General features: G+C 42.7%; 1 protein-coding gene and 3 long non-coding RNA genes across 8 annotated transcripts; 3 read left to right on the forward strand and 1 right to left on the reverse strand.

The window, feature by feature from the left end:
- Nucleotides 1–40,047: 40,047 nt before the first annotated feature.
- LOC132664108 (uncharacterized) lies at nt 40,048–53,694 on the forward strand. Its single transcript, XR_009603444.3, has 3 exons — nt 40,048–43,934; nt 44,485–44,685; nt 52,733–53,694. It is a non-coding gene; the product is annotated as an uncharacterized LOC132664108 (long non-coding RNA).
- A 27,084-nt stretch (nt 53,695–80,778) lies between these two features.
- On the forward strand, nt 80,779–96,324 carry LOC144615016 (uncharacterized). The gene is made up of 2 exons (XR_013553335.2): nt 80,779–81,950; nt 93,574–96,324. It is a non-coding gene; the product is annotated as an uncharacterized LOC144615016 (long non-coding RNA).
- Nucleotides 87,373–155,785, reverse strand: LOC132675638 (uncharacterized). 4 transcript variants are annotated; one of them, XR_013553334.1, is made up of 5 exons: nt 155,685–155,785; nt 154,831–154,896; nt 122,801–122,908; nt 96,837–96,898; nt 87,373–87,896 (listed from the first exon to the last, which is right to left on the reverse strand). It is a non-coding gene; the product is annotated as an uncharacterized LOC132675638 (long non-coding RNA). The 4 variants fall into 4 exon arrangements; XR_013553331.1 differs by lacking the exon at nt 96,837–96,898; XR_013553333.1 differs by lacking the exon at nt 96,837–96,898 and having other exon boundaries at nt 155,657–155,748.
- Nucleotides 155,786–156,216: 431 nt separating this feature from the next.
- Nucleotides 156,217–242,031, forward strand: RAB2A (RAB2A, member RAS oncogene family). Of its 2 annotated transcripts, none has more exons than XM_078441415.2 (8): nt 156,217–156,379; nt 187,901–187,972; nt 197,948–198,015; nt 209,339–209,421; nt 209,807–209,899; nt 218,407–218,518; nt 238,569–238,637; nt 240,701–242,031. In XM_078441415.2, exons 1-8 carry the CDS (start codon nt 156,334–156,336, stop codon nt 240,794–240,796), a joined length of 639 nt encoding a protein of 212 aa, XP_078297541.1. In that variant the 5' UTR covers nt 156,217–156,333; the 3' UTR covers nt 240,797–242,031. The 2 variants fall into 2 exon arrangements, with proteins under 2 accessions (XP_078297541.1, XP_060466577.1); XM_060610594.3 differs by lacking the exon at nt 156,217–156,379 and adding an exon at nt 174,360–174,414.
- Nucleotides 242,032–285,052: the final 43,021 nt, after the last annotated feature.

Consider the following 285,052-nt stretch of genomic DNA (forward strand, 5'->3'; position numbering starts at 1 on the left):
CTGATGCTGTGTTTTAATGATCTTTTAGCCCTGTGAGCTTGGTAATAGTAATTGCCCTGCTCTGTTTATAACCATTCCAAGGGCTGGAGACAGTGCCTAGGAGTCAGCCCTGGTTTGTTTGTTTGTTTTATGGAGAGTAGGTGGGATTGAGTCTCCTTTAATAATTGATAATAGCAGGCAAACCATTTTCTTGAACCCTGGTATCTACAGCCTACAATATCCAATAATTTCCCAAAATCCATACAATTGTTTATTTGTTCTGGAGTTACTCGAATTATAGTCTCTAATTTAGTTATAATGTCCCTTCCTACAAGGGAGTAAGGCTCTCCGGTATTATCCAGAAAGAATGAGAAAAAAATTAGTTTTTTCCCACATGCATCCCAGGGGCTGAGAGAAAAATTTAGTTAAGAAGTTTTCTGGAGATGCCTCTAATCGTCGTACTGTGTTTGGATAGTTGGCCTGGAGTGGAAAGGAGGACAGAAAAGGTAGCTCAGGTGTCAAGAAGGAAATCAACCAGTTTTCGTTCTATATTTGGAGTTACCCGAGGCTCTGGGTTTCTGATAGACAGTTGGTTCAGGGGAGCCTCGGTGAAGAGCCCCAGGCCCCGTCAGTCCCTTGCAGGGACATGGTTATCTGAGCTTCACAGATACAGGTCCCCGAGGGGATTCAGATCTCCGGTGGTTGTCTCCACGCAAGGGGCCTGGCTTATGGGGTTTTCATTTCTGTTGTCCCCTCTGAGGACGTTCTCATTTTAGTGCTCTGAACGGCCATATAAATGGCACTTGGTGCCAGGACCTCGGGAAGTCCGGTCTGACATAGCACATAAGGCCGCAACTAAGGCCTCAGATTGTTTTCTTTTGCTTTTAAGCCTCCTTTTCTTTTCTCTTCTTTTTTCTTTTCTTTTCTTTTTTTTTATTCTCCTCTTGATCTTGGTTGCAATATACCCAGTTGGCAGCTCATAAGAGCTCCTCCAGGGTCCCTTCTGGACCAACAGTCAGTTTTTGCAGTTTTCTCCTACTGCCTGGGGCCGATTGAGTGACAAATTTGTCTTTTAGAATCATCTCAGCCTCAGGAGTGTTAGGGGAAAAGCCATATATTGAATGAGAGCCTCCCTTAACCTTTCCAGGAAGACCACCGGGCTTTTATTTTGTGTCTGTAAGATAGTGGATAATTTAGCATAAGTTAATAGTTTAACTTTAGACCTCCTGACCAGATATAAAAAAATTTTTTTAAGATTTTTCTTTATAAACCTTTTACAATTTTTTCTTTGCTTTTAGATTTTGACCTAAGCCTTTTTTCTGTGTGTGTGTGTGTGTATGTGTGTGTGTGTGTGTGTGTGTCTAAACAACCAGTCTCATTTAGGACAAAAGTATTTTTCTTTTTTTTTTACCTTTAACAAAAAATGTATTTATATATATATATATATATTTTTTTTTTAATATGTCTACTTTTTTACATGCAGAGTTGCTTTCCTTATTCTCATTAGTCTTAATGACATTGAGCAGGAATTTTAACTCTTAGAAACTTTAGTGTCCAGTGAAAACTAAGTAGTAACCAACTGTGAACTGTTACATCAGAATTTCTCAGAATGCAAACACAAATCAATTAACCAACTGAGCCACCCAGGCGCCCCAAAGTTAACCATTACTTTAAGTCATCCTTTTGCTAACAAATTAGACCAGAGATAACATGAGCTCATTTGACCTCCAGCAAATCTAGGTAGAATAAAAGGGTTTGGTTGTTGTTGTTGACAAACATTGTCTATCTCAAACCAAAAACTTAAATTAGCTTAAACACTGCATATGTTTTACTTGGGTCCACAAAAGACACTTTGTTCCCCGTGGTTAATTTTTACCTGGAACGTTGGTGGGAAAATCTGACATCCGGGGTCTTCGGTCCTCAACATCTAGGGTGGGAGGAGGAGTTGATGGTGCCTGAGGCATTGGGGAGCCAGTTGTGCAGGCCACCCCCCCAGGTGGGGCAGAAACAGGAGGGGGGGAAGGGCAGGCAGAAGAGGGGAGGTGCCAGCAGAAGGCAGAGAAAGAGAATTCCTTGGTTTAAATCTTATCAGGTCAGACAGAGGAGCAGACTCCAGGTTTCTTTAGTTCTGTTTTGTTTTGTTTTGTCCCCCCCGCCCACCGCCCCCCCGTCCGTGTCAGTCTGGAGAAGACAGGGAGTTTCCCTGAAACAAAAGGAGTTTTGGCAGCTGCTTGGGAATATTCCTTAAAGTCCCCGTTCTGAGGTAAACCGACCAGAGACAGTTGTCTCTAATTATCATAGTCACTGATGTAGGAAATGAAGGAGAGACAAATCCCCATGCATAGTCACATGGCCACTCCAACCCACCAGCCAGCACCCAGTGCCTTAGAGTTGCGGCTTCGTTCCTCGTCCCTCTTGGACCTAGTAGGGCAACGCTGGGAGGGCATCAGGCTCCCCTTCTGCCTCTTAGGGGCAGGTCTGCCAAAACGAACCTGGGCTCTCACCAGTCTGACGGGCGCTCCCTGAGCAGGCTCCTGGGCCTCACGGGTTCCATTGCGCACCCAGGTCCCCACCCCGCTGTGCTGGGAGGGCTAGTCTCCTGCGGATCAAGTGGATCCTCTGGTGCCAGGTGAGCTGCCTCTCCTGGCGCCCCGAGATTCACATCCTCGGTGGCAAAGGAGGTGGAAATGCACAGAAAGTCATGACACCCAGGCTTTTCTCTCCAGGAAGCAGCTTTATTCGTGCCAGCACCGCTCAGATGGGTGTGTGCCCAAACGCCACACGGTGTATTTTTTTATATATTTTTTACTTCTCTGTTTCCCGTGTATGGTAACACACACAAACATGCAGTCTGATTAAGTGGCCTCCGTTAAAGGTCACGAGGGATGTTGTCGCCTGCGCGCATAGCCGGGTCACCTTGAGGGTTTTGGGTTTTTTTCTTTCCTTAGGGAGAGGATCCTACCACACAAGGGCCTTGCAAGGGATTCCATGAAAGCGAGGGACCCTGAGCCCAAGCTTCTGCTCTGGAGGTCAACCAACTTACTGGCACAGAGAAGGTCCTCAGTACCTGGACATCACAATATTTATGTCATTCATTTCTGTGGCTCCCTACCTCTTTCGGAAGATTTGTATAAGGCTCCATGCACGTGCTTTTTTTTAAAGTATTCTGAGTTATTTTGTTTTCTCTTCTAAAGGTCTCCTGCTAGCTATTTTCTAGTGCCTGAAGTTTACTTGGGCTTTTTCCCAGAGTAAAACTATAGGGCAATTGCTCTGAAATTGACAGGGAGGTGAAATTGAGGTGAAATGTATAAAAACAAGATGTCTTACTTTTGTAATTAAAAAAAAAAAAAAGAAAAACGGATTCAGGGCCCAGGAGGGAGACCAGTGGCAGGTCCCTACTTCCCTTGCAGGTCACTTCCCAGGCAACACGTGACAGTGGTGATGAGCCCAGCAAACTCACATTTCTCTCCCTGCCCTATTTTCACCTTCTGATTCAGTACTTCTAAACGCATCAAAAGAAACATCCAAACACCCTGAAAGTAAAGACAGGTCGCAAAAGGGAGGCCAGAGAGAAGGAGGGAGGGTAAAGCTTTCTTTTTACCTCCACAGAAGAGAAGGTGCCCGTGCTTCAGAGCTCACTGAGTCTGCCCATTGTTTTAGCAGCAGGAGGGAAAATCTGCCACCGCCCCTTTTCACCTGCTGTTGTCCCGCCCCTTCTTCTTGAATGTTCACTTTCCATGATCTGGGTTGTGTCCTAGGAGCCACCGTGGGATGCTGCAAGTCTGCAGTTTCCTGTTGTTTTCCCAGGAGTTGAAGGAAGAGAATGGTCTTACCGTTAGGCATGTGTGTGCTGAAGAGTTTTTGGATAGGACGCTATCATTGCTGTAGGCTGAACGAAACGTTGTGTGGTCTTACCGTGCCGGAATCTGCCTTTCAGCTCAGCCCCCGTCAACGTTTTATGCCTCAGATGAGCGCCCTGGTCCAAGTCCAGTCCCCAACCTCATACCAAAGGAAGTGGCCTGTATAAGTCCACAGAATTATAATGGCATAAATATTTAACATTCAAAGCGTGTGTTCAGTAACAGAATTTGGAAGATCCTTCCCCTTTGCTCGTGCTGTATATACATTGTAGCCTCGTAGTATTTAAGACTGAATTCGAGCTTCACCCCTTGTTAGTTGTGTAACCTTGAGAGATTACTGAAGCTTTCTAAGCCTCAGTTTCCCCATCTGCCAAAAGCCGTGAAATCAAGATAATAGCAACATTTACCTTATATGTGATTACAGACATAATATATTTAAAGACTTTAGTATGCTGCCTGGTATGCCCTCAGTGCTTAGGAAAAGGCTAGGGGTTATTACATTCGTCACTTGTCATTTTGTACTATAATGACTTTTTCTTGAGATGTTTTTAAAGTTTTTTATTTACTTATTTTGAGAGAGAGAGAGAGAGAATAAATGTGCATGCAGGAGTGGGGCAGAGAGAGAAGAGAGAGAGAGAATCCTAAGCAGGCTCCATACCATCCGCTCAGAGACCACAAACCATGAGATCATGACCTGAACTGAAATCAAGAGTCTGACGCTCACCCAACTGAGCCACCTAGGCGCCTCTAAGATTTTATTTTTAAGTAATCTCTACACCCAACGTAGGGCTCGAACTCACAACCCCAAGAATGAGAGTCACACACTCTACTGACTGAGCCAACCAGGCATCCCTGTATTATAATGGCTTTTTAACAGCTACGTTGAAATAGAATTTATATAACATAAAAACATACTTGTTTAAACTGTACCGTTCAGTGGTTTTTAGTATACTTACAGAGTTGTGCAGCATCACCATTATCTAAGTGGAGAACATTTCTATCCTCTCAAAAAGAACTCTATTAGCAGTCATTCCCACTGCCTTTGCCTGAAGAACCTCCAGCAGAATGTTGAATACAAGTGGTGAGAGCGACATCCTTCTCTTGTCCCCAGCCTTAAGGGGAAAGCATTCAGTCTTTGACCATTCAGTCACCTTGTTGACAGTTTTTCACAGATTTTCTGTATCAGTGGGAGGAAATTCCCTTCCATTCCTAGCTTGCTGAGTGTCTGTCACGAAAAGGTGGTAGATTTTGTCAATTGTCTTTCTGGGTCTATTCAGATAGACCTGAATTCTGTTTTTTATTCTCTCAATATAACATATTACTAATTTAATTGATTTTCTGACGTTAAACCAACCTTGCGCTCCTGCAATAAATCCTGCTGTCTCATGGTATATAATCCTTTTTGTGTGTTGCTGCTGGATTTGGTTTGCTAGCTTTTTGCTGAGTCTTTAAAGACAGGAACGTATGCCTTAATCAGGTCCGAATGGCCAGGGCATAACACACGTCGTAATGTGTGTGCAAGGGAGCTAAAACTGGAAGAAGTCACATCCTGCTGTTAGTGAAGGATACAAGGCCAGACTCACTTAGCACAGAAACTCTCCCTGGAATAATTATGTTAGAGAAATCTGCTTGGCTTTGCATTATCAGGACTATCAGGCACCACTTTCAAACCTAATATGAATAATGTGAAATGTACTTAGTGAATGAAAACATACGTACAGCTATATACAGTAGGTTCCCCATGGATATAAATTGATGGTGTTAAACAATATTGAGAGAAAAATGCATGAGAAAAACAAAGAAATGTCTAAGCCTTGAGAAAAATTAAGAACTAATGATGAATCAAACATCTGTTCATTCATTTCAAAAGCTTTTATCGAGAGAAGGGAAAGATGGGTGATGGGTATGGAGGAGGGCACCTGTTGGGATGAGCACCGGGTATTGTATGGAAACCAATTTGACAATACATTGTATTTAATATAAAAAAATAAAAATGAGGGGCGCCTGGGTGGCGCAGTCGGTTAAGCGTCCGACTTCAGCCAGGTCACGATCTCGCGGTCCGTGAGTTCGAGCCCCGCGTCAGGCTCTGGGCTGATGGCTCGGAGCCTGGAGCCTGTTTCCGATTCTGTGTCTCCCTCTCTCTCTGCCCCTCCCCCGTTCATGCTCTGTCTCTCTCTGTCCCAAAAATAAATAAAAAACGTTGAAAAAAAAAAAAAATAAAAAAAAAAAAAAATGAAAAATAAAAGCATTTATCGAGTGCCTACTATCAGATGCCAGACTCTGAAGCAATACCAAAAAGACTAGGATACAGTCCTTGTTCCCAAGGGCTCGTAGTATGGTGTGGAAGGCAGAGTGATAAATTATTACATTACAGAGTAATAAGCACAGAGTTGATATATACGCCCAGCTCAGAGGCAGCCCGAAAGAGGAAGTAAGGAAGCAGTGGGTGAGAATGTGGAGAAATGGGTCCAGTAGGCCTTGATTATCACTCCATAAAGTTTATAAAGAAGTTCTAGAACGTTTTGCCTATGTTACACTGAGCTTCAGAAACGTGTTACTTATCCAGTGCTTACGTGGCACTTCATTGCCAAGTGCCAGTCACTGTTCTAAGCATTCTACAATTATTAATTCAATTACAACCCAATGAGGTAGTACTATTATCATTCTGATTTTATAGATGAGAAAAGTGAGTCTCTGAGAGGTGAAGAAAGTTGTGTGATTCGTATTGTAGGTGGTGAACCTAGGCATTCTAGCATCAGGTTCCATGTTTTTACTGCTATGCTGTGCTGTGCTGCTATAAGAACTTGAGTTTTAATCTAATCTGTTTCCCGGGAAGTGCTTCGGAAACTTTTAATGTGCATACAGCCCCCTAGCAACCTTACTAAAAAAGCACATTCATGAGGAGCCCTGGTGGCTCAGTGCGTTAAGCGACTGACTTCAGCTCGGGTCATGATCTCACGGTCCGTGGGTTCAGGCCCCGCGTCAGGCTCTGTGCTGACAGCTCGGAGCCTGGAGCCTGCATTGGATTCTGTGTCTCCCTCTCTCTCTGCCCGTCCCCTGCTAGCTCTCCCTCTCTAAAAAAATAAAAATATTAAACAAAAAAAAAAAAGCAAAACAAAGCATTCAGATTTAGTAGGTCCAGTTTGGGGTCTGATATTCAGCATTTCTTTTCTTTTTTTTTTTTTTTTTATACCCTGCATTTCTAACACACTCCTGGATGGTGCCAATGCCAGTGGTCCAAGAGACAGGATCTTCTGTGTGTGTTTTTTTTTCCAATATAATACACTCATTCTTGGATTTTTTTTCCTCCATGTCCACTCTTGTGCTTGTGGGAAAATTATGTGGACTTCACGTTCTCATCACCAGTGTGAGTACTTGTGGCTCCAGCCAATAGCCTGTAGCACCTGCACGTCCTGTGTTTAAGCATGTGGATGGAGCAAGCCAGTCAGCCGAGAGAAGGATTGGTCAGTCGGGTAAAGCAGCAGGCAGGAGGTCAAGGAAGCGGGGATAGACTTGAGGAAGCAGGAAGAAGGAAAGAAGTCGGGGAGCAGATATAGCCAAGCCTCTCATGAAAGTTTTCTTGTATGTGGGTTTCTGTCCATGGGTATACATCCCCTTCTGGGTTTTAATTCCAAAGCACAGAAGCCGTATAATCCAAACATGCCACACATACATGTTCCATAGCCTACTAGAAAGTATTTGCTCCTGATAATGTCTACGAGATGAGATCATTGTGAATATCTGTGCATCCCCACCACATCCATATCCGTCTCCTCTATATGGGTTGCTGAAATTTAGATCACGGTTTCCATTGACTAACAAAACTGACTTGTCCACGATACCTCATTCGTTTTGCAACGGCGCTTCTTCCAAAATTCCATAAATGATTCCACAGTGCCCTGAACTCACCTCTTAAATAGGCAATTTCTCTTTCCACGGAGCGATTCAAATTTATCCCCATTCTCTGACTACAAATGACTTCTAAAGGCTTTGCGTGGAGCAGTCTTACTTCCTTTGAGGAGCCTGAGTCATGGACCACTCTCTAAGAATCCAGTGTGTACCAGTGGGTTATTTCGCACCTCATGGCAAATTCCCAAAACTTTAAATGAGAGAAAACAGTCCCAGCTCAAGACATGGTTTTGATTTTTAAAAATGACTGCTTTATGTTTGTGCCACGTGATGCTGTGACGTTGTAGGTGAGGTGGACAGAATGCCCACTCACAGCCCGGTGCTCTTTTGCACAATGTTAATTTCCTCATGCCCCAGCACCTCGTGGGACTGTCCTCCATGTATTTCCTGATTGTTGGCATCCTGAAACAGCTAACCTATTCTAGCCCTTGTAAGTAAGGGACACGTGTTCACTGGTGCACAGTAACAGTTATTGCCGTCCGATATTTGTTTGAGTGAGCGGATGCACAGAGAGGTGAAGCAGATTGCCCAAGGTTGCACAGCTGGGAAATGTGAGACCCAGAACCTAAGGCCAGAAAGTGGAGATCCAGAGCCAAGCTCTGAACCACCAGGTTTTGTTGACCCGTCAAGAGTGAACCAAACCAAAGAAGAGTCCTTATCAAAAAGAGAAATATGGGGCGCCCGGGTGGCTCAATCGGCTAAGTGTCTGACTCTTGATTTCAGCTCAGGTCATGATCGCTCAGTCGGTGATTCGAGCCCCTCATTGGGCTCTGCGCCGACAACCCCTGCTTGGGATTCTCTCTCTTCCTGTCTCTCTCTGCCCCTCCCTCGTTCTCGCTCTCAAATAAATAAAAACTTTTTTTAAAAAAGACAGAAAGGAGCACCTGGGTGACTCAGCCTGTTAAGTGTCCAACTCTTGATTCTGTCTCAGGTCACCATCTCACCGTTTGTGAGTTCAAGCCCTGTGTCAGGCTCCATGCTGACTGTGCAGAGCCTGCTTGGGATTCTCTCTCTCTGTCTCTCTGTCTCTCTGTCTCTCTCTCCCCCCCCCCCACTCCTCCCCTACTCATGCTTGCTCACTCTGTCTCTCTCTCAAAATAAATCAATAAACTTTAAAAAAAAGAAATAGTGGCCTCACGTATAAGTAAACGATGCTTTAAAGCCAACAAAGTAAAATGTGTAACAAGTCAGCCGGAAGTTTCACTGCAAAGCTGCAGGAAATGGAATCCTTGCTTTCAAATGCAGCAAGAGCAAGGACACCACAGGCCTGGCCTTGGCCTCCGCCCCAAATGAAGGGAACTGGAAGGTGTAGGGCCTCCCGTGGAAAACGCGGATGAGGTGTCCCATTGCGGGAAAAGCAGCTCCCTAAGGAATGGAAGTGTGTGCCCTGAGGCCTGTAGCTGCAGCCTTCACACAGACCGTCCAGCCGTAGGAGTTGGAGAGCTTAGCCAGTGAGTCAGGCAAGGCCTGCCCTGGGGAAGTTCACCAGCCTGAAGCCTCCCCTGCATATAAATCCTCTCAGTTGGCCATTTCCCTCGAAAACCTGTTTAGATTCCTGCCCTCCGACTCAACAGTAGGCATTTGAATAATGTTGTTCAACGACAGCCAATTGTGGGGCTCTTGCCTCGGTCGGGTCCGGTCAGTGGGAGGCAGGGAAGCCCGTCCGTGAACCCCGCAGGGGGACAAAGGTGGTGCTTGTCTTACGTAACTGTTGCCACTTCAGAGATTTCTCTAAAACTTAGGGGCTTTAGAAAACATTTATCATCTCGCGGCTTCTATGGGCTGGGGATCTGGGCGCAGCCTGGATGCCACCTCCGGTGCTCGCAAGGCTGTCGTCAGGGTGTGGCCCGGGGCTGCTGTCACCTCAGGGTTCCGCTGGGGCAGGACCCGCTTCCAGCCTCCCTCACGTGGCGGTTGGCAACCTCAGTCCTTGGTCACTGTCGGCTGGAGACGTGAGTTCCTTGTCCACACGGACCTCGCCACAGGGTAGCTCACAATGTGGCTGCCAGTCTCCCTGAGGGGAGAGAGAGAGAGAGAGAGAGAGAGAGAGAGAGCGCCAGGATGCAGCCGGAACCTTCTTATAACTCAGTCTTGGCAGAGGCATCTCATCGCCCCTGCCCCATCCTGTTTGCCAGAAAGGAGCCAAAAGATCCAGGCTACCCTCGGGGAGGGGCTGACATGAGGCCAGGAGTACCAGGGGGGCTGCCGTAGAGGCCAAAGGAAGACAGAGACCGTGAGAGATGCGATGAGGGAAAAGCCTTCTCTCAGCTTATGATCTTTCATACAAACACTCTCCTCTGCATATCTAGCTGCAAGAAGCCTATCAAATTATATTCAGATACCTAAGGAAAATGCGGTGGCCTTTTCTTGGTTTCTGTCTGAGTTGCCTGCAGACCGTTGGCAGTTCTCCTTCCCTGGCTGCACCGCTTGCTTGACCCTTCAGAGTCCCAGGACTGGTGACGTGTCACTAGTTGTGCCACCGGTATTTGGGGCACGTATCTAGGGTGGCAATTTATCATCCACAGCGGGACGCTCTGAGAGGAAAGGCTACTGTTGCTAATTATATGGGAACAACAGGCAAACCAGGATGCAGAGTCACCTCCTCGTAGGCCAAGTTACCGTTGTAGGGGGTACCTCCCTCTCTCCGTCCTTCTCTTCTTTCATTCACTCTTCACCGCGTCTCTCTATACCACTGGTTTTATTTTTTTTAATGTTTATTTCTTTTTGACAGAGAGAGAGAGAACGAGTAGGGGAGGGGCAGAGAGAGAGAGAGAGAGAGAGAGAGAGGGAGAATATGAAGCAGGCCCCAGGCTCTGATCTGTCAGCACAGAGCCTGATGCGGGGCTCGAACCCATGAAACGGGAGATCACGACCTGAGCCCAAGTCGGACGCCCAACAGACAGCCACCCAGGCGCCCCCGTGCCTCCGATTTTAAAAGTGAGCCGAGATAGAAGCATCGTTCATCAGCAGCACTGCCGGCCATGCTCCACTGCTACGTGCTCCCGCGTTGCCCTCTGCTCTCCTGGATCTTCTTTTCCAGCTGCCTTTGAAGATGAGAGATCCGCCCGCACGGTGCTCCCTGCCGGGACTTGGGTTCCAAGCACCGCTGGGTTCTTTCACTGTTGCGTTTACCTGACGCTGGGGCCACTGTGGGGCGTGTCCTCCTTCCCACCGTCAGCCATTCAGGGAGTGTGTGTGTGTGTGTGTGCGTGTGTGTGTGTTTGTATGGGGTGTTCCTGGTCAGGGCATCAGAAATTGGAAAGGATTAAGAGTAATACTGTCAGGGTTGTTGGGTTGCTTTTTGTTTTTATAAAGCTTTTCTTCGGCATCTTCTTGTACAGAATATCTGTTAGCTACTGTACCATCATTCTATGGTATTTTTTTAAATTCTGCATTTAGAAGTTAACATATCATTAAAAATATGTACTCTGGTGTTTGCCCCTAACTTGGGATACGAACTTTGTTACTAAAATTGAATTTAAAAACGAGGAACCATTGAGATCACTTACCTAATATGTCCCGGTCTTGTCCCTCTTTAAGGAAACAATTTTTTAATTTATGTTTTATATTTTATTTTTATTTATATATATATTTAGAGAGAGCAAGAGAGCATGAGTGGTAGAGGGAGAGAGAGATTCTTTTTTTTATTTTTTTTTTTAAATTTTTTTTTTCAACGTTTTGTATTTATTTTTGGGACAGAGAGAGACAGAGCATGAACGGGGGAGGGGCAGAGAGAGAGGGAGACACAGAATCGGAAACAGGCTCCAGGCTCCGAGCCATCAGCCCAGAGCCTGACGCGGGGCTCGAACTCACGGACCGCGAGATCGTGACCTGGCTGAAGTCGGACGCTTAACCGACTGCGCCACCCAGGCGCCCCCAGGGAGAGAGAGATTCTTAAGCAGGCGCCACACTCAGTGTGGAGCCCGACATGGGGCTCAATCTCACAACCCTGAGATGAAATCAAAAGTTGGACGCAAAACTGACTGAGCCACCCAGGCGCCCCAGGAAACCATTTTTTTTAAACTCTATTCACTATCACTAGTGGATAGACATTAGCCAGATTGTTGTTATATAAATAAAATTAAGGAAACCACATCCGTGAACTGACTTGCTCATTGAAATAATACTGCTTCCCATTTATTCAGTTACTTTCCCATCTTTCTTAGTAAACATCCTTTAACTCATTCTAAGAAAGCATGTATATGAACAGGAGAATATTTTCTTAAAACAAAAAAACCCGAAATCTCTTATGATCTTAACAGCAATCATTTCTGTATTATAAACTCAAGAGCAGTCCAAATTGAAATTAACAATTACAGTTTCTAATGATCTGGAGAAGCCATATGTCTTTTTAACTGTTCCGTTGTTTAAGACAAATGAGCACAAGAGTGAATTTTTTCCTTTTTCTCAACTCATCCAAATTGAATTGGCAACAAATATGAAATCATTTTTCAGAGCTATTACGGAGAGCATGTACAGTATTATCAACTATAGTCTAGACCGCTGTTAGTTTTGTAGCAAGGAAATGTTTCCATCATATGGTCCTTATCAAGAAAACTAAATAGAAGGATTGATAACTGGTGGATAATAGTCTCTCATAAGCTAGCTTTTAAATGGGTCACATTGTTCTCCATTGCATTGGAAACTGAAAATAGACGCTATATCAGCAACGTTTGTGAAAAATAGCACATTATCTGGAACTGACTGGTAGGGGTAGGGGGACAATATATTTCTTTATAAATTGAGCCTCCAGCAGAACCATAAAGTTTTTAAATCTGATAGGGGCTTTACAGCTCATCCATTCCAAGCCCCTCATTTTCTGAGGAATATGACATCCAGAAATATTAAGGAACCAAAGTAAAACAACTACTTAGTATTAGAATTATAATTCCAACGGAAAAAATTCCTGTTTCATCCTAAATGCATTGTCTACAATTTTTTTCTGAATGAAGATAGAGTGGAGAAAAAGAAAATTTATCCTTAGGTTATCCAGTGTAGTAAAACTCCTTTAAGGTTCTAAAGATTTTACCACTGATGATCCTTAAACTAGAATAAAAGTTGAAACGGAGAAAAACAGAGAAACCACTTTTCCTGTAAATAAAATGGAAGCCGCTGCTTCTCCCCATCTCGGCCAATAGGACGTGGCCCCTGCAGTGACAGAGTGTGCTCCCCCCGCCTCACGGGCGATACCACAATTGTCCCTTCTGCAAGGACCCAGCACAACTATGGCCTTGACTTCAGCCACTTGGGTCTCCCTGAAGTCAGACCTTAAGGGTCAGAGAAAGGAGTCAGGAGAGGCTTTGCTCTCCAGGCTCCAAAGGAACCAATATGAACAACACCCTCGTTCTTGCCTTCCCAGAACCAAGGTGACAGTCAAGCACAGTCTAAAGCCAGCCTGCAAAAGCACCTTTTGAACAAGATCAAATACCCATAGTACCAGATTGCCTTTGACCTCTAGGCTACTTGCCGTTTACTGAATACATTACAGGCTGTAGTTCATGTATTTCAGGCCTGAAGGGGGCTGAACGTGAAAGTTTTGTGTCCAGAATACATTAAATCAAGTTCCACTTTCGAACAACTTTTTTCCTGTCTCTTGCTTGCTGCTCAGAGCCATTTTGAAAAACAAGCAAATGAACAGCTGGAAGGCTAAGCAATCAGTTGTTGTTTTTTTTTTTTTCCTACGTACTTGGTCTCCTGCATCTCAGCTCAAGGACATACAGGGAGACTGTGGGCTCTGCTAAATTAGTAGCTAGTGGAAGTCCCTTGATAAATTAAAAAGAAATGAATTAATATCAGTGCTTTGTAAGGTGAGGCCCGAAGCACCCCTCTGGCAGAGATAACTTAGGATGACCCAGTTATGATTATAATGAAGAGCTGAACAGGGTGATATTCCCGACAGAATTCTGAAACTTTCGAGATTCTGCAGTAATGTTAACCCATATATAGACAATAGCTAACATTTACGGAGCACTGAATGTCTGGTAGACAATCCGCCAAGCTCTTTACAAACATCATCCCCTTGATCCTCACTACAAGCCAAAGAGAGGGTTTGATTATGATCTCCATTTTATAGATGATGGAACGGAAGCTTGGGACGGTTAAGTAACTTGACGCAGGTCTCACAGCCTCGAAAGAATGGAATCAGGCTTTGAATCTACGTCGCCTGACTCCTGAGCCCACACTTTTAATGCCGTTCTGTAACTGATAAGGAAGACATTTCTCAAGTTGTGATACATTCAAGCACTTTTAATATGCACAAAATTATTTAAAGACCAGAGTCAACTTACTCAAAGACCGGCAGGGTGGGATTTCCTGCAGGTTTTCCACCTGAGAACTCTCCCTGGGTCCAGGGGTGAAGATGTGGCCAGGCTCTTGAGTAGCTACCTACTAAGACAGACTCTCAAGGTGAAGGCAGGCAGGCAGGCAGGCAGAGCCCCCTTTCCTGAGGGGAAGGGGTACAAGAACTACTAACCCACAGGACTAGAGGGGACAGGAGTCTGTCTTCTGTGCTCGCCCCTCCTCCGTGGGTGCTCTGCCCCAGTTTGTCTGTTCCACCTCCCCTTCCCAGCACTCAGGTCACGAGTCAGAACCCAGAAGTTCATTAAAGAACATTGAACCTGCTCAAAAAAAAAACACAAAAAAAACAAAGGTTTCCAGAGTTGAAAAGGAGGTTTGCACAAAATGGCCAATTCAGAGACAGGAGAGGTAGAAAAGCCTGTGCAGGGCCAGAGAGGATGATGCTGGAAGGTCATTTAGGAGAGAAGGAAGCAAGTCGACACTATGTTTTGTCGTTCTCAGGGATAGCATAGAGCAAAATTTTCCTCCCCACCCCCCCCCCCCCGCCTCCCCCGCCTCCGCCAATGACCCCAATTCCAAGTAAGTAAAACAAAATAAATTCACACAAGCAGCTCTCATTGCATTTCAACCCCATTATTCTTGTCCCTGAAAATGTAAGAAATGATTAAGAAAGAATTGGAAAGGGGAAGTCCGTGGGCCTCCCCCTCCAGAGTTCAAAAATATGTGCTTGGGCATGAAAAATCTCCACTCTGGATTTGTGTCCTTTCACGGGAGTGAAGAAGTCTGGGTCTTTGGTTTGGGAGAATGGTCCAAAGATATTATGCAGCTGGGAGAATAGTGAACAAATGTTGGGAACAAATAGCAACCTTAAATTGAAATGAACCCAATTTTAACTTAGGGGGAAAAAATCACCTATTTTATTTGCATGAAAAGGCCTGCTTTAAAGAGGAGTAACAGCCCTTTCTCCAGATTGTGTCACTCGTGTTGTTTAATCTTGGTTTTGTGCATCTGAGGAGGCCTAAGATTTCGTGTTATTTTACATAAATAGTTTCTAAACTTGACGAAAATAGGGTTTCACTCTGGCCGAGAGGATGGAAATTCCCACACTCCAGCCTTCAGTTGAAGTATTCCCAAGTTCCAATTTCCTCTACAGAACAGCCATTTGGTTTATGCAGCAGTGTTTGGACTAAAGCGTGTTGCCAACTCTTGTACCAGATACTGGCAGTTTTAGTACAAATTACAAAATCGGAAAACCACAGGTATAAATGTTGCACATTTCTAATTTATTTAGTGTAACAAGTGCTAGTTTTGCATTCGCCACAACTTCTTATGTTTACATGTTGAGAAGTTACAGGAATATACGTTGGATTACGAATTGCTTTCCAATGATCCCTTTGTTAAGGGAAAAGCCGCAACATTGGAAATGTACCTTCTGTTCATTGTGTACCTTCTTTTTATCCGTACGTTGTGGCTTCGGCTGACTTAAGAGAGGCCAGGGGCCTACAAAGTTCAGTCTCGACTCTATAAACAGTCTGGCAATCTTCCAAAGCGTTTAAGTCATGAATAACAGTCGCCTGACTATGCTTTAGAGGAACTGAGCTGGGCTTAGACAACAGTAGTATTGTTTTATTTCCAAAAGCACGGGACCGACGGGAGAGGTTTATTAAGAGTCTGACCCAAATGAAAAGGATCATATCAATTTAAATCCACGGTGCAAGAAATCGCAGAGGATGAAGCGACAAGGAATGTGTGTTCAGTGCCTTCTGTGGGTCGGGAGCTCTTCAAATGATTTGGACGCTGGACACACTGGCTTTCAAGATGCTTCTGGAAGGACCACCCCTCCTGGAGTTTAGAGTATAGCTGAAGGATATTGGGGGGAGGTGAGGGTGGGGGAGGTGGGGGGAGGCAGACAACGAAGCCCTCAGTGGTAGGGATCTGTGTTAAGTGTTGTCTTCCAAGAAGCACAGGCCTGTAGAAGCCGTGTGCATAGCAGAGAAGGGGAGGAGAGAGACGAGGAGGGGGAGACAATCCCCGCCTCGGCTTGTGATGTACTAAGTAGGTTTTGTGTGTGCGAGTGATCTTAGCAAGGAGACTGACCGCAGTTGTAAAGATCAGAGAAGCTTTCTTCAAAGAACTGATATTTGCATCAGAGATGACAGGGAAGGATTTCCGACAGAGCAAGGACTTGGAAGCATTAAGACAGAGAGAATTTAGGGCACAGCAGGTAGCACAGATAGAGAGCAGAGGGCGTGCGGAGCAGCAAACCGGGAAGGCAGGTGTACCAGATTTCAGATGGGTATCGGAACCCGAAGAAATGCAAAGCTAAGTTTTCCCTTAAGCAAAGATTAAGTCCCGAATATGACTTAGCTCATTTTTATACCATTAATTCAATAGGAGAAAAATTGATCACTCTGCTCCTGAAATCTCTAAAATCAGAGGTCTCCCAAAGGCACAATTAGTATTTGGAAAATGCCCGAAGGAATTCCCAATCTCTTTAATGTTCTTTCTGCCGTTGGATTATTTATTAGGTGTTCAGAGACTTCAGCTGCCTGAGGTAAAGGAATGTAGGCACCTTGTCTGCCATTAGCTTACCATGTTACGAGACGATCGTTTTCTAGCATAGAAAACAGGAGAAGCCTTTGTCATGCATCGTTGCTACCCCTTACCCCCCAAGAGATCAATGTAAGGTGCTGTCTCTCTATGGCAGTCATATAGAGACTTCTTTGTCTGTGGGTCATTTTAATAAGTTCAAAATGCAAGGCAGGGCAAAGTTTTACAAATCAGGAAGCCCCATAGCAGGTTTATCCCAAATGAGCAGGCTTTATCTGGATGCTGAAACTCTAGATAATTCCTTCACTGGTTCAAGGATTACTTTTCTCCGTTGAAATCACTCTGCCTCCAAGAATAGATTTCTCAAAAGCTAGACTTTTATATACTCACCATCTTGACAGATTACAGATGTTACAAATATATGTTCTTACGTTTTCCCAGCCAGGGAATTGGTCTTATGTATGACCAATGGCTTCTGTGAAGGATCACTTTGGTTTTCTTCTCTCAAACACATTGGTCTTTTAAAGCACATCCTATAAGATTTTAACCCATTATTATGAGATACTGTGACTTGATAAAAGGCAATATTGATGCTTTTGAGTTTTCCTACAATAACTGAGGTAATTTAAAATATGTGATTTAAAATGTGGGGGAAGTGGAGTTTTAAAGAAAATCACCTTTTTCCCCATAGCACTTTGCATGAGCCCTGTACCTTCTCTAATCTCTGTGATGCTGTTTTAGTGTTATTAAAACTGACCTCTTCCCTAAACTTATTAACTTCAGTCAACTTATTAACTGTCTAAAGACAACCAAAAAAAATGTTAAGTCAAACTCTCCTTCTACTAGGGCTAAAACTGGATTTGTCCAGTGTAGTAGCTCGCCGAGTAGAAAGTTTTAAGAATTCCAAGTATTATGGTAATCTTTCCAAAGTGAACCATCTCTCAGATTTCTCAAGAGGCTATCCTGAGAATGAATGTGAGGCCCCGCTGATCTAGAACGAAGCCAGCAACTAGAAATGCACCAGGGCAGGGCTCCAGAGAAGACAGAAGCTCATCGTATTCTTCACCGAAGCTGAAAGTTTAGACATTCTATGGGGTCCGTGGTTACATGGGTCTTGGTAAATGGGAGTCTGTGCTCTCTGGCCCATGCGTAGTCACCGCGGTGACTGCATTCATGGGTTCACCACGTCAGCACCAGGGCGATTAACAATAGAGACTGGCTGGTATAAACCTACCAGATCATTCTGTCTGTTCCCTTGTCTCGTGCTTTTTCCAAGGGTACGCTCGCACGGGTTTTAACATGTGACACAAAGGTCTTCACATGCAGGCCCACTCCTTACGTCCATCACATGCATCTGTGATCTTCCAGCCTTTTTCCTCCCTCAGTCCCGCCCAGCCAGCCAAGCCATTCAGGATGTCCCATGAGTCTCATGATTTCCTAGCCATGGGCCACTTGTCTTTCGTTATAAAGCAGGTGACCAAGTACACTGCCCGCGGGGAGGCTTTTCTCTCGCCACATCCTATCAAGGCCACCTCTGAGGGAGCCTGTGGCATGGCTGTCATCCATTTGTGGTTTGCCTCCGTATAGCGAACTCACCCTCTACAGAGCCAGCTTGGGCCTTTTCTTCCATCTGTAGGATCCCCACACAGCCGTAAGTACAGGGGCACGGTACCACAGTCGCGGCTGCATTGCTCACGCTGCGTGCTCGTGTCCACTGGTGCCGTTCACGCTTAATCCTGGATGCACCCTCCTCACCATCCGATACGGTGCGTTGTGGCGCAGCCAGCCCGACCTTATGAGGTGCGAAGTCTGCCCAGCTCGCGATGGGCAGATGCAGCCGAACGGTCACTCGGTGTTCCTTGCTCGGTCATTCTGTCTCTACCGGAGCCCGGTAGCAGGTCAGGAAATGTTTTTCAAAGAGCATATAACTCTCCGCTGCTGGTGAAGTGGCATCCCGCCAGAACACTGGGGGCCTACTTTTTTATTCTCCCACTAGGAATTGCCACAGGTTCCACGTCTTTTCCCACCACTGATACCGCCCCGCCCCCCAACACCTGCTGCAGAGGCCTTTCCTGCCCTGGCCACATTCACAGCTGGGAGGTCGCCTTTGGCTCCACTCAGTATTAGAGCCGGAGCGATATTCCCAGCTGTGGCATATGCTGCTTCTGGAACCCAGAGAGGCCCAGTAGGTATTGTGATGCCTTCTTTGTGGTAGAAAAGGGCAAGGTGTAGTACTTTGGAGATGTCCTGGCACATCCCTAACCACCAGATCCCTGAAAATGTTATAAATAGGGCAACCACTCGGTCTACTGTATTCTTGGAAGTACCTACAAAACCTCCACACTCCATTGTAGGACTGGCTTTTCTCAGGGCGCATCCAGAAACTCTTATCTTTCCTCCATGCCAATGGTTCTCAACTATAGAGTGCATAAGAATACATGTGAATGCTTGCCAAAGTTCTCAAGCTCTGCCCATGAAATGCTGATTCCAAATACATCTGCATGAGCCCAGGAATCTGCATTTTGCAAAAGCACCCACCCCCACCGCCTGGTGCCTCTGATGGGCTTTAGGAAGCTCTGCTTTATGCCTTTGAACATGTTGTTCACTCTGCCTGTGATGCTTTCCTGTCTTCACCTGGCCAACTCCCACTCATTCTTCAGGACTCAGCTCAAACAAATGTCACCTCTTTTGGGAAGCTTTTCCTAACTCTCCCCAGGTTGGAGTTAGTCCATCAAGGTACCAGAGCAATTTTCATGCCTCTTTTTAATTTCCATAGTTGTTTATGTGAAGTCTTGTGTCCCCACAAGCCTGAGAACTTCTTCAGCACAGAGATTTTCATGCACTTTTTATGCCCTACAGTTATCCCAATGCCAGGCACGTACGTGGGAGGCACTCACTGTGTATTTCTTGGATTGATGAGCGCATGGATCCCGGGAGATATAAACATGAAAATCGTAACTGTGAATTGGTTCATTTCCACAATGTAAAAAGTTTGCTTATCAACATTCGTTCCTTTAATTTTCTCACTAAATGACTAATATATGCTTTCTCCCGAAGTCTCATCCTATCCTTTCCTTAATCTCTTTATGGAGCTGTAAGACAAGGTCCTAATCCCTTAAGGACCTACATTTGATGAGCCCTTGAACAGCTCTAAACGGAGCATAGCTTTTTTCCGGAAGAGTTCCAGGAAAAGTTTCCTATGAGTTTCCCATCCATTTCATGGTTGATTCTTTTGCTAATTAATTATTAATTTGCTTGACCTGACCCATTTTTGAAGTGCTGCGAGTTCAGTCCTCTGTGGATCCCATGTTTTTAATAAACCACAGCATGACTGGTAGATACATCTCTACTCCACCTTTGCCCTGTGAAATCCCACAAAGATGAATTTCCTTCAACCCAAGCCAGATCAAGTTGTTGACGGTGGTGGTGTTAATGCCCTTTCTAAATGCTCTGATCCGTTTTAGAAAACGGCCCAATGCTGACATGCTAATGGACTCCATACTTGTGAATGCTATTGGTATCTGGAAGGAGTGAATCAACTAAAACATCAGAGCCACATTTGATGCAACTTGAGAAATTAAATGAATTCCTCGGGAACAGCCTAGGAAACGAAGAACCTCTGAGCAGAGCCTTGGTCCTGTGTGATATTTCCTACCTTACCTGGATCTTAACTACTGAACTGTGCTAGGTAAACTCAACAAAAGCTGTTGAGTTTAAGCTTGTTAAGAATGAGTTTAAGAATGTGTTAAGGCACATTCTCTTTTATGTCACTAAACTATTTTCTCATACTGAAGACAAACCCTGGTAGCTTAATCCACCCTGTGAGAAGCTTCTAGTACATTGAAATAAAGTCATTAGAAATTAGGTAACAAATAACATCAAAACATGTATCGAGCTTTTTCAGTCCAATAGACACTAACAACTGCCCTAAAAGAATGAAGAAATTATTTTTAATTACTTTTTGAGAATTTACTCCTCTACACAAAATTAAAGACAAAAACACATGAACCGTTTCCTGTATACCTGAACGTATACTGCCTGTTACCAACAGGATAAAATAAAATTTTCTTCTTCATAAAAGCAGAAAGTAATTTAAAAGTCACCTAATGCAAAATCACACTAGAAAAGCTCCTCTTTATTTGAACAGTCCCTTCAATCTTTCCTTGCTTTCTATGAGTAGATACTTGTCAAAAAAGAAATTTGAATTTTAAAAGAACAGGAAGTTGTTGTAGTGTAAACAGAGGACCAGATCCATTTATCTTATCACTGCTCACCTACTCGGGTGTTCCCCTAGCGCCTAGGAACTGTAGCAAACTTTTTCCTAGTTCAGAAAGAAAACAATGAGCTACGGAAACATTTCCAGGATAATCGAGCAGAAATTTGCTGAAAGGAACCACGAAGAATTTTTTTTAACAATGCAGGAAAATAGTCAGTGATTTTAATACTTGTCAAATCTTCACTGTAATCGTAGGAGAATGGATGGCATGTAAGAGAACTATCAGTTTTAAAAGAGTGAATCTTCCACTAACCACATGGCTATTTACACTGACAGTTTGTGAGATGGATCAACGACCCCTTGGGCCAAATAAAAATAGCTCCATTATGGAAATATATTCCTCTACCCACGATTCTGACATTTTTCACCCTCTTACCCCCAAAGGAAGCATCCCTGTCTGTAAACATATACATATACACGCCAGTGGCAGCGAAGCACACGTTGGAAATTGCTTTTCTGGTAAGGGCATCCTCCTCATGGACCTACTTGGAAATTAAAATATTCCTAGGGAGGAGTAACACACGTAATTATTATCTTACTGGAAGTTGTTTATCGCATCCTTCTTCTCTGTGACCCAGGTTGCAAGAGAGGAAGTGGGGAGGAGATAGATGAAGTACGTGGACAAAAAGGGGAAGTAGTGGCCTCAAAGACAAACTGCCCTACCACATGCTGTTGCCAGCCCCACGGCCAGCATTTGGGGCGCTTGCCAATGCGTAAGAGAGTTTTCGTGGCAAGCGCTGTTCCAGAGTAAACACCATTCATCGCCACCGTTAGCTACTGACCACATTCTTGTCTTTGGGCATGCATAAACTAATCCTGTGCCTGATAAACACTCTCTTGGTGGAAAGGAAGGATGCCCTTGCTCTCTGCCATCTGATTTGTTCAAATCCCAAAAGGAAATTGTGGTCTGACATGTAGACAACGTGCACGGCTTGGTTGCATTTGATTCACTTACGAAGAGATTTGTGCGGGCCCAACTCTGTCTCTATTGTTGGATGTAAAGGACACAGATCCTGTCCCAAGAATCGATCATTAGTCACTCTCCGAGCAGAAAGATTGATGTGGTGGTGGTGGTTTTCTCGAGGGACAATGGTCACGAGTTAGCCAAAGCTCTTTCACCCTGACGACACAATAGTTCTCTTTCCAAGGGATGGAAATAGATACGGGCAGCTGCAGATACGGTCTTCCCGTGCTAAATGATTTTATCTCATCACTGAGGAGAACTTCTCCAACAGAGTTCCACCCTACAGCGACTACACCTGCGAAAGTTACTTTGCAAAAAATGTCTTCCAAGCTCTAGATGAGTATTTTGGGGGAATTTTACCACTTAAAGTCAAGAGGCAGCTTCTGAGTAGAAAATCAGCATCAAGTGTTCAAAAGTCAGTACCCCATTTCGGCAGCTGTTTCAGGCAAGTTCAAATATACATCCGAAGCCAGAACGGTCTGAAACTTGCTGGGGGGAAATATGGCAGCTGCCAAACAAACAGAGCTCCCACATACACACATTTAATCTGGTTCTAGCCTGCCCTTACCTTTCTGCCATCAATACTTGGAAGATGTAACGGGTAGCGACTTTTCTTGTAAAACACTGTCCTTGAAGTATATTTCTCTAAGCCTTACCCTGCCTGTCCACCATACCACTAATATATTTGCTGGCATGCAGGAAATTCAGTTAAAGAGTAGAAGATATTTGAATCTAACCAATGTTTACACTGCAGCTGAGTGTGAGCCTTTCAAAGGCCTCAAAAATGTGCATATTGTTGATCTACCAATTTCATTTCTAATAATTTTTCCAAAGAAAATAACTAGAGGTTTGCGCAAGGATTTAGCTACAAGGATTCTTATTGTAGAGTTGTTTTATAATATAAAAATAAGTAAAAATCCTGAATAGACAGCTATGTGAAGTCTTTAATTTGTGGTGAACCCATATACTGGACTATTTTTGCTATCATTTACTAGTATTAAGTCTATCTGACTGGATGGGAAAATATTTGTAGTATAACATTACATGAAAAAGCTTAGAAGGCAGCATTTTCAACTATATAAACTCTAAGGGAGAAAAAATTGAAAGGACACACACCCAGACACTAAGTGCGGTTATATGCGAAGAACGGACAAGCAGTGCCTTCTATAGTCTTCTCTTTGCTTTCTTCTATCTTCCAAATAATCTATAATAAATATCTATTAGTTTTGTATTCACAAAAAAGAAATTTCCTAAACAGTAAAGTAAATTCAGAAGTGTAGATGTTAGGGGCACCTGGGTGGCCCAGGTCATGGTTAAGGTCATGATCTCACAGTTCAAGAGTCTGAGCCTCAAATGAGACTCTCCGCTCTCAGTGCTGAAGCCCACTTCGGATCCTCTGTCCCCCCCGCCACCCCGCCCCTTCCACACTCGTGCGCTCGTGCTCGCTCACTCTCTCTCTCTCTCTTTCTCAAAAATAAATAAACATGAAAACAAGAGAAGTGTAGTGTCAGTGGTTGGAAACTCCGAGCTCGGGGGCAGCAAAGGCTTGCTACTATGTGTGTCACCTTTGTGATGTGTTAGGTGGGAATGTGTGCTGTTGCTACGCCTGTGTTAACAAATTACAATGCCTCGATTCCCTTAAGCGGGAACTTTGGATGAGTATTTCGACTAGTGGGTCGGAGCAAAGAGCTAGGGAATAAAATGTTAGCTAAGGAGTGAAATGTAGGCAATAACACTAAGCTTCCTGCAGGTGCTGTGCTCAGAATTGCTGGGAATAAGAACAAAGGTTGACCGTTCCTTTGACCCTATACGTGGACTGACTTTTCCTCTGCCCCTGGCATCCTGTTGCCCACGTGTCCAGGTGCTACAGGCACTCATGCCCTGTGGGCTCAGCAGAGCGGGTGACGTGGCAGCTGAGAAGTCTAGAACACCCAGCACTAGCCCGTTGACAAGCACAGCCCCAATGGCTATGTACCAGTGCAGACAGGAATTGAAGCAATTCAGACTCACAGTGGAAGAAATGTTCCTCAGGATGCAAATGGCTGAAATAAAAAACATCAACCACAGGAGACTGTGGGAAGGAGCCAAAGCACAGTTTTCAACTAGGTTTTGGTGGCAGCAAAGCCCTGAAGTCGTTAAGCTCCACGGAGTTGAATCGTAGCCATGCCGCTTACCTACAGAAAGCCCTTAGGCACGTGACCCTGGGCCTCAGCTTCCTCATATGCAACATAGAGACACCAAGTGATTCTCCTATTCACAGTAGTTATATTCTAGAAAGTTGCTAGACATACGGAATTAGTGAACACTGAATCACTGAACCATTGTCCCCACAGGAAATGTAGGGTTAGGTTCCTACGAGATTCTGGTTACAATATTTTTGCCGACTTGTCAATACATAGGCTTGTTTTATGTGTGTTCGTGTAAAGATGCCTTGCTTAATATTGACTCATTGACATTGAACTCACTGTCAACAGCCTGTAACCCATGATAAGCAAAGCCTGTCTGACACTTTTTTTCCACAAGGCACATCGTGGCCTTCTTGCTCTTAGGAACACTGGACAGCACGTCAGCCCTTTGCTTTAAACAATGTTTTAACAATGCAATGTCCAACGTAAAACACAAAAATGCACACACACACACACACACACACACAAACAGTGGTACATAGACAGCAAAAAAGGACACTTGTTTACAGTCTGAGAGCTGGAACAAGAAGGTAAAACCTCATCTTGTCCAACCTCACCTGGGAACCTGTGCATTGGGCAACCCAGATTTTTTCCTGCTCTGCACGTGTGCACATCCGCGAGTAATTGCAAAGGTGCCACAAGTATTGATTTGGGATTACAAATACATTTTCACAAGCAGCTGAATTTCCAAATACACAAGCCCCACACGCTGAAGAACGATGTTAATGGTAGCATCATCTTCAGCAAGTTATGTGGAGATAAGTGAAACATTTTATGTCAGGCACTTAACACAGAATTAGGTACACATATACCATATATGTGCGGGAAAAAATGACTGCTGTTTTGTAAAATATTTTAAGCCCCCGTTCAGTTGTTCAGGATATAACTATCCATATTCCCATACACCGTAACTGAATACTCTGGAAAGAGGATTACAAAACAGCCTAATGTTAAAATTACCTAATAAACTGGTACAATTTTTTACCATGACTTTTTTCAAATTATCTTTAAAAAATCCACTTAAAATAATACCATCTATATTTTCTGTAACAGGTTTGTTGAGTTGTCATTAAGACCTGGAAGTGAAGAACCACGGGAACAGATTAATTGTTTCTCAAGAAAAACTGCCCTGACAGAGAGAATTAAGCCTTACTCAGAAGTAAATAGGGACATTTCCTCAATAAAACATTAATAGGACTCTAGAAAGGATGCTCCAGTGTAGTCCTTTTTAAACTGTAAGAACTGGGGCACCTGGGTGGCTCAGTTGGTTAAGCATCAACTATCGATTTCAACTCAGGTCATGATGTCACAGTCGTGAGGTCGAGCCCCACATCAGGCTCTGCTCTGGGCACGGAGCCTGCTTGAAATTCTCTCTCTTTCCTTCTCTCTCTCTCTCTCCCTCTGTCCCTCCCCCCTCTCTTTAAAAAAAAAAATAGTAAACTTTAAGAACCACCTTGTTTGGCATTTATTTCTACTTAGGTGTAATAGTAAACACAAGGGATCCTCTTTATTTGGCATAGAATTTCCTTGCCAGAAAGTTAATATTTGATGATTATGTAAGGAGCTATAAACACAATCTCCTGAGAGATCTCTTAAGAAATTTACCCGCCTAGCCAAATGGATTGAGAAGATTTCGAATCTAACCTCCCTTCCAAATGTAGCCAGATGGGCGTTTTCTTCTAATTCATTCCTCCCGACCCTACCACACTGGAACCCTTCTTCTCTTCCGGGGGTGTAGAGTTCAAAACTCTGTGCCGAGCTTTTCCTTGCCGTTGTTGTTGTCTAAAATACTTGCGCAGTGCTATCCATAGTATCTGTAACATCTCCCTCGGTTGTCTCCACTTCCAGACCCACTCGTCCTGCATTCCTGGCTCCGTTCATGGGATCACCATTCTTGCAGTTGCCCAGGCTTGGATTCGGCATTTTCATCTTCCACTTCTTTGCCACAAGCCAGCGGCATCCCGTGACTTCATCCTGAAGGGACCACATTTGCATGTTGGTCACATCCGCCCCCATCTGTCCATCCCTCATCGCCTTTTCCCTAGTCGAGTCCCTCAGTCTCATTGCCTGAGCTAAGGCAATAGCTTTGTAACCCCCTCTCCCCAAAACCATTCTACCCGTGGCCACCGAATTCACGTTCATAAAGCACTGTTTTATTGTCACACCCCAGAGAGAATGCCTCATTGGTTCCCCAGCATCCACAAAATAAAATGCTGACTCTCCTTTGCTTGTCAGGGAGAAGCTTCAGGGACCTATCCGTGATCGTCCCCTTGTAGCCACATCTCCCGCAGTTGCCTTTCGGGAAGTCTGGGCCAGACCTGAACCTCCTCTCGCGGCAGTCTGTCCTTGCATCCAGAAATCCCGCTTCCGGTCCTCGCCTGCTACAGTCCTTCTACTCACAGCTGCCTCCCCTAACTCTTGGGCACTCTCCACCGCTAAAAGTTATTTCAGGCCCGCCTCAAATGCCACCTCTTGCCTGACACCTTGCTTAATTCAGGCCACCACGGTCGCCTCCCTCCTGAGATCCCAGCGCAGACTCTGAACCACACTACAGCCTGGGGAAAGGGTTCACGGTTAAGTATTGGATGCAGTAAAATGATCGGCTGCCTTCCTGGAGGGAACCAATGACGTGGCCGTAAGGTGAGGGCCTGAAATTGCGTCAAGGCAGGGTAGGCCTGTGCAGACTTAAGAACTGAAACCCCCAGCTGCTGCCCACCAGGCGACACAGTTTAAAGAAAAGGACAAGACGGGTGCTTGGATGGCTCAGTCGGTTGAGCACCAAACTTCAGCTCAGTTCACGATCTCGCAGTTCATGAGTTCAAGCCCCATATCGGGCTCTGCACTGTCAGATCCTTTGTCTCCCTTTCTCTCTCCACCCCTCCCCTGTCTCTCAAAAATAAATAGGCACCGTGTGTGTGTGTGTGTGTGTGTGTGTGTGTGTGTATGGAAAAGGGCAAGATAGGGAAAGAATTGAATAAATAGAAAAGAACATATTTGAGAGGTTGCTGGGGACAGAATGTTTGTGTCCCCCTAAATTCGTATGTTAAAATCCTGATCCCCAAAGGTGATGGGATTAGTAGGTGGAGCCTCTCAGGGGTGCTTGGAAGGGTAGAGCCCTGAGAAAGGGATTAGTGCCATGTGAAAGACGCTCCAGAGAGACCATGTGAGGGCACAACGAGAGGGCGCCAGGTATGAACCAGAAAGAGACCCTTCACCGGCCCCTGCTGGTGCTCTTGGATTTCCTGCCTCCAGAGAAATAGATGTTTGTTGTTTATAAGCCCCCTAGTCTATGCTCTTTTATTATAGCAGCCCATGGACCAAGACAGAGGTGTTTTTCCGTTTTTAGCGAACAGCTTCGGGAAAGACTCACACTCAGAAATAGAACAAATTATGTAAGAGAAATATTTTACATGTACCAATTACTAGGTTGCAGCAGTTAATTCTTCACATTGTTTGAAAATATCTCATAGATACAGAAACAGACATAGATAGAGATACAAAGACCACAATGGCAATGGTCATCATTTTGGGGTAGTGAAATCACTGTATTTGTCTGACTGTAGTTTTTCACTTTTTTATAACAAATACTGTTAGCGTCTAGGACAGTGGTTCCCAATCTTGGCTGCACCCCTTAATCACCACAGAAGCTTTTCTTTAAATGTCTAAGCCCCACCCCCAGGGATTCTGGTGAGTCTGAGATAGAACCCAGATGCTAGTGTCTTTTAAATGTCCTCTAATGAGCAGACTGGTTGAAGACGCTGCTCTAGGAGTCCTTTCCTCCCCATCCCACCCCCTCGCTCTGTCCTGAGAAGGAAGATCGCTCAGACTTTAGAGATGAAGACACGGGGCGTTAAATGAGCAAATGTGCTCTCTACTGTCCACTGGCTGGTGCAGCGGTTTCTTGTTCCATTGCGACGCAAGTTCCCAGACCTACCTGTGTGCAGGGGGCCAGCCCAACAGCACACAGTGTGCCTTGCTCCGGGCCCGGCATGGTCACCAGCCTCAGGGAAGCCTGCCCTCCCAGGAGTCCATCCCAGTCCCTGCTGCTCTGCAGGGGTGTCTGGAGCTAAACCCCAACTCAGGAGAATGTACTTCTTTCCAGCTTCACGTGTCTGTTATTCCCTGGGGTTACATCTTCGGGAGAAAATGAGAGAGCTGCGTCAACAAAGGATTCAAAACTCGGTGTTCCTTGATCAAATACAGGTCTCCCCGCTTTCCAAAAGTTTGCCTTGTGCCACTCGGCTTTTATGAAAAACCGACCTTACAACATGTTTCCGCTCACCCAAAGAAATTTGAGGATTTTCACATTTACAAACTGGTAACTGCTTCTTCATGACGTTTCGCTTTATGACAGGTTTCAGAGGAAGCTCTACTCATGGGTAGCGGGGGAAACCTGTCCCATCCAGTATCAATGAGCCCTTGACTTTTCACACACACGTTTTGCTTACATGATAAAAAATAATTTTTGTGTACAAAAAATTACTGCTTGTTTGGGGAGTGGTTTATACTGCTTATTTCAATTACCAGCAAATACTCCAGGGGAAGTCAGCCATTCCCTGGCTCTGGATGGCCCTGTAGTTATATTTCACTGGGCAGTTTTTCTATCAGATAGATTTAATAGAGATAGTACCTGAAAGAAAATGGTGGAGAGAAGGAAGAGAAGTTTCAGTGGTGGAATCTGTGCTAATGACCCAACAAACATGAAAGCTGGATGGAATACAATGAGGGTAAGAAACTGTGCTTCCATCAAGAGGGGCCTCCCTTACAGTATTTATCGCAAAGAAGAAAACTCCAGGCCCTTTGCTGGCAGATAACTCTACGGGGTGCAGACCCTGCTACCTAAACACTAAGCTGAAAATTACCTAGTTCTTTTTCAATACTAAGGACCCAGTATACTCTACTAAAATCTGAAGGGTTATGTGACCTTTCTGTTTGCCTAGAATTTGAGTCACCAAAAATTGCTTAAAATAAGTGGGCCACCAGCCTGATTTTGAGAATTTTCCCACGTTCCAAATGTCCAATGAGTATATTTGACCTGTGTATATGACACGTATGTGACTTCTTTCTACCACTTATATTCTTTGGGTTGACCCATTTTCCTCTGTATAATTTGTCACAAACACTTTAGATTTTTTTTGTTAGTGAGAATAATGAAAATAATTTTACCATTTGTATAATTCAGGCACTATCGTAAGTACTTTCCAGATACTATTTCATCTGCTCTAACAAGAGCTTTGTGAAGTAGGTGTTATAATCTCCTGTTTGAAGATGAAAGAGAGGTTAAATAACTTGTCTACAGTCAAGTCAGTTGGTAACATAACCAGACCTGGGTATCTCGAGTAAATAAATATTGATCTTATAAATTGCAGTAGCCAAAGCATTTGGATTGAACTAATGAATACAATCTTCTCTAACATTATGAAATCATAATCTATAGAGAACCTGGAAAGAAACCCAAAGATTTACCAATAAATCAGAAATTCAGAGAATATTAGCAAAATCAGCTTACTTGTTTTGAAAAGAAAATTGAGAACCCAAGAGAAAAAAATAACTTTCCCTAATATCACACACAAAATTATGTATGTTAGGAATAGGCAAATTTTAATTTTCCCAACGACCCTCTGAGATAAATATTAATATCCCCATTTTAAGGTTCCAGGGAGGTTGAATAAACTTGCCCAAAGTCACAGAGCTATTAACTATGGGAGTTTGAATTCAAATCTACAACTATGGAACTCTCATGTTTGAGTCATTAACTTCTCTAATGTCTCCCAAATAGTTAATGACAGAGCATGGATTAGAGTCAGGGGAAAGATTGTTTTACTACAAAATCAGGGTTTTGTTTATGGAACAGATGAAACATTTAGGGAATAGCGTTCCTCTTCTCTGCTCCCAGGCCACACAGAGTAGCTTGGTAGGGTCCTGCTCTGAGGTTCACCAGAGTCACCCGCCCTACAGGATATCCCTGAGATCAGATGAATTAAATGGGGAGGGTGGAGGGCAAGAAACTCATTGCTCGATAGATTTCATCATTTGCTTCCTAAAACTAAGATCCAAAGTTTAATATAGTGAACACATTAGAAAGAGGAGGCAGAAACTTCAGGCCTTCCAGTCACTGTAGCCTCTGAAGTTCCACCTGCATCTGGAGGGAAGGAGTCAGAGAGGCTGAAAGGGGTGTTGTTGTAGTTTGATATTGGTATTTTATTTTTGTTTGGTTGTTACTATTTTTCAAATCCTGTGTGTGATTTTTGAAAAAAAGTAATGATTAGCTATAGACGAAATATAAGACATTGTGTTCTTCATCAGTTTCTATTTTGAAAATATAACTTCCATCCCAAACGAGGTTTTGGTACAATTCTGTGAAGAGTAGTATGAATGCACCCTGAGAAGCCAGCGTTAGAGGAAGCAGACTTTGTTGTCAACTCCTGAGTGTCTGAATTCCAACAGGGAACAATTGGATGTGATTCAAAACAAGTTCGTGATGTTGAGAGAAAATAGTTCTGCAATAATGCAGGGGAGCCCTAAAATCCTCTTTTCAAAGAGTGTATCCCCCCTTTTGATACAAGGTTAAATGAGGAGTTGATGAAATTCTGTGACTTAGGACACTGAAAAAGACAAAATTCAGACTTGACAGTTCTTGCCATTTCCTTCTTTACCAAATTCACTGCTCTTTTGTGTGCAATCATTTTGTTTTAATTTTAGAATTAAAAAAATCTTCATTGTCCATAGTAAAATAAAGACTTTAGACAGATCTCTGTTTTCTGTGCTTGGTTGGTGATTTTTGTATGTATTTATTTTCAGCACTGTCTGAGTTTAGGCGTTCCATCCAACATCACTGGATTGCAGATTCTCTCAGATGGAAGAGTAGAAAAATAACGAAAGTTGCCCGTGACTCAAAATCTTCCTTGAAAAATGATGGCAAGAAAACTGTCTCATTTGGTAAGTAGAAATGAGAGATTATTATTTCCATTACCTGCAAGATATGATGTGTCTTCCAAAAATGAGAGCACGACTAATTTAACTAGAAAATGTTGCAGGCAGCCTATATCAATTCTCCATTACCCCAATTCAAGGCCGAGTCAATATGTCTTTACTTCAAAAACAAGTACAGAAAAGGGGGAGAAGGCACTATTTATTTGGGTGTGTAGACAAAAGGACAAAGAGAAATTGCCCCTCCCCTAATCTCCTAATACTGGCCCTTAAATGAAAGAGTTTCGTGACCTGAAAGTTACTCGTCAGGACGGATGTAACTGAAAACGCATGGGAAGTTACAGTCGTTCATTCTCTCCTCTTGAGCTAGTACCTGACCAGGGAGACATATTAAGTCTTGGCTTGTTCTTCGTGGAGAAGTTTTAGTGTCTTATTGGATCACAAACAGAATGTGAGCAAGTCCGTTATGCAAGAAAGAAGCCCCACCTTCTGGCCACCCTTGTAAGTCTTACAGTGCACCTCCCCGCCATATCCCCTGCCACACTCCCAATCCCTGTGCATCGGGGCAAGAGTAGCTCTCCACTGGTCTTTATTTCCTAAAGCAGGAAGTTTTCCTGTGTACTTGGGAAGAAAATATTTGGCAATAATGGAAATCAAAATATTTCTCTAGACAGTTCAGCATTATGCCCTTTTAAACCGAAGCATACTTGTTTAATAACAACAAGTTATTCCCTTTCTCTGCTTCCCTTTTTCATTGGTGGGGAGAAAACATAACAGTATTCTATCCTGGAAAAGCTCCATATACAGTCTGACAATTGCTTTATCTTTTCCTTCTCAGCTCGTCAGCTTAGATCATTATTAACAGAATTTTTCTGTTTGTCAATACCATTTGCAAATACGTCATGATTCCTTTCAGTGACATTATTAATCAATTTCTAATTCAAGCTATAGCTTCATTGTGTCCAATGTATTTTGCGTTTGTAATATAACACTGTATAAAGTGTCTCTTAAGTCTACTAGGTTCCATTTGTCTCTGAGACCAGGTTTTGACCATCGTATTTATTTCTTATTGATAAGACCTCACTAACGTAAGCAATGAGGTATAATAACCAGCATGCTTTCCATTGGACCCCATGTAGGTTCTCAGCACTAAAATAAGAAAGCTAAACTGGCATAAAGCTATGTAAGAGATTCTCCTTTAATTTACATCTGAGTTTTGTGACCAAGGTACATAAATAAAGCATGCTACGTTGAGAACGACCACTACTCACAATAGTTGGTAATTAAGAGTAAGGGAGAGGCGAAGTGGGGTGAATTTCAGAATAAAATGTGTTCAAGGAGCGTGGCGATGGGTGGGGAATACGTACGTGGGAGATGTCATCGGTCACTAATATGCTGCCCAGTGGGGACAAATCAAGGACACGATACTTTCCAAGTCCCACTAGAGTGTTAGAGACTTCTCAGTTTAATTGAGTATGAATATGCCTTTTCGTGCCCTCGATTTCCGTCTTTTTTTTTTTTTTTTTAAGTAGGCTCCACACTCAGTGTGGAGCCCAACCCCGGTCTTGAACTCACAGCCCTGAGATGTAGACCTTGAGCTGAGATCAAGAGCTGGATGCTTAACTGACAGCCACCAGGCACCCCTGTGCCCTTGATTTCTTAACGAAAATTGAATGCCACATTCTTCTAATTGTTGCTTCTTGGGAACGTTACTGCTAACTACTTTTTCTACCCAAGAACTGATAGTTAATACGTGTTGCGAGAACTGTCAGAAATCCAGACCAGCATTGTCCCCGGTCACTCTTCACTTCCTCCCTCCTCTTATCTCTTCTCTGACATTCACCTTTCACTGCCATGTTGGAGTCAATCATGAAGAGACCGTATTTTATGCTTTATTGTGATGTGTTAGGCCTGTTTCCGAAAATGAAATAACTCCGTGAAAGAGAAAAACTCACAACCCAAACAAGACAGATATCCAAAATAAGTAAGATAAGTAAGTGACAAAAAACAGTGGGCCGGTTTTAGGCATTTTCTTTTGCGCTCTTGTCCTGAGAGGAAAACTGAATTCACTTTTATGTGTCTCATTTGTCCGTTTGTAAAAATCCTGTAGTATTTGTGTGTGTTTCTGTTTTATAAAAGTCATAATAAGCAGAATTATGTAACAAGTATTTGCTATTTGCAGTGCAAACAGTTGTGCTTGAACCTCAGAAACATCTGGTAAGGCAGGAGTACTTATTCTCCCATTAAAGAAATGAGATCATGATTCTGCCAGGGTCACTTCTGATTATACATCCTGGGTTCTCTTTCTACACTATTCTGCTTCTAAGGAGGGGTTATTAATAACCAAATTGGGGTTTTTTTAATGTTTGTTTCCTTATTTTTGAGAATGAGAGAGCCCATCACAGGATGGGCAGGGACAGAGAGAGAGAGGGAGAGAGAGATTCCCAAGCAGACTCTGTGCTGTCAGGGCAGAGCCCGATGCAGGGCTCGATCCCACAAACTGTGGGATCATGACCTGAGCCGAGATCAAGAGTCGGCCGCTTAACCCACTGAACCACCCAGGCAACCTCATCGCCAAGTTTCTTGATGTTACTGAGGGACCAGGGACTACTTTCTAGCCCAGTAGACTATGGGAAAATTCATGGCATCTGAATCTTGGCATCTGAGGTAAAGAGAAGGGGTTAGTAGATGTCTTAGCTCTGGCTGCTATAGTAAGACATAGCGTGCTAATATCATAGACTTGAGGTGGGGGGGGGGCGCTTAAACAACAGAAATTTGTTTTCCCACAGTTCTGGAGACTAGAAAGCCCAAGATCAAGGTCCCTCAGGGTTCACTTCCTAGTGAGAGCTCTCTTTCCAACTTGCAGATGGCTGCCTTCTCCCTGTGTCCTCACACAGTGGAGAGACAGGGAGGTGAACAAAGGGAGGGAGGGAGAGATAAAGGGAGCGAGAGCGAGCCCTGCCCTCTCTTCCTCTTCTTATGAAACACTAATCTCAACATGTGGGTCCCCCACCTCATGACCTCATTTAAACCTAACTATGCCTCAAGGGCCCCACCTCCAAATACCATCATACTTGGGGTTAGCGCTTCAATGTTTGTATTTTGGAGAGACGCCAACGTTCAGTCCGTAACATAGATTTAAGGCAAATGTGTCTGCGTGCTGAATTTACAGAACTCAGTGACTACTAGAAGTATAGAATTATAAGGTGAACTCACATCACCTGGCAAATTTTTCTCTTTACAGAAGCTAAATGGGAGAAAATTAAGCGACCTGCCCAACCACGGTCAATTTATCATTTGCATTTGGTTCTCTCCCATTTTCCTGCTACAACTCCTAGCTATCTCATACCTACATCCTTCCTCCCTCCCTATTAAATCCCTCAGCTTCCAGCAACCTGACTTACGCCTTCACCGGATTGCCGGCTGAGCCAAACCCGTTCTTCAGAAAAGAACCGGTGAGACACTGATTTCCCCAGAATCCGTTCCCTGAACCCCCAGACTAGTAGAACTAAGACTGCATTCACAGTCTGGCCACTCCTGGAGGGAAGATGACCTCAAAGTCCCTATGGCAGATACTGGAAATTCCATCCCCACCCCCACCCCGGGGATCCCTGAGAAGTCCAGGAGCACTTAAGTTCTAGTCAGCTCCAGTATCGAGTTCTTGGAGCCACTATGTTAGCTCAGCTTAGGGAATGTCTTGCTGAGCTGTGTTGCTCAGAACTGTGTTAGCTCACGTGGCATTGAGATTTCTTCCTCCATATCCATTAAACGCCATCTCCCTCGACATTCGTGTGAGTGGGAGTTTGGGAAGACAGAGGGATGTTTTTTGGTACCTTTGACGACAGCTTAATACCAGCTGTTGGAGGACCACCTGTGGAGGCTACAGCCACTGCTGCATGGCAGTACCTCATGGTAATAAGGCCTTCTGTCTTCGTCCTTTGCTCCCTTCTCCCAGCCACCAGCTCGGCTACCAAGAGTACCTAGTCGCTTCCTGCACTGGAAAGTTCGACTGTCTTTTCTGTTTGCTTGGCTTCTGCTAAATCATTTCCTCTTCCCACACCATCACTCACCTTCCACGTAAAGGCCGTTCTCTCCCTAAGAGCAACTCTGGTGCCTGCGGTAAAGAAATAAATGCCCTACCCCGTTTCGCCAGGTGAAATCATGGGCTTAACAACAACTAGACCCTCTGAGCCCAGTCACAGCATTTCTGGCATCTCTGCTTTGTTTAATGAGGTCTTCACTTTTTCACACATCTAAAAGCCATCCCAACAGAGTGTTAATAGTCCTCTGGGGCCCTCACCAAGGTGCTGTGGACTGTGTTACCAAACAGCGTCCCGATGTTGACAACCTCTCCCTTACCTAGATTTGTCTTCTGACGCTTTGATTCAACACCCCCGGGATCCACTCCCAGGCAGACACTTCTGGTTCCTGCTGGTACATGTTAGCACACACGGTTGCCCTTTCGGCAGATAATCCCTTTCCTCCTCCACCAGGTCCCGCACATTCACAGTCAGGATACACTGAGACTTGACGCTAGATGTTGACGGGTGTCCAAGAGGGGAGCTGGGAGCAGATCTTCTGTTTTTAAAGTGCTTGCCCCATTTGAGGCTTTTGCAATCTTCAAATAAAGAGGAGCCAGGCGGGAGTCCGTCTCACAACAAGAGGTCATGGGCAAGAAAGTTCAGGAAACTCTAGCCGGACTCCCCATCTCAAGTTTCAGATCCCCATCCCTTCCCTATCAGCACTTTGACCGTGGTGTAGGAGACCAAGGTCAGCTGAGAATTAAGCGTTCCCCAATGGTTGTCATTCACAATTCAGTCCTGTGCCTGACCTGGAGCTTTCTCTGCCCTGTGGCTGAAGATAGTGGAGGCTAGGGCTTGGGCGTGGTGGCAGGGATCTCTAAATGTGCACAAAATCTCTCTGATTCTCACACTTCCCTTTAAAAATTGCAGTTAGCCCGAGCCTGCCATTTTCTTTCTTCGTGCATCATGGGTGTCCTGCAACAGCTGTGGCTATGCAACTCCGCCATCTTTGTATGTTTTATTTCCCCCCAGACCTTTGAAACGCCAGACATACCCCACCGTGGTGCATCCCTTCGGCTCGGGTGCCACTGCAGTGGACACGTGCCTTAGCGGTGACACCATGATGGGGAGTGCCGGTGCCTCTGCTACCAGCAAGGATGGGTCCTCGGTGCCAGCCAAGATCTGATCCAACTCTAGTGTCCCACTCAAACACTGTTGGCTGTTACCTCAGGTAAAATCCAAACTTAGCCTGAACGCTGTGGGGATGGGTGCCTAGAAGAACAGATCGCACCGTAGAGTTGTCCCATCTTTGAGGCAGGGGGTCAGGGTTTGTACTCCGCTGTCCGTCACACCCCAATTCCGGCAATATCGAATCTAGAACAGTGTGAATCGTCTGTGCCTTGAAGATGTCGCTTCTTCCTGGGTCTTTGATCTTGGGCAAATCACTTACCTCTTCTACACGTCAGATAGCTTCTCTGAAAATGGGGAGATGAATTTCTATTTCAGAAGATTATTGGGAGAACTAAAGGAAACAAATAGATGTGAAGTCTTTGTGTGACACGCTTAGATCAGTGCCGTAAGGAGCACTGTAAATGTCCGTTCCCAGTCCTCTCCCGCAGTCCCAACATTTAACTACCCTTTGATTTGCAGCAGGTTCACCTTTCTGAACATGGATGAACTATGTCAATTCTCCCTTCCCGCAAATCTCACAAGACTCCTGTAGCATCAGAAACATACTCACACAAGAGTATTCTTTTTAATGGTGGCAAAAGGCACACGACATAGAATTTAGCATTTTATTTTCGAGAGTCCAGTCTTGTTAAGGGTATTCACATTGTTGGGCAACCGATCTCTAGGACTTTTTCATCTCATAAACCTGACACTCTATTAAAAAACCACCTTTCCATTCCCAGTCCCCCCAGCCCCTGGCAACCAACTTTCTCCTTTCTTCTATCTCTGTGAATCTGACTGCTTTGGATACCTCATGTAAGTGGAATCATACAGTATCTGCCTTCTTGTAACTGGCTTATTTCATTGGGCATAATGTCCTTCAGGTTCATCCATGTCGTGGCATGTGTCAGAATTTCCTTCCCTTTTAAGGCTGAATGATAAATATTCTAGCCTTTGTATACACCACATTTTGTGTTTCCATTTACCCACCAGCGTACCTACACTTGGATTGCTACCACTTTTTGGCTACTGTGAATAGTGATACTGTAAACATGGCTGTACAAATATCTCTTCAAGTACACGCATTCGGTGCAGTTGCTGGATTGTCCGGTAGTTTTATTTTCAATCTTTTGAGGAACTTCCATACTATTTTCCATAGTGGCCGCACTGTTTTGCATTCTCATCAGCTGGACACAGGGCTTCCAATCTCTCCATCTCCATATTCTTGCAAACACTCGCTGTGAGATCGTGGTTTCGTTTTTGTTTTTATATTAGCCATCCTGGTGTGTGTGGAAAATACTTTTAAAGCTAGTTGATATCATTAACATTTAACACTTTGTTAGTCTCTGTAATGTTTAATTTTATGTGTCAATTTGACTGGCCTAAGGGATGCCCAGAGAGCGATAACACATTATTTTTGCGTGTGTCCGTGAAGGGCATGGTCACAAGAGATGAGCATTTGATTTGGTAGACAGAATAAAGAAGATCAACCTCACCGATGCAGGTAGGCATAATCCAATCTGTTGGGGGCCTGAATAGAACAAAAAGTCAGAGGAAGGGCAGATTTGCTCTCTGCTGAGCTGATACATCCATCATCTCCTGCCCTCAGACATAAGCAGTCCTGGTACCTGGGCCTTTGCACTTGGACTAGGACTTATGCCATTGGCTTTCCTAGTCTACCGCTTGCAGAGGGCAGATTGGAATGTCCCACACTTCCATAATCACATCAATCAATTCCTATAATAAATATAACCTAACATAAATGTTCATGTCTGCATTTCATGTACATGTGAAGATAAATGTTCGTATGTCTGCATTTCATGTACATGTAAAGAATGTCCCACACTTCCATAATCACATCAATCAATTCCTATAGTAAATATAACATAACATAAATGTTCATATGTCTGCATTTCATGTACATGTAAAGATAAATGTTCATATGTCTGCATTTCATGTACATGTAAAGATAAATGTTCATATGTCTGGATTTCACGTACATGTAAAGATATCTTCTGTTGATTCTGTTTCTCTAGAGAACCGTCACTAATACAGTCTCTATAACTTTTTGCTACCGACAGGCAAATCTTCCCGGTTTCTAGGAGCTCAAAAATCATTAGCATGCTCATTTCAAATTCCAAGTTTTCCTTGAAAGTTAAGGTTTCCAAAGCTTGATTCTTCTATTATTCTGTTGATATAATGCTATATAATATGAATAAAAACAAGAAAGAGAACTGTAGCATATGATCCGGTATGCAATAATGAAAGTCCCTAAATCTCTGAGTGCAAACATAAATGATTCTTTATTATTTTTTATTTAAAAATTATTTTATACTTGATCTTAGCCAAAAGGCCGAGAAGCGATATTTAAAAATTATTTTACTGTTTAGTTATTTTTGAGAGAGAGAGAGACAGAGCGTGAGCAGGGGAGGGGCAGAGAGAGAGGGAGACACAGAATCCGAAGCGGGCTCCAGGCTCCGAGCTGTCAGCACAGAGCCCAATGCGGGGCTCGAACCCACGGACTGTGAGATCATGACCTGAGCCGAAGTCGGACGCTTAACCGACTGAGCCATTCAGGTGCCCCAGTGATTCTTTAATTCTTAATTTTAAATCAGGGCTTTTTTTTTTTTTTGTTCAATGCATAGTCCAACTACAATTCATTAACTCTAGGATGGATCCTGTCTGAAGTCTCATGGGCACGATTTCTTACATGTTTTGTTAGCAATAAATGAACGGAATAATTTTAATTTGTGTTCTCCATTCTGTATTTTAAATGGAACATTATAGCATAGAAAAATAAACCATTACATCATAATACCTACAGAAAAAAAAAAAGTAGTGTTTTGTTAAGTGTTGACAGATTTGTACCTGGATACTCGGTCCTGTATCTTAGGTGTCTTTTCCTAGAGTTATAACCTTAAAAAAGATCACATTCCAAAATATGTAAAATGAGAGCCGCAGAAAGAGAGGAAAGAGAGGAGGGGACAAAAAGAATATTTGAAGCAATAACGGTCAAAATTTCCCAGTTTGATGAAAAACATCAATCTACACATCCAAGAAGCTCTAACTGCCAAGTAGGATGGAAAAAACAGGGGTCAGGAGGAATTAACTTTGTCAAGGATTTCGTGTTTAACTTCGTAACTATGTGAATAAATTTTCACATTTAAGATTATTTTTTCTAATTGATTCTTATTTGTAATCGAATTACTTGGTTATTTTTGTCTTTACTCTCTATCTCACTCCACGGGTGACAGCATTGTAGGACAGGGAGAGTCGGTAGAAGCTTAGGTCATGCTGCTGTCTAAAACCTAATGCCATGGTGGGGAAGGGTATGGAAAGGAATATGAAAAACTGCCATTGTCAAAACGCATATGTTATTAAGAGCATAAAATCACACTAAATAAAAGCCTTAATGTGCATGCAAATGGAATAAAAATCTGAGTGAAGTTCAGCCTAAGGTGGAACGCTTTAAATATTCTGTAAGTTCATGGACCATGTCTCATTTGCTTAGCAATGTTCCCATGAAGCTTGTGGTCATGGCCTAGAAGTCTAATATTTTGTTAAAGTTTAGCAGATCCTTTATTAGGACAATTTTAGGGGTAATACATTTAAAACAACATGAAATTAGGAATTTTTGTATTGCAAAACTGTTTTGAAAAGTGTTCGTAAATCTTATACCTTGTAAAACACAAGCACAAAACTAAAAGCCATAAACTGCCTTGGAAAGTTGTGATTGAAAATGAGATCATTCAAATCCAAAATCGATTTTCCTGAATTACAAAGAATATTTACAGAAGCTGGATGATTAATTTTTAGCATTTGCTAATTTATCTTGACTTTTCTTTCACCAAAAAATAAAATAAAATAACTGAAAGGTGTGGAGAATATGGTGGAAAATATTTTTGTTGTTTTTTTTACTTAAAAAAAATAACATCCAATTTATTAGAAACTTAAAAGAATAGTATAAAGATTCCTGTATGCCTTTTGTTTGGTTTCCCAACTGTAAATAGTTTATACATTTACTTTCTCATTCTGTCTCTCTGTCTCTCTCTCTCACACATATGTGTAATTTTTTTCTGAACTAATTGAAAATAAATTGCAAACGTGACTCTAGATATTTTTTGGTGGATATTTCCTAAAATACAAAGACACTATCCTATATAATCACAGCACCACCAACTATATAATGAAATAAACACTGATGTAGCATGACCGTCTAATCCGCAGGACCCGTTCAGATTTTGTCAAATTTTACAATAATTCCATTTGGAGAAAAGAATTGTCTACAGGTCCAAGATCAAATCCAGGATGAGTCGTTGCATTTAGCTGCCAACTCTCTAGACTCTTGCAATTTAAACACTTCTTCCACCTTTCTTTGACTTCCTTGAACCTGACAGCTTTTGGTGGGAACCTGACACAATTTGGTGATAATTTGACAGTTATTTTCCATAATACTGCTTAATTTTGATGAATATAATGACATACGTTTCTTTCTAAAAATGAACAGCAAAAAGAAACTTCAAACTACTGTAAAATAATCAGCATTCTCTCTATGCCCTATATCTCACCTCAGTGCTGCAGTTTAAATAAGAAAAAGCACCCTTACAAGAAAGGGAAGAAAAAGAAGGGAGGTGAAAGAAAATGAAATCAATAAGAAAATCTTCAGAACGAGAGAAATAACTTCTGCAACATTTTATTTAAGCCATAATAATCTCTCATAAGTATTAAATCCTAGATGTAATCCAGTAAAAAAAAAATAAATAAATAACCAGTATCTATGTATAAATAGGGCACTCTAGTAAATACTTCAACGTAGGTAGGTACCTAATGTCTCTTTCTACGCTTGAAATTCTGGCTTCGTCTTTGTACTTTGCATTGCCTGAAGCTTTTGCAGAACCAAACTATGAATGTCTCGCACCCAATTCCTCCATAGAAAAGTTTTCTCTTTATTGGAACTCATCTCTTTTACTTCGTTGTCTGATTTTCAGCTGGTGTTTTGGCAGATTAACTGTTGGGCATCTGTTATTTAATGACTGCATTGTCATTCTGTTATCATTTATTTTGTTACTTATTTCTCAATAAATGTAATTCAGTCAACAAGTAAACTTCTCTTCCATGAAAACAATGAGTATTCATAATCATAAAAATTATTTTCTGGATGAAATTTTCCGTTATGTATTTGCAACATCAGACTAAAAATTTTTTTTAATTTTTTTTTAACATTTTGAGAGACAGAAAAAGACAGCACAAGCAGGGGAGGGGGCAGAGAGGGAGGGAGACACAGAATCCAAAGCGGGGCTCCAGGCTCTGAGCTGTCAGCACAGAGCCCGATGCAGGGCTCAAACCCACAAACCATAAGATCATGACCTGAGCCAAAGTGAGATGCTTAACCAACTGACCCACTCAGGCATCCCCCAGACTACAAATTTTTGAGAAGTATATACATAATACCTAGGAATGCATTTGCTGCGGTGACATCATCCCATTTCATTCATATAAACATTCACATTTTATTATCTTTAAAAATTATACAGTGCTTTGATCAACACGGCAATGGCTGGTTAAGCTCTCATTTCTTTCATGAATCCTGTGGTTTGTGACCTATTACTCACTGATCGAGTTCCCCAAGATTTTAGAAAAATCTTTACAGTATTAGCTCTGGATCGCATAGTGTTTTTATAAATCGGAATGATATTTTAACTTACCTAAAGGATATCGGTTAATTCCTTGCGATTTCCCTTATAACTCCTATGTATTCTCCCTTTTTTCTCTGTACAGATTATCATGCAGCTCCATAGGCCCAAGAGATGCAATAATGTAACAGACAAGATCTTTTAAGGTAATTTTATCCAACATTCTTATTTGGAAGGCATTTGAGAGGAGCACAGAGAAACCAAGTGCCCAGGTTTCCTGATACCAGTTCTGCAAATCCTTGCTACGCTACGCACCAAGGGACCTGCTGTCTTCATAAAGTTGATGTCTTCCGCAAAAACAAAACGACACAGACAAGAAGCCGGCACAGAGTATGTTCTGTGTATCTATGACAGAACACCGAAGCACCCTCTATTTGGGCAGGCTGACCTCCTCGTGGCGAATACCGTTTGGGGAGGACGGAGATAATAGCCGATTAGAACAGACCGCGCAGCCAGATCAGGCACATACCCAGGCAAGCTGTCCAGGCCTTGCCGACAACCTTCTATAGCCTCACCTCTAAATAAACATGTAACAAATATCTCATGGATATCCATTTGAAAGGTCAGCAAATGATTAGCCTGCCCAGAGGGCCCACATGTTTCCATCCAGCCCTGCGTGATTTGAGACCATTTCCTGCACCAGGGTGCCAGAAGACAAATGGGATGCAATTTCAACTAGCCACTTGAGAAATTCTAATCAAACCTTCCAAAGGCTTTAACCAAATAAACCAATCCAATGTGTATTTTAAAAATGGTCTGAGAATGTAAAGGGCGAGGAAAGGGAATGGGAGACAGAACAGAGTAGGGATATAAACATAACAGAACAGCCGGATAAGAAATGGAAGTTTTAATCAAGTAGCTGCTGTTTTGTACAACTGGTTTGGTTAGCATTTACTAACAGATGAGACTTGCCTTTGCTGAATTGATGTGAATAGACTGTTTCCTTCTTGGTCGGGCAGACGTGATATGCAGAGGAAGCAAAGTCGTAATTTACTTGTAAGAGGAGTTACATCAGCATCGTGATGGCAAAAGATGTCCCTCATTTTTGTCGCCCCGACAGCAAAAGTTTAGCATCCATGGGCAAGGGTGTGTTTGCGGTAACTGTGGCATCCAACACCACCTGCTAAGGGATCCAGGACAAGTCTCACCTATCAATTCATCAGGCAATAGGCAGACGGACCTTGGTCCTAGCTGTGGATCCTGTAATGGCACCTTAACTGGCTTCAGCCCCTCTTCGCTGTGGTCCAGAAGCTCCTGGAGAACACTGACTTAGGCAATCGCCTGTGCACGAGAGAGCCTTTGGGGAAGTCCAGGATTACAGAGAAGAAGTGCCAGCACACTGCTGCAGCAAAAAACCAATTTGGCTGCCTTCGAGATGGCAGTAAAGACTGGAGGAGATGACGCGAGGATAGCCACGCAGAAGTTCAAGGAACAGGAACAATCAAGGTCACGTAACACCGCCAGAAGCTCGTAATAAGCTTCCTGTAAGCAAACTGAACACATGAGGATCTGCAGTTTACCAGACAAATAAATCAAAATAGCAGCTTTAAGGAAATTCAGTAAGCTATAAGAAAACAAAGCCAAATTGGTACAGAAACTGTGACACAGAGTGGAGTTTCCTCAAAAATTTTTAATGTAAAACTACTATATGATTCTTCAATCCCATTTCTGTGTATGGATCCAAAGGAAATGGAAACAAGATCTGGACAAAATACCTTCACTTCCATGTCAGTTCAGCACTACGCACGGTAGCCAGGATATGGAACAACCTAAGTGTCCGTCAACAGACGAATGGATAAAGAAGATGCGATGTGTCGCATTATTACGTTGTGCTGTAATGAAATATATAACGGGATATTATTCGGCCACAAGAAGGAGGGAAATCCTGCCATTTGTGACCATATGGATGGACCTTGAGGGCATGAGGCTAAATAAGATAAATCGGAGAAAGACAAAGCCTGTACAGTATCACTTCTATGTGGAACCTAAAACTACTGAACTCATAGAAACAGAGTAGAAGGGTGGTTACCAGTGGCTGAGCAGTGGGGGAAATGGAGAAATGTTGGTCAAAGGGTACAAACTTCCAGCTATACGATGAGTAAGTCTGAAGCTAATAATTCTGTATTATTCTATATTGAAAGTTGTTAAGAGAGAAAATCTTGAAGAGTCTCACCTGCAAAAGGGAAAACTGGTAATTATGTGACATGTTGGAGATGTTGGCTGACACTGTGGTCGTAGCAATCATTTTGCAAAATACAAGTGTATCAAGTCAACACCTACATCTTAAAGTTACACAATGTCATGTGTCAGTTGTATCTCAATGAAGCTAGAAAATAAATGAATCGTGTAGCAATTTCAGTTAACATTTATCAGTTACGTCATATTACTGAACATCCTGCTAGATCCTTTTGCGTGCAATCTTACTGAATTCTCATAATCACCTAAAGAAATGTGATTTCCGCTGTGTGTGCAGACCATCATCCTGGTTGCTACAGAAGTTAGGAGTTACGAGTAGGAAAAGGGGAGAAAATGAAAAACATTTACACGTGAACCCTCATGTTTGTACTGGTTATCTACTTATTGGTGCAAACTGAATCCACTGAAAACTTAGTGACTTGAAAACAATAGTCCTTTGTCCTCTCTCACAGTGTCCACGCATCAGGAATGGGGCAGGACGTGTTGGACATGCCTTTCCTCCGCAATGCCTGTGGCCTCAGGTGGAACACTCAAAGTCTGGGGGCAGAAATCACCGGAAGATTTACTCACATACATCTAGTGGTTGATTCTGGCCTTGGGTCACAGATCTGGCCAGTCCCAGGCTTCCTTACATCATAGCTCTGGATTCTGAGGTAAGCATCATGGAGGGCGTAGAAGGAGAGGAGCTCGATCCTTTCTGTGACCCAGCCTAAGAAGTCACATGGGATCCCTTCAGTCATACCCCACTGGGCCAGTTGAGACAGTCACAAATCTTGTCCTGATTCCAGAGGAGGGACTATAACCCCAGCAGCCCCATCTCTGGGTGGGTCAGTCATACTGTAAAAAGAGTCTTTGGGATGGGATAAATACATTGGAGCAGCCACCAATGAGAAACAGAATTCCCCACAACCTTATACGTTGGTAAAGCCTTTAGGGTGAGCTCTGAAGTTAGCCAACACCAAGAAACATGCCTCATGCAGGACTCCATGGGTGGTCAGAGAAGGGAAGCATTAGAGATGATTTCAGACTAAGGATTAAGGTGGGCTTCATAGAGGAAGCAGTATTTGAATTCTATCCGACTGGGAAGCATTTTGATTCGTTTATTCATTGTGTGCCTACTTGGTGTAAGGATGGTAATGTGCTAAGTGGAGAATATAATGGAAAATTCTACTCCCAAGGCACAAGGTTGAAGGTGATCTCAAAAGAGGGCCTCAGGACTTCCTCAGTGGGGAACTATTCGTTTGCACCCTTGCTTCTCTCCTCTCACCATCATATTCCTTCTTGTGTTGCCGGAAGCTCGCAGAGGTGAGGAGATCATGAATCATACTTCCCCTGACTTCCCTTTAGTCTCTGCTCCAACAGAGAGCAGGACCATGGGAGACATGGCACTAAATAATTTGGGGACCAAGCTGGAAATTGCTTTGTATTTATTTTTTTAGTTGTTTTTTTTTTTTTAAGTTTTATTTATTTAATCTCTACACCCAACGTGGGGCTCGAACTCACAACCCAGGGATCAAGAGTCACATGCTCTTCTGACTGAGCCAGCCAGCACCCCTGTTCAACATTTCTAAAGGAAAAAATTCTACAAAACACTGAATGGAATGAAATAATCTATTTGTAGACTATTGAGTTCCCAGTGTTTAAATCTTCAAAGAAACCAAATTTCTTGTGATGTGTGAACTCAACAATTTAAAACACACAGAAGCAAATATTTTTATAATTTCTCTTTTCAGTTTTATTTCAATATATCCCATTTCTTCTCTCTACCCATGTGATTCCACATGGAATAGAGATCAAAGCTTTTACTTGTTGATGAGGAAATGCACAGAAAAATCTAAACATTTACAGTAATTAACAGTTGGACCAGAGAAACTAGAAATGTCAAAGCCATGACTGCGACTTTTTAAATCCCATCAATTATTCTGTTCCTGAGCAAGTGAAACTTTCAGCAATACTAGGGCATTGTCTTTTTTTTAATAGCTCCAAGTCTTGTATTTTACTACTACAGAACAACTTCCTAAAGTAGGATATGCCCCAGATTTATACAAGAGCAGTTCAGTAAAATATTCACTGTTTTTAAACCCGCACACATATTTAAAAAAAAAAACAAAAACTGACTTTGAGAACTCACTGTAAATTCCAAGCCTCTGTTCTGATCATGAAACATTGACCATGACTCAACTGTGATTTCTTTCCTCATATAGATGAGATTTGCTTATAGCTTTAGACTTATCTTGAAAGTAGATCATCAAATACCTTTACAGTTAAGAATTTTGCAGATTGTACTTCTAATAGAGGATCAAGGCATGGTTATTTAAAAACCAGTGATTTCAAAAGGCTAAGAATTTCATAGGGTAAGAACATTAATTTTCTAGGTTGGAAAATATTTTTTTTACCACAGAGATGGAATGATCCTAAACTCTTGTTTCTCCCTTCTGAAGCTCTTTAGAAGTGGCTCAGAGATAAAGTTCAAATACAACGAACTTTAGATAAACCAGCTCATCAGGTTTAATCGAATTCAGAGGCCTTCCCACTGTGAGTAAAACCCTAGATAGTCTGTCTGTTATGCTGTCAGAAGCAGCATTCTGTGATTCACATCAAGCCTTGAAAGTACAGAATGATTACCAGGCGTGGTCTAAGCAGCCCAAGGCAGCCACATATTTATTCATATGGTGATCTCTCAGGTAAAACCACACTACCAAAGAATAAGGATCTAAAAATATGAGGGTATATTGTAAGAATGTATCAAAATAATATAAGGATCCACAATAAAACTAGCTGATTAAGAACCCCAAAATATGAGAAGTGGGGAAGAACCACCACCAATGATGAGACCCACTTGGCATCTGCACTCATGTGGGAGGAAATGGAAAGAGCAAAATGGGGTATCCGAGTACCCTGAGAAAAGGGGGATCCAAAATTCACCAGCAGGTACTCTCTAAGCATGAAAAGACTGTCAGGGGAGTCTACAAATTTCGTTCATGGAGGAGAGCAAGGGAGCCTGAGGAAAGGTCAGCAGGTGCCAAAATGGTCTTGGTCCTTGGAACAGACCAAGGAGCTTTAGAGCTATGAAGCTAGAAATATATCCTGGCCCACCCCTGCCTTCTTAAAAGTACAGAAAAACTCCTATCACTTAAAAATGAGCGACAGAGGGGCGCCTGGGTGGCTCAGTCGGTTGAGCAGCTGACTCTTGATTTCAGCTCAGTCATGATCTCAGGGTTGTGGGATGGAGCCCTGTGTCAGACTCCATGCTGACAGCTTAAGGCTTTTTCCTCTCTCTCTCTCTCTTTCTCCCCACCTCTGCTCCTCCCCCACCCCCCCTCCACCATGCACAATCTCTCTCTCTCTCTCTCAAAAAAAAAGAAAAAAAAATGAGCAACAGGAAAGGATCATAGTCAATTTCTATACGTTATTATTATTACAAAGAAAGAAAAAAGTGAGGGAGGAAGCAAGGGAAGGAAGAATATCCTTACAATCAATGAAAGAAAAACATGCCCAGAGAGCAAATAAAACTGTTACCTAATGTCTCAATATGAACTAAAAAAAAATTAACATAATTGTAGAAAGTATTAAAGAGTAGCATAAATCAGAATTGGAAAAATGTGGAAATAAAGTGATTGGAGAAAAGGAATATTTGAAGAAGTTGTCGGAACTCAAAAACTACATTTATATATTTAGTTACTTATTTGAACATTTTTTCAAAATAAAGAAAAATCATGCAAACTGGAATAAACACAATACAAAATGCCCTAAAGGAGCGTTATAAAATTGAAAGAACAAATATTTTTAAAACCAAAAATGTCATTTTTGAAGGCGGAAGGGAAGACCCAATATACACATAGGAGTCCCCAAAAAAATAAGTAATGGATGAGAACAAATAAATCTGTAATTTAAGCAAATTTTCCTGAATGAAAAAAGACTTGAGATACTTGAGAATATTGACCTGGATACTTGAGAATATTGACCCACAGCTGTCAATACTGACATGTATCCCAGGAACACAGTCTTCAAAAGGAAAAAAAAAAGAAAACCTTTGGGTATTCAGCAAAAATACCAAGTCAGTAAGAAAGTAAAGAAAATCAGTTGCCGTCTCACTTTTCAGGAGCAACACCATAGGCTAGAAGACAATGGCATGATATTTTAAAATATGCAAAAAGGAAAATTCAAGCCAAGAATTTTGTATTCCATTAAATGGATCTTCAAGTTTAAGAACCATGTACTAATGGCTTTGAATTCCAGGAATATGGTTTTGACAAATTCTCCCTGTCAATTTATTACATAATGAGCTTCAGACTACCAATATGGAAGGAGATACATTGACGTAATACTCGATAATGGTTGTGAGATAGAATAGTATTTCGTAATGCAGTCTGGTTATGTTACAATACAACCATCGAAGCTTGATGGAAGAATGGCCAGAGTATATGACAGTAGAGTAACTTCATTTCTAGGCATTAAGCAGTAAAAGGACACTACATCAAATCAGATGGTATGGAGATGAAGAGAAGAGAAAATATGAGGACACTGGCTAATTTCAATATTGCTCCTAGTGGGGAAAAAAAATAGGCAATAACCAAAAAAGAGAGCACTAAATGTTTTATATATAGTATAAAGACAACCTTGAGAACAAAAATATAAACCTTTCTGGAGAACATATTCACTTATACATTTAAAAGAAAAAAGAACACTTTCTTAAAGTTTATTATTTTGAGAGAGAGCGAGAGAGCAGGGAAGGGCAGAGAGAGAGAGAGAGAGAAAGAGAATCCCAAGCAGGCTCCCAGCTGTCAGCATGGAGCCCGACGTGGGGCTCGATCTCAACGACCATGAGATCATGTCCTGAGCCAAAATTAAGAGTCGGACATTTAACCAACTGAGCCACCCAGGCGCCCCAGGAAGAACATTTTAATGGTTTCCAAAGAATGAAGGATGAAATAGGGTAGAGGGATCATAAGTTAGTCCTTTTTTGAAGATATCTTGTTCTGTAGATTTGACTTTGGAAGCTTATAAATATTTTATACAATCTTAAAGCAAAATGAAAATTCTAAAAAGCAGTTTCTGGAGTTCCATTTCTGGGATGAAAACATGCGCACCTCCATGGACCCAACCCAAGCAAAGTTCATGAAAATTATTCTTCTAACTTTTAAGTCTCTGGGAATTTCCCAAGGGCATCCAGCAAATGAATCACGATTTAGTCAAGAAAATCTCCTGAAACTTATAGGAAAAATGACAGTGTGCACTTGAGCTATAACCCACCCACTCCCAGCCCTCTGCCAGCTAAGTTTGACAGAAGCCCCACTCTGGGCGGATGAGGCCGAGAAGACAGGTCTCCCTTCCTCCTCGACTCCTAAAGAAGGATTGTAGTATCTCACCAGGAGAGGCAGTCTGCCAGCATTTCTCATCCCCACCAACTGTAAGATGAAAAAGCTAAATTCCTGCTGAGAACAGCTGAGAGGTCAGGGCTCCCTTCCCCCACCTGGTCCCTCCTCAGACAGACAGGCAGAGGCTGACTCCCAGTCACAGCATGCCAGGAATGCTCCGGGGTTCTGTCCACCTTCACCCCAGCTGACTTGTAGGGCAGGGCGCTTCGGGTGGCGGGGTGGGGGGTGGAATTCACAACTGCAAAGGCCAACATAAAAACAAGAAAAAAAATCTTAAATCCGCAACCTATCTTTCACCTTCTGTCCCTAGAAAAAGAAGAAAAAACAGCACAAAGCAAGCAGAAGAAAGGAAATAAGGATTAGTAGTGAAATAAATAAAACAGTGTAAGAACAATAAGTCAGTGAAACCAAACGTTGGTTCTTTGAAAAGATCAAAAATATTGGTGAAACTTGACCTAGATTAAGAAAGAAGAGGGCGCCTGGGTGGCTCAGTCGGTTAAGCGGCCGACTTCAGCTCAGGTCATGATCCTGCGGTCCGTGAGTTCTAGCCCCGCGTCAGGCTCTGTGCCGACAGCTCAGAGCCTGGAGCCTGTTTCAGATTCTGTGTCTCCCTCTCTCTGCCCCTCCCCTGTTCATGCTCTGTCTCTCTCTGTCTCAAAAATAAATAAACGTTAAAAAAAAATTAAGAAAGAAAGAAAGAGAAAGAAAGAAGAAAAGAGAAGATTCAAATTAATAAAAACATAAAAGAAAGGGGCACCTGAGTGGCCCAGTCGGTTAAGCAACTGACTCTTGATCTCGGCTCAGGTCATGATCTCACAGTTCGTGGGTTCAAGCCCCGCATCTCTGTGCTGATGGCGTGAGCCTGCTTAGGATTCTGTCTCTCCTTCTCTCTGCCCCTCCCCTACTTGTGCTCTTCCTCCCTCTCAAAACAAATAAATAAACTTAAAAAAAATTGTTTTTAAACATAAAAGAGGAAATATTGCTACCAATACATAAATAAAAATAATTGTAAAGGAATACTGTGGGGGTGCCTGGGTGGCTGAGTCAGTTAAGTGTCCGTCTGTTGATTTCCACTCAGGTCACGATCTCATGGTTGGTGGGTCTGAGCCCCACATCAGACCCCAAGCTAACAGTGTGGAGCCTCAGAGGGATAATCTCTCTCTCTGCCCCTCCCCCACTCACACTCACACAATCTCTCTTTCTCAAAATAAATAAATAAGCTTTAAAAAAAAAAAAAAAAAAGGTATACTATGGACAACTGCCTGCCAACAAATCAGACAACATACATGAAATGGACACATTGTAGGAGACCTACAGACTACCAAAAGACCCAAAAGAAATAGAAAATCTAATAGACCCATAATCAGTAAAGAGATTGAATTAGTAGTCAAAAACACTTCCCACAATAAAAAGCCTGGGACCAAATGGCTTCACTGATGAATTCTACCACATATTTGAAGAACTGGTACCAGTTCCAAAGCATTCCAAAGTCAAAGTGTTCCAAAGTACAAGCGTTTCCAAAAACATAGAAGAAGAAACAAAGAAACACTGCCTGACCCATTTTGCATATCATATATTGAATAAGAGACTTGTTTACAGAACACATAAAAAACTCTTAAAACTTAATAATAAAGAAGCAAGCCAATTTAAACAATTTTGAAAAAAAAATTCCCAAAAGAAGATACATAAGTGGTTAATAAGCACATAAAAAGATGGTCAACATTACTAGCCATCAGGGAAATGCAAACCGAAACCAAAATTAGACCCCAGTTCACACCTACCTGAATAGCTATAACAAAAGATGGATGACAAATGTTGGCAGGGATGTGGAGAAACTGAAACCCTCCTATGTCGCTGGTGAAAATGTAAAAGATGCAGACACTCTGGAAGACAATCAGCTCCTCGAAATGTGAAACATGGGGTTGTCACGTGACCTGGCCATTCCACTCCTGGTTTATACTCAAGAGAAGTGAAGACACAATGTCTTCTCAAGAACTTGCCCACAGGCAAAATAGACGGTAATTACCCACCATAATTAACTGAAACGTACATGTTGAACTTTAAAAGAAAATACAACTTGCAAGATCTGATAACTGGAAAAAATTGACAACACAAACTCACCACCAGAATACCAGAGTAACAGTGTCTTTTGTGGTTGTCGTTGTTGGTTTGTTTGTTTCCTGCCTCGGGCTTGGGTTTGGCTTTAGATCCATGAGGCACTATTTTCAGTACAGAAAACAGGTGCAGCTTTGCCGAAACAAACAAGAAAACAACTCTCAGCTTTGCGGTGTGTTCAGGGCAGCTCGTGAGTGACGTTCCAAGGCAGCTAAGGCAGAGCCAGAAATCACTTCCCGTTCGAAGTACAATCATCAGGGAGTCAAAATCAGAGCTGTAATGAAACTTCCTAGACTGTTGCTTCGTCGGGACATTCATATGTGCATCCACAGTGTGACCTGTTTGAAGTTAGAAGTAGAGCTTGAATGTCTGACTAGCCCATATGCAAAAGCAATTCGGAAGATTGCTGGAGAAGCACCTTCATGCACAGAAAGGCTGAGAGATGCGGAGCGGCTGAAATTGCAAGGGGAGAAGTCTGAGGCTCGGCTGGCCAAAGCCACCAGCCAGGTCCTAGGCAACGGTGGGACAGCCTGGGCGGCACCTCTGGCCTCCTGCCCTCCTGGGAGCCCCCCCCCCAACAGATGGCAGCAGCAGCAGCAGCAGCAGCAACAGATCACAGAACAAGGTGCCATCACCTGTTGTGAGACGTGCCTAAGGCTCAGCGGTACCCGTGCGTCGTCCCTTTCGCTTTGGGCCAACCTCATTTCTCAACTCGGAATCTTCACAAGTCCCAGAAACATTGTGCTCAGACTAAAAACATTAGTTTTTAGCACTCAAGACTTTTCTGAAGGTTTCACAGGAGAAATGGAAAAGAAAGATCAACCCCACACTGCAAAAGAAACCACTCTAAAACTCTTCATTGAACAGGTGAATCTCCAAGGTTCTGTCCTCCCCACCAGGCCACTCCTGGCTTCCTTCCTCAACCTCCGCCACCCCCCCCCCCCCACTTTATTATGTAGAGAAAATCATTCTTGCCCCATTTCCATCTTCTCCCTTCAAACATAATCTTCACAGTGTTGAGCAAACAAAGGGCTTTCTGGAACCCAGGATCAGCCCTCCCTGTTCCCTATAAACTGTGGGATTATAAATTATCTTTTAATTTATTATTATTTAATTAATTAATTTTATTTAAATTATTTAGTAATTTGATAAAAATAATTTTATTTATAATTTATTAATTTAGTTATTTTTAAATTTAATCCTCTAGGATAGGATTTGGAATTGAATCCCAGTATTATTTTCAAGGGACATTGTGTGAATACTGATGCATCTAAATCCCAGGTAACAATAAGTTACAGTTAATAGGTTTGTACTACATCAAATGCATACTTACTACAGGTACCTGCAGAGAATTCCTGACAAATGCCAACTATAAAAGAAATGTTAACTGCGCATTTAACAGATGGAATTTTAGAGACAATGTATTACTGACTAATACCCTGCTGATATGCTTTATTTCCTCAAATAACACGCAACAGTTTCCATCATTTAAATAATAATGACTCATGAGAATTCTTCCACTATTAGAGTCAGAAGATTGCAGGAAGCCTGAAAGGATAACTGAATGACCACCGCGTTCCTTTACTTTTCAGGCAGCTTGTCACTTGATGGACTAGTATCAGTTGCTTTCCAGAACATCCCAAAGGTGAGACTCCTACAGTCATTGCTTTAGCTCTGTTGTCATTCGAGGAAATAGTCTGGTGCCCCTTCATAGAGAACGCCTGGCTTTCCTGAGTTCCCAGCAATGTGAACAACCCATGTTCAAATTCATAAGAGAAACTCCTCAGACTTTGAACACTCTAGACTCTGTGTCAGCAGTAACTGGGCAAGACCACATCACCAGAGGCTTAGGAGTCAAAGGAGCAAAAATGAAACCATAATCGTTAAATACTAATGACAACTTAATTACTTTCTCAGAGAAACAGAACCATTTGAGACCATCGGAAAGCAGAAAGTGAGATAATAATTCAGCAAGAACTTTCATGCTGTTTGATGCTAAGAGTATCTCGTGGATGTGCCCAGCCTCTGCCCATTGTCCTCTAAAGTTAATATATGCCTTTCCAGGACCTCGGGGACCCATTTACAAATAATTACAAATAAACAGATTTCCTTTCTGAACAGCTGGACTTCTGACACTTCTTATAGAACATGTGTATGACCCACGCATCAGATTGCTAGGATTTTAAGGACTCTTAACCACTTACGTAGCACACTGGATAAGAAGTTGGCAAATTGATTTACAAAAGATGAAAGCTCGAGGTAGGACTGGCCACATATTGGGGAATGCTATGGTCAGTGCATTTGGCCAACATCAGTCCTGCAACGCAGGGCCAGAAGTACATCCCTCTTAGCCCTTGGGAAAATGGAGTTGCCTGTGGCTTTGATTCATGGTTCCGATACATCCCCAGAGCTGGGCCTATATACCGTAGTTAAAGCTTCAAAGGAAAACGCAAGTCTTCTATCAGGGAGAACTGATTGTGGAGCTCAAGCTCTTATTTGGAGAAAAATCTGTGCCTGTTCTGATATGGGTAGTCTGTCAGACTTCATGGACTAGTATCTCAGCCCCAGGGACAAGGGGCTGAAAGCAGAAAAGACCAAGGGTAGTGTGACCCCCAAGTCTCCATGGGGTCCTGGGGGCATTCTGGTGGGCCCATCCCGACAAGTGTAGAGCTAGGTGTGCGAGCTGGGGTGGGACTCAGGGCATCCAGGCAGGGGCACAGGGTGACTCCAAGGAAGTACCCAGGGAACCAAGCCCATAGCAGCGTGACTAAGGATGCCTCCCTCAGCTTCTCAGGTGGGGAGGTCTGGGTCTTAGATTCCCATAGGGGTGGCCGGTTTTAGGGACAAACCTAGGAAATAACTGTTCCCGCCACCAGGGCAGGTAAAGAAAACTCTCAGGCATGTGAGTCCAACTCCTCTTGAGAAGAACCACAACCGGGAAGGAGAGGTGGTGCTTGGTGCAGAGGCGGGAAAGACATCTTTATGCCTTGGCTACTGTTAGTGTTGGTGTGGGATCCCAAAGTGTTGTCAGTAGGGGCAAAAATAGCCATGAGGTCCCAGAACCTCCTATAAAAAAAAAAAAAGGTAGGGGAAATAAAGGAGCGGGGGAAGACGGTAGCGAGTTGAGCTAAGTGAGCATCACCGTCAGTGAAAGCGAGGTTGAGCACTGTTAGCAGAAATAAGTCAAAATTGAGGACTGCCATCCTCTCGCCTTCTCCGTTCTAGAATGGTTTTTAAGCCAGATACTAAAAATTCTGTGTTCTGTTCTCATGGCGTGTCTTCTCTCCTCCAGTGCCGGACCGCCTCCCACCTCCCCTGCCTTGGCCCATGTCCGACACGGGGGAAGATTCTCACCGTCCTCTACCACATTTTCTTTCATGGCCCCTCTCAGACGTGAAACAATCTGATGGGCTGGTTCCCACAGCAAATCTGTTACCTCAGACCCACCCGATCGTTAACAAAAGACTCCTGAAAAGACACAACCTTCATTCTCAGGGATGAGTTTAAATCCTGGCGTTTCAGTCATCAATCATAGCAGATTGGCGAAGACAGGGTTTCCCTCAAAATTCATCATGAATTACTTCATTTGCAACCTAGCTTTTGTCTCTAGGCCACTCCAATTTGGGGCTTAAAATAAATCTGTGCAAACAGCAATTATGTGTAAACCCCTGACTCCTTTTCCCACCTACAATTTCAGCACCTCCCACTGGAAAGCTCCACCTCCAGTTATTTCTAGAAAGTTTTCTATTGAGGAGGGAGGCTGGTTCTTACGTTATCTGCTATCACCCAGCACCTGCGATTTTATTGTCCTTCTACTCCTGTCCCTTTTTGTGAGGGCCACAGTCTGCTCCCTGCCAAGCTGTTTAAGGCCCAACCACTGCCATGAACGGCGGAATCACCTCCTGCCACTGAGATTGCACCCTGTGCACATTTCCATTAGCTCTAACCCCCTAAAAAAGGGACAGCTGGTGGCTTCATCGCTTAAGCCTCCGACTTCAGCTCACGTCCTGATCTCCCAGTCCGTGGGTTTGAGCCCTGCAGGGGCTCTGTACTGACAGCTCAGAGCCTGGAGCCTGCTTCAGATTCTGTGTCTCCCTCTCTCTCTGCCCCTCCCCTGCACGTGCTCTGTCTCTCTCTCTCTCTCTTTCTCTCTCTCTCAAAAATAAATAAATGTTAAAAAAATTCTAAACTCCCCCTCCAAAAAAATGTAGTTCTGAGTTATTTCTTTATTTTTACCAAATCTAGTCCTAAAGGATTTAAAGTCCAAAAATATGTACAATGAAATAAGATAATGAGTAGAAACTGAATTTGTAGAAAAATAATGGTAGAAAGATAACAATAAAGCTATCAGTGAAATTAGCGCATAAAACACATGCCCTAAGATCATGTGTGCTTGCTTGAGGTGGTCCGAAAATTTGACTCTGAGCTTTTTAGCAGCCGCTACAAAAAGGGAACCATAAGCAAAATCTTTTTAATTCTCGGTATCTGAAATCCGAGACAAATGTCTCCTATGGATAGATCTTTATAAAGAAGTTTCTCTTTCATGTAATAATACCCTGTTACCTTCATCAATATTCTTATAGTAAACCCAATAATATGCATGAGATCAGTTGTAGCATTTCTTCAAGGTGTAACTAGGGCATGTTATACAAACTGAGTTCAGAAAAGTAATTTCAATGTAGGAAAACAAAAACAAAAACAACGTGGTCTAGGTTTGGTGCAGAAATAAAAGAGTATCGAGAAAACAGGCCCCAGAAAGCCAACACATTGACTTCTACATTCAGCTGAAGGGAGGGTAAGGTTGACAGGTTTTTATAAAAGCTGAGACCCCCAAAGAAGGTGTGTGTGGCGTAGAAGGTTTCCACCAGTGCACGAGGTAAGCAGAGAGTACAGGACGACACAGGCAAGACGTTCTCCAATGTGCAGAGAAATGAGCAGTCAAGTCTCAGAGCTAGAATGTGAAAACGATCATTTTTGTATGGAAAACCGTTTATGAAAATCTCAGCAAAAACAAACAAACATAACCCTCATTGGAGTATCTATTGAGCGTCCAACTTCAAGCAGGGTGACTGCCCAGTGAACCCTCCAAGACAATTGACTGAATTGACCCTAACATAATTGACAGGATTTACCAGTTTTCTAGGGCTATTAACCATCAGCCAGTTGTAGGTTGATAGAGACTAGTAAAAATGAAGAGATTTTTGTTTCTGAAGTCCTTCTTTCTGGAGATACTTGCGAAGGACAGCCAGTTGCCAAGTAAGGTCACTCTTTGTTCATTGAACTAAAACACGGGATCTGCTTATAATAAAATGCTAATATTTATTTCCGTAGCCTCAGGATGGGAATTTTATTGAGTCCTTTTCAATTTAGGTATGTTCAACTGAAAAGTAAACATTTCCTTCTGTCCAAACTTTGAAAAACATGTAGGCCCCTTCCAAACCCAATAAAAAAGAAGTCTGTATTTTTCTTAAAGGAGCACATTAATAGTTCAAGTGTAAAATTTTTGCATTAAAAAAATAATAGCAAATCTCACTAGAAGGTGCTAGTCAGATACTGTGGTTTGACTCTGAGTTTAAGAAAACAAAAGAACAGACTGGTTCCATGCACAAGGGTCTGTTTATTTATTTACAACAGCTTCAGCAGACAGGAATGTTCCTTTTATAGTGAAGAGCTCAGGGCCATGACAGTCTATAATTAAACACCCTTTCTCTCCTCAGTTTCATCTAATCAGTGGTCCAAAGTCAGAGATGTGATGAGGGCCTATGTGGGGTTTAACCTTTCATCTATGAACTTGCTAAACTGTCTGGGGACAAATTATGTCGACTTTCCATTATTTGGCCCATTTCACCATCTGTTCACCTTTACCAGTGCAGAGGAAGAGAAAAGCCTATTTATTTTAAAAGTCTTAAGTACAACGCCCTGGGAGGATGTAATATAGAAAAGATAGGAACTGACCATGTAACTGTTTCGTATCTGCAAACTCTTTCACTCTGGTATCAATTCTGGAGCCAGATTTCTATTCATCCTATACAGCCCTACCATTACCTCATTATTATATATTATATGACTATGAAAGCCAGATACTTAAAATTATGAATCTGTGTTTCCATCATAAGTGATTTCAAAATCATTTATGGCTTATGGCTTAGAAGAAGAAAAATCACATAATTTAGTTCCGCCCCTGAATGTCCAAGCATCGTAGATATCACCCTACTTTGCCAGTAATGGCATTAAGGGAAGAAATTCAGGCCCTTTACCGGACCCCCAGAGAGGGAAAATATTTCCCAAAAGATCAAGACCAAAGCCACCAAAATAATCCAAAAAATATTGGAAACGCAGTGACGAAATAGAAAATGGTTCCTTAGAAGGGGTGAGTCATACAACTGTAGACATCAAACTAATAGTTTAATGTTGCTATAAATGTGTGTTTTACAAGATGAAGCGATGATCTGGGCATGTAATCAACACCTGAGATTCTGCAGTCATTTTAGATCAAGACCTTCAAGAATTATAACTTCCATTCATATACTGTAGTTCAGAATCCACGACTGAGGGAGAAACCAACATCAGCTACCACTGCCAGAGTTCAGATTGATGTTTAAAACCCAAGACTCTAATCCGTCCTTCTCTGATACACCCCAAGTTGAAGAAATAAATGTCGAGAAAGTAGAAGGCCTTTCAGCTAGATAGAACATTGTGCTAGAATGAGAATTAAGGGAATTTGATTCTGACATGACCCCATCAAACCCCAAACCTCATTTTGCTGATAGATACCAGAAGGAAAAACAAAAAGGTTGAATCTATGCTTGCGTGCCAGTAAAAACTCCACTACAGGTTTTACAGAGAGAACGACTGACATATGAGAATGCATAGGGAACGTGGTTAAAATACCAAATAGAAGTGGGCAAGATTAAATTTCTACCTTCCAGCAGGTATTTAAGCAACAAGGAAAAAAAACAAAACAGTAAGAGCTCACTATTAGGAAATCTTTTTTGTTCCTGTCAGCAGCATATCTCAACCTGAGCTATTGTTATTTGTTGGTGGGAATATACAACAAAAAATACCTATAGCAAGCGAGGTCCTGACAGCCAAGTTCCATTGTTTCCATGAAGCCCCTCCTCTTGGTGATTGTGCAAAAGACAGTCTTCCAAATGAGGTAACAGAAAGTAAGAAGGGATCATGAACTTTGTGAATCATTTTGTAAACTAAACTATATTCCTGTTAATGGGCTCTTGGGTCTGGCTTTAAAAAACGTTTCAAGAATGTTCTAAAAACTTTCCATTTTGCAATACTGGTAACTCAAGAGAAATAGCAAATTCACTTTTATACAGATTGCTCTTGTGGTCCTAGTGAGTCCTGAAATCCATGTTAGAGTTGACTAAATAATTTTACAGGTGAAATCTTTTGGGATCTCTCGTAGTTAGCATGATTCCTAAGTCATTAGCCGAAAGAAATAAATAGTTGGCCAAGGTTTGTTATGGGAAATATACATGTAACATCTAGCAGACTTGACTGCACAGCTATTATGGGTTAGGCCCTGGAGGTCCAGCGATGAGCCCCTGCCCTCAGATGCCTTAGGAGCTAGTTTGGAGACAGACACTCAACATATTTAGTGGCAATTATAAGACAGTGTTGCATGCTTCTTGTAATCAACCCAATCCTGTCTCTTGTGAACAACAGCTAGAGAACAAATGAAGTTAAATAGGGATGTCCTAGAAATGCTGCACGGAAATAGACTTAACATGGTTTCCGTAAATAAAACTGAGGACACTGACAGCAAGATGCTGAATCTGGAGTTTCCTAGAAAAAGGGTGAAAATTTGTCTTTTGCACAAAAGTCTTTCTGCACAACCCGGTTACCAACCAGTATCACACCCAGATCCAGAGATTATGTTAAGGCTTGAAATGTGGCTACTGAGCAAATTAAGGTGTAATTTTAATGTAAAACATATAACAGGTCTTAAAAAACAATATGAAAGAAAGAATGTAGATCATCTCATCAGCAACTGCTTTATGTGGATGACATTTTGAAATGATACTGTTTGGGATATATTGGCTAAATAAAATAGATCTGTCGGGGCACCTGGGTGGCTCAGTCAGTTAAGGGTCTGACTTCAGCTCAGGTCATGATCTTGTGGGTTCGAGCCCCACATGGGGCTCAGTGCTGACAGCTTGGAGCCTGGAGCCTGCTTCGGATTCTGTGTCTCCCTCTCTCTCTGCCCCTCCCCCTGCCCATGCTCTATCTCTCTCTCTCAAAAATAAATACATTAAAATTGAAAAAAAACTTAAATAAAATATATCATTCAAATTAATTCCACTTATTTCTTCTTGTTTTTTAATATGGCCACTAAAAACTTATTAATTTCGTGTGTGGTTCGTGTTGTGTTTTTATTGGACAACAACGGCTTAGCCTCTTGAACCAGAGAAAACTGAGTTCAATTCCACATATTAGCCAGGTGGCCTCGAGCTAGTTACTTAACTTCTGACCACTTGCCACGTAGCAGGTTCTGTTTGAATTAGTAGGGATACCTGGAAGAATTGTTTTTTAGGATGAAGCCTACCAAGTGACTTGTTCAACGTAAGTCTGTAATTACTTTTAGCAAATATTTTCAAAATATCTCAACTTTGCAGTGACCATTTTCTTCACTTTACTGATAGTCATCACTTAAAAGAATCCCACAATCTAGGGGCGCCTGGGTAGTTGAGTCGGTTAAGTGTCCAACTCTGGGTTTCATCTCAGGTAATGATCTCACCATTCGTGAGTTTGAGCCTCGTGCTGGGCTCTGTGCTGACAGTGTGGAGCCCGCTGGGGATTCTCTCTCTCTCTCTCTCTCTCTCTCTCTCTCTCTCTCTCTCTTTCTCTGCCCCGCCTCCACTCGTGCTCTCTCTGTGTCTCTCTCAAAATAAATAAACTTAAAAAGAAAAAAATCCCATGATCTAAATTGACCCGGGATCTTCACAAAGGAAGTGGCATTTTCCATTGTCCTCTGGATTCTTGTTTCCAGCCTTCACTATTTGATAAACTTCTACTCAGCCTTCAAGACCTAGCTCGGATACTTCTCCTGTAAAAACTTCCCTGACTTTCCTGTCCAAGTAATTGTTCTCAAATCTATTCTTTATTTAACAATTTTTTACTGAGCACCTACTATGTGCCAGCCCTGCTTTGGGGTCAAAATATAAAAAAGTGAGCAAAATAATGTTTTCGCCCCAGCGGTGCGTACCTTCCTATGAAAAAGATAGACAATAAACAAAAACATACATAGCATAATGCCAGCTAAGGAGAAGGCTAGGGAAAAATAAAGTCAGGAAGGGAACAGAAAATGACAGAATCAGGGAACACTGTTTTACATAGTGTGGCCCATGACAGCCCTTCTGGAGCATTGACACTTGAGCGAAAGCATAGGATGCCCTACCTAACATACTCAGTGTGTGGACAAATACCAAGGAAGGAGCGATTCTTGTGCCACGATTCTCTCATCCGGAAAGGTATGCATACAGCAGTGTCCTTGGACGCTGACTGGAAATGCCCCTGGAAAGCAACTGAGCAATTGTCCATAGTCTTCCTACTCTGCAGTCTCCTAGAAGAAATAACAGAGAAGCCTGTGAAAACATCTTGCCGTCAAAAAAACTGCCCCATGGCTGGTCGTGAGGCCATTCTCCTGGCTTGTCAAAAGTAAGGGACTGACTAAAGCCTTTGGAGGCTCTTGTCTCGGCCACATCCCGTTAATGTTTTTCTTCGTGTTAGAAATGATAAATGATTTTTATAACTTAACTAGTTACATTCTTGCCTGAAAAAAATGAAAGAATTAGCAAACTCCCATTTCATCAGGCTATGTTTAATGTGGTCTACAGCATTCTTTTTTTTAACAGAAATATATTTTTTTATTTTTCTTAAGGTAACAAGCGTTTAAATTTAAATAAGATAGGAACATTTTTTTAAATTTTTTTAACGTTTATTTATTTTTGAGACAGAGAGAGACAGAGCATGAACGGGGGAGGGTCAGAGAGAGAGGGAGACACAGAATCTGAAACAGGCTCCAGGCTCTGAGCAGTCAACACAGAGCCCGACGCGGGGCTCGAACTAACGGACAGTAAGATCGTGACCTGAGCTGAAATCGGCCGCTTAACCGACTGAGCCACCCAGGCGCCCCAAGATAGGAACATTTTTAACAAAAAGCACCAGTCTCTTTCCTAAGTCTTAATGGTCTCAGTTCCATTTACCAGTGTGCTATATTAACTCTGTCAACTTTTCTGTGTTTACTTTTTCTAGCTGTTACGTGGTTCTCTAAACAGGCGCGTGCGTAGATCACAATTGTTTGATCCATCAAGTGTAGACATCTGTGGACCTCCTACCAAGATAGCTGCCTGATCTCCTTCCCACCTTTCTTCTCCCATCCTGTCAGGTAAAATTATGATCGTAAGTCCTTCTGTTGGTTGTCTTTTTAACTTAAATATATGACTATACAAGCATTTCTTGAGTTCTCACTTGGTAAAAATGGATTCTTAATGGCCCTATTCTTTCTCCTTTTCTCCCCACCCTACCTTGCAACTTCAGCTGCTCAGGACCTTAACTTTTCCTTGTTGATTTTGATAGTGCTTTCTTTTTAAAAATAACGTAATTAAGTCTTCCTTACATGTTGGTTGATTCTAAAAGCTGAAAATCAGTAGACAGTATGTGTGGTACTATGACTTTGTAGTGTCATTGACTGTGCAGCCAAGTAGTATATTATTAGTGCATTTAAATTTTCTGTTTTCCGGGGCGCCTGGGTGGCGCAGTCGGTTAAGCGTCCGACTTCAGCCAGGTCACGATCTCGCGCTCCGTGAGTTCGAGCCCCGCGTCAGGCTCTGGGCTGATGGCTCGGAGCCTGGAGCCTGTTTCCGATTCTGTGTCTCCCTCTCTCTCTGCCCCTCCCCTGTTCATGCTATGTCTCTCTCTGTCCCAAAAATAAAAAAAATTAAAAAAAAAAAAAAAAAAATTTTCTGTTTTCCTTGAGTTTTTAGCTATCTCCCCCTCCTCCTCCCCCTCCTCCTCCCCCTCCTCCTCCCCCTCCTCCTCCCCCTCCTCCTCCCCCTCCTCCTCCCCCTCCTCCTCCCCCTCCTCCTCCCCCTCCTCTTCCTCCTCCTCCCCCTCCTCTTCCTCCTCCTCCTCCCCCTCCTCTTCCTCCTCCTCCCCCTCCTCCTCCCCCTCCTCCTCCCCCTCCTCCTCCCCCTCCTCCTCCCCCTCCTCCCCCTCCTCCCCCTCCTCCTCCCCCTCCTCTTCCTCCTCCTCCCCCTCCTCTTCCTCCTCCTCCCCCTCCTCTTCCTCCTCCTCCTCACCCTCCTCTTCCTCCTCCTCCCCCTCCTCCTCCCCCTCCTCCTCCCCCTCCTCCCCCTCCTCTTCCTCCTCCTCCTCCCCCTCCTCCTCCTCCCCCTCCTCTTCCTCCTCCTCCTCCCCCTCCTCTTCCTCCTCCTCCCCCTCCTCCTCCCCCTCCTCCTCCCCCTCCTCCTCCCCCTCCTCTTCCTCCTCCTCCCCCTCCTCTTCCTCCTCCTCCTCCCCCTCCTCTTCCTCCTCCTCCTCCCCCTCCTCTCCTTCCTCCTCTCCTCCTCCTGCTTCTCCGTGCTCTTCTGCTTCTGTTTCTTCTTTGCATTACTTGCCTTTATCAAATCCTTACTTTTCCAATAGCTCAAGGATTTCGCAAATTTTTGGAAGAATTCCATCATTCCAGATGGAACTTTTGCCCCTCGGTCTAAACTTAATGCCCTCCAGATCTGCTCCTCACTGTAACACCAGAACTTCACTTTGTTATTCCTTCCTGTCCTTTTCTTCTTCCCGTTTTATCCCAGTTTGGCTAGACCATACCCTCTAAGCAACTTCCTAAAAAACTGTATGTAACAGACAGACTTTCTAAGTCCTTAGATGTATGAAAATGCATTCTATCCTCCTTCTTGATTGATAGCCTTGCTGAGTATAAAACGTGAGATTGAAATAATTTGCCTCATAATTTTGAAAGCGTATACCATTATTTGCTGGCCATCCTGAGCTGCTGAGGGGAGGGTCAAATGGTCGCCTGATTTCTGTTCTTTGGTAACTCCTCTGGTTTGTTTTTCTCTATCCCTCTCTGTAAATTTTTTGATGTTTTCTTTTATAGATTTTCTGAAACTCTATAGGACTAAGTTGAGATGAGTCTTTTTCCTATTCAGTGTTCCGGGCAACTAGTATTATTCAGCTCTGAGAATTCCTTTTTTATTTCTTGAATTATTTCCTGTCTTCCATTTTTTTCTGTTCTCTCTTCTGAAATTCTTATTGGTCAAAATCTCAGATACTTTGGGTTGATCTTCTAGGTCTCTCCTTTTCATTCATATCTTTCATCTCTTAGTCTTTATGTTTTACTTCTTAAGAGAAAGGGGGAGTAGATACAGAGCTGGCTTAGTGTAAAGAGCCACCAATGCCAGAACTGCTTTGGGGAAGAAATGCTCATTCTTGCTGCTCTGGCTCTCAATTAGTTCATTTTTTTTTATCGTAACATGTTTAGGGTTGTTTGGAGGTAAATTACTGACCATCACATGTTTTGAATGCACATTTGAGAGGAGATGGAATCTTTCTAGACAGATTTTCAAGGAACCCTCTTGGTGTCAGCCCAGTGAATCATTCTTGCTGTCCGTCAAAATTGCCATAACTGAATCCCAAACTCCCACAGAGTCCTACATATGCTAGAATGCAGTTTACTCTTCCCTGCAATCTTTCACCCACTTGCTGCCATCCCAAAATTTGCTAAAATCTCTCCTTCCTTTGCTACCGATCAACTCCTGCCCTTTTTGATTTTGTGATTAATACCTTTAAGACTTTTATGATCATTTTAATAGGGTTTTTAAAAGGAGAAAACATAAATTTGGTCAGCCACCCATGTTGAACCAGAATTCTATGGCTCATTTTAGAACAAGACACATCTTGTTTGTCTTGTACATCGTACAATAGATTTCTCTTTTATTTACTGCATCTCAAAAAGTATCATTTTGGAGCATGCTACATCTCTTTGAAAAAAATGAAAAGTAATGATGAGAATCTTCCTGAATGAATTTTTAGAAGAGTAAAGATCAGCAGAGACTGATGGGTGACCAACAGCACCAGGAAGGCCAGAAGATTGAGAGTAGAGAAATCCTGCTCCAAAGTCTGATTGATTTTTATCTCCATTTGAATTAATTTTTTGGTCCAGTGAATAAACATTTGTTGATTACTCAGTGTTCTTTAGGCATTGCTATAAATTAATACACACACACACACACCCTTCACGAGATCAGAGTCAAGTAGAAGAGTATAATACCCATCCTTGCACCACATGACAACTTACAGCTATAGAAAGGTTAGAGAATGGCCCCTGCTTGCACAAGAAAATCCTAAATAATTTATTAACTATCAAGTGGCTGTTTTATTTACCCACAACTGTGTGACAAATTAGCCATGGTTTCCACCAGAAGGATTTACTACCCAGCAGTGAAAGAGATTCACGCATTCAGAGCATTGGCTTTGGAATCACACGGACCTGAATTTTCATCCGAAATTCTCCACCACTCACTAACTTGTAAACTTACAAAAGTTGCTTTGCCTCTCTGAGACCCCATTTTCTCTTTTATAACATGGGTAGTAATACTACACTGAAGCTCCCTTAGCCAGCCTCCATTTAACCAACTCTCCAGATTCATGAAGACTCTTCTTTCTCCATAAAACATGCTGACTGCTCCTCAATCATGCTGAAAGCACACACTTTACAGGCTACACAAGATGATGCCCCTCCAACCAAGTCACACCTACTAGATACACCTGTGTTTGCTTTTAAATATATTTATGCTGATTTTAGTTAGTTGCAAGACAATTAAAATCTTTATTACAAGACAATTAAAATTTTTGTCACAAGACAATTAAAATATGAAGGCAAAAAGTAAAAGGTAACTTTTTAAAATACTGTCAGATGAGTTGATAAAAAGATAGATAGATAGATACTTAGATATTTAGATATTGGTGATATAATTGGAAAAAATGGTGTGGCGAATTTGTAAAAATCTAGAAGTGTTCTGTACTCAATATGTTTTGCAGGTGTAGTTACATCCTGAACATTTCAGATGTCATAAATAAAGCAATAGGTATGGTTTATGCAAAAAGACTAAGGGAGATTTAATCAATAGACTCATAATAAAAGAAAAACCCTTGGCCTTATGAATAACATGTGAATAAAGTGTTGTATGCTTAGGATTAAAATAAAATTTTGTGGAGTGATGGGTTGAGTTAATTAAGATAGGTACAGCCTTTATTAACAGTGCCGGGCACACAGACTTTCCATAAGTGGTAGGCATTGTTGTTAGGGACATGTATGATTTCATTTGACAAAATATTTATTGTGGGTCTGCTCTGGGGGCAGCTGAGTGGCTCAGTTGGTTGAGCCTCAAACCCTTGATTTTGGCACAGGTTAGTCATGATCTCACAGCCGTGGGATTGAGCCCCACCAGGCTCCCCACTGGGTGTGGACCCTGCTTGGGATTCTCTCTCTTCCTCTCCCTCTGCCCCTCCCCCGCTCACTCGAGTGCTCTCTCTCTCTCTATCTCTCTCTCTCAAAAAAAAAAAAAAAAAAAAAAAAACTTAAAAAAATTTTTAAAAGGAGTCCACTCTATGCCAAGCCGAGCATACAACGGTGAGCAAAGCAAGTCTGGACACTGCCTTTATGAGTCTTACAATGTAGAGGGAGGGCATATATTTGACCAAATCATTACACAAAGCCAGAATCGCAATGTATGATGAGGGCTATAAAGGAAAAATACAGTAGGCAATAACAACATACGTCAGGGGACCTGAACTTTGAGGGTCACCAGGAAGTAGCCTCTGAACTGAGTTCTGCAGCATGAATCAGAACTAGCCAGACAAGGAAAACAGAATTGCAGGCAGAGAAAACATCATGTTCAAATATCCTGAAACAGGAGAGAGCTTCCCATAGCGAAGAAGCTGAAGAAGGGCCGATGTGGCTGCTATTCAGAAAAGCGAGCGTGGCATCTAAATATGCCGAATAGATTGGCAAGGCCAAATCTAGCAGTGCTTTGCAGGCTGGGCTAAGAATTCGGGGCATTCACATCCTGCGGTGCAAATTCAGAGGTCACAATCTACTCTAAGATCAAATTGCAAAAGCATCTTCATTCCGTTTGAAGCCTGTATTAGCTGCTGTAATAAATAGACACCAAAACTTCAGCGGTCTGACACAGGCTGAAACTGATTTCTTGCTCAGTAATAGTCTTCGACGGATACTCCTGGCTGGTGGGAAGCTTTCCTCCACACAGTGATTCAGGGACTCTGGCTACTCCCATCTTAGGACGCTGCTATCCTCCCAGACTTCATCAACCCCCACACCTCTAGCCGACATAAGGGAGAGAAGAGCACGAAGTAGACACGCCCACACGCCCAGAGTGACTTACATCACTTCCGCTGCCATTCCGTGGATGAGAGCTCGGCAATGAACACACCAGGTAAACAGAGGAAAGTAGGTCAGCTGCTCCCAGGGACAGCTGCTGTCCATGAGTAGGGGAGGGTGATCTGGAGTGCCCAGCTCTGCCACAAGCCACTTAACATAAATTAACATTCGTGCCAAGTCAGTTTTTCCTCTTATCTTCAAAAATCTCCCTTACTTCGCTAGTCTCCAAAATCTATAAAGAGCTCACCAAACTCCACACCCGAAAAACAAATAACCCAGTGAAGAAATGGGAAGAAAACATGAATAGACACTTCTCTAAAGAAGACATCCGGATGGCCAACAGGCACATGAAAAGATGCTCAACGTCGCTCCTCATCAGGGAAATACAAATCAAAACCACACTCAGATACCACCTCACGCCAGTCAGAGTGGCCGAAATGAACAAATCAGGAGACTATAGATGCTGGCGAGGATGTGGAGAAATGGGTGGTGCACTGCTGGTGGGAATGCAAATTGGTGCAGCCACTCTGGAAAACAGTGTGGAGTTTCCTCAAAAAGTTAAAAATAGACCTACCCTATGACCCAGCAGTAGCACTGCTAGGAATTTACCCAAGGGATACAGGAGTACTGATGCATAGGGGCACTTGTACCCCAATGTTTATAGCAGCACTCTCAACAATAGCCAAATTATGGAAAGAGCCTAAATGTCCATCAACTGATGAATGGATAAAGAAATTGTGGTTTATATACACAATGGAATACTACATGGCAATGAGAAAGAACGAAATATGGCCCTTTGTAGCAATGTGGATGGAACTGGAGAGTGTGATGCTAAGTGAAATAAGCCATACAGAGAAAGACAGATACCATATGTTTTCACTCTTATGTGGATCCTGAGAAACGTAACAGAAACCCATGGAGGAGGGGAAGGAAAAAAAAAAAAAAAGAGGTTAGAGTGGGAGAGAGCCAAAGCATAAGAGACTCTTAAAAACTGAGAACAAACTGAGGGTTGATGGGGGTGGGAGGGAGGGCAGGGTGGGTGATGGGTATTGAGGAGGGCACCTTTTGGGATGAGCACTGGGTGTTGTATGGAAACCAATTTGACAATAAATTTCATATATTGAAAAAAAAAATCTCCCTTACTTCAATCTAAGTGCATTCTCTTAATATGAGTTCGTAGTCAGTAATCCATGTGGCTATTTTAAAAGGCATAGCAAATATTAGATCTTTCTTATAAATGCAATGTACCATAATAAACATTAATGTATTTGGAGATCCTACTAGTCTGGACACGTAGTAGCTACCAGTATTTGGATGGTCTGAATTCTTCTAATGTTTTCGTGTTCTACCATTAACGAAAATGTTTACAGTGTCCAACTAACGTCACTCCTGGATATTCCCAACTGAAGTATGGTGTCCCGAGTACTTCTTCCATCAGCTGTCCCAAGCCTACTTTGAAAAGTTCCACCAGGGGCGCCTGGGTGGCTCAGTCCATTCAGCGTCCAACTCTTGATCTCGGCTCAGGTCATGATCTCACGGTTCCTGAGATTGAGCCCAAGTCAGGCTCTGTGCTGACGGTGTGGAGCCTGCTTGGGATTCTCTTTCTGCCCCTCCCCCAACCCCTGCTCTCTCTCTCTCTCTCTCTCTCTCTCACTCTCTCTCTCTCACTCTCTCTCTCAAAATAAATAGATAAACTAAAAACAAAAAAGTTCCACCAATACTCGGCACCCCCCACACGTATACACAACTAAAATCTCCACTAAAAAAAAGTAAATGTTAAGCCTGTTGTCGTGTATCTTTTCCTCGACACGTGTCACCTGATTTTGAATAAAGAAGAAAAACAAAAAGCTCTCTATAAAATCTTCTTTAGACCCTCTAACCTCAAGCCTTCACATGAAGAGGTTCAGATCTACAGCTACTCTCTCAGGTCCAGTTTTTCCTTCAAATAGGTTTTGCTGGGTTTGTCTCCTCTATTGCCCATGTTCACGGACATGATAAAGTCTAGCACATGCCCTGTTCTCCTTCTGTAGAATAAGCTATACCAGGGATGTGACATCAAAAGTACAGGCAATAAAAGAAAACCCAGGTAAGTAGGACTCAGTCAAATTTAGAACTTTTATGCCTCAAAAACACTCCCCACAGAGTGAAAAGGTAGCAGGCAATGGGAGAAAATACACAATGGCTACTAAACGCACGAAAAGATGTTCAACATCACCAATCATTAGGGAAATGCAAATCTCAACCATAAGATACCATTTCACAGCCATTATGATGGCTGTTATCAAAAAACAAAACAAAACAGAAAATGACAAGTGTTGGTAAGATGGAGAAATTGGAACCCTTGTGCACTGCTGGTACATTTTACATTTGTAAAATGGTGCCGCAAGAGGGAAAATGGGGTGTGGTTCTTCAAAAAAGTACAAATAGGGGCACCTGGGTGGCTCAGTCGCTCAAGCGTCTGACTCTTGGTTTCGGCTCAGGTCACGGCCTCATGGTTCATGAGTTTGAGCCCCGCATTGGGCTCTGTGCTGACAGTGTGGATTCTCTCTCTCCCTGCTCTCTCTCTCTCTCTCTCTCTCTCAAAATAAATCCATAAAATTAAAAAAAAAATCTTTGCAAGTACAAATTGTCATATGATCTAGCAACTCTCCTTCTGACTATAAACACACAAGAATTGAAAGCAGGGGACTCAAACAGGCATTTGTACACGCATGCTCATACAGCATTCATCACAAAAGCTAAAAGGTGGAAGCCATCCAAGTGTCTACCAGCAGATGAATAGGTAAACAAACTGTGGTATATACATACGATGGAATATCTCATCGGTCTTTAAAAGGGATGAAATAGTGATACAGAACGGAAGTGCTGATACTACAACAACATGAATGAATCTTGGAGACATTACGCTGTGAAATCACCCAGTTACAAAAGGACAAATACCATAGAGTTCCACCCATAACGAGGTACCTTGAGTGGTCAAATTGGTAAATGCAGAAAGTAGACTGGGGGCTGAGGTGGGGGGCGGGGAAATGAAGGTACTATATGAGTACAGAATTTCAGTTTGGGAAAATGAAAAAGTTCGGGAGACCGATGGTGGTTGTACAGAAAAGTGAATATAGTTATTGCATGGATCTTTTACTTAAAAGTGGTTAAAACAGGAAGGAAGGAAGGAAGGAAGGAAGGAAGGAAGGAAGGAAGAAGAAAGGAAGGAAGGAAGGAAGGAAGGAAGGAAGGAAGGAACAGATGGAGGGAGGAAGGGGGAAGGGAGTGAAAGGAAAGATCTGATACTTGAGACAGAGCCTGGTGGAAGCCATGGCCCCAAACAGAACCTGACATCCTAAGACAATGATGTCTCCTTTGCTACAAAGGACCAGAGCTTTCAGTGGGAGGCCCTTGGATCCCTTTATTAACTGGCAAGCAACATGGACTTGTTTTGTTGTTTGAGCTTTAGAGCTGAGGACAGAGTGTCTGTCCACCCCATAATCACCAACCCACATACTGAAGATTGGGTCAGTTTGTAAAAACGGTTGATTCAGTAGGGTTCATGCCAGTGTCCTTTATACATTTTTTATCTTTCTGACCAAAAAAGATAAAGAGTATATAGCATTTAATTTAATATTTAAGCTAAACTAAATATATATATGTATATATGTGTATATATGTGTATATACATATATATACACATTTAGTATGTATAAAATATACATGAAGGTAAAGAGTATATATTACTTCATTTAACTTAATTTTCAAGCCTGGTCTATATTCTTATTCCCAGCATAACTATTAAAATCCAAGAAGGCAGAGGAGGAGAAGAAGAAAAGACAAAACCATGGATATCTCAGATGTTAAAGGGTGAGTCACAGTTCGCTTCATCCTAGGTAGAAAGAAGTCTGTAGTGTTAACTATGGTTGGGTGGTTTACAGACCTAAGAAGTTTCCATTCTTACCCATTTCTTACTGTATGTAAGTCCAGCCTGGTTTGTACTCCTCCACGGTGGAATAATACTTACACCCTCCATCTATGTCCTTCCTTCTAGTTGTTGCTGTCTTTCTACTGTGAGTTTATTTGCGTATTTAACACACTGATTTATTTTGTCTTGACAGCCTCGGGCAGTGGTACTGGGGGTACAAAATTTTAAGTCAAACAAATACTTTTGAAAACGAATCACCCAGGATTCCTTTCTTTTCAGATTCTCTTGAAGTCAGATAATAGGAATCCTAGGGACTATCCACTCGAGACAAAAAAATAAAAAAGAAAAGACAAGGTTTTATAGCCAACGATGATCTACATAAACTTTAATGCCCTTTAAGATCATGTGCCTTGCGGTCAGTTAATTTTTCTCAGAAGGTCTCTGAGATGAATGAGTGTATTCTCATATGTCAGCCAGTAATAAAGGCTAACAAGGGGTGACCCTGAAAAATATGTTGACCAGGGTTCTCTACTATCAGATTACAAGTGGAGGGTGTTGGATTGTTCATAAAATGCTTTTGATCTTTGCTGAGACTAAGTTGCTAAGCCAGCCAGACTTTGGGATTCAGAAAATCTACTCTGTGAAGCCAAACTTAAACTCACAATGGTCCTAATTAAGGACCAGTGAGTTAAATTGGGTATGTAGAGGCCAATTTTTCTTTTTAAATAAAGAACATTTGTTCAGAGTGAAGCTGCCATCAGGCTTTTACTCCTTGTACAGGTTTCCCTTTTACAACTCTGCCCAAGTAAACCAGCCACATTCCAGAACCTCACCAGGAACACCAGCATGAATTAATACTAAGTCTGAATTACACGATAATTTGGAAATAGCACTTCCTTAATTACCATCAAGAATTTGCAAACAAAACAAAGCACTAATGGCTAACCAGGTATGGCCTAGAAAAACACTGATCACTTGACATGCAAAAGGTGACACCCAGCATATCCAAAGGAACACTATTCAGGAGGGAGGGGGCCTGAGTCCTCTGTTTATTCTGTGTGGGCTTGTACAAGTCAGTTAAGCTTTCTAGTCCTCTCTTTTCTCTTTTTTTTAAAATGAGGGCCATCTGCTAATAATCTCTATCTCCTTTCTGGCTCCCAAATTCTAATTTACATCTCTAAATCACTTAAAGCACAGTGTCTCTACGAAAACTAATCTTGCTAAACTGATTCCGACATAACTTTAGTTGACTTATTTAAGTAGGTTAAGCATCCCCACATTAGGAGCTCTGGATCATGTTCTCCCTATTAATTTTCTCATAAATAGCACAGAAGTAAGTTGCAACCCAGTTTTGCCTGCAGTGTCATAAAATCTGAATTAGTTGAATTTAAACTGGTGAAGTGTGCATATGTGTTAGGTTAAAAGCCAGTATCAACTCATCGTGCATGCTCTTTCCCGGGTCATTGCCTCTTTCTCTGAACCATCTGCCCAGGAAATTGTAAATTGCCCACCGCTTTCCACCAACACGCCCGACTCCTGAAAGTCTGACTCCAGACGGTGTCTCTCCTCAACTCCAAACTGATGTTTAATAACAATGTCCACCACTCCCTGAATGCCTCTTACAAGTGTGGTGCTAAGCTGTCATTTTAACAACGTGGTGTCGACGTCGACCACAGCTCTGCAGGGTGGCCTTGCTGTCTCTACTCTCGATGAGGAAACTGAGACTCAGAGAGGCCATGTAATGGATCAGAGTCACGCAGATGGCCGTTGTCAAAGCCTTGATTCTAATCCAGGTCTTGCTGCTGCAGGAATCCATGTTCTTTTGACGATCTCACTAGCGTGAACACTATAGACTCAAAAATCGCGATCACTGTTCTGGATCAAAGTCTTCTTCTTCAGATAGACAGGGGCAGGTTGGCAAGAAAGGCACTCGTGCAGGAAGGACAGCTCTGGAATCCGAGGTCGAGGGCAGAGGAGGGGGATGCTGTAAAGGCATGTCTGGGCCAGACTGGAAATAGCTGCGCGGGCCTGGACAAGGCAAGTCAGCATGGGGCATCAAAGGATTTCCAGAGCGAGCAGGGAATGATGTCTGTCATCAGTTTTACATTTTAGCAGAAACATTCTGGAAATGACTTTAAGACTAGTTTAGAAAGAAAGAAAGAGAGGGGCGCCTGAGCGGGGGGGTAGTCAGTTGAGCGTCCGACTTCAGCTCAGGTCGTGATCTTGTGGTCTGTGGGTTTGAGCCCCGCGTCGGGCTGTGTGCTGACAGCGTGGAGCCTGGAGCCTGCTTCTGTTTCTGTGTGTGTGCCTCTCTCTGCCCTTCCCCCGCTCACACCCTGTCTCTCTCTCTCTCTCTCTCTCTCTCTCTCAAAAATAAACATTTAAAACAAAAGAAAAAAGAAAAGAGAAAAGAAAAGAAAAGAAAAAACATAAGCAGTACAAAGATCATTGAGGAAGCTATTCTACGAGCACAAAGAGAGGAGATTCAGCCTGAACTAGGACAGTGACAGAAGGAAGGGATAAAAAAAGGATGCAGAACTTGGCACACAGTTAAATTGGGTAAATGGATAAGGATGAGGTTATGTCGACCCCAAAGCAACTGTGATTTGTCTTTATCTTGCTACCCTGCAGAGTATGCCTCTAGGGTACATGTCTTGCAAAGCCCACCTCCTCAGCGGAGAAAGTCACTCACTGCTCTGGATTGTACCAGACCCAAAACGTGCAAAGCTAGAATGTCTGGATCCTACTGAATTATTTCTGTGTCTTCTCTACTTTTAAGAGGAGAGGGTCCATAGTACAGGATTTCCTGTCCTTGAATGTCTGTGTCTTCGAAGAGACTCCAGGTAGAAAAGAAAAGGAGCTAAGCCGCTGCGGTGTATAGAAAACCGCAAGACACCCTTGGAGTGTCCAAATGCATATCTCAGCCCGCAACCTGGGGAAATAATGACATGGTCTAGGTTAGTGGGAGCTCAGATCTCTGTCCTCAGCTTCTGGCTCCACATTCATGAGCCAAATGTAGCCCAAATTCAGTATTTCCGAATTTCTCAGCACCCAGGTCCGCGCAACCTCTGTCTGTCACCTGAATTCTTACAGTCACCTCCTAACTGGTCTTCCCGCATCCACCATGGCTCCCGTGCCCAGACCATTCTCAACACCAAACCCCCAAACCTCTTAAAACCTAATCAGACCGTCTCACCCTTCTGCCCCAAACCACCCAATGGCTCCATGGCCAAAGTCCCTCCAATGGCCGTAAGGCCCTGCATGTCCCGGCAGCTCGCAGTCACTGACCTCATCTCCTCTGGTTCCTTCATCCCCCTTGTGTCCAGCCTCATTGGCTTCCTCGCTCCACAGATCATGCCTAACACATGCCTTCGCACTATTTTCTTTCTCTGCCTAGTACGCTCTTCCCCCAGATATCTGTGAGCCCCACTTCCCTCATTTCCCTGAGTTTTGTCCGAATGTAGCCTCTTGGGGCGCCTGGGTGGCTAAGTCGGTTGAGCATCCAGCTCTTGATTTGGGCTCAGGCCATGATCTCACAGTTCGTGGGTTTGAGCCCCGAGTCGGGCTCTGTGCTGACATAACAAAGCCTGCTTGGGATTCTCTCTCCCCCTGTCCCTCTCCCGCTAGCACTCTCTCTCTCTCGAAATAAATAAATAGAACCTAAAATGTGTGTGTGTGTGTGTGTGTGTGTGTGTGTGTGAAATGTAGCCTCTGCAGTGAGTCATAACCTGGGCCACCTTACAGAAAATTGCAAACCTCCCCACTACACTGCCTCGAGCACAGGTGCTTTCCCCAACACAGTTACACTGCTTTATGTTGCTTCACGTTATTATTACAAGTTAACATACTGTTATGGGTTGAATTATGCCCCCCCCCCAAAAGATGCTGAAGTCCTAATCCCCAGTATATGGGATTGTGGATGTAACTTTTTGGGGAAAAGGGTCTTCCCAGATGATTGAGTTCAGTTGGGGTCTTCAAAGCGGGCCCTACGCCAATGGGGCCGGTGTCCTTCCTTATTCAAAGGGGAAATTAGGACACAGAGACACAGGCGTTCCCTGTGAGGATGGAGGCAGAGATGGGGATGATACTGCTACAAGCCAACCGAGCACCAGAAGCTAGGGAAGAGCCTAGAACAGATTCTTCCTCACGGCCCTGAGCAGGAGCCAGCCCAACTAACACCTTGATCTTGAACTTCTAGCCTCCAGAGCTGGGAGACGAAAGATTTCTGTTGTCTCCATCACCCAGTTTGTGGTATTTTGTTAGGGCAGACCTAACAAGCCGCCTCTCCTTTGTATTTATGATCTGGTCTTCACCCCCAAAGGTAAGCTTCCCAGGGGCAGGGATTTGTTGATTTATCTTTGCTATCCCGTCTCCAGCAGGACACGAATCAATAACCCTGCCCCAGACCACACTTCTAGCCTTTTCTCCCACCTCTCTCTGAGACAAAATCCTTTCGACCTTTGCCCCAAATACCAGGGACTTTGATACCTTCTTAACTCTGCTTATGCAGTTTCCTCTACCCGGGATGCCCATCCGCCCCTTCTCTGCCCCTTATCATCACCTTATCAGTTAAGACTCATCCGTGTCATTCCTTCAGTGACGAGTTTCCTCTGCTCCCCTCTCCTGCTTTATTATTCATGTGGCTGTGCCTCTCTGCCTGTAAACCGTGACCCCTTTGAGTTCTGGAATCCTATCCTATTAATCTTCCTATCCCCGGAACCCGGCCCAGTGACTGGCACACCAGAGGTGCTTAGTAAACGTTTGCTGGATTGAATTAAATCTGTATCCCGCAGCTTTTGCCCTTGCTGCCTTTCCCTCGACTGCTAGCCACAGCAGGGTACAAGAGGATTAGACAGGACTTTGCAGAGCAGAACTCAGATTAGAGCGTCGGAGCGCTACGGGGCTGCGCCTCTCGGCAGACCCTTTGTCTCGGTGCAATCTTGTGAGAGCTTCTTAAATTGGAACAGTCGGCGACGTTGTACCCAAACCACTCAGCTAGGCCCTAGGAGACGTTGGCCAGAATTCACAGCAACACAAACAGCTCAATCAAAGGAGAAGGTGTGCAAATCCTCTTACTTTTTATAAACTAGAGCAAGTATCCTGTTGAGGGAAAAAGACAGTTCTTTGAGACGGCACTTCCCAGGATGCTGGGCGAGAAGGTACTGGCTTTGATTCCAGGTAATGGTCTCATGTCTGTTTTCCCTTCTGCCCATAGATCTTTCCAGTGGGCCGGTGTTGTAAAGGCCACATGCGTCCACTCATCTTTGCAGAGAGGATGAATTGGAACCAGCTCCAGAGGTGACGGGTGTGTTTGGTGTGGCCAGTGCTCATTTAACCTATTTGAATACTCAAGGGAATGTAATCAGAAAAGGCGGGAATAGACTCCATCCCCCCAGAAATTCGAGCCGAAAGGAGCTAAAATATCAAACATGCATTCTAAGGAGTCACTGTTGCTTCTCAGAAGGTTCTCTGCCCCTCTGTTTTTTCTAAAAGGCATCCCAGTCTTGCAGTCATTACCACAACAGCGGAGTGAGCCCAGGGAACAGTAGGAAACTTCAGATAGCATTATTTAAATCCTCACTCCTTGTAGGTACCATCTTGGTGAGGTTAGCTTCAAATTCATAAGAATAAGTGCTTTTGCCCATCCTAATTCTGTGCATTTGACATTTTCTTTCTTTTTTTTTTTTTTATGTTTTCATTTATTTTTGAGAGAGAGAGAGACAGAGCGCGAGCAAGGGAGGGGCAGAGAGAGAGGGAGACACAGAATCCAAAGCAGACCCCGGGCTCTGAGCGGTTAGCACAGAGCCTGATGCGGGGCTCGAACTCACAAACCGTGAGCTCATGACCTGAGCTGACGTGGGACGCTTCACCGACTGAGCCACCCAGGCGCCCTGACAGTAACACATTTTCAAATGTCCAGTTAATTGTGTTCACGTGGGTCATTCAGTCGTGGGCCCAAACTAAACACTTACACAGTACCAAGCACTGTGCTGGTCTCTAGTGCGTCAAAACGGGGGGCTTCTGTTTTTCATGTTACACATAAAGCTGATGCAACAATAACTTACTAGGCACCTACATTGTTCCCAGCAAAGTATAATCAACTTGGTGATTTTGACTAAAGAGTTGCACTCACACTGTTAGTAATTCAACTCAGCCCTGTCCTTGGTCCCCTCAAAGTCATGGGAAGTAATGTTTTGATCGTTGTTTGTACATTGATCCTATGATACTTTGAGTTGTTATTATTGTTGTTGTTGCTGGCAGTGGAAGGCCCTCATCCAGTGAGACTAGTAGTTTTTAACATTTTGGTGGTTCCATTCTCCTTTCAGAGCAGAGAAGGCCAGGTGCCCTCTCTTCAGAAAAATCCACGTTTCACACACTCATAATTTTAGATGTAAAAAGTTAACAGACCCTCTAGAGCAGAGTCAGTAGACTTTTTCCGTAAAGGCCAGATAGTAAATATTTTAGACTTTATGGACCGAGAGGCAAAGAATGGATATTATGCGGTGGAGACATTTGTCCCTCCCCCCAAACCCGTGGGACATACGTTCCAAGACCCCCAGTGGGTGCCTGAAACCACAGATAGTACTGAGCCTTATTATACTGTTTTTTTTCTATACTTACATACCTATGATGGAGTTTATGAAGCACAGGTTATAGAACAATCGTAACAATATACTGTAATTAAAGTTATGTGAATGTGGTCTCTCGCGCGCGCTCTTAAAATAGCTTACTGTGCTGTACTCACCCTTCTTGTGATGTCACAAAACGAGAAAATGCCTACGCGATGAGAGGAAGTGAGGTGGACGAGTTAAGCATCGTGACGCAGCGTTAGGCTGCTCTTGACCTCCTGACCTTCTGACTGTGTCTCAGAAGGGGCGTCATCTGCTTCCTGACCACCGTTGACTGCAGGCAACCGAAGCTGTGGGAAAGCGAAACCGCAGCAATTTTTAAGTGATAAAATCCAAACTATAGCAATTGAGTATGGGTTTTCGTAATGAAAATATATCGCTTAATCACGGCTCCAAGTTAGTATCCCTTATCATCAAATCAGTTGACAATGTTCATCTGTAAAAGCCATCCGGAGCCTGAGGATGATAAAACCCAGGCAGTGGGCTGGATTTGGCCGGTGGGCCTTAGTTTGCTAATCGCTGCTGTGAGTTCCCCCCAGAGGAAAAGACCCAGGTCCAGACAGTTTTCAGGAAGCCCTGCTGAGAGTAGGTACAGGCACGGCCAGGATCAGCAATGCTGTTCGTGGCCCTCCATCTTGGTGGCAGGGGACAAGCTCACACAGTGGCCTTCCCTGGAGCCGGCAAGGATTCCTGGCACAGCACTCCCGCGCACGGAAGGGCTGGCTGGCAGCTGAATTAGGGTCGCATTTCTACTGCACGGAGCTGCAACCAAGAACGCATGGTGTAGTAAATTCTATTAGCCTACATTCTGTGACCTCAATAAAACTTTCTCAATAATCAGCAAGAATAACAATGCACATGAAAAGAAATTCCTTTGCCCAGGGTTTGCAAGTTGAAATGTAAAAAGCACATCAGTGGATAAGGCTTTTTAACGAATAAAATCATTTCCTTAATCGGCAGTTAACTTTCAATCAATACTCACTCCCAGAAACCCCAAAAAACACCACCTCGCCAATTTAAAAGAGCTTAGAATAAACCATAATAAACTAATCAAGAGGCAGGGTTCAACAAAAATGATTATGCAGAAATTTTAGCCTTGAACTCACATAGTTCATCTGTGTCTCCTAAAAACATGCCATGGTAGCAGTCAATCACAAGAGAAATGTAATTCTATATAATGTTTTCGGGCCTATAATGTCTGGAAAGCTTAGGCCACTAGGAAGAGGCATAGACGCTTTTCATTGTTGGTTAGAACCCATTGCTTCGTTTCAATAATGGTTAAATAAATAAATAAGTAGATAAATGCAGCTCCCTTGACTGGCTGGCCGAGCAGCACAATCTGAGCGTCAAACTTGACACAAGTTCTCCACCTAGTGGATGTTTCAAAAGATGTGCAATAAAATAAAAACTGCGCGGGCTTGTGGAGGTTCCTCACAAAATTCAAAATAGATTTACCCTATGACCCAGCAATAGCGCTGCTAGGAATTTACCCAAGGGATCCAGGAGTGCTGATGAGTAGGGGCACTTGTACCCCAATGTTTATAGCAGCACTTTCAACAATAGCCAAATTATGGGAAGAGCCTAAATGTCCATCAACTGATGAATGGATAAAGAAATTGTGGTTTATATACACAATGGAATACTACTTGGCAATGAGAAAGAATGAAATATGGCCTTTTGTAGCAACGTGGATGGAACTGGAGGGTATTGTGCTGAGTGAAATAGGAAGAGAAGGACAGATATCGTATGTTTTCACTCATATGTGGATCTTGAGAAACTTAGAAGACCTTGGGGGAGGGGAAGGGGAAAAAACAGTTACAAACAGAAAGGCAGGGAGGCAAACCATAAGAGACTCTTAAATACTGAGAACAAACTGAGGGTGGAAGGCGGGGTGTGGGGGAAGGGGAAAATGGGTGATGGGCCTTGAGGAGGGCACCTGTTGGGATGAGCACTGGGTGTTGTACGTAAGCGACGAACCTCGGGAATCTACCCCAAAAACAAAGAGCACGCTTTACACACTGTATGTTAGCCAATTTGACAATAAATTGGAATGGAGACAAAAAAAAGAATAGACACAGAGACAGAGATGCACACAGGGAAGTGGAAAGCGTTCTGCGTGGCGATCGGTGACGACATATGAGGTGTTCATCTTTCTTCACTTACATTTTTCCTCTTTCTTCTGTATCTCTTCCTACCTTAGGCCAGGTTCCCCAGGAATGACTCAGAGATAGACACTTGCAAGCGGGACATTAATTGGGGATTACTCGCAGGAAAAGCCCCCATGAGGGAATGCAGGGAGCAGCCCCGGGCAGTGGGGGAGGTTGGACTGGGACCCAGACGCCTGCCCCACGTGGCCGTTGGAGGGGTGGTCCCACCCCAGGGCTCAGCACTGCTCTTGGTTGGACACTTGAGGCACCACTGCCCTGGTGAGTGGGAGCCACAGTGCCGGACCCACTCCTTGCCCCCAATCCTGCCACCCTCGCTACTTCATCTGCGGGTCCGTGTGGCCAGTGCTGGGTGGCCAATGATGAAGCTGGTTGACTCCAGCTTAAGTGAGCCATTCCCTGCTTATTTAACGCCTCATGTATGTTGGATGCTCCCTGGTGGCCTTTCATGTGAGAAACAGCCTGGGGTGCCTGGGTGGCTAGGTCAGTGGGTTAAGCATCCAGTTTTTGATTTCGGCTGAGGTCATGATCTTAACGGTTTGTGAGTTTGAGCCCCACGTTGGGCTCTGCACTGGCAGGGCAGAGCCTCCTTGGATTCTCTCTCTCTCTCTCTCTCTCTCTCTCTCTGTCTTTTTCTCTCTCCTTTTCTCTCTGCCCCTCCCCCTCCTCAAAATAAATAAACATTTTTTTTTTTTAGAAAAAGGAAACAAAGCCCTTCACACCATCCACCTGCTTCTGCCCCAGACCCGCTTGTCCCTTGGTGGCCCACAGGCTTTCTCTTTGCAGGCTTCTGACCGAGCAGCCAAGCCATCTGCCACTGTTGATGAGTCCACGTGCCTCCAGCCATTCTCCTTACACACGAAGTGGACGATTAGATGTGTCATCCAACTCGCCGCCCCTTGGGTTTCCCCCTCACCTCTGTCTTCAGGGCCAGCCCGAGGGGCTGTAGTGCGGCTACTGTTAAGTCTTAGCTTGTATCTTTCCCACTCCGACCCATCTGTAAATTTGGCTTGGCTTTTCTCCACCTCCATCACCCTGCTCATAACGGACCCCTGCCCCCACCATGCAGCCATAGGTATGGATGAGGGGAAGGACGAAATGGGAGTCAGAAGCCCCACCTTTTGTACCTCAATGCGGGGTGATAAAATGAAGGACACAGGGAGAATCGGAAGAACAGGAGAGTATTAAGAATGGGTCGAAAGGGAGAAATAACAGGGTGCCTGGGTGGCTCAGTCGGTCAAGCGTCTGACTCTTAATTTCAGCTCACGATCTCACAGTTTCGTGGGATCGAGCCGCACATCAGGCTCTGTGCTAAAAGTGCGGAGCCTGCTTGGGATTCTCTGTCCCCCTCTCTCTGCCCTTCCTCCCACTCGGACTCTCTGTCTCTCTCTCCAAATAAATAAATAAACTTTTAAAAGATCAAAAAAAGACACAAGGAAGAAGTAACTGCACTAAAGGTTACATACATCTGGGATGTAGAAGAACAAGTGGAGAATCGAAAACTTCCTTCGCTTGCCTCCCACGCTTCGTGCTGACTCTCCAGCTCCCTCTACTCCTTCCCAGATTCCTTTGGCTCCTCGTTGGAGTTGGCGTCACCCAGAGCCCGGTGCCGGGACCACTCCTCTTTCCTTGTCACCCTTGATGTCCCCCGGTGTCATGGCTTCAAGTGTCTTCTGTGTTCCAAGTCCCAGATTTAAATGTCCAGCCCAGACCTCCTCCTGCCCACTTGTACACTTCGCTGCTCATTCGCCACCTGACTCTGCCTGGCTAAAGGGCCTCTCAGGCTCAGCCGCTGGACGGCCACACTCGGTTGCCTACAGCCAAGTTCCTGACACACTCCCCCCCCCCCCCCCGGGTTCTCCCATCTCTGTAAACGTCAGCTTTGGTTTTTCAACTTGCTCCGGCCGAAAACTTGGAGGCGTCCTTGACTCCTCTTTTCCTTCCCCCCACTCCCCGGATCCAGATGCAAATCCTGTCAGTTATATTCTTAGAACACGTCCAGAATCCAACCGCTTTCGCCACTCCTGCAGCCACCCCTGCGGTTCAGGCCACCATTGGCCCCTGTCTTCCTGTCATGTCTGAACAGATCTGGTGTCTGCCTTTGCTCCTGCCATTTATTCTCCGCACGCAGCCAACACCAGGCTGTTGAACAGAAGTTGAGCTGTGTGGTTTTCCTGCTTTAAGCCCTCCCTCCATCAGCTCCACCGCATACTCAGGGGACGAGCCAAAGTCATCACCTGGACCCATGATGCTCTGCACAACCTGGCCTCTACCCTCCTCAAACAACACAGGTAAGGCCGTCCCACTCATCCTTCCCACTTCCCGGAGTGCTCCTTCCCAGAAGGCTGCACAGGTCCCTCCCTTACCTCTTCCAGGTCTTTATTCAATTTATTGAGTTATTTATTTTTAAAGTAGGCTTCATACCTAGCACAGAGCCCAGTGTGGGGCTTGAACTCACAAACCCAAGATCAAGACCTGAGCTGAGATCGAATTGCTCAACTGAGCCACCCAGGCACCCCCAGTTCTTTATTCAAATGCCACCTTTTCAGAAACGTCTCCCCTGTAACTTCTGATTTAAAATGGGTAAAAACAACTCTACTTGGCATGCCCGGGTGGCTCAGTTGATTAAGCGTCCAACTTCAGCTCAGGTCATGATCTCACAGTTCGTGAGTTCGAGCCCCACATCGGGCTCTGTGCTGACAGCTTGGAGCCTGGAGCCTGCTTCGGATTCTGTGTCTCCCTCTCTCTATCCCTCCCCAGCTTGCACTCTGTGTCTCTGTCTTTCTCAAAACTAAACATAAAAAAATTTTTAAAAAACTCTACTTGTTCTCCCCTTTAGAGGGTTCAGTGGTGGCCCCCGAAAAGATACAAATACATCCTAACCTCCAGAATCTATGATTGTGCCCTTATTTGGCAGAGGGTCTTTGCAGATGTAATCAAATTATAGATCTTGAAATGAGATCATCTTGTATTACCTGGGTGGACTCTAAACCCAATGACAAGTTTCCTTGTAAGAGACAGAAGACACAGACTTCCAGAAGAGGGGAGGTGTGAAGACAGATGACTACCCAATATGAAATGCACTGATCATGTTTGTTGACTTCCTACCCTACTACTCTATGAGCTACAAGAAGGCAGAGATTTTTATCAGTTTTGTTCACACCAGAGTTGAAGACAGTGCCTGGTTCCACTGCCTACTTTGGGGTTAGAGTTCAATGAATATGTGTTAATTAGGTAAGCCGAGAGAGGAATAAATGAATGAGTAATGTCATCCCTGATATTGTGCCTGAGTGAACAGAAGAATGATGGCTCCATTGATCAAAACAGGAGAGAAGGAGAAATCATAATTAGAACGGAGGTGGGGGTAGCTAGACATGTGCGATGTAGGGCATGTTCGGTTCGATAGGACGTAACTACATAGAAATGTACACACAGCCACAACTTACGATGGCTCAACTTAGGAGTTCTTGACTTTGCAGTGGTGTAAAAGCGAAATGCACGAAGTCAAAACTGTGCTTGGAATTTCGAATTTGGAATATTTCCCAGGCTAGCGATACGTGGGACGATTTTCTCTCGTGATGCCGGGCAGGGGCCGCGGCTGTAACTCCAGGTCACCAAGCGGTCGCAGGGGTCAACCAGAGACACACCTCCGGCCATTCTGCACCCGCACAGCCATTCTGGTTTTCACTTTCAGTACAGTGTTCAACACATCATGTAAGATAGTCAACACTTTATTGTAAAATGGGCTTTGTGTTGGGTGATTTTGCCCAGCCACAGGCTAATGTAAGTGTTCTGAGCACGCTTGAGGCCACCTAGGCTAAGCTATGATGTTCGAGAACTCAGGTGTATTAAAAGCATTTTCAACTTCATGACATTTTCTACGTGCAGTGGACTTTTGGGCACATAACCCCCATTGTGAATGGAAGAAGATCTGTGTACATTTCCACTAATTTCGGATTTACTTATCCAGCCAATTCCAAAAGAATTTCGGAAGACTTACTCTATTTAATAACACATAATAGACAAAAACAGAAGAAAACTGACAGGCTTTGGGGACGTAGGACTGATGTTTGGTTGAAATGTCCGTGTGGAGATACATAGATTAGTGATTAAATTTCAAAGATGAGACTTCAAAATCCTATTTTAGCTAGCCTCTCTTGCACCAGACGTTTTATTGCATAAATTCCAAATTGATTTATTGACCGATTGATGGACCGATTTTACCTCTCATCTTTTCCCCTTTCTGTATACTGAGGCAATATTCGTGGTCAGGAAAGCAGGCGAGATTCAAATTACATCAAGGGTAAGGGAAGAGCAATAGCTCTAGAAAGTTTCAGAGATTCAGAGTAGAAGCTGAATCCGTCAGCTAGCCTCAGACCTCGTGCACCCCTTAAAGAACTGACCTCCCCTGAACGCCCCCTGCAGGAGGCCCGCGGAGGAACCAGTGCGCACCTTGGGGCACATGGGGGTGCTGTTCCAACTATGGCCAGCTTTACTTCCCCACCCTCTTCCGCTCCCCGTTTAATGAGGCACTTCCACTAGTGAAGGTGTTTTCCAAATAATTTTTTGCCCTGCCCCTCTTGCTTGTTGGAAGGAAGGAAGGAAGGAAAGAAAGAAAGAAAGAAAGAAAGAAAGAAAGAAAGAAAATGAAGAAGAAAGAGAAAGAGAAAGACAGCAAAAGGAAAGAAAGAAAGAAAGAAAGGAGGAAGGAGAAGAAAGGGAAAGAGAAAGACAGAAAAAGAAAGGGAAAGAAAAGAAAGAAAGAAAGAAAAAGAAGGAAGGAGAAGAAAGGGAAAGAGAAAGACAGAAAAAGAAAAGAAAGAAAGGGAAAGAGAAAGAAAGAAAGAGAAAGAAAGAAAGAAAAGAAAGAAAAAAAGAAAAAGCTCCTCATACTAGTTTACGTTATAAATGGAATAGATGTCTCCTCTCTACAATTGCCTTTAAAATTTTTAGGACATTTCTTTTCTATGTCTATTTATGTTTGAGAGAAAGAGAGAGAGACTCACAGAGTATGAGTTGGGGAGGGTCAGAGAGAGAAGGAGACACAGAATCTGAAGCAGGCTCCTGAGCCGAAGTCGGACGCTCAACTGACTGAGCTACCCAGGGGCCCCAGGACATCTTTCAAATGATAGAATGTCAGTGAGAAAGATACATATAAGAGTCAGATTTCTTTTTTTTTTTTTTTAAGTTTATTTTGAGAGAGAGAGAGTACGCAAGCAGGGGGAGGGCGGAAAGAGCAGGGGAGAGGGAGAGAGAATCCCAAGCAGGCTCCCCACGGGGAGGGAGCCAGCAGGGAGCCCCCCGGGGGCTTGAACTCATGAACCGGGAGATCAGGACGTGAGCCAAAACCAAGAGTTAAAGGCTCAACCGACTGAGCCCCCCAGGAGCCCCAGATTTCTTTATTTTGCAAGGTTTGCAGAGCCACGGTGGTAGTCTCGCAGACGCCAAAGGGCTCAACTTGTTAAGTGTTTCGTCCTTACTCTTTTACAGAGGTGTGTCACGTAGGAGGCATTGGCCACGCACCTTGGCCTGTTCACACCAACCTCGCCTCGGCCAGCAGGAGGCAGGCTGAGCGCCCACCGCGCTCCATGTCATTGTGCAGTTTCCAGCTGAGCCCCAGTGCGTTTTTGAAAACATGAGTGTCGAAAACATGCTCATAAAATATGAGAAAATATTAGCTTCATGGATGGAATCTGCATTTAATGGACCTTGAGGGATGAAATGAAATATATACATATATCCTTATGCTTACCAGTGTATTCAAGGATCTGAATCAGCAGCCAGATGAAAAGACGCATGGGGTGAGGTTCTGAACAAAGGAGCTTCAGTCCTGGCAGAAGTTGGGGCTTGGATCGGAGGTGGCACATTGAGCGGTCTTGTTCCTCAAGCATAGAAGCTCTCCAAAATAATAATAATAATAATGAGATGAAGTATATTTTCTTGCAATATTCGGTGCATATTTTATATCTCAATACCTTGACATGTTAGGGGGGCTTTCTCTTTTTTCTTTTTTTTAACTTTTGAGTTCATTTTAATTCCAAAGTTAAAAAACAAACTGGAAAAGCTGAATTCTTCTAAACTGCTGTATTTTTCACTATGAGTGCTAGATGGCAGGTGCACACTTCACATGGCTTTAGGCTGCTTTGCTGGGATTAGCCTCTCCTTGATGACAAGAATGTTTTGATTATTTAAATGAAACTCTAGGGCCGAGTGTGGAAGAAAAGTGACATTTGATGTCACAAACTGTTTATAGCTAAAATCCCTGATTGGCAGGAAGACAGGAATCCCCCAGCTGTCCTCCAGAAGAGACTTCGTGGGCTGGGACACTGCTAGGTCTTGTTTAAGGTCTTGCTCCCTAACTGCAACACTGAATCTGACTAACAAATCCACACTAGCCGCCGCGAGAGATCGTGAACTGATCCGTGAACAGGGCAACCCCTGGTGTCTCCCTTTCATTCTGGTTGAGTTGTGGGTTTCGAGTATGGATGTAGACTCACCTGGAATCGATTTCCAGGGGACAGTCGCTCACCAAACCTTACATCTGTGCCACCAGACAAGCTTTTAACTTCTCTAAACCCCTGTTTCTTCGTTCGTAAAAGGTGGATGATATTGGCGGGGTTTTGTCAGAATTCAGAGAATGATGTTAAGATCTCAGCACAGAGCTGACACAGAAAGTGCTCAATAAATGGCAGTTAGTGTCATTTCATTGTAGAAGTTGAGGCTAATTAGTTCCGGAGTCACAACATCTCAGACTAGAAGGGGCCTTCAAGTCCAGTCCAACTGTGACTCTCCAGCCCCTGGCCAAGCAGTCTTGTCTACGCAGGACCTCTTCCAAGATACTCGGCATTTGACATCAAAAGCCTTCCGTTGAGGTTATGGCCAATAAAGGGGAGGAGAAGGGAAAGTCATATAGAGGCCCGCCTGCTAAGAAGCCTTGTAAGAAAATACCTGATTTTTCTTGCAGGCTTGGTTTTCTGAGCAGAAGAGCAAGTCATCCTACCGGAACAGAACGGAAACTCCCGTCTAAGGTGATACTTTCTGAAAGGCACTTTGAAAACAACCCCCCCCCCCCAAATCTCTTATAAACCACAGCTGTTAAAATCCAGAGGTACCCAGCTAGGTATTAGAGAGTTCTTTCCAACACAGCTAATAAATGAGAGGCTGCAATGAAGACCTCGGCGGGCATCGCTGAAGCCTGGGAGTTGCACTGTGACAGTCTGCTGGTGCCTGGCGACGACAGAGATTATCAGCGAAGCATTGAAGGTTACGCCAGGAATCGCAACATTGCCACCTGCGCTCCGGCTGGGAAGAACGAGCCTGCCAGGAAAAGTCGTCGCAAAGTTTTGCATGATTTCCTCAGTGCCAGAGGCTGGAGGACATGATGCGACGCGAGCCCCACCGCCCAGCTGCTCTTTGACCTTGGTCATGAGTCATCCTTCTCCCCGAACCTCGGCGTTTCGCCAGCTGTGGGGTGGTGGTTGCCATCACCTGCCTCCCTCACTTGATCATTAAGGGCTTTCACGAATTTCATTTTCACGCGGTGTTTTCGCATCCTTGGCAGGGCGTTGCTACCTCGTGTAAGGAGAAAGCCGTTATCATTATTGACCTCAAGGCCAAAAAAGGCTCCTTTTTCCGGCTTCCTTGCTTATGAAGCCTTAGTATCAAGTTGGTATGAAGCTTTTCATCACACACACACAAAAAGCAGTCAAAAGGTCACCGTTTGGGAATATGAATTTATTGTCGCAGCTGCCTTCTGTGAAAGGCAACGTGCTTTCGCACATGTAGCCGGTTACAGGGAAGGCTCGCTCCGAAGGTCCCCAGTACAGATGGCCGGAGCTGGCCTCTGGCGGGCCCTTCATTAAACAGTCTCCCTTTGACCAACAGGCCTCATTGTGAGGCAGCCCAGGCCTCAGCTGATGTCAAAAGCCCCATTCTACCCAGGGTGGATTCTTCTCACAAAGCATGCCCACACGCATCCCGCGGCAGATAGGGACGGGGCTAGCCCCACAGATGTCACTGCCACCACCGCCGCTGTCACTTTTCTCCGTCACACGATCCCGGGTATCCTTCCAGAGACCAGCACAAAGCTTGATTCAGAGTTTGCCTTTGACCGAGGCACACTTGGCTGCAGATGGGACGGGGCGGGGGGTGCGGGGAGAAAAAGGCGTCCTCGTGTTTCTCCACACTCGCCTGGGAAAGCTTGGGAATTCTGGCTTCTTTGCCAGCGTCGGCTCAGGCTGAAAAACAAATCAGAAAGCTGCCAATGGTTTCATTGAGTCTAGGAAACTGGGTTAATGCGACTCTGTGCGTGAGACCATCAATGAACAAAAGTCAGGAAATCCAAGAGCGCCATTCCCACAGCCCACGGAGGCCTTCCACACACAGGTGACTCTGTGTGCCTGCCCGGGCCCTGCACAGCACCCTTGCCAAAGGAGGCACGCCTTCCCGGGAGGTCGCTGGCCTCGAAGGGGGACACGGTCTCCGCATTCGTTACGTTACAGCTTCACCTCTGAAATTATTTGTGTGGTTTTAAGTCCGCCACACCCCATTGTAGTTACCCTGCCCCACTGAACGGACCAAGCCTTTCCTCTTTCCACCTCTGCATTCTCAGGGCCGAGAACGGAAGCTGGGATACGCTGAATAAGGAAATAACGGGTGGGCGCGTGGACGGGTGGGTGCTTGAAAGGTGTCTGTAAAGTGCAAACCGTTCTATTTCCGCTCATTCTAACACTATCACACACAAGTGGTTGTCTGCAACTCAAAGCTGCCGTTTTATCTAGACTCCCATCCTTCTGATCTGTGAAGGAGGTGGCAAGTCTCTGCCGTTTCAAAGGCAAGTAGAAACTCTATACCTTCACTACGTAATTGTTGGCAAAATCTCATCATTATTCTCCCAGAGTCCCCACCAAAGCCTACCGTCCCAGTGGACCTGTTGCCTCCCCTCTCTCTTTTGCCCCCCAAAGCAAAGAAAGCCCTTGGAAATTACGTCTAGAAAGCGAGCCCGAGAACTTCATGCAGGGAATTACGGCGTTGAGGCCAACTCCTTGGTGGCACTGCCACTCAGCAGGCATTCGGCTCCTGCCAGGCGTGTGCACATAGCAATTATTTCACAAGAAGAATACACAACAAGAGGCGTGGGCAGTGACTTGGTGCCCCCCAGGAGCTGGTAGTGTCCTCAGTGGAGGAGACGTGTCGCACACAGTCATAGTATATGAGGCATGTCCTACATCCCAAGAGCAATCACGTGGCAGAAACATAGGTAAAATAAGGCATCTGAGTACACGAAAAAAGAAAAGTGGACTAAACGTTGCAAAGGCCAGGGGACGGAGAGAATGGAATGATTGGAGATAAGTGACGTTAACCAGGATGTTCCTCACTGGGGGGGAAGCCAGTTCGGGAACACTTGAAGCATGGAGATGGCATCGTAACAACATATCAGAATTCCATCACTCTAGAAGAATCCAGAACTGGACAGAGTATTAGAGACTGTGTAAGTCAAACCCATATTCATATATATGAAACAACTGACTTACCTACCAGACTAACAGTGAACAACTTTCGTGCAGGATCAACCGTGATATCCACGAACACAGTTCAACGTAAGTGTTATCAGAAGGCCCATCTCACCTCAAAACGGCCCCATCAGTTCTGTTATGATAGTTCATATATTCCTGCCATTTTTTCATCCCTTTGGATAAACTTATGCTTCCAGAAAGTGCACATTAAAAACAAAAAATCTGATTTCAAAATGAGGGGCAGTCCCCCTCCCTGTACCTGTACTCTATATGCATAAAGGTCGTGAAAGTCTCTCTCTCACACACACACACACACACACACACACACACACACACAAACGCTGAGGAATTGTTCCAGATAAAGAAAGACAAAAGAAGCACAATAATTAAATGCCTTGTGGGACCCTGGATTTGGATCCTGAACCAGAAAAGGATTATTTCCTTTTTGCTTTCCTATGTGTCAGCAGAACAGTTGGCAAAATTTGAATACATTCTAGAAATTAGATATTAGTATATCGGTGTTAATTTCCTGATTTTGATCATTTTCCTGTGGTTCTGAAAGAGACTGTCCCTGTTTTTAGGTATCACACACTGAAGTACTTAGAGGTAAGGGAACATGTGTCACCCATATTAAAATCATCCTGTCAGGTCTCAGCAGGAAGGTCACAAGAACCTGCAAAGGACAGTATGACCAACAGGAATCACTGGAGAGCCTGAGTAATGGGGGGATCCAATGTGCCCGCCTGGATCCTGCTTCAGAATGGCACCGAGGTATCGAGCAAATTGCTTAGCATCTCTACTGTCCTTTGTTTCCCCATGTGAGGAGGTTAAGAAAAAAATACTAGCAGCCTACATTTATTAAAACTTTTGGAGGCACAGTCGGTTAAGTGTCCGACTTCGGCTCAGGTCATGATCTCACGGTTCGTGAGTTCGAGCCCCGCGTCGGGCTCTGCGCTGACAGCTCGGAACCTGGAGCCTGTTTCGGATTCTGTGTCTCCCTCTCTCTCTGCCCCTTCCCTGCTCACTCTTTCCCTCTCCCTCCTCTCTCTTTCTCTCAAAAATAAATAAACATTAAAAAAATTTTTTTTAATTAAAAAAAATACAGATTTGGTTTTTAAAAAAACTTCTATATGTACCAGGCACTACGTCAAGCACTTTATGTGTGCTAACAACCTTTTACAAACGAGAAGACAGTTACACAGAGTAATGTCATTTGCTCAAGTTCACACAACTGAGTAGTTGTAGTAGCGAAAACTGAGCTGCTACCTTGTACCCTGTGTTATCCATCAGGGTCCCTGTGAAACTGACATGAAATATGCCAAGCGCCTATTTAGCGCCTGTGCCCCAGGAAATGCTCAGTAAAGGTAAGCTGGTCTCCAGTGTCACCAACATCCCCACCATCGATGATGCCCTACAGTCTATCTGCCTTAGCTGGTTGCCAAGTCCTCAGTGCTGAGGTCCTTCTTCTGATTAAATCTTGTGTAGTTTCATCAAATAATGTAATCTGTAAGTTAAACCCCAGATAGGAGAGCTAAAGAAAAATTAGCCATAACATTACGTGAATGTATTTTTCTTGTAACACTTGTAACTTTGTAACTTGGTTCCATAAACTTGGCTGGTACGATGCACCTTAACTCGAGGACATTTTTCATACTATTTGGATTCCTTCCATAGGACACCGTAGAGCCAGGGGGAAAAAAGATTTATATTCCATCATATCGTGGTGTACATATTTGGGGCACGTATTTGGGCTTTTCTCCAGAAATTTTGCTAATGCATCTTGTCCAGTAAAAGACACTGGGCGTCATTCAAACCAGATGTTATTTCACAAACCATCTTCCTAGGTTTGTATTTTTTGGTTTTAGATTTTTTTTTTTTTAGCTCCTACCAGAATGGCCTTTGACGGTTTTCATTTGGTTGGTGTTGATACTAGGTGGGCCATCCAGTGATGTTCTTTCTTCTTTTTTTTTTTAATTTTAGAGAGAGAGCATGAGTGGGGTAGAGGGGCAGAGGGAGAGAGAGAGAGAGAGAGAGGGAGACAGAATCTTAATCTGAGCCACCCAGGCAACCCTGTCATGTTCTTTAAACTCACAAGGAGACTGTGTCTTCTGCTAGGGCTGCTGTGACAAAACACCACAGTCTGGGTGGCTTAAACAGAACTCTGTTTCCTCACAGTTGTGGAAGCTAGAAGTCCGAGTTCAAGGTGGCAGTCGGCAAGGTTGGTTTCTTCTGAAGTCTCTTTCCTTGGCTTGCAGATGACCGTCTTCTCACTGTGTCTTCACGTCTCTCCTTTGTGTGTGTCTGTGTCCTAATTTTCTCTTCTCATAAGAACACCAGTTATACTGGATTACGGCCCGTCCTACTGACCTCATTTTAACTCAGAAAGCTCTTTAAAGTCCCTATCTCCAGATACACTCATATTTTCAGGTACTGGGGTTTAGGGCTTCAACATACAACTTCTGGAGGACATAATTCAGCTCATAATAGAGACTTAAAGGGAGAGGATGAGAAAATCCATAGGTGCCTTCGATTCTAGGAACACATATGCCTTGGGGCCCACTGTTTGCAAAACACTACGAATCTAGCCTCTCACGCTGCCTGTCTCATCTGCATCAGCTTTTGGGAGCTAGTCAGGTGGAGGTTCCAGCCTCGCAGAGTTTCCAGAACCTGCTCTTACATCCCCATCAACTCCTTCTTGAACCCTGCTGCCCCTACCTTGATATCCTGCCCAGCCAACTCCGTACCTCCATGTTCAGTGTCATTCTCGGTGCCCAGGAACATAAAACTCTCGTGCATAATATGTTGGCACCAAGGCTGAACTCAACACTCAGCCAATATGGCTAAGCAACTTGGAAATAATCCATCCTCTTAATAGCTGATATAATTTTAGTACTTTATTTACTACAAACGTTGAATTTTGCCTTCAGGCCTCATGGAGAACAGCACTGACAACTCCCAGAAACATACTTGAAATGCCTCACATAGCATACACAGCTGACTAGAAGTGCTCTTAGTGCACTATGTCAGGGATGAGGAAAAATGGGGGTGAAACCGCTAATGCACAACTGAAGCTCTGGGGGTCTGCCCCAGAATCCCTGGCCCGCGTGACCTCTGATTTCGGACCCAGAGCCCTGTAATCCTCAGTCTGCTAATGACTCTGCAGAGGGTTTAGGCTTCTGTCTCGGTTTCCATGTCAGTGAAATCGGGATTAAAAAAATAGATTGTTCTCCTCCCCCCAAACTGTTGTAAAAGGGTGAGGATTAGATGGAATGCTGAAACAAACTTGGTGAAATTCAAAATTGGTGAAATGGTACGATTTTAATTCTTAACTGCGAAAGCCGATTTTAATCCACTAAATTGGTAATTTTTGTTCCGGCAATGTCTACTGGTTCATGCTCATTACCGGATAAAGACTGAATGACTCTCGGAGTGGAACTTTGCCTTCAATCCCATGAGAAGATTCAGATCTATGCTTTCGTCTTCACTGATTCTTCTCAGCTCTAGACTTCCATACTGAATAATATAATATATGAGAGTGATTGTATACCCTTGGAACTAACAGAATCTTATATATCAATTATACCCCAATTTAAAAAAATCCATAGGGTATAACATGACCTTGGTCTTAACAAGAATTTATCATCAAGTTGCCGACATGGATGTACTTATTGTCCCAGAATGACATACTTTCAACTGGCAAATTTCATGTTGTGTATATTTTGCCATGAATTTTAAGAATTTATCATCCAAAAAAAAAAAAAGAGTTCAATACTTTGTGATTTTACAGGGACTCAAGGAGCCGACTGTAGTATGAAACACGACCACCAGGGGACAGCATAGACCTGATTCTGCTTTAGACTTCACTAGGCTCTGGCAGTGGGTTTTCTCCTGTCACAAAGTGCCCACCCTTCCCTCAGGAAAACCTCTCCGTGCTGTAGGATCTGAAGTGCCCCCAGAGCAGCGGCCCAGAGCCCCTGACAGCAGTACTTGCCCCAAGCAGGACTCTAGCTCCTCCTTTGGCCTTGTGCCTTGCGGAGCAGGGGGGAGCTGCTGTTGAGGCTGGTCCCAAGTAATAGGTGGGAACGAGGACACCAGGCACCAGTATGGGCGTGCAGTACACAAGCATCAGAACCGACCGTGTCCCAGGCCTGCCTCTTTCCGAGGCATCAAGGAGGAGGCACTGGCTTGGGGGCGGGGGGGCAGCCTGGGGCAGGTGCATGAATAAGGCCCCCAAACCTTCAGGTAGGAGAGAACAGGAGATCAGGTCGGCCTTAGAAAAGATTACTGGTAAAGAGCAGACAAGCATTGCGTGCTTACATTATTTTGTATTTTCAGGGTGTCTTATCCTCGCTCGTTCATTGTTAGCTCATAATTCTGAACCGTCACCCTCATATTACAGATGGAAGAACGAAACTCAGGACCAGTACCCCATTCCCCCTTGTACCGTTTGTTGTGAGACACAGAAGCCTTGTGAAAGCACATAACTTCTAATGAGAAGAGAAAACCCCAACCCAGGACCAAGGTAGGAAGATCGCGTTACAACACAGAAGCAGAAACTCAGCAAGCCCCCCCCCCAACAACCAAGACTCTGAATTTGTGCGGCAACCAGAATAACCTGTTCTGTCAAGCAAAGAGGAGGCCGGGCACCCGGCAGCCGGAGCCGGGGGACCCGAGGAAGCATCGCAGGGACAGATATGTGGTGACAGGGTCAGAGGGGCCGCAGCGGGCTCTTTGCTCCACTCCTCCCGCGGTTCCCACACATGGGCTTCCCATTCATCCCCGTGATTGATGCTCCTGGAGAGTCTGTCTGTGAGCTAATTCTGGGGGCTGACCTGTGTCGGCTGGGCAGGAGCGGGTAAGAGGACCGGTAGGTGAGAGCGGGCTATTCACAAGAGGGCAGCCTCTGCTGGAGCCGAGCACAGAGTTTGGCCGAAACTCAACACCTCTCAGAAGTACAGATTAGTCAAGAGGAAGAAAGGAGAAGGCATTGTGGAAGTTTTCAAGAAGGAGACAAAGATGCCTGTGTTTTGTGTCGCTCAGCTGCCTCGAGAAAATGTCCATTTGTTTTCTTTCCACTCCTTTTACATTTTAAGTGGAATCTAGTGAATGTGTCTGTTCAGTGTTCCCAATTTCACCGTTCTCACTACACCTCATGTTGCCATTTTAATGAAGCATCATTTTCCCAGAGGGTGTGGGAACAAAACTTATTTAATGACCTCTTGGAGCAAACACTGGGTTCTTCAAATATTTCCCTGAATTAAGCCCCCTACCCCACGATTCACTTCCTTTTTAAAATACCGGTTTGCCAGTTTACTGCAAGCCAATAAACAGGGCTTTTCTTTGCTCTCCAGCCACAGAGTTCCTGTTGAGTCTCTGAGCCTGGGAAGTCCATGAGAAAGCCCAGACTCCCGGCCATTAGCCGTGTACCCTGGGCGGGGGTCAGGGCACCGCAGCCGCGTGCTCGGAAACCCGAGCCACGTGCCCTGCACCCCGGCAGCACACAGATTTAGGGGACTCAACAGACCTGGGATGCCCCTGGAGATTATCTAGTTCGACCCCTCACTTTACAGATGAGGAAACTGAAGCTGGGGCGGCATGCGGAGGCCACACAAGGTGTCACAGATACAAGGGCATAAGCCGGGTTGGCCCCATGTGGTTCCCACGCCCCTGCTTCAGCATCGTTTACGGTAATTGTGCAAATGCAGATTTCTGAACCCTTTCTAAACCTACTGAACTGGAATTTCGGGGGCGGGAGGGTACTGGGAATGTATACCCTAACAACGCCCCACCACGGTGGTTGCGATCCACATGAACTCTGGAGGAGCATTAGTAGTAGAAAAAACGGGCTGAGAGTCAGATCTGGGTTTGAATCCCATCTCTGCTACTTGCCCCGCACATGTAACCAACTAACGTCTCTGAACTCTCTTTCTTCATCTGTACTTGGGGAGATCACTGTGGGGGCTGTAAGGGACACACGCAGGCCCCAGGGTCTGGCACCATGCACTCAATCCGTGTCACCTGTCACCTAGAGATTGTTGGATCTGAGCCCCAGAGCCTCATTTACAGACCGTATGAGCTCGGGCACATCATTTGTGTCCCCTGAGCCTCGATTTCCTCCTCTGTAAGTGGACATAATAGTATCACCTCCTCCCAGGAATGTTGCAAAGGTTAACTGTAGTGTGTTGTAACAGCATCGACCCGGCATGAAACAAAACCACCTCTAGGTCTTTCAAATAGAATTCAAGGCAGGGATTTGGTTCCACACTAGGTGGAGGAGCTAGGGAGCCAGAAAGAATAAAGAGACCATCTAGAGATTGGAGGCCGGGAGAATAAAGGAAGGTAGTGGCTGTACAGAGCCCAGAGGTCAGGTGGCTGGCAAGAGCTGGGACCATGGGGGGCAGGGCAGCTAACACCACCAAGGACAGTTAGCTGCTGCTGGATATGGAGACAGCACCCAAGGCGGATGGGAAGCGGGGAGAGAACCTTGGCTCCTCTCCTCCCCTTTCCTGACAGTCCCCTGCCTGCACCTGTCCTTGCCCAGAAGAGGTAGAGGTCAGAAGACAGGGAAGCCTGGGAAGCATATTTCTGGAGGTACCCAGCAGAGAGTAAGTGTGGACACTGGCCCCGTGGACGAACAAGCAAATGCCTGGCACACACGTGTACAAACACTTACACCTCCCCAGACGTAGACGAGGAGGCTTTCTATTGGTGCTTATCGTTGACGAAATGTAAGTGTTATCGATGAAATGTAACAGCCCGACGGGAAAGCTGTTAGTAAGAAAAGTATGCATTTGTGGGAAGCCTATGTTTCATTAGTCACATAGAGGCATCGTTTCTCCAGGGCTGGTCACCCTGGGGAGGAAAAGTCCCAAAACCAGAGTCCCAGAAAAGGAACTTCAACTTCTCCATGTGTGAAAGCATGAATAAATACACTGTTTCATAGAGCGCCATATGGGTGCAATGAGGTCAGAGACAGGAAAGGACTATATACACTTACAGTCTTATGCAGATATAGGATGTGTTTGCATTCTCGAAAAGGAGATGCTTTCAAAACACAGATGTCAAGGTCACCATGACCTAAGTTCGATGTACTTACTTTTTTTTTTTCCAACTGATTTTTCAAGTTCATCGTTTTCTTTTCAGGAATTAAGATAGAACACAATTTGAGCGACTACTATTAAATGTATGGTTCAGTACTACCAAAGGAATGTTCTAGACAAAAGCTCACATGAGAACCAGTTAGCCAGTGGGATGGGCAACCTGTTCTGTAAAAAAAGGGTTTTTTCTAAATATTTATTTTTGAGACACACAGAGAGAGAGAGAGCGAGAGAGAACGAGCATGAGCGGGGAAGGGGCAGAGAGAGAGAGAGACACAGAATCTGAAGCAGGCTCCACGCCCGAGCTGTCAGCACAGAGCTCGACGCGGGGCTTGAACCTGTGAACCGTGAGATCATGACCTGAACCGAAGTTGGACGCTTAACCTACCGACTTCAGCTCAGGTCATGATTTGTGAGTTTGAGCCCTGCATCAGGCTCTCTGCTGTCCACACGGAACCTGCTTCACATCCTCTGTCCCCGCCTCTCTTCTACCCCTCCCCTGCTTGTGCTTTCTCTCCCTCTCTCGAAAATAAATAAGCATTAAAAGTAAAAAGAGGATTCTTACCTACCTTCACAAGCTTGACTCCAGTTTTGCTGTCTCCACTGATTAGGCTGGTAAAACAATGGCTACATGATAATATAATAAAATATATTGTCATCTTGAAGCTTTTTGAGTACTTTGCATGCATTATAATTTAATTTGCTATATAATCCTAATTCTCATGATGATTATTATTTCCATTTCTCAGCTAGAAAATCATCAATACTTAGAATGACCAATTAACTTGCTCAAGGTCCCCTGACTTGTCATCAGCAAAAGCCAAGATTTGGTTCCAGGTCTGACTCAGTTCAAAACTGGCTGTTCTCGGCCTCCCTACACTATTCGCCTTTGGGGTGCTGGCCACTGAAGGATGTGACGCAATCAACTACAGTGGAAAAAGCCCCCAAAGTAAGAGCAAGCATTCTAGATGGCCTGGCCCTAGCCAGTGCTGTGTTCTCACCACAAAAGGATAGGATTGGTTAGAAGGCAAACTTCGTAGCTGTAACGTGTGGTAAGTTTCATTAACTCCTGGTTACATAACAGAGTTTTGGTAACAAAAATGTTACCATTTGGCACAGTATTTCTGCACAGCTCGGGACACTCATATCTGCACAATGAAATACTATCCACCGCTGCTGTTTTAGTTTCTTGTGTGTTGGCTTATTAGTTCAAACCATCGTGCTAGGTAGGCACTGTGAACTATTCTGAAATGTACTATTCTTAATCTCCTTTTTAAAATCTTCAGTTTTCTCCCCCAAAGTACTCCATTTTCTACTCAGCCACGCGTCATTTTGTTGGTTTTAACAAAGACTGTGCTGGGCTGTGGCCGCACTGCCAGCACCCCCTCGAGTGTCATCACTCATGTAGCAGCTGGCAGAGTTTGTTCGGGGTTGGTGAGCCAGGCATGAGGCCAGGACCCAGAACCCAGTGAGCACAACGGCCAGGGTGGCCCAAGAGCCATGAGAGGCAGAGGGGAGAGTGTGAGGAAGTCTGGAAATGCAGCTGAGATGCAATTGGAGGCCCGAGCGGCACCCACGGGCCAGTCTGGGCTTATGGCGTCAGCTCAGGAGGGCTCCCGTGCGACTTCTGAAGGAGGAAAACCAAGTCCCAAATGTGCATGGCTTGCCATGTGCCAAGAAAGGTGAAGGCCGGCTGTCTGGATGGGAAAATTCCCAAGAAGGGCCTACAAGGAGATGCCAGGGATTGAAGGTCTTTGGAGTTGGTCAGAATGACCTCAAAACCCTCATTTTCCCTGGACCACAATGTAGGAAGCTACAGGGGTAGCACTGAGGGACCATTCCCAAGAAAATGGAAAAAGTTTGTCTCCAAAGAGCTAAACCGGCAAGTCTGGCCATAATGTAAGAGGTTAGTCATCTGGTTACTGCGAGAGACTGCTGAAATGTGTTCAGAAACACCCAAAACACCAATGAAAAGGACCAAAGAATTGCCGCAGGAAGGCCGACTTGGGAGTGTGATGGCAATTGGGCTAAGAAGGAACTTAGCAACTCAGTCTCCCCATCAGGAGCATGACTGGAGTGGAAAGCTCACACACAGCGGGTAACTTTGAGGATCCACACAAGCTCTGCTGAAGGGAGCGGGGGAGCGGCCCACAGACCCCAGCACTGCAGTCAGTAGACTTGCACACACGTGGCTGCTGAAACTCCATGTGATTAATTGTCTACGTCAGACAACTTTCTCTCTTCGCTCTGATTCACGAGGAAATCTCCTATTTTAATTTTACTCCCCAAGGAGAACTGCCAAAAGAGAGATGATATGCCGATTATACTGACCTAAATATTTCAATCAAAGGGATGCTCGGAGCTCTCATTGCAAAATAACGCTGGCACTGTGATTTATACATCAGTCTCTTGTCACCTGGGTTAATGAGAGTCTGCCCCTGAGAGCTGGATCCACACCAAGTGTACTTAAAATTCTAAATGTTTGAAGCTTCAAAGCGGAGAACCTGACCTGAGATAGTACAGAATCTACAGAAGTCAAGGCCAATTTAGGAGACCCGTGGACACTGACCCAACCAAACTTCCTTAATACTATCCCAACATTGCCACAGGCCACCGTTCACAGTTAAACAGCAATAGTGAGTGTGCATGTGTCCGTTCGCCTCTAACGCTCCGCAATGTAAAAGAGTTTTCCTCTAAAACTGGAAGAATTATTGTCTTGGACCAGATCTGTATTGCAGGAAAGGATTCAAGGTCTTTGAACTGTAAGTAAGTTCAGTAGCTTTGGGCTTTAAATCATGAATGGTTTGGACACGTTGAGTCACAGAACAATCCGCACAATCTTCTATGTCACTCCAACCACATAGCCTTCAGAGCCTCCCTTACGCACTTCTGGGATTTCTACCATTTCTTAGCAATTTCAACTGTATATACCAAAAAAATCAAAGAGCACTCTGGCCATAAACAACTAACCCACAATATTTGTTTTTACAATGGTGATATTCTAAAAGTTAAAAAAAAAGGGGGGGGGGAGACATCACTGGAGACAAACCCATATGACCTTGTATAAAAGTTTTAAATTTCTCTGAAGGTAACTATCAAAATTAAAGTTGTAAAGACAAACCGATTAGACAAATATTTGTAGCAAAAATGGCAGTAAAAGAGAAATGAAACATTTTATTAAAATGTATTCAAACTTGGGGCACCTGGGTGGCTCAGTGAGTTAAGCGTCTAACTTTGGCTCAGGTCATGATCTCATGGTTCCTGAGTTTGAGCCCACGTCAGATCCTATGTCTCCCTCTCTCTGCTCCCCCCTGCTCTCTCTCCCTCTCTCTTTCTCTCAAAAATAAAATAAGCATTAAAAAAAAAATTCAGGGGTGCCTAGGTGGCTCAGTTGGTTAAGGGTCTGACTTTGGCTCTGGTCATGACCTCACTGTTCGTGGGTTCAAGCCCCGTGTCAGGCTCTGTGCTGACAGCTCCGAGCCTGGAGCCTACTTCGGATTCTGTGTCTCCCTCTCTCTCTCTCTGCCCCTCCCCTGCTCACATGTGCTCTCTCTCTCTCTCTCAAAAACAAATAAACATTTAAAAAACCTTTAAAAAAAATCTAAACTTCTTGGGGTGCCTAGGTGGCTCAGTTGGTTAAACATCTGACTCTTGATCTCAGCTTGGATCTTGATTTCAGAGATGTTGATCTCAGGGTCATGAGTTCGGCCCCTGAAGCATCAGGCTTCATGCTGGGCATGGACCTTACTTAAAAAGAAAAACAAAAAAATTCAAACTTTCTAATAAATAAGTAAAAGTGAAAAGAAAGAATTTATATTACATATGTATTTATTTAAGATTTTATTTGTAAGTAATCTCTACACCCAACGTGGGGCTCAAACTCATAACCCTGAGATCAAGAGTCGCAAACTCTACTGACTTACTATTACATATTATATACATGTATATATTTGATACATATTTAAAAGTAAGCAAGAGGGGTGCCTGGGTGGTTCAGTTGGTGGAGTATCCAACTTCGGCTCTGGTTATGATCTCATGGGTTCGTGGGTTCAAGCCCCACATTGGGCTTTGCACTGACAGCCTGCTTCAGATTCTCTGTCTTCCTCTCTTACTGCCCCTCCCAGGTCATCCTCTCTCTCTCAAAAATAATCTTTAAAAAAATTATTTTTTAAGTAAACAAGAATTTGCCTAGCAAAAAGTAAGTACAGTTGGGAAGAAAAATAAGATTCTCCCATGCTGCTGTTAACAGCACATATTTACACAACTCTTCTTGACTTCATTACATGTCAAGAGTAACAGAATTATATTGTTCAGCCATCAAAAAAAAATGAAATCTTGCCATTTGCAATGATGTGGATGGAGCTAGAGTGTATTATGCTAAGCGAAATAAGTCAGAGGAAGACAAATACCATATGATTTCACTCGTATGTGGAATTTAAGAAACACAACAAATGAACATATGGGATGGGGAGAAAAGAGAGAGGGAAAGAAACCATAAGAGATTCTTAACGATAGAGAAAGGGTGGGGGATGGGCTAGAAGGGTGATGGGCATTAAGGAGGGCACTTGTTGGGATGATCACTGGGTGTTATATGTAAGTAATGAATCACTGAATTCTACTCCTGAAACCAGTATTGCACTGTATGTTAACTAGCTAGAATTGAAATAAAAATTTAAAAAGGAAAAAAAGAGTCATGGAATCATTTACATTCTTTTACAACTAGTGTGACCTCCAGGTTTTTATCTTAAAGAAAAAATTTAAAGACGCAAAAAGGTACATGCATTAACATAATAAGTTTAGTATTGCGTGTAAAAGAAAAAATTGAGAACAACCTGAATTTTCACCAAGTGAGAAACAATCAAGCTGTTTATGATGCACGACTTGGTAGAATGTGATACAGTCATTTAAAATTGTAATGTTTAGGTCTGTGTAATATTGTGGGACAGCGTTTAGAATATGCTAAACGAAGGTCTGAATATCTGATTTTAAGTATGTTACAACTGCAGCTACAAAAATACGTGAGCGTGTGAACGATGTCTGGGAGAGAAGAGGAAACAAGAAAGCTCTCGCGATGTACTAAATCCCAGCTCTCCTACATACTGGCTGCAAGACTCTGGGCATATTACTTAATGTCTCTGTGCCTCAGTTTTCCAGTCTGAGGATTAAATGGTATACAGATTAAATGAGTTATTATAAGTAAAGATGCTTTTAAAACGTTGTATTTCATGTGTAACACAAAATAAGGGCTGTACAAATGTTTATTATTGGTCATTACTCTTCATCATATTGTTACCATAGCCTTTATAATACATAAAACTTGGACCAGATAGTTTTTTTAAAAATCCTTCTCTAATATGTATACGTGGTTGTCAAAACTTACTTTATTTCTATTAAGAGTATCTCATAGTCGGGGCACCTGTTTGGCTCAGTCAGTTGACCATCTGACTTCGGCTCAGGTCATGAGTTCCAGCCCCACATCGGGCTCACTGCTGTCGGCACAGAGTCTGCTTCAGATCCTTTGTCCCCCTCTCTCTCTGCACCTCCCCTGCTTGGGCTATCTCTCTCAAAAATAAATAGACATTAAAAAAAGAAAGAAAGAAAGAATATCTCATAGTATCCTTAGGAACATTTCAGTTCAATGAACACGTGTTGCGTACCTGTCATGTACCCAGCATCATGTGGCCCCACCCCCATGGAGCTTACAGTCAGCGAAGGCATAAGGAGCCACACGGGTGTGACAGTCACGGTGGCCTCAGGCCTGCACACCACCTTCCCATCCCAAATTGCAAATACCACTCCGTGATTTCATTTTTTGTCACTGTTAATGCACCCTGAACATTTTCTTTACATTTTATATTTATATAACTCATCTTAAGGTTTATAAAATCTGCCTCTGTGTTAAATGAGCTTTTTATTTTTACTAGATTCGAACAAATGTAGTAGTTTTAATGCCCTGTCAATATTTCACAACTGTCATTTCACAACTGTCATATATCATTTAGGTGTTAGCACCTAAAAAAAAAAATGTGTGGTGTTTCAAAATATGTTTAAATCCCAATATTTTTTGTATCTTATCCTTTAAAATTAACATCGACTCTTCATTCTGTAAAGATACAGGGTATTTCCATCCTCCTTCAACATATTGAAAATATTTTCCCGTATTTTCAATCATTCAGTAAAGGTTTATTGAGAATGTATTATTATTTTTTAATGCTTATTTATTTTTGAGAGAGAGAGTGTGTGAGCAGGGGAGGGGCAGAGAGGGAGGGAGACAAAGGATCTCAAGTGGGATCTGTGCTGACAATAGATAGCCTGAGGCAGGGCTCAAACTTACTGACCCTCAGATGATGACCTGAGCTGAAAGTCAGACGTTTAACCTACTCAGCCACCCAGGCAACCTGAGTATGTATTACATACCACATACACACACACACACACACACAGTGCTAGGCACTGTGGATAAGAAGACAGTTTCTCTCAAGGGGAGAAAACCTAATCACAATGCAAAGAATAAGAGTCACAATATTGTGTCCAGGGGCTGTGGAGCAAAGAGTCGGAACCCAAAGGAAAGCTTTCCGACTCATTCTGAAAAGATACACAACTCCTAGGAAAGAGTTCCAAAGAAGAAGTCATGAGAAGTCAGTCTTGAAGGACACTGGGTGATAGCTACACAGATAAAGCTGGAAGAGGCTTCCAAGAAAAGGGCACAGACTATGCAAAGGTAAGAAGGTGTAAGAGAGAATGGCATGTCCCCAAAATGCTTACAGTGGATGGAACAAAGCATGGATGGAGGGTGTTAAGTGAGCAATGAAGCCAGAGGTTCCCCACAAATCCTGCTAAAGACACTGAGACTTATCCTTATGGGGAGGGAAAGCCATTAAAAGAATGTAGACCAAGGAATGAAATTTTCAGATTTTCATCTCCAAAGATCTATCTAATGATCATGCAGAAGACACTGCAAAAAGAGACCAGCCAAGGAGTGTGCCGAGCAGTAAAAAGGGAAGTTAAGAAGGCCTGAACTAAGATGTGACAGCGGAGAAGGAGGGATAGTGCATATATTTAAGACAACATGGACGACTAAGCTTAAAAAAGAAAAGCCACAACCTAAACTCTGTGCAAAACAAAACAATCGCTTAAATGCATGAAAGAGATCACAAGAAATCAAAGGACCACACTCAGTAAAAGTAAAGATAGAAAAGCCTGCAACTAACAGAGATGACAAGGGAGCTACCCAGTCTTGATCAAAACTAGGTGGGAAAAAAATCCTTTTCTGAGAACTTGAAATGATGGGCCTCTGCCCTCACCTGGGTTTGTGGTTAAAATTTACACAACGCAAGGGTTCTGGAACACCAAGCCTAAGGAAATGGCATACAACATAGAGCACTATGGGGCAAGCCCTACATGAGTAAAAAAAATAATTAAAAAGGAAGACGAAAAAACAGAATAGTAGGCTACCGTCAATATAGAAATTAGTACTACCTCTTGTAATATGTGTTGTATTTATACAGACCATCTCTGGATTACATCGATGTGTCCCAGGCTCAGGCTCAGTCTTCGGTCCCCATCTCCTCTCTAGTGATACTCTGTTGGTGATCCCACTGAGTCTCAAGGCTTGAAGAATCACTTATAAACCCATCATTGCTCACACTTCTCCCCCCATTTCCAGATGAGGATATTCAATGGCCAACTCAAAATCTCCACTCAGATGCCTAAGAGACATCAAAAACCCAAACTTCTCTTACGTCCCCTCAAGCCTGGGCATCCTCATGCTTCCCCCATTTTTATCGAGTTATTCAGTCCCAAAAACTTGGTACCATTCTTGACTCCACTCTTATTCTTAGATCTATTCATCAGAAAAGACTGCTGGAACTATCTTCAAGATGTATCCAGAATCCCACTTCTTTGGACATCCTCAACAGCCACTCCCTGGGCAAAGCCATCACCAGAAGAATATCTGAATTGCTCACCAAGTCTCCAGCAGATGCCCCTGCTTCTACCATAGCACCCCCTACCCCAACTACACACACACACACACACACACACACACAGCCTAATTTACATTTAAAATCCAGAGTGATCCTTAAAAATATAAGTAAGCTCATGTCACCTCTACACCTAAAACCCTTCAATGTCACAACGTCAAAGTAAAAACCAAAGTCCTTAGAATGGCTTATAAGAACCTGTCTGATCTGTGCCCCTGTACCTTTCTGATCTCCTGTGAATCCACATTTCTGCACCTCACTCCAGCACACGAGGCTCCTTACTACTCCTTGATCATGTTAGGCATGTTTCTACCTCATGCCCTGTGGTGTAAGCTGTTCCCTTGAACGTGGGGAAGTGGACAGGCACCTCCCAGTTATCCGCTTGCTAATTCCCTCGCTTCTTAAGTCTTTGATCGAATCTCACCAAGTCAAGGAGGCTTATCATGAGCACATCATTTAATACTGCAGCCTGCCCCCTGCCCCAGCACTCTTGATCCTTCTAACGCCGTTTTTCTTGCCCTGTTTCCCATATTGCTCTCTCACCTTTATATACATAAAGGTGTGTGTTGTGTGTGTGTGTGTGTGTGTGTGTGTGTGTGTGTGTAGTATATATAATGTATATACTTACATAGAGAAAGAATTGAAAACAATAAGGAAATAAAACAGTCAAGAAAGGTCTTAAAGGTTAAAAATTAAAACTTCTAGAAATGGAAAATACTGAAATATGTTGAAATTTCAAACCCTCAATGGAGGTGTTAATCAGCAGATCTGTACTTCTTTCCAGATACTCTGGAAAATTCTGAGAAATAATCCACAGTGCAACATAGAATAACACAGAAGTAGAAATATGAAAAATTTTAAAGGGGAGAATAGAAAACATGGGGGAGAGAAAAGATTCAAATAGATAATGGCTGATAATTGTCCAGATTTAATGAAAGAAAATGGTTCAATTTTAAGATATAGCTCCTAAGCAAGATAAGTAAAAATAAACCCGTGTCTACACACATCACAGGTAAGCTGCAGAACACCCATTAGAAATTTTTAGAGCAAACAGTAAGTAAATACAGGTTACCAAAAAAAGGAATAACCTCTTACTCAACAACAGATTTCTTTTCAACAGTTACAGAAGATAGGAGACTACTTAAAATTAGCCCCAAAAGGCTGAGAAAAAAAAATGACAGACCCTAAATTTCATTCAAGGATTAGGGTGCAAGTAAAGACATTTTTGGAAGAGGAAAGTAAGTGTCTTAGCTCTGGCTGCTATTGCAAAACACCACAGCCTGGGGGCTTAAACGACTGGGGGCTTGCTTCTCACAGTCTGGAGGCTGCAAAGTCCAAGATCAAGGGGCCAGCCAATTCAGTTCCTGGTGACGGCCCTCTCTTCCTGGCTTGCAGAAGGCTGCCTTCTCCCTGTGTTCATAAACAGTAGACAGAAAGAGAGAGTTCCGGGGGTGCCTGGGTAGCTCAGTCGGTTGGGCATCTGACTTCGGCTCAGGTCATGATCTCAAAGCTTGTGAATTCAAGCCTTGCGTTGGGCTCTGTGCTGACAGCTCAGAGCCTGGAGCCTCTTCAGATTCTGTGTCTTTCTCTCTCTCTCTCTCTGCCCCTCCCCCACTCACTCTCTGTCTCTCAAAAATAAATAAACATTAAAAAAACCTTTTTTAAATAAAAAAAAAGAGTTCTGTCCTCTCTTCTTCTGATAAAGACACTAATCACATCATGAGGGCCCCCACCCTCATGATCTCTTCTAAACCTAATCACTTCCCAACACTCCCCCTTCAAACACTATCCCATTGGGAATTTGGGGGAGGCACATTCAGTCTTTAATACGAAGACAAGAAGCTTACCGCTACTAGATCATTAAAGGAAACATTGATAACAGATATATTCAAGGAAGAAGGAAATTGGAAGCAGACTAAATTAAAAGTAAAAAAGATATCATGAGTAAAGAAGTTAATTAACAGGTAAGTAAATCTAAAACAAACATTGTCTCATACATTGATAGAAGTGCATAGTAAGAGTTACAGAACTGAGACGGAATGACCCAGCTAGACAATAACAACCTGTGAAACTGTGCGGGGTAGTGATTGGACTTAAACCTTTCCTAGAAACTCATATTGTTTAGCAGGAAGGTGTGGAAAGATACTAACATTAGAGTGTAGTAAGTATGCATGTTAAAATGTGAACGTGTGAGAGAACGAAATTAAAACCCGTTGACAAGGGAGAAATGGAACGAAGAAGCCCCTATTAGGAAAAAAGAAAACACGGGACCCCTGGCTGGTTCAGTTGGAGCCTGTGATTCTTGATCTTGGGGTTGTGGGTTTGAGCCCCATGTTGGGTATATTTAAATATTATTAAACTATATTTGATAGTGGGTGCTGTCGAAAATATGCAGCTACTTGCACCAATGGCAGGTGCAGCTTGCTTCTGAGAGCTGGCGCAAGGGTGGGGTGCGAGCCAGTTGCCCAGTTTCAAGCACTGGGGAGTGGAGTGAATAATCACTCCTCTTTGTTAATTTCTGAGCTCAGGACAGGCTCTGCTGAAGACAGCCAAGTGTGAGGGCTTCTTGCTGACGTGTCTCACTGCGACAGAGGTGATGATGCTTGCGGCGGAGACTGGAGCAACATTCGAGGGCAGATTAAGAAGAAAACTCACCTCCCCAGTTGAAAGCCAGGGGCAAGGGAGAGGGATCCCAGCCCTAGTGCCGACAAACAGATACACAGAACTTCTGGCAATGGCTATGAGCAAATGGAGTCCCAGAAATTAAACGAATGATTTAAGACCGTTGCACTGCCAGAAAAAGAAAAAAGAGCAAGAAAGAAGAAAAAAACCAACGGGCCTGGTGAACAAGGCCCCACAATTTCTCAGTTCCTAAAACTATCCTGAGGTCCAAGTATTCTAACAGAAAGTGAACTGCTGCGAACACATCATCCACCCCCAGATGGCCCTAAAAAGCACTGAACAGGGGCGATCCAGTAGTCAGAACCTGAGGTCACATCACCTGACCAAGGACCTCGTTCCACTGCCACCAATGAGATGACTAATGGGTGCACGTGAGAATCTGGGGTTCAGTAATTTATTGACAACAGAAGGCACGAGCTCTGGACCCACCACCAATGATAGCTGTTCTTTTTTTATTTTCTGAGCGGGAGGTTTTTACTGTGGCTATTCCAATTTTCTACACCATTTCGTACTAGATGCATAAGAAGTTTTTATCCTGAAAGAGTCCATAGGTTGCAAGATAGTGAGATATCAAATGTAGACAAGAACACGACTAAATTGGAAGAGGCACGGAATTCTCCTGGAAATCATGTGCTCTGATCGTGAAAAATATCTCCATAAAAACTCTTTTGGATGCAGTGGCAGAACATGACCTGGGGGTATGCTGTGTAAGAACAGGGCATAGACGGTATAGAAATGATATACACGTGGTTCAAGTAGATCATCTTAGGTTGGGGATCTTTAAATGTATAAGAAAAAAAAAAGTGTCTATGTATGGCAAGGGAGAGGGTCTTACAGTTTTCCCAGGACAAACCCATTTACCCCACTCTGGGAATGCCCTATCTGCACCCCAACCCCATTGCCATCCACGCGGCCAGAGCAACAGGGCTCCTAGAGGCCATATTTATAGAAGACGACCGCTCCCCAAGCCATACTTGATGGGACCAAGAATGTACACCTGTTCCAAACTGAGCCAAGGAATTTGGAAATGCACTCAACACACCTCCACTTCAGCGAGGGTCTCTCCTGGATGGGGGAAAACGAAGCCCCAGGATTTGACTGTGGCCCTGCTTTCCAATGTGAAGAAGGAGAAGTGGTGAAAACCAGTCTACACAGAGGAAGGCTCAAGAATGAGAGACCAGCAGAGGCCAGCACAGAGAGACATGTGATGGACTTCTAACCCTTGATTCCAGTATGAGCCATAGGTTACATCCCTGCCCTTGGGTTTCAGGAGACATTCCCTTACCTTTAAAGTTAATTTATTTATTTTGAGAGAAGGAGCTGGGGAAGGGGCAGAGAGAAAGGGAGAGAGAGTCCTAAGCAGGCTCTGTGCTGACAGCCTACTCATGGCTAGAACTCATGAACCGTGAGATCATGACCTGAGCCGAAATCAACAGTTGGATGCTTAACTGACTGAGCTGCCTAGGTGCCCCTCCCTTACCTTTAAAAACAAAGCCCCCCTTGGGGCACCTGGGCGGCTCAGTCTGTTAAGCGTCCAACTTTGGCTCAGGTCATGATCTCACAGTTCACGAGTTCAGGCCCCACATCAAGCTCTGTGCTGACAGCTCGGAGCCTGGAGCCTGCTTCAGATTCTGTCTCCCTGTCTCTCTGCCCCTCCCTTGCTCATACTCGGTCTCTCTCTCTCTCTCTCTCTCAAAAATAAATAAAGCATCAATAAAAAAAAATTTTTAACAAAGCCTCCCTTTTGGCGTAAGCTAACTCAAATCAGTTTCTGTAATTTGCAACCAGTGGAATCCTAAGTAATTAGGAGATTCCTCCTAGGATTTGAGGCCTTCCTTTTTCTGTATAGACAACCTTTTTTTCTAGACTTTTCTGTGTACAGGAACATACACATGTGATTGTAAACGTAGACTACATGAGGGGACGGAATGAGCCATTCATTGGACCATCTTATTCCAACCATCTTTCCTCCAGTCTGGGATTATATTTCCTCCATCATGGAATTATAACTTCCTCACATAGTGCACCCGCTGTAAAAGTGGGTCTCAATGCTCCCCCAAACCGTCTTCCCTGGTACTAACATGAGGAGAGGGTGGGCTTTGACTGGCCAGGAATGGAGAGCCCTGAGCTTAGTTCAGCTCTTCGTTGCTGCCCTGAGCAAGTCTGCCTGCTTCAGAATCCGATTTCAGGAGATGCGCTTCTCACAGGAAGAGAAAACCCCAGGTGAATGAGGAAAAGTCGGGTCTGCAGGAAGGATTCAGTCTCTCAGAAGCTTATCCCAAGGAACATTCGGAGGGACATGCGCTCACGAGTATAAGGTGTGATTCTTCCTCCCCGCCACCCCCCGGTCCCCATCCTTAGAGTTCAGAGATCAATCCACACAAGAAAAATGTGAGGCCCTCCCACGCCCTGTCTGATGACGTCAGCCTCCGTTCACTGCTCAGCGTGGCAGAAAACCAGCTTGATCTTTTTCAAGTGGTGGGATAAACACTTGTATAGAATCCATTTGTTCCTCTTAAAAATCATTTTAATTTAGTATTTGTGTATTTAAGGAAGTCGTGAAGTTTAACTACTGAAGAAGAAGTCTTTTCTCAATAATTTTGATTTGGTTATCATGAATTTGAGGCATCGATGGAGTATGGATGTTCCAGTGTTAAGTAATGACCTTCCCTTGGTTCAAAGTAGAAATGAATTAAATAAATATGAGTCAAAATTAATCTAGGGAATTAAGATATTTTTAAACGTTGTCCAGAAATATTATAACGCTCGAAATTTAAATACAAATGTGCATGAACTTTCAGAATTATTTCCATGTATTTACTTGATAAATCCTGACTCAAGGAATCGCTGTGCTGAATTCAATCGATTATCTTTAGGTCATCTAGTGACAGTTTAATTGTCCTTGTGTGGCTTTGGCTTTTAAGTGCAAACATGACACTCATTTTCCCACACACGGTATGTTACCACTACATATGGTACAGTGCATGATTTACTAGAAAGCTGCTTGCAAAGGAGGTCTGTAGAATGAAAATTTCTTCTGCTCCTGCTGCTAAAACATATTTTGTAGATTTAAAATATATTCATGGAACCAAGTCTTCTGAGTTTTCATCCTCTATGACTGGATTTCTCAATGTGCCAAGTATTTTTTTATATTGCTCATTTTAGTAAACCTTTTTATGTCCCCTAAGTTCTCAATGGAATGACACCCGGCCCATCTGTTCTTCTGTCTAGCTCCTCGGTAAGTCCCCTGCTATGTTGCCAAGGCAACACTACCTGCTACGACATCAATCATAACAAATGGCTATCCCTTCCCTAGACTTCAGATTCCAAATGCAACACTTGGCTTTCAAAACCCTGGTTTTTTATCCTTAGGGTTAACGATTCTTCTTTAGGGGACACCTGCCTGGAGTGACCTTGCCACAGTTTCCTCAGCCAGAAGCTTCCTTCCATAGTGAGGAAGCCCATAGCTCTAAAGCCAGTAGTATCTTATCTTTCACCCTGGCTGACTCAGTCTCTCACAAAAGCATCTAGAATTGCTGGGGATAGGAAACCACTGGGAGGAGGACTCATACCGGTGGTTTTCAACCTTCATCGTGACTCAGAATACCCCGGGGCTGCAAGCGAACACACGCCATCTGGACTCCGCCCTTCCTGGATCCTGATTCAGGAATAGAATCTAGGCTTCTTTTTCACAAGCTCCTTCGTAGATGTACAACCCGAGCGTGGGAAACAATGACCTGGATTTTCTTATTCAGACATCCCAGGATCAGATTGTTAGTGTTTTTGTATACATAGGACTTGGGTTACCTGCATCAGCATTGCTGGGATATTTGACTGAAAATTCAGATTCCTGGGCCCCACTTCCTAAATCAGAATCTGAGCATGGGATCCAGATATCTGTGTGCCAAGCATGCCGGGGCAATCGTAATGGCACTAGAAAGACCAACTAGACCTGGATTCAAGTAATCTTGGGCACAGTTTTTGAAATTTTTGTGTATCTGTTTCCTCTATAAAAATGAGGGTGATAATATCTACCTCATGAAGGGGCCACCAAGGGTTTGTTCTTCCCACCAAAAGTCATGCTGCAAAACTCCAACGCAGTTCCAGAGACAAAGACAGCACAGAGAGCCACAGAAGTGAAAATACAATCTCAATCATTTCAAGAATCCATTGACCCACAAAGTATTTCTGTATTTCATAAAAACCTGGATAATTTAGAATGTGTTGCACATATATAATTCCAGAAGGGAGAAAGCTAAGGAACCACTGCTTTGGAGAACGATGCTTAGACGGGCTTTCTTCCTCTCTGGGTCACTCTACCAGCAGGATATTTCCTGGACTTCGGAGGAAGAACACTTCTCTCTACTCTTGTTTCCTGAGCTTAGTCAAGTTAAAAATCTTTCTCCAGCTGTCACTGACCTTCCAGGTTTCCAAGACACTTTGAAAATGCTATTGTCATGATGTATCCATAATCAAGAATGACAGTGACTCCCTGTAGATTTGCATTGGCTATCTCCAGGATTTGGGGTGCAAAGTCAAGGCTTTGGTCAGTTTATCTGGAGTCAGGGTAGGAGCAAAGCATAATGTTCTGATCCCTCTGTTTCCAATTTCAGCATGGCAGGGTCCTGTTCAGTAGAAGGCTGCTGTTCATTTCTAAGTGACCCTCTAAAAATAAACAACTTACAGAAAAAGAGTCCTCAGAAGTGGCGGGGGTGACCTTAAACACCCACAACCCTTCACACTGACCAACCTCCTCAACTTGAGGTGTATGGAGAACAGAGAGCCTGGTATTGAGAGAACACTAGAAAGACAATTAAATAATTGGAAAATAAAACCTTTTGGGAAGGGCTAAAGGAAATAAGATATTTAGCCTGGAGAAGAGAAGGCTGAGGAATGACCTAATTATAGGCTTCAAGTACATGAAGAATTAATCTACAGCAGATGGTGACCAGCTGTTTTCAATTCCCATTGAATACAGTACAACAGAAAATTGGCTTAGAGGGTAATATAAAGGATTTAGGATAGATAAAAGAAGGAATTTACTGGTTTTTGAGGGTCACAAAGGTTAAGAGGAGATAGGCTCTATTACTTAGGGAGATGACAGCCACTCCTTCCCTGAGGTTTCCTGGTCTGGATTGGTTTGTTGAAGTGCATTGAGGGGGAAAGAGAGCTTTATTGTGCAGTGGTGAGGGCCGGCCCTGTTCAATGGCTGTTCATCACACCTGTACGCTCTATTCATCTAGCTTCTCGTGGTTGTGTTTATGTTTTCCACAAGTCGTTACGATCACAGCCAGTGACATTCATCAAGTGCCAAGTGTTGGCCTGGCATGGCAGAAGAAAACTGCGTAGCTTCCACCTTTTCCCCCTCAAACTTTCCTTTGCCACTTGACAATTATAAATATTTATTGAGTAATATCTGAGTACCAGGCACTGTTTCGGGCACGGAGGAATATCCAGATGAGTACAATATGTCTGTTCTCAACAACAGTAGAGACCGCAGGTGGGCACGTGCACGTGAGTGTGTGTGTGTGTGTGTGTGTGTGTTGGAGAAGTAGCAAGGGTGGTATGACATAATCAGTTGAGGAACTTAAAAAACACATAGATGTATCCTCTCCCACCAGACTCTGATGTGTCTTTAGTGGCATATCATTCTGATATATTCTAACAAATCATAATCATCACCTGCAAGCTACGAACCTCGATTTTTTTTTACCTCAAAAGGTAAGAAGAAATACTTTTTATTTCTATTTTAAAAATTTTAAATCCAGTACAGTTAACACCTAGTGGTATATTAGTTTCAGATGTACAATATAGTGATTCAACAGTTTGAAAAATTTTTTTAACATTTATTTATTCTTTGAGAGACAGAGAGAGACAGAGCATGAGCAGGGGAGGGGCAGAGAGAGAGGGAGACACAGAATCCGAAGCAGGCTCCAGGCTCTGAGCCGTCAGCACAGAGCCCAATGTGGGGCTCAAACTCACAAACCATGAGATCATGACCTGATCAGGCACCCTTGATTCAACAATTTTATACATTTCTTAGAGCTTATCATGATAAGTGTACTCTTAATCCCCTTCACCTATTTCACCCATCCCCCCACCCACCTCCCCTCCGGTAACTACCAGTTTGTTCTCTTATAGTTAAGAGTGCGGGGGCTCCTGGGTGGCTCAGTTGGTTAAGTGTCCGACTTCAGCTCAGGTCATGCTCTAACGGCTCATGAGTTCAAGCCCCACGTCGGGATCTGTGCTGACAGCTCAGAGCCTACAGCCTGCTTCAGATTCTGTCTGTCTCTCTTGCCCCTCCCCTGCTTGCACCCTGTCTCTCTCTCTCTCTCTCTGTGTGTGTCTCCAAAGTTTGAAAAACACTGTTGTAAGGAAAGAGGGTAGCTTTGCTCCAGGCCTGAGGGACAAGAACCCATATTGTTATGCCTCAGTCAGAGGGTAAAAATAGGGTGTAGGCTGAGAAAGAAATAGGTCAAGCTTCTCTAAGCCTTAAACTAAAGGAGTGGATATGTGTTCCAGCCCAAGTCACCAAGATAGAAGAGTGTGAGGACAAAAGCCCCAGGGGGTAGTAAAGCACCCTGGGATAAGAGTCACTGGGATTGTCCTCTGGGCTCTGTGTGTCCACTGAAGCACTTGGCTAATGAAGGTTATGAAGACTCGGGGTCCTACAAGCAAGGCTATTCAAAGTCTAGAAGACACCTAGCATAGAGGGACCCTAGTGACATGGAAAAGGAAATATTCGACTCCAGTCTCAGCTAGGTCACTAATGAGTTCAGTCGATCCAAGCAGGTCACGTAATGTCTCATGAGGTGAGGCAGCAGGGTTGGTGGCAAGTGAGTGCAGGCTGCCATAACTCAAAGGGCGCTGTCCCTCAGCACAGCGTGAGGGGACTGCTGCAGGTCTCGTGGTGACCGGATCTGCAACAACGACACTGTCCCACCACCTGGGGAGCCTGTGCTTTAAAATCATGACCTAAGTCTGAGCACAGGGCTTTTGGAGATGGTTGTCGATTGCTTATCAATCAACAGGTTGCGGGCAAAGAATACCAGCTTCAATTTCCTCATCTATAATACGGAGCTAATCCTACGGGAGCACATTCTGGCTCAGGGCTGGGCCAGGCGGTCACATGGGGGCCGGCACATGTGATGTCAGAAGTCCCAGCTTTGTCTCACTACACCTGCCTGAGTGACACCTGGTGGGACAGAGGTGGGTGGGTCAGAAAAGAATATAGCTATGGAAGCTAGGCAGTCCAATAAGGAAAAGATATACATATACATATACATACAAACATACATATTCATGGATTCAGATGGGTGATACACTCTGACACATTATAATTCCTACCCTCAGAGAGCTCACAGACTGGCAGAGGGAATGAATAGCTGAAACACAGCATGCCGTGTGGAACCATGAGCAGGCCATGATCGAGGTAAGAGCATCCAACACCCTACTTACACCCTCCTGTATTTCCCCCTCACTTCCTCTAACACTGGTTCTCATAGGGCCATGCTACACCTTCCCTCCCAGGCGACATTTAGAAATGGGCTGCATTATTTTGGTTGTCAGATGCCTTTGCCTATTAGGGCTGCTATAACAAAATACCCCAGATTGGGTGGCTTACAAACAATGGAAATTCTTCTCTCACAGTTCTGGGAATGGGAAGTCCAAGATCAGGGTGCCAGCATGGTCGGGCCCTCTCCTGGTTGCAGACTTCTCTCTGCATCCCTGAATAGTGAAAGGGGCGAGGGAGCTCTGTAGCGTTACATTCTGATGGAGGAGGTAGAAAGCAGACCAGTAAACAAATAGGTAAACCATATAACATCAGATGGTAGGAGGCACTGTAAGAAAAATTAGGTAGGGAGGGGGGTGACTATTTTCCATGGGACGGTCAGAGAAAGGCTCTCTGCAAACATTTGGATAAAGACGTGTATTAGGTAAGACAGTGAACCATGTACGAGTCGGTGCAAAGAGCCTTTCAGGCAAAAGGAATAGCGGGTGCAAAGTCTCTGAGTCTGGAGTGTGCTTGGCAGCTTGTGGGGACAAGGAGGAGGCTGGAACAGCATAAGCAAGGGGAGAATGACAGGCACTGGAGATGGAGTGTCATCCAGCAGTTGATGACGTAGGACCTTGTAGGTCACAATAAAGCCTTTGAGTTTTATGTCAAATATGATGGGAAAGTATTAGAAGACTTTCAGCTGAGAGTGACACGATCTAACTTGCATATATTTTTAAAGTTTGTTTATTTATTCTGAGAGACAGAGAGAAAATTCGAGCAAGGGAGGGGCAGAGAGAGGAGAGAGAGAATCTCAAGCAGCTCCGCACCGCCAGCACAGAGCTGGATGTGGGGCTCTCTCTCACCACCATGAGATCATGACCTGAGCTGGAATCAAGAGTCAGACACTTAACCGACTGAGCCACCCAGGCGTCCTGATCTGACTTATATTTTCAAATGATTAGTTTATGGAAAAGAAACTGAGGGGCAGGAGCGGAATGAGAAAAGAAATTTGAAGGGCCAGAGAACACCCAGCTAGCAGAGCGCAAGTCGTGTGCCTGCGTCACGGTTGCCAGGGATGGAAAGAGCAGGAATCCGGTCACCAAAGCGGCGAGCTTTGGCATCTCGTATGACGGCAGAATACCCCCGCAAACAGAAAGGGGGGTCGGATGCTGAAATGACAACTGTCCACAACACAGTAGACTCAAAGGACTTGGTGAGGCAACGGGGCAGGAGAGAGGAATGTAGGGGGACAGCCGGGGCTCTGGCATCGAGGCTGGGTAGACAGTGGCATTATTTATTCATCAACACTAAGGAAGAGAACTCAGGAGTGTGGCCTAACCAAGAGGTGCAGACGTGGGATCACAGGTATGCAGGTGGTAACTACAGCTGTAATAGTGAAGGAGATCTAACCCCAAAGGGTGGAGGAGGAGGAGAGAAGAGTTCAGAGCTCGGATGCTAGAGAACACCAAAGTTTAAGGTGTGGGCAAAGACAAAGGAGCAGGCAAAGGCAGTAAAAAGAAATGGTTAGAAAAACAGGAGAAACAAACAAACAAGCAAACAAACAAACAAACGAGGGCCTGGTCAATAGCGTCGGTTAAGCATCTGACTCTTGATTTTGGCTCAGGTCTTGATTTCATGGTTCATGAGATCAAGCCTCACTTCAGGGTCTGCGCTGACAGTGTGGAGCCTGCTTAGGATTCTCTCTCTCCCTCTCTCTCACCCGCCCCCTTTCTGTCTCCTTCAAAATAAATAATTTTTTTTAAAAATGCTACAGAGACAGGCCCTGTAAGTTGCTATAGCTCCCTGTGTTTCCCGTAATAGAACACTTAACGTGTTTGTTTATGATACTTGTCTGAAAGCCGCCCCCCTTGCCCCCCCCACCCAGTGAACTGTAAATGCCATGAGGCCAGAAATTGTGTCTATTTGGGTCCAGCATTACAGACAAAAGGGCCCAACATGATGCTTGACCCACAGTGGCATTAAATATTTGTTCAATTACCAAATGGACGACTGAGCTGCAAATAAGCAGTCTTCGGCGATCTTTGCCTGAGCACTGGCAGTGCAATGGAGAGATCCCGTCCCACCACAATCAGCTGTAGTACGAATGAGACATGAGAAAATGGAGAAGTCAAGCATCTAACTTTCCTCAGAGGAGGACGGGTAAGCTCAAGGTGCTCTCGTGTTCAGGTTGCTCATGGTTTGCTTTTGTTTCTCTTTGCTTAGGAGAACAGTGGACGTGAGCACATTCCTTCAGCGGGTAAAAGCCTACAGAGGGGGAGGAGTAAAAAAACTGAGGAGAGAGGAAGTCACGAGCAGAGTCCCAGAAAAGACTGGAGGGGTAGGATCAAGAGATCAAACAGAAGGCATGGTGGTGAACTAAAGGAAAAGCAGCTCTGAGGCTTGAGGGAGAGAAGTTTCTGTAGAAGAAGACAAAGGTGAGTTTGTAGATGAGAGTGCAAAAAATAGTGGGAATTCAATTTACCTATGCTTAATTCTATCTATACTGTAGAAGAGAAGGTGCAGGAATTGAGGCTAACTACAAAGTTTATTTTATTTTGGTTTTTTTATTATTATTGATTTTTTTTTTGAAGGAGAGGGAGACAGAGCATGAGCAGGGGAGGGGCAGAGAGAGGGAGACAGAATCTGAAACAGGCCCATGCTCTGAGCTGTCGGCACAGAGCCCGGTGTGAGGCTAGAACTCACGAGCCACAAGATCATGACCTGAGCTGAAGTCGGACCCTTGACCGACTGAGCCACCCCGGAGCCCCGAAGCTCACCACAAAGTTTAGAGAGACCAGTCCCCACAAGGGACCACTCTCACTTCTGACACCAATTACAAGTATGGAGAGTTCCAAACACCCCTCAAAGCTTCCAATAATTCCACAGATGGACTCACAGAATTCACTGAAAGCTGCTATACTCCTGGTTACAGTTTATTACAACAAAAGGATACAGACTGATATCAGCCAAGGGAAGAGACATGTAGGACAGAGCTGAGGAGAGCTCAAACATGGAAACTTCCCATTGAGAATGTCTTCTTCCCATTGAGGCATGGACAAGTTATACCACCAGCATACACATGTGACAATATGAACAAACATGCAGAGGATCACCTGCCAGGGAAGCTCACCCAAGCCATTGGTATTCGGTTTCATTGGGGTGCCCCCCCCACATCCTGCCCATGTGGCTGACCTTTAGTCCAGTGCTTCTTGGAGGTCAGGCTATTACCGTTGGTCTCCAGGCCCCTCTAGAGACAAATCGGATATGCCATGGCCCAACACCCCCAACATAAATCATACTGTTAGACTATCTGGTGGCTCAGGCCCCTGGGAAAACAAAGACACTCCCATCAGGTGTGACATTCTAAGGGCCTACAGATCATCTTCCAGTAGCTGAGGGTAAAGGCCAAGCCTCTCTTTGTGTAAAGTAATTCTTCACTATTCCCAAGGCAATTTGCTGATAAAGGGTGAAATGGAAAGAAGGGCAGGAGCTTAAGAAGAGCAATAGGGAATAAAAAGAGAGTCAACAGCCAAGATCACTGCCTAATCACGGAAGGGTGGCCGGCCGAGATCATTTGGCTTGGGCAGGAAGGAGTACTGACGTGATCGCATTCAGACGAGTACTTCTCTGAACGCAGCCAACAGGGTGTGCGTCGCGTTTTCGTAAACTGTGGTGTAAACGACATCCCGTGGAGACACGCCAGGGCTGGTGCCTCTAGGTGGCTCACATAATAGGATACCACCTATTCCAGAAGCATGCCTGTTCCATAGTGCACCTGTTCCTCAAGAAACAAGATTCACAGTTTGCCTGCTATAAATGTCAGGCGTAGCCCGTTTAGGTGACTCTCCTAAATCTTACCAGCAGAGACTGAGTCACATCAACAAATATGTCTTGAGAACCTACCAAGAGTCGTAGCACACGTGCTAGAATCTGCTGACAAAAATGACGATTACAGGACACCTACCCTCAAATAGTTCACAGTCTGGCTAGGAAGAGAGCACAAAAACAACTTGGGGTTTATAAAGAAAGTACAAGGTCTAACTAAAAAGAAAAAAAAGAGGAAAAACTCACTGTGAATGAGGCGTATATATGCTAAGGTTCAGGAAGACGTTCCCAAGACGGTTTTATTCATTACCCCATAGCCAGCTCCTAGCAACGCCTGGCACATGCCAGGCATAAAATACGTGTTTGTTAAATGACCAAATCGACGAGTGAAATATTATTAGGCAATTAACTTAAATATATACACGTATCGAAAATGCTAGTGACAAAGAGGTATAATTTCCTAACCAGGAGTGGTGACACAAGAGTCTGTTCTGATTTGGGGCCAGACTTCCTCCTTCCCCAGCCTGAGTTTTTACAGCTGCGTTCCTCACGAGTCTATTTCTGTTCTATTATCGTTGTACAAGTTTGCACCAGGCAACAAATGCTGAACAGGAAACTTCACTCAGATAAGAGGGATCTGAGGAAAGCCCCTCTATCTACAAATATCTTTTGCCAACGTTTTATGTAGCTGATATGAGAGATTCTATGAGACATCTACTTTTTAAGAAAATGAAGTATTTTTTGCAGATTGTGTATAGCCCCAAAGACGGTTCTGAATATGCAGAAACCCTTTCTTCTGTGGATACAGTATACTTTAACATTGAAGTACGAGAGATCTGCAGTCAGACAGAGTAGGTCTAAATCTTAAATTTGCCACCAAAATAAGAATGACTTTGGAGATGTTATTGGGGTTTTTTAAATATGTGAAATAATAATATAGTATCTATTTTAGCCTTGCGTTCTGCCTCCAATTAAGACTAGAAGAAAAGAGGGGAAAGGCCACTAAAACAATGAGGAAATATATTTTTAAAGCAAAAAGCTCTCCATATTTTTTTTTCATTAAAACTACTGAAGCGGGAGGGGCGGCGGCCTGGGTGGCTTGGTTAAGCGTCCAACTCTTAATTTCAGCTCAGGTGAAATTTCACCTCACAGTTGGTGAGATCGAGCCTGGCGTGGGGCTCTGCACTATCAGTGCAGAGCCTGTTTGGAATTCTCTCTCTCCCTCTCTCTCTCTGCCCCTCCCCTGCTGTCACTCTCTCTCTCAAAATAAATAAACATTAAAAAAAAAAAAAAACCAAAAAGCTACTGAAGAGCTGTGAATGAAACAAAGTATAAACTCAATTCCAAAGCAGGGTGACCATTTCTAGGTGAGCCAAGATCGGCTGCTTTCATCCTTGGGTGCATCTGTCAAGCCCACACACAGATGAACCAGGGAGGAGCAGGGAGGGGTGTTGCTGGGATGGGGAGATCCTGGCTAAACTCTGATGATCACATGTGATGCTGTGATGGGTTAGAGTCTGGAAAAACTCCAAACTAAGATAGTCTCATTTGGTTTCCATCAGTAGGAAAAGACAGCCCCCAGGATGGAAGAAAATATTTGAAAATTAGACATCTCATCAAAGACTAGTATCAAGTTTATACAAAGAATTCTCGGAGTGCCTGGGTGGCTCAGTTGGTTGAGCATCTGACTCTTGATTTTGGCTCAGATCATGATCCCAGGGTCGTGGAATCGAGCCCTGCATTGGGCTCCACACCGAATGTGGAGCCTGCTTAAGATTCTCCCTCTCTCTCTCTCTCTCTCTCTTCCTCTTCCTCCCTCTGCCCACCTCCATACACTCTGTCTCTAAACAACAACAACAACAACAACAACAACAACAACAACACAACTCTTAAATCTCAATAATAAAAAGACAGATAATCTGACTGAAATATGGGCAAAGGATTTGAATAGACATTTCCCCAGAGAAGATACACGAAAGCTAGGAAACATGCTAAAAGATGTTCAACATCATTAGTTATTAGGGAAATGAAAATCAAAACCACAATGAGATACTACTTAACTCCCATTAGACTGTCTATTAATCAAAATGACAGATAATTGGATAATTACATGTGTTGCGAAGCATATGGAGAAATTGCTGGTGAGAATTTAAAGTGGTGCAGCTAGTTTGGCAGTTCCCCAAGAAGCAAAACGTAGAGTCAACACATGACCCAGCAGCTCCAATCCTAGATATATACCCAAGAGAGCTGAAAACATACGTCTGCACAAAAACTTACACAAGCCTGTTCATAGCAGTATTATTCATTGTAGCCCCGAAGCATAAGCAATCCAAATGTCCATCAACTAGTGAATCAATAAAAAAATGTGATATGTCCATACAATGAACTTATTATTCAGCCAGTAAAAAAAAAGAATAAAATACTACATTGGATTTCAACGAAATTTAAAACATCTTCTTATAAGACACTATTAAGACAATGAAATGAGGGGCGCCTGGGTGGCTCGGTCAGTTGAGTATCTGACTTTGGCTCAGGTCATGATCTCACAGCTCGTGAGTTCGAGCCCCGCATCGGGCTCTGTGCTGACAAGGTGGAATCTGCTTCAGATTCTATGTCTCCCTCTCTCTCTCTCTGCCCCTCCCTTGGTCACACTCTGTCTCTCTCTCTCTCTCTCAAAGAATAAACATTAAAAAAATTTTAAAAAAGACAATGAAATAAGCCACATGTACACACACACACACACACACACACACACACAGACTCATATCCTGAAGATATGGTACATAAAGAACTCCTGAAAATCCATAAAAAGAAATCGAACAACCAGCAAGATCACATACAAAAGTCTACTATAGACATTGTCAAAAAAAGATATCTGAACGGCCAATAAACATAAAGAAAGGCACTCAACATAAGTTAGCAGGGAAATGGAAATGAAAGTCCCCATGAGATTCTAAATGTTATACACTTAGCAGAAAGGCTAAAATTAGAACGACTGATAACATTAAGGGTCAGCTAGGATGCGGAGGAACTGGAACTCTCACACACTGTGGTTGGGAGTATAAGATAGTATGACCACTTCAGAAAATTGAAAGTTTCTAATAAAATCAACCAATATCCTATGTCATGGGCTTATTCGCAAAGCTAAGTCAGATGTAAACACTTGGTTCAGAGTACATTTTTTTTAACGTTTATATATTTATTTGGAGAGAGAGAAAGGGAGGAAGGGGCAGAGAGAGATAAGGAGAGAGAGAATCCCAAGCATACTCCACCTTGTCAGTGCAGAGCCCGATGCAGGGCTCAATCTCACAAACCATGAGATCATGACCTGAGCCAAAATCAAGAGTTCGATGCTTAACCAACTGAGCCACCCAGAGGCCCCTCATAGTACATTTTCAATACACATTTACAGTGACAGTAATAAACTACCTTGCACTCATAAATATCTCCTCCAGTTACAACGGGGACTTAACTAACTGCCAGAGCATTGCTATTTAACTATTTCTTGACTGCTAGAGTGGTCTCTACCAGGTCTCTAGTGGGACATTCTCAAATTAGTACCTCATACCAAGTCTGCCTGAGTTCAGGTAGGCAATTATGGAAACCGGAACATCTAAATAAATAGAACCCTATCATGCCTGAAGTCAATAAGTCAATTCAATGTATAAAGAAGAATACACATTTTTCTGTCAATCTTGATGCAGTTGTTTTGGTAGATATCAAGTATTTAACTTTCAGAGTGTCTTTATTTGCCAAGAATTGTGCGTAACAGGTATCCAATCCCTGGAGGATGTTACAAGGCTCAGGAATGGGACGAGAGCGTGAAAGTCAGTGACATTTGCTCTAAATGCTACTTGTTAAAAAAGAAAAAAAAAGTCATATTCACATTTTGATGCATCCAGATGTTCCCCCATTTCAAAACTTCTGCATTGAAATGTCATGTTTTCATTCTAATCCCTTGCTCTGTGAGGTGTTGATAAGCTCCTTTGGATTCTATAAAGATAAGCAAGCTTCGTCCCTGCCACCAAAAGACTTAAAATATAGTAAGGATGTATAGGCAGATATATAATTAACTGTTCTCCCTGGGAATGAAACTCAGAGGACCAACTGAGTCATATGATCCCAGAGAGTCCCATGAGTTCAATAAATATCAAGTCCACCATACATACATGCAAGTTTCCTGGGGCCACTGTGAAGGGGAATGTCGCTGTTCTGGCTTGTCTCAGAGGGCTCTGACATCACCAAAATGGCTAATTGCTCAATTTTTAAAGATTCTTTCTAAAATCCCAGAGGTGTAAAGGAATCCATGAACTCCCTGAAACTACATGGAAAAAAATTTTATGTCTTTATATGCATTTGGGCGGGGAGGAAATCTAGAACTTTCATTAAACTGTCACATGGCTCTGGGACTTAAAAAAGATTTCCTCGAAATTTGTTCTAATTACAATTTGAGTTTATCTATGACCTCCCATTACTCACGTAATTGAGAGTTGGCTGTAACTTTAAAGGCAAAAATTGTTAAAATCACAAAGATGAACAAACCGTGTTAACCAGGTGACACGGTTCCATTGGTCGCAGACTATGGCTTCCGTACTCCTTGAGGTCTCTGAGTGCGTCAACATAGTCATGATGGATCAGTTTGAAATTGATCTGGAAATGCAAAGTTTAATTGATTTTACTCCTAATTAAGCATCTTAACAGTCATAATTAGATTTTACCTTACATAGTAAATGGCCTAAACCATTTATTAACTGTGTGCTTTGAGCGATTAAACTCTGTGCCTCAATTTCCTCATTTATAAAATAGGAATAGTAATAAAATCCACCACAGACTTGTTACGATAATTGAATGAATTAATATTTGTACAGCACTTAGACTAGTGCCTGGCACAAAGTAGATGGTGTAGAAGTGATGAATAAATAAAATATTTGTCTTTATTTTCAAAGCCTGTGGATTGATTCTAGTCTGCATTGTTAAATATGTGTAATTGAAGTTCTGGAGAACTCTTCAGAACTCTCTGAAGCTTACTTCATATGAAGAGCTTAAATTTAAGATTTCACGTTCAAGGAAGCTTATCTAAAGACTAAGCAGTCCTGGGTGGCTCAGTAGGTTCAGTAGGTGGCTAAGACTAAGCAGTCCTGGGTGGCTCAGTAGGTGGCTCAGTAGGTGGTCCTGGGTGGCCACCTGGGTGGCTCAGTAGGTTAAGTAAGCATCCAACTTCGGTTCAAGTCATGATCCCATGGCTCGTGGGTTCGAGCCTCACGTCGTGCTCTGTGCTGACAGCTCAGAGCCTGGAGCCTGCTTCCGATTCTGTGTCTCCCTCTCTCTCTGGTCCTCCCCCACTCACACTCTGTCTCTCTCTGTCTCTCAAAAATAAACAAACATTAAAAAAAACTAAGTAGTCCATCCATTTCTTAGATTGTCCAAAATATGTCTCTGAGCTACAATCGGTCCCCACTGAGATGTATATGTTGTCATACGGTCTTGGCACTTAATAGAATCGCTTTTACTGAATTCTGCTTGTCCCCTGCCACTACCTTGCCAAAAGAGACCCTTTAAGAAAGTTATTCAGATTGTCCCTATGTGTTTACTAAGGATGTTACAAGAGACACTGTTGCCACCACACCCAGAGCCCTTCACCAGGCTAGTGCGTCCTCCAATGCATTCCATCCCCAGCTGCTGTGCTTGTCAAAACCCTTCTCCAGAAAAGCGTTCTCAACCAGCAGGTTAGAACTGTCTGGGGGATGGCAGACTACGCTCCACTCCAGTGGCAGACCATAGCCCATGACTGACTAATGTAAAGCTACAAAAGCCAGGCGGACAACCCGTGATGCCTCTAAGGCTCCAGAGCCCCTTATGAGACCAGGCTGTCTTCAGTTGAAACCACACGTTTGCCAGGATTCTTCCTCTGCTTCCCTCACCTCCTTCCAGCTTTTTCCTGAGAACACTCCCTCCCTAAATGATTCGTGTGGGAAACGCCATCTTGGATTCCACCTCCAAGGAACCCAAGCTAAGACAGCCATTAAATCAGATAGTAATACTGTATGCTGGGGGTGAGGGTGAGATTTTTCTCTCAGGCTTCAATGCTAGGAAAAATTATGTTCCTTCAAAGTAAGTTCTTCATTTTTATCTTATTAACCCTATCAGTCTCCTGAGAGTGCTCTCCTCTTTATTTTGTTTGCCATGAATCAGAACCAAATTTTCTATCCATTTCTATTATGGACCTGTACTGCATTACCTATTTTTGTTTTGTTTTGTTTCGTTTTGTTTTGTTTTGTTTTGTTTTACACTGCCTATTTTTTAAATTTAGGCTCCACACCCAGCCTGGAGCCTGACGTGGGGCTTAAACTCACAACCCTAAGATCAAGACCTGAGATGAGATCAAGAATTAGACGTTTAACTGACTGAGCCACCCAGGTGCCCCTACACTGCTTTTTTCTTTTTTTTTTTTAGTAGTTTAAAAATGTTTATTTTTGACAGAGAGAGAAAGAGAGAGAACGAGCAGGGGAGGGGCAGAGAGAGAGGAAGACGGAGAATCCAAGCAGGCTCTGCACTGCCAGCGCAAAGCCCAACATGGCACTTGAACCCACAAACCATGAGATCATGACCTGAGCCAAAGTGGGACACCCAACCACCACCCAGGCACCCCCCTCCACTGCCTATTTTTGAATGACAACTTCACCCTTAGCTTTATTTCACCATTTTACTTTTTTTCTTTTTCTTTCTTTCTTTCTTTCTTTTTTTCCCCCCATAATCAATCAATCATTATGTGCTTTGGAACTAGGTGGAATATAAACTTTAAAAGAAGTCACAGTTTCCCTAATCCTTCTTTTGCAATCTATATTCGACACCACTGGTTAGTGACTTGTCCAAGGTAAATTAACAGTGAGTGGTTGAGCCAGGAGGAGACTCATAACTGAACTTCTAGAACAGTGTTCTTTCTTTTTTTTTTCCTCCAGCTTTATTGAGGCATAATTGACAAATAAAATTGTAAGATTTTTTTTTTTAACGTTTATTTATTTTTGAGACAGAGAGAGACAGAGCATGAATGGGGGGAGTTCAGAGAGAGAGGGAGACACAGAATCTGAAACAGGCCCCAGGCTCTGAGCCGTCAGCACAGAGCCCCACGCGGGGCTCGAACTCACGGAACGTGAGATCATGACCTGAGCCGAAGTCGGATGCTTAACTGACTGAGCCACCCAGGCGCCCCAAAATTGTAAGATATTTAAAGTATACCATCATGATGATTTGATACAGTATCCATTGTGAAAGGATTCTGCCCATCTAGTTAATTAACATATCACCATGTCTATATGAATACATATATATACAGATATATGTTTGTATGGGAGAACATTTAATTCCTAGTCTCTTAGCAAATTTTTAAAAAAATTTTTTTTAACGTTTATTCATTTTTGAGACAGAGAGAGACAGAGCATGAATGGGGGGAGTTCAGAGAGAGAGGGAGACACAGAATCTGAAACAGGCTCCAGGCTCTGAGCTGTCAGCACAGAGCCCAACGCGGGGCTCAAACTCATGGACCGTGAGATCATGACCTGAGCTGAAGTCGGACGCCCAACTGACTGAGCCACCCAGGCGCCCCTTAGCAAATTTCAGTTATACAATACAGTGCTATCAACTGTAGTCACTATGTTATACAACAGATCTTCAGACCCTATTTAGAACAATGCTCTTTCCACCATGATTAATGCATTCATTTATTCAACAGGCACAAGCATATATCTATACTATATGCTGGGTTCCATGCTAGATACCCAAAGTATAAAAGTGAAAAATTAATTCCCAATCTAATAGAAAATTATTTGCCATTTATTTACATGCTGCACATGTAAATAAATAAATGCAAAAAATATTCCAGGTGCCATGATCAAAGCAAGAGCAAGACTGGGGAAAATGTATTTTACCTGGGAAAATTGCAAAGGGCTTAGCAGCAGAGATGATTCTTGAGTGACCTTGAGTGATCACTGGCTGGATATTCTGGGTGAGGATGGCAGAGAACACATTCTGGGGGATAGATTAGTTTAACAGTATACTAAATACGCAAAAAATAGCCTGATGGGCCTAAGTAGCTACAGATACCTGGGTATAGCCAGAGCCTATCTGGGAAGGGAGGTAGTGTGTTGACGTAGAGCCGGGCTAGGCACAGAGCGTTTCTGTATCATCCTGTGAATTAAGACTCTGTGCCGTGAGAAGGAGGAGCAATTAAAGGGATTAAGAATGATCAGATTGGCATTTTAGAAAATGGATCTGGCAAAGCAGTGGGAGTTGGACTGGGAGAGTAGAGGGCAAAAGACAAGAGGTGGAGTTAATTGCAACTATTCCAGAGGGTGGGGTGGTTCAGATCATGGAGCTGGCAGTGGGGTGGACAGGTAGAGAAGATGTGAAGGTAGTAAGAAGGTGGAGAAGCAGGAGAAACGAGTTCAAGTTCGGGAAGGTTCCCAGCTTTCTCCTTTGAGTGAGTGGATGGATGTAGGTATCAGTCACTAAAATGAGAACTGGTGGGGCACCTGGGTGGCTCAGTCGGTTAAGTGTCCGACTTCGGCTCAAGTCATGATCTCACGGTTTGTGAGTTCGAGCCTCGCATTGGGCTCTGTGCTGACAGCTCAGAGTCTGGAGCCTGCTTCAGATTCTGTGTCTCCCTCTCTCTCTCTCTCTGTCCCTTCCCCACTCACACTGTCTCTCTCTCTCTCTCTCTCTCAAAAATAAGTAAACATTAAAAAAAAGAAGTATAAATAGTACCAATTCTTGTATTAAAAATTTTCAGTAGGATCATACCATTTGACCAAGCTATTCTACTTCTTTAAAATTACACGAAGGAATTGAAAATATATCTATACCAAGATTTAGCTGTAAGATGTTCATTCGAATGTGGTTTTCAATGTTTTTATTCTTTAAAGAATTTAAATGTATAATAATACAGTATTAAGGAAAGCAGTTATGTCCTATCTAGGTCAGATTTACAGTGAAGGTAACGAAAGTGAAGCTTTGGGCCCCTCATTTCCTCCTTTATAACACTGGGAAAGGTCCTTATAGCTGTGGATGAATAATTTTATGGTTTTTTCCTTAAATAGGGCTCTCTAAATTGTATGCTGTAGGCCCCTCCAAACCCAGATCTCCTTTGGGTGTATTCATGTAGTTATAAAAATAAACTTGCAATTTTCCCCCAGATGGGCAAATTATTTGAATGGGCATTTCATCATAAAAGAAATATCAATGATGGGGCAGGGGGGTGGGGTGCCTGGGTGGCTCAGTCTGTTAAGCGTCCAACTTCAGCTTAGGTCATGATCTCGTAGTCCATGAGTTTGAGCCCTGCACTGGGCTCTGTGCTGACAGCTTGGAGCCTGGAGTCTGCTTCAAATTCTGTGTCTCCCTCCCTTTCTGTCCTTCCCCTGCTCGAGCTGTGATTCTCTCTCTCAAAAATAAATAAACATTAAAAAAAAAAAGTTTTGGGAATGCAAGCTGATGCAGCCACTCTGGAAAACAGTATGGAAGTTCCTCAAAAAACTAAAACTAGAACTACCCTACGACCCAGCAATTGCACTACTAGGCATTTATCCACGGGATACAGGTGTGCTTTTTTGAAGGGACACGTGCACCCCCATGTTTAGAGCAGCACTATCGACAATAGCCAAAGTATGGAAAGAGCCCAAATGTCCATCAATGGATGAATGGATAAAGAAGATGTGGTATATATATACAATGGGGTCTTACTTGGCAATCAAAAAGAATGAAATCTGGCCATTTGCAACTACTGGAGGGAACTGGAGGGTATTATGCTAAGTGAAATTAGTCAGAGAAAGACAAAAATCATATGACTTCATTCATATGACGACTTTAAGAGACAAAACAGATGAACATAAAGGAAGGGAAAGAAAAATAATATAAAAACAGGGAGGGGGACAAAACAGAAGAGACTCATAAATATGGAGACCAAACTGAAGGTTACGGGAGGGGTTGTGGGAGGGGGGATGGGCTAAATGGGTGAGGGGCATTAAGGAATCTACTCCTGAAATCATCGTTGCACTATATGCTAACTAATTTGGATGTAAATTAAAAAAGAAAAAAATAGAAACAAAGGAGAGAAAAACGTATTGGAAAAAAAAGTTTAAAAAAGAGATACTGATGGTCAAGGAAATGCAAAATACAATCACAGTAAGATACCACTTCTCACCTTCTAGAATGGCTACATTTTTTTTAATGCTATGAGGATGCAGAGCAAACAGAGCTCTTGTACCTTCCTGGTGGGAATGCAAAATGGTAGCACGACTTCGTATACCAGTTCGTCAGCTTCTTATAGAGTGAAATGTATACCTGCCATATGACTCAGCAACCTCACTCCTAAGAATTTATCTAAGATAAATGAAGATGTGGGTTCACACAAAGACCTTCACGAGAATGTTTACAGAAGCTTTATAAAAGATCACCGAAAACTAGAAACAACTCAGATGTCTATCAACAGGTGAATGGATGAATAATCGTCGTATACTCACACAATGGAATACTACTCAACAATAAATAGAAACTGGTGATGCATTCAACAGCATGAATGAATCTCAAAGGCCTTATTTTAAGTGAAATAAAAGGCTATGTTCTGTAGGATTCCATTTATATGACATTCTGGAAAAAAAGCAGGCTATAGGAATAGAAATCAGATCTGTAGTTGCCAGACTGGGGTGGAGAAAGGAAACGTGGGGATGACAGAAATGTTCTGTATCTTGGTTTTGTGGGGCTTGCATGACTGTATATAGTTTTCAAAATCATCAAACTAAGCACTTAAAAAGGGTTTTACTGCATGTAAATTATACCTCAATAAATCTGACCTAAAAAATTGAAGTTATAGAAAAATATTTAATGACAAGGAATGGTTGTCACTGAGTATTAATAAGAAAGCGGATTATAAAATAAACTGTATTAGTTTTTAAATTTTTTTTTAATGTTTATTTATTTTTGAGACAGAGAGAGACAGAGCGTGAACAGGGGAGGGTCAGAGAGAGGGAGACACAGAATCTGAAACAGCTTCCAGGCTCTGAGCTGTCAGCACAGAGCCCGACGCAGGGCTCGAACTCACGGACCGCGAGATCACAACATGAGCCGAAGTTGGACGCTTAACCGACTGAGACAGCCAGGCGCCCCCTGTATTAGTTTTTATAAATCAAGCATTTTGTGCATAGAGAGATAATACATAATACATTGAACAGAAGAACATATACCAACATTTCAACTACAGTTGTTTTTGAGGCATTGATTAATGAGTGAATTTTAATTTTATATTTTTGGTTATGTGCATTTTCTAAATTTTCTTCAATAAGTATATATCTCATGTGGTTTTTTTTAAAGAGGATTTTTGTTGATGGTGATGGGTTAAAGGTTTTTAAAAACCGAATCGGGGCAGAGGGGGGGTTATCCAGATACAGATTCTAGCCTATTCTGATAGGCTTTGCTATTTAGGGAGAAAGTTATCAGAAAGGAACGGAGTTCAAGGATAGGATTTTTTTGTTTTGTTTTGCTTCTTCTTTTAAGCTGATTCTTTTCCTGTCAGGAAAGAGTGTGAACAAGACACCTGTGCAGTCAAGCGCTGACATGACACTCCTTGAGAGACACAGTCATGGAGCAGTGTTAGGAGCAAATCCCAATTTTATGCTCAAAAGCCTCAATGACTCTCCTCTTTCTGAATGAAGCTTTCCATGATGCTACCCCAATTTTTCATTCAATCTTTTTCCCTGGTACCCACTTTCACATACTCCATGCCCTAGCAAAGGGTTTACTCACTATTCCCAGCCACAGCCTGAACTTCCCTGATCCATGCCTCTGCTCTGTCCCTTCTGTCTAGAATGCTTATCCCTCTCTTGCCTCCACTGGGAAACAACAGTTAATTCCCTGCACGCTGAAATAAGCCTGTTCTTCATTGACACTCTCATCTAGGTATACTGTCTTGTCAGTTGTCTGTGACTCTTCTCTCCCTCATTGATCTTAACTCCTTAGGCTCTATAACATGGAACACAGTGCTTTATAAATGTTTGCTAAGTGTTGTTGAAGATGGCACCAGATTGAAGGTGCCAAATTTTGGAACATCCATAAATTGGAAATACTTGTACAGTGGACTGATTACTATGATCTGTCCCAGATTTGGACCGGTTATAAGGAAGAAGCCACATCGATGGCCCATATCAGCACATAAGTCCTTGCACCTTGAACCTAGTAAGTGATATGACACAGAAATGGGCTTCTAACACAAAACTCAAGTATAAATATAGCAAAGTTAACAAAACTTGTTGTATAAGTAAAACAAAATTAGGATTCATTGAAACTATACATAGTCAATTTTTTTTCTTTTTTTTAAGCAAATGGATCTTTCAGATCTGAATCGGTTTTTAAGTACATTTTCAGGGACAACTAACAGCTTATTTTTATGATTGAATGTCCTATCTACGTGCTCTGTGAGAAAGGGTCTAGCTGGACATGGTTTTTTTAAGAATAGGTGCTATGGATCATGAATTGGCCAATTGAGTTGTTCATTTCTTAACTATAAAAGTGTAATTATGATAAAATGCAATTAATAGAAACATGCAAACTATATCTATGCTTCTTATAGCTGAATGACCTGGAAATCACTAAATGCACATTCTACGGTGAAATATTTTAAAGGTTCACGTAAATCATTCTTATTCATACAGCTAGTCAGCCTTCCCATATCTGTTGGGCATTTGGGGGGTTCCACTGCCTACTACCTGGGTCATTCTGGAAATGTAGAGGTTGCCATGAATGTGTTACAGTTGGATGGAAGCAGGAGACTCTCCAGGAAGGAAAACAAGGAAGACTCAGCCAGCTCTAGGATAAAAACCATGGTTGGGTGGGAGCCCTAATAAAGGCACAGAGCCTGTTGAGACACCTACCTCAGGTGCTGTACATGTTTCTTAGCTATTTGAATTAGAAGATTAGAGTAACCTTCTTTGGAGATTTGGGGAATCATCAGCCTGATCAATCAGCCATTTGGTGGTGATTGAAGTCATAAAAGTAGATATGATCATCAAGGGTAAGTGAGTAGAAAGAGGGAGAAGGGGGCAGGATGTTCAAGTGGTAGTAGGGGAAAGAAGATAGCAATGAAAAAGGCTAAAGAAAACGAGTCAGAAATCAAAGAAAAACCAGGGGACGTGTCATATCATTTGTGGTGAACAGTACCAAATGCCAAAGAGAAGATGAGGCAGGTTGAAAAGGGCCACAAATTATTTATGATGCTCCTTCTACTCAGAAGTAGGGTTCTGTGTACCCCCCGCCTTCAATCTGGGTGGGTTTTGTGACTATTTCCCCAAATGAATACAATGGAAGTGGTGCTATGCCCATTTTCTGGCCTCGATTTTAAGAGACGAGCAGCTTCCAATTCCTGTCTCTTGCAATGCTCCTTCAGGGAAAAGCCAACCACTGTGCAAGTAGTCTGACTTCCCTGAGATCACCACACCGTGAGAAAGCCCAAGTTAGCCAAAAAGAGAAATGTCCAGCCAGCCTTGGCTGCTCTACCCATCCTAGCCCAGGCTCCATCTGCCCAGCCACAGCTGCCATTCTCCCTGCACCTGCACCAGAGACCTCAGGTGAGGACCGCTCAGCTGAGCTCAGTCAACCTACAGAGCTGTGAAAAATCGTGATTTTTAAATTTGTGTTTGTATTGGGGCGCCTGGGTGGCTCAGTCGGTTTGCGACTGCGACTTTGGCTCAGGTCACGATCTCACAGTTCGTGAGTTCGGGCCCCAAGTCAGGCTCTGTGCTGACAGCTCAGAGCCTGGAGACTGCTTCGGATTCTGTGTCTCCCTTTCTCTCTGCCCCTCTCCCACTCGTACTCTGTCTCTCTCTGTCTCTCAAAAAATGAATAGACATTAAAAAAATTTTTTAAATAAATTTGTGTTTGAATGGTTTATTATACAGTGTTTCATTTCAATTCCAACTGGTATACTGACACTATCCATCCAGAGACAGCATAGACCCCAAAGGTTAAGGGCAAAGTCCTCCACAAGACAGCCCTCACTTCAGATGCTAGCTACAAGTCTCAAGAGGTCCCCAGGCCACACTCACTGCTGAATAACTGAATACAAATTCAAAGGTTCTCACGACCCCCTCAAGTTCAGTAATTCACTAGAGTGACTCACAGCACTCAGGAAAGTGCTATATTTATTATTACAGTTTTATTATAATGGATACACATAGTACAAGGTGTGGGAGGGTTCCAAATGCAAGCTTCTATGTCCTGTCTCCATGGAATGAGGGCACATCACCCTCCTGGCATCTTAATATGTCCACCAACCAGTAAACTCCTCCAAACTCTGTGTCCAGAGGTTTTATTGGGGTTTCATTACACAGCAAGATTGATTAAATCACTGACCACGTGTCTGAATTCAATCTCCAGCTCCCCTCCCTAGAGGCTGCTGAATGCCCTAGCCCTCTAATCATGTGGTTGCTCTTTCTGGTGACAAGCCCCCATCCAGAAGTTCTCTATGGTCTGACCATGACTCATTTCATTAGCAGAACAAAGACAGCCCTATCACACAGGAAATTCCAAGGATTTGTGAAGCTCCATGCTGGGAACCTGAGACAAAAACCAAATTTGTTATTATACCACACACAGCAATAAATAACTAGAACAGAAGTCAAGTCAATTAAGAACGGAAACATATCCACTGGATTTTGTGGTGTCTACATTAAGCAGAATTATAGGCTAACGGGACGGAGCCAGTGAGAGGCAAGACCTATTTTTTTGTTACCTGCAGCCCAAACCGTCCTAGTACAATGCAATGATAAACATGTACATATATATGCACATGCATATATACCATACACATGCATGTATATAAAAGCCAAGAATACTTTAGGAGCTACATAGTGGGAAAATACAGGCATACAACAAAAATTGCTAGGGGAGTCAAGTAATATTTACATTTTATCTTGAAGGATCAGTAGGATTTCTTCAGATAGAGAAGTCAGAGAAGCATGATGGAGATAATCTGGGAAGTGCAATAATGCTGAATAGTTACAGAAGATGGAATATTCTAGAATCAGTGAGAAGTTCAATATTGCTGAAGCATTGTCTAGAAGTGAGGGAGCCAGTGATGGAAAACTGGGAATGAGGGAGGAGCTCTCAACAAAAGTTTGTAAATGCAGTTTACAACCTGATTCTGATAGGTTTAGTGGACCACAAGGGATTTAGACCCGCATATAGGTAATACGTAGCTGTTCTCGATTTTTTTTTTACTGCGATCAAATACACATAAACATAAAATACACATAACATAAAATACACATAACATAAAATTTCCCATTTTTAACCAGGTGTCAGATTTTAAACATAGATGTCACATACTCAAATCTGATAAGCTATTAAATGAATCTCAAGATACTATTATTATATTTTGAAAACAATTTTAAATGTGTATTTATTTTAAGGGAGAGAGTGAGAGAGAGCACGTGCATACTAGCAGGGGAGGGGCAGAGAGAGAGGGAAAGAGAGCATCCCAAGCAGGCTCCACAGTATCAGCGCAGAGCCTGATGTGGGGCTCGAACTCAGGAACCGTGAGATCATGACCTGAGCTGAAATCAAGATTGGATGCTCGGCTGACTGAGCCGCCCCGGGACCCCTCAAGATAATATTATTAAAACGAATAATAACATAGTGTGATTTTTTTTTAATGAAAATACTGAAAGAAAACTTAGAATGAACAGCTCAGCGGTTCATGGGATATATACATATACATATATACATATATATATATATATACATATATATATATACACACACACATATATATATACATATACATATATACACACACACACACACACACACACACATATATATATATATATATACACATATATATATATACACACACATATATATGCGGGGATGTATATTGCCAAGAGCCCTTCAGGGATGGATGAGCTGCCCAGCTGCGGGTTGTGCAGTCATCAGATGGCCTCCAGCTGTCAGTCACTTCGGAGCTGGTCTCAGCTGCCGAGAGCCATCCTGCCCGAGGACATGCACTCCCTGGGTATATTATTCTCAAGGGAAACACAACCAGTAGAATTCATACATATATACATATACATATATATATATATATATATATATATATATATGTATATACATATACATATACATATATACGTATATATATGTATATGTATATACATATATATATATATATATATGTATATGTATATATATCTCTCTTTTTTTCATTCTATTCAGGCCATCAGCTGACGAGATGATGGCACTCAGCCACTCACACGGAGGAGGACAGTCTGCTTCACTCACTCTACCAATTCAAATACTAATCTCATCCAGAAACACTCCCACAGACGCAGCCAGAAATAACATTTAGTCAAATACCGGGACACCCCATATCCCAGTCAAGTTAACACAAAAACTAACCATCAAGTCAGGGCAGCCTGCTTCCTGGGCCTGGTGAGGCAGAGGCATAAGGCCCAGCCTTCCACCTGAAGGGGGACAAATTTGTTCCAGAGCTCCCGCAGGGTAGCTGAGGCCTGCAATGCAGCATAGCCTCTCCACCTGCTAGTACGGCTTTCCCCACTTTCTTTCATGAGTGTTGATCCCTAGTAAATATCTTGCCCCTCAAACTGGGTCTCTGTGTCTTCTCCCAAAGACCTTTTCTCCACGTCTGCCTGACCTGTGACAGCGGGGCACTAGTCAAAGGACATGGATTTTGATGACAGATCGACCTAGGTTCAAAGCCCACTCTGCTACTTATTGGCTGTGTGATCTTGGATAAGTACTCCAACCTTAGTTTTCTCATCTGTGAAAGGTGAATGAAACCTACCCACCTTGCAGGGTTGTCATAGGAATTAGAAATAATATATGTGATGTCTGTGGTACATGGATGGAACTCAGTAAATAGAGCTCATGTTGTTTCACAGAAGACACTATTGGGTGTCTGCTCCGGACACGTAGAGATTCCTCCATTCAGAGTGAGTGCCCGGCAAGAGGTTCCTGAAGGTTCCTTGCAGGATCTGATGCCCATGAACAACACTGGGGCCTGCAAGCAATGAGAGGTTAGCAGGGATGGTGCATCAGAATCCAGGGGTCACATGTTAAGTTCTCCAAATAGTTCTTGAAATCCCTCTCACTGGACTGGAGGTGAGAGAGAAGCACCCCTGACCCCTCAGCCAAGAAGGGGAGGGAGCACAGAACACCTGCAACTGTCTCCAGAATGGTATGGAGGCGGGTAATCAACTAGCAATGGTCAGGTCACCCGTGGACCAATCTCTTTTGCAAGCCCTGCATGGTGGCACCTGTGGTTAAGTTCTCAGTCACTTGAGTCTCTTCAAAACCTTTAAAGTGCCAAAAATAAAGTAAAATTAAATTTAAAAATTAAAAATAAAGTGCATTTAACGGCGTGTTCCACAGTGGTTAGTAAAACCCCAAAATATCCCTGTTTTCGTGGGTCTTGGAGTTTGTTGAGAGAGAGATTACAATAACACATCCAAATATATAATTGTAGGGGCGCCAGGGTGGCTCAGTCGGTTAAGCGTTGGACTTCGGCTCAGGTCATCTTCTGGCGGTTTGTGGGTTCGAGCCCCACATCATGCTCTGTGCTTACAGCTCAGAGCCTGGAGCCTGCTTCAGATTCTGTGTCTCCCTCTCTCTTTCTACCCTTCCCCCACTCCTGCTCTGCCTCTCTCTCTCACTCTCTCTCTCAAAAATAAACATTAAAAGAATTTAAAAAACATGTCCAAATATATAATTGTAAACAATGATGAGTACTAAGAAGGAAAGGTTCACTGGATGGGTTAGATTTGGGTGGCCCTCAAGGAATCATCCCTCCTGGTATTCTTCCCTGTGTACCATCCCCTTCCATGTTGACATTGGTTTGGCCATGTAACTATTGGGATATTACAAACATAACAACTCCAGCTAAACTCCCAGCAGGTGGCCAGCATGATATGCCAGGCTTGTGACCTTCCAGCTACCTTAGCACCTCAGTAAAGACCATGGGAAGCAGAAGAACCACCTGATCAAACGAATCATGGTAAATAATACCATTAGTATTTAAACCATTGAATTTCAGGGTGGTGGGGGGGGGGGTTGGTTAGTGACATGGCAATAGATAACAAAAACACAAAGCTATGAAAACAATAACAAAAGGCCCTATCTAGTCTGGAAAATTGAGAGGCTTTCCAGAAAAACTGATGATTTACATGGACTCCAAAAGAAAAGTAAGGGTTACCTTCCAAACAGGGAGAACAGAATGCACAAAAGCCTGTGTTTGAAGGCAAGAAGATGCAGTAGAATGAGGGTCATTATGATGTGAAATTTTGGGGCCCCAGAGCAAATGTTCAAGGAAGAATTCTTGAGATGTCTTTGGTGCAAAAAAGGTGATTTTATCAAAGCACCGGGACAGGACCTTGGGCAGAAAGAGCTGCACTGGGGTGGTGAGGAGTGACTGATTATATACTTTCAGGTTGGGAAGGGCTTAGCATAAGTCTGTTAGGAATCTGGAAGTAAGGTTTCCAGGACCTTGAAGGGTCATTTACTACTATCTAGCAAACCTTATCCATGAGACCCTTCAAATGTATATCAGGGGGCCATACGCTTACAGGATGATTGCTAACATCTAGGGGGTGTAGAGATAAAGGAAGTTTCCAAAGGGATTTTTATATGTTAAAGAAGATTTACAGGATCCTGTAGGTCTGGATAATGCCAAGTTAAGGTTGCCTTTTGACCCTAGCAAAGTAGTAACATTGAGGCAGTTGAGTTCCTGGAGGAAGGTCACTCAGCCTGTCTCAAGTGCGTGCCAACGGGCTGTAAGTTATAAGGAAGTTTAACTTTTAATTAATTAGTTGTCATTAATTGTCATTAATTCCTTATATATAGGATATCTACACATATATATGTGTAGATATATACACATACACACACATATGTGTGTATATATATATACACACACACATGTATATATATACATATATATGTGTATATATATGTACATATATGTGTGTGTATATATATATATATATATTTTTTTTTTTTTTTTTTTTTTTAAGTAGGCTCTATGCCCAGCATGGAGCCCAATGCAGGGCTTGAACTCACACACGACTCTGAGATCAAGACCTGAGCTGAAATCAAAAGTTGAATGCTTTACCGACTGAGCCACCTAGGAACCCTTTTTTCTGTATTTCTTCTGTCTTTGTTCTCCACATCAATTATACATCTTCACCTAATGATGAAACATATGAAAATATGTGTGCATATTTTATTTATTTTATATAACAATAGTATACTTAAGGAGGAAATGAAAGCCCAAAGCTAAAACTGATATGTCTATTCATGCTTATTAATACAGATTTGCTATTGTGAACCATCTGTGACATGAACACATTGTACAGGGACCATCTGTAATGTTCCTGATCTAATGGTTTCAGTGATGGCTCAGGCTCTCATTAGAAGATATTAGCGCCTCAAAAAACATTTGTTGGAAACAGCAAAGTGCTGATCCCTTCAGATATTATCAGGTGGCTAAACCGTAAACTAATGCACTGAAAAACAGGAAGGAAGGAAACATGCACCGAGTCCCTTCTGCGGGCCAGGATATTTAAGACTCTTTGTATGCATTCTCTCATTAATCCACTGACTAATCTGTGAGGAAGCTATTCTATTTTTTCTCATTAAAGAAAATAAGGCTTTTAAAGGTTCATTAAGTTGTCCAAGATCACACAGCTGCAAAGAGGTAGAGCCAGGATTTGAACCCCCGGCTCTTGGCTTCTGAGGTCTGTGATACTTATAGTAGCTGTTGTTGGTTGCCTCCCCTGTACCTGCTCACCCCCCTCCTTCCAGATTCTTGTTCAGATATCCATATCCTCCTAGGGTGTTTTCCAACCCCACCAAGTAATTCTCCAATTCTCAGCAGACATCAACTGGGTACCCTAAAATTTTAACTCAATTCTACCATTACTTGGAGATACCATCAGATCTCACAGTTTGAGGCTTCAGACCCATGACACTGCCCCCACTTTAGACACCAACTGCAAGTCCCAGGAGCCACCTCTATTGCTGACTGCCCAGGACCCCCTCTTCAGGTCTGATAATTTGCTAGAAGTCCTCACAAAGCCCAGGGAAACATTCACTGGCATTTGCCCTTTTATTATAAAAGGATACTACTTGGGAACAGCCAATTGAAAGAGAAGCACTTTCAGGAAGTACCAGCCTCCCAGCACCTCCATGTGTTCACCAACCCAGCAGCCCCTCAGATTTCTCCTTATTCAACTCACAGCACATTGACAAGTCCTTGAGACAGGCTAAGTGATCTTCCTCCACGAACTCAACTGCCTCAATGTTAATACTTTTGCTAGGGTCAAAAGGCAACCTTAGCTTGACATTAGCTGGACCTCCAGGATCCTGGAAGTCTTCATTAACATATAAAAATCTCCTTGGAAATTTCCTTTGTCTCTCTACACCCCAAGATGGAGATTAGCAATCATCCTCCAAGCATATGGCCCACTGACATACATCTGAAGGGTCTCATGCTGAAGATTTTACTAGACAGTAGTAAATGACCCCTCAAGGTCTTAGAAGCCTTGCTTCTTAATCCCTTAGACACTTACTCTACCCCTAACCCCCTCCCAAGTTGGAAGTATATAATCAGTCACTCCCGGGCCCCTGGGTGACTCAGTGGGTTAAGCGTCCTGCTCTTGATTTGGGTTCACGTCATGATCTCAGCTCAGGTCACGATCTCATGGTTCATGAATTCAAGCCCTGTGTTGTGCTCCATGGTGACAGCTTGGGGCCTGCTTGGGATTCTCTCTCTCTCTCTCTCTCTCTCTGCCTTCCCCACTGACTCACATTCTATCTCTCAAAATAAGTAAGCAAATAATCGTAATTTTTTTTTTAAAATCAGTCACTCCTCACAGCCTCAGTGCACCTCTTTCTGCCCACGGGTCCTGCCCACCACCCTTTTTTGCACAGAAGGCATCTTAAGAATTCTTTATTGAACATTTGCTCCAGGACCACAAAATTTCACATCAATTAGCATTATCAAGTGTAATAAAAGGAGCTCCTTATGAAAAACAAAAGATACTCCTGTTGCTCACAAAATTCCGAGTGTTTTAGGAGCTCTGTGCCAGGAATCAGGGACAAGGACCAAATATATGTTTTATTGTACCACACCTCCCTATGAAGCCAGTGAAATTCAAGGGTGGGTCTCTTTGTCTACAGAAGGATTTCTTAGCAGCAGGGCACAATTACCATTTCAGGCTGGCCAGCTGTTCACTCTGCAGGACTACGCCATCTATCTTAGCATGTTTTACATCTCTGGCTTCTGCTGGAAAGCATTCTGACAACTCATAATATCCGACATACACTTGCCTGTGTCAATGCTCTGCTTGAGAATGGCGGCATCTTAGGGAGTGCGGTGCCTTGGGCTGGTAATGGTTCAGGAACTTACCCAGTGGTTGGTAAGCCAACGGCGGAATGAAATTTCTCTGTCACAGGGAATGGTCCAGGAATGGGAACGCAATTTGGGCCAATGGGCTGTAGGGGGAGGCCTGCTAGTGAGTTCTCTGAAAAGAACACACCTGGAGGAAACAACTTGTTTGCCCTGGAACTTTCCCTGTATGGTGGTGCACCCTGGACCTCCTCAGCCACGCAGCTGCCAACCTGAAGCCAAATAATCCTAGAGGCAAGCAGAGCTGAAAGGCTCTTAAAGAGGCAGCTATGCTACAGCTGACCGCTCACTTATCTCTGGACTTTCTCAGTTGAGTAAACCACTAAATCACCTTTATTCCTCAGGCCAACAAAGTTAAACAATAAATCCCAAATGCTGGGCTTTCTGTTGTTTATAGAAGTAAGCATCCCACCTGCTACATAAGCTTTTAGATCCTACTGCCTCTGCTTAGAGTAGAGAACATGCCCATTTGGGCTAATGGCAGCAAAGGGTAGGACAAAGGCATAGATTTCGATTTCAAAATTTTCCTTTCTGGTCACTACTCCAGCTTCTTCTCTGCGTTGGCTTCCACGTGGTTCCGTCCTCTCTGCAGAAGCAGTGTTCCTCTTTCAGTCCAGAGTGGATTCCTTTGCTTGCTCTCTTGGTCCCCACGCCTCCTGCCTCATCAGACGTCTCTCTCCATCATGCACTTTCATTCTGTCTTGACTGTCCAACCTCCCCCTTTCTATGGCTCTTTGCGCAAAGCACGCTCGCAGACCTCTCTCCTACTAAACAAACCCTCCCTTGGGCTCATGCACTTTATACTTATGGTACTTCCCTCTCAAGGCCTTCCCAGCTAAGCCCCTTCAAAGTGATGTCTGTGTTTATTTCTCCAGTTCCTCGTGTTTCTACTCCCTTCCCCCACTCATCCTTAAACTACTGTTATCTGATTTGTACCCCCAACTGCTCTAATGAAACTTCGCTGTTCACCAATGATCTCCTAAATGATAAACCCAATCAGCATTTTCATCTTCATAATTTCTAATCTTTCCGCTGACTGCATGAATCAGTTCCTCCCTCAAAAATTCTCTCTTCTTTTGGTGTCTGTACTTCCATCCTCTGACACATAGTTTCCTAAACTGAGGTCCATGAACCATATAAATATGGAGAAATTGCATCTTTATTTTTATTAGCTCCAGCTGAAATTTAATACTTTCTTCCATTATGATTGTTGTCAACAAAACACAGTATGAGCAGCAGTTATGGCTTTGTCACCGATAGAAATATAGATGTTTTCACTATACAATATAATTGGTACAGATTCTTGTCATATTATATACACTCATCCCAACTGCTAATTATGGTCATTATTAGACCTCTTGTTAGACTTTTTATTTAATGTGTCAATAAGGAAGATCATATATTACTCTAACACAAATTTGAGGAATATTTGGGTAATAATTCTAATATAATTTAATTTCTTGTAACGTGCTATATTTTATTTCATATCTTTAAAATCATTTTGAGAAGGCATCCATGAGCTTTACCAAACTACCAAAAGGGGGATATTACAATAAGAAGTTTAAAAAAAGAAATAAAACATGGCTTAATGTTTCCAGCCTAATTTTTAAAAATTTCTCTGAATATTTGTTTTTCCATTTAATGTTAAAGCTCATGTTACCAAGCCACTGTCTCATTTTTTTATCCTTGAAATCACCTGTGACTGCCATCATAGTCAAGGTTTCACCTAAGAACTTGGAAATAAATTTGTACCTTGAGAGCTAATGTTCGGGGTGCCTGGGTGCCTCGGTCAGTTAAGTGTCCAGCCCTCAGTCTCAGCTCAGGTCTTGACCTCAGGGTCACGAGTTCAAGCCCTGTATTTGGCTCTGTGCTGGAGAGAGTTAATGTTAAAATTCAACGTATAATGATGATAATAGCAGAAAACCTACTGAGAGCTTCCCATATCCCGGGAACTGCACAGTAACCCTATGACTTTGATATTGTTTTCCCCGCTTCGTAGACTAAGAAACTAAGGTGCAGATGGACTAAAAGCCTTGGCCACATCACATGGCTGGTAATTAATGAGGCTGAGGGCTTAATATACTGCAAAATAAAGTTATGGAAATGACCTAAAGATCCAGATTGGATCCCAGGGCCATGGCTTGATGGTAATTTGATTGAATTTGTTCAAGTATCTGAAGTGACTATCTATCAGAAGGAAGGTTGGTCAGCCTTAGAGGCTGGAAGAAGGAAGATCGCCGAGATAAAAGTTGGCATTCTCTATTGAACTACGCCTCGGGGGAGTTCTCAATGCATCAAAGTGTTTGGTACTTGGTTAAGGACATTGGGCCAGGGTTATAAATGCCGTCAGAGGCCAAATGGATACGTCATGCAGGTCAGAAGGAGACAACCGGATGATAAAATGAGAGAGCAAATGAGCTGATCAGCCACATGTTCTTCCCTGGAAAGACTATCCCCAAAGTGAGAGGGACGTCTCGTTCTCTTAGCTTAAAGTCATTGGATGTGGCCATATGCTTTCTCCTTTGTCCAGAATAAGAGCAAACTAGTTGCACGGACTCTACATATTCCTGTCGTTCTGGGACAGTGATTTTTCATTGCAATTTGACATTTTGCATTTAAAAACCAGACTCATCAATGAGGTTAATGGGAGTCCATTCCTGAAAGATGGATTCTCTCTTGATGTGCAGAGAAATCAGGCTTCTAATCCTGATTTACTATATACACCATCCTGTGAGTTCTCTTGGGAGACCCAGTATATCCCTTCTTGGTGAACAGAACACATCCATCACCTCCTTGTGGAGGACAAATACGTTTTTCTTAGGTGTTATGTGCTGATGACTTCTAAATTTGTGTGTGGAGGTCAGAACTCTCATTAGACCCGTATATCCAGCTGCCAGCACGGCCACTTAATAGCTGTCATGCCATGAGAAATTATTTAATCTCTTTAAGCCTTCATCTCTTTCTCTATAAAATAAAGATTTGAAATAAACCATCAGATTTGTCGTGAAGATTAGATGATTTGGCATGGTCTGGCACACATTTTCAGTTGTGTAAAGCCAAATAGGGAATTTTTAACAATAATTGTCAGAGACTTAATAGATGAATACGTAGACGTTACAAGTACATAATCTGTAGTGGAGGAAGTACAACTGTCTATCAAGCACTTGAAAAAACATTTGTCTCCAACAATAGTACCAGCTACAGGGTATTTCTGTCTCTGGCTCAGACCACTCCCCACAAGCTCCAGACTCAAAGTGCTCATTTGACATCTGCACTTAAATGTCTGTTGGCATTTCAGTATGCCCAGAACAGAACCCTGATTCTCTCCCTCTTCCCCACACTGGTCTTCTACATCAATTAATTGCATTACCCTGTTCATCAAGCAGAATACCTAGGAAGGGTGCTTAATTTCTCTCTTTCCAGGTCCTTCTGGACACACAGTCAGCAAGCTGGGGTTGGCGAGACCTGGACCCTCGGGTGGTCCCCGGACCCACCAGGAAACCAGAAGAGGAGTGACCTGGTCAAGTTCCTCATGGAGCCAGGGTGGGCGCCTGCCTTCTCTCTTACCTCACAAAAATCCATTCCCTTCTGGAAGTTCACCTCTCAAAGCTCCCCCAGCTGAGCAGAAGAGAGGGAAAAAAGAACAAGTGTCTAGGGATCCTTATCTGCCTAGACACCTACCTGGGTGACTTCGGGTGGCCAGCTTGAATCAGCTCCCCATTCCCTGGCTTCCATGGGCTGGGTTGCAGCTCTCCTCCTCACCCAAACACTCTTCTGCTCTCAGTCTGTCTCCTCCAGCCTCAGGGGCAGCACTCCTTTCACTTCCTCCTCTCATAACCTCTGATCCTCTGCCGGTTACCAACCTCTCCCATGACGTCAGAAAGAAAACTCACGATCTCTTCAGTATTTGTAATGTGCAAGGTGTTCTCAAGTAGAGGGATCAGAGCAGGGTCCCTCTCCTCTGAGCCCAAAACAGGCACTTAACCTACTTATTGCCTCTTCTCAAAATTTCTTTCTTTTTTTTTACGTTTATTTTTTGAGAGAGAAAGAGACAGACAGACAGACAGACAGAGCATGAGCAGGGGAGGGGCAGAGAAAGAGGGAGACATAGAATCCTAAGCAGGTTCTAGGCTCTGAGGGGTCAGCACAGAGCCCAACACAGGGCTTGAACTCACAAAATGCAAGATCATGACCTGAGCCGAAGTTGGATGTTTGACCGACTGAGTCACCCAGGTGCCCCCAAATTTGTTTCTTCCTTGTAATGAACAACTTATGTGTTCTGTAAAACCTTTTGTTACAATTTAATTCTCCGTGATATGATAATTTTTATTAACGTTATCAGTTCTTTTTATTATTTTTATTGCACGGTCTTAATTTTTTATGAATGCTTTGTTTTTAATAAATAAAAACCTTTAGGTTTCTAATGAATAAATTAGGAGTCTGTAATTCTGTTTTTGTTTTAATCAAAAAAATGCAGTTAAAATGAGATATTAGAGCTGCATAAGCTTTTTGAATAAATTTTCATTTTATTTAGGCTTGAATTTTTCTTCCAAGTCTTTGAAGATATATATTCTGTTTTGAAAAACTTTATAAGAGGCACACCTTCCACTAACCCTCATATGTCCAGTGCTGGGCATAGTAAGTGTGGTAGGCAGAAATCCAAGATGTCCCCCAATCCTTCCACTCCCTTCTATACACAAACTTTCTTCCAGTTGTCCAATCAAAACAAATAATCCAGTGAAGAAATGGGCAAAAGACATGAATAGACACTTCTCCAAAGAAGACATCCAGATGGCCAACAAACACATGAAAAAATGCTCAACTTCACTCATCAGCAGGGAAATACAAAGCAAAACCACAATGAGATACCACCTTACACCTGTCAGGATGGCTAATATTAACAACTCGGGCAACAACAGATGTTGGCGAGGATGAGGAGAAAGAGGATCTCTTTTGCATTGTTGGTGGGAATGCAAGCTGGTGCAGCCACTCTGGAAAACAGTATGGAGGTTCCTCAAAAAACTAAAAATAGAACTACCTTACGACCCAGCAATTGCACTACTGGGCATTTATCCATGGGATTCAGGTGTGCTGTTTCGAAGGGACACATGCACCCCCATGTTTAGAGCAGCACTATCAACAATAGCCAAAGTATGGAAAGAGCCCAAATGTCCATCGATGGATGAATGGATAAAGAAGTGATATATATATATATTTATTACTCAGCAATCAAAACAAATGAAATCTTGCCATTTGCAACTACGTGGATGGAACTGGAGGGTATTATGCTAAGTGAAATTAGTCAGAGAAAGACAAATATCATATGACTTCACTCATATGAGAACTTTAAGAAACAAAACAGATGAACATAAGGGAAGGGAAGCAAAAATAATATAAAAAAAGGGAGGGGGACAAAACAAAAGAGACTCATAAATATGGAGAACAAACTGAGGGTTACTGGTGGTGTTGTGGGAGGGGGGGATGGGCTAAATGGGTAAGGGGCATTAAGGAATCTACTCCTGAAATCATTGTTGCGCTATATGTTAACTAATTTGGATGTAAATTTTTTAAAAAATTAAAATATAAGGAAAATAAAGTAAATTAGATGCTGCAGTGAAAGGATTTTACAGATGTAATTAATGTCCCAAGTAAGTTGACTTCAAGAGAGGACAATATCCTGGGTGGGCAAGACCTAACCAGTTGAGTCCTTAAAAGGACTTTGCCTTCCTGACAAAGAGATTCAAAGCATGAGATATTAAAAATGAAAAACAGATTGTTGATTGTTGGCTTTTAAGATGGAGTCAGCCATGGATACAGGCAGCCTCTAGTTGTTGAGAGCAGTGCCTGGATAACAGCCAGCAAGGAAATAGGGATGTCAATCATACAACAGCAAGAAACTTAATTCTGCCATATCATGTAAGCTTGGAAAAGGACCCCACAAGAGAATGCAACTAAGCTGACATCTTGGTTTTAGCCTTTTGAGACCTTGAGTGGAGAACACATCACCACCATGCAGATGGGTTACAGTTCTGCAGGGCAGAATTGCTACTATGTGTTATTTATTACTCCATAATAGAACACTAATCCAGTAGGACTTGCTTATATTAAGACATGGCCTCTACACCATGTGATGTGGTATGAATCAGCACACTAGGGATTACAGTATTCCTGGAAGCTGTTTCTACAATGGACAACTTGCAGTAATTCAACTATACACACAAGTGATTGAATAAATGTACCCTCTGAGGCCAAATGTGTCTCAATTCAACTCTCCCTTCATCAGTACCCCAAAAATAATAACAATTGTGGATACTGTAGTATCTCCCAACACAAGGGCAAATGTGATAAATAGGAGGTCTGAAATGAGTGCGAAAACAGAATTTACTGATTAAGGTGTAAATGTCCTGGGGCGCCTGGGTGGCTCAGTCGGTTGAACATCTGACTTCAGCTTGGGTCATGATCTCACAGCTTGTGAGTTTGAGCCCCGCGTCGGGCTCTGTGCTGACAGCTCGGAGCCTGGAGCCTGCTTCTGATTCTGTGTTTCTCTCTCTGCCCCTCTGCTGCTCACACTCTGTCTCTCTCTCCCTCAAAAGTAAATAAACATTAAAAAAAATTTAAGGGGCGCCTGTGTGGCTCAGTCGGTTAAGCGGCCGACTTCGGCTCAGGTCACGATCTCGCGGTCCGTGAGTTCAAGCCCCGCGTCAGGCTCTGTGCTGACAGCTCAGACCCTGGAGCCTGTTTCAGATTCTGTGTCTCCCTCTCTCTGACCCTCCCCTGTTCATGCTCTGTCTCTTTCTGTCTCAAAAATAAATAAACATAAAAAAAAATTTAAATGTCTTACTTTCGCAAATTTTACCCCCCAAAGAGAAACTTATCCACGTGAACATATTCACCTTGGAAGGGTTTCATGCAAGCAAGGGACCCTGAACTTAAGCTTTATTAGGGTCAAAATAAATCTCTTCCTCTTTCTGTATCCTTAGTTCCTGGCATGTAAATGGCAGGTCTCAAATAATTCTTTCTTGTATTAAAATTAATCATTAGTTGTTTACTTTAGCGACTTGGTGACTTCAAAATTTTAAGTGAATAAATGTTAACTGAGGGTTGTCTGTACACTGAGTCCAGTTTCTATTTCCTGTATCCTGGGTCACTCCTAATAGAATATGTTATATATATTTACTTCTTCATGTCTGCTTGTTTCCAAGAAAGAAAAGGTAAGTAATTCAGTTTGGGAGGTTCAGTTAGTAATTAGTCTGTATTTCTATAAAGAAGCAAAATGGCTTATCTCTGAGTTCAGATGAGAAATCTCATATTTCGTGTTTGGATTGAATGTCTTCTGGGGTGAAATGAAAGCGTGACCTTACAGAACTGCATTCAGTTGTTTCAAAGAGAGGAGCCCTCTAGTTCCAAAGAGAGTTCTCTGTCTGTAATCGGTTTTTCAAAAGGAAAAAGTAACACAAAGCACAGTGTATCAATGCCAAGTAATCTGCCTTTCTAGCAGACACTTTTGTGTAATTTGTATCAAGAAAATTTAAATACTACCCATTTACTAAGGGTAAAAAAAAAAAAATGTTCTCTGCTGTCTAGTAATGAAGACTTCAAAATAAGATGCCAGACTGATGCAGTTCTTCTAATGAAGATTACTAACCTCTGGTATCAGAAAAGCCTACTTTTAGGGAATAAGATGATAGTCAAGTTCTATTTGTTTGTACCTTAAACTTGTTTAACTAAAGGTTTCCTCTACACATGCTTACTCTAGATTTTTTCCAGCCTGAAACTTAAAATGCATAATCAACTGCTGTAATATTTGGATACAAGACTTCTTGTAGGTAGAAAAATTACTGAGTTCCCATAAAATTATTCAAAGAAGTTAATGAGAAGATGGAGATAATTTGCTTATTCTGTTGAAACGCGTGAATCCTTAAGGACTTGGGATAGAAGCAACAGCAACTTTAAAAATAAAACCCTACTTGGGAGCTACTTTGTCATTGTATTCTGTCCTCAAAACAGTTGCTTTGAAATATAATTTTTAAAAACTGACAAATATGTTTTCTCTACCTTTTCGAATTGTAAAATTATTATTTTTCAGGTCCTTTATCTAAAATATTTTTAGGGGTGTGTTAAGCATTTGACTTTGGCTCAGGGGGTGATCTCATGGTTTGGTTCGAGAGTTTGAGCCCTGCATTGGGCTCCCTGCTGTCCACAAGAAGCCTGATTCGGATCCTCTGTTCCCCTCTCTCTCTGCCCCTCCCCCGTGCATGCTTGCACAAGTGCTCTCCCGCTCTCAAAAATAGACATTAAAAAATAAATACATAAACAAATAAATAAACAAAATATTTTTAGGGGGCGCCCGGGTGGGTCAGTCAGTTGGGTGTCTGACTCTTGATCTCAGCTCAGGTCTTGGTCTCAGGGTCATGAGTTCAAGCTCCGCATTGGGCTCCACCCAGGGCACGAAGCCTACTTAAAATAAATAAATAAATAAATAAATAAATAAATAAGCAAATACATAACATGTTTTTAGAAGTGCCAAAACCAGAATAAACTTCATCGACGCATCCATTCAGAGTAAAATTTTATTGCAGATAGGTTAAATGGACCTAATTTGACCCCAAAGTATCTGATTTCAGATAGTGAGACATTTATTAGATTCCTGTTTTCACTTCTTGATTTCTTCAGGTTGTGATGCTTCTAGGATGACTTCTAAGATAACCCTCAGTGACCCCTGCCTCTGGTGCGAATGCCCTGTGCAGTCCTTTCCTACATTTTATCACAGTGCATCCATGGGACCAAAAAAATATACCAGAAGTAAAAGTTGATGGTATACAACTTCTGAGGCTGGGTCATGGGAGACATTAGGGTTCTGGGCTTGTGAGGATACTCGAGCAGTCCTGTGGAAAGGTCCATGTGGTATAGAACTAGGGCTTCTGCCAACAGCCAACAGTGCTGGAGCCATCTTGGAAGTGGATCTCCAGCCCGCCAAGCCTTCGGAGGACCGCAGCCTTGACTGAAAGATGAACTGCAACCCCATGTGAGAGCCCAGGCCAGAACCACCCAGCTAAGCTGCTCCTAGACTTCTAATGCACAAAAATTGTACGACAATAAATGTTTATTGCTGTTTTAAGGTTGTACTGTACTTTCTCATTATGTTTATTTGAAGACGTTCTTGAGAATCGATCCCTAGATTCCCCAAGTTGAGAATTTAAAAGAGCAGAAGTGCAGCAGTAATTCTTGGCACAAACCTAAATTATTAGCCTTGCAGATTTTTAAGTTTATTGATTGACTGATTGATTTGAGAAAGATGGGGGGAGGGGCCAGGAGAGAGGGAGAGAGACAGAAGTCCAGCAGGTTCCGCATTATTAGCGCAGAGCCTGATGTGGGGCTCGATTCCATTTGTGAGATGATGATGTGAGCTGAAACTAAGAGTCAGCCACTTAACTGCCTCAGCCACTCAAGCGCCCCATAGCCTTGCAAGTTTTTTAATATGAGCCTTTAGGTATAATCTAAATTTTGAAGAACATATTTATTCTTTTAATAACTTTTATTTTTTTAATTTTATTTATTTAAGTCATCTCTAGACCAATGTGGGGCTCAAACTCATGACCCCGAGATGAAGAGTCACACACTCTTCCAACTGAGCCAGCCAGGTGACCCATAATAACTTTTTTATTTTTTTCTCTTTTTTAATGTTTTTTGTTTTTTTTTTTTTTAAATCTATTTTGAGAGAGAGAGACAGAGTGTGCACAGGGGAGGGGCAGAAAGAGAGGGAGACACAGAATCTGAAGCAGGTTCCAGGCTCTGAGCTGTCAGCACAGAGACTGACCCGGGGCTCAAACCCACGAACTGCGAGATCATGACCTGAGCTGAAGTTGGACACTTAACCAAGCAAGTTACCCAGGTGCCCCCTTTTATTTTTAAAAATTACTTTGGGGAAATACACTTCCGTTTTCTCTAGATTACAAGTGAAATATGATTCTGTGGTGATCATTTTCCTCTGTCCATATGTTGAAATTTCTAATAGTGAGATTGTGAGAAGCAGAGATAAAAATTACACAGGAGGGAGGGGGAGACAGCAGAGGGTTGAAATGTGATCTCATAATTCCCTGCACCACTTAATTTTTAAGATCCCTTCTCACTCAAAAGACATCAGTGACAGAAGGTTTTCTGTGTCCACATCTCCCACTGGGACACAGCTAGCTTATCATTTCTTCAACAATGGAGAGAAAATGGATTTCTCTTTTTCAAAATTTGAAGACCTTTAGGGAGCAAGATGAAAAGAAATGGAAGCACTCATGGGACAGGGAGCGGTTCTGTCTTCAGCCAATGTGAGCTAAACTCTTCATGTGTCCCTGTTCCCATTCCAAACCCAACTTTTCCAAAACAAGGAACACCTACCAATTAACCCGGGACCTGGAACACATTAGAGACAAATGGAGAGAAGGGTTTGAAGCAATTTCATGCTCTAGTCTCTGCTGACCAAAAAACTAACATTGCAGGTAATAACACACTGCTGATGGTATATGGCTCTGTAGGAGGTGGTGTTTTATTATGCTTATATACATTTGCAAAAAATCATTCACCTGCAATTTGGCATATATACTTACTCCTGGTAATAACATGCTTTTCAGAGTGTTCTTGCATCTACCTCTCTGCAAGTTCATTATGTAAGCGACCAGAATTATTATCTCTGTTGAACAGATGACAAAAAGTTTGAAGAGAATTTTCTCAAAATCAGCCAGTTAGTGGCAGAGAAGACAGAGGCCTCCTGGAATTCAACATTGGGCTGTCTCTACACCACTTTCTCTGCTGAAAGCATGAGGCAGATGTAAAGGACTTAGAAAAGTAGTTAATTAAGAACACTACCCTGGGTTTTAACTCAGTTTAAAGTTTTTTAAAGATTAATTATTAAATTATTCTATGTAGTTATACTTTTTAAGCTACTATTTTATAACATAAGCTTATTATTATTCCAATATTCACTGTTCCTCTTGTCTGTGCACTTATTACGTCCTTCCTATTACAAATGATCAGTCCACTGGAAAAAAGAATAGCCTACACATAAAAGAAAGTTTCTTCAAACACCTACACACGCATTGACTGAGGATATTAATTTGTGATCATTAAATGTGTACTCTTCAATTAAGCTTTTGAAAGATGAGCAGAATGGAGTGGAAGAGAGAAAATAGTCATTTCTGGCTTTGACAAGTGGTCACGAAGAGGCCACAAATAGAAAATGAAACAGGGAATATTAAGTCCGCCCCCAACTAGGATATAAATGGCAGATGAGGTGGATAAAGGGAGCAAAGTACAAAGGAGAGGGCTGTTGGAGTATCTGAAATGACTCAGGTACAGCAATCACTATGAAAGATGATGATGCCCTTTAAGGCCCAACTTAAATGGCTCTCCCTCTGTAAAAACGTACTCTCATTTCCCAGAACAAAATTCTGTCCTCTAAAATGATACATTACCTCTCCTGTAGGCTTTGTAGGGCAAAGCTATCCATGGCTTCGCGCAAGGGGACTAATCTACTTTGGGCTCATGTAACTCCTAACCATCCTTAGTGAGAGGTTAGAGGTGAGAGACTGGGAGAGGATGAAAGGAAAGGGGAAATAATGTGCTTATTTAATGTCTACTATGAACGTGACATTGTGCTAGACACTTTGTGTCATCTCAGCTAAGGCTTAGAGCGGTTAGTAATTTATCTATCAATTTATCAACTGATAAATAGTAAAATCAGGATTTGAACCTACTTCTTTCTTTTTCCAACACTGCCACTGAGCTTATTAAGCTCAGTAATACTTAATAAATATTAAGCATTTGCTGGAAAATTAGTTCCATCATGGCATTTAAAAATGGCTGAAAGAAAATATTTCACAGTAGTTCTTAATTATTTCTGGGTCATGGACCTGTGCAAGAATCTCTCTCATGAAATTACACATATGCAAATACATACAACATTTTGCATACAATTTGTTGAGGATCACAGAGCCTCTGAGTGCAATCAAGGACTAGCTAAGGGGCCATGGAAACTAAAGAACCTGTGGATTACAGTATTTCTAACCACCCCTCTCCCATCCAAACCACTTCACAGCTCCCCCCCCCTTCCACAGTCTGAGAGCAATCAAAACCAGAGAAAATTTAAACACAAGAAAAGTGTGGTTGGGAATGGTAAATGCGAAATTCCGATTTAACACTGTATTTTAAAATGTCATGTTGGGGTGCCCGGATGGCTCAGTCGGTTAAGCGTCCGACTTCGGCTCAGGCCATGATCTCAGAGTTCATGAGTTCGAGCCCCGCCTCGGGCCGTGTGCTGACAGCTCAGGGCCTGGAGCCTGCTTCAGATTCTGTGACTCCCTCTCTCTCTCTCTTCCCCTCCCCCTGCTCATGCTCTGTCTCTCAAAAAATAAACGTTAAAAAAAACTGTTATAAAAAAAAAAACGTCATGGAGAACTTCAATGAGGAGACCTTAGAAAATGTGGTTTAACAATCTTTAAATTTCATGGTTTTGATCTTCAGACCATATATGATGCACGACTGAGAGATGATGTTATCAGAATTCATTCTCAAAGGAGCGAAATAGCTGATAATCAAACTGAATGGAAAATCCCAGGAAGTATACCACTACTTAGGGAGAAAGAGGTTTATTTATATCATTCTGCCTGAGGAATTTTCTTGAAAAATGTTTTCGGATTTTGGAGGCTAAATAAAACGTTTCATATGAAGTTTCTATTATTTTTACTTATACTCTGTATCGTTTCAAAGAGGATTTAAGATAGCATATAGGCATATGAGAAAATACAACAAAACATGATGAATTACATGTGGGGAAAAAAATAAAGGTAGAGACATAAAATAGAGCATGGAATGGAAGTGACTTTTAAAATATGAAGTTATAAATTGACTACGCCTTTAGTCCCTCACAGTAATTTTAAATACTTATGCAATACTAAGAGTTATGTGTTAAGTATATATTTTTCATAATTTATAAAATATGTTCACATAGAACATCTTATTCGATCCTAAATTGACTTTGTGAGGCAACTATTATCTACATATTCCAGATAAGGAAAATGAGGCCCAAAGAAAGACTTGAAAATCGAGTCTTTGCTCTTTGCATTAGATCATACTGCTAGGTAGCAAGTGATCATTACTTCTGTGCATCTTAGCAGTGGAGTAATGCACGTCAGTCCTGTGCAAGAACAATATGCATTGATTCATGTGGCCCTGACGTTGTCATGAGAGAAGGATTACTGAGGCTTTACAGGTAGCTTCAGACCTGGAGGTTGGATAGACATAAAATTGGACTTCAGACTTTGGAATAGCCCTTTAACACTTAACTCCTTCACTTTTTATGTATGTATGTATTTATTTATAATTTTTTCAAATGTTTATCTTTTTTTTATTCTAAAAAAACATTTTTTTTAACGTTTTATTTATTTTTGAGACAGGGAGAGACAGAGCATGAACGGGGGAGGGTCAGAGAGAGAGGGAGACACAGAATCGGAAGCAGGCTCCAGGCTCCGAGCTGTCAGCACAGAGCCCGACGCGGGGCTCGAACTCACGGACCGCGAGATCGTGACCTGGGCCGAAGTCGGCCGCTTAACCGACTGAGCCACCCAGGCGCCCCTCAAATGTTTGTTTATCTTTGAGAGTGACAGAGACAGAGCACAAGTGGGGAAGGGAGCTCTAAGAGGCCAAATGATTTTTCACAAGTTATGGCAGCGTCACAGGCCAGGCTTCCTAAGTTTTTGTTTTGTTTTACACTGCACCGCCTCTATAGCTGTACCTTCACTTCTCTGATCTCTTTACACACTCAACTCTGATCTTCTTTCTCCTGTTTCCCCTGTGTCCATCTGGTAAAGCACCACATGCATACTCACATGGCTACGAGACCCTGCGTGACCTGGCCCCAGTGACTTCTCCAGCAACTCCCCTCCTCTAACAGTATGGGAATGCTTCGGACTCGTAAGGATGCTCAGCTTTTGTGTCACCCTGACAGAGCTTTCCTGTTGAGGCTGTTTCTAAAGGCCACGCCTCCGAGAGTAGAAATCAACTGAGTCTCTCCCGGAAGGAGGAGACATTCTAGATGTCCACCACCCATGAAAGACCTGAGTGAAGGCACTCAGATGGGAAGGACAAAACGGCCTCTGGAACCTGGAGGCCTCGGGCAGGGACCTCCCCTTTCCTAAAGTAAAAATGAGTGTGAACCAGTTTATGCAATGCCGGGTAACTTTTCATGTCAAAATTTTTTTCTAATGTCTATTCATTTCTGAGAGAGTGTGAACAGGGCAGGGGCAGAGAGAGAAGGGGACAGAGGATCTGAAGTGGGCTCTGCATTGACATCAGAGCACGATGTGGGATTCACACTCACGAACGTGAGATCAATCCTGACTCGAGCCAAAGTTGGATGCTCAACCTGCCGAGCCACCCAGGTGTGCATCGTGTCAAATTCTTGGGTGCTGTCCCTGAAACTTCAGTTAAATCCCCTCCAAATACTCCAAAAACAACCTGGGAGTTCATACTTGATGAGGCCATTCAAAGCAGGTATTTGTTTTTTTTTTTTAATTTTTTTTTTCAACGTTTTTTATTTATTTTTGGGACAGAGAGAGACAGAGCATGAACAGGGGAGGGGCAGAGAGAGAGACACAGAATCGGAAACAGGCTCCAGGCTCCGAGCCATCAGCCCAGAGCCTGACGCGGGGCTCGAACTCACGGACCGAGAGATCATGACCTGAGCCGAAGTCGGAGGCTCAACCGACTGCGCCACCCAGGCGCCCCAAAACCAGGTATTTGTAAGCAACCAGCCACAGCCGGCTCAGCATGAAGGGGTCAGTAGAATTACATAGTGAGAGATCCCCAAAGGGAGAACCAGGACCACTAAATCCCAGGGACTTTCCCCCCGCGACGACTGTCCTTCCACTGCCAACATCAGAGGATATGGGTTAGTGAACGAGATTCCGGGCACAACTTTAAATTTTTTCAACAGAGCCACGAACTTTGCACGCTGTGCTCCTTTGTGCCTTCAGTTCCCATTCCCAAACTTTTGTCCTTTTGGCAAGCTCTTACTCATTATTCATGTTCCCGGTTCAAACATCAAGTTCTCTAGGCAACCTACCCTGACTCTTCCTCTTCTTCCAAAACTGTGCTCCTTTAGAACAGGGTCTGCCTTCAGTTACGATGCCTAGCAATACAGAAACAGAACACGGACTCAATAAAGGTTAGTGGAACGAGCAAAAAAGCTCCTTCGCTTTTTCCTTTAAATGTATTTTTTCGGGGTGGCAGGGCGGCTCAGACAGCTAAGTGTCCCACTCTTGATTTCAGCTCAGGTCATGATCTCAAGCCCAGCATCTGGCTCTGCGCTGACAAGTGTGGAATCCGCTGGGGATTCTCTCTCTGTCCCTCTCCCATTCGTGCACGCTCTCTCTCAAAATACACTTCTTAAAAAACCTATTTTTTCAATAGGTAATTCAGAACACTGCAAGAAAGTTCACACTGCACATGAAAAATTCAGAGAAAAGTAACTCTTTCCTCCATTCCCATCCGTCCTCCCCTTGGAACCAGTTGTGTTTCCTCTCGGTGTGACTACCCACATACGGGTATTTCAGTGTTTTCTTGCCTTTTTATTTTCTTTAACACAATGGTAGAAATATACGCGTTATCTATAAAACAATAAAATACAATTTATAAATATACGGACATATTTAGCATATAATTGTTACACTGAATATCTTCTATATAAATACTACGCAGAATATAAACATACATGTATACACCGATTTCTGTGCCGTGTTTTTGCTTGTCAGGCTTTGTTCTAAGAGCCGTAATATTCCACCATAGGGGCATACCATAATTTTCTTCACATTCTCTAATTTACAAAAAATTCCACTTTCACCGTCAGGCCCCCGACCCCCAGACGGAAATACCGTCGCCCTTCCACCCACCCCGGCGGCTCCCGCGTTCTCAAAACACCTTTCCACAGGCCCAAAGCCGGGCCCGGCACGGAACGCGACCTCCGCCTTCCCAAAACGTGCCCCGCGCCCCCACCGCAGGGCGGAAGGACGCGGCGCCCATGCGCGTCGCGGCGACGGAACCGAACCTTCCACTTCCCTCCCCTCCCCCTGGGTCTCCCGGCCGCCGGGGTCGCCCGCTCAAACGTGCCTGAACGACCGGCGCCCGGCCTCCCCCGGCTCGGGGCGGACCGGGAGGACGGGCGCGGCCGGCTCGGCGCTGGGCGGGGCTCCGGCGGCGCGGGGCGGGGCTCTGGCTGGGCGGGGCTCCGGCCGGCGGGGCGCGCCCGGCGTGCGGGGCTCCTCCTCTTTCCTCCGGCGGCGCCGGCGGCCGCAGCACTTCCGGGTCGACGCGGAGGCGGGGCGGAGGCGCCGCGGCGGCTGTTATTGTTCGAGGGAGCTCGGTCGGGTGCTGTCTCAATCGGCTCTGCGAGTGTCCGTTTGTCCGGCTTCCTCTCGGCCCCTCACTCCCGGCGGCTGACGGTGACGGCTGCGGCGGGCGGGGCCTGGCGTTTCGAGGCCGAGCGGCGCCGGGGTGAGGGGCGCGGAGGAGGAGGAGGAGCAGTAGCAGGAGGAGGAGCCGTGTGCCCTGGCACCGAGCGGCCGCGGCCATGGCGTACGCCTATCTCTTCAAGTACATCATCATCGGCGACACAGGTGAGGGCCTGGGGCGCGGCCGGGCGGGTGTCGGCGGCCTCCGGGCCCGGGCTCAGGGGTAAACGGCGTCTGGCAGCGGCGCGGGCGCCAACGCCGCCCGGCGCCTCCCTCCCGGCCGCGCCGCTCCATTTCCGCAGTGCTGGAGCTGGTGACGTGGGCACTGCGAGCGGCCGCGGCCTGGCCAGGCCCGGGCCGCGGCCCCCGCCCCGGGCTGCCCTGCAGCCGGGGGCCTCGGCAGCCGTTTGCGACTCAAGATCTGGGAACGGCCCAGCCGAGGGCCGCCAGGGCCTGACTTAGATGATTGCACTCTTTGGCCGCCCCTCACCTTGGGCCTCTTCGCCGCCCTCGGGAGAGAAAAAGGGAGGCAGAGGAGGTGATGGGAGGAGGGTCTTGGGTTTCCTGATCGGTCCCACCTTCTTCAGCCTACATACATCTGTCAGGGGCTGGGCAAACTGCTCGTGCCTTGGGACAGCCAGCTGAGAAAGAGAGAACAGATCATTTTTTTAAAATTTGGTTTTTTTTTTAACACTCTCAAATCCCAAGTCAGAGTAAGTCACGTTCCATTACCTGGGCGGCTGGGGAATCCCTTTCGAGGTCATTAAAGCGTGAAAGTTCTGTCGACTTTTGCCACGTGTAAACTGGGGTTATCTGATAGTGATGCAAGGCCGTTCAGTGCTCTGGGTGTGTGCTTGCGTGCGTGTGCCTGTGTGTGTGAGGGACACTGATTTCTTGGGTATATCAGGGGCAGGGTCACGACTGCCAATTTTCAGATGACCTGATGTACATTTGAAGCAGAAAGAAATTGAGCTATTTTCACTTGAAATAACCTCCGAGTATATTTCACAGACAAATAAACTCGTAAAATATTTTTTAATACTTGTGATTTTGGCATTACTTTGAATCTAATAATAAAACCAAGGCTTGTTCAGGTGTTATAACTATTTATATACCAGAGTCTGATTTCAGTGAGGACTCTTGCACAACTTTGGGCCCTTTGCACAACTTTGGAAATGTAAGCAGCAGTTTGTGGTTGCACTAGTGATGTAGCAAATTCACTTAGACAAGAAGCATGTTGATTGTGGCCTAAAAGAAAAACTTGCTGCTATAAATACTCCTTTTTAGCAAGATCTTTTGATATGTGTCTTTATGGAGTCTGGATGGTTTTCTGTGTAAAGTCCTGGGTAGAGCATTTGCAAATGCTCAGTAGCGAGTTTACATACTTTTAAAAAGCTGTCGCATATTTTGAAGGAGAAGTAATTGGGTCCAACACCTATTGGAATATTTTTATTTAGGCTGTAAACCCAAATTGGAGATGAAGTAACTATATGAATGCGAAAAGTAGAAAGAAGAGTGATTATGGACATTTAGCATATTAGCAAATTAGCCTTTGCAGGTTGCCTTCCTTCAGCTTGTTTATTGAGCATCTACTGTGCGTGGGGTGTTGTGCCGGGAGTCGTGGAGCTGCGCAGATTAGCAAGCTGGTGCTCTGTGCTCTTGGAATTGCCCTCATTCAAAAACAACCCCAGGCGGTTTAAAGGGAAGACATTCCTTTCTTGACTTTGGCTATCGTCCTCACCGACTTCAGGCCCCGAATACTTGACTCTGGACTATGCAGCAGTACTTTCTCCCCATTCCAGTCTCCGCAGTTTACTGTCAGGTTAATATTCCTGAAACCTGGCTGTTAGGGGAGACTGTTGTCTGCTCACATTCTTTATTTGACCTTCCAGGAACTCCACATTTTAGCCTCCCTTTACTTTGCTAGCCTTCTTTCCCACTATTCTTACCTTCTGCCAGTGAGGCCCAGTGGATGATTTCTGTGCTCTTTCCTGGTTCCTACTGCTCCCTTGGAGTTCCTACTCCTCTGCTTGGAGTGCCTTCTCTGTGGAAATGCTATCAGTCCTTCAAAGTCTAACCCAGGTCTCCCATAATGCTTTCACATATATTAAGCTCTTTTGATGTCTCAGGTTTTTTCTGGTATCCTGGCTGGCAATGACTTCTGCTCCTTATCTGGATGTGTCACACTTCATATTTTTCTGATATTAATGCCAGACTGTTTCATAGATGCTTCTGTAGTCATCTGTATTTGATTATGTACTTCTAGAGGGCAGAGAAGATGTTTAAATATAGCTTTGCATTTCAGGAAGGGCCTAGTGGAAGGAAGGCCCTGTACATTTCGTTAAATTAGGGAAAGAATAGGCAGACAGGCCGCTAGGTTCATGTTAATACACATTAGTAACTTGACTGCAGGGTGTTTTTTTTTTTTTTGCCCGATTTTGCCCCCTTTTTAATTGACTTTGGCCGAAATCCTTTACTATGTTTCCTTAATTCAAAATATATGCATAGTTATAAAATACATTTAATGTGGCCCTTCCCACAAAAAAGATGATGTTAAATCAGTAGTGTGATATTTATCCTGATTTTTATATAAGTTGTAGTCTGAAAAATACATATCTTAGAATGAAGGAAATCGCTACTTTTCCTGTTTTTCACTTTCCCTAGTTTGTGATAAATGGTCATTTTTAGCCTTTCCTTCTCTCGGTAATGAGATAAAATGAGGACAAATGTGAAAGTACCATGCACATTTTGTCTTTCAGAAGTCCCTTTTCATAGAAGAGATTTTCTTAAAACTTTTTACGTGATGATGATACTGTTGAAATTGTTTTCTTACTCTGTGGCCAAACGCAGTTAAAATAGAGCTTTAAAATTTTTCATTGGCAGTGTCTTCTTGTTCCTGAAAAGTCATTTAGGAAAATGTGTCATTTAAGGTATAAGGTGGAAACTGGGTTTTAACAAGCCTGGCCTGATAGCATAATCAGATAATTACCAAATGTGGAAAAAGAAAAAAATTATAATAAAGCTTTGATTGTTGCTCCTAAAATGCTGGCAGCTGCCTACCTTTTTAACCTCATCACTAACCCACCCCTTCCATGCCACTCAACTAGGCACACAAAGCACAAACCCAGTTGTGTTCTATCTGAAATACCTCCCCGTACCCCCAAAAAGATGAAAAGAAAGGTCACAGCTTTTCCACCTGACCCCTTCTTACTCATCCGTTCTTCTAAGATTGTTAACAAACCCCATTGCTCCCTGTTGCGTCATACTCTTCCCCTGCACTCTTCCTTCATCGTTTGTTCCCCCTGCTCCCCACTCCCATGTGCTTTTTTGTTTTTCCTTAAAATCTTTTTAAGGACAGGTGCTGTATAAGAAAGTAAATAAGAGCAGCCTGGTTGCACATTATCAATGTCATCTGAATGTATTTTTTAAATTGAGATATAATTGACCTACAACATTGTATTAGTTTTAGGTGTAGAACATAATGATTTTGCTTATGTGTATATTGCACAGTGATCACCACAGTAGGTATTATGAGAGAGAGAGAGTGTGCATGAGCCGGAGAGGGACAGAGGTAAAGAGAGAGAGAATCTTAAGGAGGCTCCACACCCAGCATGGAGCCCGACGTGGGGCTCAATCCCACAACCTTGAGGTCATGACCTGAGCCGAAGTCAAGAGTTGGATGCTTAACCGACACCCGGCACCCTCACAGTTTAATAGCTTTAAGGAACAGTAATAAATTATACACCCATGCTAAAGAAATACAGATCGTCATCACCCACTGTTTCTATTCCCAGGCTTTCATTACCTTCCTTGCCTTTCTTCATAGTTGTGTAGCTTGTGGATCTCTGTATTGTTTAGTTTTGCCTGTTTTTAGCTGTGTTAGTTTTATTAAATGAGAAAGCTGAAACATGTCTGAAACATACCTTTCAACATCATCGAGAAATTAGACAGTGTATTCTGGTCTACTTAAATTGTTGTTTTATACATGTTATTTGTGGTCTTTCAAGATTTTTGACGAGCCCTTTCCTTTTCTCTCCTAATTGGTTTGTTTGCTGCTTGCTTCCCCTAACTTTTATATTGCTCCTGAGACTTTTTATTGAACCATAAAGGCCATAGTCCTGGTGTCCTCGCCTGGTGAACCTGTCACCGCCTCATCTCAAATAATGCCCCTCTCTTCTTCCTCAGTGCTCTTGTCCCCTTCGTTCTGATTCTGTTCCTGCCCCTGGCTCCAACATGAAATTAATTTTCTCCTTTATCTGCCCCACGGCTCCCTCTCCCTCGTTTCATCTTGCCGGTTCGCTGCCTCTTGCAGTAGCCAGTAATTTTGCTGGTTTTTTGAGCAGATCCTTACTTTGCCAGCTCAGCTGTTTTCCTCACTCTGGCCCAGCTGTGCTTGCTCCATTTCGTTATTCTCTGCTCATCCTGGTCCGTGAGGCTGTGTCCTTTGCTACAAAAGATGCAGCCACAGACTGACCTCTCTTGTCCCCCTTTCTAACTTTCTCCATGAAACTTTCCCATTTGATTTCATCAGCTTTGTTTATTTGCACGTTTTACAATACATGCCAGCTACTCTTCACTTGGAAATAAAAGACACCTGACAGAAAGATGCTGGATTCCCTCTGCTATCATCCACATGTGGTCACTCCCGTTTTAATTCCTGCAGTATTTCTCAACTCAAACAACTTGGGTCTTATCCTTGGACATGCCGTTTTAGAAGATCTGCAGTGAGTCCCAGACATACATACATACATACATTTATTTGTTAGAGAGCACGAGTGGGGGGGGCAGAGGGAGAGAGATCAGCGTAGAGCCCAACGTGTGGCTCGATTCCACGACCCTGGATCCCACGACCTGACCTGAAATCAAGAGTTGGATGGACATGCAACCGACTGAGCCACCCAGGTGCCCCTGGATATCTACATGTTTTTTTATTTATTTATTTTCATTTTATTTTTTATTTTTTTTAATTTACATCCAAATTAGTTAGCATATAGTGCAACAATGATTTCAGGAATTAGATTCCTTAGTGCCCCATACCCATTTATCCCATCCTCCCTCCCACAACCCCTCCCTTAAACCTCTGTTTGGTCTCCATATTTATGAGTCTCTTCTGTTTTGTCCCCCTCCCTGTTTTTATATTATTTTTGTTTCCCTTCCCTTATGTTAATCTGTTTTGTCTCTTAAAGTCCTCATATGAGTGAAGTCATATTTGTCTTTCTCTAATTTCACTTAGCATAATACTCTCCAGTTCCATCCACGTAGTTGCAAATGGCAAGATTTCATTTTTGATTGCCAAGTAATACTCCATTGTGTGTGTGTGTGTGTGTGTGTGTGTGTGTGTGTGTGTGTATACACACCACTTCTTCTTTATCCATTCATCCATCGATGGACATCTGGGCTGTTTCCTTACTTTGGCTATTGTTGATAGTGCTGCTATAAACATGGGGGTGCATGTGTCCCTTCGAAACAGCACACTTGGATCCCTTGGATAAATACATAGTAGTGCAGTTGCTGGGTCGTAGGGTAGTTCTAGTTTTAGTTTTTTGAGGAACCTCCATACTGTTTTCCAGAGTGGCTGCACCAGCTGGCATTCGCAGACATCTATACATCTATATTTTTTAAAAGGGCTATTTTTTAGTGGTAGTACTGTGACATTTCTCTGCAAGTCTGTCATGAGCCTTTTGTGTCTGTTTTTGTAGAATTTATTCTCTTTTTTTATTATCAGATTTTTTGCTTTCTGGAATTTTAAGTTAATCCCTAAGGTATATCCAGGCTGAATTTATATGGAATTCTTCACCGCACTATGTAGTAGATTCTCATGAGCAATTCTTCACACTCTTTATAGTTTGTATATGATATCAAAAGCTTTTCATTTTCTATTCTGTCAGGAATACAGGAGGTTACCATTTTGTAAATGAAAAAAACTGAGCTGCATCGTTTGGGGCAAGTTATTTATGTATTTCTTCCCATGCCTCCACCTCTTAGAAGTTTTTAGTCTTCGTAATTGCGGTGTAGCTCTTTAAGTTCCTCCCAGTTTGCTCTCCCAAGCGTTCCTGTTTTCAGGTATAGCTGACAGTTACTGTGTTTCCAGTCAAATCTGAGGAAGTAAGGAAGAAAATGAATATTGATGGATGCATGCTGCAGGCACAAGACAGTGCCTGGCACAGAACGTCATGAATGTGTGCTAGGTAGCCTCTACTGGGTTGGCTACATGCCTTGGACCATTTATTTTGGTTTCAAAAAGGATTTAAGGGCATTTATATTAAAATTTGGGGTGGTTTTATTCAAATGGGAGAGAGAAGGGACATTAGTTTTGTGTTGCTACCATAACAAACCACCACACATTAAAGCAGCTCAGAGAACACAAATTTATCTTCCACTTCTAAAGTTCTGCAGAAGTTCACGTGCATGTCAGCATAGGTCGGAAGTCTTGACATGTTTCTCGCCAGGTTGACATCAAGGTTTCAGCAGGGCTGGGTTCCCTTCTTGAGGGTCTTGCTCCTTCAGGTTGTTGGTGGAGTATCCTTTCTTGCAGCTGTGGGCCTGAGATCTCCATACTCTTGCTGGCTGTCTGACGGCCGCTCCCAGCTTCTAGAGCCCACCACCTACCCACATTCCTGGGCCCCTCCCCCCACCCCCCTCCTCCGTCTTCAAGCCCAGCAACAGCAGGCCTCCTCCTTCCAGGGTTGCATCTTTCTGACTCTTCCTGGGTCATCCCATCTCTCTGCTCTGACCGAAGCCCGTGAGGGTTCTCTGCCTGTAAAATCTTGTGTGGTTAGATTGGATCCGTCTGGATAATCCAGGATAATCTCATCTCAAAGTCTGTAATTTTAATCACATCTGCAAAGTGCCCTTTGCCACTAGAGTAACATATTCACTCTCAGTTTCTAGGGATTAGGGTGTACATTTCTTTATGTGTGGGGAGTGGCCTTATTCTGCCTACCATAGAGGGCTAAGGAGAAAATTAAATTGAAGTCAAAAGCAACATTAATACTTGACTTTGTATACACCTTTTGAAGTGGGCACGTACTAAGCAGTGCAGAGAGAACCCTTCTCATTTATGTTAATGATAGTATGCATTACTTTTTATAAAAGTAGATATACACATGTTGATTTATTTCTGATAGTGGGTCTTGAAAGGCATTGTTCCTCTGATTCCTCTTTAAAAGACCACAGTGTGATGGGAAGAATGTAAATATACAATCAGTATATTTACACATATGAGACTTTTTCTAACATAACTCATTGAATCTGAGCAGTAATATCCATGATGAACGCTCCATTTTACAGGTGAGGAAAGGGAAACTAATTGTCATATCACACAGCTAGTAACTGACTAAGCTGGAATTTGGAATTTGAACCCAGGTCTTTCTGACTCCAGAGTCTGTGCTCTTTCATATCATATGTATTTCTTGATTCCCACAAATGACCTCTATCAGACTTCTTTTGTTGGCTTACCAACTTCTGGGTTTATTGAGTTGCTGTGGGAGGACATAGTCCCTCGGTCCCCTTTACTAAACCAGATGCCACCTCCGCTCATACAAAACAGGGAGAAAAGGTAAAACAACCATAAAATCCTATATAAAACAAGAATAAAATCCCGTCTGTGCTCCTTACCAGCTGTATGAGCTTGGGCTACATCCTTAATCTACCTTGGTGTCCTCATCTAGAAAATGGAATGAATAAATAATATATATAATACTGACTTGAATAAGAAATAGTTACTATCTCATCTTTTTATTCTGCTCTCTGAATGTTACCATAATTTCCCCATGTGCATTGAAAAAGTATCACAAACTTGGCAGTGCTGTGTAGCGTTTGAGTAATGCTGGCATAGCAAAAATAATTGTTTTGTCTTCCGTGTGCCCTAATATGTTGGTCTTTTTCTCCCCCAGATCCCGGCTTAGCTTGCTAGTTCGTGGCCAGCTGATAACTTCGAGGAGTTGACTTGAATTGTTTCTTTCCTAACTTGTGTTGGTGTTTTCTTGCGCTTAGTATATTTGTTTGCATGTGTACAGACATTTTCTTACGGAAAGTTCCTTACTTTGTCAGCATTGTTTTAACAAGATCCAAAATTGTTTATCAAGATCTATTTTATTCCAGATACCTGTGTTTTTAGCAGCTTTGCTTAGTCTAGTCTAGATGACCATTCAAGTCCAGTAATGACTTAGAAAGACTCTATAGAGTTTTGTTCTGGGAGGACCTGTTTGATTATAAGGAACAGAGACCTTCTCCAACTAGCTCCAGAAAAGAAGTTTTGATAATAATTTAAGGAGTGCCCATAGGAATCTAAGAAAAACTGTAAACAAGTCTTAGAGAACAGGTCACTCAGAAATGTTTTCCTCTCATGGCTTCTCTTTCAATCCTTGAGATAATTAGGGATGTGTGTTTTTTGGTTTTTGGCTTTTTAAAAATAGATTATTATTTTTTTTAAGTTTATTTATTTTGAGAGGGAGAGTGAGTGTACATGAGCAGGGGAGGGGCAGAGAGAGAATCCCAAGCAGGCTCCAGGCCCAGTGTGGAGCTCAGCACAGTGCTTGATCCCAGGACTGTGAGATCATGACCTGGGCCAAAATCAAGAGTCAGACACTTAACCGATTGAGCCACCCAGCCGCCCTCCCCCTTTTTACTCAAATTTATTTTATTTTGAGAGACAGAGTGCGAGCAGGAGAGAGAGAGAGAATCCCAAGCAGGCTCCGTCCATGCTGTCAGCGCAGAGCCCAACTGGATCCGATCTTATGATTTGTAGGACCGTGACCTGAGCTGAAATCAAGAGTCAGACGCTTAGCCGACTGAGCCACCCAGGCACCCCGACAATCTTTTTATTATCAATTTCTGACTTTATTTCATATAGGTAACAGCGTGTAGACTATGTGCGTTGATTTTTCAGTTTTTGAGGCCAATTTTGTAGCCAGGTACTTGGTCAGTGTGTATGCATATTCTGTGTGTGCTTGAAAAGTGTATTGTGTATGTTGTAGGTTCAGGGTTCCATACGTGTTCATTAGATCAGACTTGCTGTTTGTATATTCTTAATAGTTTCTTGAGTCTTGAGGTAGATGTTAACATCTAGTATGAGAATGGATTTTTTTTTTTTTTTTTATGTTCTGTTAGATTGATTCCCTCCCCCCCCCCCCCCCCCCCCCCCAGCAAATTTCACCGCTAATTTGTAAGGTGTATATGGCTCAGGTCTTTACATCTCGCTGAAGAGTTAGTTATTCTTGGTCATTAAGTTACCCTCTACTTTTTTACGTGCTGTGGGGTGTTTGTTTTGTTTTGTTTTGTTTACATACTGTTTATTTGGTAGTGTAATTTTCGGTACGCAAGTGTTTGATATTTTGAATATTTTTTCATTCATATTTGCCTAGTATGTACTTTTTCATCATTTTTCCTTTTTTCTTTGGAATCAGGGTTATTTTGTTGTTATTTTATTTTGTTTAGGAAATAAATATTACAGATACAGTTGAAGCCCCTTGTATATCCTGCACCTCCCTTTGTACCTAGATATAACCACTCTCTTGAATTTAGTGTGTATGATTTCTAAAAAGGTTTCCAAATGATTATTACATATGTGTATATGCATTTGTAAACAGTGCACAATAGTTTATGTATTTTTTCAACTTTATGTTAATGGAATTTTAGTGTACTTGCTCTCAAATGTTTTTGTTCAGCATTATTTTGAGACTTGTCTGTATTAACGTATTTTGCTCTGTTTTGTTAGTATTAATTGTTAGATTAGTTTAATTTTAATTATATTCTATTGATTTAATTTTAAATATATTCTGTTGTTTGACTATACCACAATTTTCTCATTCTTTTCCCTTAAGGAAATTTTAGGCCGGCTTGTTTGTGGTGTTATAAAAGACAGTACACTGTGTGGATTATTTTTGTGCCTGCCTCCTTGAACACATATGCTGACGTTCTGGAGATTTACCTTATGGTGGAATTGTGGGTGCAAGGCGTGCACATCTTCTGATTTACCTGCAAATCTAAATCATTCTCCAGGATAGTTAACTCTCATTTTTGTTCTTTCAGCCCTACTAAGTTGTCTTTTTTTTTAAGGCCTGTGTTTTTTATAAAGCCCATTGCTATATTATTTTAAAAAATTCTGAGAAGCTTTTACTAGGAGAATTTAATCATTGATGGAATTTGAATTAATTTATACTATTAGGCCTCACCGTTGTTCAGTCGCATGGGCAGGGATCAAGGCGTAGATCACAGGCATGCCCATTTGCCACGGGCTTTTGGATAAGGCCGGCACTGTGTCCTGCCATGTCCCAGGGTGTCCCACATAGGAAGCAATACTGTGGTCACATTTTCCAAGCATGTATAGTGTCACCTATTCCTTATACGACAACGTAGAAAGAGTCTAATGGAAAGAGCATACCTACCACTAACTCCTATTTGTGCAAATGAACAATTAATTAAAATTCCTGAGTTTCCTGTTTGTAAAATGAGAATAGTACCTGCCGAGCACACCCTACAGACTTGTTCACCAATGCTGTAGGTTTTGGTTTTTGTTTTTTTCAAACTTTATAGCTGTCTTTGAAATTCACGTGGCAGTAGTTTGTTTCCTTTCATTTATTTAGTTTATATGTCAGTGTAAGTGGCGGATTCACGCTTGTTCTGCTGCCCCCAGGCCCCCCAGTGTTATTAATGTTGATGAATAGCTCCTCCTTCAGCATTCGTCGACCTTTAGCAATAATTACTATGCATCTAGGAGGCCAGTACAGTTGACCCTTGAGTGACATAAAGATTAGGGGCACCCCCCAACCCCCACTGTCAAATCCACAGGTAACTTTTGATTCCCCAGAAACTTAACTACAAATAGCGTACTGTTGACCAGAAGCCTCACCAATAGTGTAAACAGCCAGTTAACACGTTTTTGTATGTTACATGTATTATACGCTGTATTCTTATGATAAAGGAAGCTAAAGTAAAAATGTTATTAAGAAAACTATAAAGAGAATACATTTACAGTGCTATACTGTATTTATTGAAAAACATCCACGTATGAGTGGACTCGCACAATTCAAACCCATGTTCAAGAGTTAATTGTACTGTTATTCTAAGTCCTCTCTGGTTATTTTAGCTTAGGCAGCACTCTTGAAAACTTTCCAAGAGCCTAGTATTTGTAATTACGATATCTTGAGTAGTGCGGGGGCTCCTCTGCTTACTTGTTACTTTGGTGAAGTTCAGACCTCTTCCACTTCAGTTTTCTCATCTAGAAAAAGACAGTAGGGATGCCTGGCTAATATCTATCCCACAGGATTTTTGTGTTTGAAGTAAGAAATGTCTGCAGGTATCTTGTAAGCTGCAAAGTACTTTATTAATAGTAATCCTTACAAATAATTTTTCTTCTTCCTTTTTTTTTTTTAAGTTTTATTTATTTAAGTAATCTCTACACCCCAACCCCGAGATCAAGGGTCGTGCACTCCTCCAAATGAGCCAGCCAGGCACCCCTAGAGGTAATTTTTCGAATCTGTTGAGCGTCGTAAAATTAAATTAGTGGAGGAGGTCTTGGCTATAGAAAAAGCATTTCGTTGTGGTTATTTCAAACTGTAATTACTTGAGTTGAGGGAAACAGGATCACATGTTAATCTGCAAAATGGCAGTTCTTTGATCCTGAAATTTTCTTTGGATTCCATAAAGGAAAGTCCTTTCCTGTGTCCGGTAGCCTCACAGGCCACTTGAGATTGAAACAATATCAGGTAGGAGGTGCTCTTTTTCACCTCGGTTCAGGAAAGAGATATTAAGGTCTATGGTTATCTTCCACCCCAATTTCTTTTACACTCACTCTTGGTACCTGAGATACCTCTTGAATGGGTTATCTTGATTTTGAACCCCTTCGGGCAGTTTTTTTTAGATCTTCAGAAGTCTTCGCTATAAGTGAATCTGTCGATCAAAGAATATCTTTTTGTCTTCTTGGGCAAAGTATCGTTAGTTCAGTTTTAACCATTTCGAAGGTCAAAGGAAAAGTACACATTTCCAAAATCACTTATGCGCAAAGCTTTACGTAACTTGATATAAAAATTAATAAGTAGGGAAATGAGTTATTATAAATTAAAGCAATAATAACTGTATACATGGTGAATTGATTCACCTGTTCTTTAAGTAAAGGTATTTGTTATGCTTGTTCAATATAACCTTTGGTATAAGGTGAAGAAATTCTACCGGTTCCACAGCTAGGTGGGTTTTTGGTTGAATAACTGTATCCATAAAGGGCTGCCCTTGCAGGGAGCACGCTGCCGCATTCAGTCCTGGCTTTTGTTTTTACATTTCACATTAGTAACAACTTGGATAAGATCCAATTTGGTTGAAAGAGCTAATGTGTGGATTATACCAGACAGAATCCAAAATGACCTTGACAGGCCGAATGATTGGCTAAATTTAGCAAAATGGAAATTAATGAAGGTAAAGCCTTATATTTATTTTAAAAACAACCATGCAAATAAATACAAGATGGAAGTCAGCTGGTAAATAGCACATGTCTAAACACTTCATGTTTTATATGACTTGGTTCAGTATGACTCAGGTGAGTAATAAAGCCAACAAAGGAATAAATGTGATGCTAGGTATAATATACAGACAAGGCAGGTAATAATTCTGTCAGAACTCAACTACAATTCAGTTATGGAAACTTGTTTCAGGGGGATGTCTACGCACTGAAGTGTATGCTCGGGAGGCTAATCAGGGTAGTATGATGGCTGTATCAACCATGACGTTGTAGGAACAACTGAAATAACAGAAACATTTCTTTTATCCCCCTGCCCACCGAAATAACAGAAACATTTTAACCAAAAAAAAGAGAAGACTTAAAGGAGAATATAATAATGACTTTTAAATACTTGGGTGACTGTCAAATAAGAGCGACTTAAACCTATCCTTTTTGGCTTTTCATGGGCAGAACCAGGACAGTTAGTTTTTTTTGTTTAAGTACTTACTTATTTTGAGAGAAAGAGTGTGCACGTGAGTAGGGGAGAGGCAGGCAGCAAGGGAGAGACAGAGAATCCCAAGCAGGCTCTGCACTGTCAGCGCAGAGCCCAGTGTGGGGCTGGAACTCATGAACTGTGAGATCATGACCCGAGCCAAAATCAACAGTCGAATGTTTAACTGACTGAGCCACCCATGTGCCCCGAGGACCATTAGTAAAAGAGATAGATTTGGACTCCCTATGAAATGGAAAAGAGCGGGATGGTTGGCTGGCTCAGCTGGAAGGACATGTGACTCTTGATCTCGGGGTCATGAATTCATGCCCCACATTAGGTGTAGGGATTACTAAAACATTTTTTAAAATAAAATAAAACAAAACAAAACAAGAAATGGAAAGAGTTTGTTAAGTTGTGAGTCGGTTTGTTACTGGAGTTGTTCAAACAGAGGTTTGATTAACACGTATTAAGGCTTGGAAGATGGAATTTATGCAGAGTAGAGAATTCGATTTGTTTTTGTTGTTAAAGAAATTTAAGATACCGTTTAGGCAGTTCTTGTGCTGGAATTAGAAGAATGAACAAAACTATTCCACCCTACAGGGGAACCAATTTGCCATAATAATTACAAGACAGTGGCATAGCAATAGGTACAGAGTACTGACGGAACATGGAGAGGATTCATTCTAACTGGAATGAATGGCTCGTAACAGACTCAGACTTCCAGCAAACATTTATTGAGCACCAGCTGTATGCCGAGTGCTGTGTAATGGCTTTCCATGTACTCACAGTAATCCTAGGTTCCTGTTGACTTTGTTTTACAAATGATATATCAGGTATGATACCAGCAGACATGATCTCATTTATTTCAGTAATCCCCCCCCCCCCCCACCCAACAATCCTGTAGAATCTGTGCTTTTGCCCCTACTTCATATTTGTTTATGTGGAAAACAGAGAATTGAGCTGAGCTCCTCAGGCTTTTACTTTGCCAGGAAGGTTGTACAGAGTGTGGCAGGATAGGGGTTTTGTCGGGATTTTGTGGGGGCTTAAAACTAAAGGAACCTGGGGCCATACTGTGAAGAGCATTGTGTGGCAGACTTTAATAAAGAGCTAGTTTATCCTCTGGATAGCTTCAAAGAACCCTCCTTCCCCATCTCTAAATGGGATGAGACTTTTTTTTAATGTTTATTTTTGAGAGAATGTGAGTGGGGGGACAGGCAGAGAGAGAGAGCGGGACAGATGATCTGAAGCCGGCTCTGCGCTGACAGCAGCAAGTATATGGGATAAATTTTTACCCTTAACTCAGATTTCTGACAGTAATTAGTGATCCCTTTCCAACTTCTAATCTTCTTTTCTTTCTTGGCCTTTTTTCCTCCATTCTTTCTGGCTTCAAATTTCCTTTCTTGGAGAATTTACCTTAGAAGTGAAAACACTGGGACAGCCGGGTGGCTCAGTCAGTTAAGCTTCCTACTCCTTCTTGAGATCAAGCCCCACATAGGGCTCACTGCTGCTGTCAGCTTGTCAGCACAGAGCCTGCTTTGGATCCTCTGTTCCCCTCTCTGCCCCTCCCCCACTTGCACTCTTCCGAAAATAAATAAATACTAAAAAAGAAAGAAGTGAAAAAACTGGGGCACCTGGGTGGCTCAGTTAGTTGAGCATCTGGTTCTTGGATTTTTGACTCAGGTCACGATCCCAGGGTCATGGAATTGAGCCCCATGTCAGACTCCACGCTGAGCAAGGAGCCTACTTAAGATTCTCTCTCCCTCTGCCCCCTGAGCACATGTGCGCTCGCGCTCTCTCTCTCTCTCTCTCTCTCTCTCTAAAATTAAAGAAAAAAAAAAAGGGGGAAAGACCATGTTGGATTTGAGCAGGAGTATGTGAATTTTCAGGCTTAGCTATAAGTAAGTCTGATTAAAAAGTACTACTGATTAGTATTCTTTTGTGGCTTTTAGGAGTTAAAAAAGGAAATCTAAATCTTTTTCACAGCACATTATTTTACTCACAGGCTCTCCTGTAATTTTCTCCACAGACCAACATTTAATGTAACTATTTTTGGTTACGCAAGAAGTTTTGCTAGTTATTTAAAAGCCGCGTCAGTATGGAGATTTTAAATGAGGCTGGTAAAAGTATTGCTTATATAGTGTTTGATGCTAAAGTAGATCCTTTGAAACACTTATGCATGTATTTTAATGATGGAAGTGATAAATGTTCATGATGAAAAATGAAAATTAAATACTGCCTTATGTAAGTATGGTAAACAATGGTTTTGTGTATCCGTGCAGAAATTTTCTGTACATCTGTAAGCTTGCGTGTGTATATGTGTCCCTATTTTACCAATAGGATTGTACAATTAGTACTGTTCTACACCTTTATTTTTTTTTTCTTGTTGATACGTCTTAGGTGTCTTAACATATCATCACATGTAAATCTGTCTCATTCTTTCTAAACACTTGCATAGCTGAACCATGATTTACTCAGTTCCTCATTCTGTTTTTCCTGCAAACAGCAGAAACCTACCATGGTTGATTTAAGCAGAAGATTTTATTAGAAAGATTGAATGTTCATAGAATTGATAGGAGAGCAATAGAATGAAGCTTGAAAATGGCAAAACCAGGGAAGGCAAAACATAGCCAAATTCCTGCTTCCAGTATAGGTTGCTAAAGAAGATGCTGGATATGTGTCAGCGTATATCTCCTCTCCACTGTAGGCACCACAGATTCTCTCTTTATAGTGTCTGCTATTGGAGCCCGCCTTCGAGTCCAGATTCTGGACAAGAGCATCTGACCGGCTGAGTCTGGGTCACATGTCTGTGCCCTGGCTACTGGGGAGTTCAAAGAAAGGTACTCTGATGCTGGGTTGCCAGAAATAAATGTTCACTTACACCTGTTGCTGAATATTGTTAATACACAGCATAACACAATTGTGGGTTTTTGTAAGAAGTAAAATTTGTGGCTGACTAGGATTTATATTTGTATTTTGATAGATACTGCCAAATCACTTTTCACTAAAAATACGGACTTAGAATATCTAATTTTGAGCTTGATAAATATTTTGTATACTTAAATTCAGCAGGCTAATCTCAGCATTGTCTGTGTTGACTGGTGCCTAGTCTATGTTTAGGAATGTAGCAGTTTGATTTAGTTACTGTTACCATGTACTTCGTGGGCTCTTGCCAATATAATGTAGAAACTGCATGAAATAGGTTTTGTTTTGTTTGTTTTTTTGCTTAGAGCCTTGAGCTTTGATCTCATTTGTATCAGAGCGTGCTATTTAGAGACCACAGACAGTAAATTTATTGAGTAATAATTATAGTGTATATTTATATCCCTAAACATCTTCTTCCGTAACATCATGGAAAAATGTTCTCTGCAAGCTGCTTCATTGAAATGTGTTCTTGAGATGCTGCAGTTCTTATTTGGAATCTTTGCTCATGAAAGGATTAGGAAAATAGATTAAAGTGTAATATACCTGATATATTAACGGAAACATTGTTGGGGTCAAGTCAGTGTCAAGGAGATAGTATTCATTTTTTTAAAACCTTCTTCACTAAATTTCTGCCCTGTCAGAGTCACTTAGTTATAGAATATTGTCTTCTTCCACTTAGTATTACTACTAATAATACCCGGAAAGTGAGATAACATTATTTTTAGTTAGGAAGGGTATCGGTTGTGAGGTATCTGAGAAGAACAAAATGAGGAGGTTGGATGGCATAGTGGAAAAATACGATTTCGAATCAGAAAACCCGATTTGGAGTTTCAATTCTGCCTCTTACTTGAGGCATATCACTTAAACCTCAGTTTCTTCATCTTCAAAATGAGGTTATCATTTCTTCCCTGACTGACTTCATAGGCTTACTGTTATGATCAAATAAGATTGTGTGTGAGGAGGGAGCCTGTTTTCACTTTCAGACTGTCAAAAACCATGCAGATATTTTAAACAAGGCAGAAGCATATGAGCATATCTTGAGTACAGAAGCCCATAGATGCAATAAAATCGGAAGGAAGGGTGTCTGCATTGAAGTGGGTCCGTTGGGTATTTGACAGGTAGCGGGAGCCCAGTTGTTCTAAGCTGGGTAATTACCAAAGCTGCTAAGTGGAAAGCAGGCTAACCATGTTTTGAACTTTACCTGTACCGTGGGGAAACATCTCCAGCATTTTCAGTTAAACCGACCACGTAGGGGCTGCAGATTAGTTATCGCTGGAAAACTAAACTGAAGACAATTAGACACTGAAAGCAGTATTTTAGTTGGTTATATCTAGGGCAGCGGTTCTCAGACTTCAGTGCACATCAGCATCACTGGGACAGTTTGGTAAGACATAGATTGCGGGGCTCTGCCTCACAGGTTCTGATTCTGGAAGGCTGGGGTGGGGCTGATTGTTTGCATTCCAACAAGTTTCTGAGTAATAGCTGAAGCTTCTGGTCTGAGGACCATACGTTGAGAATCCCTGCTTTAGAGAAACCATATAATTTATCATCCAAATGGATTCAGAATTTGTCAGGAAAACAACTGAGCCTTCCCCTGGCAAAGCAGGGATGGGGTCATCCTAATTTCATTTAATGGAAAAATCTTTTTACAAAGAGGTTTCTGTAATAGAATCATCACCTGGTAGATGACTCGTGAGACCTAAATTGTATTTATTTATTTGCATAGGTGTTTGTTTTTGTAAGTCACAGTAATAGGTACATATTTGATTGCAACCCAGGGTTCAGATGTACGTGTAAGTGCATCGGTCTCTCTTAAAAAAAAAAAAAAAAAGAATAAGAGCACACGTGTGTGTGTGTGTGTGTGTGTGTGTGTGTGCACGGGAGGGGCAGAGGGAGAGGGAGAGAGAGAATCCTAAAGCAGGCTCTACACCCAGTGGGAGCCAACACGGGCTCAATCTCACAATCATGACCCAGGCTGATGTCAAGAGTCGGATGCTTAACTGACTGAGCCACCCAGATACCCCAATGCATACATCCCTTTAAAACAGATGTTTCCAAACAGTACTTACCCTTGTACAGTACATACGGTCTAATATTTGCTCTTTTCTGGTTCTTTTTTTTATGCTCGTTGTGGTCCACTAAATTGATTTCATGACCTAACTGGCTATAGCCTGCTGTTTACAAAACAGAGCACAGAGGACCTCTAGGATTCTGGCAAATTGTGACACTCTTAAGATTCTGAGAGGTAGTTGTACTTCAGTTTTCTTCATTCTGATTCTTCTCAAACACTCTAGCCATTTTCCACCATTAAAATGAGTGGGGGAAGGTCCCAGGAGTTGGAAGAAAAGAAAGGTATGCCATTTTTACCACATTATGCTGTCTTACTTGCTATTAGATTTAATGTTTTATTTGTTCCCCATGGAAATTAGCAGATGCTCCAATTTGTTTTACAGTTTTTTAAAATTTAAATTGCATCTGGTTTTGTATTTTTTTTTTTTTTTGCATTCTCCCTAAAAAAGACAAACTAGGCCTTTCCTAAGAAAAATCTAAACTTGGTTTATATTCAGAAACCCTCAACTTCACCGGATTAAATTTGGTTTGTCTTAATGAAGGTTCTGTTAACCATACTGGTTGGATCAGTCATACTCCAACTAGGAGACTGAGACCGCATAGGAATTTGAGCAGGGAAAGTCTGATGTAAAGAATCATTAACTATACCGTGGGATTAGAGTAACAGGGAGTTGGCTACGAGGTAAAGAGATCTCCGATGAATACAGTCGCAGCAGACAGAGGCACATCCTCCGAGCGTGGAAGGAAGGAGCCAATCTGGAGTCCAGACCTCTTTGGAGGGGCATGGCTGAGGCCCACTGGGTGGCAGAGAATTTCACCCACGGGCCATGATGGATTAGAAAGGTGCCATCAGTCCGTGTGCTGTTGGGAAGCATTCCATGGGGAGGAGCTGTGCTGGGACCGTCAGGGAAAGCAGCCTGAAGGAACACTAGGGAAGGTTGGCCTAGGAGAGCTACGGAGTGCTGCCTTCTGCCGACGACACTTGCTGTCACGCCAGCTGGCAAGGGAGAGATGTTCTGGTCTCTCCAGCAGGCAGTGAAGGTTTGGAGTTAGGAGGCGCTTGATTGATAACTTGTGTACACACTAAAAAGCTGAACTTTTCAAAAGAAAATTACACTGAGGTTGGCAGATGATAATCAGAGAGGGGATTCTAATTCGGCACAGTAAGGTTTTCATTCTCTAGCATCTCTTCCCTGAAAAATCCAGTGTCGAGTAAAAAGCTTTTATTTATTATTAGTAAATTATTTTCTGAGAAATCGTTGTTGTTGTTGTTTTAATGTAGACTACTAGAGTTTGTCATTACATAGAAAAGGCTAGTCTCACCGTGTGACCTTTTCAGTGAGCAGGCAGTACATGAATGCCACATGCACTAAGCAAGCGTCTGTCTTCTAGGCCGGGCCACAGTGCAAGGTGGTTTTCAAAACACAAAGCGGTGAATTTCTTCCTGAGGGAGGAAAGTAGATGTGTAAATTAATAATAAAAGTGTAAGGGGATAAGTGCTTACTAAAGCATTATGTAGAGTACTATGCCTCAGCATGGGATAAAGTGTCAACCTGCCTTTCAGTGCTGGGGAAGGGAAAAGAAGCACAGACTTGTGATCTGTGTGCTCTCTCTTCCATTCCTCAAAATAACCTGACGGATAAGGTAAGTGGTATGGTTGCCATTATACAGACGAGCAAACAGGGCCTGGAGACCTGAAACAGCTTTTCCTCCCAGGGTCCTGCACAGGATCCAGATCTAGTCCGGTACATTTGTTCTCTCTTAAACTGGCGGTGTACTTTGAAATGCAAAAGGCTATTATTATAGTAAAAGTTTCCAAATGTAAAGCACGGGACCAGATTCTACTGTGAAGGATTTAAAAGTGAATTAGGTATGTCCTGGCCCTTAAGGAGTCTATAGTCTAGCAGTGATGATAGAATGTGACAAGGGCTCTGACGGAGTACTGGGAAAAGCTTGGAATTTTCATAAAGAAGTTCCAGAATCCAGAATGCCGGTTCTTCTTGGAAACCTCAGAGTAAGATGGCATTTCAGGAAAAAAAATTGAGCATTGAAAGAAAAGAAAAAAAAAGGATAGTGTTCAAGCTGGTTCTTGAAAAGTGGGTAGGGTTTATTTAGACAAGTAGAAATGGTAAATAATCAGAATGTACAAATAGGAAAAAACCAAGTTAGTGGTCCTTTATTGTACATCTGTTAAGTGCCACGCCTTATATGTTCTTCAGTATAAACCATCCGGTTTATTATTTTTTATTTTTTAATGTGTATTTATTTTTGAGAGAGAGACATAGTGCGATCAGGGGAGGGGCAGAGAGAGAGGGAGATACAGGGTCTGAAGCAGGCTCCAAGCTGACAGCACAGAGCCCCATGTGGGAGGGGCTTGAACTCTTGAACCATGAGATCATGACCTGAGCCAAAGTCAGATGCTTAACTGATTGAGCTACCCAGCTGCCCCTAAACCATCCAGTTTAACTGTAGTATAGTCCCATGTCAGATAGTTACTGGAAATAAGATTTTCGGAAAGATAAATTCATTACACATGTTGGACCTAAATCGTGATAGAGTATGGTTGAATTTGAACTTTATTCTGTAGACAGTAGAATAGGTGGAAGTTTTTAAAAGAAAAGAATACCAGACTAGAATTATGATTACATTAGAAACTAAAGGGGAGCCTGGCCGGCTCAGTCGGTTAGGTGTCCCACTTTGGCTCAGGTAATGATCTCATGGTCTGTGAGTTTGAGCCACACATCGGGCTCTGTGTTGACAGTTCAGAGCCTGGAGCCTGCTTCAGATTCTGTGTTTCCCTCTCTCTCTGCCCTCCCCCACCCACACTCTGTCTCTGTCTCTGTCTCTCTCTCAAAAGTAAATAAACAATAAAAAAATTTAGTTAAAGAAAGATACTAAATACACACACGTGTATATATTCATATTGTAGTACAGTGGCAGAGACATACTGGATGTTAAATGTAATCCCTTCCTTCCTTCTTTTCTCATTCATCCCTGGTGCAGTCATACATAGGACAGATTAGGAAGCTGGAGTATAGTTAGATGATTATTATGGTGGTCCAGGTAGGGGGTAATGAAGGCCTTATCTAAGGCAGTGATAGTGAAAATGAAGTAGTTACTGATGAGAGTTGTAATTAACAGGATTTAGGAAAGAATGTTGCATGGAGTGAAAAATTAAAGGGGTGCCTGGTTGGCTCAGTTGGTTAAGCGTCTGTCTGTTTCTTGGTTTTGGCTCAGGTCTCACGGTTTTGTGAGCTCAAGCCCCACATCGGGCTCTGCATTAGCAGTGCAGAGCCTGCTTGGGATTATCTCTCCCTCTTTCTCTGCCCCTCCCCCACTCATACTGTCTCTCTCAAAAATAAATAAACTTAAAAAAAGAAGCAAAAATTAAAGATGAAGGTAATTTTCAGGTACTTTTCTATTTCAGAAGAGTATGTCAGATACAGGCTCTTTTTTAATTTATTTTTTGAATGTAAAAGTAATAAATACAATGGTAATGTTAAAGCATTATGAAAGGGCAGAAGATTGGCTAGGAGCAGTGAGACGTGGTGGTGAAAGATGACAACATACAAAGAGAAACAGATCAGTAGTTACAGTTTTGGTAAGATCCACTCCCCAAGGGGTGGTCTAAGCGTAGTGATGTCCTTCCAAAGAGTATAGAATGGAAAGAGAAGGAAACAGAGTTACTTCACAGTGGAGAAACCTGTCAGACTACCTCAGGCAGGTGATCAGGAATAATCAGTCATGTTGATGGTATGTACCCTTGTTATGATAGTAGGTACCTTTGTAGAGGTGAGAAACTACTCTTATCTCTGTGGTCTTCCTCCCAAACATCAGTAACTTGAGTCAGTCATGGGGGGAAAAGTCAGACAGATTCCAGTTGAGGGACATTCTACGGCACCCTAACCAGTCCTGCTAAAAATTGTCAGGGTCAAAAAACAGGAAAGTCTGAGAAACCGTCATAGCCAAGAAGAGCCTAAGGAAACATCATCGCCAAATGTTAACATGGTGTCCTTGATGAGATCCTGAGTCAGAAAAGGACATTAGGTGAAAACTAAGGGGGAGAAAAAAATCGATACAATGGGAGAGGTCACAAGCAAAGAGGTTTCCTAAAGAATGCAGAGTAAGGGGTAAGCTATCAAGTTAAGGCTTCTCTACTCACTGTTAGGTGTCCGTCGTGGGTCCTCAGCAAAGAGTAGCTGAGTAAGGAGTAGGGTTGGTGCTCTTCCTAAGCCTGTTTTTTAAAATGAGTTTTGCCTTCCGTGAGGCCTGACTTCTTCACCTCTTGGTCTTGAGCTCAGGTCCAGATGTGGTTTCCTAGAGTCCATGCCATGCCCAAGGTGAGTGAGATCATCACAGAAGGCCATTAGTGTTCTTCTTTTCCAGCATTTACAACAGAGCATCTAGTTTTTTCTTCTGAAACCAGACAATTACATTGATTATTTTATACACACGGCCAGAAAGTCTCCATACTTTAAAATCCAAAGAATACCTAACTCACTTTGTGAAGGGAAGTTATTAAGTATTATGGAAGCTCCCTAGGGGTCAAGGCACTTGAGTTAAGTTGTAAAGATAAGTAACCATTAGCTAAATGGAAAAAAGTCACTGAGTATTTGGGGAAAGAACACTTAAAGTATGCTAAATAAATATGTGCAGATGGCCGGATGTGTGAGAAATACTGACATGATCTGCTCTACTCATATTCATGGTTTTGGTCGCATCCCAGAAGTGTTTAAAGTACTCGAAGTACTCTAATATTGTAAACCAGAGGTACAGAAGTAGTGGCAGATGATTTGCTCCAGGGGAAAGAGGGCTGTATCCCCACAACTCCCTATTTCCTTTTCACTTGATTGATTCTTCAGCAACTCTTTCAGCCTTGTCGTCAGCCTACTTGTTTCTGTACCTCCCATTTTCAGGGGAAAGATACCCTGTGTTTTGAAAGCTACATCCTCTTGGAAACTTTGTCTAATTTCTCTGTTTGTATTCATTTATTTTTACCAGTGCCTGGAATATAAGTACTCCGTAAATATTTTTTGAGTGGCCATCTCTCACCTTTCCTCCTAGCCTTCACTGATAGATTTGTGACCTAAGTGCTCTGTAGGCCCTGTTTCCCCTTCCCTTAACTGCTCTTACGAATTCTGGTGTTTGAGGCACTTCACTGATTACGGTAGACATTATTACAGGTGGAGTCAACACACCTGGAAGACTAACAACACAAAAGTCCCAGGAGGAGGAGAGGAAAGAACGATGACTCCGGAGAAGCGGGTTGCTTTCCTAGGGCTGCCGTAACTAATGCCCCCGAACTTGCCTTCGGACCTCAAACAACAAAACTCGCTTACAGTTCTGGGGGCCGGAAGTGCAGAGTCCAGGTATCTTCAGGGCCGCTGTGCCTCTGAAGGCTCCAGGGAAACTTCGCCCGTGTCTCCTGTAGCTCCCGGTGGCTCCGGGTGTCCTTTGGCTTGTGACAGCGCAGCTCCGGTCCCTGTCTCCGTCTTCACATAGCCTGTCACCTGTGTGTGTATGTTTGCCTCCCCCTGCCTTTCTCTTGTAAGCACACTTGTCATTGGGTTCAGGCCCCAGCCCAAATCCAGGCTGACATGATCTCAGAATCCCCGATTACATCCGCAGAGATCCTTCTCCTAAACAAGGTCACATTCACAGGTTCTAGGGGTTAGCCCTTGGACATCTCTCTTTGGGGGCCACTCTTCAGCCTGTTACACTTAAGGGGCCGGATCAGTACCTAATGGAAGTGGTCGAGAGGATTGCTGTCTTAGTTGTGAGGCGGGGACAGTGTGTGGAAAACCGGTAGCATAAGAGTGACTCTGAATTCATTTTACTTGAAAGAAAGTTAGAGATTATGGATGTTTTCTTCACTTAATTGTAGAAAATATGTTTTTAAAATTTTGAACTCGAGATCAGGTAGATTTGGTTGGAGATTTTTCTCCTCAGCCGTATTCATCTGAAAGAATTCTCAGCTTAACATTTTTATTAACTTGTGAATTTGCAAAATTTGAAGTTTCCACATTTAAGCTTTATGGTATGCTTTTGAAGTAGGAATACTATATTTTTATTTTCTTTTTCCCATTTTACAGATGTGGAAATGGAGCTCAGTTTCTCTATCTAATTTGTCCAAGGTCACAGGTTATAAAATGATATAGATGATTTGAACACTGGTGTTTCAACTGTAGAGCTTGTGTTCTTTCTAATATACCATGCTGAGTTTATTAGTTTTCTGTTTAAAAAGAGCAGGCTTTATTGTTTTTTCATGTTTCTCAATTTGGAATGTTGTGCAGAGAAGAATACAGTTTTCTGTTTGCAAAAGAAGCTACGAATATTTCAGCCAGTTCACCACATCTCTGAATGATCTGTGTCAGAGGTCTGTCAGTTTTTTGGTATGACTTTAAAACATACAGTTCTCTAAAAGAAAAAAAAAGATCAGTGAAAGTAGAAGCTGGTTGTTTGAAAAGGTCAACAAAATTGGGGTTCGCCTGTGGGGCTCAGTCAATTAAGCGTTCAAACACTTGATTTCAGTTCAGGTCATGATCTCATGGTTCATGGGTTTGAGCCCTGCATCAGGCTCCTTGCTGTCAGCTCGAAGCCTGGCTTGGGATTCTCTGTCCCTCTCTCTCTGCCCTTCCCCACTCGCATTCTTTCTCTCTCTCTCTCTCTCTCTCTCTGTCTCTGTCTCTGTCTCTCAAAATAAATGAATAAATTTTAAGAACATCAACAAAATTGATAAACCTTTAGCCAGACTCATCAAAAAGAAAAAAAGAGAAGACTCAAAATCAGAAAAATAAAATACATAGTTCTTCAGTGAGTTACTTTTAGTCATGAGATAGGTCCTTCATTCATGGAACTTTTGTTAAATTTTGTTACATCTACAAGTGTAATAGATATAAATAGGCAACCATGATTTCAGAATGATAGTTGGACAAAAGTGGTTAGGAATTGGTTCTGGTACTTTTCAAGTTTTACTTTTTTTAATTTTAAGTTAAAAAAAATTTAAATGTTTATTTTTGAGAGAGAGAGAGAGAGAGAGAGAGAGTGTGTGCACCAGCAGGGGAGGGGCAAAGAGAGAAAGGGACAGAGGATCTGAATTCTCACTGACAGCAGTGAGCCTGATGTGGGGCTCGAACTCACAAACTCTGAGATCATGACCTGAGCCGAAGTCAGACACTCAACTGACTGAGCCACCCAGGCGCCCCTTAAATTTTTTAATTTTTATTTTAAAATAAACTGTGTGCCTTATGATTTTAAAAACAGAGCCGTTATCAATTTTTTAAAATTATCTTGAAATTGGTGAGGTCAGTTGACGACTAAGAAAATAAATCTCAGTAGAACACCTGGCACTAGGGCCATTGTTTCTTGTGGAGGACACATGGCCTAAAACTCGCTAGGGGGCTTATTAACTTGACTTTGGGGTCCATCCAAAGAATTCCTGAATCAGAATCTCTAGGGTGAGGCTTTAGGAATGCAGTTTAATGAGTATTGCTTGTATTTATTTGGCATTCATGTGGGACTTAGGTACTCAGTCCTCACCACAATACTGTCCTACTGATGATGGTGACTTGGACCCAAAGTAAAAGAAAAAGTTAAGGTGACTTCATGGTAGGAACTCTGACAGTGGCATTAAGTACACTAATTTGTATTAATCAAAGAGTGAGTAGCGAAAGCAGTCTTCAGAAAGAACAAGGCTGGAGGCATCATGCTGTCTGATTTCAAACTATATTACAAAGCCGTAGTAATCAAAACAGTGGAGTCTTGGCATAAAAACAGACACGAGGGTCCATAGAACAGAATAGAGAGCCCAGAAATAAACCACACATATATGGTCAACTCATTTATGACAAAAGAGCCAAGAATATACAGTGGGGAAAGGGCAGTCGCTTTAATAAAAGATGTTAGGAAAACTGGACAGTGACATACAAAAGCATGAAACTGGACCACTGTCTCACATCACACACAAAAATTAACTCAAGCGGATTAAGGACTTGAATGTCCTGAAACCATAACACTTCTAGAAGAAAACATACGCCATAAGCTCCTTGGCACTGGTCTTGGAGATGACTTTTGGATCTGACACCAAAAGCAAAGGCAGCAAAAGCAAAAGTAAACAAGCAGGACACTGAAACTACAAAGCTTCTACATGGCAAAAACACCACAGAGGTTAGAGGTTCATCCAAGGCCACCCACGTAGTGCTTGTAACCACTGCATGATGCTGACAGCTCAGTCCGAACCTCTGGGGGTGGGGCCCAATATGGATTTGGGGATTTTTTGGTAAAGATCAAAAACCTCTAATGGATAGAGAGCGATTGGGAATGGAAGCTACTTCACCTAGAATGGCCAGAGAAGGCATCTGTGGTGGCAAGAAACCAGCCGTGGGAGTCTGTCTGCATGGAGAGGCAGAGAAGAGGACGCAGGAAGGCCTCTCAGGTTCCAGGTATAGAATGAAAACCAGTAGTAGTTGGATTTGGAGGGGCCGCTTTTACGTTTGCTTGGTTTCTGTTTAATTCTGTTACAAAACAAACATGCTTTTATAAAACAGCGTGTCTTTTTGCTGGTCCCTCTCTTTCTGTGGCTTTAAATACCATCTTAAAGGGGCGCCTGGGTGGTTCAGTTGGTTGGGCGACCGACTTCGGCTCAGGTCATGATCTCACGGTTTGTGAGTTCAAGCCCCGCGTCAGGTTCTGTGCTTATAGCTCAGAGCCTGGAGCCTGCTTTGGATTCTGTGTTTCTCCCTCTCTCTGTCCCCTCCTCTGCTCACACTCTGTGCCTCTCTGTCTCTCAATAATAAATAACCATTTAAAAAAATAAATAAATAATAAAAAAAAAAATACCATCTTATGCTGACAGTTCTAATTTATATCTCCGACCTCAACATCTTCCCTGTAGTCTAAACTTACATGCCAAACTCCTATATTCTATTGCCTGTTCACCCCAACTCGAGATAACTGGACTGGAATTGATGATCTTTCCTGCTCTCCTGAGAATTTTCCCCATCTCACGGATTCTCCCATTGATCAGGCAGAAACATTGGAGCTGTGCTTCCTGCTTTTCTCCTTCTCTCAAAACCCACATCCACACGACCAACAGATTATCCTGGCTCTACTTCAAACCGAGGATAGAATTCAGTCACTTCAGACCCCTCATTGCTGCTGCCCTGGTCCAAGACACCATTCCTTGCCTGACTGAGGAAAGCCGCCTTAACCAGTCTCTCTGCTTCTGCTCTCGTCTGCTTGTGCTCGCAGGTTATTCTCACTGCAGCAGCCAGAACGATTATTTTAGAATTTACTTCCAATTCCGTCACTCCTTTGCTCAAGACCCTCCAGTGAGTCGGCCATTTTATCACGAGTAAATGTTAAAAGTCCTGTGGGGTCTGTGTGACCAGGCCCCTATGATGCCTGCAACCTCTGCTCTTAGGGACAGGACTCTCCCCTGCCTTCTGAGCTGCAGCCATATTTGGCCTCATCGCAGTTTCTCCCACACATCCCACGGACAGCGTTTCCTCTAGCCGTTTCCTTAGCCTAAAGTGTTCTTCTCTCAATAATCCACCTGCCTGCTTCCTCCTCTCCTCAAGTTGTTACTTAAACCTCACCTTCTCAGTGAGCAGCCATCTCATTTAAACACCACACTCTTTTTCCTTCCCCCCAGCATTGCGTATCTTTGCTTTTTCTTTTTTTTTTTTTTCCCTTTTTTTTTTTTTTAAACGTTTATTTATTATCGAGAGATGGAGAGACAGGAGACACAGAATCCGAAGCAGGCTCTAGGCTCCGGGCTGTGAGCACAGAGCCCAACGCAGGGCTCGAACTCACAAACCGCGAGATCATGACCTGAGCTGAAGTCGGAGGCTTAACCGACTGAGCCGCCCAGCCGCCCCTGCTCTGCTTTTTCTCTGTACCATACCAAGTAACACTCTGCATTACCACGTCTTCATCCATCCGTCCGTCCGTCCGTCCATCAGTCACACTCCCCTCTTCTCCTACTATACACACATACGCGCAAATGTGCACACACACACTTAAAAGAATAAAAAAGTTTGTTCATGATCTCTTCTCCAGAAGGTCAGGGCCTTTATCTTAGTGTTGACTGATACATTCCAGTTGCTTAACCTCAGAACATAGTACGTATCCAAGTATTTCTAGCAAGGTTGAATTTTGGAAAATCGTTGGAAGTACATGTGGTCAAACTGAAAATGAATAAAAGGTGCCTCATGCTTTTAGGGAGCTTAAAGTATACAGAGAGTAATAAATGATAGTGGTAGTAGTAATGGTAACAAACATTTGTTGAGTTCTTTTTTGAATTTTACTATGTGTCTGACACTGTGGTAAGCACTTAATGAATGAACTCATTTAATACTTCTGATAAACATATGAGATAGGTACTATTATTCTCCTCCTTTTTACACATTAGGAAAGTGAGGCACTGAGAAGGTAACTCACTTGAGGTTCTGTTGATAGTGATTAGTGAGGCTGGGATTGGAACCCAAGGAGTGTGGTGTGGCTTTGGAGTCAGAAATCTAACCCCTATGCTATGCTGTTAGCATTAAATGAGCTGACATATGGAAATTGCTTAGAACAATATCTGGCGTGAGGGAGGCTCTGTACAAGTTTATCTGCTGTTGGGAATCATAATTTTTAAATATTTCAAAGTTCTTGATAATACAGTTATAATAACATGAAAATATTCATTGGCCACTTAAACTATTCCTCAGTTATTTTTTGTAAGTGTCTCCCTCCAGGAAAATCAACATATTTGACTATTATTTTCCATGAAAATGAAAGATCAATCAGTTACAGATTGCACAAAATATATAGAATTTCATCAAGTATGTAAAAATGTCGGAGCATGTTTTTGCCATTGATGAATGGGGATCTGACATTTAGACTAACAGACAGCTGAAAGGATAGGGAGGATGCTTTTAAAGAACTTTCTGAATATCAAGGATTAAGAGAGACTCTGGAAAATTGGTGAAAGAAACGCTGGAGCTTTTTGCCAATTTTATATCATAAAGAGGACAAATATTAAATAAAGGATGTCCTGCAGAGTATGCAAATTACCAAAACCCTCTTAACTTGAAAAGTACTGTGGTTACCTGAAGAAAGTACAGAGTCTTTAAATGAAGAACCAAAGAGCAAGCCTTATTCTACCCGTAAGTTGCACCTGGTCAGAGTAAGTGGTGTTAGTGGTACTAAAACAGTACCTCCCGTTGTGCGGTAAGAAACGGTTTTCAGGCTCTTGTAACACTTACATGCTTACCAGACTGTTAGGTGATTCTTGAGGTCTCCCAGTAATAAAATCTGTGATGTTTAATTAATTATGTATTTTTTCTGTATGGGAAAATGTGGGCTATTAAAAAACAGAAATGAAGAAAAGACACAAGAATCTTAAATGCATATTACCGAGTGAGAGAAGCCAGTCTGAAAAGGCTGATTCTAGCTATATGGCATTCTGAAAAAGGCAAAATTGTGGAGACAGTAAAAAGATCAGCACTTGCCAGGGGTTAGGGGTGAGAGAGGGACTGAGAGCATAGGGAATTTTTAGGTCAGTGACACTCTTCCGTATGATACCATGACGGGGAACACGTTGGTCAAAACCCATAGAATAGGCAAACGCCACAGCGAACCCTAACGTAAACCATGGACTTTGAGCGATGACAACGTGTCATTGCGGGTTCATGGATTGTAGTCAGAGTTCCAGTTCTGGTGCAGATGGTGATGGTGGAAGAGGCTGTGCTCCTGTGGGGCAGGGAATATACGGGAACTGGCTGTCCTTTCTGCTCAGTTTTGCTGTGAAACGAAAGAACTGCCCCGAAAAATATTTTTAAAAAACAAACAAAGAAGTCCCCTCAGGGTGCCTGGCTGGCCCAGTCAGTAGAGCATGTGACTATCTTGAGGTCATGAGTTCGAGTCCCATGTTGGGGTATAGATTGTACTTAATTTTTTTTTTCTGAATCTTAAAAAATAATAATAACCCTGAAGATTCATATCGCGAATGTTCACTTATTTTGTACTTTGACACCTAAAAAATAATAATTTTCCTTTCTGTCGCAGACCTGAAAGGCTTTTCAAAGAAGCTAGAAATCTGCTAAAATGAGTTTGGCTTTACACCTTTTGTAATGTAAAAAAAGAAATCATAGATCAAAGAAAAGAGAAGAAAACTCAGGTCAGATGTTTTGAAATTCCAGTTTATTTTTGGTTAAAACATTCCAAAAACATTGAACAAATAAAGTATTTCCCAAAACATAACCATACACACACACACACACACAAATTTCTTTGATTTGTTTATTGGGCATTTTGACAATCTTTGTGACATGTGACACTAGGGCCAGTTGTTCACCAGAATCGTTTAATGGCCTTATCTCTGGCATAAGACAGCAAGATATTCATCATCCTTCTTGCGTTGAGTTTATAATCTAGAAGACATTGAACATCTTGCTTCAAGTGTCACTTCTCCAGAAAGACCTTCTCCAGCCCTTCAGTCTAGATTAAGTATCTTCTTACTCTTCCTCACAGTACTCTCTTCTTTCAAAAGGCAATATTTATAATTCTAAATTGCAGTGCATATAGATTATTTGGCATTCATTCTGTTTATTTTCTCTACCCGTACTCGAAGGAAGCATTCCACAGGATTGTGTCTTCAAGTCCCAAGTGCAGAGCACAGTTAGCATCCAGTAGAGCCTTTTGAGTGAAAGGGTGAACCAAGTGCAGGGTGCTCTCAAGGAAGCAGTCGGAGGCATATATGAAGAAAAGGGCCTGAAAATGAGTAGGAAAATGGTTCTCGTAGGACAGGTAGGATGAATACAGATAATTTGTCTTTAATTTAGGGCTGAGGAAGTTATTGATGACCTTAGTGAAGTGAAATTTGGTAGTAGAGGGAAGGGACCAATTCAATTTTTTTTTTTTACATTTATTTATTTTCGAGAAACAGAGTGAGACAAAGCGTGAGCCGGGGAGGGGCAGAGAGAGAAGGAGACACAGAATCCGAAGCAGGCTCCAGGCTCTGAGCAAGCGGTCAGCACAGAGCCTGACGCGGGGCTCGAACCCATGAGCTGTGAGATCATGACCTGAGCCAAAGTCGGACGCTCAACCGACTGAGCCACCCAGGTGCCCCTGAAGGGACACAATTCAGATTAGTCGATCCTGAAATGAATTAGCCAGAAAATAGACCGAAGTAGATCCCAGCACTTAACTGCTAGTTTGTTCGTAGGTAAGTAAGATAAACTACGAAAAGAGATTACCTTGTTTTTACATATTTTCACTGCGACAGGAAAAACAAAGTGCAGGAACCCTTAATGGCTCGAGTACTGTGGTAGAAAGAGGCTACTAGGGGGACCAGCTAGGTGTCTTGTAAGAAGGAGTTCCTGCCACTTACCTTTCAGATTAGAATATCAAATGAATAACAAAGGATGAGAAGGTGTTTGGGATTGATTAACACCTTCCACCTAAATCATCAATCCCTGGGCGCCTGGGTGGCCTGGGTGGTTAAGCTTCTCAACTCATGATCCCAGGGTTCTGGGATCAAGCCTGACGTGGCTCCACACTGCATGGAGCCTGCTTAAGATATTTCTCTCTCTCTCTCTCTCTCTCTCTCTCTCAAATAAATCATCAATCCCGTAATTTCCCAAGAAATTATAACACCGAGAAATTCTGATAGATTGTTCACAGAGCACCAGAAACCCTGGCTGCCTCTTTTCTGTGTGCTTTTGTAAAGTGTTTCTTAATTTCTGTGAGTTTTGTCTCATGATTTTTTTTTTTTAACTTTCAGGTGTTGGTAAATCATGCTTATTGCTACAGTTTACAGACAAGAGGTTTCAGCCAGTGCATGACCTTACTATCGGTAAGTGTTCTACAAGAAATGAGAAACATTAAAAATTTTTGGGTAGTGGAAATGGAATGTGCTAGAGAGGATCCATTCTATTAGTGACAAGTCAGAAAGAATCAGTGACACTAGATTTGTTGCTGTACAGAGGTTAGTTTCATCACTCAAAAAAAATACAAGTATAGTGAAAGTAATATCATCCAACTTTATAAAAATGGTCAGAAAACAGCAAGAAGACATATTTAAGATTTTGATTGTATTTAATGATGAAGCAAATGATTGCAAAACAAGAGAGCACAGGGGTAAGAGCAGAGACTGGACCAGCTTGCCAGAGTTCAAATCAAGGCTGTGCCACTAACTAGCTGGGTAATCCACCTTACCACTCCATGCCGCAGATTCTTTTATCTGTAAAATGAGAATAAGAGTGGTACCAATCTTACAAAGTTACTGTGGGCAGTAAATGAGTTAATAAATGTGAAACATTGGAACAGTGCCTGGCAGCATGATACATGCTCTCGGTTTACTTATATAGTAATTATTAATCGAGAAAAACTGCCAGGAGGCAGTTTTAGTGTCCTAAGTTGCAAAGAGTAAATGAGACTGTTACCGGTAACTGTTAGACTGAAATCTACTTAGATTTTACAACTAATAGGTTGGTGTATCTTCTCAGCCAGTGACTGCTTATTTTTCACAGGTATCATTAGATCACCATTAAGCGAGTCTCATGTCCTGTGTATTTTTAAAATACCAAATCAAACAGAGTTTGTTAATCAAATTATTAGATAAATTAATAGTTTTCAATCAAGCCACATGTATTTTGTAGATACCTTGAAATCTTTTCCCAGGTGGCTATCCTGTCAGAATACTCCGATTCCATTTTAATTGATTTCATTTAATTCCATTTTAAGTATATACAGTAATGAAGGGTGAGACAGGTACTGTTGTTTCATGCTGGCCCCCATTTCGTGGTTAACTTCGGTGAGCTCAGTTTTGTGTACGATCTTCTCTTTGCCCAGTAAGTCTGAACCTCGGTAGCGGTGTCTTAAGCCTGATTCAGTCCTGACACAACTAACCACACAGTGGTTTTTAGCGTAGGAAATTAAACAAAAGTGTCTTCCTTTCCTCATTGAAGCTTTCATAGAAATTTCTAAGGTGTTATGGCACATCTGATGGAGAGGCTGGGCCTGAGCCTACTTTCAGAAAGCGGCATGGGCTATACTTGTGGAGAGAGAAGGGGTTGGACCAAAGGGAGCTGTTTGGAAGACTGCAACTCAGGCAGCTGTACCAGTGGCTTCCCTCCAGGAGGTAGGAAGCTAAAAGCACAAGGGAAGCCAAGGGACTCCTTTTCTGTCTCGTCCTCGTAAGACTCCAGCCCCACCCCTGGTGGTGACACGCCCGCTGATGGTCTGTCTCCTGAGCTCTGCTAACCCTGGTTTCTCTCTGTGTCCCCCCAGCCTAGAGATGGCAGCACTTTCTGGCTGGTGCCAGTCTCTCCGCTTCTTCACCATCCCTTCTTTGAGCTTCTCAGCTTTTTCTTTCCTGTAACTAACTCCCTACATTAAATTGCCTCTGTTTTAAATATTTAAATATGGTTTCTGTTTTTCTGGTTCCACTCTGACTGCTCTACCTTACCACACCCATCCGGACAGTTTATTTTTCTGGTCATTAGCATGTATTTGTTTTCAAGGAACATTGGAATGTTTGCTGCAATAGATGTGAGTAAGACAGTATCTTGATTCTGCTGCATACTTTGCCTGATGAATAGAAGAAGGTGAGAACGCTAAGGTCAGGTCATGACCAAGTATTAAATGATGGAACAGAGGAAATAAAAGACAAGGATGAGTCCGTAAAATACTCCTCATCACCCTTTGACTATCTCAGTGAGAATTGTTAACAATAGTAATCAAAGAGGCAATTTACAGATAGCTTCGCGGATATAATTACACTGAAGGTCCAGAGTAGAACGTTGGGTGTATTTAAGTGCTGTTATACTGGACCAGCAGCATCTTTATTCTCTGGGAGCTTGTTAAAGAGTCTACTGAGTCAAATTCTGCATTTGAACAGGATCTCCCAGTGACTCATGTGAAAAGCTTTACAAGCATTGGAGCAGTGGTTTTTACCAGTTTTGTAAACCAGTTGACCTGTCCGTACATGGCGAGTGCACCCCCACACACATCCTGGCCTCTCCGTCCTTGCTTCCTCTCTACTTCAGCTACTCACTCCCATAGTCACACCCAGGACCTGGTCATTACCGGTACCTGGAACCACTTCCAGAATCTCAGTGTCATGCATCTGGTTGGTTGTCCTCCCATCCTTCCAACTCACGCCCTCTAGTTGCTAACACTAATGATTTATTTGTCCCATCAGTTCTATAATCCGTTGGTCCTGCTGTCTTTGTACTCTCACCCCTCTTGTGGTCCTGCTTTCCTCCTTGCCCAGCTTTAATTCTAACCATTATAATTGTCGTTTTCATCACCCCGGCGTGTGCACTCAACTCCTGCCCCCTCTCTTGCTTCGTCACACTTTTGTGGCTAACCCATAGGTCAACTCTAACTATCTACTCCATCCTGCTGGTTGAAAAACACAGATCCCGGCTAACTAGTTTCATTAGTTTCTTGGACACTAACTTCTAACCACTTGACAGTTACACTTTGCTTCCAATCCATTCATTCTCCACTTCGCTATACAACTGTGTTACACCTTCTTGCTCTGTAATCAGGCACTACCTTTCCTGTCTTCATTCTCATGTGATAGCCTTGGTCTCTATTTCAGAAAATTTCAGAGGCGAACAGGAGCATTTTCACAGGTTTCCATCACCACACAGACCCACCTACCTGCACTGTGCCCATGAACTCAGCCCTCTCCTCGCTATTGTGGATGAACTCCAAGTTGCTAGCCAAGGCCCGCTCAAGAACACTGCTTCAGCAGTTCTTTTTTTCCCGAATGTCACTCATTTTTCCCCATTTGATTGTCATTTTTCATGACTGTTATCTCTTCCAGCTTTCAATCCTTCTGTTTCCTTTTGGCAAAAGTCCTCAGATAGGACTGTTCGTAATTTCTGTCTCTGGTTTTTCTCTTCCCCTCCTTCTTTTTGGAACTCACTCCAACGAGGCTCTCTTCTCCCCACGTGCACATATCCGGCTGCTTACTCAACATCTCCTTTCTTAGATGTCTGTTAGGCATCTCAGACTTAACGTGTTCCAAATAGCTCCTGATTTTTTCCCTCCTAGGCCTTTAAAGTGCATGTAGACACACATAGCCCCCCCCCCCCCCCCCCCCCGCATACCCATCCTCTTGCCTAGATTTATTTTTCTCCTTAACTTTTTATACAGGTGATTATAAGTGAATGTTGTCTCCCACCAGGATAAAAGTAAAGTTCGTGACAGCACTGTTATCAGTTTTGTTCATTGCTGTATCTCCAGTGCCTGGTACATAAAAAGACTCTGTAAATGTTTTCTAAATTAATATACTATCTCTCTGGGGAGAAAGTTTCAAAAACATTTCACATTACAGTGCTTGATGCGTACATTTGATTAATGCTGTTCAATTATATTGTGTAGAAATAATTCTAGTTATAGCCCACTGATGCCCACTACATTTATTTCACTATCTATTAACGGACAGTTCAACAAACAGTGATGTAGAGGCTAGGCATATGTTGTGCCACCTTCCTGCCTAACTCCCCCACATCCTTAAAGCAGCTGTCCTATAAGAAATGACTGAGGAGTGAAAGTGTCCTTTGGGGGTAAAGGTTGTAGAATTGAAGCATCATTTCTTGTGTCAGGCTTCCCACAGATCAGTTACAAATACCCCTCATTTAATTGGGGTTCACTTTTCTGAGATAACATTGCCAAGAACTAGGGAGATAGCTTAAAAGCACTCTGTGAACATCGAGTTTAGATCTCAGAGTCTATGTTACTGGAATAGTAAAATGTATTTCCTTGACAGGGTGCGCTTATTAAGAAAACATTGTAGAAAACTCCAGAGAAAGTTAAATTCCCTATATAATTTTCCTTTGGCCCTCCAGCAACCACTGATGTGTTTGTAGCCTTTTAGGGTTTTAAATGTATTCACAAACACACACAAAGCTGTTCTGATGTGCATTCCCTCCACCGGTGGCTACTGAAGTGCCCATTTCTCCTGGGCCTTCCCTCCGCTGTGGCTTAGTCGTGTTTTTGCTCTTCGTGAAATGGGCAGAGAATAGTGATTATTTTACTTTCCTGCTCTCTAATTTTTAGTGAGGCTGAGCGTTTTTCATAGGTTTAAGATCCACTTCTGTGTCTTTTCTCTTTGAATTACCTGTTTTTATCTTTGCCCCTTCTATTACTGGTTTGTTGTTGTGGTTTTTTTTTTTTGTCAAATCTGTTGATGGTTTTTTCTTTTTGGCTTCCAGGCCTCACTAAGGAAGGCTGCCCAGTACAAAAATTACTTCCTGTTGCCTTAAGTACTTTTCTACTACTGTAAATTCATACCCTGTCTGGTGTATGGCCACGTATGTGATTTTCTTTAATCCATATATAACGTGTAGCCCCACACCCATTAATTAAATAATCCATCTTTCTTTCCTGCTTGAACCATCACCTTTGTCATATGCTAAGTCTCCATAGGTAAGCAAGTCTGTTTGAGGACTCTCAAATCTATTCCATTTATGTTTTGGTTTTTGTTTTGTTTCTGTTTTTCTCTATTTCATGAGAAAATATACTACTGATATTTATAGTAACTTTGTAGTATAATTAATATGTGATTGACATTTTTCCTTTTTGAAGTTTTCTTGATCATTGTTTTTATTTTTTTTTTAAGTTTATTTATTTTGAAAGAAACAGAGCACAAGAGGGGAAAGGGCAGAGGGAGCGGGAGAGAGAGACTCCCAAGCAGGCTCCTCATGACCAGTGCGCAGAGCGCGCAGAGCCTGACTCTCAGGGTTCGAACCCATGAAACCGTGGGTTTTGTTACCTGAACCAAAACCAAGAGTCAGACACTTAACTGACTGAGCCAAGCCACCCAGGTGCCCCGTTTCCCCCCAACTTTTTAAATGCTCTTCAGTAAAGTTTTATAATTTTCTTCTTATAGGCCTTGTGCTTTTTTTTTAAGTTTATTTTGTTACTATTGTGGATAGGTTTGTGTTTTTTTTCACCATTACTTTTGTGAAATTAATTATTTTGCATGCTCTGGGTAGACTGGCCCAGACTGGCCTATCTGTAAGTCATAAATTTTTCCTTGTCTAATATTTGCACCTTTTTGTTTTGTTTGTGTAACTTATGACCAAAATCTCTGAAATGACTTACAAGTTGAGGGCATGATGATCTTTTTCTCTGCAATTGGAAACTTCTAGTGGTTTACCTTAAAGGTGCTATTCATTTTTTCATGGAAAGTTAAGGAAGTTACTCTTCAATAATCTAGTTTTTCCCTTGTTTCTAGAACTAGGGACATAAAGCTTTCTTCCCACAAGTCTCTGTTTTGAACCTCCACAATGTCTAGGTCCCAGCACAGGTCCCTGTGTTCTACTGTTGTGGCTCTGCTCTCTGCTGTGACAGCCCCATGGTCACTTGGCTCTGACAAGTGGCCCTTTCTCAAACGGCTTGGCATCATTAGTTATGTGCGTGGTGGTATAGAAATTTTGGTGTAGAGTAGGGAATAATAATTATAGCTCACACATACTGAGTACTTACTGTATGCCAAGCCCGGCTCTTGTTTTGTGTGTAGTAACCCTTTAATTTTGAAAAAAATCTTATGAGATGGGTTTTATTAATATCATTTTACAGATAAGGAAACTGACGCAGAAGAGATTTAACATTTTGCACACAGTCCCACAATTAGTAGACATCGATCTTTGAATGCTCAATAAATGGTTACCCTGCAAGGCTTCACATTCTTTTCTTTTTTTCTTTTTTCTTCTTTTCTTTTCTTTCCTTTTCTTTCCTTTTCTTTTTGCAAGGCTTCACATTTCTTACTACGCAAGGATGATAATGATCTAGAGGCAGTTAAAAAGTATCTATTTACATTCAGACTATTTTGTTTTGGAAGGTTGCAAGTGAATAACATAACTGAAAAAATAAGCATCGCTCCCTAACAACATCAGGTAAATGAGGCCTTCTTGCATTTGGCTCCACAGACCATCTCTCTGGCAGCCAGATTGGCTGTTAATTGAAAATGCATCTGAGAAGAGAACCTCAAGGGCATAGGGGATGATGGTTTATCCCTTGAAAAAAAGATAGGAAAGTGTGTCTAAATTGAGTTCTTAAGCATATATATAAATACACACACACACACACACACACACACACACCCATATACACTTACGAAAAAAGATTGAAAATTTTTAATAACCCAGAAGAGAAATAAGGTTTTCAGTTTTTGTTACTGAGTCTTATAGTGCACTTAAGTTTCAGTATTTTCTTTTGCCACACAGACTACATTGAGCCCAGTTACAAGTAGGTAAATGAGAAGGAGTTACAGTTCTGAAACTAAAATCAGATTCTGTTTTTGTTTCATTTGATAGGAAAACAAATCACAGTTTTTCAGTAATCAGTGCTTGTCAGTTTTTCCTTTAAGATGTGTATTTTTCAGAAAATAAAAAAAATAAAAAAGGGGCTCCAGGGTGGCTCAGTCAGTTGAGCATCCGACTCTTGATTTCAGCTCAGGTCATGATCCCAGGGTCATGGGATCGAGCCCCTCATCAGATTTTGCACTGAGCATGGAGCCTGCTTAAGGTTCTCTCTTTCCCTCTTCCCCTCTCCCTCACTTGCACACTCACTCTGTCTCTAAAATAAAATTTTAAAAAAGATGTATTTTTCTTCCTGCCGTCATTCTTTATCTCATTCCTGGATAATACAGTAGTCTTGTTAAGAACTAGTTAGTTCTTTACCTCTTGTTTTTAAATTCTGTATCCTGACCCTATTGATAAATAGTATTAAAACATCAATTTTATTATGACATTTCCCTGCTTTAGAAACAAATCCTGATTTTCATATGATACGATTTTCATTTAACATCTTTAAAATTGGATATATTTTGGGGTACCTGAGTGGCTCAGTCGGTTAAGCATCCAACTTCGGCTCAGGTCATGATCTCTTCTTGGTCTGTGAGTTCAAGCCCCACATAGGGCTCTGTGCTGACAGCTCAGAGTCTGGAACCTGCTTCGGATTCTGTGTATCCCTTTCTCTCTGCCCCTCCCTGACTCACGCTGTGTGTGTGTGTGTGTGTGTGTGTGTGTGTGTGTGTGTCTGTCTCTCCCTCAAAAATAAATAAAACTTAATAAATAAATAAATAAATAAATAAATAATAAAATTGGATATATTTTTACAGGCAAAATCTTTGTTTAAAAGACTTCAAGCTTCAACAACCCTTCTTTGCTTACTTTGACTAAAGAGATAAATGTACCAAAACCCAAGTGTGGCCAGGTAAAGCAAAAGGGGATATGTTAGAATTCCTGGAATTTTACGTGGAACCCTCAGGAGAGTAAAGACTCACACTTGGGAATGGGCAGGAATGAAGCATCTTCGGAGTCAGGAAGCGGGAACCATAGCAGCAGTCCCGCAGCACAGGTGTCCTTAGCCTCTCATCTGCCAGGACACAGTGGATGCCAGTCAGTCTTCAGATCTGTGTCCCTCTGCCCAAGATGTCAGTCCCTGGGCCTTGCCCATCCAACACGAGTCAAGGGTCTGTTTCTAGTTTGTAGTTGTTTTTTGTCCAATTTGACATTATGCATTAGATTGAAGAAATCTTTAATCCCAGCGAGTGATGCAGCATTTTTAGATTGAGGTGAAAAGCCCATCTGTGATGATGGAAGGAAAAGTAGGCATTCTCTCTCTAGTTTGTGGCTAGAAACGAAACAATAGATTCATGAAAAAGCTTCCACTTTGTTAAATATCTAGCTACATAGAATATTGTACATTAGTACATTCCTTTTAAATACCGGATACTTCAAAGAGCACTTGTATAATATTTAGCCGCTGGTTTCTCCCTTCAGCTACTCCCATTTTCATGTTAATGGTAAGCTGGTGGGCGGTTGTTTTGTGTGTCTCCCACCCTGTGGCACAGAGTAAGTGTGAATATGTATGTATATTTTTAGATTTATATATGTATATACTGGTAATTAATATGTAGATTGGCAGGTATAAAAAATGGTTGTGTGGCAGAATTTTGCAGTTTTGCATTTTTCATTCTAGTGCATCATGACTCCTGAGTCTAACTCTTCTTTATTTCTGAGTCTGAGAAATGTACCATTAATTGCCTGGTATTGACTCTGCCCCCAGGATGGAATCATTGTTAAGATGTAGAGTAAAAACTTCACCGAGTTACAAATCACGAAAGAACAAATTACCTGTCGTCTGTCCCATCTTCCTGGTCATGGTCGGGGGAGTTACAGGAGCTGCTGAAATGGAATTCTGACACTGGGCATTATGCCCTCCCCTGGGCAACTAGAAGCTGTTCTTCTGCCAAGTTGACATCTGGTTTCTGAGGACCATGTGTGTCTTCCCTTCACCCTGACTCTGATCTAAATACTGATGGAGCACACTCCAAGCAGTAACGACTCAGTGTAATAGAAGTGATAGACTTCTTTCAGAGTCTCCTTCACAGCTGTTTGCTGCTCTGAAATTATCCCTTTTTTTTCCTCCTATGTTTAAAAAAAATTTTTTTTTAATTTATTTTGAGTGAGAGAGAATGTGAGTGGCGGAGGGGCAGAGAGAGAGGGAGAGAGAGGATCCCAAGCACTGACAGCGTGGGGCTCGATCCCACAAACCGTGAATTCATGACATTAGCCAAAATCAAGAGTTGGCTGCTTAACCAACTGAGCCACCCAGACTGAGTACTTTCAAAAAAAGATGATAAGGGGGGAGGAGGAAAAAAAAAAGATAAATGAAGGAGAAAAGCCAGAGTAGTTAACTTGTGTTAAGAAAGTTTGTACTCCTAGGATCACCTGAGTGGCACGGTCGGTTAAGCGGCCGACTTCAGCTCAGGTTGAGAGTTCATGGTTCGTAAGTTCGAGCCCCACATCGGGTTCTGTGCTGACAGCTCGGAGCTCGGAGCCTGGAGCCTGCTTCAGATTCTGTGTCTCCCTCTCTCTCTGCCCCTCCCCTGCCCATGCTCTGTCTCTGTCTCTCAAAAATAAACGTTAAAAAAAATGTTTAAAAAAAAAAAAGGTTGTACTCCCTTTGACCTGCAATTCTATTTCATATGATCTGCCTTTAGTCATAATCCTTAGTTGAAAGATGTATGTAGAAAGTTCATTTCAGTTTTAGCTACTTAGTGAAAATTCGGCAATGACCTGTATTTGTAACCAGCTTACCAACTTAGTAAAGTGTGTGTACACACACACACACACACACACACACGCAGTCACCAAAAGTAATGGCATAGTTTATTGACTGATTGATCTGTAATGAGATTTGTGATACGGAGTAATGTTTGTTATTGTCTGAGAAGCAAATTATAGAGCGGCATTTATGTGCCCCCATCTGTATAGAGTGTACATACACTTCTGTGTGTATCTTCACTTAGAGCAACATCTCGAAGTGTGTTTAAACAGTGATTATCTGTAGTGGGATTAGGAGAGTTCTTTACTAGTTGATAACCCATGCTGGGAACCAAAGCTATGATGTTGAAGGGCCTCTATCCCTTTAATGATTTTTATACCATATTAATAGTTTTCAAGGAATTTTAATATTGTTACTAATAATTACGGTTCTTGAATCTCATTTCTAGTTTTTTTATATTATGGAACCTATGAAAACATGAGGACGACAGTTTGTTTTCTAACTCTACTAGACTTGAATATCTTAGTATTTTAATTGTGTCTTTAACTTACGCCTTTTAGCACCTCTGCCTTAGTTTATTTGTTTTCTCAGGGTAGGGGCCATATTTGGTAAAGTTCATCTATGTATCATCTGGGATAGTATGTCCTGGAAATAAACATCCTTTTTTTAAAAAATCCTTAAATGTGAAATATAGTCCCACTAGTTTGTGTAACAAATCATTTTTTTGTCTGTTCAGGTGTAGAGTTTGGTGCTCGAATGATAACTATTGATGGAAAACAGATAAAACTTCAGATATGGGATACGGTAAGTATAGCAAATACATTGTATGCCCTCAGTAAAGTTGTCCTATGAAAGTACAGTGTCTGTTTTGTTTTGTTTTAATGTCGTTTTATGCCTATTATGATTTGTTAGGCACCAGCATCCACATAGCCATGAGATGAAATGTGGTGCCAGAAAAGATTAGGTTTTCTTATGCAGTGTTTTCAACAGGTGTATCACAGGCCTTGGGTGTAGGTGAACGTGTCTGAACACATGCTCATGCCGTGTGGTCTAAATGGAAATGCTCCAGAAACTGTTTTTAAGAAAATAAAGCAGCATATCTAAAGTACACCTACGAAATAAAATATGAATGTAAACACGATAGAGTCACTTGATCGACCGCTTATTAATTTTAAAAGTTTGGTTTAAAACATAAAAAACAGAAGTTTGATTTAGTCCCAACCACTTGAAGCAGCCTTGCTCCCAGCCCTAATTCTCCCTCCCATTTATGTTCACCGAGTGTCTGTTCCATGCTGTGCCATAGAGTTTTTAGTACCAGTTTGTGATCTAAACCGCACAACAGGATACTGTTTTCTCTTTCCTCCCGACTTAAGTGTATAATAGAGAAGTTACTTTGTTACATACAATGGATACCTTAAGGTAAGGGTTCTCAAACTTTTTGGTCTCAGAATCCCTTTCTTTATACTTTTAAAAATTAATGAGGACCCCAAAGAGCCTTTGCTTATGTGCCTTATAGCTATCAATATTTACATTACAAAACTGAGAAACTTATAAATACCCAATTAGTAATTCACTTGAAGATAAGTATAATAAACTTCTTATGTGTTAGGATCAACAAAGCAATTTTTATGAGAATTGACTGGTTTTCCAAAACAAAAACTTTATTTTTCTAGTGAGAAGAGTGTCATTTTGTTACGTTTTGAAAAACCTCTTCACTGTCTGCTTAATAGAAAACAGCTTGAATTCTCATACCTGCTTCTGCATAAGGTCTAATGTGCATTGTTTAGTTGGAGTATATGAAGAAAATATAACCTCGGGGTGCCTGGGTGGGTTAGTCGGTTAAGCGTCCAACTTCGGCTCAGGTATGATGTCATGGTCCATGAGCTAGAACTCCACATAGAGCGGTCAGTGCAGAGCCTGACTAGGATGCTCTGTCCCCGCCCCCCCAACCCTCTCCCCCAGCATGCGCTCTCTCTCAGAAATAAATAGACATTAAAAAAAAGAAAAGAAAATGCAACCTCACACAAATAAGTAGTTGGGAAATGGAGAACCTCATGGACCCTTAAAGGGTTAGGGACTCCCGGGAGTCCTGGGATCCACTGCCGTAGGGCAATTAGTACTTCATTCTTTACAGAACCCTAATTGAGAAAACCCAAAAGGATACCTGTTATGACAAAGCAAATTCTCTAAACTAGTAAATGAAATTTAAAAGATGGGGAATTTTATCATCATATTCCCCTGTCCGTTTTTTCTCTTGTCGCTCAGTCTTAGTTTCTTAGCTGTCACTATAATAGTTATTGAAGAAAGGAACCTTGGAGGATACTCGGTCTCACAGATGGGAGAATATCTCACAAGAAGACCCAGCCAGTTGCTGCAGGCTGTTGTGACACCTAGGTTTCCTGATACTTCCTACGCAAATCCCTGAGATGGAAGCCCCTAAATCTCTATCTTGCTCTGTTCCAGAGTTATATATTGAACTCCAGGTTCTTGTGGTTTCTTATCTCTTCTTTTTAAGTGAAGATTTATGCTTTTACTGTTTCTTAGCATTCCCCTCCCCCACCCCGAGCCTGTAATGTCTCATAACTTTTTTGATTTATATTCTCTTGGGTGACATGATTTCAGAACTGCTTGGGAAAGAGAAAAATGAAATATGCAAAGGCCCTTCCCTCCTAGAGATTTAAAATTAATGCTCTCCAGCCGAAAGGAAGTATTCTCTCCTGTGTTAAAAGAGTTTATTCTTCTTTTTCAGAAGTGGGTGGTTTTATGTAAGCTAGCTTGCTTTCTTAGCTAATAAACTCGTGCAGGACACATCCTGCCGTGTAGGGTTGTGTGAACCAAACTACTTGCTCTTCTGTAATAAATATGCCTTTCATACCTTGCACTTTGCATGAATACTTGCTGTGCTTGAAGTACGTTCCCCCCGTTTTCCATTTAAGACCAGCTCAGATGTGAATTCTGGAGCCTCTGTGACACCCATGAGATAGCTGATTCTCCCCATAATTTATGTATATTTCTGCTCCTGTTGTTATCGTAGTTGTTTGTTCACCAGCCTCATAATAATCATGAGGGAAAGGACCCTCTGTATCCTACTCAACTTCGTATCTTGCATTCATAGTGTACTGGCTGATGTTTGGTAAATTTTATTGAATGAGTAAGTAAAGAATCTCATTCTAAACAGTCTGTAGGATCATTGGATGCATTCAAGAGACGTTATTACTAAAGTACATAGCTCCATAGGGAAGGTTAATTTCATAGTGAAAATTATGTGACATAGACACAAAGCACCTTGTTGTGGTTTATTCTCATTTATCCGGTTGTCCTTCTGTCCTTGAGGTATTCTCTTAAATAATTCCCTGCCCTCCAGTTTTTGAACCTTGAACAAGTCATTCATTCCCCAGTTGTTTCTGTTGTAGGTTAACTAGTCCTGTCTTTTCCCCCCTTGCTTATGAGTTGATTATTTTACATTTCAGTGATCTGTCAGAAGAAATCTGTTGTGTTATGTATTGAGCTCCAGGTTCTTGTGGTTAGTTAATAATTGCTGTCATAATTGCTTATTTTGGACAGCATGAAAGAGAATTAGAAAAACAACAACACCTTGTTCATACTTCCTCTAGAAAGGCAGAGAGATAGTCTTCTTTCCTCTATCTAAAACGGAGAGACTGGTACCATTGAAGACATCATGACTCCCAGAAAAGAATTCCAGGGCTCCCGCATGGCAGGTGCTAGGCACCAGTAGCCTGTCTCAGATTTTAAAGAGTGTTCACAAAACTTACTACTTTTTTTATGTGTATATTTAAATCCAAGTTAGTTAACATATAGCGTAATAATGATTTCAGGAACAGAATTTAATGATTCATCACTTATGTAACACCCAATGCTCATCCCTACAAGTGCCCTCCTTAATGCCCATTACCTATTTACCCCCTCCCCCCACCCAACACCCTGCCAGCAACCCTCAGTTTGTTCTCTGTATTTAAGAGTATTTATGGTTTGTCTCCTGCTCTATTTTTGTATTATTTTTGCTTCCCTTCCCTCATGTTCATGTTTTGTTTCTTAAATTCCACATAGGAGTGAAGTCATATGATGCTTGTCTTTCTCTGACTTTTTCGCTTAGCATAATACACTCTAGTTCCATCCACATTTTTGCAAATGGCAAGATTTCATTCTTTTTGATCAGTGAATAATATTCCAGTGTGTGTGTGTGTGTGTGTGTGTGTGTGTGTGTACACACCACATCTTCTTTACCCATAAACACCACATCTTCTTTACCCATTCATCGATGGACATTGGGGCTCTTTCCATTCTTTGGCTATTGTCGATAGTGCTGCTATAAACATTGGGGTGCACATGCCCCTTCGAAACAGCATTTTTGTATCCTTTGGATAAATACCTAGTAGTACAATTGCTCAGTCATAAGGTAGTTCTTGTTAACTTACTACTTTTGAAAGTTGCCTCTTGAATCTCTGCCTTAGAGGTTTTCATCTTACTTTCGTACCTAACTTCCAAAGCTGTTGTAATAGATGCTCTGTTACACACATTATGGTTCTTTCCACGCTTAGTTTTATATCTGAATGGAACATGGTTTCCTTATCGTTAATGTTTTGCAGCGTGCTTATACATTTGGATAGGAAACTACATTTTTAGTAGCAAGGATCGTGTCTATTCCTGGCTCACAACATTTACAAAACCATCCTAGAGCCTTCAGGGAAAAATATGCCAAATGTTATTATTTGTTTCATCAGCCTTAAAGAAGTGATTTTTTTTTCCCCAGTGACTCAGTATCTTAGGATGTTTGTCATCCACTGTATATCCATTTCCATTCACACAAAATAAGTTTTCTCCCAGAATTTCCACATCCACCGTCTTCGCTTTTTTTTTTTTTTTTTTTTTTTTTGCCTTTTTGAAAATAGTAAGTATAGTTGCCAGCAGATAGTCCCCGGAGGGCTTGCTGGAAGCAGTGGTAACAGTGTAACAGTCCCTCCCTTAAAGCACTTTCCTTGGACCCTGTGCAAATTTTTTTTTTCTTTTATCAGAAGTCGACTGTGTGATATTCTTAGTCTCTGTCAGCGTAAATCAAAGAAGAAAACAAATTGTACCCAGTTCTTATTCCGTGACTGATGGAAGGAGGACGTTAAGAAGTCCACTCTCGCTCTCACGCCCTCATCCAGCTTTTACCCACTTTGTTTTGTGTTCTTACTCTTCTTTATGCTTTTTGTCACATTTTCCTTCCTTTCTTTCTTTCTTTTTCTTTCTTCCCTTCTCTTTCTTTTCTTTTCTTTTCTTTTCTTTTCTTTTTGTAGTTTAAGATTTTATTGCATTTCTTTTTCCCTTATCATACATGTACCCCTGGAGGCATCAAATGAAAGTACTGTTTTAACCTAACCTGGAACAGTTCTCATCTGAGTCAGTTGTGCCACCAACTTGATATAGTTAGGTTCATTTGTTTGTTTGTTTTCAAGTTTTAGGGATTTCTCATTTCTTATTTTTTTATATTATGAAACGTCAGAAGTTTCCACAGTGCAAAACGTGAAACTGTACGCGTTCATAGCAGTCTAGCCTCCATCCTTGTCCCTTTTACCGTGTTCTCTTCTGAACTATTTCAGAGTTGCAGATGTCGTCCTTCATACCTCGGCATACATCCTCTAAGGATATGCTCCCCCCTAAACGCAATACCATTATCCCGTCACAGATATTTAACGAAGACACTAAAATTGCCTTCTATACAAGTCTCCTATTCCCAGTGTTCAAATTTCCTGTTGTTCTCAAAATGTACTTTCACTTAGGGGCGCCTGGGTGGCTCAGTCGGTTCAGCACCCGACTTCGGCTCAGATCATGATCTCGCAATTCGTGAGTTCGAGCCCCGCGTCGGGCTCCGTGCTGACAGGTCGGAGCCTGGAGTCTGCTTTGGATTCTGCGTCTCTCTCTCTGCCCCTTCCTCGCTCATGCTCTGTCTCTCTCTGTCTCTTAAACATGAATAAACATTTAAAAAAAAAATGTACTTTCACTTAAAAAAATTCCATGGTTCAATCAAGATCTCCCTTGCATTTGATTATCGTGACTCTTTTAATCTAAAACAGTCCCCACCCCAGCCCCATTGACCTTCTGAAGTTGTTTTGTTTCCTCTAACTTGCATTTCACCCAGTATGTCTTTGGGGTAGGTTCCTATAAGTGGGATTGTTTAGGCACAAAATAAATGCATAGGCGGTCTTGCTGGAGATTAACCCATGATTCTTCCACTTTGCGCGTCCACTGAAAACGCAAGTGCTGTTTTTCCACAGCCTTGTCAACAGTGAGCCGCCAGAATATTGGGTGTCCTTTTTTGCAGTCTGATAGGTGGAAAATGTATCAAAGTAGTGTTTTTTTTAAATTAAATTTATTTATCTTAAATTCAAGTTAATTAACCTGCAGTGTAGTATTGGTTCAGGAGTAAAATTTAATGATTCATCACTTCCATATAACCCCCAGTGCTCATCCCAACAAGTGCCCTCAATGCCCATCACCCGTTTAACCCATCTCCCTCCCCACCTCCCCTCCAGCAACCCTCAGTTTGTTCTTTGTATTTAAGAGTCTCTTATGGTTTGCCTCCTCCTCTGTTTTTATCTTATTTTTCCTTCCCTTCTCGTATGGTCATCTGTTTTGTTTTTTAAATTCCACATGTGAGTGCAATTACATGGTATCTGTTTTTCTCTGACTTATTTCACTTAGCATAATACACTCTAGTTCTGTCCATGTTGGATGGAATCTAAATCTTGCAGATGGCAAGATTTCATTCTTTTTGATCACTAAGTAGTATTCCATTGTATATGTATCCCACATCTTCTTTATTCATTTACCTTTTCCGGTATATCCAAAAAAATTTAATTCTCTCCCCCCAAATTTGTAGCGTAAATGTTCTAAATCTAGGTTTCTTCTCAGCGTCCCTCAAAATACTTTAAGTTTACAGATATTGCGTACATCAAACAATACATTGGAACTAGTATTATTGGTAAATGTGCGAAGTCATGTGCCTACATGCTAAAAAGTACCTTTTTAGCACCTCACAGGCATTTTTTGGTCCTTTGTAAAAATGTGTCCATTTATAACTCAACTTCTTACCAAAAACAACGGGTGTTTTTTATAGCTCGGTGCGGCGGTAAGGATGGATGACCAGAATTCATTGGGACCAGGCAAAGGGCCTGGAACCAAGCACTGGGACACAGTCCTGCCTCTGCCCCTCCTCTCTGCTCCCATCCCACCCACCCCGGGAGTGGGGAGGCTTTTGCCCCCTTCAGCAGTTGTCATCAACCTTCTCTTGAACAACTACAGGGACAGGAAGATACCTTAGACGTTCATTCTCCTCTCCTATTTACCTCCCATCTGCGGTCTCCAGTTTCTCTTTTTTTTTTTTTTTTTTTTTTTTTTTATTTATTTTTGGGACAGAGAGAGACAGAGCATGAATGGGGGAGGGGCAGAGAGAGAGGGAGACACAGAATCGGAAACAGGCTCCAGGCTCCGAGCCATCAGCCCAGAGCCTGACGCGGGGCTCGAACTCACGGACCGCGAGATCGTGACCTGGCTGAAGTCGGACGCTTAACCGACTGCGCCACCCAGGCGCCCCTCCAGTTTCTCTTAAGTGGCGGTGTTAAGAGTCTGAAATCCTCTCTCTTTTTTTAAGTAAATATTCTTAATTTTTTAAGAGAATGTAACATAGATATTCACAACCATGTTTCTCTTCTCAAGATGATCTACTTTGGTTTCTGTAGGAAACTCCCTTAAAAAGCTTTAAATAGTGCAGGTTGACTTTTTCTGTCCTTGCTGTGGCGACTGAGGCAGCCTAAAAATCACTTTGATTTTTCCTAATATTACTGTCATCCAAAACAGAAGTCTGGTCATGCATGTAGATTTCAAAATCTTTTTCCTTAATGAGAGCAGTTCCTTGATCACAGGTCTAGATTTTTAGGTTGAGTCTGTTAGTCAAGTACCTGAGATTTCATTCTTGGGCCTGGACAACTTAACTTGGTTACTTAGAAATCCTTTTTTTCTTCTTTTTTGGTGCTTGGCTGGGTTCTATATAGCTGGTATTGTTAGACAAATGACTAACAGGGAACAGAGGTATTACTATAATACTGATTGTCACAAATCTTATTTTTCTAACTTTATCAGCCCTTTGGGATCAATCAAGATAACATAATTTGAGAGCCTGCCATATATACTTCAGTGTTCTGAGTTAGGCTATCCCTCAAGGAGAACTAAAGAGGAAACAAGACCAGCATTTGAACAGTGTGTACCTTTTATATAATCAATAATACTAGAACCAAATGATCACACGGACGTGCTCTTGGGTGTGTGAGGAGAACTAGATAACTACGGGCTGTGGTAGACTAGCTTCCTAGCTTTGTGAGAGAAGCAGGGGGCTTGAACGGGTCCTCAGAGGAAATGGAAATTGGGGAGGTGGAGGAAAGCAGTTCTTCAGGCAGAGTTACACAGGCACAAAGGCAGGAATGTTCAGGAGATAGGCAGAGTATCAGTAGGAAGAAAAGTTGGCTGTATGAACAAGACTTTTATCGAATAAGAAGATACAATTCTAGAGAAACAGATCAGATTCCCAAGAGATCAAGACTTAAATTCAGGGCGGTTAGGAATTTTTGAGCGGTAGCTTAATGTGTGTAAAGTTGTATGTTCTAGAGGTAACAAGAGAGGAGGAGGAGTTAAGTTCCCGGCCTGGTTACCACAAAAATTGTTAGCGACAGACAGGCACATGGAGAAGCCAATTTGGGGGATATTTATCTGCCAACCGAAGTCAGTTTTAAAGGTATGGGCTGTGGGCACCCGGCTGGTTCAGTTGGTAGAACATGCAACTCTTGATCTTGGGGTCATGAGTTTGCACCCCACACTGCGGGGAGACTGCACTTAAAATTAACACGTGAATGAATGAATGGGCTAAAGAATCAAGTTTATTTGATTTAGCAATCCTCACATGGAAAACAAAGGTCTGTAAAGATTCTTTTTCACAGACGCCCTATGACTGTTTCGTACTAAGCATCACCGAAAATGAGCACCTCCCATTATCTGGCAAGGCTGGCTTGCTCGGTTCTTTTTTGCATATCTGGGCATCTTGCTGATTTTTTACAGAACTCAAACAGCTATATTGGGAGCTGATAAACTTATGGCCGCTCTAACCAGGTTTTTTTGGTGCTGTTCACTTAGCCAATCGTCCAATTTCCAGTTTCATTAAATGCTTTTTGTTTTTTTAAAACCTTCAGCTACTATTAGGAGTCCCTCTACAAATAATGCTAAATGCTATTCAGTTTCAAGCTTCTAAAATTTCTTGAGGCCAACACCTTATATTGAAGAGGATCAAAATAACATCTATATTTCCTAAGTTGACATTCATTTTTGTGTGAAACATTATAGGCTGATCACCATTTGGTCAGGTTATATTAGTTATTTATTTTTATTTTTTTAATGTTAACTTATTTACTGAGAGAGAGAGAGAACATGTGAGCAGGGGAGGGGCAGAGAGAGAGGGAGTGAGAAAATCCCAAGCAGGCTCCACGCTGTCGGTGCAGGACCCGATATGGGGCTCAAACCCACGAACCATGACATCATGACCCGAGCCGAAATCAAGAGTCAGATGCTTACCCAGCTGAGCCACCCAGGTGCCCCTCTTAATGTATTTTTCAACGTTTTTTTTTTTTTTTTTTTTTTTTTTTTTTAATTTATTTTTGGGACAGAGAGAGACAGAGCATGAACGGGGGAGGGGCAGAGAGAGAGGGAGACACAGAATCGGAAACAGGCTCCAGGCTCCGAGCCATCAGCCCAGAGCCTGACGCGGGGCTCGAACTCACGGACCGCGAGATCGTGACCTGGCTGAAGTCGGACGCTTAACCGACTGCGCCACCCAGGCGCCCCTCTTAATGTATTTTTTAAAAACTAGATTACTTTGCCTTAATATGTTCAAGGTAATTAACCATTGGGCTAGCTTTATGCAGGTAGTTGTTAAATGTTAAAACATTTTGTGAATAGTTAAGGACGCCATAGTAAAAAAAAAACTTTACTGGGCAAGATTTATTTCAAGGCCATCAATGCCATTAACACACTAGACCAGTGTGTAGGATGTCTTTCTTACCAGTCAGGTCTCAAGAATTCAGAACTATTCTGATACTGATCTTTGCTTATTATAAAGTAATCTAGATTTTAAGATGTATAGTTATGTTCATAGTCCTCACTGGGGATGTTTGGCTTTTTATTTGCTCGAGTTTCTGTTTAATTTGTAATGGTAGGCAAAACCAGATCGAATGGATTCAGTGTAAAATGATGCATCGTGTACAAAATTCCATACTGGAACATTTGTTTTTGGTAAAACAATACGGGAAGAATGGAAACGGTGTATAGATTTGTTTTTCTTCTTTTTAAAAATCTGTTTTCCCTTTTACTAAAAATCTTTTTTTTTTTGTATTATTTACCAAGACTCCTGTGTTGGTATATATAATTCATAGTGAATGACTCTCTTAAAAATGTAGTCCTTAGTTTTCCCACCCTAATAAGCAGTTGAAAAAAATTCCCACAGTGCTTACATTTTGAACTTGGATTTGAAAGGACTTCTTTGGAAAGATACATCTCAATAAATTACATGAAAACAATTTTAATGAATTTCATGCTTCCAGCTAGTATCATCTAATGTTTTAACCTCAAACTATATGAACTGAGTTGGCTATTTGTACAGTTCTTTTATGTTCTCCGTATTCAGTTTAGCATAAGACATCATTCTAAAAGTGCCAGAATTGTTTGCAAGTTACCAAGGGAGGGTCTCATTTTTAGTTTTCACATAGGGAAAGTTATTTTTACTGAATGTTAGCATGTTAGGATTTACCAGTGTCCTCTTATTTAGGTGGAATGGAGTAATGACCATTTTGTGTACTTGATTAAGACATTAGGATTCATTCTTTCATTTGAGAGGCTTTCTCTGCATGCCTGTGTGCCAGACCCGGTTCTAGACGCTGGGTGCACCGTCTCCGGGGGAGCACCGGAGGGGACGAGTATAGTGGGAGGGCCAAGAAGACAAGGAATGACGGTGTTGAGTGTTAGAACAAGGCAGAACTTGAGCTGTGTGAATTCTGAGGGTTGGAAGGATTTAGTAGTTAGATTGGAAGGTAAGAACTCAGAATACAAACATGAATATTTTTCAGGTTAGTAGATTTTGAATATAAAACATTGTAAAAACTGGCTTTGTGTTTACTTACTTTACATACGTATCCTTTCTTAAAGGTAGAAAAGTGATTAAAACTGTGTGAGTATTTTTGATAAGACCTGTCTCACTTTTAAACCCTGAGGCAATCCGTATATCCCTCACCAGCCTTAGTGCCACCCGGAAAAGAGAGAAATTAGCTAATTTCGCATAATCTCTGAAGTCTGTTTTCACAAGTGGATAAAAGAAGACTTTTACATCCTGTTGCTTTTTGACAAGCATTATATGTCAAATACAGAGGAAATTGATTAAGTGTGGAGAAAAAAATTATATAAATTAAATTCAGAACCATTTTCTGTTTTTCATAATAAAATGATTGCTCAAAGAATTCCATCTGATGACTGTTGAAAGCTCACTGCAGTTTATGATATAACTGATAAAATCTGCATCCTTGGCCTTCCAACAACCTTTACACCAGCAGATGGTGGGCGTAAAGATGTCATTCATCATTTATTTACAATGGACTTTATTTATTCTAGTGTCAACAGCTGCCCCAGGGAGTGGGTTATTGAATTCAAATGTGAGGCTCTGGGTTATTTGCTTCCTTTCAAATTTGTCTTCAGAGCTTAGTTGCTAGGAGTCCATTCTGTGTTCTAATAATGATTCATGTATTGTGAAGCCATTCAGTAAATTGGGTTGTCAGGGATTGCCAAAAAAGGTTTAGAGGTCTTGTTGGGGGCGGCTGGGGGGGGGTGGGGGGGTGGGGCGGGGGGCATGTGCGTCTGGTTGACTTGAGCAGTACTGGTAGTATTTTGTGACTTTTTCCTAAGACTGGTGAAGTTATACTTTCTTTCCCTTTGCACGCTCATTCCCTACCGGCCCATATTCTATATATGAATGAAAAGAAAACGTAGAGGACAGTTTATTAAAGAAAACTCTCAACCTTCTCTTTCCTCACAGGCAGGGCAGGAGTCCTTTCGTTCCATCACACGGTCATATTACAGAGGTGCGGCAGGCGCTTTGCTAGTGTATGATATTACAAGGTGAGAACGTGGGATGTGTCCATCCATTTGGTCAGTGCAGAGACTTCCTCTAAGTAAATACACTTGCCAGTTATCAGAGTATGGCTTTGCCTTTGACCTTAAAACTGAGGTGTCTTGAATTTAAATTTACTACAGAAATCTGCAACTAAATTATTTTCTTATGTAAAGAAACACCTAAGTTAATCAATTTGGTAATATTACTCACACATTGGAATTTTCTAAAGTGGGGTTACATTTCGTTTCCAGGTAACCGTACTTGAGATTTGTTTCTCATTACGTAAGTGGATATGGCTAAAAGTAGTTACCTTTAATGGAATGTGTGCTGTTCATTGCACACTACTAGGGAGAACACTTGGAAAATAGTCAAATTTTCTCTTATTTTTAGGAGAGATACATTCAACCACCTAACAACCTGGTTAGAAGATGCCCGCCAGCATTCCAATTCCAACATGGTCATTATGCTTATTGGAAATAAAAGGTAAAAAGTTTATCTAAAGCTTTTTTGCATTAACGATGAAGACTGTGGATAGCAGTTTGTGTGATAACTGTTAGAGTGCTTATCTTCTACGTTTGTCCAAATGTAAGTTATTGGTGTCTTAAATTGCAAAATTTTGAAAATCCTAAGGTGATTCTTTCAGTTTTAAAATACAGATGATACGATTTGTTGGACATCATCATCATTGTCATTATTATTATTAGAAATAGTTTTGGTTGGAAGGTAAACTTTAAAGAATAATCTGAAGGAAGTTCATCTGATTCATAATTGAAATAAAACACTGTAGATCACTGTTAAATGTTATCCAAATTATTTTAAATACTTCACAGTAGAAGTAACAATGTGTGCAGAGTTAAGAAAAAATATTTTTCTTTTTTTTAATGACTTAATGTGCATTAAAAGTTCATATAATACATATATTATTCAGGTGTATTTTCATGAAAGCCCTGAGACACTTCTAATACTTTTTAGTAGATATCACATTAGTACTTTTAAACTTACCTCTAAGGCTTTACATTCATGTTATCCTAATGTTGTTTTTTTAATCTCATTTCATTTTATATCTCGAGGCAGCATTATTTGCAGCGAACGTCTTTGTGTTCTACATTTAAAATAATAGTACACGGGAAAACTTTTTTGGCCATAGTTTCTCTAAACTTACAGAGTGTGGGAAAGGCTTCACTAATTTTAGTAGAAAATTACAGTGGCAACAAATAAAACTAGTATTCTAAATTTTCATACTTTTATCAGTGTTTTTCCTTGTGTCTGAAACCTGGTGGGTGGCAACTTACTGATGGCTTAAATTTGGTTGTTGCCAACTCTGAGGACCTTATAGTCCCGGTATGCAGAGGAAAAGCATAATATGTACAAAGGTGTTCTCACTACAAAATGGGATGGTAATTAAGATTACGGAGGTGTTGGCTAACACCTTGGTGGTAATCATACTATGTCATATAAATGTATCAAACTAGCACATCGTACAGGTTAAACTTACACAGTATTATGTATCAATTATATCTCAATAAAAAATAATCCCTAAACAATTCTTAAGAAAGTATTTTCGTCACATCTACTTGATCCCCCCAACTCTAAGCTAGTTACCATGGTCTTCCTAAATTTCCAATATTAGATGACTTCTTTCTTATATGTAGAGTCCTTTAATCAAAACAAACACAAAAACAAACAAAAAAAACAAAACCTAAATAAATGGAGAGATACACTGTACTTATTGATAGGAAAACTCATTTTTTAAGATGGCAGGTCTTCCCAAATTGATCTAAAGATTCATTGTGTTCCCAGTCAAAATTCTTCATCTTTATTTATCTTTGAGAGAGAGACGGCATGTGAGCAGGGGAAGAGCAGAGAGAGAGGAAGATACAGAATCCGAAGTAGGCTCCAGGCTCTGAGATGTCAGTGCAGAGCCTGACATGGGGTTCGAACTCACAAACTGTGAGATCATGACCTGAGCTGAAGCCGGACACTTACCCGACCGAGCCACCCAGGTGCTCCCCACCCCCCACAACCAAAATTCTTTAGGCTTTTTAAGAAGGTGGAAATTAGCAAGCTGATTTTAAAATTTGTATGAAAATGCAAAGATCATAGAATAGCCAAAGTTGGGGGATTCACTGGTTGCACTGTACTGATTTCAAGATTTATTATAAAAGTACTACAATCAGTTTAGTCTGGTATGGACATAGACCAGTGGAAGAGAGTGAGAAATCCAGAAGTAGATTCATACATACATGGTCAATTAATTTTTTGACAAAAGTGCCAAGACAGTTCAGTGGGGGAAAGCATCAAATGGTGCTGAAGTAATTGGATAGCCGCAGGGGGGTGGGGGGACCTTGACGCTTACCTCACACCATATACAAAAATTAACTGGAGGTGGGGGGCAACTGGGTGGCCGAGTCTGACTCTTGATTTTGACTCCGGTCATGATCTCACAGTTGGTGGGATCAAGCCCCATGCTGGGCTCTGCACTGTTAGTGCAGATCCTACTTGGGATTCTCTCTCCCTCTCTGTGCCCCTCCCCTCCTGGTGCTCACGCATGTGCGTTCTCTCTTGCGCGCAAAATAAGTACGCATTTTTTAAAAATCTGGGAGACGGGATGCCTGGGTGGCTCAGTCGGTTAAGCGTCCAACTTCGGCTCAGGTCACGATCTCACAGTTTGTGAGTTTGAGCCCCACATCGGGCCCTGTGCTGACAGTTCACAGCCTTGGCCTGCTTTAGATTCTGTGTCTCCCTCTCTCTGCCCCTCCCCTGCTCGCACTCTGTCTCTCACTCTTTCTCAAAAATAAATAAACATTAAAGAAAACCTCAATCATTTCACGCTCATTACAATGGCTAAAATTAACAAGATTAACATAGCAAGTATTGGCAAGGATGTAGAGGAACTGAAACTCTCATATTGCGGATGGGAATGTAAAATGATACAGCCAGTTGCAAAACAGTTTGGTAGTTTCTCTAGAAATTAAACATGCATCCGATAAAACACCTAGGCATTCCGTTCCTAGGTATTTACCCAATGTAAACATGTTTTCATAGGGCCGCACAAAGAATTACACACAAATACTCTAGCAGGTTGGTTTATAATAGCTCATAAGTGGAAACAACCCACATTTCCAATAATAAGTGAATGGATAAATTGTGATATAGTCCTACAATGGAATACCACTCAACAATAAAGAAGAATGAGCCATTGATATATGCAGCAAAGTGGATGAATTTCAAAATAATTATGCTGAGGGGTGCCTGGGGGGTCAGTCGGTTAAGCATCCAGCTTCGGCTCAGGTCATGATCTTGCGGTTCCTGAGTCCGAGCCCTGTGTTGGGCTCTGTGCTGACAGCTCAGAGCCTGGAGGCTGCTTCAAATTCTGTGTCTCCCTCTTTCTCTGTGTCCCTCCCCTGCTCGCACTCTGTTTCCCTCTCTCTCTCTCTCTCTCTCTCTCTCTCTCTGTCTCTCAAAAATAAATAAACATTAAAAAATAATAATTATGCTGAGTGAAAAAACCCAGACAAAAATGAAGATGTGTAATTATATAAATTATAGTAGTGAAGACATATATAAAATACTAGAAAATGCAGAAAACAGATCATGAGTTGCCCAGGGTAAAGTGGAAGGAAAGGATGGATTATAGTGGGGTGTGAGGAAAAGTAGGAGACGTGAATGGCTTCACGGTAAACATGTCAACCTGTCAAACTCGCCATTTTATACTAAATGTGCGGTTTCTTCTGTGTCAGTTATACTACAATAAAGTTGTAGAAACAAACCAGTAAGATAGCAAATAGCATTGTATTGTATAGATTTCATTTTAGAAAAAGTTATTTTAATAGAAATCAAGGTTTGCTGTCAAGAGAAAATATTTACTTAAGTGATATTTCAATTATAAAAGGCCAATCGTTACTTCTTTGTGACCAGAAGTGTCTATCATCTTGGCCTTTGCTCAAAGCCTTTCGTGGTTATTCTTCATTTAAATTATTTCACTAAACCTTTTAAGATTAAGGCTTTTGTAGGGAAACTTTAGTCTTTGTAGTGTGGAACTATTCTTACTACCATTCAGTGGTGAGGTGTGAAATAATAAGAGAAGAATTTTGGAGAATAAAGAGAATTTTCATACTTGTAATCTTACCAGTGTTTTCCTTGTGTCTCAAACATGGTGGGTGGCCACTTACTGATGGCTTAAATTTTGTTCCTGCCCATGAGGAGCTTATAGTCTAAGTGAAAAGGAAAAGCATATTATATACAAGAGGTGTTTCTAATGAGTAGAGATGGGTGGCCCTTATAATTTAAGCATAGTAGCCGTGGAAAGACATTTTAAGGAAGAAACTAGGAGAAAGGAACGAAGAATGTATGACATGCAAAGAGTGAATAGGAATGAACAGAGATAAATGAGGTAATTATCATTAGATGAGGTGAATTGGGGTAGACATGGGAACAGGGAGTAGGCAATTTTTGAATTAGATGAATTAAGCAGTAGGGAGCCAGTGAAGGGATTTGAGAAGGGCAGTGGCCTAGTCAGAGTGACGGATGACACAGATTTTTCTTACTATGGCATTTTAATTTTTTTTTTTTTAACGTTTATTTATTTTTGAGACAGAGACAGAGCATGAATGGGGGAGGGTCAGAGAGAGGGAGACACAGAATCTGAAACAGGCTCCAGGCTCTGAGCTGTCAGCACAGAGCCTGATGCGGGGCTCGAACTCACGGACCGTGAGATCATGACCTGAGCCGAAGTCGGCCGCTTAACCGACTGAGCCACCCAGGCGCCCCTACTATGGCATTTTAAACTGGTTACACAAGAAGTAGGAAGCAGAGCCTACAAAGATGAAAAATTCTTGGTAGTCAAAGTTTATAATACAAGCCGTCAACAAGAAGGGGGTATGGGTTATGAATGCCTTAGGAAGGAAGGATAGTTAAGTAATGGAAACCATTTAAATGGGATTATTGGGAATGAAAGTCAAAGACAGCAATAGGATTTTTATGCCTGGAAAACTGAGGAAACAAGTAAAGAAGGGTGTGATAAAAGAAAGGTCGTGCCTTCTTTTATGTTTCCTTTTCTTTTTTTTTAAGTAGGCTTCATGCCCAACGTGGGGCTCGAAAGCATGACCCTGAGATCAAGAGTCAGATGCTCTACTGACTCATACAGCCAGGTGCCCCAAAAGATCATGCATCCCAAATTGCCACTTATTTATTTATTTATTTATTTATTTATTTTTAACAATCTCTCAAACGTACGTGTCTTTAATCCTCTTTGCTAAGGTAACATTTGCAAATGCAGACATAATCAGAGATAGCGGGAGTGGAAAACCGTAATTTTATCCCAAAATAAGGTATTATTTAAATATGGCTTATGCTTAAAATGGGATAAAGGTACTTGAGGGGCAAGGTATTTTCTTGAAGATTTCGTGTAATTCAAAGCTAATATTCCCTTAAGAACGATAGAAGAAGAGGCTGATTTCCAGGAACATGTTTCCACATCACTGTTGCTAGTGTTTTCCCCCCATTTTTTATTCCTACTAGAATGTAAGCTCCATGAGGCCAGGGGTTTTTAGATTTTTGTCTATTTTGCTGAGTGGTCTGTCCCCAAATGTAGGAAAGGGCTTGGCACACAGAAAGCCCTCAGATTATAGTTGGATAGTTGCCTGTGCTATAATATTTGTAAACTTAGTTTGCCTTCCTTTTTTGTTCTCATCTTACCACTGATATCTCATAGCATGGCATCTAAATGAACAGTAGTATGACATATCCTTGTGGTTCCCTTTGTAATATTCTATATCAAACTTTCTAACATTTCAGATTTTCAGGAGTATTTTTTTGAGACTTGCACCACTGAATGCTTAGATGACATTTTATGAATTGTAAATTACTTTAAACTTGTAACAACTGTGATACTTACAGAATCACTCAGAAGGTTCAATTACATAAACAGTGGTGACTGATGTCCTGAGTAACAACTTTGTAAACATAATTGACAGCTTATTCCGGTCAGCCAGCTTGAAAGGTATCCAGTTCCTGGTGAATTTTGTAAAGGTGAAACAGTGATATTACTTTAACATTAGATAGAGGAAACATCTTTGTTTCATCTCTAGTTTGTGTAATGTAAATTTGCATAAAATACTAACGTTCTTTACTGTGCACTCAGTAAAAATAGTACTGTGAAAGACTGCAAAATTATATGGGAAAGTGATCCACAATATACAGGAAATGAAGAAAAAGGCAAAATAAAACAGTGGGTATGAGCATATTCCAATGGGAAGAAATAGACAATAATAAAGGAGTAATCTAGAATTATGTTCACCAAGACGTTCATTACCTGTGGAAAGTGAAATTATGGGTAATTTTTTTCTTTGTATTTTTCCATATTTGACAAAAAGTTCTCCAGTCAGTTTTTATCAGGAATAGTAATCCTTATATAATAGTAGTCTGGATGGAATCACTCTACCAGCTCTTCCTAGAATGTGAACTTGGATGCTTTATTCCACCTCTTTGTTCCTCTGTTTCCTCATCTGTCAAGTGAATTAAATGAGATAATCCATGTAAAACACTTCACACAGTACCAAGTTCATTCCGTGTCACTCTCCTCATCCATGAGTAAAAATGGTTAAGTGAATTGTGATGGATATTATTAATTCGTCACTAAAAATTGTGTTTATGGAAAAGAGGTCGTGACACAGGCAGCAGGGACAGGTGAAGGAAAGTAGGGCGCGAAGTTGCAGCTGGAGCATGGCTTTCGTATGTGTGACAGAGGTCACTGTGGAGTAGAAAACCAGGACTACGAAGAAAGAAATTAGAAGTAAGTCGATTTGGGGATGCCTGCCCTACTTTCTAGAGTACCCTTCCGCCTCTCCCTGGCTCTCCTCCCTCTGCTTACTCTGCTCTTCTGCACTGACCACTCGGTCACACTATATTCTTTATTCAGTAGTCTAGTACGTCCTCTACCCAGAATGCGCCCTTTTTTGTCTGACTTGTTCATTAGTACATCCCAAGCGCGCTTAGTAAAATTCCCGGCTTGTAAAAGACATTCAATAAATATTTGTCAGATGAAATGATTTCCTTTTTTTGGATATTTCTGTATTTCTAATTTAATAACGATGATACTAGGCATTTACGAAACTAATGCTGAACTAAAGGAAAATTAACATAGATGTGCGATGCCGGTCACGTTCTTCGGAGTGCCAGATCTAAAGGGGTGTGAATTTATCACGTGTTGATGAGGATTGTGATACAATGGGAACTTTCAAACACTGCTGCTGAGAGTATAAATTACACAACTGTTTTGGGAAGCAACTTTATACTAAGTATATATTCAAGTACAATGGCTTTTGAGCTTTTTGACTTGACTTAAATGCATTTTATATCACGCCCTACTATGTGTGTACTTACATAAAAACAAATTCCATGAGACAGTGGGTGATGCACTCTGATATTTTCTTTTATTCCTTACTATTTCACTGAGTCGTGGCCCAGTTTGAAAAACACTACCTTTGAAAAGTTGTGGCACATGTACACCAAAGTGTGTGAAAATTTTTTATCGCAGCATTGTTTATAATAATGAAAAATTAGAAATTACTTCGTCAAATGGAAAATTAAAAAACAAATTGTGTTGGGGCGCCTGGGTGGCTCAATTGGTTCGGCGTCCGACTTCGGCTCAGGTCACGATCTCACGGTTTGTGAGTTCGAGCCCCACGTCGGGCTCTGTGCTGACAGCTCAGAGCCTGGAGCCTGCTTTGTATTCTGTGTCTGCCTCTCTGCCCCTCCCCTGCCTCTCTCTCTCTCTCCCTCCCTCTCTCTCTCTCTCTCTCTCCCTCCCTCTCTCTCTCTCTCTCTCTCTCTCTCTCTCTCTCGCTCACACACACACACACACACACACACACACACACAAGTATTTAAAAAGTAAATAATGTTGCATTCATTCAATGGACTATGATACAGCAGTAAAACATTAAGAAACTAGATCTACATATATTGTGTTGATAGTTGAAAAACACCATGTTGACCACAATTAACAAGTTGTAGAATGATAGCTATATCTGAATTTTTTTTAATGTGCAAAAAACCCTCTTTATTGTATGGCTGTAAACATGCATATAAAAGACCCGCATGAGAGTGAAAGCACCAAATACAGACAAGTGGTTACCTTAGACGTAAGAGGGAAAAGAATGAGACCAGGAACAGACAGGCACACAGGAGGTGAACCAACTGTAACTCGATTTTATTTCTCATCAGGAAAGAAATTTAATACAAATGTCAAACTAATATGTCAGGGCTAGGTGGAAGTCTGAGGAGTCTGTTCTTCGTCCTTTTCTGTGTGCTTAAAATCTTTTGTAATAAGAAAACATTTTATACTAAAGCTTAGAACTTTTTACAGTAAAACACACTCGAAAGACTGCTACTCTCCCCCCACCTTACCAGAACGGTTCCTGTAGGATAAAAGTGAATCCCGTGCTTTCCCCCAAAACTCCTGGCCTAGACTTTCGTTTCTTTCTCTATATCTCTGTTAACGATTTTATTAGGAGTGAAACCAAGTGAGATTAATAATCTAGTTAGTGTTTCCTTAGTGCTTTGGATTTTATTGAGCAGTTTCCTAGAGCTTCTGAAAACTGTGCGATTTGTTTTTTAATCACATTCATAGAAACTCAGTCTGACTGAAAGATGAGACTAGTGTAATTCAGATTTTTATTTTGAATAAAACTGTTGCCTTCTTTGGGAACCCACTATACTCAAAAGCAGAGTGTTGGGTAGACGCTCCAAGTAGGTTTCCCTTGCTTTTAACGTTCTTTCTCCTGTTGGATTGTTTGTTCTTTGAAAGTGAGCACTGTGCTGTAACTGTTTTGACCTTCATAAGATCTAGAATGATGCAGTTGATGGTTATGTGGTAAAAATTAATTGAAAAAATAGCACAACTTTGAATCTCATGGTACACTTTCCACAGCTGCCTCTGTTTATACTGTGTTGGTTAATAATGTGGCCTTTTATTTCCTTATATTTAGTGATTTAGAATCTAGAAGAGAAGTAAAAAAAGAAGAAGGTGAAGCTTTTGCACGAGAACATGGACTTATCTTCATGGAAACTTCTGCTAAAACTGCTTCCAATGTAGAAGAGGTAAATAAATGGCCCATTTAAATGTTCATCATCTTTTTTACTTAATTGGAATGTATTGTATGCTTTCATATTCACTTTTTGATGTCTCTTCTAAACCTTTTTAGTCTTTATTATAGAGTAGGAAGATTCCTTCTGTTTGAAATGCCTTGTCTTACAGCATTCGTCTTAAATCAGACTCCTAAATTGTATTCTGAACCTTCTCTCTAAGCCAAAATGCTTTAACACATCTTTGTATATATTTATCCTGAGAGGGAAAAAATAACACTAATGAAATTTAGAAAGGTATCAAGACACTAAACATTCGTAGCTATTTGTATCTACTTTTTCTTAAATAGGGAAAGTATTCTTACTGTGTAGCATGCAAAGCATGGGAATTCTGCCATCTTTAGTAAAATTTAAAGTGTCTCCGTTATTTTCATTGGTCAGCCTGAACTGCTACAAGTTTTCTAAACACATCATGTTCTTTCATGCTTTTTGTATTTGGTATGGTATTTATATACTATACATAGATGAGTAGGCAGTTAATTCTCTCTAAGGTAAAAGTATTGCCACATTCTGTTTTATAACAGGCAGGAAAGAGGCTGGGGCACCTGGCAAGCTCAGTCAGTGGAGCATGTGACTCTTGATCTTGGGGTTGTGAGGTTGAGCCCCATGTTTGGTGTAGAGATTTCTTAAAAACAATATCTTTAAAAAAAAAAAAAAAAGCAGGGAAGAGGCTAAGAAAATAAGTAATTTGCCTAGAGTAATGCCACCTTCTGGGTAAGAATCTTAGCAGCAGCTGCAAAAAGGGACTCTAGAAACTAAATGATTTAAAAATCTCCTTTTTCTAAGGATAGCAGAGATGAGGTCCTAGACAGGAGCTAACACAATGCCTTTCATGTAGTAAACAGTGAGTAAATATTTATTAAGAATGTACTTGGAGCTCTTTGAATTAACTTTTGAACCCAGAAATAGACTACAGTTATTCAACAGCATTGATATTTTTGCTGGAAAATTATTTCTTAGGTAAGATTTTATTTATCTCTACTTGAAGAGGTGCTCTATGACTGTCCTCAATGCATTTCCTACATTTCCTACAACCACCAATTAATGCTTTACCAGTTGCCGGTAATTACAGTTTGATAACGTACAAAAGTAATATTGCATTTTGCACAGCAAATCCAGAAATTTGTTCTGCCTCTTTGTTCAACTTAGAATAGACATGTAAAGGCACCTGTTTCAGAGAGGTACTCCTTTACTAGAGGTGTTCTATTTGAAACCATAAGGGCCGATGTGTTGTGGAGATTGCAAGACCTCTGAAACATATCCTTATTGATTGTTATTGATTTTCTTATTTATTTTGAGAGCCCTAAATTTAGCCAGAACTGTCTACATTTAGTTAAAAAAACAAACAAACTAACATACTATGAGGCATCTGGCTGGCTCAGTGAGAAGAGCATACAGCTCTTGATCTCGGGGTTGTGAGTTTGAGTCCCTCATGGGGTGTAGAGATACTTAAGTTAATAAAACTACTCTGAAGTCGGGATGACAGAGCATCTACTACTATAAAGTACTCCCAGATTTCTGGCTTTGTTTCTGATGATTTTGTTCATTTTTCTTATTCGTAACCAGGCAAATTACTATTGACATTCGGCTGACCACTTAAATAAATTCCATTAATGTTTTGTTTGGCAGCACTTATTACAAAAATCCTGTATATGTGGTTAATAATAATTACATACATTTTATCTTGGGGCGCTGGCCCCTGGGTGGCTCAGTCGGTTAGGCGTCCCAGCTTTGGCTCAGGTCATGATCTCACGGTCTGTGGGTTAGAGCCTTGCATCAGGCTCTGTGCTGACAGCTCAGAGCTTGGAACCTGTTTCAGATTCTGTGTCTCCCTCTCTGTCTCTGCCCCTCCCCCACTGGTGCTCTGTCTCTCTCAAAAAAAAAACCAAAACATTAAGAACAATAATCAATCAATCAATCAATCAATCTGGGCGGGAATTTCCCATACTCGTGAGAGAACTTTAATTATGTAAATTAATCTGTTTCAGATTCTGTGTCTCCCTCTGTCTCTGCCCCTCCCCCACTTGTGCTCTGTCTCTCAAAAAAATAAACATAAAAAACATAAATAAATGAATGAATGAATGAACGAATCTGGGCAGGAATTTCCCATACTCATGAGAGAACTTTAATTATGTAAATTAATTTGTCTCTGAGAAGCCAAGGATATTAAGAAATAATCTTTTTAAATCCCATTTTAAAAGATCATAGACAAGCATTACATAATACAATCATCCATGCAATTTTACCTAATAGCTAAAAATATTTCATGATAAAGTATTTTGAGAAGGTGGAGGACCATTCTGTGATCCACAAAGAGCAAAATCAAACCTGAATCTCTACATGACTTAGGAACTTATTGACCATGAAAGCAATAACCAAAGGGCTTCTGCATCTAGAAAAAATGGGAGTGGACTTCCTCACCTCTTCCACCTGCCAACTAAAGCTAAAACTCTGAACATTATATGTAAAACAATTATAAGAAGACCTGAAGGTGGAGAAAACACCATCTAGAGACCTTGGGATCTGAGGAAAGTGACACAGCAGTGATTTCCCTTGGTTTTCTTCAGATCAGGTGCTAGAAAAACTGGCAATCCAAAAAGACCAGCAGGTGCAGGGGGAAAAAGAGAAGCCTACCTTCTAGTCAAAGGTCCAGGAAAGCCTGTTAGCAAGAAAATAACCATTCTACTACAGCCAGACATGACAGAAAATAATGGTGCTGCTTCCACCATCAGCTTGCTGTAATAAGGTTCTCCCACACTCACCATTGTCCTGTGGGATTGGGGTCAGAGGAAGCCAGCAAAAGTATAGGTTTAAAAAAAATTTTTTTTAATGTTTATTTTTGAGACAGAGAGTGACAGAGCATGAGCGGGTAGAGAGAGAAAGGGAGATACAGAATCCAGAGCAGGTTCCAGGCTCTGAGCTGTCAGCACAGAGCCCGACACAGGGCTCAGACTCACTAACTGCGAGATCATGACCTGAGCCGAAGTCAGACGCGCAACCAACTGAGCCACCCACGTACCCCAAAAGTATAGGTTTAAATAAGATCCAGAGTCTCATAATGTAGAACCCCAAATGTCCATATTTCATTAGAAAATAACTCTTCAGAACCAGGAAGATCTCAAACTGAATGAGGGAAAAAAATCAATAGATACTAATAGTAAGATGACAGAGACGTTGGAACTATCTGACAAAGATTTTTTAGGCAGCCATCATAAAAATGCCTTAACAAACAGGAGCATGCCTGAAACAAGTGAAAAATAGTCTCGGCAATAGAAATAGAAGTAAGGGGTACCTGGGGGGCTCAATCAGTTAAGCGTCTGACTCTTGATTTCGGCTCAGGTCTTGATCTCACAGTTGTGAGCTTGAGCCCTGCATAGGGCTCTGCACTGACAGCATGAAGCCTACTTGGAATTTTCTGTCTCCCTCTCTCTCTGTGCCTCCCTTTCCTTCTCTCTCTCTCTCTCTCTCTCTCTCTCTCTCTCTCTCTCTCTCCCCCTGTCAAATAATAATAATATAATAATAATAATAATAAACATTAAAAAAAAGAAATATAGGTAAAAAAAAGGACCAGATAGAAATTTTAGAACTGAAAAATATAATAATTGACAAAGAAAGGTTCAGTGGATGAGATCAACAGCAGAATGAAGGGGACAAAGGAAAGAAATAGTGAATTGGATGATAGACTAATAGAAACCACTCAGTCTAAACTACAGAGAGAAAATGGACTGGAAAACAAAAATGAGCAGTGATTCAGGGACCTGTGGAGCCATAACCCAAATTCTAACATTGTGTTACCAGATTCCTAGAAGGAGAGAAGAAAGATGGTCCTGAAAAAGTACTCAAAGAAATAACAACTGAAAACTTTTCAAATGTGGCAGAAGATACAAACCTACAGATTCAAGAGGCCGAGCCAACTCCAAACAGGATAAACCCAAACAAATTCACACCAAGCCAAACTTCTTCCATAGTCAAATCTCTGAAAGCTAAAGACAAAAATTATGAGAGCAGTGAGAAACACCTTACCAATTCAATGCCAGCAGATTTCTCATTAGAAACCATGGAAGTCAGAAATATACAGCAATTTCAAGAGCTAAAAGAGAACAGTGTTCAGGATTCTAGAACTAGCAACAATACCTTTGAAGAATGAAGAAAAATGAAAACATCAGATGAAAGAAAAGTAAGAATTTACTAATACAAGATCTGCTACAAAAACAGTGGCTAGTGGAAGTTATCTAACAACTGAAATGATAAAAGAATCTTTGAAGGAATACCAGTAACCAAAAGTATGGATAATGGTATATATATAGGAAATCTCATAAACCATGCAGAGAAAGGGGACATCAGGGGAGGTAAGGTTCCTATGACACTCAAATGACACTAGTAGACTGTGATAAGTTATATGTGTAGATATATAAAGTGTAGATATATATGTGTAGATCTGTAAAGTCTATATAAAGTTTATACATATAAGTGCAATTCCTGGAGTACCTGCTAAAAAATTTCCAAAGAGATACACTAAAAACTAGATAAATCAGTATGGAATTTTAAAAAAGGTTCAATTAACCCTCAGAGAGGCAGAAAAAAGAAAACCAAAAACAGCAACAAAAAAATCAAAATGACAGACTTAAGCCCTCACATAGCAATAATTATATGAAATGTACATGATCTAAATACACAAATCAAAAGAAATTGGCAAAGAGGATTAAAGAACAACGATCTGGATGTCTACAAGAAATTCACTTCAAATATAATGATTCAGGCAAGTTGAAAATAAAATGATTGGAAAAGATAGATCACACAAGCATTAATCAGAGGAAGGCACGTGTGGCTCTCTTTAGACTTAACAAAGAAAATTGCCAGAGACAGAGTAGGACGTTATATAATAATAAAAGAAGAGTCTGCCAGGAAGACCTAGCAATCCTAAATGTGTATGTACCAAAGAATACAGCTGCAAGATAATGTGAAGCAAAAACCAATAAAGCAACTGGAAATAAACTAGACAGTGGAATTAAACTAGAAATCGATAGCAGCCTCCAATTATGATTATGGATTTGCCTATTTCTCCTTTCAATTCTGTTAGCTCTGGTTATCAATAAGTGATAACTGGAAAGAAAATCTCCAGAAATTTGGAAACTGAACAACACACACTTCTGAATAATCTGGGCCAAGGGGATGTCTTAAAGGAAATTTAAAAATACATTGAACTTTGAATGAAAATGAACTACAACATACTATGCGTACTCAAATAGGAATTGAAGACTTCTCAGCTTACTAAAAAGCATCTACAAAAACCCACAGCTAACATTAGGCTGAATGTTTTACTCCGTAGATCAGGAACAAGGCAAGGATGTCTGTGCTCATCATTATTCAAGATATTGGTGGAAATCGTAGCTAGTGCAATAAAGCAGGAAAGGGAAATAAAGGCAGAGAGGAAGAAGTAAAACTTTTTATTTGTGGCTGACAGGATTGTCTCTAGGAAATTCCAAGGAATTTACATACACACACAAAAGCTAGTTAGTAAGTGAGTTCAGCAAAATTACAAGATACGAGACAAATATATAAAAACATAGTGTATTTCTGGGGTACCTGGCTGGCTCATCAGTAGAACATGTGACTCTTGACCTCAGGGTCATAAGTTTGAGCCCTATGTTGCGCATAGAGTTTACTTTAAAAGATCTATTGTATTTCTGTGTATAGCAATGAACACCAAAATTTAAAATACAATACCATCTATAATCCCACAAAAAGAAAATGAAATACCTAGTATAAATCTAAAAATAACATGTACAGGACAGGACCTGTGTGCTCAAAACTGCAAAATGCGGATGAAAGAAATTAAAGAAGATCTGAATAAATGGAGAGACATACTATGTTCATTGTTTGGAGTATCCTACCTAATAAAGATGTCAGTCCTTCACAAATTGACATAGAGGTTTAACCCAGTTCGTATCAAAATTCCAGTAAGATTTTTCTGTAGATATTTGACAACATTTTAAAATACAGGTAGAAAGGCAAATGACCTAGAGTAGCTAAAACAATTTTGAAAAAGAATAAGGGAATCACTCTTTGATTTCAAGCCCTAATGTACACTATGTGATACCAGTAAAGGAACAGATACATACGGCAGTGGGACAGAATAGAGGATCCATAAATAGACCCCACACAGATATGCCCAGCTGATTTAACAAAGGTGCAGAAACAACTCACAGAGGAAGATAGCCATTTCAAGAAATGGTGTTCTAGGAACAATTGGACATCCATAGACAGAAAAAAAAAATGCATCTTACACAAAAACTAACTCAAAAGAGATCATACTTTTAAATGTAAAACATTCAGGTACTTACTTTTATGGGGAACAAGGAGAAAATCTTCATCTAGGCATGTAGGCATGCTTGTCACTAAAAGCATAATCCATAAAAGGAACAATTGGTAAGTTCTTTAAAATTTTTGCTCTGTGAATGATTGTGGTAAGAGAACAAAAAGGCAGTCTACAGACGGGGAGAAAATACTTATAAGCCAAATATCCAACAAAAGACTAGTATCTAGAATAAAAAAACTCTCAAAACTCAATAGTTAAAAAAAAAAAAGAAAAAAAGTCAGTCCAGTTAGAAAATGGGCAAAAGTTGGGACCAGAGATTCATCACAAAGGACATGTAAATGGAAAATAAGCACTTAAAAAGGTATTCAACATCACTAGCTGTTAGGAAAATGCAACTTAAAACATCCATGATAGCACACTACACACCCATTAGAATAGCCAAAATAAAAAAGCAACAATATCAAATGCTGACAAGGATATGGAGAAACTAGATCACTCATACATTGCTGATGGGAATGTAAAATGATATGGCCACTCTGCAAACAATTTAGGGATGCCTGGCTGGCCCAGTCAGCAGAGCAAGCAACTCTTGATCTCAGGAGTCCTGAGTTTGAGCCCCATTGTTGGGGGTAGAGTTTACTTAATAAAAAATAAATAAATGTTTAAAAAAAAAAAACTAGGGGTGCCTGGCTGTCTCAGTCAGTGGAGCATGCGATTCTTGATCTCCGGGTTGTGGGTTCAAGCCCACGTTGGGTGTAGAGATTACTTAAAAATTTAAAATAAACCTAAACATTCAACTACCTACCAGTTGTATCTCTGAGCACTTATCCCAGAGAAATGAAGATTTCTGTTTAACCCAAAAACTGGTACGTAGATGTTCATAGCATCTTTATTCACAATAGCCAAACACTGGAAACAACCTAGATGTCTTTCAACAGACCAATGGTTAGACAAAGCGATACAGTACGTCCATCCATACCATGGAATACTACTCTACAAGTAAAAAGGGAGGGACAATTGATACATGCAACCACTTGGATGAGTCTCCAGAAAACTGTGCTTAGTGAATAAAGTCAGTCCCAAAAGGTTGCATATTGTATGGTTCTATTTATATGATTTTGATTTTGAAATGACGAAATTGGAGAAATGGAAGCAGATTAGTCACTGCCAAGTTTAAGGAGGGTGGAAGGGAAGTGAAGTGTGTATTGTTGTAAAAAGACAACATGAGGGATCCTTATAACAGAAATGTTCTGTATCCCTTTGCAACATTTCGATTATGACAACGTACTATACATTTCCAAGATGCTGCCGTTGGGGGAAACCAGGGAAAGGTTACACAAGATCTCTTTGTATTATCTCTTAAATCTGCATGTGAATCTCTAATTATCTCAAAAAGTTTGATCAAAATACACATACAAATACACATACACAATAACCACATACAAACAGCTTTAACCTATTCTTAAAGATCATAGTGGCAATTAAAACAAAAAAAAAATTAAAGATTAAGAAGCCTCACAGTTCTATTAAAAAATACTAATTTGAGAATATGGAACACAGTTATAAAAGCTTAAGTCATATTTTTTGAATTTACAAAGAACACATTTCTTTTTCAAATTATTAAGTTATTAATTTTTTGTTAAATATGGCTCTTTGATGAGTCTCTGTCACATTTCTGCACAGAGCAGATTTTTATACAAACAACCAGGTTCTTCCATGTTAAACATTATGAGTTTTAGCTTATGCCTAACAAATAATAAAGTTACTGTTGGGATTTTATTATGCATACATAGACTTTCTTAGTAAGATTGCTCAGAAGTAATCAAAGAGGGAATTATATTAATATTTAAAGCAAACTCAGTTCATTCATGACCTTTGTGCGTGTCACACTTTAAAACCCAATTAGGTATATCATTAAAGAGTATTTTTATGACGGTATATGTTTATGCATTAGTTTATTTTTCTACATCAGCTGTATTAAAGCGTTTTGGTCAGCTCACAATAAGATTCATGGCACTGCTACTTTAAATCAATTTAAACAGTTGTCACCATTTAAAAAAGTAAACCCATATATCTGTCATCAGGCTTTAGAAGTTATCACCATTTGGACATTTTGATGATCTTGTTTTATTATGTCCTCTGTTTTTTAAGAAATTCCAGAAATATTTTACCTATAAATATTTCATTGGCAGTGATTTAAAAACCTACAACGCGATACCATTGTTATACCTAACAAACATAGCAGTAATTCCTTGATAATATCTGATATCAAGTATGAATGGCATGCTTTTTATTTCATTCAGCAATTAATGTTGGAAAACAAGTACTTAGTTTCTCCGAGGTCAGAAAAGACTAACAGGTGTTGTGTCTGCCCTGAGAAGAGGGAAGGAGGAGAGCTAAGCATTTCTCCGGCATCTGCCTTGTGATATGTGCTCAGTGCCAGTGCCTGTGGCAGGAAAGCCAACACCTCAGTGGGAAAGGACACAGCTCATAAAATTGCAGTATACTGTCTCCAAGATGTGAGCAAGAATTAGCCAGCTAGAATTAGGGCGAAAGAGGAATCACGATGAAACATAAGAGCTAAATATGCTAGTTTTACGGGGTCCATAGATTCTTAGTGGCTCAGACTCGGCATTGGAGCACATAGGAAATTAATTTCAGGGACGTTTGCTCTGAGTACAGTGTCTTCTGTTTCTTGCTTTCTAAGGACTTGGATTCGCCTAATCATGCCATCCTCCAGGAGAGAGGCAGTTTAACACAGTGGGTTGAACCTCATGCTCTGGGCTCAGACAGGAATTTCTTCTCAGCTTACTGCCTAACCTTGGAAGGCCCATTTCTGGGAAAGTGGATCATATGAGGAGTTAAAAGAATGAGACAGCTATTCTAGGGGCGCCTGGGTGGTTAAGCATCCAACTCTTGGTTTCAGTTCCGGTCATGATCTCACGGTTCATGAGTTCGAGCCCTGCAACAGGCTGTCTGCTGTCAGCACAGAGCCTGCTTCAGATCCTGTCTCCCTCTCTCTCTGCCCCTCCCCCACTCGCTTCTCTCTCTCTCTCTCTCTCTCTCTCTCTCAAAACTAAACATTTACCAAAAAAAAAAAAGTTTTAATAAATTAAAAGGAAAGGATTTTTTTTTTTTTTTTTTCCCAAATCAGTTGTGTTTAGAGCTGTGCTTCTCCGATCACCTAGGAATCCTGTTGAAATGCAGATTCCGATTTGATAGGTCAGGGTGTGGCCTGAAAGCCTGCATTTGGAAGGTGGTCCAGCATCACCACGCTGCTGCTCCTGGGCAGGCTTTGGGGAGTGTAGAGACCATGAAGTTCATTCAGCTCTGTTACCTAACAGAAGAACCTGGCCCACTGGTGTCCTTTCCTCTTCCTCAGAGACATTCCTTCAAACGTTTTCATCCTTTTTCTCTAGTGATTCTTGGCTCTCAGCACGTAATTGCATAATCAAATTTCAACCATTTGAAAAGCAAAACCTATCATTCCCAGTTCTTGGATGGTCTCTTCCATCCTCTAGTAAGTTCCATCTCTGTTTCCTCATTCTTTTTGACACCTCAGTTCACAGGTCGACTCCTCTACCTTGGCCAAGGTCACCCTGGGCCTCCTAATTGCCTATCCTAACAAATGCTTTTCTGTTCTTACCTTAAACAGTCCCTTAGGGATATTTGAATCTTCAGTAGCCTATGTCCTTTTTCCTACCCCTTCATAGTCATGTATTCAGTTAATGTATATTGCTTTCTACTTGTGTCTTGTTATTTCTACTGTTAAATCTCTCTCCAGGTTGTACATTTTTCAGTCCTCTACACTGGTTCCTCTGAGATCTTTCAACACATGAAAATTGAGTGTCGCTCCCCAATTTTATTAAAAGCGTGTGGTGGGTTTTCCACCTCTTCAGAATCAAACTCCTTGGCTTGGAAGACAAGTCCCTTTATTTGCTAACACCACGCGGTGTGCTTTCTATATTAAACTACGAGCTCATCAGCTGGGTGGTGCTCTTTAAACCCACCTCTGCAGAAAGTGCTCTCTGCCCTTGGAATGCCCTTTCTTCCTACCGTTTCTTTCAGGGATATAATGAAGCCTCATACCTCCTCTTGGAATGCCATGACACACCCTCCCTGCCCCCCCCCCCCTCCCCACCAGCCACCACGTACGTGCACACACACTTAAAAATTGTATACTCTCTTCTCGGTGCTCATTCCAGTCTCCTCCTGAGCATGAATTTATCTTTCGGTCTCTATCATGACACTTGGCCACGTTCCTTGAAAACCCAGGCTGTCTTTTCATCTCTGCATCCCCAGCGCCTAGCACAGGGTCTCCCCTGCACGGGAGACAACAAATGTTTGCATGATTCACTATTTATTTCATTACTTCAGCCTTGTCTCTCTTACTTCAGTCTTTAATCAGGTTATGCTTTGGTCCCACTGGTTAACATGTAGGTGGAATTCTGTCCTAAATTTACTTTGCCCTAAGCATTCTAAAAGCTGTGTGATTTTTGAAAACCCAAATGATCAGATTGGCTCCTCCTGTGATCAGGAGCTTCCTTCAGTAGCTGCCTAGGGTCTTTGTAGTTCGAAAAGATTTTTTTTAGACCCAGGGATAAATGTAGCAAAGATTATGGCAGGCTAGGAAAAATACCCCTTCCGAAAAGACTCATGCTAACTTTCTGATGATTTCACAATACCCCAGAAGTGATGTATTATAATTATATATATGTAATTATATATATAATTGTGTATGTGTATATATATAGTTATATATAACTGTATAAATTGTTTTGTAAATTTCATATATAAATATATATGAAATTATATATAAATATAAATATATATATAAATATATATTTTTTCCTGTAATTCCTTCCCTGGTTTTCTCTGTGTATTTTTGCAATAAAGTAAAATTTAATTTTCTCAGAGTTGTACATTACCCAAACTCACAGTATTCTATTTCCTGTGAGACCTGCTGGTGATTGTGGTGTGAATAGTGGTTAGACTTTCCATTTTCTAAACAGTGTCTCTTTATCAGATATTCTCACTCTCTTAGCCATTTTATGGGTTATTTTTCCCTATACTCATCAATTTTACTTAGAATTGAAAGTTTATGGGAAATCAGAAAAGTACATAAACATCAAAAATTTTTGAGGCAAAAGTCTAGTAATTTAAAATATCTTAAACTATTAGGGTGCCTAGCTGGCCCAGTCAGTAGAGCCTGTGACTCTTCATCTTGGGGTTGTAAGTTTGAGCCCACTTTGGATGTAGAGATGACTTAAAAATAAAATCTTTAGGGGCGCCTAAGTGGCTCAGTCGATTAAGTGTCCGACTTCGGCTCAGGTCATGATCTCATGGTTCATGAGTTCGAGCCCCGCGTCAGGCTCTGCGCTGAGAGCGCAGAGCCTGGAGCCCACTTCAGCTTCTCTGTCTCTCTCTGTCTGCCCCTCCGCTGCTTGCACTCTGTCTCTCACATTGTCTCAAAAACAAATAAACATTAAAAAAAATAAAATAATAAAATAAAATCTTTAGGGTTGCCTGGCTTCTCAGAAGAGCATATGACTCTTCATCTAGGGGTCATGAGTTCGAGCCCCATGTTGGGGTAGAGAGGAGTTAAGTAAATAAACTGTAAAAAATCAAATCTTTAAAAAAATGGAACATTGGAAAATCAAGACTGGAAATTCCTGGCTTAGCTGCTAACGTCCTAAAAGATAGAGCGAAGATAATAGCTGAAAGCACAGTCAGCTAACGACGCTCAGACAGATTACGGCAACTTGCCAAGCCATCCACACAGATAGGATAGGTGGATTTCTATGTCTAGGGAAAACACATGACTTGTGTAACTAGAAAGATGAACAGTTTCAAAGCCCTTCGCTAGTATTTGTGTCCTGCCCCAGTACTTGAAAACCAACAGACTCAATTTGCATCGAGAGGACATCTTGCTCGCCTTGGGCTGCCTTCTAAGTGGTGGAACAGGCGTTGCCGTAGAGCTGGAATGTGGTGTGAACTGAAGGCTTAGTTTTCCCCTTCACCCTGTTCTCAGTGCCAAGGCTACCACACAGCTTTCCACGGGAAATTTGACTTGACCTTACGAGGCTTCCAGCATCCTTTGAGGAGTGTTTAATTTAATAAATGTTTGTTACTCTCCTCGCCTGGTTAGAAGATTTTGCTGACTAGCAGCAGTTCCTCGCCCCCTTGTTTGGCCATCACCCTTAGGGAACTTGAAGGATCATCTAAGCCAAGCTGATTTTGAAAGTTATAACCATTTTTTCTCCTAAGCCAAGGTAGCTAAACATTACTGGAGAAAGTCATGCTGATAAGTGCATATCACACACTTACACACTCACATTCATTGTGCACATTCATACATAGGCACACAGTTATGTAGATCAACTGCCAAGAATTTCCCACTTGTATGTGACATAAGCATTAGAATTCCATGTGTCTAAAACAAACTCTTCATTCTCTCCTTGAAATGTGATTTTTTTTTCCTTTTTTACTTACCTCAGTTCACAGCATACCCGTCCATGTCAGTCACTTCAGCTAAAACTGGAATCATCCTTCAACACCTTACCATTCTTGCCCTGTTCTTTACCAAGTCCTGTTAATTTCTCCAAAGTAGATATTAAGTTTGATCTTTACTTTCCATTCTTGTCACCACTGTTAATTTGGCAGGCCTTCATTTCTTACCCGGATTATTGGTTTAGACTGTACTGGTCTCCTTGTTGTCAGCCAGCCTTTCTTCATAGTAAAATAATAAAATAAAATGAAACACAATATAAATGAAAATTCCCTTGAGTTGTGTTAAAGCTAAGAAATGATCCTGATAAAAGGAAGATAAATATGGACAGGACGTTAATCCTGCTAATCTTGCTACTGCTGCAGTTGTGTGTGGTCTTGGGCGAGTCATTTCTCCTTCTGCAGCCCACTCTTAGAGAGTCCTCCCTCTATAAAATAAGAGCTTCTGTAGATCAGTGGGTTTAGCAGTGGCCCTCTTGCTTCTAATGAAACACAGAAAACCGTGAAAGCAAAAAAGCAGAGGGGCGCCTGGTGGCTCGGTCGGTTAAGCGACTGACTCTTGATTTTGGCTCAGGTCATGATCTCACAGTTAGTGAGTTTGAGCCCCACATCAGGCTCTGTGCAGCTGTGCAGAGCCTGCTTAGGATTCTCTCCTGCTACCCCTCCCCTGCCCACACACACATACCCTCTCTCTCAAAATAAACTTAAAAAAATAAAGACAGAGGAGGATATGCCATGAAAAATGAGGAGGAAAGAGGAGGTTCATAGGGCTCTCCCTACTTCCTTCTTCACCCCAAGAGGTGGCCCCTGCATGAAATATAATTTCAAAGCCATTGTATTGGATAATGTATGTATGAGTTCTCTCTCAGTGAAACTAAAATAGAATCAGAACATTCTTTTTAAGTTCATTTATTTATTTTGAGCGAGAGAAAGAGCAGGGGGAGGGGCGCAGAGAGAGAGAGAGAGAGAGAGAGAGAGAGAGAGAGAGAATCCCAAGCAGACTCCATGCTGTCAGCACAGTACCTGACACGAGGCTCAGTCTCACGGTGAGATCGTGATCTGAGCCGAAATCCAGAGTCAGATGCTTAACCAACTGAGCCACCCAGGCACCTCTAGAATCAGAACATTTTAAAGCCACAGAATTTGAAGGAGTTTTGTGTTTAAACTGCCTAATCTTGAATTCTAGTCTAATGTTCTTTTCACAAGACTTCCCTGTCTTTGCATATTTAAGTCTGCTCTCAATATATTTGATTCTTCAGTACTCACTATACACATTTTATGTTGCTCACTTTATTTTTTAAGTTTATTTTGAGAGACAGCAAGAGCAAGTGGAGGAGGGGCAGAGAGAAAGGGAGAGAGAATCCCAAGCAGGCTCTGCACTGTCATTACAGAGCCTGATGCAAGGCTCAAACCCATAAAACCATGAGATCATGACCTGAGCCAAAATCAAGTGTTGGGACGCTTAACCGACTGAGCCACTCAGGCGCCCCTCTCGCTTACTTTTTAAATGTTTGCTTTTTATTTTAATTCACTGAAGAGTATCAATCACTATTTCTTTCCTTTAGTCTGCAATGTGTCAAGGCACATTCACATACAGCACGTGTACCCTCTTCTGTTGTCCCCACACGCCATTGCCCGCACACCTTCCTGATGGCGAAAGCTAGCAAGAAGTGAGTTCTTAACTATGCGCCAAGCACTGTTCTCAGTGGTCTGCGTTCATCCTCCCAAAGACTCTATGACATAGGCACCATTATTATCCTCATGTTAACAAGAGGTGAAGCAGTGGGTCCAGAGCAACACCTCCAGTAAGAGGTGGCACTGGAGCTTGAACCTGGACGGTCTGGTTCTAGATCCCCACTTGTGGCCATTCCGCTAGCCTTCCTGGCATAACTGCTTCATCCCACAGAGTTTCTTAGAAACAAATGAAAGAAAATACATGCATTTCCGTATTTTTATACATACTGTAAATTTCTTCCAGAAATAATGCAAACTTGTGCAAACGACTTAGCAGGTTGACTGGCCCATAGTGAGTACTTAGTAAATACCGGTTGTCACTAGATTCAGGTGTCAGATGGACACCTGTAATGTTCATGGCATTGATCAGGAAATGAGAAGAAAATTAAACAGCATTTTAGTTACTTCGTGTTTCCTAGTTCTCAAAAAGAAAGTAGACTCACTGATTTCACAGGATACTTTACTGTCTAGCATCTATTCAAGATGGTTTTTTTTTTTAAAGATTTTACTCTTAAGTAATCTCTACATCCAACATAGGGCTTGAACTCACAACCCCGAGATCAAGAGTCGCGTGCTCCACCAACTGAGCCAGCCGAGTGCACCTGTTCAAGATGTTTAAACGAAACTAAGATCCTTTGATTTATTTGGAATTCTTACCTCGCAGATGTTAGACATTTTTTTGTTGCCACCAGATGGCAGCATGTTACATAAGGAAATAATTTAAAATCTTCTACTCTGTTGCAGACAATTTATTTTCACTATTTTGCTTTAAAAACTGTTAAACCATAAGAAAAATGACATATTACTCTATTTTCCCCTTTGCCTCTATTCTGTCTCGTCGGCTGTGAAGAAAGGCTCTCTTAGCACGTTGTCCTTGGCCTGCATCTGGGCCTGCCTTAGTCCCGCCCTGCACACGTTCTCCCTCTGTCAGCGCGGAAGGTGTATTTTTCCTGCATCTTCAATAGAGATTTAAGCCCCTGTGCTCAGATTCTCCCAACTAAATTGTTTTAGTTTGGCAGCAGTAGGAATTGTATCCACCTCTCCCCTGTATCTTCCATAGTACCTAGGGAAGTGCTGAGTCTAAGGTAACAATTTAATAGGTGCCCTTTCACCCAAGGGTGAAATGACAAATGATAGGCTATGCATCAGCTTGTGTGTTGAATATTTATTTGAATGTAATGCATATGTAGTTCTTTATGGTTATGTTTATTTTAATGTTTGCTATGGAAGTCACTGAAAATTTACTTAAATTTGGGTATTAGGACCATTAGATAACTGCTGCCAACAGTTGAAAGATTAGTGTCAGAGGTGGAAGGCAATTGATGGCTAACGAAGGTGAAGGACTGACCGTGGCAATTAATCAAAGTAGGGCAGAGAGGGAGAGCTAATGGTGAAATGAAGAGAGAGTGGGGCCTCTGATACTGGCGTGAGTCCCGGGCAGGAAAGCAAGAGGCTCACCAAATGCACTTGGCTACCTGGAAATCTGTTTCTACTTCATAATTGTGGACCTGCCTAGATAGTGTTTGTTTCACAGTGCTGATAACAAAATCCTTTGACCTGGGTTTCTCAGCCAATGTTTTCTTCTTCTTCCGCAACCTCTTTATTAATATTCAGATTTGACTGTCGTTCTGATGTTCCTGCTTACCGTTCCGACTGATGGGTCACAAAGCCCGCGGTGATCTTGTTTTGAAAGTATTGCACTAATGTTAAGACTTTTCTGTAGGTGTGCCATCAGCTTGCTTCATTTTTCTGATATAAATAGGTATTGCAGATTGATTCCCTAGGTTACAGCCTCTCCTTAAAGACGAGCCATCATCAACAGCGCCATACTCCATCCACCATCGGGAGCTGTGAGATTCCACAAGTCTGCTGCCCCCACAGCTGCCGCCCTATGCAGGCTCCCCCATTGCCTCTGCCTCTGATACTGCACATGCTCATCCCCGCCTCCCACTCCCAGACACGCCTTCACACAGGCTCCCCTTTTCTTCCCCCTGCCCCCACCTCAGAATTTGTTTGTATAGCTTGGGAAATCGAAAAAGTGAAACTGGTTAAAATTGGAAGGAATTTCAAGTTTAAGACTGTCCTGTGAAAGCACGATGAGTTTTAATGTAAAGGTTTGTAGTAGTATCTAGTTAAATCATTGCTCATTGCCTCATTTTTGTCTGTGTTCTAGAGGCATTTCACATTGTTACATCTCTGCCTTGAAAAATACATATGGGGACTGCTTTTTAGTGACTAGAACAAAATGAGCAATTAAAATACTAGCCAATTACTGTAAGAGGTATGTCTTGTCTTTCCGACTTCTTAACGTGCTTGCAGCTTTAGGGGACAGCTATTGTCTGTAACACCCAAGGCTCGTATCTTAGAAGTTTCATTTCGTGGCGAATAAGCCTTAACAGTGTTTGGTTAATTTCATTATATTTGGGGATTCAACAATTTGTCTATAGCTGTAGACTTTTAAAACACGTGCACTGATGTCTATATTATATTGGGTTTTAAACTGAGGACTCTTTAAAATTAATCATTAATTAATCATTTAATAATACATATTAAGTATTATTAATTTTGCTGCCATGTAGATAAAACAACCCATATATACGTGTGTGTGTTCTTATATATGTTTATAACACCATATATGTTATATATGCCTGGAGGGGGTGGAAGATATTTCAGTGTTTGCAATATATAATCATGAGTTGGATGGCAAGTAAATGTAGCATTGTCTGAAGACGATTTCATTGAGATGGTGGGAATCATGAAAGAAAATATAACCATTTGTTATATTTCAATTGTGATGAAATTAACTACGTTTTTTCAGATCCAAAATACATCTTAAGTTCATTGGGTACAATTGTTCTTAAAGCTACTTAATCAAGTATTAAGTACTATTCATGTAATAAAATTAGAAGTGACTTAGGAAATTTCATATAGCGTATCTCTCTGGAGCCAGTTTTTAAAATAATTCATCAACAGATTAGGAAAAAAGTCCATTTATTACATAAATTGGCACAGGTAATGACTTTCATGGTACAAATGCCTGTTTGTATGAACTCGTTTATGGGATCCTGCAGTTCTGTCTGATGTTCTAGGGAGATGTACACATGCGGGTGTCCCTTCAAGGATTTCCAGCCCTGTGAATTTATGAATCTGTTGACTTCAATATTTAGTTAGCCTGGTTTCTAAGGTCATCGCCATAATTGACATGTTATTGGAAATAAAGTTAAGTTTTCCTTTATTTATAAGGGTTAACTTCAGTTTTGAAGAACGTGAATCAATTCATAGTTGGCCGGAAGCCAGTGTCTCCTTCACGTCGCTGTAACTCAGCACACACACACGAAAAGCGCACTCGCTTCCTGAGTGCCTTGTGAATCTGCAGTGATTAATTCTTCTCATTATTTTGCTGCAAATTCTCATGACCCTCTCTGATGATTCGATCAGCCACTTAGAGTTTATGCATATTCATATCTCTGCGCTCCTGCCGCAGTCGCTCACGTCTCCTTCGCTGACTGGTGTGTTCTTGGTGCAGTAATTGAGCCGCAGTAGATTGATTACTCTGGGGAGCTGTAAGGCCTTTAAAGGTGAAAACATATCAGTCCTGTTAATTAGGAAACAAAAGCTCCGGTGGCAAGTTCAGCAGTCAGATGTTTCCAGTGTAGAAAAGACGAAAGGTATGATTGGTTCCTCTCCAGGAACCTGTTTACTTTTTAAATTTGGAATTAAATCTGTATCAGTGCTAGTGGAGAATAGCCTGGTTTTGTGGATTTTCATAGACTGCCCACTGAAGAGGACCTGGTTTATAATATTAATACTATGATCTGGGACCTCTCAGATCGGATTGGTTGGAAAGTGAGTTTATAAACCCCTTCTGTAGCATTGGCAATATTTATGTAAAATGCCTTAATATTTATTTTTTATTTTAGTTATTTTTTTTAATGTTTATTTTTGAGAGAGAAAAAGAGACAGAGCGTGAATGGGGGAGGGGCAGAGAGAGAGAGGGAGACACAGAATCCGAAGCAGACTCCAGGCTCTGAGCTGTCAGCACAGAGCCCGACGTGGGGCTCGAACTCACGAGCCGTGAGATCATGACCTGAGCCGAAGTCGGACGCTCAACCCACTGAGCCACCCAGGCACCCCATAGTTAGTTATTTTTTTAAGTAATCTCTATCCCCAGCATGGGGCTAAAACTCACAAACCCGAGATCAAGGGTCAGTCACATGCTCTACCGACTGCTTCATATTTTATATAAGTATAGAATGCTTGTGGGTTAGTTTTGGTATTTAGAGGCTTAATCTGGTTTAGTATTTTAACACTGATTTTTTTTGTCAACTTAGTAGTTGCTATGTGGAAAAAGGGTGAAACTTTATTCAGTGTGGCATAAAAGTTGAACAGCTTTTTATCTCTTTATCGTAAGTTTCCGTTGATTCTTTCCCTCATAAACTGTGTGTTAAGTAATACATTGTCCTGACAAAAACGATCCTGTGTGGAACAGTGGCCTCTGAAAGTAAACTCGTTTCAACATGGAAGCCTTTGGAGTTCATCCTCACTGACGTCTTTTCCTCATGTGTGCTCTTCTCATGTTATGGTATTTCTGCGGCACATCCCCTCCCCGTCCCCCAGGGATGAATTTTTCTTTTGGGATATAGTTCATACACCATAAAATATGCCCTTTTTCAGGGTACGATTCAGTGGGTTTTAGTGTATTCACAGAGTGGCATAACCATCACTACTGTCTGATTCCAGAACATTTTTATCACCCCAAAAGAAACCCCATACGCATTAGCAGTCACTCTCCATTTCTCCTAATCCCAAGAATCTACTTTTTCTCTCCATGGGTTGACCTGTTCTGGACATTTCAGTAAATGGAATCCTACCATGCGTGGTCTTTTATATGTAGCTGCTTTTACTTAGCATGATGTCTTCAAGGTTCATCCACATTGTAGTATGAATCAGTACTTCATTTTTTTTTGAAGGCCGAGTAATACTGTATTATAAGGTTATACCACATTTTGGTTTTCATTCATCAGTGGACTAACATCTGTGTTGTTTCCACTTTTCGGCTGTTGTTACAAATAATGAACATTCATATACATCCTTGCCTTGTTGTTGATCTTGATCTTTAGGAAAATATTCAGTCTTCACCACTTGCTGTGATGTTAGCTGTGAATTTTTCATAGATGCTATTTATCAGGTTGAGGAAATCCCCTTGTGGTCCTATTCTGTTGAGTGTTTTTATCATGAAAGGTTGTTAGATTTTGTTAAATGCGGCTTCTGCCTCTTTTGAAGTGATCATATGGGTTTTCTCTTTTATTCTGTTGGTTAATATGGTGTATTACATTGGTTGATTTTCTTGTATGGAACATCATGATATTCTACAGAGTTTTTATATAATGTTTTACTGTTGTGGTTTTATATAATTTGAATCAGTTTCTCTACTTTATATTTCAGGCATTTATTAATACAGCGAAAGAAATTTATGAAAAAATCCAAGAAGGAGTCTTTGACATTAATAATGAGGTATGTGTGTGTGTGTGTGTGTGTTATTGGCTAATATTAATTTAGAATTGAATTTTAGTTACATAGATTCATGATTTTCTGTTCTTTTTAATTCCTAAAATGAATTTATGACGTCCGTTAACACACTATGATCATCTAACCAAAAATTTGTTATGTTTCTAATGGGTAAATGTTTATGTTCTAATAGAGCATCACTTTCTGAAAATGGATTAAAATAAGTAACCCTATCCATTTATTGCAAGCAATGCAAAATAAGATAAATCCTCCAAAGAGAGGAGAAATTCTACTTTCATCCACACGTCCATCTGGTGTCATCTGCTTTGGGGAATCCTTTTCTAGTGTGTAAATGCCCATACTACGTTACTAATGCAAGATGCTCTCTCTGTTGTCTAGTATGAAAGAGGGACATATCTAGTTTGGAAATTACTCCCTGTATAGCATCGTATGTTTTCATGAGACTAATATATGTAATTGGCAATTAGCGTTGTTTTTGGTTTTGTTTTTGTCCTTTTTGTAGAATTATTTTGAGCCAGTTTTGATGAATATGATTAGGATAAAATATAAAGCCTCGAAGCATACAATCCAGAGTGTTTACCGAAGGGCATCGTTCTGACCTAAATCCCCACTATGCATTTATTCTTATTTATTTCAGAATGTTTATTGAATATGTAGTATATTATTTAGTCTTACATAAATATCTTTGCCATTCCCGTGGTGAGACTTCATGCTTCCAAGAGAAAAACCCTTACTCCTCCTACAGTTGGAATTAGGAAAGCTTTGTGTTAGAAATCCTTTACTGCACGTGTGGCTCTTGGCCTGTACATGAGCGAGGCTCTTCATTATTTGCCTCCATATTCTTTGCTAAAACAGACGACCGTTTGCCTGAGGTTTCCAGAAAGTACTCGATTTTCTCATTTCTTTTAATTCGGAGGAGTATGTTTTCTCAATCCTATCTTCTGAGCTTACGCGGCAGAAGATTTTGAGTTAATTTAAAGACGACACCGTGCGGAGACTAATGCCGTAGAAACTGAACAGCCACTGGGCCTCTGTTTCAAAGGGCACGCTCACTGTTTCTGCCTGGTTTCATATAGTAGCTGACTGCTTTGCTGTGCCTGCCGCAGCTTTGATTGTAATGTGCTGTCAGGAGCCAACAGGCCGTGCGATTTATTTGGCCCGGTGCCAAGTCTGACTCCTTGATTCCTCAAGAAGCTGCTACCAGCCCAGAGGGGGCAAAACCAATGAGCCATAGGGCATGCTTTTTATTAAAGAGGAGTCAAAAGAGCGAAAAGAAACCACATCAGCTGCTGTCAATGCTGAGCTAGTGCCAGAAACCCCAAGGCCACTACCGTTACAGAACAACTGCCAAGCACTATAAATCTGAGATTTACTGTGACGTCAAGTTTCCTTAAGAGCTTAATTTCTGAAGCTACCGTATTACTTTGCTCAAAGTGTTGTATTTTTAGGTAAAACCCACTTGAGGGAGTGCGGGTTAAGACAGAAGTGTGAGTTTGATGAATGAAAGAACTACTCTGTGTGTGGCTTCTTGGCAAGCTGCCATGTCTTTGGGGATCATAGAAATTATTGATGACACAGAACACTCATATGCCCTTAGCCCGTACAGCTGACTCAACACGGAACAGAAATGCCGTCCAGAGAAAAGGCCTTACGTTGTATCGTGGAGCCGCGCAGACTCTGCCTGCGTTTCTCTCTCAAAGATTACCGGCAGACCCGCTCTCAGACAGTTTCTCCGTCGTGAGAATGCCCTGAAGGGCAGCGCTGCCTGGTTCCCGTTTACTCCTAAGTACCTGGTGTGATGAGGAATTCTTTTCAGAAACATTTCCACAGGATTATTTTTAAAAGGAAGGAACATCCCAGCCCCTGGGAGACACTCCTTCCAGTGTTGCGAAAATCTGCTTCATCTGTATTGTTTTTCTGAGTTGTTGGGTAAAATCATGTCCTTGGGAATTCCACGGGGTTCTTTAAATGTAGTTAAACCATATTATCTGGTTGGATCCCGTTAACTTTTTTCTTTTTTTTTTCATCCCTTTCCCCTTTTATTTCAGGCAAACGGCATTAAAATTGGCCCTCAGCACGCTGCTACCAATGCCACACACGCGGGCAATCAGGGAGGACAGCAGGCCGGGGGCGGCTGCTGTTGAGTCCGTGTTTACTGTCTCGCTGCCCCAATGCGGCTACTCACTTCCTCTTTCACTCTGTCCTCCTGCTCAGCTGCGACATGAAACTGTTTGAAATGGCTTTATGTCACAGGAGACTTTAATCCTTCAAATTCTTGTATAACTTTGAATAAATGGTTAATGTTCACTTAAAAAGACAGATTTTGGAGATTGTATTCATATCTATTTGCATTTGATTTCTAGGTCAATTGATGTGATTATTTTTGTTAAATGTTGTCTTGTGCCCTTACCTATGAACTGAACTGTATTAAACACTACAGAGTCATCTTGAGCATTTTAAATCAGTTTGTGTGGTTAGGTTTCCCAACACCCGTGGTGACCTAATGTTTAATATTACAGAACTGTCCTCAAGAAGTTTGTCAGTTTTCAAGGCTATAAGGAAAACCAGGACTCCTTTAATTCTGTATTTATCATTTACTTTCTGTATATACAGTTTAACCTGCTTGGGTGTAATTTGCCAAGCTTGAATTCTTTAATGCATTTGCATAAATTCTATACTGTTTAGAGCTTAAAGCTACAGAAGCATTGTTAGGAATTGCTCGGACACTGAATTTTAAACTTTTTGACATTGTTAACAAGCATGTTCATTCTTTCTTGTCACTAGTCCCAAGAAAATATGCTTAATGTACATTTACTAAAGGCTATGTGTGCGTTAACCTGTTTTAATGCCAAAAGTTTGCTGTATGTCCACAGTTTCTTTAAGATCTCTTCGGAAAAGGATTTGTTTGCCTTAATGAATACTGTCGGGTAAAAACACAGTATAATGAGTGAACTGGGCAGAAGCACGAACTCCCTACACCTGAGCGACTCCAAGAAGAATGAATGTCCACATTTAGATGGCGCATTGTGAGGACTTTAATCTTTCCTTCAACACAATAATGTTTTCTTTTGCTTTTATTCCCATGATTTCTAAGTATATTTTTCATGCAGGACAGTTTTTCAACCTTGATGTACAGTGACTGTGTAAAATTTTTCTTTCAGTGGCAACCTATAATCTTTAAAATATGGTAAGCATCTTGTCTGTTTTGAAGGGGATACGACAATAAATCTACCAGATGGAAAATCCTGTTGAAAGTAGAAAAGCTTTAGTAATTTACTCAGTGTGGTGGTTTTTATCCTTTTTTTTTTTTTTTCTCTCTCCCTTGGTCTATAATGAAATTGTTACAGCAGTGCAAAATAAAATCCTATGTATAAAAGTGTTCTTTTTTATTATGACCACATCCTTTTTTAATGTCTTTTTGTAGTCCACGCTTTTACGCTTATTTAAAAAGCAGATCTTTTAAAGGGTCAGCATGTTTAACACCCTTTGTAAAAATTTTGCTTAAACGTGATCACCCTCTTCAATACTGAAATTCTTTTGGTTGCTGACGATGGAAGGAAGTATTTCCTACTTCTCGGTGAGCACAAAGGTGCATACAAACTATAAGAAGGGTTAATAAAGAAGTTCTAAGTATGAACCTACTTTGAATGCCCTCACTTCAGCAACTCTCTGCAGGTGTTCCCTGAAGATTCAGCAATACTCTGTCAAAGGTCTGACATCACTCTTGCGGGAAATCACCTAATGTTATCTTGGTTTGATTTCACTAGCTCCTGGAGGCCAGAGGGACAGGTGAGAGAAAATCAAGTTTCCCGAGTATTGTTATTATCAACTTGTCTTTCCTTAACGTGCACAACTCAAATGTACTGCTCTTAACAATTCACGCTCCTCAGTGATGAGTAGAAGAAGTCGGGGCAACATGGGCTTGTTATGCTCTACGCCAGGAAGGGGATGCGTCTTTGGAAACTGCTGTTTTTAAGCCGTTGTTAACTTTTCCAAAAGCTTAACGTGTTTCTTTTCCACGCTGTGTCCCCTAAGCGTAAGAGGGGAAACTCCTGGTAAAAACAACAGCAGATGAGCACATGTGTTTTCATACCCTAAGGAAACACGGAGCCCTCCTACGGCCCCTACCGCAGCAACCTTAGTCGGCTTTAGTCTTGGGCAGCAGGGGTGAGTAGTAGACTTCTATAATTCGTTACTACTTTCTCTGCGAATCTCATCTGCCCTTCAGAAATACATGCGACGAATCCCTCCGCGTCAGTTGACAAGAGCAGTTGTCAGTGTCTGGTTTCTACTCTTTGCTCATTTTCTTATCCCTGTCATGAACATGTGATGTTGGCCCCTGTCATGGAATGTTTAATACCATCATTGAGTCTTTAATTGATCTTTGATCAACTTTTGCAGCATCTACGGATACATTCAAGAGCTAGAAAATCAGTCACTAACAAAATAAATAACAACTTTCAATGTCTTAACAGGTAACATTCCAAAGTTACCTTTGGACTTCATCTTCATAAAGGCAGTGTTACTATCTGTCTTCCAAATCAAAGACAACTGAATCAGGAGCAGCTTTTTGAAAAAGTAGCATGTAATTTGATAATATAATTCAAACAGCATGGGAGCTGAACTCGATCTTCATACACAGGTTGTTTTTAATTTTAAAATAGCCTGTTAGCAGGAAAATAGTCCCTATTTATCTTCTAACAGTCAAGAGGGTGGGAAGGTAAATGATCCCAAAATGTGTCTAATCATTCAAACAATGAATTACGTCTGGCTTTGGAACATATTAAATATTCATTCTCTCACAGCTAGTTAAACCGTATCGAAGCTCAGTACTAAGGTTGACAGCATAGGGTTTGATTATAGTCAATAATAAAATAATGAAACATAATAAATAAATGACAATAATGCAAAGAAAGAAAACCCTGCTTTATAATAAATAACAATTGACTATACAAAGAGTCAAACGGATATACCTAACCTGTGTTTCTTGGGAATAAGAATTTACATGTGCTTTGGTGTTCAAATGAAAATAGAACCTAGTCCCATAGTAGAGCATCTCCTATTGTATTGGTATTTACTAGATAATAGTACTTGGTTGAAGTCACGACGGGAAACTTCAAAGGGCCCGTGCATATACACAGTATTCTCTCTCTCCGTCACTCTCTTCCCTTCCCCTGCATTCTCTCTGTCTCTCTCTCTGTCTGTCTCTCTCTCAAAATAAATAAACTTAAAATCCTAGAAAATGCAAAAAAAAAAAAGTTTTAAAAATATTTTTAAATGTCCCTAAAATATAATTAAAAAATTCAAACGTAGAGAAATTCAAATTAAAACAGATACCATTTCTCACCTATGAGGTTGGAGACTGGCAGAAGTTAAGAAAAATTTGACAACACATTCCATTGGTGAAACTCAGATGTTGCTGGTGAAGTGCAAACTCGTCCTGCCTTTCTGGAGAGGAACTTGGCCATAAACTAATAAAACCAAAAACGCACGCACTTGTTGACCCAGCAGTGTCACTTCTAGGAAAATACCCTGATGATACCTTCCAACAATGCAAAAGCACATATGCACAGAGTTGCTCACTGCAACGTTGGTTGTAACTGCAAAATACTTGGAGGTGACCTTAATGTCTAAACACAGTGATTGAATAAACCATGACACTTCCATGCAAAGGGAGTCCTACAGATGTAAAAAAGTATGAGAAGAGCTCTATGAATTGATGTCATTTCCAGGACCTACGAGGCGAGAAACACAAAGTGCAAGAGTGTCTACAGGTTACGGTCATGTAATAAAGAAGGCAATATAAGAAAATACACATGGGGGGCCTGGGTGGCTCAGTTGGTTAAGCGTCCAACTCTTGATTTTGGCTCAGGTCATGATCTCACAGTTCATGGGTTCAAGCCCTGTGTCAGGCTCTGCACTCCTAGTGTGGAGCCTGCCTGGGATTCTCTCTCCCTCTCTACCTCTGGCCCGGTCACATGTGCACTCTCTCTCAAAATAAATGAACTTAAGTGTGGGGGGTGGGGGGGAGGGAGAATAAGCTAGAAACTAATGAGACTGGTTACTGGTGGGTTTAGTGTGGAAAGTAAGGATTGGGAATGAGGTATTCAGGACAAGTGACGCCTCTTTCAGTAAACGTTTTTGTTTAGCTCTTGACTCAGAGCCATAGTAATGTTTCTAATACTCCAAAAGTAATTAAAATCAGCCATGTTCAGGGAACTCGAAATAGAAAGTAATGAATGAACCTGCCTATATTACAGATGAGTGACAGTACCACACTGAAGGGGAATAGGAGAGAAAACTAGCATACTAGCAACTAGAAAACTAGCAACTTTGGAAAACAGGATTTGACTCTATATAAATGAAAGTTGGGAAAGACTAGACTGAACCCTGTGGTGTTGAATTGAAGTTGGAGATGTTAGGAACTCATGGTTTGTATATGTACAGGTGCATAGAGAAATAGAGATAGAATAGATATACACCTTTCCTAGTTTTGTCTATTGAGAGGAGGGTCTAAAAGTAAAGACCCCCCCCACCCCCACCCCACCCCGCAGCAGTGAGCACACCAAGTATTGAGATACTGGTTTCTAAATACCATTATCCTATAAAGGGAACTGGTTCTCCTAGGGGAAATAGTTGATTCCAGGACTGGAGGAGGGAAATTCTAAAACAAACTCGGAACATCTGTGATGCCAAAAAAGTAAGAGAGTGCTCATAAAATCACGGGGATGGAAAGGGGAACATGAAAAAGGACTCCAGAGCCAATTTAATTCTTCCGATGGCCAAATCTGGAACGATTTGAAGAAACAACTCGTGCTAGTAATGGATTATAAACCACGGAATAGACATCAATAATGAAGGGAAGAGGTATCTTTTCTTTATGGTAGAATACCAATTAGAGCTAGAAGGCATGATGTGAACAGAAAATCCTCTAAAACAGAGTAACTGTTAAAGATAGGAATCCTTTCCAGCTGAGCAGCCTAGAGAATAGAAGTGTCGTTCACATCTCCTTGCAGACTCCTGAGCACTACCAAAGTGTGTTGACAGTGTTCTCTTTAAAATTATCAGCTTTCACTGCTATTTTCTACAGAAAAAAATTCTAGTTGAAGATAAATCTACCTTGTCCACAACAAGGGAGGGAAATATTTATTATTAGGCTATCAGCATAAGAGAAATGACCCATGGCAGCCATTTGTGGAGCTGTGCCTGGTGGGCTGACGACTCACACTGCCCTCACTCTCCTCTCTCCAAATGGTAAAGCAAGACAGAAGGAAAGCAGATTCTGTGTAGTAGTCTCAGCATTTGAAATATAGAAGCACCCAAGCTGCTTTACGGGGGTAGAAATAAAACACATTTTGTTACCTAGGACTGTTGTAGTTGCGAGTAACATAAACATGCAAGTCATGGTGTCTTGTGAAGAATGAAGGGGGGTAATATGTAGGCTTAAGAGACTGAACATTCAGAAGACCCCAGATCCAGTGGCTCAAATCACATCAATAAAGACGATCTCTCTTCTTAAAAAAAAATAAAATAAAATAAAATAAAAAAAATAAAGATAGGAATCCTTAATGCTAAATGTAGTGGGCAAAAGCATGACGAGAAACAGGATATGTTATGTTCACAGGCTCAGTGTATCCCCACAAGATCTTCTCACAAAAGGAAAAATACTAACTTGATGGCTGGCCAACTTGACGCCACCTTCATCAAATGGTCAGTAAGATGTGAGGACATCGTGTACCAACTGATGGGAGGCACTGAGAAGGGCACAGTTCTGCGAGATTCTTGCCAAAAATGCATAACCTCAACCCAATCATTAGGAAACCTCAGACAAATCCAAACTGAGGAACGTTCTACAAAATAAGTGACCAGTAACTCTTCCAAAATATCAAGGTCATGAAAGATAAAAGAATGAGAAACGGTCACAGATTGAAGGAGACCAGGAAACATGACCACTGAATTCAGTGTCGGAGGCTGGGTGGAGCCTGGAGGGTTCTGACGGAGGAGGGGTGCACAGAGGGGTTCTCTGCTACTAGCATGATTCTGTTTCATAACCTGAACGGGGGTTACGTGGAACTTTGCCTGACAGTTTTGAAACTATGCTTCTGTGTTTTCTGTACTTCTTGCAAATAAGATTTTGTCTCATGAAACAAAAATGCTGCTTTATGAGCTGCCCTTAAGACTTAAATGTGTGATGTTTACCCGGTCCCCTTCAACTGGGTTGAATTGTGCCCACCCCCCAGAGCATATGCTGAAGTCTCCGCACCTCAGAATTTGTCTTTATCTGGAAATAGGACTGTTTCCGGTCTAATCAGTTAAGATGAAGTCGGTATGACCGGTGTCCTTAGAAGAAGACCGTAGCCATTCGAAGACAGAGACACACGAGGAGAAGACCGCGTGACGATGAGGGCGGAGATGGGAGTCACGCAGCCACAAACCTCAGCCTCAAATGCCTAAGACTGCCACCAAACCACCGGAAGCCAGGATGAGGCAAAGAAGGATTCTTGTCCAGGTTTCAGAGGGAGCACAGCCCTGCTGACATCTTGACTTGGAGCTGGTCTAGCCTCCAGAGCTGTGAGAGAGTTGAGTTTCTTTTTTAAGCCACCCAGCTTGTGGCCCTTTGTTACAGGACACATCCAGACGCCATTCAGAATGTGAGATATTCGTCCATGGAGATTTCGTGAAAGATCATAGATACAACACATAGGTCTTTCTCGATATGACATTAAAGATAGAATTTTCATCATTACTTACCCCAGACTTCAGCTTAAAATTGAAGTGGGTGTCCAAGGTGTAGAGGTGTGATTTGAGGAGTGGGACAATGAGATCCAAGCGGGGACAGTGCCCAAGTTCTAGAAACGACAGTGGCTGGCAGCTGACCAAGAGGGCTGCGTTTGGGGGTTGGGCTCCCGAAATCGTTTAAGAGAACCTGAGCGTTGCTAGCGAGCATTGAGGACAGAGTGAAGGCCCCTAGCCGGAGGGAGAGCCAGTCACCAGAGAGCAGGCCGCTGCAGTCTTAACATTCGACAGTTTTGCGCTAAAATGGCTGCTTTCCGGTCCTCAGGAGAATTCACGTGTACAGGAACTTGGGAGATGGCCACAAAGTCAGCCCCCTGCGACGTCTTGTCACATGTGCCCGGGCATGACTTGGGAGCGGCTGGCATACAAGTTAGCCAGACTCCAGTGCGTCTTTTTTATTTGCTTATTTTTAATTTTTTTTAAGGTTTATTTTTCAGAGAGAGAGAGAGAGGGAGACACAGAATCCGAAGCAGACTCCAGGCTCTGAGCTGTCGGCACAGAGCCCGACGTGGGGCTCGAACACATGAATTGTGAACCGAAGTTGGACGCTCAACCAACTGAGCCATGAAGGTGCCCCAGACTCCATTTTGTTCCTTTCCCTCAAGCAGGGGGCAATTCTGATAAAGCACTGATATCCCAACATCCTCTTTGCAATTAGTACTATTAAAGTACTTATTGAGGACTGTCGTCATAGACGGTTCTGTCGGGGGCTGTGGCCACAGAGTTCTCTCTTCCTAGGACTTGTCCTTATATTAAAAACTTACAATCTAAAAGGGAGTTTCTTACATGCGACCAGCCACTGCACGACGGGGAAAGTATTTATGCAGACTGGGCATATTCGGGATGAAAAGCGAGGACTATTATACAATGGTGTGTTAGTTTGCTAGGGTTGTCATAACAAAGTATGAAAAACGGTGGTTTAGGGGCCCCTGGCTGGTTCTGTCAGTGGAGCGTGTGACTCTTGACCTTGGGGTTGTGAGTTCGAGCCCCACGTTGGATGAGATTACTTAAAAAAACAAAACAAAACTGTGTGGTTCAAACAACAAATGTATTGTCTCACCGTTCTGATGGTTAGAAATCTGAAACCAAGGTGTCAGCCGGGTTGGTCCCTTCTGAGGGCTGTGAGGGAGAGTCTGCTCTGGGCCTCCCTCCTTGGCTTGGAGACGGCCATCTGTCCCCGTGTCTCTTCACATCATCTTCCCTTTATGTGTGTCTTTGTATCCAGATTTCCCCTTCTTATAAGGACACCAGTCATACTGGATTAGGGCCCACCCCTATGACCTCAATTTAACTGGATTTCCTCTGTAAAGATTCTATCTCCAGAAAAGGTCACAGTTTGCTGTCCTGGCGTTTAGGATTTCAACATACGAATTTGGGAGGTGAGGAGGGGACACAATTCAGAGCATAACAAATGCGGCTGTGGATTATGGATTTAGAGAGTAAGAAAGCACTCAGCTCTTTAAGCAGCCCAGTATGTGTTTATGACGAAGCTGGGATTTGGGGAATGCCCCACAGGACATGAACAAGCTAGGTGCAAAGAGATGTTAAAGAATGGTCCCTTAATGTTCCTTATGTTCCTCTGGGTCTACTAAATCTAGAGAAAAACTGTAATCCTCTTTCTAATTCTGAATATCTTACTAATCGAGACCCACTGCGGGGTGCCTGAGTGGCTCAGTGGGTTGGGCATCGGACTCTTGATTTTGGCTCAGGTCATGACCTCAGGTTCACGAGTTCGAGCCCGTGTCGGGCTCCTCGAACTGACGATATGGCGTCTGCTTGGAATTCTCTCTCTCCCCCTCCCCACCCCCCCCCCCCCACATGCTGTCTCTTAGTCTCTCAAAATAAATGAATAAACTTAAAAAAAAAAAGACCCATTGGAACCCGGGCCCTTCGCCACCTGAGGCTCCATGACTTGGCGGCACGTGTATGTCTCCGTGGGGTTGGCTGGTCTGAGGGCCTGGGCTCATCCTGTCAGGCAACGTCGCCCGTCTGCCTGACGAAATTAGGAAATTAGCATGTGCCGTGCTGCTGTGCTCCCTAGTTCTCCTTGCCTTCCCACTTCTTTCTCAGCCTGAATACTTTTGGCTCGCTTGCTTGCGTTTTTAAAAAAGTTGACGTATTTATTTTGAAAAGAGAGCAAGCACAAGTGGGGAAGGAGCAGAGGCAGGGAGGGAGAGAATCTCAAGCAGGCTCTGTGCTGTCCGCGCAGAGCCCGTTGTGGGGCTTGATTTCATGAGCCGCGAGGTCATGACCTGAGCTGAAATCGAGAGTCACACGCTTTACCGACTGAGCCTCCCAGCTGCCCCTCCTTCTTTCCCTTCAGGGAGCCTGACCACCGCGTCCAGTGTTGGCTAAGCGTCCGACTCTCGTTTTCGGCTCAGGTCGTGAGCTCGTGGTTTCGTGAGTTCGAGCCGAACATCGGGTTCTGCGCTGGCAGTGCAGAGCCTGCTTGGGATTCTCTCTCTCCCCCGCTCTCCCTGCCCCTCCCCTGCTCATGCTGTCTCTCAAATAAATAAATAAACTTAAAAGCGATTTTTTTTTTTTTTTAAACCTACGGAGCCTCCTAGGTAGGTGCCCCTCTTTCTTTCTTTTAAACTGAAGTGACATTCACAATACATAAAATGAGCCATCTTAAGGTGAACATTTCAGTAGTATTTAGTACATTCACAGTCTATACAACCACCCCGTCTCTCTAGTTTCAAAACCCCAAAGGAGACCCTAGACCTATTCCACAGTTAACTTCCCATTAGCCCCTCCACCCGGCCCCTGGTGACCATGAATCTGTGTTCTCTCTCTATGGATCTCCCTGTTCTGGACGTCGCATATAAATGTCCCCATACGACAGGTGGCCTTCTGTGGCTGTTTTTTTTTTTTTATTTCAGCATGTTTTCCAGGTCCCTACACGTCGTAGTGGATATCGACACTTCATTCTTTTTCCTGGCTTAACACTCCACTGCATGGGACTACCACGCTTTGCTTGCCCCTTCTGTCACTGATGGACATTTGACCTGTTTCCACCTTTCGACAATCAGGGCCGCTGCCGCCACGAACAAGTATGTACGTGTACGTGTATCAGACTCGCTATCCAAGAGTACGTGTCCACAGCCTAGCTCTGATTTTCCCACATTTAAATAACAAAAACATCCTTTCGGTGTTTTATTTAAAAATTACCCAAAGGCGGGGCGCCTGGGTGGCTCAGTCGGTTAAGCGTCCGACTTCGGCTCAGGTCATGATCTCACAGTCCGTGAGTTCGAGCCCCGCGTCGGGCTCTGTGCTGACAGCTCAGAGCCTGGAGCCTGTTTCAGTCTGTGTCTCCCTCTCTCTCTGACCCTCCCCCGTTCATGCTCTGTCTCTCCCTGTCTCAAAAATAAATAAAATGTTTAAAAAAAAAAAAAAAATTACCCAAAGGCACCTGGGTGGCTCAGTCGGTTAAGCACCTGACTTCGGTTCAGGTCATGATCTCATGGTTCGTGAGTTCGAGCCCCAGATCAGGCTCTCTGCTGTCAGTGTGGAGCCTGCTTCGGATCCTCTGTCTCCCTCTCTCTCTCTCTCTGCACCTCCCCTGTGCTCTCACTGTCTCTCGAAAATAAATAAGCATTCAAAAAATGACTAAAATTGTATATGCGCATAGTTTCCAAAAAGTCGAATAGTATGGCAGGCTCATAATAAAAGCAACCATCCCTCCGTCCTGCCTTTCCCCACCTCACAAGCTACTCCCCAGAGTTCTCAGTCCTGCCTTCACCCCTCGTTGGTGCCCGCGTCCACGGTCAACCTCCAGCTCCCGTGGGAGGAGGCGTGGAGGCTGGACCCCCGGCTGGGCAGTGTTGAGAGGCGATGCGGAGGCCGGCCCCACAGCTGCAGCCCACCTTCTGTGGTGACCTCAGCTCACCGGTCATGGACATCGCACTCTGCCAAGCCCACGTAGTATTGGCACTTCTTACTGCCAATCCCTTTGCCTTGTTTCCCTTGTGTGTTTGTAAATTTTATTCCTTTAATGGTATTTATCGAGATTTGGGGGAAGAAGATAAAGGCATGTGTTCAATCCACCTCGTTTACCCAGAAGTCCAGTAAGTTACTTTAAAAAAAAATTGTCAGAGCACCTGGGTGACTCAGTTGTGCGTCCGACTCTTAATTTTGGCTCAGGTCATGATCCTGGGTCGTGGGATCGAGCCCTGTGTTGGGCTCCGTGCTGTCAGTGCATGGAGTCTGCTTAAGATTCTCTCTCTCTTTCTCTGTCTCTCTCTCCCGCCCCCCCCCCCACTTTCTCCCTCCCTCTGCCCCTCTCCATTCACATTCGTTTTCTACAAAAAAAAAAAAAAAAAAAAAAAAGTCTTCCTTTATAGCTTGTTAAAATGCAGGGTTTGCTGCAGAAAACATAAAGAAAACAAAGAAAAGGTGAAGAATTAAAAGTACTCTCCAAGTGTGGTTCCCCATGAAGCCAACTCTGAGACAAGATTTGGGTGCAAGTAATTTCGGGGGCCAATGCTCCCAGGAGCACAGAGAGGGCATGAAGAAATGAGACGGGGAGAGGAGGAGAGGAAGCTAACGAAGGTGTGCTGGGAGTCTTACTGCTCTGGGTACCCCGGGGCTCATTCCCACGGAGGCCCCCCCCCGAAAACTGACAAGGATGCACCCCAGCAAAAGGTGACTTCTGTCACTGGTGGGAGTTGCTCTGGGGACATCAGCTCCCTGGCAATGCAGCCTTCCCTGGACACCACCAGACAGGCCATGAGGCAGAGTCGCGCGGAGACTTGTGGCCTGGGATCAAAGACTCCAGGTGATGATCTGGGGGTGGGGACCAGGGCACCAGAAGCATCTGCTCAAATGACCTAGAATCTTAGCACCCAGAGAAAACAACTTAGCATCTTGCTGTATTGCTGTCCAGCTTCTTTCTTTGCACACATGCGTGCTCTTTTGTGAAAAGGAAGTCACACTGTGCCCATCGCTTGTTTTCCAATAAATGGTCCGGCGTTGTCACATAATCTCCTTAGTCGTCGTGATCGGGAGTGTAGCCCAGGGGCCTCGCTGTCCAGTTCACACGTTGGCTCTGCCACTTACCAGCAGGGATTGGAGCCCCTCATCCGGGTTCCGCATCTATAAAATGGAAGTAATAATCGCCCCGCCTCGTAGGGTGGTGCGGGGGGTGAAATACACCATGAGTGAAGTTCTTAGGCATTTACTCGGCACAAGGTGAATTAAATGTTACCTCACTGATTTCCTACCTAATTTTTGAATCCCGTGTAGTACTTCATTGTGTGGATGTGCTAAAATGTATCTACTCATCTCCTTCTGATGACTAGCTCTGTAAATAATTGCGGCACAATAACCCGAACTCAGTTAAGGGGCGCCTGGGTGGCTCAGTTGGTTAAGCCACCGAGTCTTGATTTCAGCTCAGGTCATGATCTCACAGTTGTGAGATCAAGCCCTGGGTCGGGCCGAGCTGGGCACGGAGCCTGCTTGGGATTCTCTCTCCCCTTCTGTCTCTCTGTCTCTGTCTCTGTCTCTGTCTCTCTCTCCCTCTGCCCCTCCCCCACTCATGCATATGTGTGTGTGTGCGCGCGTGCGCGCGTGCTCTCTCCCTCCCTCTCTCTCTCTCTCTCACACACACACACACACACACACACACACACACACACACACGAGAGGCTCAGTTAACATTCTTACAGCTAAATCTTTGGACACATAAACAATGATCTCTTTAGAATATATTCTTAGAAGTACTTGTTCATAAAGGATAGGCATTTTTAAAGATTCTATGTATGTAATTTCCTCCAGAAATGCACCGTTTTATATTCCACCTAGACCTTGATCGCGTTCGGTTTTCTGTCCTGGATTACCAGCAATGAAAATTTTTATTAAAAAAAATTTTTTTTGCAACTTGATGGGCCGTTCTCAAATCTTGTGTTTCAGTGTCACTTAGTAAGCCCTTTTCCCCCTCATTGCATTGAAATGCTTTAATTTCAGATGGCAAAATTTGTGCATTTTCGGGCCTGTTTCTGATATTTTTATTGTGTCACAGATTTCTACATTTCTGTTGCCACCACCCCTCAGAACACCCAAAATTCTATTGGAATTTTTAAAACTTGGGTTTAATGTATAGTTTAATTTGGGGAAAAGTTGATATTGTTGTGATATTTAATGTTCCCATCCAGGAAAAATATATGTCTATCTGTGCAACAAGGACTTTTTTTTTAATGTTTATTTATTTTTGAGACAGAGAGCACGAGCAGGGGAGGGGCAGAGAGAGGATTGGAGGTAAGCTCCTCACTGACAGCAGAGAGCCTCATGTGGGGCTCGAACTCATGAACCATGAGATCACAACCTGAGCCGAAGTTGGACACTTAACCGACTGAGCCACCCAGGCGCCCCCTAACAAGGACTTTTAAGGTAATGATACTCATTCTAGAAATAGAATTTTGAGGAGCTCAATTCGTTTTCAAAACCTAAAATTAATCTCACTCCTGCATTTTCAAATTCAGCGCAATTTAGGGAGGAAATTTCTGCCCATTTTGCTATTTGACCAATCTAAGGCATTGCGCAATTTCTACTAATTTTTTATCATTTCTCGTCTACTTTTACTTTTCAACCGCTTATTTTCTCTTCTACACATCGCTTAATTCTTTGCCCTAAAAAATAGCCTTTCTCTTCTTTTAGCTCTAAAATGTCATCCAAAAATAAACAGCCAATATTCCCTCTGTATGCATTTGATCCAATTCAATATGAGTGAACCTTCAGCAACTACTGAGTATTTGCCAAGTAAATATAGTAACATCATATTAATATGCTACTTGATAACACAATGTGATATTCTTTCATATGGAGCGTCCAAATTATTGAAAAATAATGACTACTGGAGTCCTTGCTTGTGGCTTAATAATCACGTTTTCCACATAGTATTCTTCCCAGCGGGCTGGCTCTTGTTGGTTTCTTTGAACCTTGTCCTCAAGACAAATTGCACTAGATTGGCTCCATGGTCTACTCCTTCGTCAGAAAAGCTGTACAGACGCGTTCTTTCTGCAGGCCGCCTGCGCAGTGCCCTAGCCCTTCTTTCTCCGGCCCGTTTTGGCGCCTCCTTCCAAGCTTCTCAGCCCCCTGGGCCTGACTGCCCGCCCTTCCCTTCCTCAAGCTTCCTGCTGGGTCCCTGGGCTGCTTCTTGTAGCACAATGCGAAAGAGCAAACAATTGGGAACACCTCAAGCCTATCGATGTGGGAATTTTCAAGTAAAATTTTAATCTATTCTGCAACTGACTAGCAATGCGATCTTGAGCAAGTACTTAACCTTTCTGTAACCTAGTTTCCTTGATAAAAATGGGGATACCAGTAATACTCCATGAGATCATTGATGAAATGGCCTGATTTTTATGAAACACCAGAAGAGTGCTTCATGGACAGTTAGCAGTATATGCTTGTTCAGTTAATAAGAAGGAAAAAAAGAAAAAAAAAATTGTGGGATGCTAAACAATGGCAATATAAATCAGATATATGTATATGTATATAATATATTATTTAGTAAAACTAATATATAACTCTATGCAAAACATATTGTTAACTAAAAAGTGTGATGCAGAATAATATACATATTACAATCATATGCATATATACACACATATGCACATTATAAATGTGTGTATCCCACACACAGAGGAAATTATGTAGAGAAATACGAAATTATGTAGAGAAATACCTCCCAACTTTGGACTATGATAACTAGTTTCTGGAAGGAAAATTTTTATCTTTAATTCTATACACTTCTATACTGGTTAAATTTTTAAATAATAATATTACATTAATATAGTATTTGTATTAATGAAAATTATATTAATAGAAAAAATTGGCAAACGGTATGAACAGACAATTCACAAAAGAAGAAATACAGATAGTTTCCAAGCATATGAAAAGATGGTCAAGATCAGTCAAATATAAGTTGAAACAAAGAGATACCACTTTTGTCTGTCCAATGGGCAACAAATAAAAATGCTTCATAACATCCAGGATTAAGGATCTACTTGTTCATAAAATGTCGAAGGAATTTAAAAAGGGGAAATCGTATATATGAGTGTGTGTGTGTAAAATGACCAGATGATAACAATTTTATTCTTCTGATTCTATCCTACAAAAATTATAGCATAAATATATAAAGGTGAATATGTAGAATATTTACTTAAACGTGATTTTTAAAGCAAAATTGCTTGCATTTCCACACTAGGAGAAGGGATAAATTAGGGAATACATTACAGGCCATTTAAAAAATAAGGTTTTGGGGTGCCTGGCTGGCTCAGTCAGTACAACATGTAACTCTCAATCTAGGGGTTGCAAATTGGAGCTTCATGTTGGGCGTAGAGATTACTTAAAAAGAAAATCTTAAAAAAAAAAAACAAAACCCACAAAGGGGGCACCTGGGTGGCTCTGTGGGTTAAGTGTCCAATTCTTGATTTTGGCTCAGGTCATGATCTCATAGGGTTGTGAGATCAACCCCTGAGTCCAGCTCTGAGCTGACAGCATGGAGCCTGCTTGGGATTCTGTTTCTCTCTCTCTCTCTGCCCCTCCCCCGCATATGCACACTTGATCTCGTTCTCTCTCTCTCTCTCTCTCAAAAAAAAATAAAAACTTAAAAAACAAAAAAGAAATACAGGACATCTGAGTGGCTCAGTCAGTTAAGTGACTGACTCTTGATTTCAGTTGAGGTCATGATCTCATAGTTCATGAGTTCGAGCCCCACATGGGGCTCTGTGCTGACAATGCAGAGCCTGCTTGAGATTCTCTCTCTCTCTTCCTCTCTCTCTGCCTGTCCCCAGCTTGTGCACGCACGCTCTCTCTCTCTCTCTCAAAATAAATTTTAAAAAAAGTTAAAAAAAAAAAGAAACTTCAAAAAAAGTTTTTATGCACTAAGCTGAAAAATCCATAATATAAAGAAAAAAAATTTAGGCTACAGAACAATATTTATGGTAAGATCCCATCTTTTGTGAAAATAATGACAAAAGCAGAAAATCCTACTTCAGTGTAAATACGCTTGCAAAGCCTGGAAAAAATGATGTCACCAAGTTTACACGTGAACTGAGTGATGACCAAGGCAGGGGGTGGGAGGCAGGAGAAATGATGTTTCCATTACACAAGTGTGCATGGCTCATCCCGGTTTCTGTGAGCTGCTGTTGCTCCTGAATTTTAAAAGTTGTAGGTGTTTTTTTTTTTTAAATCACCATTTTAATTAACAAATATACGTGCAGCTATACTTTTATAAACGACAGCATTAAAAAACAAATGTGGAGGAGGGGTATGGGACCGTCAAATTTGTTGCGAACTTAAAAGTGCTCTAAAAAACAAAGTCTGGGGGCGCCTGGGTGGCGCAGTCGGTTAAGCGTCCGACTTCAGCCAGGTCACGATCTCGCGGTCCGTGAGTTCGAGCCCCGCGTCGGGCTCTGGGCTGATGGCTCGGAGCCTGGAGCCTGTTTCCGATTCTGTGTCTCCCTCTCTCTCTGCCCCTCCCCCGTTCATGCTCTGTCTCTCTCTGTCCCAAAAATAAATAAAAAACGTTGAAAAAAAAAAAACAAAGTCTGTGTTTCAAAGTCAAATGCCCAAGAAGTTGTGTTAAAAAGTTGTCGTAGCTTTGTGTTGTGATGTGAATTACAGATTCCCAAACTGACGGACTCCTGTCAAGAAATAAGTTGCATGCGACATAATATTGTAAGACAAAATGTTACGCGGCATTTTTTTTCCTGCATTCAAAATTTTACATAAAGGTAAGAGTTTCTTAAGAGAAAAGTATAAGCGTTAAACATACTCTTATCATACGATCCTATAGCAACTCTCATTAGTGGTTTCCCATGAAACCACTAATGGTGAAAATTTGTTTACACAAAAACCTACGCACAAAAATCTATAGCAGCCTTGTTCACGATTACCAAAACTTAGAAGCAACCAAGATGCCCTTTAATGGATGAATCGAACCACAAATGTGGTCCATCCAGAGAATGGAAAATAGATAGCCCTAGAGAGAAATGAGCTATTAAGCACAAAAAGACATGTAGAAGCCTTAAATGTGCAACACTGAGTTAAAGAAGACAATCCAGAAAGGCCACATATTGTATGGTCCCAACTATATGACATTCTGGAAAAGGCAAAAACTATGGAGACAGTGAGATCAATAGTCAGGGTGCCCGGGTGGCTCGGTCGGTTGGGCATCTGACTTCCACTCAGGTCATGATCTCACTGTGGCTTTGAGCCCTGCATTGGACTCTCTACTTTTTCAGATCCTCTGCCTCCCTTTCTCTCTTCTCCTACCCCACTCGTGCTCTCTCTCTTTCTCAAAAATAAAATACACATACAAAAAAAACAAAAAGGTCAGCGGTCGCAGGAGGTTAAGCGGGAGGGAGGACTGAACCGGCAGAGCACAGGGGATTTTTAGGGCAGCGAAATTTTTCTGTGTGATACTACGGGGTGGATACGTGTCATGATACATTTGTCAAAACCCACAGAAGGTGCACCACAAAGAGCGAGGCCTTATGTAAGCTGTTGACTTTAGTTAATAATCACGCATCAATATGGATTCATCGATTATAACAAATCATCAACCAATGAAAAATGTTAGTAACAGGGGAAATTGGGACGCATGAGAGCACATACCAAAACTTTTATCTACACCTCAAACTACTTTGAAAAGTCTATTAATTAAAAAAAAAAAAAAAAAGTGTAAAGATTGCAGTTTATGCTTCCCACCGGATGTCCTGATAGGAGAGCCAGAGGCAGAGCCCCAGTCATTTACCACGGCTCAGGCGCCCCCTCGGTTCGGAGGCGTGTTCAGATGCTGGAAGAATGAAGAAGGAAGCCTGCAAATAAATGGCAAACAGATTTAGCTGGTTTCTTTGCATGAACAGAAACCCCGTCAAAAAATTAAAATCACGCTCCTCTCTGTTCCTCAAGATCCCCTTCGCCTCCCCACACCTCTCGCACTTTTGCTCACGTCTGGACCGAATTTGATTGTCAGACTCTGCCTCTGGAGTCCCGATGACACCCGGACGGGAAGTCCTTCTGCCGGGCCGGCTGGCCTGGCCTCTGACCAGTCCTGGGCATGGCTAGGCGGCTGGGACTAAAGGCACATCCACCTTGGTCCCCCCTGGTGCCCAGAGGACTTCGCTTCTGTTGGCTTCTCCCTGTTCATTTGCCTGGACTTCTGTGTCCCAATTTCAGACTCAGTTCCCGCAGTTCCCTAAGTTCAAGAGGGCAGGGGACAGTTTGTTGAGTGTTTCGTTCTCTGATGTATGCCTCGCACCTGGAACGATGCTTCATTCATTAAACAACAAAAAAGTGTTGAAGATACTTGGAAAAAATTAATGGAGGAATAAAAAAAGGAAAAATATAGACTCATATTTTTCCCTTACCTGTTCTCTTTTGGAAAAGGCTCTCTGTTCCTCCAAGATTCTGTCCTTCTTACTTTTTTGGTGTTAAAATGGCTTTTCTCAAGTAACAGCAGTCGCCTTTGTGGGAAAGACATTTACTTTGCCCTGTCATCCTTTGTACCTTTTGGGATTACCAATTCAGAAATAAATAAAGACAAATTTAAAATAAAATAATTGAAGTCCCCCCCCCCCAAAAAAAATAATTGAAGTCCTTGCTGTTAGGATGGCAATTTTTAAAATGTCTGTAATTGGCAAAATAAAAAAAATTTAATTGTAATCTTCTGTTGATTTCCTAAATTTATTGAATTTGGCGCTTTCAAATTAAGAGCAAACCCCCCCAGATCCCAAAGCATGGAGTACGACTTGGCACTGAAATATTTGGTGAATGAATGAACAGCTCTGGTCTGAAATGCTTGAGGTCAGTGTATAGACTTCACAACAGTAAAAATGGCTGTCATGACACCGTTAAAGGCTTTTGTCACCTGTCACTGTACTCTAACAACAACTTCCTGATTGCTTTCTCCACAGCTAGGTTCTCTAAAAAAAAAATTTTTTTTTAGTGTTTATTTATTTTTGAGACAGAGAGAGACACAGCATGAAGAGGGGAGGGGCAGGGAGAGGGAGACACCAGAATCCCAAGCAGGCTCCACGCTCCTAGCTGTCAGCACAGAGCCCGACGCAAGGCTCGAACCCCTGAACCAGGAGATCATGACCTGAGCCGAAGCTGGACGCCCAACCGACTGAGCCACCCAGGCGCCCCACAAGTAGGTTAATTCTTACACACACACACACACACACACACACACACACACACGCAGCCCACATGGGGGGGCTGCTCTGGTCAGGCTGGGAGGGGTGGAGCCCTCCTGGGGTCTTGCCACCTATGGCAGTGGATTACAGGTGAGGCTGCCCATGTCGGAATGTCTGGGATTGGTTCCAAACCCAGGTTCCAGGGCCATGCGCTCAAAATCGGAGTTGGGGGTAGCCGGGTATCTGGTTGGAAGACACCCTGTGACCCCCTCCTGCTCCTCTGCCCTCTCCCCCTGACTTGGACCTCCTCCAAAGGCCACCTCTTTCTCATCTCAGGATCCCCAGGTCTGGCGGAATGTGACCTTGTGAGGTCGTACCGGAGTTGGAGGAGAGGGAGCTTAATCCATGGAGGAGACGGGCCCCCAGGAGAACGCATTGTGGCCCCCAAGGCGGAGACTGGGCCGGGCAGCTTCAAGCCAAGCAGGAGCCACAGAAGCTAGGAAGAGGCAAGGAAGGGCTGTCCCCAGAGGCTCAGAGGGAGCGTGGCCCTGCCCATACCTGAGTTTCAGACTTCCGGCCTCCAGAACCAGGGGATGTCCTCTCCTTTAAGCCGGCCAGTCTGTGGTAGGTACTTGCTTGCGGCAGCCCTAGGAAGCGAGTACAGATTCTAAATGCACTACCTCCCCACTGGATGACAACTGCACCCCCCACACTGTTGTTTTGTCCTGTTTCTACCACGAAGGTGATAACATAATTTGAACTAGGCGTCTTGATCCAGCCCTGGAGGGAAGTACTTTTCTATCTGCACACCTCCCCCCAAATCTTTCTGTTTCCTGGAAATCTATCCCAAAATTAATACACAAGGGGGTAAAGTATAGAATACATAAGGGGTTCCCACTTCACCAGGTGTGGCACTGTCGGTTTATCTTCATTTGGGGGTGCTCTAAGTCAGGTGTCTCACATCGGGGTTGCCCTTGGTCCCCTGAACACCTTGAGCTCACGGCCTGTCCAGGTCCCGTGGGAAAGACTGGGCTCCTTCAGAAGAGAGAAGGGGACCCGGGACAAGCACGAAACGGGTTTCCCAGACCCGGGTGTGAATCAGGGGAAAATACTGCCAGCTCTGGGACACGCTCTCAAACAGTGATGCAGGGGGCGATATCCCTTCTCAGGGTTATTTATTTTGATTTCCCTGGTCTTATCTTTTGGACTCGAATTCATCCTGAGATGAAGAAACGGTTAAAAGGCCTTGCACGAAATCCTAAGAGATTTTGTTGCCAGCTCCACAGCCGCCTGTTTGCCAGCGCCTCTGATTTCTCTCCGGGATTTTAAAGCTCTTTCCAAGTCCAGATGCCCTAAACATTGAAAGAGGCTATAATTGGGGCGCCTGGGTGTCTCAGTCGGTTCAGCAACTGACTCTCAGTTTCACCTTAGGTCATAATGACGCAGTTTCATGAGCTTGAGCTCGGCATCAGGCTCTGTGCTGAGAGTGCAAAGCCTGCTTGGGATTCTCTCCCTCCGCCTCTCTCTGCCCCTCCCCTCCTCAAACTGTCTCCGTCTCTTTCAAACTAAAGAAGTAAAAATAAATAATTAATTAAATTCAAAATTTAAAAAATTAAAAGATGCTATAATAATAATTATTATTATAATTATAAATTACCACTTTTAGAGGAAAACTACATCTTTTCACTTGTCGAATATCTATTAAAGCAGAGAAAGTTATTTTGGGACACCGTAGCCACCTTCTAGGAGTGACGGGAAAAGGGATAAAGCGTATTTTACGTTAGCATTTGACAATGTGAGAAATACATTTCATCAGACTGAGAAGAGCCTTACCAATATATCAGAGGCATGTACCTCGAATTAAGCTTCCGTTCCTTCTGAGGACACAGAGTTAAATTTCACCGGAACCTCCCCCTTCCCTCAAAACCAGAAGTGCGCGACATTGACGTGGCCACGCCCTCCGGGGGGTGGCTCCTTATGCAGGTCACTCTTGCCCTCTGCACAAGCTAATGATTGTATTTCTTCAGTGGGCTTTATTACTGCGAAGAAAACCTTTTTATTACTGCCACGTGATTTGACACTAAAAATAATTAAAAAGAACTTAACAAACCAAAGCCATGACCAAAAAAAAAAAAAAAAAAAGAAAGAAAGAAAACAACAAAACGTTTTGTGTATGGATCATTTTTATGCCTGGGACCAACTTTATTATTTTTGGAACTATTACAAGACTTCTGTTAAACATGTTGAATGTTAAGAGGAAACAGACTCTTGGCAAACGTGGAAAACCAATTATAGAAAACGTCTCTGCTACAGCTAGAGAGAAACACGGGGAAAGGACAGAGGAGAACCTGGTCCTTCCCCTCCTCTAACTCCCGAAAACACACAGACGATGCAGTTGCCTTGAAAAGAATATGACTGTGACATCATCGTCGTTGTTTTTGTGTTTACAGGCAAAAAACAGTAAAGTGATACTTCTCAGTTGAATCTACTTATGCAGTAGAGGACAACATAGGACTACTTTTCTTAAGGCAAATCTGATGTAAGAAAAGTAGAATTTCCAAAATACATAACCTAAAAAATGATTGTTATACAACACGAAAACCTTCAGCACTAACAAAGAAATCAACTTACCTTAAATTGTAAACAGCCGAATTAGAAATATTAATTTACTCAAGTTTTGAGGGCATATCTGTTTATACAGTGTAGTAAAAGCATGCTATCATGGAAATGTTAATGAAAGGGTATAATTTTATCTACATAAATATTGACAAGATTGAAATGAATGAAGCTTCAATTTTGAATTGATGAAATTTTGAAAAGCTAGACAGCTGATCTGGAAAAAGAGTCAACAGAGGAAATGAAACGTTTTCAGTTTGTATTGACCATTCTTTCATCACGTTCTCCCGTGTGTTCGGCACTGTGCTAAGCACCTATGTGTGCGGATGCATAAGACATGCTCTCCGACCTCAAGGAACTTCCAGTTTTAGGGCAAAGCCCTTGGAAATGCAATAACAGAGGCAGCCCACGTGGAAGGAACTGAGGGAGTCTTGAGAGAGTATTTCTGACAGAAAGAACAGCATACTCCGGGGGGCAAAGTGTGTGTGGGGAGGGGTGGGGTGGGGGGGATAGTTGGTTGTGTGAGAGTAAAAACATGCAGAAGGGAAAGGCCACAGATGAATCTGGAGGTGTGGGTAGGAGCCAGACCATGATGGCGGTCTGGGGCAGGCACCATCAAAGGAGGAAAGGCAAGGCACATTCACTGGGACTTTGGAAAAGACTCTTAGGAAGTGTGGGCAGAGTGAAAAGAATCAGCGAGGTAAGGCTTCCGGGGACAGCCGCCGTGGGAAGCCATCACCCCCCCCCAGCCTGAGGGGTTAAAGAAAGATGGCACACGCCGGAACGGGTCGTGTGCTGGAACCCAGGAAGAGAGGGTGGCCACCTGTCGAGTGTGAAGAAGAACTAGGAAGACAAATGAGTAGGTGCTTCCTGTTAGATTTAAAATAGTGTCACACTTTTGTAAGATGGTTAAATATTTAGCCTTGGCAAATATCAGATGGCAAGAGCTTAGTTATGGGACATTGTAAAAACAGAATAATAAAAAGACAACCACTGGCTAATGAGGCCAGTCTTCAGTCAGGTCTATGGAGCCATCTTCCCTGCCCCGACTGGCCCCTTAGGTATTAACACTCTGATTGCAGGTGCACCTGTCATGTCCACTGATGGCAGTGGGACAGAGTGGATAGGGCTGGCCCGATGCTGTCCCGTCCCCCAGGCTGCTCTGCCAGCCTCCCTGTCAGTGTTTTACTGGAGATGGAGAGGCACTTGTTGGCCAAGGACAAAGAGCGCTGGGTGCTGGCTGTGGGGTGGGTGGGGGCGGAGGACGGCTGAACACAATCCTTTTATCCCTCTCAGTCCCCGGAACCTCAAATCCTAACGCTGATCCTTAATCACAGAAGTTAAACAGACTTAGCCAACTCAATTTTCAGTGATAATGAGCATCAGAAATCACACGGATTAATGAGTCGAAAACGATCCCCTTCTGAATAATTTTATTTCTGATTTCTTAACCCTCCTGATACAGGCACCGTGAACAAGCAGTGACAGGGACTGATTTGAGGCTGACCCTTTTCCCCTGTCTTTGGCAGAGCCACAGATGGGCCCAGCACTGGCTACTACCTGTAGAACCAGGCCTAAAGAGGCCAAGGAAAACGGGAGGGGCAGAGACCCTTTACCCTCGACTCTCATTAAGGATGTACCACTTCTCAGCCAAAGGCACAGACTGAAGAAGAAAGGCGGGGGGAGTCTTGAAGGTATGGCCCTTTCTCTCGGTTTTATGCTACCGAATCCCCAAATTCCTGCCATGCATCCTTGGTTCCTCCGCTCTTGTCCGTCTTCTGAAGAACCGACTTGTCAGCATTCAGCCAATAACTGGATGATTGAGAACCCCAGCACCTCTTCCGGGACCGACACCAATTAGACGCAGCAAGCACGGCCAGTGGGGATTTTAGGGGTGCTACGAAGCCGTGCGCCTGAAAGAAGACAAAGAAAGAAGAGAAAGAGAAAACACGGAAAAGCAGAGGGTGAGAGACTTTCCCATGTGCTACTGCCCGTGTCCGTGTCTGTTTGAAAGAGAACAGAGGTGCAGATTGGAGGGGGTGCCTCTCTTCAAGATGCTAGGCATGCTTCACTTTTCTGCAGGAAACCACACACAGATGGCAGTCTTGTATCCACAGGGTTACCTAAAATATAAATGGATGAAAGGGCTAACATAGTTAAATGCATGACTGTTGAAAAGAATCTGATCAAAAATGGGTTAATAATCATATCCTCAGAAATGACTAAGTCCGCTTAGTGAGCGATTGAGAACACATAGCCACACGGCTCTGAGCAGAGTCAGACAGGATTGTAGGCCCGATTCCCAGCACTGCACCCCAACTGTCGGACTTTGGGCAAGCTACCTAACCTTCTGCATCTGTAAAATGGGGATAATAATGTCGCCGCCCCCTAGGGTTTTCATGAGCATCTAAGAAGATAGTGAAAACAGTGTTTGGCACATACCAAGTGTTCTGTAAATATTATGACTCTCTATAGGTTGGTCTATAGTTATATATAGAATACCAAAGCAAAAGTCCTAAGGAAAAGACTTGATGGAAAAGTCTCAAACTTAGTTGCCTAGTCATTTCATACCTTATAGACTATATTATATAACCTGCAGCTTGTGTTTATTATAAACAGCTTATTTCACTCAGCTTAATCTCTAAATGTTAATCATTTATTCAATAATTTTTAAGTAAATCAATTTAATTATAGAGATCAACAATTTATTTTTTATTTTTTTAAATGTTTATTTATTTTTGAGACACAGAGAGACAGAGCATGAGCAGGGGAGGGGCAGCGAGAGAGGGAGACACAGAATCCGAAGCAGGCTCCAGACTCTGAGCTGTCAGCACAGAGCCCGACGCCGGGCTCGAACTCACAAACTGCGAGATCATGGCCTGCTTGCAAGTGGGACACTTAAGCTACTAAGCCACCCAGGTGCCCCTAGAAATGAACAATTTAAATGCTAGAAGTTTAAATAATCAAAGGTCAATTTGTATCACTCACAGACATCCACACAACTATTTGTGTTTCATTTCTGGTGACAGCTAGAATGTTTTTGCTGATGATTTCTGCTTTTTTATTCCTATTTTGTGATGGGTGAGGTTGAGGACCTGGAACAGTTGCCACTGAGGAAGCTGCAACAATGTTTTAAATTTTTCACTATATCTCTTCTTTTTTTCCTACCACAAAACAACAATGACCACACACACACACACACACACACACACACACACAGACTCACACAAAACCCTCATATTAAATTAGTATAATTTTGAGGAAAGTCTGTAAAATAAATTTATTTAACATCAAATCTGGTTTAGTGGAAATCCCTCTAATAAGAAATGAGGTCATGTCTCTTGCAGTGAATCATGTCCGTTAAATTCATCTCGTTTTCTGGATGTTTTCCTTCCTTCGTTTGTTTGTCATTTCCAAGTCTCTAATTCTTGTTGATTGTTCAATTAAATGAAATCATTGATTTTTTTTTTTAATTTTGAAGACAGCATTAAACTGATGCTACAAAGTATAATCTGTACGGGTGATGTATGGAAATGTTGAATGACTACATTGTGCACCTGAAACTAATATAACACTGTATGTTAACTAACTGGAATTAACATAAAAACTTAAAAAAAATTAAATAGATTTTTAAACACGTGCACACACACACACACAATCTGTATTAACACAAGACTGCTTTTAACTCTACAATAATTTTTCCTATCCAGCTTTTTAAAAAGCAAATATAATTCAGTTACATTCAGAACTCAACAGACATTTCTAATTGTGATCTCTTCATTCATATGTGTCTTCTTTCCTTTGCCATCTTTCTACTCCTTTGATACTGGGAACAAAATAAGAAAGATGGTTATTCTTTATTATAATATTCCATTACCTAGGAAACTTCTTCGGGATGAAAGAAAATCCTGCTCTTCACATGGATTGGTAACTGATTCATCTGCATACACTTCTCTACTGCTCTCACTTTCCTTTACTCCAAAATTACACACTGAAAGATTACAACTCCACTTAAATAACTCCCACATATATTCATTTAGATCTGAGAACCAAGATCTCCTCCGTGGCTCTTTAAAAGATCTCTTCTATTCCAAGACCTTGAGATGTGTGATCCAACACACGGGACATACCAGGATTTTAAGTCTAGAGTCAGAATCAGAGTTATTTTAACAATAGAAACAAACTTGGAAAGCTACCAGTCGAGCGTGTCTTTTTTTTACAAGTATGTAAACTAAGACCCAGAGAGGCTGTACTGTCCACAACAAGGTTATTTCATAGAAACATGAATATGTATGTATGGATATACAGCTTAAAATTTTATGAAGGATATTCAGACGAATTATCATAGATCCTAATTAAAAGACCCTTGAACACAAAACTAACCCGATTTTCTACCAGCTGGTCCTTTTCAATGACCCTAATATTTTTAATCTTAAAGGAAACCCTTGTATCAAACACGACGATTTTATTTCCTTGTTGAGAATGATGTGTTTTCAAACAGCACCTTTTGCCATTCCCAGAATCCACGATCCCGGAAAAGTTAGGTGCTTCCACCCCTGGAGGCACTCCCTGGCCGGGGGCACCTTGAGGACCTGGGCCCTCGTTCCGCACCCTTCTCGGGCGGTGGAAGGGCGGCGGGCAGGGACAGAGACGGCTGCGACCAGACAATGTCCTGCATTCACGGCGGCCTCGGCCAATCACAGGCCGGCGCCTCCCGGCCCCGCGCGGCGCCACCGGCCACGGCTCGGGCCCGAGAAAACCCGGCCTCTGGGCGGCCATCTGCGGCCATCCCGGGGCAGGGCGTGCCGCGCCCCAAGTGCGCCCCGCCCGGAGGAGGGGGCCTGGGGCGCGGGCGCCGCGGCGTCCCCGCGGGACACAGGTCGCGCACGGAGGGCAGGACGCCCCGCCCCCTCCGGCACGAACGCGGCGCTGTCCCTTTAAGACGAGCCTCCTCCCGGGGCCGAGAGAAGCGTCGGCCGCCCCGCCGCGGGGGGCAGCGACATCCGGGCTACCGGGCTGGCGACGACGACGGCCCCTCGGGCAGCTCCCAGTCCCCGCGGGACGCCCGACTGGCTGCGAGCAGGGAGCGCTGCCGGGACAAGGGGGGAGGGGGGCGGGGAGCCCGAGGGGCCACGTGAATCCCCAGCCCCAGTGCACCCCGCCACCGCCCGCCCCCGCCTCGCAGACGCGGGGGCCCGGACGCCGAGGCCGGCACGCGGGTCACGGACGCTTCGCCCGCGGGGCCGCGCCGCGCGCGCGCGCGCGCGCCCGCCTCGGGCCCGCCCCACCCCCTGCGCGTGCACGGGGGCGGGGCGCCGGGGAGACAGCCAATCAGCGCCGGCCGGCCAGGGACCGCCCCTGAAGGCCTCGCGGGGGGCCGGCGCGGGAGGGAGAGCTTCGTGGGGGGCGCGGCGCCGCAGGGCGGGCGGGGAAAAGCGGGAGTGCGGGCGGGGCTGGGAAGCTGGGCGCGCTGCAGTCCGGCTCCGAAGCCGGAGCACCGAGGAAGTGAAAGGGACGCGAGCGGCGGGGAGGGCCGCGGCTCGCGCGTGAGAACCGGCGCGGGCGGGCCAGCGGGAGGAGCGGGGGAGGCGCCGGGAGCAGGTGGTGCGGCCGGAGGGGGGCGGGGGCGGGAGGGACGGGGCGGGGGGAGCGACTCGGCACGTCCTCGAGCCGGGAGGACGCGGGATGGACGTGCCCAGTTAATAGGCGTAAAGCCGGAATCTGTCAAGGTTTATTTATGCAGCTCAGCGAACTTCGAGAAGTTGTGTGCTTGCGGGCGGAGATGGGTTCCAACGTTTGCCTCTTTCCGATTTATTTTTTTATTTTTTTTGTTTACGTATTTGTAGTGTCTGGTGATATTTGTTAGAAGGGGAAGAGTTGACCATTTAACATTGTATGAGGACTGGGAGAAAAAGAACAAAAGGCATTCAAAATGAAAATTCCACGTATGGGGTCCACTCCAGGGAAAATTTGAGAAAGACTATGTTTCGGCAATCGGATGTGAGCTACTTTTTAGGCTCAATCCTTTTAGGGGAGAGTAGGGGCGGGATTGGCCGGGAGACGCGAGGTCAAGACCCACCGGAAGGTGACCCTGAACAAGCCCCAGCCCAAAGTCTCCTTTTTCTCACCTGGAAGACGAGAGCAGTGAGCTCCCCTCCCCGTCTCGCAGCGTACATTGGACGAAAAGTGGCCTGTAAGCAGTTGTCCGGTTGTGGGGTGGGGACCCCTGGGGAGCTGTCCTGGGGCGCCTTCCCCTCTGTGCGCCCTCCGGATGCCGTCTGGTCCCCTCGCAGCCCCCGCCCTGGTCCGAGGTCCGGGCGTATTTAACTAGGGTGCCACAGAAATCTTAACAGTCTGTGTCCTAAACCGAGCTCCGCACCTTTCCTGCACACTTCCCGCGTCTCCCGTCTTAGCAACCGCTTTACTTGGCCAATCAGCCCCCCGCCCCACCCCGCAGTCATCAAGTCCCAGGGCCCGTTTACTTCCGTGCTTCTGGTCGTCTGCGGTCGCTCCTGCCGTGCTCTCACTTCCTCCGTGCAGGCCCCCAGCGTCTTCCACCTGGAGAACCGTCGTTTTCTGCTCACTAGTCTTTCGGCCCCGGGCTTTGCCCCTCCCCCATCGCGACACAACCACCACCAGATAGACACTTTGTGGTAAGGTCAATCCGATCGTGCTATTCTGGCCGAAATCTCTTAGGGGCTCTCCTCTGCCTTCGGAACAAGTCCTCCCTCCTGAACTTCGCTCTGCAAGGCCCTCCCCATCCTGTCTGCCGTCTTCATCTCCAGCTGGATCTTTAACCCCCGGCCACTCCTCCCACCCTTGCCCCGAGTCCCAGCCTCCCGGAATTGCTTCCAGTTCTCTAAGGTGAGAGTCCTCTCTAGCTTCTGCAACACGGCCCCGGTCGCCTCCTTTCTTGGGAGGTGGCTTCATTCCCTTCCCTCACCTCCTAACCCCAAAGTGAGGGACCAAATGCATCCCTGCCTTCTCAGTGCGCCCAGAGCCCTGCGCGGCTGTGCTGTCTGTGTGTTGCATCCCGCGTCAGCTCTTCAGGGCGGGGGCTGCGCCCTGCTCACTATTGTTCCCAGTTCCCAACATGGTCCCAGGCAATCCTGGTCGGAGCCCAGTTACTCTTTAAGAATGCACAATGATCAGCGGGGAGACCAAAAGTTAGAGTGGCCTTAGGGATCTACTGAGGGATTTATTTTTTCATTGCTGTGTTTGTCAGCTTTGAATTCCTCCTCTCTTAACCGCAAGTTTCACCATAAGAGTTAACGTTTTTAAAAAGCGAGACAATAAATTTGACTTAAACCATTCTGATGGTTTTGTCACAATTAACTATAAATCTCTTTTAGCAGCGATAGTGTGTGTGGTTTGTGAAGTGAAATTCTGGAACAGTGGCTCGCTGTTCAATGCAAACAGGCAGAAATGTTCATTTTGAGCCCAGTCTCTGAAACTTTAAAACTGAGCTGAAACTAATGCCCCAATAATGACAGTGGAAGGAAAGACTATTAGGATGAGAGATCTGATCTTTGATTATTATTATTAAATTTAAGGACAGCAATTATCAACACGTCAAGAAATTGTCCTGATACTGACTTAAAAAAAAAATCCTGTACTCTCAACATTTTTCTTTTGTTGACCAGATGTCACTGTAACAAATTGGAATTCTCATCTTCCTTGTGCTCACTCAGAACTGGCGATGCTACATATGTGCATTTAGATCTGTAGTATTTCTAAACACCATCCTGCTACACACTTTAAATAAAGTTAAACAAGAATTCATTGTTGAGAGATGTAATATTTAGAGGGGAGGATAAGGGAATAAATCTTAACTACTACAAAGTGTTTCCCTTCAGCCTTAACTCTGAAGGAGATCCTTGTTGGTTTTGTCATTACTGTACAACCAGTCTGTTGACTTTGTTACACTTTGGTGGAAGGAAGTATAATTTAGTAAGAAATAAAATTTTTTTATAAGAAGAAAGTTTCTTTAGTAAAATAAGGCAAAAATAAATGAGGTTATGTAAAGGTAAAAGCAAGTCATGTACTTAAAATATTTGAAGCGGAAGAAAAACATATGCATTATAATTCTTTACCATTTCTGTAGAAAAGTATTCTCCCAGCATGTTTCATATCTGTTTACAGGACAAACCAAATGATTATTGCAACAATTGATAAGGGAAAAATAAATCCTGGAGAAAGGGCTTCTCTTGTGTATGTAGGCTTGAATAATTTCAAGTTTAGAAAACATTTTAGGTACTGATTTGGTAAAAGTCCTATAGTACACTTTACTGACATTTTACCTGTGGTTTTCAGTTTGAAACCTTTTTAAAAAAATCTTTTTTCCAAACTTTATGGAGTGGTAAATGATGTTTTTTACTGTTTATAGTGAAACTTTTTAAAAATAGTTAACTTTAGGAGTGTATCTACAATGAAGACCATTTCAGCCTTGTTTAACCATGGCAAACCTGATTAAGTGATCACTTGAAAGAAAAACACTTTTAAAATGAGATCTAAAATTGCCATTTGCTACATTTGTTGGTTTTCACAGAGATTTCAAGGGAACTGAGCATTGAAAATAAACTGCCAGTCTAAAGGAGATTGTAGGTAGTGATGACCAGCACATAATACAGTGGGAAAAGGTTAGGATTTGGGATTAAAAGACTCACGTCCAAATCAGTTGGCCTTCTGCCAAGCTTTGTCTGAAAGTTAATTTCCACATTATAAATTAGCAACTATTTACTATCCCGACCGGCTCACACTGCTGAGGTGAGGATCAAGTGAGGATAGTCTTTACCACCAACCTCAAAACACTGGACAAACAGTAGTAATTAGCCTGACTGTTCTATACATTTGCCTTGGACTTGGAGACCTCTGATTTTCATAGAAATCACACACACATGCACACACACAGAGTAGGAAACAAAATCTAAGAGGGAAGTAAAATTACGTTCTCATAAACTCCAGTCCCCTAAGTAGGGATTGATGTATACTTGCATTTATTCATGGGTAGTAGCTGATCGTAGAGGCAATTGGGGCACCCTTTATAAAAAACAATCATTGTAGTAAGTGTGTTTGTTTTGAGAGAATGAGCGGGGGAGGGGCAGAGACAAAAGAGAGAGAGAATCCTAAGCAGGCTCCCAGCTGTCAGCGCACAGTCAGAGGTCAGAGGTGGAGCTTGATCTCAGGAACCCCCGAGATCCCGACCTGAGCCAAGATCCAGAGTTGGACGCTTAAACGACAACCACCCGAGCGCCTCCATTGTGGTAAGTTTAAGAGGATTCTGGTACAGTCTGGATATTGTTTGGCTCTACATATTATACAAGAGCAAGGGTGTGTGTGTGTGTGTGTGTGTGTGTGTGTGTGTGTGTGTGTGAGACTAATAAAAATGGGTAGAGAAAAGTAAGGCAAATATTTAATGAAGTATATACCTCATTCAGTGCTCGCTGTCGAAGATGAAAAGAGGAAGGGGCACCTGGGTGACTCAGTCAGTTAAGCATCCAACTTTGGATCAGGTCATGATCTCACAGTTCCTGGGTTCGAGTCCCGCATGGGGCTCTCTGCTGTCAGTGGGGAGCCCGCTCTGGATCCTCTGTCTCCCCCTCTTTCTGCCCCTCCCCCGCTCCTACACACGTACTCTCTCTCTCAAAAGTAAATAAGCATTTAAAAAAAAAGATTAACAGAGGAATATGTTCTTCAGTGACAGTATTTACTTACTGAGTCATGATAAATCTGAAGGATAAAGGAGCAGCAAAAGTCCTTCCCCTATCCCTGGCTCCTTTATGCAAGTCTGAAATATTTGGCCAGTGGTTCATCATCCTCCCAGGTTTGACTGAGAACTTACTATGTGCAGGAGGCAACCGTGCACCCTGTATAGATGGCCAAATGAGCACAAGATGCATTTTCTCTCAAGAAAGCTAACATGGAGTTATGAGGAAGAAAAAAGAGGCAAAACCCTAATGCACCTGTGAGTGAGCCTCCATTCTTTCCATGGAAGGGGACCTGGGTGGGCACTTGCCCAGCCACTTCTCTCTGGAACCTTCTAACCTCACCAGCAAGCAGAGGAGGTGACTCCTGCCTGGATACAGCACTCTGTCTCTCCCGTTGTACCATTACAGTCCCATTCTCTTGACTCCTAAAATTTTTCAATGTTCTAAAGGTGCCCCTTAAGATAGAAATCTCCCTGGGAGGAGCATAGATGGCACTTCGAGGTGCGATCCAAAACAGCTTTGACAGTTTTGCCTGGGAACAGCCTCTCAGGCTCCATGTCTGTGCTGGTGTGGCATTGAGCCTCGGGACTCCAGCCTCCGTTCTCAGGCTGCCCGGACTATTCATCTGCCGCACCTGTTTTCCTAGTCTCTCAAGGAATTTGGCTGAATTCAGGCCAGCTTGGGGGTCAACTCAGTACTAGAAGAAAAAGCAGTCTGAAGGTCACAAGACTCAAGTTCTTTTTGACTTTGGGCCATTAAGACCTCCCATAGACTACAATGTCCACATTTTTATGTAAAAGGAGAGAGTGGATTACATTCCTATTCTGCTCTGGTTCCTCCCTTTCCCTGCTAACTTCTCCCCCAATACTTTCTACTCAAAAGGTGAAACGCCCCAAACGCCCATAGATGAATGGATAAACAACATGTGGCGTATACATACAATGGGGTATTGCTCAGCCTTTAAAAGGAAGGGAGTTCTGACACATGTTGCAATACAGATGAGCCTTGAAGGCATTATGCTAAGTGAAATAAGCCAGACACAAAAGGAAATATTGTATAATTTTCCTTATATAAGGTATGTAGAGAGGTCAAGTTCATAGACAAAATAGAATAGAAAGTAGAACAGAGGTTCCCAGGCACAGAAGCAGAGAGGGAATGGGGAGCCGTTGTTTAACTGGTACAGATTTTTAGTTTGGGAAGATGACAAAGTTCTGGAGAGGGATCGTGGTGATAGTTGCGTGGCAGTGAGAGTATAATGAATGTCACTGAACTGTACGCTGAAAAATGGTTAAAATGGGACATTTCATATTGTGTATATTTTGCCACGAAAATATTTTGAGGTTTCTTTTTTAATGTTTATTTTTGAGGGGGGTGGTGTGAACGGGGAAGGGGCGGACAGAGAGAGAGGGGAACAGAGGATCTGAAGCAGGCCCCACGCTGACAGCACGAGCCCGATGCGGGGCTCGAACTCACAAACCGTGAGATCATGACCTGAGCTGAAGTCGGACGCTCAACTGACTGAGCCACCCAGGCGCCCCAACATTTATTTTTATTTTCTTCTTAAGGAATCTCTACACCCAAAGTGGGGCTCGCACTCACAACCCCAAAGGCAAGACTGACATGCTCCACTGATAGCCAGCCAGGCGCCCCTACTACAAAAAATATTTTAAACAAACAGACTTGGAAGCCCACAGTAGGGACCCTGGCTGAAGACCTGTCTCATGCCTTGCCCTTGACTCGTGTGTGTGGCAGTTGGAGTTTGACCCACCTTCAGTCTCTCCCTGCGTGGCACCCCCCCCCCCATCCTTCTGCAGGGAACCCTCCTCATTCTCCAACATGCTCATTCCTGGACGTGGTCCGCTCTCTGCACCCCCCTCCCCCCCAGCTCTTCTCCAGCAAAACTCTCTGCCTACAGTGGGTGGCCACCACTCCAGAGCTGTCACCCCCGCCCTGAGCCTCGTTCTGCCGTGTTCGTGGGGGACACTGCCGGCACCACCCCACTTCTGAAGTGCATTCAGGTGCAGCCCGCGTGGGAAGCACCCACAGCCTCCATCCTTCCCCCGTGGCTTTGATTTTATTACACCTGCTCTTCAACCTCACCGAGACGCCCTCCCCTCCGCCTCTCCCCCAGCACGCCTCTGTCCTTTGGGGGTGTCACCCAGATGTGTGCCCCGGGGCCATGACACGCTGGCTTACAAACTGCAAGCCCAAGCGAGCCCCCTCCCCCCCCCCCCCGAGTGAAGTCTATCAGCCCTTTTTCTACGAGGCCATTAGTGACTTCCTCCCACACTCTAGAACTGCAAGCTCTAAGCCTCCGCTAATGCCGTGCAACAGAGCGCTGCCTTGTCGTGTTCCCGCGTGGCTCCGCATGAGTGACCCTCATTTGGCACGGCCATTCTTGCAGCCCTGCAAAAGTGCCACGCTTCCTCGGGTCCGAGTTTCTGCACCAGCGGGTCCCACTGCCTGGCAAGCCGTTCCTTTCCTCTTCTTTGTCTGACCCCGTCCTATTTGTTCTTCCCGTCTCGGCTGGGCCTCGTGTGTGAGAAAGCATTGGCGGGGCCCTCCCTCAGGCGGTGGGAGGAGGGGGTGGGTGCCCATCGCACCCTCTGCTTATTCCCGCTGCTGTGATCAGATTGCAGTTGCCCCAGATGTGCCGTGCACGGGGCAGACGCGGTGACTTATTTCTTATGACATCCTCAGAGTCTGATGCCGGGCCCAGCGCAAGAAAAGCGGTTGACAGTTGGTCACTGAGGGGCGCCTGGGTGGCTCAGTCGGTGAAGCATCCGACTTCAGCTCAAGCCATGATCTCGCGGTTCGTGGGTTCAAAGCCCCACATCGGGTTCTGTGCCCACAGCTCGGAGCCTGGAGCCTGCTTCGGATTCTGTGTCTCCCCCTCTCTCTGCCCCTCCCCTGCTCAGGCTCTGTCTCTCTCTGTCTCTCAACAATAAATTTTTAAAAAATGTTAAAGAAAAGAAAAGAAAAGAAAACGGGTCACTGAATATACTTTTAAGAACACGTGGTTATAGGTTTGGCTTAATACATGATCATTTGGCTTACAATTTTACTTCCGTGGTTTTATTATATTCTTATAAATATCAAATTTTATGTTAATTTTTTTTTTTACCAACAACTAGTTAACTTTATATGTTTATTTATTTTTGAGAGAGAGACAGAGCATGAGTGGAAGAGGGGCAGAGAGAGAGGGAGGCACAGAATCCGAAGCAGGCTCCAGGCTCCGAGCTGTCAGCACAGAGCCCGACGCGGGGCTCGAACTCACACTGCGAGATCATGACCTGAGCCTAAGTCGCACGCTCAACTGACTGAGCCACGCAAGCGCCCCAATAGCTAGGTAATTTTAAAACTTAGTACATCAACCAGAATTAGCTTTGGCTGCACTTAACAGAAAATCCTGAGATAACATTAGCATAAACAAAAGAGAAATTTCATCCCAGTTCTGTACAAGTTCAAGCAGAGACGGTGTCGGGCTGGCGTGTGTCTCACTTCAAATCTTCAGACGATGATTTTCTCTCACGTAGGCCATCCAGAGGCTGTGCCGCTCTCTCTGTGGTCTGAGGTGGAGGCTAGACTCAAATTCTGGGCAGCCGGGTGGAGGAAGGAATAAAGAAAGGGTGAAGGGCGTGCACCAGGTGTCTTTTCCAGAAGTTCCTCAGAAGCTCACATCCAACATTTTTGCCTACATACTGTGTGGCTGCACGGGAGGCTGAGATACACAGGCTTTATTTTGAACAGCCGTGTGCCCAGCTAAAAATGCCATCGGTATGGAATAGAAGGACCAATGAGTACTGGGGGCCAGCAGAAACGTAGGCCACCCTGAGTTTGGAAAGTTTGAGTTTGAAAACTTCGTAATATGTCAACATCATAGTCCAGATGAATCTAGATTCGCAATGTATTCTTCCCAAGTCTTAATCTCCTGAGTCAAAAGGTCACGACAGTTAGACTCAGGAGTTTTTACCAAAAGGTCACGACAGTTAGACTCAGGAGTTTTTACAGCAAGCAAGTGGCTACATTGCCAGGGTTTTCCTATTACCAGGTAATGTCAGAAAGCCGTGCTATCAACTTGCCCTTGGGATAAGGCTGAGAGAAGAGGTGATGGGGGACGGGAGTTAAGGGAGTGAGGAGAGTGAAGGGCTCAGCAATAATAGGGAAAGGACCGCACACTTTAACATGTCTCACTGGCTGGATTTGCTCTGTGCTCCCCCTGGGCTCCCTGGGGAGGGTTCCTATCCCTCCTTCGTCAACCACCTGCAGTTCCACCAGGGAAGCTGGAGGCCCCTAGTCCCCCATGGGCCACCATGGATGCCGCTTCGGGACCGGTGCCAGCGGCTGCCCCTCTCCCGTCGCCCGGGAGGAGGACTCCTCAAAGGCCACAGAGCGATCTCTGCAACAGAACCGGGTGCACGGGCTGCGTGCTCGGGCCTCTGACAGTGCCCGGGACCCCGGTCTGCACTCCAAACACCTGCTCTTGCCGCCCCCAGGCTGGTCATCGGCCATCCACAGCCCCTCATCCAGACGCCAAGGCCTGTGCTCAGCTAGTGTCTTTTCCATTGTCACGTCAATGCTTCTCTGTGCTCCTGCCTTGCTTGTCTGGTCTTTACTCCTCCCTCACGGTCCCTTCCAGTGTTCTTGGAAACCCTCATTCCTCCTGTGGCTTCATCCTGTTTTCATTCTCCATACCTCACTCACTGTGAATCAACTGCCCTGCATAACCTCTCCCAAGGGCCAGCCCTTCGTCTCTCTTCCTTGGCTGAGGACACTGCTCCGGGCCCAGCACCTCTGTGGGCTCCTTCCTCTCTTCCCACAGACTTGCCAGAGCCCCCTCACGTTGAGCAAGGGCTCCCTGTCCTGTCTGCTCTACCCCTTTCCTTTCTTTCATGGCCAAATAGGGAAATCTACAGAATCCACCCCCACCCCCTTTGCTTCCCCAGCGCTGCAGCTCAAGTCCCTGTCGTCAGGTTGTACCTGCCCCGTCTTTATGACACTAAGATGTTGACATCGCCAGCGGCCTCCAGATTACCTAATCTGATGAAGGCGTCGGATTCCTTGATTGTAACCTGGCACTAATATCATTGCCCTCGCATCAAAGCTGTCTCTTGCCTTCTGTCATGCTGCGTGGTCTGGCTCTTTTCTTGCCTGTTATGACCACTCTGATCAGTAATAAAACAACAACGCTAGTAGCAAATATTTTGTGTATTTTGTGTCAGGCAGAATATAAGGTGCTTTATACACATTATTTCATTTAACTTTTTGTTTTTAGTGTTTATATCTATTTTGAGAGAGAGGGAAAGAGAGAGAGAGAGACAGAGCGGGAGCAGGGGAGGGGCAGAGAGAGAGGGAGACACAGAATCCGAAGCAGGTTCCAAGCTCTGGGCCGTCAGCACAGAGCGCAAGGCGGGTCTTGAACTCGTGAACTGCGCGATCATGACCTGAGCTGAAGTCGGATGCTTAACCGACTGAGCCACCCAGGCACCATGGAACATTTTAAACGTATGCAAAGGTAGAGATAATTGTGTAATGATGCTCTCCTCCCCCCCCCCCCCCCCAGGCATTTATCACTCAGGCCCAACAATTACCCACTATGGCCACACCCCCATTTCATCTGTACCCCACCATTCCACATGTCCTACTCCCACAGAATTCTTTTGAGCAAGGCTCAGAAATTATATCAGTTCATTTGTAAATATTCCAGTATATATTTTTAACCTATAAGGACTCTTTACAAAAAAAAAAGCCTTAATCCCAAATATATTAATATATCTAAAAATATCCAATCAGATCAAATTTCCTCAATTGTGTCATAGATTTTTTGAAGAATTAGTTTGTTCAGATCAGGTTCCAAATAAAGTCCACAAATTGCACTTGGTTGATGTGGCTCTTTAAATCTCTCTGGGGGCGCCTGGGTGGCTCAGTCGGTTAAGTGTCTGACTTCAGCTCAGGTCATGATCTCATGGTTTGTGAGTTTGAGCCCTGAATCAGGTTCTCTGCTGACAGCACAGGGCCTGCTTCGGATCCTCTGTTTTCCTCTCTCCCCCTCCCCCCACGGTTCTCTCTGTCTCAAAATAAATATATAAATAAAATATGTAAATAAAAAACCCCATTCTGAAAATATCTTCTTAAAAATTTTTTTTTAATGTTTGTTTATTTTTTTGAGAGGGAGCCCAAGTGGATAGGGGCAGAGAGAGAGGCGGACAGAGAATCAAAGGGGGCTTGATCACTTGGGGCTCAAACCCATCACCAGTGAGATCACAACCTGAGCCCAAGTTGGAATCTTAACCGACTGAGCCACCCAGGAGCCCCTTAAATTTTTACTCTTTAGATTCTCTTTCCATCTTTTTTCTTCTTGCAATATATTTGTAGAAAACACCAGCTCAATTGTCCCATGCCACATCCCGCCTTCTGGAGGTTGCCAATCACATCCTCATGATGTGAACACATTCCTCCTCCAGCCCCGCCCCCCCTCCCTCCCACATTTCCAGTAAACTGTAGTCGGATCTAGAGGTGCGATCCGATGCAAGTTGATCTGGGGGCAAGAAGATTTCGTAGGTGAAATGAGGAACTTTCATCAGGGATCTCATTTATTCAGATAGTTTCTAAGTCTGTTTTCGGGTCCATTCTTCTATCATCAGCCGACGTTGGATCATTTCACTGGGATCATCTGCCATCATCTCGAAATCAACGCATCTAAAAACAAATGTATCTCCCCCCACGCAAAGTGTCCGTCTTGACACCTTGTCTGTTTCTGCAGTTTGCTGTCTTTGTAACTCACCCAGGGCTCTGAGCCGTCCTCTACTTTTCCTTAGCTCTCATATTCAGTCACGAAGACCTGCAGTTCCTTCTCTCTAGAAGGTGAGCAGCCTTTCTCTTTGATTCTCACACCTATTGCCCTCCTACAGGCTTCAAAAATATTACAATACCCTCCCCCTCCCTGTTTCTTTTCCCCCCTCAATTCCACTCCATAAACTGCCACTGGATTAACCCCCTACACATCATGTGCTACTGCCTATGTACATCCTGGTTACAAACCTTCAATGGCTACCCATTCCTTTCGGAGGAAAGTCTAAACTCCCGGGAGTACTCCAACACAATCTGGTCCTAACCCCCCCTCTCCCCCCAACATTTTATCTTGCTTAGCGTTAGATGTTTTTCTATAGCCATGCAAAACAAGTGACTTGAAAATGTGTGGACCAATGTCATATCTGACGTCCTTTTCCAGGGCTGAAAAACAGAGAGTCAAATGAGCAATTATGAAAGCACTGTAATAAGGCAAAGCTTCTCTCTGAGGATAATTCTGGACTTGTCTCAAGGGACACCTGTGGTCCCGCGCTAGGGGAAGGGCAAATTGCCTGTCACTCTGGCAAAGCTCTGCTTGCTAGCTTTCTCAGCTTTTCCTAATAGGTTGCTCACACTTTTACCTGTTGGTCTGATCTTAAAACATGTGACTGGTCATTGACCACTAATACAGAATGCCAGCCATTTAGGCTCTGTCTTCATGTGACCTGTTCTCTGGCTTTAATTACAAGCCAACGCCACCGCCCCCCCCCCCCCCCCCCACACACACACACCAAACACAAAGAATTTCCAGCTGAGAGCGGGATATTCAGGGAAAATTCTCTAGGAGACGCGATACTCATCTACCATCTACTGTTCCAAGAACTTTGTTAAAGTAGACCAGTGAACTGCATCGTGGATGACCTTCAACCAAGATGCTCCTGATCATTATCCTGGCTTACACGATCTTCTCAGGGCCGTGACTCCCTGTCTCCTACATGAATTCCCATGCGACGCTTTCTTAGAAAATTTCACAGAAAGAACTGGTACTCAGTAAGGTGCTATACTATCCTTCTTGCCCTAGCAAGAGCTCTATATTTATGCTTTTCCTTTTTTACTCTGGCCATCAGGAGGCTCAGATTGCAAAGCTCAGTAACTGGTTACTTCTGTTGGTTAAACATTTTATATGTCCCCCCTAGGCCCTGCTCTCAGTTTCTATTTCTACTTTAATACTTCTGTGCCGCTTTTTGTCTTATAAATGTTTTAAAATGCATTATGGAATGGGCCAGTGTATACATTAAGTAAATAAGATACTGCCACATTCCTCCACCCAGGCAAAGGTCAATTGATTTATTTCATAGACTCTAAGTTTGCTTATTGTGTGCCTTCTCATTGGAGTGCCGTCCCCCCACCCCCTACTCCAACACGCCTCCTCCCCCTGCCCGAGGCCTGCCCGTCCTGCACATCCCAGCTCTAAAGCCTGCCCCTCAGCCATGAGCTGTCCCGGCTGCCCCAGCCTAGAGCACGCCTTCCTTCCTGTGAGATCCTTTCATGTTGTTTATACGCTATTCATTTAGCACTTCCCACACACTGTCTTTTATTGCTAGTTTTATAAACATTAAAAAAAAAAGTTTTGAAAGTAATATGTGCACACAGTCAAAAATTTAAACCGTACCAGAGAGGTTGTCCAGGAAAAAGGTATTCTGGCATCCACAACTGCCTGAGAGGCAGCCATCATCGCCAGTTCCTTGTGGGAATCATTCTTGACATATCTATCCATTTACACACACACACACACACACACACACACACACACGAATACACATATATGCACATATATATAAGTGTATATATGTATATACGTATGTGCATGTGTGCTTATAAATTATTTGGCCTTTTTCCTCCTCAACTATGAACATGTCATTTACATTCTTCTGCATCTAGACACCCCCCCCCACACACACATAACCGTATAGCTTGGAGATTATAGCACATGGGCACCAAAATATATACCTCGTTCCAATACCTATGTAGCTTCTATTGTAAAGACAAACCATCGTTACGTAGTATAACATAGTTATACCACCGTGCTCCGTATCTCTCTCATTAAAATGTACTCTTTCTGAGGGGTGCCTGGGAGGCTCAATCGGTTGAGCGTCCAACTTCAGCTCAGGTCATGGTCTTGTGGTTTGTGAGTTTGAGCCCACCTGGGCTTGCTGCTCTCAGCACAGAGCCGGCTTTGGATCCTCTGTCCCCCTCTCTCTGCCCCTCCCCCCCTCAAAAATAAATAAAACATTGAAAAGGAAATGTGCTCTTTCTGAAAAAAAAAAAAAAAAAAAGTACTCTTTCTGAGGGCAATGGAGGTAGCACGTCGACATTTAATCTATCCACAGTAACACCCACAAACCCCATAGGAAAAGCTCAACAGATAAACTGATAGCCAGTTTTTAGCAGTAAATAGTCAAAGTAGCAAGTAATTTTATGTCATTAAAATTTTTAGGAGTATTTGAGAAAGTCTTTTATTTTTAGTTATTTATTTTTGGGAGTGGTGGGGGGAAGGGCAGAGAGAGAGGGAGACAGACAGCAGAGAGCCCGAAGCGGGGCTCAAACCCACAGCCTGAGCTGAAGTCGGACGCCCGATTGACCGAGCCACCCAGGCGTCCCTAATCTGAGAAAGTCTTATAAAGCATTATCCGACCAACCATATCTGTCCTTTGATTCAAATTTTCCATGTTGTGGGGGTACTTTTGCTATTACCTACAGCGTGGTGTGGAAAGGTCTGACCTTGAGGTATACTAAGTGTTCGCTCATGAAGAGGAGGGCTGGGTGTGCTTGACCCTGTGGCAGTGGTTTCCAGGGAAGGCAATGGGTCCAGCCATGTGTCCGTGCCCAGAGACAGGAGCAGGGAACGTGCAGAATCAAGAGAAGCACTGCAAGGAGAGAGCACAGCAGGGCATGAGGAAGCCGGCCTCCTTTGTGCTGACAGGTGGTAAGGCCTTCGCCGCGGGAGCGGGCAAAGCCACGGGGAAGCTGGCATGAACCCGTATCGGGGAAGGAGGAGCTACAAAGTGCCAGGGCTTTGGTTGGATGGGGTCTGGTCTTAGAAAAGATGAGGCTATGCCCCTGTTGGGAACAGCGCCGTGCACAATAGCTCCGAGGTGGAAAAAGCCCACGTTTCCATTAACAGATGAACGGATAAAGAAGACGTGGCACGCCCTCTCTCTCTGACCACCTCCTGCTCACGCTCTGCCTCTCTCTCTCATTTAAATAAACATTTAAAAAAATAACAAGAAAAAAAAAGAAAATTGGGGCGCCTGGGTGGCTCAGCTGGTTGAGCATCTGACTTCGGCTCAGGTCGTGATCTCACGGTCCGTGAGTTCGAGCCCCGCGTCGGGCTCTGGGCTGACAGCTCGGAGCCTGGAGCCTGCTTCGGATTCTGTGTCTCCCTCTCTCTCTGCCCCTCCCCTGCTCATGTTCTGCCTCTCTCTCTCTCTCTCTCTCTCTCATACAAATAAACATTAAAAAAATTAAGAAAAAAAAAGAAAATGTGGCACACACTACAATGGATCGTGATTCCGTCTCAAGAAGGAGGGAAATTCTGACACGTGCTACCACATAGAGGAACTTTAAAATCATTGTGCTAAGTAAAATAAACCAAACGTCAAAGGACAAACATTATGTGATTCTGCTTACACGGGGTACCTAGAGTTGGTAAAAGAAAGGAGAGAGTGCCAGGGGCTGGAGGAAGGGCAGAACAGGGAGTTCATGTTTAATGGGTACAGACTTTCCATTTAGGAGGATTAGAAAGTTCTGGAGATGAATAGTAGTGAGAGTTGCCCAACACTGTGAATGAACCTAATGCCACTCGCTTGGCCACTTAGAACTGGTTACAAAAGTATTTTTATATTGTGTATACTTAATGCCAATTTATTTTTAAAAAACAGCATGAGGGGCGCCTGGGTGGCTCCGTCGGTTAAGCGTCTGACTTCCGCTCAGGTCACGATCTGGCGGTCCGTGAGTTCCAGCCCCGCGTCGGGCCCTGTGCTGACCGCTCAGAGCCTGGAGCCTGTTTCAGATTCTGTGTCTCCCTCTCTCTCTGACCCTCCCCTGTTCATGCTCTCTCTCTGTCTCAAAAATAAATAAACGTTAAAAAAATTTAAAAAATAAAATAAAATAAGATAAAATAAAATAAAATAAAAAATAAAAAACAGCATGAAGCAAGGGAAACATACCCTACGGAATGTGGTGTCGGTCCCCCAAATTCAGTCATACTTATTCCATTGCCTCAGTCTGTGCCATCCGGGAGCCCACACGTGTATATTCTCCCCTTGACGTGTCGGGGGGGGGGGGGTGGTGGTAAGAATACATCTTCTCCAAGAGGTAATGAACGAATGGGCTGTTGCTGAGACATCGTGCCATTGCAGCCCGGGTGACTCAGGAGTGACTCAAGGGCCGTGGCTTGTGGGGGCCCCACCACAAAACCGTGAGGACGGGAACGGGGCCGGGACGGTTCACACCCCTGTGTCCCGCCAGTCCCTGCCCTGTTGACCCACGACGCTCTACCTGTGAACTGAAGTTATAGTGGCTCCCACGCTGGAGACGCTCCCGAGAGGAGCTGAGGAGATGGGTTAGCATGAACTCTTGCCGGCTCTCTAAATGACAAACCCCAGTATTGCAGCTCAATCATCTCATAAGCACATTATAAACATATCGCAAAGTATTTACTCCGGAGGAAGTTCGCTAGGCTAGACTACAGAGCAAGGTGAGATGAGAAAGTTTTTCTCCTTTCAGATTCAGATACACCAGATCTTTTTTTAAGGTTTATTTATTGATTTATTTATTTTGAGAGAGAGAGAGAGAGAGAGGGGAGAACACGTGGGGGAGGGGCAGAGAGAAAGGAGACAGAGACTCCCAAGCAGGTTCCACGTTGCTAGCGCCGAACCCGACGTGGGGCTCGATCCCACGAACAGTGAGATCATGACCCGAGCCGAAGTCAAAGAGCCGGTGGCTTAACCAACTGAGCCTCTCAGGTGCCCCCAGAATCCTTTTTAGAAATTAGTCTTGCCTTTCTGGATCCAGCCGTCCCAGCACCTTAAGGGCAACACTCATTCTCTGAGCACTTGTCGCTGGCTTCTGACATGCCGGGCACTGTCCCGGGTGCTGGTACCGAGCCAACCCTTCCCAGAGCCGAGCGGTGTACCGGCTCCGTGCGTCCCCGTGACTGTGGCAGTTCACCGTGGAGCGGTTAAGGCAGAGAGCCGGTAGTGTTTCCAAGGAGGAGAAGAGATTAACCACCATTGGTTGCACGATTCTCAAATGCATCTTATTCAGAACCGCGGCCTAAGGCAACATGTTGTGATCAGGGTACGGACTTGTGTCTCAATGTGACCTTCCCCCCTTAAAGCAGAGCGACGTGCCAACGATTCGATGTAAAGGAGTTCGGCTCTTGGTGGGTCGTGGGAAAGGCAAGTGGTCTTTCCGTCTTTCAGCTGTTATCAGATTTCTGTTTGGGGAGAAAAACACTGAGGAGGGGTTTAGAAGGCCAGGGTTCGGATCCCAACTTTGTCTTTAACGGCAGGACAACCTCTCAGGTGTCAGATTCTTCATCTGCACGAGAGGGTTGTATGTCCACGATCCACAAAACCCAGATCTCCTATTCTGTCTACTGTGACTATTTGGACGAAGGAAGAAGGCGCCTGGAGTATTATGTGCTGGCGATAGTTGTTGGCAAATGTCTAAACCAGAGTTAGATGTAGGAGCATCATGAGATCTGACACGTAAGATGTGGAATTAGGTGACCTTAAATTATGACCTGTTCTCATTTTACATATCAAAGTACAACTTTGAGTTTGACGTACTTTAGCCTAGAATTGTCCGAGAACTTGCAGCGATGATATTATGTCTGATACTGAATGCTGTTCACCGGAACAAAAACAACACCCAAGGCGTTGGCCTGGTTAGCACTGGAATCCAATCAAACGGGCCAACCAGCTACCCAGGGTCTCAACGAAACAGAAGGAAGAGGAGAAATATTTAGTTTTTTTCTTGGTTGTTGCTACCATATATATTGGCAAAAAAAGGATTTGAGATGGCCAGCTATCCCCTAGCTATCATACAATATGTATGTAAAACTCATGCCCTACAGTTAAACAAAGGACCCATGATTGTGGCTACTTTGTGTCACCAGGTAATGACTCAAGCTGGTCTGGCATGGCCTGGATCCTTCTGGGTCTCCACAGGAAACTGACTCCCCTGGGTGGATCTGCCAATTCACCATCTGTGCTCCATTTCTGCAGGGGTGAACATCACTTAAGAAAGTTGCAAATGGGGTGGCTCCGTCGGTGGAGTGTCC

The sequence above is a fragment of the Panthera onca genome, chromosome F2 (genome assembly GCF_046562875.1).
Source record: "Panthera onca isolate mPanOnc1 chromosome F2, mPanOnc1 haplotype 2, whole genome shotgun sequence".
NCBI classification, from domain to species: Eukaryota; Metazoa; Chordata; class Mammalia; order Carnivora; family Felidae; genus Panthera; species Panthera onca.

Bases quoted from the DNA above. Each gene is read 5' to 3' on its own strand.
- RAB2A (XM_078441415.2), top strand. From the start codon at position 156,334: ATGGCGTACGCCTATCTCTTCAAGTACATCATCATCGGCGACACAG. The intron at 209,900-218,406 runs GTAAAAAGTTTA...CCTTATATTTAG, and splicing joins ATGCTTATTGGAAATAAAAG to TGATTTAGAATCTAGAAGAG. The intron at 218,519-238,568 runs GTAAATAAATGG...TTTATATTTCAG, and splicing joins CTGCTTCCAATGTAGAAGAG to GCATTTATTAATACAGCGAA.